We start from the raw sequence: 288,358 nt of genomic DNA, 5'->3' as shown, positions 1-288,358 counted from the left end.
GCACTTGGCATTTCCATAATTCCTTCTGGAGTGATTTAAACAAAGCAACATTATTTTCATCATATAACTTGTAATAGTGTAAAATGGGGTTAATCAAAAAGAACTTTAGAGTTCCTTAGAGATGCTGCTTTCCATTTATCTGGGAAATTGAATTGTAGTGGTTGCAAATTAAAAGATCGAAGAACCAACACGTGTTCTGGATTAATTCATGCTTTATCCATAATAGCTGCCATATTTCAGTGCTACCTGAAACTTTTTGGAACATAATTTTCCTGTTTTCAATGCAGAGATGTTCCTAATTTTCATGGCCAGTGGCTCTACGGATAATAGCAAATTGAAAAGAGAAAAACACAAAGTCATTATTGTATAAAGAGAAAATGACCTACAATTTAGTAGAAGAATTTGTGCATTTATCATAACACATAGTTTGCTGTGAGCTTTTATGAGTACACCTATATCTTTTTTTACCAGTAAGTTATCATAAGCAGAGCATATGTTTTGGTAACCTGTTGAAAAGAATTTGCTCCATCTACTATTGTTTCCCTATGGTGTCTCCAGGAAGTTTTTTTTCCAGGAAGGGTAGAAAAACATTGACACTCCTCTAACTAATTAATTAGTAGTTTTAGTCTTACTACTGGCTATTTGGAAATTTTAAGGCCACTAATCAGAATCAGACACCATAAAATACTGTATTTAAAGGAAATAAATACATACATAGACAAAAGAAATCCTTTGTGGAGCACAGAAGGCTATTTGCCTTGTATTTTCTTAAGCTTCTGCCACAAATGTAGACTCCGCCCCTATACTTCAAAAAGCTTATTGATATGCCTGCACCTGGAGTCATTGCATTGGCCTGGATACAGGCACACTGAGCTGATTTTGGTGCGTAGCTGCTCAACTATGCAGTTACTGACCAAACCCAACTCAGTGTACAAGCACCCAGCCAATGCAATGGCTCCATGTGCAGGCATATCAATAAGCTTTTTAAAGCGTAGGGACAGATTCCATACCTACCAACATTTTGAAAATGGAAAGAGGGACAAAAAGGAAATGGACATGGTAAAAATGTTGACCACGCCCGTTTTTGCAACCACACCCCCTAAATACCACTCCCATTTGACTAAATTTGGCAGATTATATAAAGTTTGAATGCATTTCTGGGAGTTTTAGGGTCTTGTTTTATGTGTTATTACAGTTTTGTTAAAAAAAGCTTAAATTACACTGTAAGATGCTCAGTTCTCAGGTCTCAGTTCCCCCAAGAGACCTGTTTAGCTTATTAGTTACACATGTATCTCAGTGCAAGAATGGATTTTTAACTTTCTGGGCTCTCTGCCAAAAGCTATTTATTTAATTAAATGTGAGAAACAATGTATTTAAGTGCAGCTAAAGCTTGTTTAACTTTCTGGGCTCTCTGCCAAAAGCTACTTATTTAATTAAATGTGAGAAACACTGTATCTAAGTTTAGCTAAAGCTTGTTTAACTTTCTGGGCTCTCTGCCAAAAGCTACTTTCTAATTAAATTTGTATCTTTTTTATCTTCAGTGCAGGAGATCAAAGGGAAATGAGGGACTTTTCAGTAAGAATGCAGGAATGCTGGCGAAAGAGGGACTGTCCCGGTGTGGCAGGGGCCTTATACTGAAGCCAATAACCGTATATACTCTCAAGTATAAGCCAAGTTTTTCAGCACCAAAAATGTGCTGAAAAAGTCACCCTCGGCTTATACTCGAGTATATGGATTTGAAGATGTCACGCACCCACCCCCCCCTTCCCCACCGCGCACATGTGCTCTCGCCAGCTTCATGCAAAGGAAGCGCATACAGCATGCAAATATGGTGGGAACGCACATAGCGCGGCTGCCTCTGAGGATCTCAAAGCTTGCCAGTTGCTTGGATTTCCATCTTATCATTACTAAAAAAAAAACAGTAGCTGCTGCATTTCCCACCCTAGGCTTATACTCGAGTCAATAAGTTTTTTCAGTTTTTAGGTAAAATTAGCTACCTCGGCTTATATTCGGATCGGCTTATACTCGAGTATATATGGTATTTTAAAAGCATTGTGTTGATAAAGTACTGGTATGTGGAAACCTCTTGAAACAAAAAACACTACTACTTTATTTGTAAATGGATCTTCTCCTAAAATTTTCAGATTCAAAGGGATAGGGCTTGTGCTGTACATACTTGTTTGCCTATTGTCAATGTCACACTGAATTACTATGGGCCTTTTGGAAACCCAACCTCTTTGGTCCCCCTTCTGACAGTGCTTAATGTTTTAATCACAAAAAAAGCTTACTGCGACTTACATACCAGTCCCAGCCATTGTAAAACTGCTGCTTTGGTATCACTGTGATAAATGATTACAAGGAAAATCATGGAGGAAAGGTCTATCTCCCCCAGAATCCTCTTTGAAGCAGTACAGAGGTTTTGCTCAGGTTTGTGTGTAGGTAGGGGAAGGGTGACAATCCTTAAAGGACAGCGTACTTACCTTTACTCAGTATTTTGTCCTCCGGCCAGAAAAAATGTGCAGACTCTTTCTGTGCAAAAACTTTTTAGTAACAAGTGGTGGTCACCGATGCATTCAGGCAGGCAGTTTTGACACCTGAGTTTTTACATACAAATCATTCTCCTTCCAAGGACTTCCCAGGCCAGTTGCACAGCTTAGGTAAATTATCTTTTCAATTCCCGTACCATGGACCTAGTCCTACATTTTAGGTAAATTATCTCTTCAATTCCCCTACCATAGACTTAGTCCCACAGCTTAGGTAAATTATCTCTTCAATTCCGCTACCATGGACCTAGTCCCGCCTATCCATTCTAGTGGTCCGATATCCACTCTAGCACTCCTTTATTTTCTTTAGTGGTCCAGTACTCTGCAGTGATACCCCTCCACTCTTCCTGGATGGGACTTTCATCTATGGATTCTGGCTAGAAGACTTTTACACTCCTCCTAACTATTCCTACACTGGCACTTGGTTCCCTGACTAGCGGAATACCCATTTGAACCTGGTTCCCATTTCTCCTGGTTGGGGTGGAGGCTGCCCATTCTATCTATCCCGACTGCCTTGAGCACGCAATACTTGCTATTACACCCCTCTAACCTATGCTAGCTATTCCTCTACGACTGCCCAGGTCCTGACTCACCTCCTGTCGATAGATGTTAAATCAACCACACCCTCCTATCAATACATATTAAGCATACATCTTTCCACCCTCTTACATGTGGTCTAAATGGCCTCACCAGTTATTAAAAGGTGTGGTGTAATGGCTATGCCACAGGAGGCCTTAAGCCCTCCGCTCTAAAAAGCTTTAAGTTATACCTGCCCCCGAAAGCACTGAATTCACCCATGTGCAGACAGATGTGGCAGATATTAGCCAAAAAAGCAAGACTTCACATTTCTAGCCAATATCCATCATGTCTGCTTGCACCTGGACTGATTCAATGCTTCCGGAACAGTAACACCAAAAAATAACAGTGTTTAAAAATAATTAAAATATAATATACTGTCACCCTGCACGTTTTAAAATTGGTGTGTTTGCTTCAGAAACACTGCTATAGTCTATAAAAATAGGGTAGTCCAGGGGGCAGCAATTCAAGCTGGAAAAAAAGGAGAAAATGCACAGGTTACATAGCAAATAACAGATAAAACACCATTTTATTCTGCAGAGTTTATGGGTTTCCTGCTCTCTAACCTGTGTCTTTTCTCCTTTTGAATGCCTGCCCCCATGGCTACAAAGCAGGGTTTATATATAAACTTTAGTAGTCTAACTGAAGCAAACACACAACTTTACCAGTGCAGGGCAGCAGTACATTATAGTTTGACTACTTTGATACATTTTATTTTTTTGGTGTTACTGTTCCTATAAAGTGATACTGACACTAAAAGCTGCTCTTTAAAATATGAATCTACATTAAAAGTTAGTTATAAGTCATGTTGATCATGTTTTGCTGATAGGGCTGCTTTTAGTAAGTAATTGTTACTTGAAGTCCCTAAACCTGGTTTAGCCTGACTGTCCCTTCTCAGCCTGTCAGTTACAGCTTCTAATGCTATAGACTCCTGCTGCACAAATATGGCAGCCCCGTCATAGAGGAATAAAGGCATGTAACAGTGTGTGGTTTGGGACAAGGACTGTTTGGCTGGACAAATATTCAAAACGTCTGTGTGAGATATATACGAAAGCAAAGTTCTGTTTGAAACCCTGTCTCCTATCTGTGTGCAAGCATGCTTTAAACACACTTATGTATCAAAATTTTGCCTCCTTAAGTTAACTTTTAGTATGTTATAAAATGTCCAGTTCTTAGCAACTTTTCAATTGTTTTTTTTTTGTGCTTTCTACTGCACCTTTTAATCTTGTGGAGTTCAGTTACCCCAGCACTGAAAAAATAATTGTTTTTTAATGTTATAATTTAATATTGTTACTTTTTACTAATCTTTCTATTCTCTTATTCATCTATCTGTCCCAGGACCAAAGCTACCCCTTTTAGCAGAATCATGATAATAGGATAATGGTGTATGTAAATATCACTAGTAAAATCACTGTCTCCAATATAAAATGAAAAACATAAAGGAGCCTGGCCGCAATGAAGAGCATGTACAGGCATTCTGCTAAATATAGGCTGTGGCCTATGAAGAATAGTATACAAAGTTATTTTCCCAAATAGTCTCCAGGCTGACTCCAATAGCTTTTCTGCTTGACTTTTAGCAATGAAAGTGTCTCAGATAACATTCAACTTCCCCATCTGTTAATGCAGATATTGCAGTACATTGATTATTGACTAGTTTTTATAGCTGCTTTGGAATAATGTGATATAGCATGGGCATTGAGATGAAACACAATGTATAAGATGCAGTATATTATAGAAAGATGGCTCAGTTGACTTTCACATGCACTGATAGGGGATACAGAGAATTCTTTTTATCCACCTAAGAAGAAGCTATTAACCTGTGTGTGCAATATATTGAATTTAAATCTGCTGAACTGACAACCATTCACACATCTGTTTAGTCCACACCACAGAGCAGAAGAATAAATGCCAAATCCACAACCCCTGGGGTTCCTTATCTGTCCTTCTCTGTGCTGCATGTGCGCAGCGGTATAAAAGACCCATAGCTTTTCTTTGATTGTCAAATGCTATGTCAGGCCCATCATTCAGAGTCGACACAGTCTGTGGCTCAGAGAATGGAGACATCTGAAATGTATTTTGCTTGTGAGTAAAGGAACATCAGGAATACCAGTCCTGCATAAAAATAGATCAAGCTGGTGGATCACAGTCAAACGATAAATATTTTTATCTGCCATATTTCTTTGCAGAAAACTTCCAAATTACAGTTATTTAAAAACATAAAACAAACAAAAAGACCATTCAGTAGTGAGGGGTGAAATTATTGGCCAGGCATGGCTTCACAGCGAATTTCTGATGCACGATACATTTTTTTTTTTTTACATCAAAATTTTGTTTGACACGCATCATTTTCCCCATTTCACAAATTTTTCGCCCATTTTTGTGGCCTGTTTAGCTTATTGGTTACAATTGTATCTAGGTGTAGCTTGTTAACTTTTCTGCCAAAAGCTACTTTTTTAATTTAGTTTGAGAAAAATTATTTCTTTTTTAGTGTTCAGTGCAGGTTCAGTGCAGGAGATAAGAGGGAAACGAGGAACTTTCCAGTAAGAATCCGGGACTGCGGGCTGAGCTGTCAAAATCAGGACTATCCCACAAAAATCGGAATAGTTGGGAGGTATGATAGAAGGCTTCAGCAGGAACTCACAAATCCCACAAACTGGTGTAGTAAAAGAATTGTAAAGTTTATTTTAGATAAATGTAGAATACATCATAGCCTTAGGCTTTTAGTGCACTGGGCAATAATTCATTGAATTCTGTACCTTTTTGCCTGTTATGTATATGTACTCCAGTTAGGCCTAAAAATTCATAGGGAATAACTGGTCTTTGGACTAAAGAATTATTTTAAAAAGCATGCCCACCCTATTGATTTCTTCATATTGTACAATTGCCACACATACCCATCCAGCCTGGTACCTAAGCCTGTGACCCCTGTATTGTTGTGCAATATGGTGGGCAGGCGAGTAACTCTGCTGCAGTTGCTCTAGGGTTCTTTCATTCTCACAATCCAATTCACTGTGCAAAAGTCCACATGCAATAGAATATAGGAGTGTATAAAAGAAAAGGAGGCAACCTATACGCTTGTTATATTGTATATCACTGCATTTATACTAGCTAAAAGTTTGAAATAATCTTAAAGGGATTCACATTTTTGATGTAATAAATTCTATATAAAAATGTTTTAGCACTGTTAATTCGTGTATTTAATTAAAGGGATTGTACAACAAATGGACATTTGTGTGGGTGTTCCTATGCTCAGTGAGAATGGGAATTTAAGTCTGGTGTATGATCACTTTAGTATCAGCACCTGAGGAATGGAGGCAGGAGCCCCTGGAAATGCTGTGCATGCTACATACTGTTTGTACAGTATCATTTATAATGAAATATATTAAATGAAGGGATGTAATTCCCCATTAAAGGAGAACTATACCTCCAGGCCTATAAAAGTCCCCTTAACTAGCACTGCCTTAACCCCCCTCACCTCTCTAACTTTTAAAACTGTCCCTATCACTAACCCCAAGCTAAAACAGTCGTGCAGCTGCATACCTGGCCGACATCTTCCCTGCAACTCAACAGTCTCCATGTCGGCGGTGAAACCCAAAGACTGTTCACGCAGGAATTTTAGACAATCTTTTAAAATCAATACACAGTTTGAAAAGTACATGATTATAATGTGGCAATCCCTGGCAATCATGTGCCAATATATAGTGTATTTGATGAGAATGAGAGCATCAAGTTGCCTAGCAGTGACTGGAATATGTAGTGCAGCGACAGCTAGAGAAGCACAGATTGCAGTTGTAGTGTAACTAGTAATGTTAGATGTAATAAAATGGTTTCAGAAAGGCAGTGTGGGTAGACAGCCTATACTGTATATACAAAAAGGCCCTTCAGCACCCTGACACAATACATTTGCATTGAATAATGTATTCCACAGAATAAGTGGAAACCCCATATGTAATAAAAGGCATTGAGTTTGCCCAGGTGCAGTATCTCATAGCAACCAAGAGGATGTTTGCTTGTTTGCTTTTAATCAGGCGACCAGTATTTGCTACCTGCAAATGGGTTGCTATAGGTTACTGCACCTGTGAAAACGAAGGGCCTTTTATTACATAACCCCCAAAGTCTATCCTGTACATCGTTTGTCTCAGATTGTAGGGACCCAGTGGGGCCCTGACTTTTATGCTCATTTAGTATACATTTACAACATGCTATCTTATGTATCATTTAGAAAAACAAAGTAAAACTCATGTATTTATTGTGAGGCCAAACACAATCACTTTGGGCATGAATGCTATGTAGGATTGCTTCAGTGGAGTCTGAAACCTTTCAAAGCTTTGACCGAGAATAATCTGCAAAGGTGTTCTTAACCTTCGCCTCCCCTCTCTATTAATCCTTTAGCAGTTACTAACATTTTGTCAGCCAATTGCCGTTCAGCAATTTCATACTATGATCATCAGCTTAAACTAGAAAAAGCACACAGTAGGATTCTTTTAGCCCATAAGCTTTCACTGAACTTAATGCTTAAATGTTGACAATACCCTCTGCAGTGTTATGCACTGATAATAACACTTTATATAGAGATTTGTTTGTTAAATATCAATAAAAGAGCTCTACTGCCACCTGCAGATCAGAAAATAGTATGCAAGGGATTTCTTTTCATTCTTTGAACAAATGAGAATTGATGAGAAATCAAAAGAAACTGATACAACCAACAACAACTAGAAAGAAATATGTTGCCAATTTCATAATTATATATTTAAAGGCTTCTTTTATCAATTTTTTTTATAAATACTTTAATGAGACAATGTTTGAGATTGCCTTACTCTTTCATTACTTACAACACTACTTTTCCTGTTCATTACATATGCTCATGTATTGCATGTGACAAACCTGCCTTTACCATCACAATTTAGAAAGGAAGGCCAGGGGGCAAAATTTCAAGCAGAGAATAACATAATCAGACATGGAGATGGACACTCCTTAGACAGAGAATGCTAAGGTACAACAGCAATTGTATTGTGCCAGTTCCAGTGAATTCAACCAACAGAATAATGTCATCTATGGGGTGGCAATAAGTAATAAGTGTCTGCATGTAAAAGTTCAAATGTAGTAGAAAAAACTAAATGTAAATGGTGAAAGGCTGACTATAGTGCTTTGATAATCTAAGCAACTACAGACCTGTCTCCAACCTCCCCTTTCTGGGAAAAGTTATCGAGAAGGCTGCATATCTCCAACTTGAAGCCAGGCTCTCAATGAACAACATCTTTGACCCCCTACAATCTGGCTTCAAGAAGCACCACAGCTGTGAAACAGCCCTTGTCCAGATTTGCAATGACCTGCTCATGGCCAGAGACAGGGGTGATACCATCCTGATATTGCTTGATCTCTCAGCGGCTTTTGACACAGTCGACCATGAAATCTTGCTTAACAGACTGCAAGAGTATTGTGGCATCGATGGCTTAGTCCTCCAATGGTTCTCCTCCTTCCTAGCTGGCAGAACACAACGGGTAGCCTTGGGGCCTTTCCAGTCCAACCCTGTACCACTAAAATATGGCGTGCCCCAGGGCTCAATACTATCCCCTTTGCTGTTTACCATATACATGCTGCCACTTGGGAAAATCATTCAAAAACACGATCTGACATACCACTGCTATGCTGATGACACCCAGCTTTATATGTCATTTAAAGCCAGCGCCTAACAGCAAAGCAGCTCCAGACACAGTCAATGCCACTGAGGTTAGGGACCTCAGATCTTGCTAGCTCCAACACTGTGCGCAGCTTGGGGTTACTAATTGATGGGGAATTAAACTTCAGGAGCCAAATTTCAGCTGTGGTGAAACATTCCTTCTTTCACCTAAGGAATATTGCAAAAATTAAACACCTCATTCCTTCTGAGGTTCTTCCAACCCTAGTTCACGCCTTCATCTCATCACGACTGGACTATTGCAATGCCCTCTATGCAGGCCTTCCAAATAAAGACCTACACCGCCTGCAGCTAGTACAGAATGCTGCCGCAAGATTGCTAACAAGCCAACCCCGCCATTGCCACATAACACCAATCCTTCGCTCACTGCACTGGCTACCCATAAAATGGAGAATCCTTTTCAAAATTGGGATGCTAACATTCAAATCCCTACATGGCCTGGGCCCCGGATACCTGGAGGACTTGCTGCAACTACGTCACACCTCCCACAATCTTAGATCAAATGGATCCAATAATCTGACCATCCCTAGAGTTCAACTGAAAACCTTTGGATCCAGAGCTTTCTGTCATGCTGCCCCTACCCTGTGGAACGCCTTGCCAAACGGGATCAAGACAGCTCCAACCTTGGACAAGTTTAAATCAAAACTGAAAAGCCACCTGTTTAGCCTGACATTTATGTCCACATAACTTATCTGAGACAAGCTTATGCGCTTTGGGTCCCACGGGAGAAAAGCGCTTTACAAATGTTTGTTGTTGTTGTTGATATGTCCAGATTGTCCACATACAGAACAATTCTATGGAAATTTGCCCACCATGATAAAAGCAAATATCCATGATAGCTTTCTGTCCATAGGTACATTTCCTTTTTTATTTTTTGACTGGCAATGGCAATATACAATTCTGTCTCAATTTTGTCTGTCATCTGTAGGCAGGCAAGTGATTCTTGCTTTTCAACTCGTGTCATATGGTCTCACCCCTGCAGACATCAAATAGGAATATGGGGGTTGCAGATCCATCTGTTTGGTGAATGCCTCCCAAGCCTGTTAAGTAGCTAGTTAGTAAGTAAAGGTGGTTATGCATGTTAAGATCCCCTTGCTTGGCCAGGTCACCAAGCGAGCGGATCATCTCCTGATTTCTACACCTACGGGTGGGCGATATCAGGCTAATTCGGTCATTTGGCCCTTGGGCCACATGATCGCATTAGGACAGCGGGTATAGGCGCCGTCAGAAAAATCAAACCTGCCTGATCGAGATCTGGCCAATTTCAGGCCAGATGTCAGACGGGTACGCCCATCATTCATGCCCATACATGGGCAGATAAGCTGCCGAATTGGTCTAAAGGACCGATATTGGCAGCTAGAATCGGCCCGTGGTGCCATCTGCAAGTTCTGCTGAACCCACTTTTTTCTGTGCTCAGATGGGTGCCTGTTAATATTCCTGCCTTTTTACTGTTTGCTATTATGCAATCATTCTGACAATGTCTGTCTCATGACTGTTACACAGCGACCTTCCCCCTGGTGTAGTAAGATAGTGCCCTGTATCTATTAGTACATCTGAAACAAAAGACATATCACAGAGCCATGGGCTACAAGAATTTGCTTCAGAAAGGGGTATGCATATTATAGGCATGCAATGTCTTATCCAGAAACCCATTATCCAAATTACATGGTGGCCATCTCTCACAGACTCTATTTTAATCAAATTAATAAAATTTTTAAAAATGATATCCTTTTCTCTGTAATAATAAAATAAAAAAACAGTACTTGTACTTAATCCTTACAAAGATATAATTTATCCTTATCAAAAACAAAACAATCCTATTGGCTTTATTTAATGATTTTTTAAATGTCAGCTAATCTGTCCTATTTACACAAAGTACATTAGTCAATTGGCATTTTATTCTCAAGCTTTTTCTCATGCCCAATGCTACAATGGGCGTTTTTCCTCAGTTCAAATACAATGAAGTAAAAATTCGTTTTTAATCAAGTTTTTTCTCATTCCAAATGCATTGAAATGAATAGGTGTTTCTTCGCAGCCTTTTTCTCGAAACATTTTGCAAAAAAATTTGCAGATGGCAAAATGCAAAGTTTTGTTGAGAAGCCAGGCCTGGTGAAAAATTTGCTCATTACTAATGGTTATCCAAATAATGGACAGAAAACATGTCCCATACCTGTATTAGGAAATTACTAAATGATGTGTTGATCAAACCACTATTTCTTCCAAACACCTCCCTCCTATTACAATAGTGTGCTTGCAAAGTTTAGCGCAGATTGTACCCCTTAGTCCGAAATCACACACCCTTCAACACCCTTTGATAAAGCTCAGGTAGACAGACTGAAACCCGCATCAGACACTTTTTAGCTGTGGGTAGTTAGGCAGGCTGATGTTGTGAACTTCATTTAGGTATACACGTGAGGCGGATGTTGAAAGGTGTGTGATTAGGGAATAAGGGCTACACCCTGCGCCGAACACACTATTATAATAGGAGGGAGGTGTGTGGAAGAAATAGTGGTCCGATCAACACATCATACCTCCTCTTTTTGACATACTAATAGGTGTCATAGGTGATTGTGGGTGCATTAAGGATTTCAGCCCATTGTTAGTTACCGTGTCGCAAATCCCTGATAGCCTCCTAGTACAATATGTTTATGAGTGATTGGTGTCCTATCTTGCCTCTTCCCTCTGTCTTTAACAATATTTTTCTACGTTATTTTAGATGTAGTATTAAAAGTTACATTTTATTTAATTTATTGGTTGTTACAAATTTGACCTACCACCAGTGGTAAAACTATGGATCACTTGGTGGTAAGTTTCCACAAATCAATCTCTTTATATTTCTTCTTTTGATCCTACACACTCCCCAGGGCACCCCGAGGCCGCCCCCTATGGCTGCCCACCCACTTCGACCAAACATGCGCACGCGGGGGGGTTTGGGGGGTTGCGCGCATGCGTCACAACGTTATACAGAGCATTGGGGCGTCCTCTCCCCATTGCTTGGTAGGGATGTAGCGAACCTAAAAAAAAAAGTTCGCGAACATGTTCGCGAACTTACGCCAAAACCCGCGAATATTCGCAAACTTTGCGAACCCCATAGACTTCAATGGGAAGGCGAACTTTAAAACCTAGAAAAGCCATTTCTGGCCAGAAAACTGATTTTAAAGTTGTTTAAAGGGTGCCACGACCTGGACAGTGGCATGCAGGAGGGGGATCAAGGGCAAAAATTTGTCTGAAAAATACTTTGTTGGCACAGCGTTGCGCAAAAAACGCAAGCTATTCTAGCGAAAATACGCGGCTTTTTTGCTATGTCGCGCTAAACACGATGAAAACGGGATTTGCGGAAAAACGCCATGTGTGACTTGTGCGGCGTATTGTACAATACTTTTGCGACGATAAAAAACGCGGCGGAAAACGGCGTGCGAACCCAAACTGCAAATATACGCTGTTCGCGAACACCCGATGTCCGCGCAAATTTGTTCGCCGGCGAACAGTTCGCTACATCTCTATTGCTTGGTATGCGGGCAAAATTTTCCTGTGCAGCATGCCGCCCTAGGCCAGGGCCTTTGTGGCCTCCGGGCGTGACACTCCCTCCATAATACTTTTTCTCTATGCAAGTGGAAGATGCTCTTATCTATATTTAATTGGTATTTTTTGAAAACAACTGTAATGCAAAGTTTAATTTGCATTCCAGTGAATCACCATGATTCATTGTTTAGAGCCATTTCAATGTAAAAGAGGAAATTTGCACCGATATTCTATGTAAAATAAGCAGTGGGAGCTCCTGTTCTCTCCAGTCAGTGTCAGGCCTCATCAGATTTGCAGTATCAACCTACTGTATGATATTAAAAAGGGGAAATCTTTTTACGGATGAGGTATGTATTCCTTATGGTAATGTTTCCATGAAAATAGACAATCTGAGAGACACAAAGAAGGCTTGTTCATAAATCCTGGATCTTGCTACATTTCTTACAATAAAAAAGGCTGAGCTGAATAACTTCCACATAAATTAGGATAATACATTTTCACTTTTTTATTTATTCTACAAAAAAACACTGTTTTTTGGAATAAAAACAAATCAGCAAAGCATTTAGTAAGAAAAACAGCCAGGCACTAGGTTGTATTTTTGTGCCCCCTAGTGAATACAAAGAAATAACAGCAGGCCGGATCTCTTAGGCAGAATTTATAGTTTGTTACAACTGCAAACATAAAAATCACCCATTTAAATAATCCAGAAAAACAAGTGACCACAAAAGAATAAAACGGCTGGAAACTACTGAAACATAAGTCAGAATATGTCAAACTGACATGAATTTATATGAAGTTGTTGGGCAGAAAAAATAAGCAAGGAAAATCCCTGCTATACACGCCTTTATACAACATGTTTGTTACTGTATTATTAAGAGATCACAAGCATCCCATTTAATGAAAGTCTATGGAGTCATGGAAAAATTCTTTGAAAAATGATGTTTGTTTTCACAAAGGAATAAAGGTGTTTTTGTGGGAGTCTAAATAATGTGCACAAATATAACCAGGCAGTTCTCTGAGGGATGACTTTGAGCCAGAACCATGCAAGTGAAATACAGGACTCTCTTGTGACTGGAGAGTTGTTTCAAGCATCACTGAGAGCTCAAAAACACAACAACCATTAATTATTATATATATCTAAGATGATTCTGTGGATATATTTGCAGTATACAAGTGAAAGCACCTCGACCACCCCCCATTCTGTGGGCCTTTGCCTCCCAAGATCTTAAGGAACAAGCTGTGTTGCTGTTTATGGTGGGAAGTCTTGTGCTTGTGTCATATCCTTCACAGAACCCAACCCAACCTGAAAACTGACACAAAACTAATAAACAAAACTAGTATTAAAGTATTTCTCTAAAATAAGAGAAGGTTAATTGACAGTTTACAAACCTGTAAAAAATGGTGGTAACTCTTTGGAGTTATTTGTTTCCAGCAATAAATGCCAGTAGGGAGCCAGCCCTTAAGGAAATACCCTGTGTTTTAGCTAGAGCTCAAGTGTGGCAAAGGATTTGTTTTATTTTGTTTTTTTTACAGAGACAGAAATTTTATATAATAACATGGACATTTTCATGCTAAATAACCATCCATTCCATCTGGTTCTGCTCACACTGCATATTTTCAAAAATGTTTGCCCTGTCTGGCTTGACACACCTATTGACAGGATGCCACAAACCTGGGTTCCACTCTGATCACCAGAGTGCCAGCCTGCTTTTTCTACTTGTGATTTCCACAAACCTGGGTTGCTTGGCAATGCCATATTCTGGATTCCTTGTTAGCATATGTAACCCATTCACTGAACAAATAATAGAAAATTAATAGAAAATAGAAAGGAGAAGAGGGAACGAGTGGGACAGAATGTTATACATGTAAGGAGGAGGCAAGAGGTGAGGGAGAAACCTTGGCTGCAGTATGCCCTGGAAAAAAAAACATCCATTGTGAGTATTTATAATAGGCAAGCCAGATCGTGCCTTTTACTGGACATACATATAAATGCATTGTAAAGTAGCAATTTGTGTTGGAGTTAAATAATACAGGGGAAGCCATACTTTTTCTGCAGCTTAGAGAACCTGTTAAAACAAGCTCTCATTCCAGCATGGAAGGTGCTTTTTAATTAAAGAAACTATTTAGTAAGCATACAATTTCTGGGCCTCATTTATGAACAAAGGAGACATCTTTTTAGGGGAAAACTATTAGCAGGGAAGCTGTTCATTGGTATTAAAAAGTAATGGATATTTTTTTTTAACTAGATTTTGTTTCTCTTTGTTTTAGTGCTGCTGGCCTTTGGACCACCATGGATGGGATCTGTGTAAAGCTCAGCCATGTTTTTTGCCTCTGGTGTATTGTAGGTTACTAAGGGCAAAGTCACACATGATGCATTTGCATTGCTGTATTGGTGCATTTGCATTGCATTATTAAGAAGGTCGAACATGGTGTAAAAACGTCACATAAGCAATACTATAGAAAATAATCCGATATTTGTAAGATGCACAATTTACTTGCTGATATCTGACAAAAAAAATGCCAGAATTTGGGTTTTCACACGTAGGAGCTGATACATCAGGACAAATAAAAATCTATTAATACCAATACACTGCTCAGTTATACACTGCTACAAAAAATGACTCATGACTATGCTCAGACTGACCTAATATTGTGGTTATTTGGAAAATTGTAAATTAGCACAAACGTTTGTAGAAAACTGGAACAAATCATGGGTAAAGTTACAAATAAATAATAAAGACTTAGGGGTATATTTATCATGCTGTGTAAAAAGTGGAGTGAAGCATTACCATTGATGTTGCCCAGGGCAACCAATCACCCCGAATCTATCACGATGGATTTGGCCGAATACCGAACCGAATCCGAATTCTAATTAGCATATGCTTATTGGGATCCGGAAGGAGTAAAAGTCGGTGCGCGAACATTTAATCCTTCTTGATCCTAATTAGCATATGCTCATTTATGCTAATTAGGATTGGGATTCGGTTCGGCCAGGATCGTGGATTTGGCCGAATCCGAACCCTGATGAAAAAAGGCCGAATCCTGGATTCTGTGCATCCCTACTTTTTACACAGCATGGTAAATATACCCATACAGTGGAGGAAATAATTATTTGACCCCTCACTGATTTTGTAAGTTTGTCCAATGACAAAGAAATGAAAAGTCTCAGAACAGTATCATTTCAAAGTTAGGTTTATTTTAACAGTGGCAGATAGCACATCAAAAGGAAAATCGAAAAAATAACTTTAAATAAAAGATAGCAACTGATTTGCATTTCATTGAGTGAAATAAGTTTTTGAACCCCTACCAACCATTAAGAGTTCTGGCTCCCACAGAGTGGTTAGACACTTCTACTCAATTAGTCAACCTCATTAAGGACACCTGTCTTAACTAGTCACCTGTATAAAAGACACCTGTCCACAGAATCAATCAATCAAGCAGACTCCAAACTCTCCAACATGGGAAAGACCAAAGAGCTGTCCAAGGATGTCAGAGACAAAATTGTAGACCTGCACAAGGCTGAAATGGGCTACAAAACCATTAGCAAGAAGCTGGGAGAGAAGGTGACAACTGTTGGTGCGATTGTTCGAAAATGGAAGGAGCACAAAATGACCATCAATCGACCTCGCTCTGGGGCTCCACGCAAGATCTCACCTCGTGGGGTGTCAATGATTCTGAGAAAGGTGAAAAAGCATCCTAGAACTACACGGGAGGAGTTAGTTAATGACCTCAAATTAGCAGGGACCACAGTCACCAAGAAAACCATTGGAAACACATTACACCGCAATGGATTAAAATCCTGCAGGGCTCGCAAGGTCCCCCTGCTCAAGAAGGCACATGTGCAGGCCCGTCTGAAGTTTGCCAATGAAAACCTGAATGATTCTGTGAGTGACTGGGAGAAGGTGCTGTGGTCTGATGAGACCAAAATAGAGCTCTTTGGCATTAACTCAACTCGCTGTGTTTGGAGGAAGAAAAATGCTGCCTATGACCCCCACCGTCAAGCATGGGGGTGGAAACATTTTGCTTTGGGGGTGTTTTTCTGCTAAGGGCACAGGACAACTTATTCGCATTAACGGGAAAATGGACGGAGCCATGTATCGTGAAATCCTGAACGACAACCTCCTTCCCTCTGCCAGGAAACTGAAAATGGGTCGTGGATGGGTGTTCCAGCACGACAATGACCCAAAACATACAGCAAAGGCAACAAAGGAGTGGCTCAAGAAGAAGCACATTAAGGTCATGGAGTGGCCTAGTCAGTCTCCGGACCTTAATCCAATAGAAAACCTATGGAGGGAGCTCAAGCTCAGAGTTGCACAGAGACAGCCTCGAAACCTTAGGGATTTAGAGATGATCTGCAAAGAGGAGTGGACCAACATTCCTCCTAAAATGTGCGCAAACTTGGTCATCAATTACAAGAAACGTTTGACCTCTGTGCTTGCAAACAAGGGTTTTTCCACTAAGTATTAAGTCTTTTTTTGTTAGAGGGTTCAAAAACTTATTTCACTCAATGAAATGCAAATCAGTTGCTATCTTTTATTTAAAGTTATTTTTTCAATTTTCCTTTTGATGTGCTATCTGCCACTGTTAAAATAAACCTACCATTGAAATGATACTGTTCTGAGACTTTTCATTTCTTTGTCATTGGACAAACTTACAAAATCAGTGAGGGGTCAAATAATTATTTCCTCCACTGTATGTGTACAGCAGATTTATTGAACTGTTCCCATTTCATTTTTTCCAAGGAGAACTGAACTATCTCTTGAGAAAACATGCTCTAGTATAATTTAATTTTTCAAATTGTAGGGAGTAAGGTATGTAATTCTGGGCACTATTTAGAGTAAGTTTACTCATTCTTTAAATTCATAGAGGGTCTTGCAACTCCTCTTAAGATATGGCACAAAAATGCTCTGGATAATGGAACATTTAAAGTGAAATATTATCTCATTCTTTCAGCAGCAGAGAGAGAGAGACTCCTCTCCCTCAGGTAGGATAGGAAAACACCTACAAAAACACCTCCCATCCTACTTGCCACCTGGAGGAGTGTCCATATGTTTGGAAGGCTTTATTGTATACATTTCATTTTAGCAGGGGATGCTGTGTTTGGTCAAAAAGTTCTGCAAGCAACTATTACATACAATTCCTAATGATCTTTTTCCCCACCCCTGTTGCTATATAATTCTCTCAGTGAGTTGCTAGAAGACAGTGGGAAAAGTAGGAAAGTGGGAATTTTTTTACCTTGAAATTCCATTTCTTTCTTGTCTTCTTAGGGCTCTGGCACACGGGGAGATTAGTCGCCCGCAACAAATCTCCCTTGTCACGGGAGGCAACTTCGGCGATTTGCCGAAATCACCTGCGCAGCGTGTGCCATCCCACCGGCGACTTACATGTTCGCTGGTGGGATGGTAGTTTGGAGAGCTTAGTCGCCCGTGACAAGGGAGATTTGTTGCAGGTGACTAATCTCCCCGTGTGCCAGAGCCCTTAAGCAGCACACAATCACCGCCCTGCTGAAAGATTGTGAGAATAGCTATGTATCTTTTGTTTAGGTAGCTTTATAATTGCACTGGGGCATGTAGGTTGGGAGGTTTTTTTGGTAGGTGCCTGCGCTGTCCTACCAATCAGGAAAGGGGTCTTGTGTTATCATGCAATCTAGTTATAAAAAATGAGTACAAAACTATAAACAGACTGATTATCAGAAGGCCTTACAAGTTTAATAAGCACATTATTCAGAAGTTTAGATGTTAAAAATGCTGGTCCATTTTTAAAACTGATATGTTGAAATGCAGACTAATGCAGAATTGTAATAGTAAAGTTTCAATTCAGAAATAACTTGCACAGATTCTAGATTACTCATGAACAAAAATTGATGTATATTATTTTTCATATAACCATATTTCCAAGAGGAATATATTTCATTCTACTTTCTTCCAGTCACAGGGCTCTAGATGTATGTACAGCAAAAGCTTAGGCATCACTGGTGGCTCTTATAAAAATCATTAATTATAGCTTCCTTACAGGCTGGGGAGATTAGAGGTAAAGGGGCACTGCAAGGTTACGCTTTTGATTATTTTCTTATCTCTTATACATGGCTTATGGTAACTAATCATCAGGCTGCTGTGATGTGATACTGTATAAGAGAGCAAAAGACCCCTAGTTCTCAGGGTCATATTTATCAAAGTATGAAAAATGAGAACAAAAACTAATCTACTAAATAAAATTATACGCCCAATTTACACATGCACAAGTATTGTCACTTGTTGGTCTATTTTCAAGTAATTTTTTATTTTTAATTGTTTGCCCTATGTACTCTATGTGTACCAAGAAATATTCCAAAGAAAGGTGTAGAATCATGTTTACCAGTAAAAAGGTTATAGGTTAAATATAAAAAAAAACATAAAATATTGGCGATACCTTTATTGGCCTCTGGGGTGAAATATGGGATATCCAATAATGGCCTTTACAAAACACTTTCAGTGTCTGAGCTCTCTACTGCTGAGACTATGCAGATCCTGTCCTCCAAGGGTAAGACAAAGAAAATAAAAGTTCGAGCAGCAAACAATGTGAATTCATAAGGTCAGCATGGGGCAAACTGACAAAGATCAGGAAGAAGTTGAAGCATGGTGGGTGATGTTCTGGAGATGTAACAGAACTGCATAAGTGTTCCATAAAAGCCTGGGCAGAACAGTGGCTCATTGGGTAGTACTTTTTGCCTTGCAGCAGTGGAGCCTAATATGGGTTCCAACTTTTTTTTCCTCTAGATATTCCTGTTTCCTCCCTCACTACAAAATCATACTGGCTCCTGATAAAACTGACCCTGCTGTGTGTGAATGTAAAAGAGGCCTTAGACCAGTGATCCCCAACCAGTGGCTCGTGAGCAACATGTTGCTCCCCAACCCCTTGGATGTTGCTCCCAGTGACCTCAAAGCAGGGGCTTATTTTTGAATTCCTGGCTTGGAGGCAAGTTTTGGTTGCATAAAAACCCAGAGCCTTCTGTAGGCTGACAGTCCACATAGGGAAAATTAAATAGTCAATTACAGTACTTATTGGCACCATTAGGAACCGTTTTAATGCTTGTGTTGCTCCCCAACACTTTTTACATTTTAATGTGGCTCACGGGTATAGAAGGTTGACCTTAGACTGTATACTTCACTGGGAAAGGAACTTATGAATGATGTGTATGTGCAATGGAATATGTGTTTTACACACAAAAAGTATGCATGCTGCCATGCAGGGCACAAATATGCACTCATGTACAAACTAGTGTTCCCAAACACCTGTTCAGATATTGACACAAAGTTTAAGAAATCCAGCTTTGCCCTGAAAATTTCCATCTTAATGGTATATTCTATAGGCTAAAGCATGGGCAGCTGCTGATCAGATCCCAAATACAGACTGGGTATTCTATGAAAATGGATATTTTAGGAGCAACTCAGATGTGCTAATGCATCTAAGAGGTAGTGGCAGTGTGCAGAGGGTTCATAAGAGTAAGTTGAAAAGAGCATATTTCATCTACACATAAGGTTTAAAGTTTGGATAGTACTCACATGCCTGAAAATACTTCACTCCCTTGCATTTGGGCCTTTTTGACACATACTTATAATAAAGTCTATGCATAAAAACATAATGCTGTAGAACAGTGCTGTCCAACTTCTGTTGTACCGAGGGCCGGAATTTTTCCGACCTACGTGGTGGAGGGACGATAATGGAAGCCAGTTTTGACCACTACCCTTTTTGAAAACGCACCCACTTGAAACCACACCCATGTTATCACATGACCATACCCATATTAATGGTTGTAGTACAGCAAAAACCTGCCATACTCTGCCTGCCCTACCCTGCCTGTGTGCCATACTCTGCCTGCCCTACCCTGCCTTTGTGTGTGCCATACTCTGCCTTCCCTACCCTGCCTGTGTGTGCCATACTCTGCCTGCCCTACCCTGCCTGCGTGCCATACTTGGCCTGTGTGTGCCATTCTTGGCTGGTTTGTGCCATACTTGGCCTGTGTGTGCCATACTCTGCCTGCCCTACCCTGCCTGTGTGCCATACTCTGCCTTCCCTACCCTGCCTGTGTGTGCCATACTCTGCCTTCCCTACCCTGCCTGTGTGTGCCATACTTTCACTGTGTGTGCCATTCTTGGCTGGTTTGTGCCAAACTTGGCCTGTGTGTGCCATACTCTGCTTGCCCTACTCTGCCTGTGTGTGCCATACTTTCACTGTGTGTGCCAGTCTTGGCTGGTTTGTGCCAAACTTGGCCTGTGTGTGCCATACTCTGCCTGCCCTACTCTGCCTGTGTGTGCCATACTCTGCCTTCCCTACCCTGCCTGTGTGTGCCATACTCTGCTTGCCCTATGCTGCCTGTGTGTATGACACACACAGGCAGCCTACAGTGACACAATGCTGGCACTGCTCCTACAGTCTGCACAATAATTATATATTAAAAAACTTTTTAATTGCAGTACCACCTCAGTATATGTTCTTTTTGTAGTATGCAGGGATTATTTGTGGATTTCTACTGCTCCTGAGGTGTGAACAGGGGAACAATGGGGGTGATTACAGCCTGAGCCTGAGGTGTGAACACTGCAGGGGGTGAACAATGCAGAGATTAAAAGGTGTGAACAGTACAGGGGATTACATATTTAAAGAATACAGAGGGATTACAGCCTGAATCTGAGGTGAGAACCATGCAGGGGGGGCAGTTAATCTCAGTACTGATACTATTTAAAGCTTACACAAGAGTAAGCCATCAAAGCAGCCAGCCAGGTGGGGGGCCACACAGAGGGTGGTCGCGGGCCGCCAGTTGGACAGCACTGCTGTAGAAGGATGTAACTAGCACGTGTATGTGTGCATGTGTATATAATAACCGTAGCCTTTATCATTAACATTTTAATGGTATAATAAAATAACTAAAAGGCCAAAAGTTCCATGATTTGCTCTCAGAATCAAAAGTCTCACAAGTACATGCAGTATATATTTGTAGATTAGTAGTACACTAAATAGCATTGCGGCACTGAAACATTGGATAATACAGCAGCAGGTTTTTGGTTCTTATACTCCTTTTATTTAAATGTTTTCTGCAATCAGATAAAAAATAAATGTATTTTAAAAGAAAAAGACTATATTGATAAGATAATATCCAGGTTTGCCATTTTTCTTTCAATCAAATACTTACTGTTACTGTACACCATCGCACCATTTTTTTAATCTATCCTCCACATCGTTCCTCAGCATTTCTCTGAATCCCTTAGCCTTTTATGCTTGCATATTTCATACAATTAACCTCACTCTCCATTTACCTGTTTTATTTTTAGTCTTTACCTTTGCACAGTTCTCTCAGCTGCTCACTTTCTCTTCCCTATCCCTCTTGTGCATTTCTCTATTTCTTCCTCCTTAAGGCTGATTTAGAGAGCGAGATTTAGAGAGATTTAGTCGCTGCAATTTTTAAAAAGTGAGTTCCAGCGTCAAGTCACTTGTCTTTTCCTAATAAGCGATTACTAGAGATTCAACAATGGAGTATTCTATTTTCCACAAATCCAGGTGTTATTATCCCTGCCCACAATTAGAAATTATATTCAGTGCAATGGGGAAATCTCAGCGACTTCCCGCTCAGTGGGTTTTACTTTCAGCAATTCCAGTTGTTTTAAATGACAATGCTTTCTTTGTAAAATTTCTCGAAAAAGGGTCTCATAGCGTTTTGGAGCAATAAGCGATTTGAAGTAGTATCGTCGCTTTAGGTACTGCCGATTTATATTCTTCTCTATGTAGAGACAAAACAAATGACCAGAAACCGCTTTTTAAAAATCACAGCGACTAAATCTCCCTGTGGGACATTAGCCTAAAGAAAAACTATACCCCCAGAAAGAATACTTAACCAACAGATAGTTTATATTATGTCTATTGACCTATTAAAGAATATATATATATATAAATATATATATACATATACTGTATGTAGTATATTTTCTTTTTAAATCCTTTCCCTTTATCCACCATTTTGTGCTGGGCTGTGTGCTCCCTCAGAGATCACATGAAATAAGGCAGCTCTAACTGTAACAGGAAGAAGTGTGGAAGCAAAAACAGAACTCTGTCCTTTCATTGGCTGATGAGGCCTAGCATGTATGTGCATACCCCCTAACTGTCCCGCTTTTCGCGGGAGAGTCCCGGTTTTTTACAGCGCGTCCCGCTGTCCCGGATTGTTCAATGAATGTCCCGCATTACGGAAATGCAGAACATTCATTAAACTATCCAGGCCAGCGGGATCGGCTAGCTGCTGCCGAGCCGCTCCGACTCCATCTCTTCTTGCGGCTCCTGCTTCTTATTCTGCTCCTCATACGGCGGTGACAGGTCCTTTTATAAGGTTGCGCCCGTGCGTACGTGTGACGTCACACGTATGCACGGGGCGCAGCCTTATAAAAGATCCTGTCGCCGCCGTACAAGGAGCCGAATAAGGAGCAGGAGCCACAAGAAGTCTATGGGGGGCACTATGTATGGGGGGAATTTTCTATTGGAGGTACTCTCTATGGGGGCAATTGGGGGGCTACTGTGTATGGGGGGTACTGTGTATAGGCGGCACTGTATGGGGGGGCACTGTATGGGGGGGCACTGTGTATGGGGGGGGCACTGTGTAAGGAGAGCTACTGTATGGGGGGCACTGTGTAAGGAGGGCTACTGTGTATGGGGGGCACTGTGTATGGGGACACTGTGTATGGGGGCACTGTGTATGGGGGGCACTGTGTAAGGAGGGCTACTGTGTATGGGGGCACTGTGAATGGGGGAACTGTGTATGGGGGACACTGTATGGAGGGCACTGTGTAAGGAGGGCTACTGTGTATGGGGGGCACTGTGTATGGGGGCACTGTGTATGGGGGGTACTGTGTATGGGGGGTACTGTGTATGGGGGCACTTTCTATGGGGGCATTGTGTATGGGGGCTACTGTCTGTGGGGCAATTGAGGGCATGGTCTATGGGGTCAATTGGGGGTACTGTCTATGGGGGCAAATGGGGCACTGTGTTTGGGGGGAACTGTCTATGGGGGTGCTGTCTATTGGGCCATCGGGGGCATTATTTTAGCTATTTTAAAAATGGGGTGTGGTAATTGGGGCGTGGCCACAAAGTGGGCGTATTCAAAAAATTTGCCACGCTTCGCGCGCCAAGTCTTTCTGTCCCTCTTTTCATTTTTAAAATGTTGGGAGGTATGTGCCTTGGCTTGTTTGTGTGCACTGTGAATCCTATGATCCCAGTTGTTTTAAATGACAATGCTTTCTTTGTAAAATTTCTCGAAAAAGGGTCTCATAGCGTTTTGGAGCAATAAGCGATTTGAAGTAGTATCGTCGCTTTAGGTACTGCCGATTTATATTCTTCTCTATGTAGAGACAAAACAAATGACCAGAAACCGCTTTTTAAAAATCACAGCGACTAAATCTCCCTGTGGGACATTAGCCTAAAGAAAAACTATACCCCCAGAAAGAATACTTAACCAACAGATAGTTTATATTATGTCTATTGACCTATTAAAGAATATATATATATATATATAAATATATATATACATATACTGTATGTAGTATATTTTCTTTTTAAATCCTTTCCCTTTATCCACCATTTTGTGCTGGGCTGTGTGCTCCCTCAGAGATCACATGAAATAAGGCAGCTCTAACTGTAACAGGAAGAAGTGTGGAAGCAAAAACAGAACTCTGTCCTTTCATTGGCTGATGAGGCCTAGCATGTATGTGCATACCCCCTAACTGTCCCGCTTTTCGCGGGACAGTCCCGGTTTTTTACAGCGCGTCCCGCTGTCCCGGATTGTTCAATGAATGTCCCGCATTACGGAAATGCAGAACATTCATTAAACTATCCAGGCCAGCGGGATCGGCTAGCTGCTGCCGAGCCGCTCCGACTCCATCTCTTCTTGCGGCTCCTGCTTCTTATTCTGCTCCTCATACGGCGGTGACAGGTCCTTTTATAAGGTTGCGCCCGTGCGTACGTGTGACGTCACACGTACGCACGGGGCGCAGCCTTATAAAAGATCCTGTCGCCGCCGTACAAGGAGCCGAATAAGGAGCAGGAGCCACAAGAAGTCTATGGGGGGCACTATGTATGGGGGGAATTTTCTATTGGAGGTACTCTCTATGGGGGCAATTGGGGGGCTACTGTGTATGGGGGGTACTGTGTATAGGCGGCACTGTATGGGGGGGCACTGTATGGGGGGGCACTGTGTATGGGGGGGGCACTGTGTAAGGAGAGCTACTGTATGGGGGGCACTGTGTAAGGAGGGCTACTGTGTATGGGGGGCACTGTGTATGGGGACACTGTGTATGGGGGCACTGTGTATGGGGGGCACTGTGTAAGGAGGGCTACTGTGTATGGGGGCACTGTGAATGGGGGAACTGTGTATGGGGGACACTGTATGGAGGGCACTGTGTAAGGAGGGCTACTGTGTATGGGGGGCACTGTGTATGGGGGCACTGTGTATGGGGGGTACTGTGTATGGGGGGTACTGTGTATGGGGGCACTTTCTATGGGGGCATTGTGTATGGGGGCTACTGTCTGTGGGGCAATTGAGGGCATGGTCTATGGGGTCAATTGGGGGTACTGTCTATGGGGGCAAATGGGGCACTGTGTTTGGGGGGAACTGTCTATGGGGGTGCTGTCTATTGGGCCATCGGGGGCATTATTTTAGCTATTTTAAAAATGGGGTGTGGTAATAGGGGCGTGGCCACAAAGTGGGCGTATTCAAAAAATTTGCCACGCTTCGCGCGCCAAGTCTTTCTGTCCCTCTTTTCATTTTTAAAATGTTGGGAGGTATGTGCCTTGGCTTGTTTGTGTGCACTGTGAATCCTATGATCCCAGGAGGCAGCCCTCCTTTACCCAATAGCACATACTACTAAAAACGTATATTATTATGAAGATGTTTTATTTAGATGAAGCAGGGTTTTACATATAAGCTTGTTTATACAATATATTTTTATAGAGACCTACATTGTTTGGGGATATAGTTTTCCTTTAACACTTCTCTGGTGGACTTATGTCATACTCTTGTCTGTTTATCTCTACCACTTCCCACTTGTAATTTCTGTTTTCTTCTTCCTTATCCACTATCCATGTCTGCAGCCTTCTGCTTCAGCTGCTTTGGATCCTAGCAACCTAATTATAAAGAATTTCACCAGAATACATACCAAAAATGTAAAAGAAATGTGTCCTTTGCTTGGGAGCATGTAAAATGCATTGTGACCTATAAAAGCCTGATAATAAGAGCAGGGCCACCATCAGAAACCTTGGGGCCCCGTACAAGTTATTTATATGGGGCCCCCCTGTCATGCTACTCTGCATTGTCATTGCTTGATACACAAGTTATGTAAATTTCTACAAAAGTAATGTACGTTATTTGATAAGTTATGTAAATTGCATATGTTTAGGAGCCCAAGGAAGTTGCTGTAGGGCCCAATAACTAGTTATTCCACCTCTAAAAAGTTAATGTAGTAAATACTAACAAAAGTCAATGGGAGTTTTTTTGCAGGTACTGTGGACTTTATTTTTTTGGCCACTGGAGTCTATGGCTTGTTTTTATTTTTGCACGAAACCTGGAGAAAAATTGTGTTCATCACCCTAAGATTTAGGCCCCTTTCCCTAGGTCCCCCTTTAGGCAGACATGCCAGCAAGTGACCTTTATTTAGATGTGGACACCTAAAGGTGGTCCTAATAATGTGCTTTGGGAAATATTCTTTCCAGGTGAAAGAGAACTTCCTTGTAGTTCAGGAATGCCCACTAGGTGGAGGTGTTCCCTAGTATAAAAGAAAATGGCTCACATGTTTATGAGGTCTTCTTCCTGGAACTTCACCTCATTATCTACAGGACTGAGTTTAGTTAAAGGAACAGTAACACCAAAAAATGAAAGTGTATAAAAGTAACTAAAATATAATGTGCTGCTGCCCTGCAAAAAGTTGTGTGTTTACTTCAGAAAGTCTACTATAATTTATATAAATAAGCTGCTATGTAGCCATGGAGGCAGCCATTCAAAGGAGAAAAGGCACAGGCACATAGCAGATAACAGATAAAACACTATTGTATTCTACAGAACTTATCTGTTATCTGCTATGTAACCTGTGCCTTTTCTCCTTTTTTCCAGCTTGAATGGCTGCCCCTGTGGCTACACAGCAGCTTATTATATAAATTATAGTAGTGTTACTGTAGCAAACACACCAGTTTTACCAGTGCAGGGCAACAGTGCATTATATTTTTATTACTTTAAAGCTCTTTCATTTTTTGGTGTTACTGTTCCTTTAAAGTAGCTAGAACTGTTATAGTCACTTTAGGAGTAAAAAGATAGTAAAGTTATAAGGTACAAGAAAAATAGAGAGGTTATTACCTCACGGCATTACTGGCCATAGTGTCAAGGGAAACCTAGTGAATAGCTCAGGGTTCAAGTAATACCCCAAAGAGGGGAGATCATTGATGTGAGAGTATCCCCTGGTCTGGATATCCATAAAGGAAAACCTATGTCTGATTATACTACTGATGCTGTACTGGAGCAAATAAAGAAGTTATTGTTGGTTTGCAAGCAACCTCCAGTGTCCTGGCTATTCACTTCTCAGGAACTACAGTTACCTGATAAGCACTCAAATAGCTTAAATAGCACACAGACTCAAGACAGGACTAGAATAAAAACCTCTCATATAAAATTGTATGTTTATTGCACAGAAATAATATTTTAAGGTGCTGAATAAATAGAAGCAAAAATGCATAATTTCACATTTTCACACTAAAATCGGTTGTCAATGCATATACACAGAGGAGCATATGGTAGCGTATAGGCTTTTCTTTGCCTGTGAAGAAAGCCCAAGAGGCACAGTCCCATGAGCCTTATGTGAGACAGAGCAAATTAACAATGCATATGCTGAGTCTTCAGTCTGGCCCTTTGTTTGCATTTTAAAACTAGGGGTACCAGTTCCTGTTATAGTTTCCAAGTCCAATGTAAAGGCCTAGATTAACGGAGATCAATTTGCCACACTTGCTCTTAAAAATGTGGTACAAACGTGCAAAACAATTACAAAGCATCCGATTCATTTTACAACACAATAAGACAATAAAAATTAAGGAGGAAAATTACCCCTTAGAACAAATTTAAAAACACATGCATTTTTTATTCCCAATTTCATTTGAAAAGGGGCTCATGTTTGAAGGTAAGGTTCAGATGTTGAAGGTTAGCCCCTAGATTATATACAGAATACAGTACTAAATTACCAAATGCAGGAGCCACAGCATTATCTATTGAAATGGGTGACATACTTTGCTTAATAGATTATTTATTAATAATACAAACGGTCAATTTGTTTTAATTACAGAATTACCACTCCTTTTTAAAAGAAATGTCTCCTTTAAGTTTTGCCTTATGATATCCATCCATTTTAATATTAATAAGTGATATACGGTATTAGGTTACAGCACTGGTAATGAAGGACTTAATATTAATTCAGTCTGGCCCTTTGTTTGCGTTTTAAAAAAAGGAGACCAGAAACATTTGGCCAGCAATAAAATAGCAGTTTTCTGTCTTGTTGGCATCTGTTATCTTCCAGCCTTTTGCAACAGGGGGCCTTGCTTGCTAACAAATGTATGAGGGGAAGCCAATAACGATGCCCCAAAGATAAAATGAGTCACACAGAGCCTGGAAGCCTCATCATACCATGCCTAGGAGGAGAAAGGGATCAGCGAGCTGCCTACATTTGTACTTCACTCTATTAGCCACTACATCATTTCTTTTCCAGCAGAAGCTCATTGCAGAGATTATGTCACGTTGTGACAACCCTGTCATGTTGAGATACTGCCATTAGTATTGCCATTAGTAAGATGAAATCTCGAGCAGAGAGCAAATGCTATTGCTTACCTGTAGATTTTATACCTGTAGTATTTAAAAAAAAAAAAATAATATTATTACTTTAACTATTATAATTATAATTAATACTAATAAATTGTGCTAAGATTGTTATGGCATCACTATGTGCTTCTGCCTTGATTAGCCTAAAGGCATTGCATACCCTGGAACCTGGTGTTTAGAGACACTCAGTGTGGCATTCTCTAGGTCCTATGCAATACATGTTGAGTAGACAATGCCTTTTGCTAATTTAGTAGATTAAAAAACATGAGCTCTTGGAACTACTTAGGTCTCTGCTGCCTGGAGTAGTAAGTTAAATTGTTTGCCTTTATCTAATCACCTAAATTAGCCAATAAAAGATCTCACTTACTCTTTATTTTCCACTACTAGCAATACGTATTGTACAGTGGTATGTCCTCGATAGCAGGTTTATTTGCCCTTTATTTAGATACCATTAGGGAGCACAGGATGATTTATTACTGTAGCCAGGCATTAAGAAAGCCCTGGGAGTTCAGGATGGGGGCGAGGTGTTATGTCCAGATTAGCACTGAACAGGGAACCAGCGTATAACTATTATACTTAAAGTATATTCTTATGCAAATCTGTCTTCCTGTGTTAAACTTGCTACCTTTTTTTCTAAAATAATACAGACCTTGGGGGAAATAGGAGCTGACATGGGGTGGGACAGTGACATAAAAGGGCGGGGAAATTAGCAGACTGGGAGGGGAAATGGGTGGAACATAGGCAGGGGGAATCTAGCAGCACAGAGGGTTAGAGCAAAGGAGGGGTTTATAGGGTATTACAAATTTACTGGTAATTACATTGCCGGCAAATTTGTAACTCCAGCCCTGCCTGCAGCTAGTGATTTACACTAGTTACCACCCTAGTTAGAGAACATTGTATCTCTGTTTGACACTAATATATGCAAGAGGTTGATGTAAATTCCATGATCCATTTGAAATACTTTTCTCATTTACAGCACAACCAAGATGGGAACATACTGTACCCACCAACAAACATTAAAATACCCATGGTTAAAAAGCCAGGCTTAGGAACATAATGGAGACAGTCAACATATACTGTAATACAATAAGCCACAGAGAATTGCATCAGTGCAACATAATCATGGGGGTTTAATAGGGATTGTTTTAATAAGGGAAGTTAATTATGTTTTAAAGCTTACTATGCCATGCCTCTGTGCACCTGGTCACTGTAAAGACTTTCAGCATTTACTCTGGGGTAATTGTGTCTCTAGCTTTATTAGAAATTAGTCATAGTGATTAGATGACTTGTTTACAACAATTAGTTGTGTTTAAGCAAAAAGGAAAATACAGTTATCCAGAATGCTTGGGACCTGGGATTTCCAGACAAGGGATCTTTCTGTAATTTGGATTTTCATAGCCTAGGCTTAGCAAAAAAATCATTTATACATTAAATAAACCCAATAGGGTTGTTTGGCCTCCCATAATGATTCATTATACCTTAGTTGGAATCAAGTACAATGTAGTGTTTTATTATTACATAGTAAAGAAAAAATCATTTTAAAAATTTGAATTATTAATTTAAAATGGAGTCTATGGGAGATGGTCTTTCCATAATTCGGAGCTTTCTGGATAACGGATCCCATACCTGTACAGATAAATCTTTGCACTACACTAGGGATCCCCAACCTTTTTTTCCTGTGAGGCACATTCTAATGTAAAAAGAGTTGGAGAGCAACACAAGCATGGAAAATATTCCTGGGGCTCTGATTCGCGATTAGGCAGCCCCTCTGTGGACTGGCAGCCTAAATGAGGCTATGCTTGGCAGTACACCTGGGTTTTATGCAACCAAAACTTGCCCAAAAGCCAGGAGTTCAAAAATAAATATCTGCTTTGAGGCCACTGGGAGCAACATCCAAGGGACTGGAGAGCAACATGTTGCTCACGAGCCCCTGGTTGGGGATCACTGCACTACACTGAAGCATGTCACCCTGGGCTTCAATCACTGAAGAGATTTACAGAAGTTTTGGGCTCCAGTCCTTAAGAAGGATATTAATGAGCTGGAGAGAGTGCAGAGACGTGCAACTAAACTGGTTAAGGGGATGGAAGATTTAAACTATGAGGTGAGATTGTCGAGGTTGGGGTTGTTTTCTCTGGAAAAGAGGCGCTTGCGAGGGGACATGATTACTCTGTACAAGTACATTAGAGGGGATTATAGGCAGTTGGGGGATGTTCTTTTTTCCCATAAAAACAATCAACGCACCAGAGGTCACCCCTTTAGATTAGAGGAAAGGAGTTTCCATTTGAAGCAGCGTAGGTGGTTTTTCACGGTGAGGGCAGTGAGGTTATGGAATGCCCTTCTTAGTGATGTGGTAATGGCAGATTCTGTTAATGCCTTTAAGAGGGGCCTGGATGAGTTCTTGATCAATCAGAATATCCAAGGCTATTGTGATACTAATATCTACAGTTAGTACTAGTGGTTGTATATATAGTTTATGTATGTGAGTGTATAGATTGGTAGGTGTGGGTTAGGTGTGCTGGGTTTACTTGGATGGGTTGAACTTGATGGACACAGGTCTTTTTTCAACCCTATGTAACTATGTAACTATGTAACCTGACATAGGTAATCTAATTGATAAGTGATATTTTGTTCAAGGGATGAAATACATTCTAGATCAGCCTGTATAATTTAAATATTCTACGTGCTCCCAAACCAGCCCTGACATTCACCACAAAAGGGGTAATTTATGCTCCACAATGGAGCAAAAAGACCTTAGCACATGGCAGGGTGCAAATCACCCCTTTTCACACCATGTACCATGTTGACCATCTACAGTCGCAGGCCTTTGCACTCCCCACTACACTGTATTCATGGAAGGAGCATGAATTTGGGTTTGGTGGCTTCAGTGTCCCAAAAGCTATGATTATTACTAAGGTGTGTAGGTATCAGAGCATTTCTAACAATTCCAACTCAACATGATTGTTAAAAATGCTGATTCCTAAAGAACAATTGCATTGTCACTCAAAAGTGCAATTTTGTGTAATCTCATCATGCAGGTCAAAGCATTCTTTTTTGATTTAATAAACAAAAATGTTATATAATTTTACCTACCTTTGTAATCATTACCTCTACACCAGGGGTGCCCAGACTTTGTCACCCTGTGATCTACTTTTGCCATCTGGCCTCCATCATGAGTTTTACCACGTCTATCATCTAGCACAATAAGCAAGAAAAAGTATCAATCAATGTTTAACAAATACACATAGCAATATATAAATGCAGTGCCAAATTCTCATTTAATGCACACATAACATTATTCGAGTGGCAACTTCAAGTGTGAAAGGACTGAAGTTGTTTTTACTTCCCTTCTTCATGGCCCACTTTGTAGTCTGCACACAGAAACATATATAAAGTAGGAGCAAATATATACAGCGGACTGGTGGGTACAATCTTCTATACTGGGATAAAACTACAAAGACGAATGAGTCGAGCAGCCGCACTTAAAAGCTCCAGAATGCAAGGGGGAAAAATGAAGTGGTGGGATGTAATCCCGCTGCATTCCGCCTCAAGGTCTAGCAGAAACTTTAAAGTGATCTACTGGTAGACTGCGATCTACCTTTTGGGCACCCCTCCTCTACACTGAAACAAACCCCACTATCAAAGCATTTGTGTGGCAACGAAACAGTACTGAATTGCCAAATGCTGCATCTCTATATTGCAGAAGCAGTTTTAAATAAAACATGACATTTCCACTGGGTTTTAAGGAATGTTTTCTTTAAGGGAAATGTGGCCAGTTACTTGTCCCTACCCTGACCTTACAGAAAATGAGGAGTGTAAAGGACGCTTGCTAATGTAATGCTCTGTTTCTGTCATTGGAACCTGTTACAGGCAGGGTGTTTCCTGCACATTCTAGGATTTTCTTTTCCCCCGAGCAATGTGTCTCATAGAATCGTAGATATGACTTTTGACTTTTCATATGATAGGATAAGCATTCATGAAAGCTCACTATTTACATAGAAGGTTACAATTAAAAACCTAGATGATTTTTTTAGCCCACTTGCATAATGTATGCTTCATAATGCCTACTGCAGTTAATTGATTAGTTTAATTGTTGTAAAACTATTGGGGAATTTTAAGTTTGGAATCAGCTTTCTATATATCTCATAAAATTGAATTAACTGTGCTTTTCTTTCTCCCTCACTGCTGATAGGACTGATGCTGCTAGTGACTATTCCCTTACATGCCAGTCATAGGTTACAATGACAGCAATTACTGTAATTAACTTTGACAGCATATGACTTCTGTCATTGTTCACTTTGACCTTCTATAGGCCAGGCATGCCCTCAAGGGGCAGAGGAGACAGCGCCTTCAAACTTTTTGAGGGAATCATTTGTCAGTTATCCGAAAGGTCTCATACCGAGAATGGTGAATTTTTTCATTTTCCACATTTACAATTCATTCTCTTCCTTTAACATAGTGCATTGGTCCCCACACTTTTGACTTATTATCATCATCTTTATATACTCTGGTTCCTTCTCATTGTTTTTTCTGTATTAAAACATATATGGGGCACTGTTAAACATTTCAGTCGCTGGAATCTACTGAGGGAAAACCACAACAGCCAAGACAACTGGAATTCCAGCCTGGCATCCATTTGCCATTTTAATTTATGGAGGTCTTGCTGCCTATAGCACACATAGCGAGTATCAGTACAGATGTCCCTGAGACCACAGCAAACACCGCCTTAGCATATGTTCATAACTGGTACCACATAGTTCAGTCTTTGTATTACTATTCTTAAGATATATTATAAGATGTATTTTAAAGTAAACCATTTACTTTACTGTCATACTTTCAATCCATTGGTAATGTTTTTGATGTTTTTTTAAAGGTAGGTAGTATTAATACAAATCACTTTGTTAGCCTAACTGACTGGTAATTGATGCAGGCAGAGAGGGATCACCCTTCGCTAATTGTCGCATCTTTTAATACTCTACCAAAGTTACTAATGCAAAACCCTAAAAGGAAGATGGCAACACTGGCAATACATACAGGTCTATTTACAACATAATTAGAGAGCGGGAATTGCCATGACTTTCCATTGAGTACCCACACAGAAAAATGTAGTTACTGAGGGCTGGGATAGCCTCTCCCTCTCTCACTATTCTAATAGTGACCTACTGCCCTGCAAACAAGATATCTGTTTCAGCAATAGTAATTCTTCCAGGATATAAAGATTATTGGGGTAGCAGCTTCACCTCTCCATTCTGGTTATACTGGAGAAAATGGCAGACCTCTTTCTAAAGCAGGTTTGATTTTCTGCCCGAACAGGATCCCATTGCATGAAATCAGCATTTGCTTTGATCACTTCAGAGCAGTTAGAATTATAAAAACAAATGCTTGGAGTGTTCGAGGCTTACACCTATGTTAGTAAATAATAAAGTGCCACAGAATGAGAATGGAAATTTATTTACATACAAATATAATAATCGTATGCTTATTGGTACGTGTTATTGCCAGCTGATCCTGACTGATACCCAAGTACCATCAGTTCAGGAATCAGCAGGTTTTAAAATTTCATCTGCTGATACACCATGTTGGCCAATGCATTTCACATAAGCAAATGAGAAAGTGGGGAGGAGCCACAGTTCCTCTGTACATCTAGCTCAGTGATGCCCAACCAGTGGCTCACAAGCAACATGTTGCTTACCTACCCCTTTGATGTTTCTCCCAGTGGTGCAGGTGCTTATTTTTAAATCCCTGGCTTTAGTTGCATAAAAACCAGTTGTACTGCCAAACAGAGGTTCATGTTGGCTGCCAGTCCATATAGGGGCTACCAAAAGTCAATCAAAGACCTTTTTGGCACCCCCAGGAACTTTTTTCATTCTTGTGTTGCTCCCAAATTCATTTTATATTTGAATGTGGCTCACCAATAATAAAGGTTGGGGATCCTTGATCTAGCTGTTTTAATCCTTTTCACAATTTATCTGAACAATAGAAAAGTGGATTTACCAAGTATGGACTCTTGTACACTCTCAAATCCTTTTGCCTGTGGGCCGATCAATAAGAAAGCATACCCGACTAACCGTTTTTTGTACAAAAACTCTGAAACCCTAGCAAACCTAAAAAAATTTGACAGTGGCTAGGTTCAGTGGCCACGTATCTGCAAGGGTTTTATTTAAAAAATGGGATGCTTTCTAAAAGAGCAATAATACTCTCTTAAAGTAATAATCACTCTTAAAGTAAAAGGAAAGGTATAATCACTGGCGGGAAGCCAAAATGTTAGGCACCTGTGATTGTAATCACTTACCTGATTGCGAGATACCTGCGAGCGAGTGATTTTCTCCCTTCTACTGTTGTTCTTCTGCACATGCACAGAGTGAAAAGCTGAATTTTAACAAAAAAAAAAAGCCACCTTTTTTACTGTGCATGCGAGGGCCCTGGGATTGCAAAGAAAGAAGACAGGAGGAAGAGGATTGCCCGCACGCAGGTACACTGAGCCAATGACAGGAGAACTGGCCTGGGGTATCAGGTAAGTGATTACAATCACTGGGGGGTGCCTAACATTTGGCAGCCCCCATTGATACCTTTCCTTCGCCTTTAATTTCACACTTATTTTATATGTGCAACTGTGTTCATACTACTACCCACATTGTAAATATTTTGTGTTCCTCATTTTATAAATAACTTGTGAATAGATGTATAACACTGATACCCACATCTGTGACCATTCTTTGCCAACAACCCCACAGCATTTCTGTAGGAAAACCTAAGAAAATATTTTGTAAGAAAAGAGATAATATTGCTCAGCTGTGACAGGCGGGGAGATTAGTTGGCGTGCAACAAATCTCCCTTGTCGCGGGCGACTAATGTCCCCAAAATGCCATTCCACTGGCTAGAATGTAAATCACCATCACCAGTGGGATGGCATACGCGGCATGGTGATTTGCCAAAATCGCCAAAGTTGCCTTGAGAGGAAACTTTGGCGATTTCGGACACATTTCTTATAGGCATAGAGCCTTAAAAGGGAAACTAATACTAAAATAAACTTCGCTTATGGCATAAGCTTCATCTCAGCAACCTTATGAAGCTTAACAGACCATCCTAATTTCAACAGCACAGCCCGGGGTGTAGGGCACATGCATTGTGCGAAGGGTAAAAAAAAAAAAAAATATATATATATATATATATATATAAGTCCAAGAAAATCAGGCACTCACGTTATCAGAAGTAAGGATGCCTGGGTGCAGAATTATAATAGAGATAATACAAAAAGGTACCCCGCACTCACAGGACTTATAAGTAAATAAACAATTTTTATTGGTCAAAAAACTAACGTTTCGGCTGGCACAGCAGCCTTTCTCAAAGTGATTCTGTGTCAAACAAATCCCCCAATTAAACCCAAAAGTGGCGCCAAATCCAGTATGACATCATCAAGTGGGAGTGTACATTACTAGTTTGTCAGGTAAATGAGAATTAGAGAGTGAAAATAAAAATAGAAAATAAAATTAAAACATAAGACAGACATAACGAAGATACTAGATGTTTAGGTGAAAAGAGTGTACAAATCCCGTGCAGGATAAAAAACGTGAATGAAAGAGCTGATACCTATAGGTACTGAACTATAACTCACACACACCATACCGCTAAAGTTGTAGCGTAATGTCGGAGTTAAGAATGGGCAGGGAAATAGACTATAGCACACACCAGAGAGACGGTAGTCACGCATAAGGGGGGAGGAGTTGCCAGATACAAGACGCGCTTAACTGTCAGTGTCACAGCTGCCGCGTATGCCAAAGCTTGCACGTATCGATAGCGCTTAGTCAGCGCATTGTGAACAGGCAGCCGCATGTATAGAGAGGGACGTTGCAGCGTCACAAAAGAATAGTCTATTATTAAGCGTGACATATCGCACGCTGAGGCAAGGTAGTATATATATATATATATATATATATATATATATATATACAGTGGAGGAAATAATTATTTGACCCCTCACTGATTTTGTAAGTTTGTCCAATGACAAAGAAATGAAAAGTCTCAGAACAGTATCATTTCAATGGTAGGTTTATTTTAACAGTGGCAGATAGCACATCAAAAGGAAAATCGAAAAAATAACTTTAAATAAAAGATAGCAACTGATTTGCATTTCATTGAGTGAAATAAGTTTTTGAACCCCTACCAACCATTAAGAGTTCTGGCTCCCACAGAGTGGTTAGACACTTCTACTCAATTAGTCAACCTCATTAAGGACACCTGTCTTAACTAGTCACCTGTATAAAAGACACCTGTCCACAGAATCAATCAATCAAGCAGACTCCAAACTCTCCAACATGGGAAAGACCAAAGAGCTGTCCAAGGATGTCCGAGACAAAATTGTAGACCTGCACAAGGCTGGAATGGGCTACAAAACCATTAGCAAGAAGCTGGGAGAGAAGGTGACAACTGTTGGTGCGATTGTTCGAAAATGGAAGGAGCACAAAATGACCATCAATCGACCTCGCTCTGGGGCTCCACGCAAGATCTCACCTCGTGGGGTGTCAATGATTCTGAGAAAGGTGAAAAAGCATCCTAGAACTACACGGGAGGAGTTAGTTAATGACCTCAAATTAGCAGGGACCACAGTCACCAAGAAAACCATTGGAAACACATTACACCGCAATGGATTAAAATCCTGCAGGGCTCGCAAGGTCCCCCTGCTCAAGAAGGCACATGTGCAGGCCCGTCTGAAGTTTGCCAATGAACACCTGAATGATTCTGTGAGTGACTGGGAGAAGGTGCTGTGGTCTGATGAGACCAAAATAGAGCTCTTTGGCATTAACTCAACTCGCTGTGTTTGGAGGAAGAAAAATTCTGCCTATGACCCCCAAAACACCGTCCCCACCGTCAAGCATGGGGGTGGAAACATTTTGCTTTGGGGGTGTTTTTCTGCTAAGGGCACAGGACAACTTATTCGCATTAACGGGAAAATGGACGGAGCCATGTATCGTGAAATCCTGAACGACAACCTCCTTCCCTCTGCCAGGAAACTGAAAATGGGTCGTGGATGGGTGTTCCAGCACGACAATGACCCAAAACATACAGCAAAGGCAACAAAGGAGTGGCTCAAGAAGAAGCACATTAAGGTCATGGAGTGGCCTAGTCAGTCTCCGGACCTTAATCCAATAGAAAACCTATGGAGGGAGCTCAAGCTCAGAGTTGCACAGAGACAGCCTCGAAACCTTAGGGATTTAGAGATGATCTGCAAAGAGGAGTGGACCAACATTCCTCCTAAAATGTGCGCAAACTTGGTCATCAATTACAAGAAACGTTTGACCTCTGTGCTTGCAAACAAGGGTTTTTCCACTAAGTATTAAGTCTTTTTTTGTTAGAGGGTTCAAAAACTTATTTCACTCAATGAAATGCAAATCAGTTGCTATCTTTTATTTAAAGTTATTTTTTCGATTTTCCTTTTGATGTGCTATCTGCCACTGTTAAAATAAACCTACCATTGAAATGATACTGTTCTGAGACTTTTCATTTCTTTGTCATTGGACAAACTTACAAAATCAGTGAGGGGTCAAATAATTATTTCCTCCACTGTATATATATATATACACGTGTTACCTTCCTGCATAAAGTGGCAAAGAACCCTGCATGCAGTTTGCTCTGTAAGAACAGGATAAGGAGGGCCACACAGAGGAATAAGTGTTTCAGCAGTGTTCCTCTATACCATTATTGAGAGAGCTCTTTTAATTTTGTTTCCCCAAATTATTTGGTTCAGGAAAATGTTTCCTAGGAAAAGTAGGCACAACAATGTATAAGAAAATTCCAAATTTTTTCCTTTATATTATTCCTATTTATAGGAGAAATAAAAACAAAATTATTTATTTTAATATAAAATCTCCAAAATATGACCAAAATCAAAATGTGGCCTTTAATAGGGAAAGTAAGGCTCAGTTGGCCCATCATATTGCGTTTTATCAATAGGTGTAGGAAACTTGTCATCTATATCCTCACAGCAATAGGCATTGTCTAGATATTTAAGGTAGTTTGTTTTTCCTGTCTATTTTTAGGATCTCATTTAAATATAGTATATTTTGCAGTGCATTGAAAAGGTTAATTAATTCCAAGGGGAAATTAGATCTGCAGTGTTCAGTGTAAACAACCATCTTACTACACAATGAAATGGGCCAAAACTGCAGATAACGACCTGCTACAGATTTTGGATAGGAGCTGAGCATCTGGCACTTTCCAAGGAAAAGAATGAAAGTACAAACTGCGTGGGGCTGAAAGAGACAGATGAAAGTCCAGAAGCCGCATCTGATGGAAAAGGTCTGGCAGGAGAGGAAAACAGATGGATTGGCAGTAGTGGGAACAGATGGCTTGGAATGTATCTCTAGTTTGAGAACAAAGGACAGACTATGAGTGTATGGCTGATATCAAATCTGCTATGCTCAATGGTGAAGTTCCAGGACATTGGGCTCCATGCATGTGACTTGAACTTGGACAACACTCAGTCATCTAAAATGAATAAAGATATCTTGTATTATATGCCACACCTGAGTATCATTTAATTTCAGAGTGCAGTACAGCATGGAGGTGCCTTCAGAACCAATACTGGCTCACCGATCTCCAGCTACATATTCCATTTTGTATTATCTGAAGTACTAGCCTATTTCTCAATAAAACCTCAGCCAGATTCTAATTCCCACAGCTGCCAATTGCTTTACTTCAGGGAGAGGAATGAGAATTCAGAATGAGAACAAAATAGAATCAAAAGCAGTAAATGGAATATAGACACACTCACATATACAGGAGGCTACTAGATATGAGTTTTATGTATTGCTGAAAGCAGTAAATGTGTTTTACTTCCAGGCATTCCTACTTCTATTTATATGTTTTATTACTACAGGTAAACGATATTCTTTGATTAAACTGTCATTTTTGTTCACTGAATTCAAAGTTATGAAAGGAGCTACAATAGTTTTATGAGGAACATTTTAAAAATTTCGAGCAAGAAGCAGTGATTTATTTGTATTTAATTTGGCAGCGAGGAATAAAGTAATCATTAGAATGTTCACAATTCATCTGATTCCTTTCCTTCACATGGGCTGATAGGAACAGCAAGAGAATAATAAGATTTCTTTGAGAAAAATGATTCCAAGTTGGTGCAGTGAATAGGTTTAGTATGGCATAGGATCTTCTAACTTTATTTTAGATATTTTGAATAATGTGACCTTTAACTGTGGGGATTCACAAAGTTTGCCCTAATTGCCTTTATAAATGAATAAATAAATTTATATATAAATTTATTTATATATAAATTTTATTTATTTATTTATATATAAATTTGGGTGCCAAACTGCTAGCTAACTCAGAAGAGGAAAAAAAAAACATCTAAAGCCGGCCCAATTTGCCTTAGAAGGAACAAATATTCCTGCAACATGACAATTGGACAAGTCCTTGGAACAACTAGTTACAGAAAGATAATTTCAGTTAATTGACCTATAGTTTAGGGGTGTGTAATTAAAAAAAAAAAAAAAAAAAAAATCACTCCACTAAACTCCAAAGGACAGGTCGCGTAGAAAAAAATGTATTTATTTATATACACAACATGTCATGACAAGGTGTTTAAATAAACAAAAGTGTCAAATTTGGTTAGAATGCAGGCCTTGGTTTTCATGTTCCTCGTACAGTTATGGGATATAATCAATAATCTGGATCACTACACCATAAGTCTAAATCATAAGCTAAATCATTTAAACATGAAATAAACCCAACAGGATTGTTTTTTTTGCTCCAATATGGATTCTTGCAGCTTGGTTACCATTAATTACAGGGTACTGGTTTATTAATACGAAAAAATGGAAATCATTTTTAAAAATTAGATTTATACTTTAAATGGACTCTAGGGGAGATGACCTTCCTGTAATTCAGAACTTTCTAGATAACAGGTTTCTGGATTCACAACCTGTACTAAGACTTAATCTCAGTAACTTCATATTTTCTCACTTACTAAAAAGACATGAAACCACCTTATACACTCCCACACATGCCTCTTCTTCAATGTAATAATCAACTAAGAGCTTCCATTCCCTTTATCAGCTTCTTTGGACTCTTTCTACTGCATTAATAAGCCAGGAGACCAAAAAGTTGCTGTCCATGAGTCCATACAAGTGCTATGTAAGGGGATATGTAGTCTCTGATAAAACTTTGTGCATTCCTTTCACCTTTGAACGCTTGTATTGTGTTATACAGCAGTTAATCGTGTGCTCACTTACAGCAGTATGAGTTGCATATTTTCTTATGTAGTTCTACTTGCATACTTAGCATTGTACATTAGAACAATACAATAATAGACCATAAATATGAACAATTTCATTTTTGGTGCTGTTTATAGACTGGTCTATTCTTAGCAACTTTTCTTTGGCCTTTATTTATGCCTTCTTAGAATTAAAAATGTTATCTGCTGCCTAGAGAGTAGGGAAAATGGGACCCTAAAACCAAACAGACATTGAAAATTCAAATTTGGAGAGCAACAGAACAAGGTGAAATAATTCAAAAGCTACTAAACATGAAGACCTATTGCACATTATGTTAAGGTGGCCATACACGTTAAGATCTATGGGTGGGGAAATCGGGAAAATGTAGGCTAATTTGATCGATTGGCCCTGCGGCCTAACGATCAAATTATAACTGGAGCAATAGGTGCAGACGGTTTGGGGACCGCATCAACGAGCTGATGCGGTCCCCGATCCGACTAAATCTTTTAACCTGCCTGATCGATATCTGGCCAATTTCAGGACAGATATTGGTTGGGCATGCCCCTCCTTCCTGCCCCTACACGGGCCGATAAGCTGCCGAATCTCTAAAATCGGCCCATGTATGGCCACCTTTAGAGTACCACTGTCTGCATCATAGTAATAGAGGAAGTCTTTACCCTGCAAACCTTACAATACAAGCGGGTAGCTTACAGAAACAAATAGGAGGGTTTCAGGCTACAGGAGGGTAGCCGCATTCATCTTTATAGTTGCAGCAAAATAATTAGTTATAATAAATTATCATCACATATAAAAATTTAAGATGCAGGAAAAACTACATTTCTTTTTACACCAATTCTATTTTAACTTATTTTAAGATCACTACAGTCCATTCTACTATTTGCAGTTTCTATAGCAACCAGCTTAGTCAAGGGTTTCCTTCCATGTGCGTCTCTTGATCCCTTCTGTGAAATACTCGAGGGTGAAGCACTACGGGCAGAATATAAAAAATGACCTCTAAAGGTTCAGCTGTTAGCAGCAATGCACTCTCATTTCGAGAGAGAGAGAGAGAAAGCATCTTTACATTAATGCTATCTTGCCCTACTTTCTCTCAGTGTTATTAGGGCACTGCACATAAGTGCCAAGTCCCCCAATTTCCAGGAAGACTATTTTGACTTTAAAAATGCCAACTGAACAAATGCATGAGATTCCAGTGATCAGGAACACAGGTGCCAGTATCTTTGCTTATGTAAAAAAATGTGTGTCAGGTTATAATGAGACAATGGGACATAAAATAATTTTATGTGCAGTGCCATTATTCTTTACATGGTCAAATGGTCCCTTAAGTCCTCTTAGTGCTCTACATGGTGTATCTTACTGGGGCCCATTAAGATCAATGTTTGAGTGGTAAAAATTCCTATGGGACAGCAGGGAAGATGGGAGAGCATTGTCATCATTTGAGAAATGATGTGCTAGAACCCATAGGCTTGATAGTACTGGTAGAATAAAGCACTGAGCAGCCTGACTGAAAGTCAGAGTAGTAGGTAAGCATGCTTTGTAGAACAAGTAGATGCCCTAAGAACAATCCAAAGACAGGTCATGCAAAAAGAAAAAAAAAATCTAATTTTAGGGAAATGTGCAGTATTGGATGTTTTTCTAAAAATAGATCTTTTCAAATTGGCTGTCTCGGGGCTCTTCTGGGAATGCCTACCCATTCTAAATTATATACGGCTATCTACAATCCTTTTTTTTTTAATCCAACAGTTCAAATTTTAACAACCTATTCCCTTTTCTCTGTAGTAATAAACCAGTACCTTGCACTTAATCCAAAGATATGATTAATCCTTATTGAAAGCAAACCAATCCTTAATATTTAAATAATCTTTTAGCAGAATTAAGGTATGGCGATCCAAATTTCTTAAAGATCCCTTATCCAGAAAACCCCAGGCCCTGAGCAATCTTGAAACTGGTTCCATGCTTGTACAATGGATTACTTTGACATCAGTCAAAGAAAATCTACATCTACAACTACTTGTTTATGTTTCCCATATTAAACTTAATATCAAGGGACATAATCAGTGACTATCATCACGTTCCTCTAAAAAGTCTAAAATACACAGGATATTTTGATAAGATTTTTTAGGTCGGATAAAACCTACACAATTTTGTAGGTTCCTATATCAATTAAAGTTTGCTGGTGTCTTTTGCTGATGCATCTACATCCAAGTCAATGTATTTTAATGAGAGAAAAAAGTCCTTCAGACCATTATATTTTATTTTGTTGGCTGCTGACGCAGCGTTCCTGTCAGACAGGTGTTTTGCGTCAGACAAAGCTTCTATGTAGTTTATACATTAGATTTTAATATAAGTCCTCAGTATCCAACTTGCAGGAAGCAAACTGTTAATCTGACACCATCCTGTAAATATTTTTCAGAATAACATTGTTATTTTGTTTATTAATATTCATAGTTTGGTAACAATGACAGGGGTATGGTGAAAAAATTATGAGACTATCCCTTTAAAAACAATGTGCAATGTAGAAATGGCAGAAGATATTCAAGGAGTATTTCCTTTCCAGTTAATTCTACTACATAATGAGCTCCTTTTATGTCTGAAAGTAGCATCCTTGATGGGTGGGGGCATTCAATACCTCTTCATGTGAAGCTCAGTAATTAGGAATTGGCAGTTTGTAAGGAGTAGGTTTGTTGAAAAGTGGTGTAATTACAGACAAAAATGGTCAGGTTGTTAGATAAAAGTACCCAAAGATGTACTTACAAATGCATCAAAGATCTGATAGCTTTAGCACATTGTCACTACATCTGTTGGAGAGAGAGAAAAGGTGAATAAAATTGTTCATTCTATTCCATTCATATGCACAGATGGCATGGGGAGTGTTTCCTGCCTATTAACTGGTTAGTAACATCATTATCTTTTATCCATATAACGCACTTATATTCCACAGTGTTTCGCCGAGAACATTCAATCATTCACATTATTTCCTTCCCTACAATGTAATTCCCCTATTAGTTATACAAACTCGGGGAAAAATAACCAAATAGCTTGCTTTTGGACTGTTGGAGGAAACCAAAGCACCCAGACAAACCTAAGTGGGCACCAATAGAAGGTACATACACAATGCACACACCAGGTGTAAACATAGGACCTCAGTGCCACCCAACAGTGAATGGCTTGCTGTGGGCACTTGTCAAGTACACGTGCCAGATGCACAAAATTAATACTAACAAATACAAAAAATTGATGTCAATTGTCACAGTATTCTAGTAACTGTACTGGCAAGCTGTCTGTTGGTAAGAACTGCCGACATGCCTGACATTAGTATGAAAACTCAGGGGATATATGCTGCTCTCAAGATGTGGAAACTTTTTTTTTTTTTTTAGCGTAACGGAAGCTGACATTTCTTAATAAGCAAATACAATTGGAAGCTATACATCAGATATTTAAATGGAATCCTGAACTCATCTTTTCCTGTCTGCATTGTTATGACAGATGAGGGGAGGCATGCTGGAAATGCTGCAGAAGCAGCCAAACGATGACTGTGAAGTGAGGTGATTAAGCAACTGGCTAGTTGGCATGGGGTTTAATGTTACTGGGCATTAACACCTGCTCAGTGCCCAAGGGTGGTGGAAGCAAAATGTTTTACTTAGGCAGCAAGGTAGCATTGTCTACTTCTGCTCATTTCAGCATTTTCACAACATTTCTTTCAACTAACACTGACCAGTAGCCTAGTGGTCTCCCACCAGAAAAAGTAATGCAAAACTGTTAATAATGTTATGCATTGATACATAAGGAAAACAGCCATTCAGATAAAGGGCACCTATCACCAAAAAACTGCTTCCCCCACCACAGGTGAGTGTTAATAGAGCCTGCACTCTGTTTGGGGGAAACAATAGTTCCCGGTGTGGGAAGGCATGTGCATAATGAGCGAGACTTACCGCTCCCTCATTATGGCCGTGTGATGTAGGAGCGGTGGATGCGACTTACCCACCTCTGTCACACGCATGCTCATTATGCATGTGTGTCACAACATGGCTGCCTGCACTGGGACCTCCACTTCTGGTGTGGGCAGCCTAGCACTCTATGAGCCTGCACCTCTGGTCATCTCAATTTTAGGGTGATAGGTGCCCTTTAAGTCAGAAATTCCTACAGCGCCTGCAATTCTGCAAATTGTCTTGGTCTGTAGTTGAAAGGGAATTACAATAGCAATGTAACCATCTATCGTAAAGGCTATAGTAAGGCTCTGGCAGTTATAGAAACTGCTAAATCACTGGCGTTTTCATACAATAGACAAAAAAACTGGCTAATGCTCCTGTCTGAAGTGCTATACTGCCTATGGTCATAACTTTATTGTAATTCATACATATAGCCATGGCTGTCACATCTATGGCTGCAAAATTGACAAATTGCTTACATTTTATGTATGGAACATGCATCAAAAGGTACATTCGCCCCAGAAACCCCTATATTTTTGAAAAAACATACACGGACTACTTAAAGTAAGGTGGTTTTCATTAATTTTCTAAAAACATTTCTAAAAACCTTGCATTTTACGGCAATTTATTTCCCAGTTTAAATACTTAACATAACATCCTATATATGATGCCAAGGGTCCAGTGAACAATTTGATAACTAACAGGTATAGAAACCTAAAACCTTGTGGCTTGCAAATATTGCAGTTTTTTCTAGGGAAAACAAAAGTAATAACTATAATAATGTAAAATGCTAAAATTTCACCAAAATCCAGTAAAACCAATTATAGCAATAAAAAAAAAAAAAACCATTGCACTGTGAGATCAAAATACCAATACCATTGGTTGCACTGTGCAATTAAATCACTAACAATGCATTTGGTAAAAAATGCTGTAAAATCACGCAAATAAAATAAGAACTAATTAAAAAGTATGATGCCACCCACAAAAAAAAAAAAAAAAAATCATAAACAGAACAAAACCAGATGCCAGATTCAATGTTCCCTCTAATACCGTGTTCGTTGGGTGTGAATAAATGTAAAATTGTGTTTTCCCACCACAATGCGCGCTGGCCTCACAATTTGTGCACACACACGAGCACACAGCCTAGAGGGAACATAGGCCAGATGGCAGTGGCGTAACTACAGAGGTTGAAAACCCTGGGGGGGGAGGGGGATACCAAGGTATTAGTGGGGCCTGCAAGAAATGGCATAGCAGAGATGTGGGGGGACCAGAATTTTGTACTTGAGTGTCACAAACAATTTTGTGTGGGTGGCTTAAAATTTTTTTAGCGGGGTGTCCCTGGAGTTAAGCCCCTGCAATATGGAGACCATTAAGCATTAGACATGAACATCTGGAGGATTTTATTATCTCAGTCTTATTTTAACTGTGTAGATTTTAACAACTGATATGATAAAATTGCAAAAGAAGATTAAGATTAGATTAATAAACACATTAGGCACGTGACAGGAGGGCTAAGTGCTTTTTCATTAAAATGATGAATGGATTTATTAAGTTTCTTCTAGAAGACCTTTCACTAAAGTGGTTTTAGGTTTTTTTTTTTTTTAGAATGTCAACCAGTTCCATCAGAAACATTTGTAAAAATACACACTCAATTTAGACCAATTAAAAATAAGCTATTGCCATGTGACCAGAAGTTCTATATACAAATAAGACAAAGTGAGCATAGCAAAAACATACATTTGATATGAATTTAAAAAAGGATACGGAAGACTGGTTGAGAATTCACAGTTCTCTCATGTATTGTAGGTCAATTTAATTCCCTAATATGATTCCACTGTTGCAAATAGGATAAAAATCAAAAATATTTAACCAGATATTCATTTATTTTTCCTCATGTCAGATGCAAGACAACAGTAAAAGTTGACAACCTGTTGCCCAAATTAATGCATAATGAATATATGAACACAGAGAAGCTTCCTTCTATTTACAAAGCAAGTTACTATAGTTTTGACCATGATAAACCGATTCCTTCACAAAATATATAAATATATTTCAAAGTCTTGAAGGACAATCCAATCCCGATAATCAATCAAGAAATGTAAAAGCTCAAAAATAATTAAAAAAAAACGCTGTAAAGAAGAATGATGAAGCCATTTCAAAGTACACTTAATGTACCATTTTTGCCATCAAGCTTAGAGCAGTTCATTGGCAGGGAAAGGAAATATATTACAGTAAACTGAAGGTAATGGTCCAATGTTCAACAAAGAAAGATCAACAAGAAACACAATCACCGAGTTCACTTATACATCTGTACAAAGAACTGCTGGGGGGGAGAAAAAAAACAAAACAAAAACAAAGACTGTCTTTAACATTCACAAAGTCCTAATTGAGAAAACACAAGAATTGCTCCCCAGGTCAGGAGTCCATCAGTCCTAAAAAAAAAAAAAAGTGACAAATTTCCCCAATTCTTTTCTTGAAAGATTGCTCTTTATCTGTACAAATATTTGTTGATCTAATACTGTCTAAAAGCTGCCAAATTCTTCATGAAGATGGCTGATGCAGGAGTGATGATATTCCGGAAACATTTAAATAAGTTCTTTTTAAATTTGTTTAGTCTCTACACAAAATCTTTAGAGTTCCGTGCTCTTATCACTTTATATGCACCGGTCTCTCGTCTGACTTCAGTCGTTTTCTACGAGGTTGAACAAAATCATCGTCATCTGAATCCTCTGTTACATCTCCATCATCATCCTCTGGTTCAAACTCTGGCAACGGCTGGAAGGTCCTGTCCGGGTAGATTTCAGGAAGTTTGTCCTCAAAATATATTGCAACAGCCTTCCCTGCTTGGGCAACTTCTGAGTCATTCTGTGGGAAAAAGAAAAGGAGAGTTAACTTAGGTTATGCACAGAGCTTTGCCAAGTTTGCATGTTTTTGGAAGCTTACCTGTAGATTAATTTCTTGTGTTTCTGCATAAACTTGAACAACTTTCATCATCTAAAAAGGACACCAGAGTCAAAAAAAAAAATAAATTCAATATTTTCTAGGCTTCATAAGTCGGGTTTAAGACCAAATAAGGTCATAACATGGGGAAAAGTTATGACCAGATTGCATCAAAATGTAAAAAAAAGTAACTGGTAAAACCCTTCTGAACAGAGAAGGAGTGCTATTCAGGTCTTAAATGTGGGTAGTTATATTCAAACATAGCAATACAAAAGTGTATTGTACTAATTTTCCAAATATTTTTTCCCATAAGGGTAGTTTCTTTAAGTTTTCTTTAGTATTTATGGATTCAGGTGATTTACACTTGATAAATGAGCAGTAACAAAGAATCTGCAGTTAGGCAGGATGTGCCATTTGGTGGCTGGAAAATTACAGGTTTACAGCTGCAGAGCATTGGTTCTTATTCATGTGACATATCTACTGCTTCACTTGTCATCTCACACATTAGGCAGACCTGACAGCTATCAAGAACTAGATTTAACATTTCACTTAATTGTCACAAAACGTATGTACTAGCTAAAACCAGGGATTGGTGCAAAAACGTTTTTTTCACACACTTTTCTTCACATATAAATACATGAAACATGACCTGGAAAGAAAAGTTAATTAATTAATTTCATTAACTTGTAAGGACCTTTTGAACTCCAATACGCAATTTTTCCTCCAAGCAGTGTGTGGGATTATGCTCCCTCACAGCATTATGCAGAGTAACAAAATATTGCAACATTTAGATCTAAGTTACTAATTACTTAAACCCACAAAAAATGACAGCATTTTGAAATCTGCCAAAATTGCAATATATCAAAGTATAAAGGCAATCTAACCTCAAGAGGCCATGTCAAGCAGCCTATGAGAATCATAGTTATCATGTTAGTTGGGACCAATTAGTTTGGGTATAGAAAAGGAGGATTCAGAATGGAATAATGATAAGTCATACAGAGTCCCCAAAGACAAGGCACACTAAACCAAAGAAATTTGCATATGCTTGCAACCCTTGTTATAAGCAATGATGTGCCCAGGCAAAATATAAGGCTTGACTAATATAAGACAGACAACCACTGCTCTAGCAGATACCTGCTGTCCGAATGATGAACTTATATTGTAGTGCCATCCACTGTGACCTACAGCACTTATATTTGCCTATTTGTGTCTGTTAGTTACCCTCCCATATAGATTGTAAGCTCTACGGGGCATTTAATATCTATTATCTTAACACCCTGTTTGAATTAACGTATTCTACTGTACAGCACTGCGTACATAAGTAGCGCTTTATAAATAAAGATATACATACATACATACATACATGAAGGACTAGCTTGATATGTCACATAAACCCCAACTGTTTCCTACCCTACCGAGTAAATAAACAGGCAATTAAAAAACCCACAGGCAAGGGAGGATATATCACCAAGAAAAATAGTTTCATTGCTGAAGAGATTAGTAAGACAAGCCTGTATTTGAAATTATGTAATATATCAGCAATGATAACACATTATTAATGCCATCAGTATTGGGCCGTCAATAAAGCTGGGAGAAGTAGCTGGAGGACTATTTGGATATCCAAATCATTTCTTTATACATTGCTTGGGGAAATGATAAATAATACAATTTGAAATATAGAGTAACTAGAAGGTACTAGTTAAGGGTAGGTCACCTTAAAATGGAGTTTTAGTGTGAGAGCAGTTTTCTACTTCAGTTTTTTAGTGTTTAGCTTAATTACCCTAGCACCAAACAGCATTCCAGACACCTGAATTGAAGATGAATAGGACAGAGGCCATAGGTCAGTGGCACACACAGTGGTTCACCCCCCCCCCCCCATGTAATCCACCCATGTGAGGTGGATTACAGCAATGAAAATGCTTCCTTCCACACCAGTAGCCTTGGCAGAAATGTAATAAATACAAAACATAAATAAATAAAAAACCTCCAGTTTTGGCAGAATAGGATGGCTAATATATTAAAAGTCATTCAAAAATTGTAGTTAAAAATTAAGGTAACCATAATAATCATTCTTATATTTTAAAGACCAGTGCTGCTCTCTATAACTGTTTTCTATCACAATAAGCTTTTTTTATGTGAATGATCCAAATGCTTCTCCTGAATAACCAGGCCCCAATATGGAGTCATGACCCTCAGCATGAGCAGTCCTGTACTGTCATGTCACATCCATTCTGTTATGCTCTAATGAAAATTTGAGAAAAGATCTAACAGAAATTGATGTTCTGCCATGAGATAACATTCCAGCAATGAAAGATATTCTACCTGAATGCCAAAGCTGTCTTATCATCATCATTATTATGACTGCCAAAGTTTTTGGAAAAGTGAGATAGAAATAAAAATCTAATAAGATTTTAGCACAATAAATAAGCAATAACCAACAACTACAGGTATGGGACCTGTTATCCAGAATGCTCGGGACCTGGGGTTTTCCGGATAAAGGATTTTTCCGTAATTTGGATCTCCATAACTTAAGTCTGCTAAAAATCATTTCAATATTGAATAAACCCAATAGGACTGTTTTGCGTCCAATAAGGAATAATTATATCTTAGTTGGGATCAAGTACAAGGAACTGTTTTATTATTACAGAGAAAAAGGAAATTATTTTTTAAAATTAGAATTTTTTTGCTTATAATGGGGTCTATGGAAGATGGCCTTTCTGTAATTTGGAGCTTCCTGGATAATGGGTTTCTGGATAAGGGATCCCATACCTGTACTGCTTTTCGTTGATAAATGCTACACACACAGTTTTATATATTGATATTCACATGGAAAAAAACTCTTTTTTAACAGTTCTAATAATGTTGATAAACACTTTTGTGTTTGGATTTATAGTTGCATGGAGTGACTGTTCATTTTAGCACAATAATTTAGACTGAGTAAAGAGTTGCATGAACTGCTTACCCCTTTATGTGCGACAGATCATAAAATCTGCAGCAATGATATTCAAGTATCACAGTATCAGCTCCACAGATTTGACTTTTCCATGTTACATGGTAATCTATATAGTATTGTAAACAGGCTGCATATAAATACAGTTAATCAGTCTCTGCAACCTTTGTTTGCTTTGTAAAATACATGGCACAAATAAATTAAAAGTGATCTGAAAAGCCACTGGACAGAAAAATTTGATGGGGAAGGAAGGGGTTCTGCATTAACTCAGATCAATTTTTTATTTATTTCTAAATTAAAATTATATATATTATTTATGCTGCAGACATTAACTTTAAATTAAGAAGATCAACATACTTCATTGAACCTTTCGCAGTTCTTAAATATTAGCCTGACATCTGCAACAAAATCTTCTGGCGTTTGATAGTGTTGTGAATGTTTCTTCTGTAGCTTCTTTTTCACAGTAGAAAGATCCATTGGCTTCTTAATTATTTTGTAGTAATTTGGTATCTGCAAAGGAAAAAAAAAAACCCAGAACATGGAAATGTCAGGTACTCATAAAATAAAAACATAGCACAGCAAAGTTAAACCAGTGTATAGTAGAAAGGGTGCACCATAAATAAGAAAATCAAAAGCATATATTTTACAACACATAAAATATTTAATATTTAAAGTAATATAAATTTAAAATTTTGGGGTTTCTAAACATTAGCATAAATGTAAGAGTGGCACGTTATTAAATGTCAAGGTTAATTTAAGGCCATATATAGATTTATCATGTATTAAACTGTAGCCTGTTTGTAGGAATCATAATTTAGCCACTTAAGGATTACAAAAACTAAAGTAAAATCCCTGTTACTGAAAAAAATATAAGGATATATTGTGACATATGGTGATAGGAATTCAGTTTTTAGGAATCAGCCCAAATGAGAAAGCTGATTATGCCACATAAAAAAAGAAATGGTACTTTAACTTATCTACATTGCAGTTGCCATTATATAACTTTGCAAGTATTGTTTTGATTGTTGAGTGCAAACATATTCAAAAAGTTATATTAAATAGTACTCAAGCTACAAGCTCCACTTGCTACAGTGCTCCATTTGTACAGGCCTCAGCAGGTGGGACGGGGAAGTAGAATTCCCTCTGTAGTACATTTTTTCTATACCAGAAAAGGGAATTGCTATTCTCTGTCCTATAGGGAGCATTAAGTATATCCTCCCACTGAGTTCTTTTGAGATTTGTGGTAAAGAAGTGCACATTGCTCCAGGTGCACATCAATGAATGCCGAAGGCTGCTGTCAAGGAGCAGCTGTGGAGCGGTAGGTTGCATAGCCGTGCTTTGAAGTTATTATCTTTGGCCCCATTACAGCTGGAACTTTTTCATAAAAAAATACCAGAACAAGCTGTGCGACAAAATCCTGCTTTTTAAAGGCTCTGTAGGTGTGGCACCACTTTTGCCTTTAAGGCCATTAATTTAAGACATTTTGAAAAAGATTTTTAATTAACAGTTAATCATTTTTGGGGAAAATAATATTTTTTCTACGTACCGATGCTGGCACAGGCTCCTGAAATTCAATGCTCAGTTCATGACAGTAGAGATAAAGTAGAAGCCGCTCACATTTCTTTGTAAGAGACCATAAAAAAAAAAATAAAAAAAAAAAAGAGGCTAAATCAGCACTAAAAGGACTAACACATAAACATAAAATAAGAACCCCCAAACCATTACTGCACAGTGTTTCTGCACCTATTTCTATAATATGTTCAAAAATGAAAAAAATAAATAAATTTGAAATCAGAAAAATTATACCATACAAAAACAGTGTTACAACTGCACATAAGGGCAACATTGCTAAATAATGAGTATTATAAATAGCCTGCTCAGAGGAAAAACTACTGCTTTTGAAATAATTTAGAAAAAAACATTTTAAAACAGCAAACCAATCCTGGTTTCATTTTACATATATGTTGTTAACATAAGAAAAAGCACTATTAAATTATATGTTAGCATTCTAAAGTGGATTTATTTATTAATTTCTTCCTTTGTCTTTGTGAACATTCTATTGTGCAAAAAAGCTACAGGGTTTGATTAAGGCAAGCCCACTCCACAGTTCCAGAAAGAAAGATGAAATCACATAGCATCAACATAAACTATATATCTAGAACCATTCGGTTTCTCATAAAATCGCATCTTCTCAGATTAAGCACTTAACTAGGTTCTTAAGGATTTATGGAAGCAATGTCAGCATAAGAACTATTTATTGGAAGCACAGGGTATTTGAGGTTGATCAGACAGTTATAAACTCAACATCACTATGCACAATGGCAAGAGCCAGTTTAATCAGTATAAAGTTCAATGCCTTTGAATTCTGGAGCACTGGAGTGACTGTGCTTCCTCATCTGGCAGTCTGATGGACAAGTCAGGGTTTGGCAGATTTTAGGAGAACACTATCTACCCAAATCTGAAATGCTGTCTGTAAAATTTAATAGAATTACAAAATTTAATTAAATACAATAATGGTAAAAAACTTGATAGGCTTGCACAGAGCCATGAACTGAGCTTAAAGGAAAACTAAATCCTAAAGGTGAATATGGCTAGAAATGCTATGTTTTATTTAATAAACTAACTGTTTCAGCATCTCTATAGTAGTAATGATATAGGTCTTTAGAGTTGTCACCGCAGTTTTCCATCTTGGATTCTGTTAGAACTGTCTGGGAAAGCGCACATGCTCAGTGGGCTCTGAGTAACTGCTGAGAAGCTGAGTTTAGGGGTCATTTCAAATTATCAATCAGAAAATTAGATTGGTCAGTCATATAAATTGATGCTATAAATCTGATTAAAATCTGCCACATAACCTGAATGAATTACTAATCAGCCTTAAATCGTGACATTTATATTATGTATATACGTATATTGTGTGTCAGTCCCTAAGCTCAATAAATGACAGCAGCACAGAGCATGTGCAGTGAATCGGCTTAAAAGATGGGGAGCTACTGGGGCATCTTTGAAGGCACAGATCTTCTGTGCACAGACGATTGGCATAAAGACACACAAAAGTTATTCTACAAAAAAAATGTTACACTGCATAACAATAGTCATAGGTGTCCTGTATTAAATGAGAGACAGCAACAATGATTGCAGTAAAAAACAACAGATGTAAAAATAACATTTGACAAATAAAATTAAGCTTGGTAAAGAATTTCTAGGCCACTCTTAAACTGGATTAAAAAACCAAAAGATAAATGGCAAATAAGCAGTTAAAATTGGTGTATTCATCATAGCTGCATAGAAACCAGTGTAGCCTGTTAACATGCAACTGAAGACATACCAAATACTTTACTGTAGATGCACAGTAATAAAACTTAATACTTTGTAAGGTTAAACCTTTGCACAAAGTAAACAGAGAGGTACCCTAAAAACCCATGGAACACATGGGTACGCCCAGGAGTTGCAATATGGCCCATAACATTTGCCTGAAGTTAAGGGCTAACTATGGTTGTTCACAATGACAACTATATTATTTAGAGCCATACTGCACAGCACCTCAGAATATGGTACATACCATTTGGTCTACAGGACTTAAGCCTTGCACAGTTTTCCCTTTCTTACTGTGCTGAGAATTATCACAGTCATACTCAACTTCAGGTTTATTCAGATCTCTGCAGAACGTACAAATCCATTCACCACTGAAGAGAAACAAAACATCTATTAGATTATCCTGCTGGTAAGAGCCACTTATTTACCTACTGTAGTTTGCTAGGTACATAAAGTAGCAGTAGGTACATAATTCCTTCTAAGTAGTAAGTAATGAGTGAGGTTGCTTTGTAACACAAAGACCAAATACAGACCAAGAAGAATAAACAACTGAATGGAAGGAGACGATATAGTTTACCTTTCGTTACAAACTCTCTCATTTGCGCAAATGGGTGGTTTTTTGTTTTTTAACTTTTTATGTACTGGTATACTGTACTATTCAAATATTCAAAAGGTTTTGAAGTCATTTGTTACACTGCACTGAAAGCAGTATTTTCTTTATATTACCCAAAGCTATTTTACAAATGTCTGTAATGAATATCTGAATATTAAGAAATCTAACAAAGCAATCTTGATGATGTTTTTGTTTTCCAAAGCGGGCAGTATACAACTAAAAAAACTCTGCTCAAAATAAGTACAATAAATAAGACTTGTGCTAAAAATTAAATTTTACCTACTTTTAATTGGGAAAAAAACCTTCCTAAACCTTTCCAAACATTTGCTATTATAAAGCACTAATGGCAAAACAAATTGTGATGAGTACAAAGAATTTTGTGTGAAAACACTTAATTTTGTATTTATTATGACCTGAGCAAATCTTAAAACCCACACACACAAGAAATTTTTTGCAGCACATAGCCGAGAAGGAATTAGAGGGAACGTTGTGTCACTTACTAATCCTGTCCTACAATAAACAGGGTAATTTGTTTAAAGGGAGAGGAAGAGGAATTAACAAGCCCTTTCATCACCAAGCTCCAATTTGCCATAATACAAAAGGGTTTATCAGCTTATCCTTTTCTTGACAGAACTGGGAATGAAACTGGCTTCATTTCCTTGAAAAACATTTTTTTTTTTTTTTTCAATACGCAAGAAGTAATGTTAGTTGTAGTGAAAACCCTATTCATTGAGTCCAAGCTCAAAATGGCTTATACTGTCCATTTTACTTTGGAATAGTGCAATTCTCAGATATAGCTTTTTCTTGTGCAGAAATTAGTAAAAATAATTCTGCAGTCAACACAAACACTACTCCATAATGTATCTAAAAAAAAAAACTAGTACATATGTCATACAATAAATCCTGGCAACTGTCAGTCAGTGTAAAGTCTAAAAACTCATATCTAAGGTTCTGAAGAATTGTATGGGTTTATTAAGAAGCTGCATCTAACCTCATGGAAGTGGTCTACTTGAGTCTACTATATAGTCTGCTTGATTTAGCATATCCTATCACCTACTGTTAATAATGCTTTTACCAGACTAGGCTGACAATTACATCTCAACAAGGTGAGCAAAAATACAAAGTGACAGACATTCATGATCAATGATTTACAAAAAGTTTGCAGAAATGGTTGCTTGGCAACAGATGAAAAGTACTCTAGTGCACATAGGAGCTTGGCTTAATCCAAAAGATGAGCTAATCTTCTAAATGAAAAAGTTTTGCCTCAGCTTCTCTATCGATATGGGGGAAGAGAGCTTTCTCATGTAAACAGCTTAAGACCAATGCTTAGCTGTAATATGCTGAGCTCTAATAGCAATACCTAGTGTATGTCAGCACCAGCAAAGGCATTACAGAAATAAATGCTTGCAATGCAATCTATTGGTATTATTATTACTTTAAACCTTAGGCTTCACAAGTAACATTAAACAGGGATCATGAGGCAGCTGGACTAGCAGGGAACTATGAGCATCTTGACTAGCAGAGAACAGGGAAAAATATAGAGCCTCCAATATCCCATTGCTGATAGCAAAGTAAAGACAATTAAGTCTTGCTTTGCATAATATTCTAGCCTATCCAACACAGAGCACTGAACCATGATCGCAAATGAAGGCTACAGATATTGTCTCCACCCACAGCAGCATTCTGAAACAAGTGTCATACATAGAATTACACCAACAGTTGAACTGTAGGTGTAAAATCCAGGAAAATGTTATAAAAAAATACAAAAAAAAACACGGTGTAAAATGTGGAAATCAAAATCAAAGAATGGCTATTAATGCATAGAAAATATTGTTCAAGGAGACTAACATTACTTATCTTAACTGCTTGAAATTTGGTAGAATAGAACCCCCTTTTACATTTTTTCCAGAGACCAAAAAAAAAAATGGTGCAAAATCTAAGACCAGGGAAATGCATTATCTATTGGTGGGACCACAATAAAATGGTGTAAAACTAGGGAAAACTTAAAATCAGGGAATGTAAACTTGTGGCTAATAAGGGGAAGGTTTTCTTTTTTTAATGCAGTCTGAACAGTAAAGTAAACAAATATGTTCATTCAATGTACCTGGGAAAACTAAGCAGCGTGGGTACATGACAAGTAAGGTGAAAAACTTTAGGGCACTTTTCACAACATAAGAGGTCTCCTCCATTTTGGCACACTGCACACCAATCCTCATTGGGGTCATCATCTTTGTTAGAACCATCACCACCATTTCCTCTAGGTGACCGGTGCATTGAACTCCGTACAGGGGATTTCCCATTTACAAGGCCAACATGAGATGACTGTTTGCAGCTTTGGCTTGTGCTGTTTGGTTCGGTTTTCACGTGATTTTCCAAAGCGGCCAGTGACTCCAGATCAGTTTCAAGGTGCACATTGGTGGTGAGTGGAGGTGTCAGACTGCTTTCTGGGCTGCTCAGCTAAAAGAAAAATACCTGTTTTATTGATTTGTATGTGAGCATGTATTGGAATATATGTCAGAGCAAATGCAATTTTCAACTAATGCCATTTCTGCATAATGATTCATGGCTTATTCCATCCTCTGAAATTAGATTCCACCCACTTTGTAGGTTTCATTTAAGATTATTAAAACTCTAGTACAGGTATGGGACCTGCTATCTCGAAAAACTAGGTCCTGAGAACTCTGGATAAAGATAATGTTTCTGTAATTTGCATCTCCGTACCTTAAGTCTACCAAAAAAAATCATTAATAAAACCCAATAGGACTGGTTTACTTTCAATAAGGATTCATTTTAACTTAGTTGGGATCAAGTACAAGGTACTGTTTCATTATTTTAGAGAAAACGAAAATCATTTGGTTAAAGCAATGGCAGATGGCGTTCCTGTAATTCAGAGCTTTCTGCATAGTGGGTTTCTGGAAGGCAGATCCCATACCTGTATAGGGCTTTGGCAGCAGACTGCAGGCAAATGATAAACAAGAGTTTTATGGTAGGCTGAACCTGCAAGCTAATTTATGCCTTCAAGAATTGAAGTACAGGTATAGGACCCGTTATCCAGAATGCTCAGGACCAAGGGTATTCCGGATAAGGGGACTTTCCATAATTTGGATCTCCATACCTTAAGTCTACTAAAGAATCAATAAAACATTAAACCCTATGGGACTGTTTTGCATCCAATAAGGATTATTTATATCTTAGTTGGGATCAATTCCAAGGTACTGTTTTATTACTACAAAGAAAATGGAAATCGGTTTTAAAATTCTGAATTATTTGATTGAAATGGTGTCTATGGGAGACGGGCCTTCCGTAATTCGGAGCTTTCTGGATAAGGGATCCCATACCTGTATTACACTACTTAGAGAAACAAATAAAAAATCAAAATAAAGAATCTTTGTAACCTGGCTTCTTCAATGAGTAAATACACCATAAGATATTTTTTTCATTTTAATATGCTGCCATTTATGAAAGCTGCATCGTTAACAGATAATTATTACTGGCATTTAAATAAATTTTTCTTTCATGGACTTATTCGTATTCAAAGCACTGTTGGCTTCTTTTATTAGGTTTCCCATACTTGATGTGGAGGGAATGGGAGGAAAGTAAGAAACTAAGGAAAAGTGGAAATAGCTATGACTCTAAATAATTTAATATTTTCAGAAGACAGATACAAAGCGGAAAACAGCAGAAAGCATAGCATCCTCATAAGACAGGAATATTACTGATAGAAATAAATGTACTTTCAGTTACCATGCATGCACTCCTCCTGCCATCTTCAGCCTTTTCCTGCTTTACTGGTCCTGAGAAACTACACACATCCTCCTCTGTTCCAGGTTCTTGTTTAACCTTGACAGATTCAGATTTAAAGGCAGAGTTTCTTTCAATTGTTCGTCCACTTGAACCACAGCTGTAAAACAAGTGCAATAAAAAATAAACATACCCTGTCAGCATTAAACTCCAAGCAAAGCTATGGCAAAGCACAAGACTGCGTTGCCATATTTCAGAACAAAGCCAGAAGCATACTGCCCAGTAGGTTTTTAAACCTGTTGTTATTGGTAAGTAACAGGATGTTCCCATGTGTTCAAAGAAATACAGCAACAGTTTGAAATGGTTATTTCAATATACTGAATAAATAATTTTATTAAATAACCAAACATTACTTTTTTTATTGTGCAAATGCTACATACTATGCATTTCACCCACGGGATTATTTTCAAGTGATTTTGCAACATGGTTTCTGATAATCTGTGGCAAAATTGTGCAGTTTTAACAGACAGTGCATATACCAATCAGTCTGAGGAATACACAATTGGTCCTCCTGCTTGGCAGATTATCTCAAACATAAATGTTTTATTCCACAAACTGATCTATAAATCAAAAATGTAGCTGGAGATGGCTAAATCTACAGTAATCTGGCATTGTGCATCAAACCACTTTACCTAACACAGACTCTCCCACCAGCAATCTATTAGCAAAAACTAGTGGTTTAGAAGGCCCAATATACCAATGCAGGAGTTAGATATGTCCTTCTTTTGAAAGAGTGCTTACATAGAAATGCATAAGCACAGTTTTTACACATATGATGTTAAAGTGTGCAGACAATATACTCTAGTTGTTGTATTAATCGTCTAACTCAGTGATCCCATAACACTGGGATTTAACTTGAATATCTGAATAACTTATGTATCTCAAAGCCTTTAACAAACCAAGAGGGATTTAGATGTGGCTTAAAAGAGATGTTCACCAACCAGTAGTATGTTACGTCAACATTCTAAGTAACTTTCCAAATTGTGTTCTTTATTTTGTATGTTTTGTTAAAATTATTAGTGTTCTGTTATGCATGTTTATATATTTCAACTAAAAATGCTTTTATAAATGTGTGAAATAGTGTTGTTGGGGGTCCCTGATTTACTGAGGGTTCAATGTTTGTTTTATTATATTTTTAACTGCCTATTTGATCTCCTATTTGACTTCCACATTATTGTATGATTGCTAGTTAAGTTGTAGCAACTAGATAGCAGTTGAAGTATCAAGCCTGAAAGTTGCAGAGCAAAAAATTGTAATATTTTAACCAACTAACCTCCAGATTGGTTATAAATATTGCTGCCTACATCAAACAAAAAGTTAATTTCAAGAGGGACTGCAACTTTAATTAGTTGTGAGTATATTTGCTAATGAAACATTTACATACACAACTCAGTAGTGAGGCTACATTTTTAAAGGTTTTAGGTTTTAAAGGGGGTTTTTGAAGTTCATACAATGTACATTAACAGGGTTCTAACTGTGTTAATAGTACCAGTAGTACTAAAATAAATGTATTTTAAATGGCATACTGTTAAATAACTAGTATATGGTTTTGTTTTTTTTTACTTTAGAGCAGAAGACCGCTCTTTTAATAAACTGATGATATTGGTTTGATATCTGCAAGTCTCTTTAATCTCATTCAATCTAAGGTCCACTATTTTCTAAACGTATTTACATATTACTTACAGAAGGTATTTTAAATATAATATATATATATATATATATTAAAAGTAATGAAGAATAGTAAAAACAGGGTATTTAATAAACACTGTGTACAAATGAATATGCAGTATTTTCATTTCTGGGTGTTACTGAACCTTTATCATTAAGCATTTATTGTTTTGCCTAAAGACACTCTACTCATACATTACTAGGACAAATATAAATCACTCACCTTCCTCTACTGCCTGTACTTGATGTACTGGGAGGCCTCACTGGTGTGTGTGAATTGGACAAGCCTGAGAACAGGAACAGTACAGATTCTTAGCATCACCGTGTACATGGCAAGTGGGAACACATTTCAAGTGCATCTGTTAACAGAAAGTCACATTTTTCTTCTAAAACCCCGTGCACCAATTACATCTTATGTTATCAATGGTGTAACAAGGCATTTAAAATAATCAAAAGTAATTGTCCACTACGTATATGATTTAACCTGAATCACAAAATAAGAAAACAGGACCAAATAATACCTGTAGATCCCGGAGACATTGCAGAAGGAGCAGGGGAGGGATTCATAGTGCTTGTTGGTTGTGGTAGCTGATGTCCCATTGAAATATATCTACTCAATAGATTGTCTAAGGTGCTAGAGCCTGCATCTTCCAGCTGAAAAGTGGAAAATAAAAAATAGGAAACACCTGTTAAGCTAATAAAGTGCTGACCATACATCTACAATGCATGTGTTATTAATATGAATTACGAGAGTTACATTTCCTACTCAAAATAATTTATACAATTACTTTTAATTATTAATACAATTAAAATAATGATCTCTGCCTCATATCCTAAACACAACCAGCGACTTTAATCAATATCTTACAAACCAATGGATAGCACTTCACTTTTTTTTTTTAAGTTTAAAGTGGACATTTTATTTCCCCTGGGTCACACTGTTGGATGCATGCACACTCCACAACTTGTTTGCAGATTTCTGTACTGTGTAAGCAAACATTTTTCAAGCTAAAATATATAAAATGGCAGCTGTGAACTCCCCTGAGGGTCGAATATATTACTAGCTTCAAATAAAATGCATAAAATTCAACATAGAAAATGTACATTGAAAACAATTTTTATTTTGCACTGCCTATTTACCCAATTTTATTTTTACATTGAACAGTTCTTTGAAAACTACATTCAGCTCTTATGGCGTTGCTCAAATACTAAAAAAACCTTTGTGCATGATAGAAATACAAAGTAATAAAAAATACATGATGACTTTTAGAATAAATTTCACAATGCTTAACTAATTATGGTTTTTACATTACTAGTGTTATACAGTTTTAATAATCCTTAGTTCTTCTGATCAATAATTTCTAATCCCTCTAGTCTTATGAAACATATATTATCAGCGGATATACAGTCTGTTCTTTTCTTTCATTTTCCAACATGTAGCACACTGTTCAAGTGGTGTTTGGTTGCTTATGGCAATTTCACATGTGCAATTTAGAACATATATTTAAAAATTAGCCCAATAAGTCCATTAATTAAACACATTGTTCAGTGAAATACACAACCATTTATTGGCTCAGAATTTAAACACAAAAAATCAAAAAACAAAACTATACCAAATGGAAAGGTACATCCCAATGCCTCATGGTACCCACTCTCCTAACGCGTTTCGCACCATTGGGTGCTTCATCAGAGGAAGTCCATTACAGTTGCCATATTTACCTGAATTGGTGGAATGTCTGGAAGAGAGGGAAGATTTTCTGGGTTTGTTACTGATGGTATAAGTTCTATAGATGTAACAGATGGGCTGGTTGGTCCACGATTTGCATTTGCCATTGTTGCGGTTGTAGGACTAGTTGGATTGATTGTGTTGTTGTGTACTGAAACAACTGGGAATGGTCCAGCATGCCCTGGGTTCGAATGCTGCTGGAATAAAAAAAAAATAAAGAAAAAGACCACGAGTAATTAGTATATTAAAAAAAAAATAAATAAGACAAAACAATATTCGCAACAAGACAACACTTAGAGGGCTGCGGTGCTCAAAAGGAACAGTATTACACATGCCTTTGACACGTGTCAAATAAGAACACAAACAACTGCACACAACCAAAGCCCAAACACTTAGGGGCCGATTCATTAAAACATGAGTTCGAATCCCGAATGGGAAAACTTCGGATTGGATACGATAATTTCTGAAGATCGCAGATATCATGAAAATGCATACGAAAAAATCGTATTAGTCACAATAATATTGTATTGGCAATACAAAAGTCACGAAATTTTCATACCGAACGATTGTTAACAGCAGCAGAACCTTTCCGAATTTTTCGTGCAAGCGTACAGAAAAGTCTTGCGGGCGCACGAAAAAGTGGCGCAAGAGCGAAAAAACTGGCGTAAATATGCTTGGAGCGTTAATAAATCTCCCCCTTAGTTATGGATGCCAATTGTATATAAAAGAGAATACGATCCCTATCACCTTGCTATTTCTGAAACATTAAAATTGAATTAAGAGATTCTCACTGCATTTTTAGCACTATTTTTTGGAATTATTGCCCAAACTCTTGTGGCTCTAAGCTGTAAAGAATGCTGCAAGCTAGAAAAGCAGCTGAAAAGGTATTGTGATCCAACCTGTAAGTTGGTCCAGATAGCAAGGTAAAAACCTATATTCCATCTTCCAAACCCCAAATAATCATAAATTATTACAAAGGAGTCAGAATCTTTCAGAATAAAAATCATGCAAATTTATGGCGCCAAATCAAACGACATTTTGCAAAAGAACAATCCATATTTCTTTGCTAGGCTGTCGAAAAAGTGGATTTCAATTTGAGAAAAATAATGAATGTGCTGGCTCTCTATTGAGAATAAATACATTTGTTTGGTAATACTCTAGGGGATGTAGGGGTTTTATAAAGGAATGTTATTTATAAAAATAATGAACAGTTTCATTTGGTTCTCCAAATGGCAACACAGACGGTTGTCTTGCTTTATATTTAAGCAAAAGATCCCAGTATTGTCTGTGATGCTAACTGATGCATAATTTTACATAAAGCATGACAATATATGTGCGCAAAACAAGAAACTGAACTGTTTTCAAGTCGATTTATACTGACTGACCTTCATGTTTTAAGGTCTTCTCTAAAACGAAAGCCTGCTTTTGCATGAGTATTCAAAACACACTAAACTGGCTATCAGTGCCAAACAAATCATTATCATATTTACTTGTCTTTGGAGATGAGGCTGCATCATTGAGTATTGGGGTCCATTATGACGAGGGATACCAGGCATCCTGGAAGCATTCTGGGCTGCATTTTGTGCCATTCTCATTTGATGTGCTTGAAATGGGCCACAGTTCATATTATTCCTTGGCATATTCTGCATGCTTATTAACCTTGGAGGCTGCAAAAGGACACAATTACCTTTACTTATAAAAAATAATTATGGTTGTGTAGAACCATTTACAAAAAATACTTGTTCCATTAATCAACTAAGGGTTACCAGTGCAGAACAGATATTCAGCCTACTTAAATACATGTATTACCACGTGTTAAGTAACTGATAGCAGTGTAACTAACTGATAGCAGCACTGAGAAGTGTAATAATTACTGACATTTACATCATTCTGGTCGAAATCACTGCCATATTTAGTGGTTGTACTTGCCTGTTGATGCATTACTTGAGGTGCAGGTGGTCTCTGATGCTGGACAGGTGGCTGGACCATCCTCATTTGAAGTTGCTGCTGTTTTTGAGCATACACCTGCTGCTGCATATGCTGGAGTCGGAGCTGAGCTAAATTAATTTGTGCGGGTGGTTTGTTTACATGGTTAACTCCTTGGGGAACTTGCCCAACTACGACATTAGGAGTAAAACCAGCAGTTGGCTTATTTTCGATTACAAGGTTACCTGGGAAGAAATAACAAGGCAACACTTACAGTAGGGTTTAGGAAGAATTATCTGAATTTCTTTAGATTAGCATTTACTTCAGAGCTTGCTAAAGCCCTATTAAAATGTAACCATAAACATAGTTTTTACATTTTGAAACCTCTAACAATATAAAAAAATATATAAAGAACTGCAGGAACTGCACTGTAGCTCCAGCCATGCATTCCTGATCAGTGATATGCTTAGACTGACTGCTCTTACCCACTGACCGGCTCCTTGGAAAGTAAAAACATTTTATAATTTATTTAGTGGGTTATGTCACAATTATAATGAATATTTAAATACCAAATAGACTGTGAAACTCACTAAATGGGAGTTGACCTTAAATGAACATAACTTTTTTTCTAATCTGTAAGTGTTAAATACAATCATAAATTATATGGTGTCAGCATAAAACGCCAAAACCATAGATTATACTGTCTAGGGGGCAATGTTCCCCAACCAGTTGCTCGCAAGCAACATGTTGCTCACCAACCTCTTGGATTTTTCTCCCATTTGCCTGGAGTTCCTGGCCTAGAGGCAAGTTTTGGGTTCATAAAAACCAGGTGTATTTCCAAACAGAGCCAGTTTAAACAGGGGCTACCAAATAGCAATCTTAGCACTTATTTGGCACCTCCATGAACTTTTATGATGCTTGTGTTGCTCTCCAAGTCTTTTTACATTTGACTGTGGGTCACGAGTAAGAAAGGTTGGGGACCCCTGGTCTAGGGTTTCTATTTGATCTATGGCATGCATTTATTAGCAATAAGTCACAGAAGCAAAGAGAAGCTAGTACAAAAACAGTTAAAAGGAGAAGGAAAGTTACAAGCACTATGACTCAGGATAACAGATAATGGGGATGGGACATCAAAAAAACAAAAATCAGTATACATATCCTCAAAAGTAGAAAAAAAGAAAACATCAGGGAAAATCAGAGCATAGGAATGAAACCATTATCTTTGTGTTTAAAGAAACAAGAACCCTCTAAAAGCACAAAGTTATATACCTACCCATTAGGGGACCCACAGTGCTGTTGAAAATTCTAAAAGCCTAAGGAGTAGACTACCAGACTCCCGAAGCTGCCTATCCAGCGTACAGAAAAAAAAGTAAACTAGACTAATACTGAAGAGCCAGTAGAGGGACCAGTGGGAATGTGGTATCTCCCTCCTTCTGCTGGGTTAAATAATAAAAAAGGCACCAGCTAGAAACAGAATATCTAGCTACCTGGTAGACAAGGATTGTGCCCATCTATATTGAATTTATCCACTACCTTATGAACTACCTAATTAACTGTTTTTTTTTTTTTTTAAGTGCCTTATGATATCTGGAATGTTACTGCTATGTTGTTGTTAATATTATGAAGAATTCTGGGGGTTGGAAGAAAAATATTTTTTATACAGAGCTCATTATCAATATTATAACTATATTTACAGGGGGAGGTAGCAGGAGTAAAATACAACAATGTGTCAGTTTGTTCCTAAAAAAAGACATATACTGCCCATTTAAAGTGACATTATGCATGCAATGGCATCATTCACCTACTGTTGGAAGCTACTGAGGAGTGCAACACCAGTAAAACCTTGGCGTAAAACCAGTAAAAACACGTATTTAATTGGTGCGCCACATCCATCCATATTTACACAAGCTCCATTTTTATTGTTTATTTCCATTGCACGATCTACTTGTGTCATATTGGGGCTTTACCGTTCATTTAAATACAAAAGGACTCTCTATGGACTGAACCTTGTCCCAGAGCAGTTAAACCAGAACGCCAAACTTTAAAAACCAGAAGTATTCTTTCATTAGTCTGCCTGCAGTTGTATATTGCTAGTACAGCAACAAATAAAAATGGATGTAACACTCTTTACTTTTTCTAAAGGAAGTTGATTTGGGGAAAAGCATATGTGCTTTTCTTTTAGTGTTCCGCATATGTAGTTTTACTTCTTCTATTTAGGTTTTTCATTCTTACTAGGGGAGAATGGAACCTAACCAAGCGTTTGTATTAGGGAACTTGAATGAACAAGTAAATAAGACGAAGTACAATGAAACTTTAACACAGACATCTGCATTACACTACAATTCTGTAAATTCAGTTATCCTACATACCTCATTAGAATAGGTTGTGCTAAAGTACCTGTTAAAGAGATACTGACACCAGAAATGAAACCTTTTTGACATCTATCATAACATTGTCTTTGCATGAGCTTTAAAATTTTGGCATAAAAGTATTTGCTGATGCTTTTCCATTCCTTATCTGATCCCCTATGTTCTTCTATGAGGGGGTGGCCATATTTGTGCAGCAGTAGGCTGTTACTATTAGAAGCTATAACTGACAGGCGGAGAAGAGACAGTCAGGTTGGCAAAAAAGTCAGGTTTATAAACTTCAAGAAACAATTACATACAAAAGCAACCCTAACAGTGAAAAAAGATCAACATGACCTTTAGGTAACTTTTTAAGTAGATTCATAACTTGAAAAGTCATTTTTTTGTGTCAGTATCACTTTAATACAAGCACATTTACCTTTGATATAGCATTAGACATTGGTGTAGCAACAACTTTCTGTTTAAGGGTCACAAACCTTTCAATTCATAAATTTAGAAGATATGGATATTTAAAATGTAATTTTAAAATTAAATTTAAGGGGACAGTATCCTTCCCTTCCTTCCCATTTAACACCAACCCCCAAAATCCATCACTTCAAAATGAAAGAACGTGAGGGAAGAGTTCAGATAATTTTTAGGTTTTGTTTTTAACATAAGCCCAACTGAATGAGCTGTCAAAAAAGGTTAGTATTTTTTTCTTTAAAAGGTTGAATAGAGATATTTTTGAAATTGCTGTAGGATAATGTAATGCTGTTGCCGTGCCAACAGCATGGCAGCTACCAATCAATCTGCAGTGAACAAATACTCGAGACACACAAATCTTTGATGCCTTTTTAAAAGGAAATACATGGGAGAATTATTCAACAAATGAAATGCAATTTTCTAGCAGACCTATGCGAAACAAATAAATTAAATCTTACCTAAATTTACAACATTCTTTGCCCAAAAAGTTGGGTCACAATGAAATCTTACTGCCCCATTGGCTGCTGGGACAGGGTCACAACGTGCCTTTAAGATATGACGTAACTGAAAAGTGATCTGAAAAGAAACATTTAAAATGTATTTTAAAAACACAAAACATAGCGTTAACGTAAATTATATGGCTGTACACATTTAAAAACCTATAATATTGCAACAATTATCGGGGGAAAAAATGTTTATCCAGAAAATACAGAAGTAGTATTTTAAGCAAACAAAACTTATTTTTCAGTGATTTAATAACTGGGGTTTTTAATGTTTAAATGTATTTTAGTAGCTGTAAGGTATAGTTTATTATTACAGAAAAATCTTATCTGGAAACACTAGGTGCCAAACGTTCCAGATATTGAATCCAATACCTGTATTTCAAGTGGGCTTGGTACAGGTATGGGATCCCTTATCCAGAAACCTGTTATCCAGAAAGTTCCGAATTACGGAAAGGCTATCTCCCATAGACTCCATTATAAGCAAATAATTCAAATTTTTAAAAATGATTCCCTTTTTCTCTATAATAATAATAATAATAATAATAATAATAATAAAACAGTACATTGCACTTGATCCCAACTAAGATATAATTACCCCTTATTAGGGCACAACAATTCTATTGGGTTTATTCAATATTTAAATATTTTTTAATAGACTTAAGTTATGGAGATCCAAATTACAGAAAGATCCCTTATCCGGAAAACCCCAGGTCCCAAGCATTCTGGATAACAGGTCCCATACCTGTATTAGGAAGTAATGGCCAGGGATGCACTGAACCAATTGCCTAAATTAAGCCATAAACAAATCCTAAACAAAAGCTTTAACTTAACAGATTTTTTGTTCCAGAAAGATACATTTTTTAAAAGGAATGCTGAATTACATTCATATGGAGGAAGCATAGTGTACATACCAAGCGTTTGCTGTACAGTAAGGCTGTGCTGCTGCCACTTGCAATAGCCCAGTTAGTGAAGGTCATGACATGCTTTATTTGCCGTGAGAGACCAGTGATATCATTTTGCTGCTGTACAAGTTTAATCTGCCGTTCTTTTGTAACACTCTGAAGAGTTAAAAAAAGAAAAAGAAAAAATTAGTTTTATTCTACATTGCCTGTACTGTAAGTGAATGCAAACTTGTGTGTGTGTGAGGCCATAATATGCAAGGTACAGTGGCTTGCAAAAGTATTTGGCCCCCTTGAACTTTTCCACATTTTGTCACATTACAGCCACAAACATGAATCAATTTTATTGGAATTCCACGTGAAAGACCAATACAAAGTGGTGTACACGTGAGAAGTGGAACGAAAATCATACATGATTCCAAACATTTTTTACAAATAAATAACTGCAAAGTGGGGTGTGCGTAATTATTCAGCCCCCTGAGTCAATACTTTGTAGAACCACCTTTTACTGCAATTACAGCTGCCAGGCTTTTAGGGTATGTCTCTACCAGCTTTGCACATCTACAGACTGAAATCCTTGCCCTTTCTTCTTTGCAAAAGAGCTCCAGCTCAGTCAGATTAGATGGACAGAGTTTGTGAACAGCAGTTTTCAGATCTTGCCACAGATTCTCGATTGGATTTAGATCTGGACTTTGACTGGGCCATTCTAACACATGGATGTGTTTTGTTTTAAACCATTCCATTGTTGCCCTGGCTTCATGTTTAGGGTCGTTGTCCTGCTGGAAGGTAAACCTCTGCCCCAGTCTCAAGTATTTTGCAGACTCCAAGAGGTTTTCTTCCAAGATTGCCCTGTACTTGGCTCCATCCATCTTCCCATCAACTCTGACCAGCTTCCCTGTCCCTGGTGAAGAGAAGCACCCCCAGAGCATGATGCTGCCACCACCATATTTGACAGTGGGGATGGTGTGTTCAGAGTGATGTGCAGTGTTAGTTTTCCGCCACACATAGCGTTTTGCATTTTGGCCAAAAAGTTCCATTTTGGTCTCATCTGACCAGAGCACCTTCTTCCACATGTTTGCTGTGTCCCACACATGGCTTGTGGCAAACTGCAAACGGGACTTCTTATGGTTTTCTGTTAACAATGGCTTTCTTCTTGCCACTCTTCCATAAAGGCCAACTTTGTGCAGTGCACGACTAATAGTTGTCCTATGGACAGATTCCCCCACCTGAGCTGTAGATCTCTGCAGCTCGTCCAGAGTCACCATGGGCCTCTTGGCTGCATTTCTGATCAGCGCTCTCCTTGTTCGGCCTGTGAGTTTAGGTGGACGGCCTGTCTTGGTAGGTTTACAGTTGTGCCATTCTCCTTCCATTTCTGAATGATCGGTGGAACAGTGCTCCGTGGGATGTTCAAGGCTTTGGAAATCTTTGTAGCCTAAGCCTGCTTTAAATTTCTCAATAACTTTATCCCTGACCTGTCTGGTGTGTTTTTTGGACTTCATGGTGTTGTTGCTCCCAATATTCTCTTAGACAACCTCTGAGGCCGTCACAGAGCAGCTGTATTTGTACTGACATTAGATTACACACAGGTGCACTCTATTTAGTCATTAGCACTCATCAGGCAATGTCTATGGGCAACTGACTGCACTCAGACCAAAGGGGGCTGAATAATTATGCACACCCCACTTTGCAGTTATTTATTTGTAAAAAAATGTTTGGAATCATGTATGATTTTTGTTCCACTTCTCACGTGTACACCACTTTGTATTGGTCTTTCACATGGAATTCCAATAAAATTGATTCATGTTTGTGGCTGTAATGTGACAAAATGTGGAAAAGTTCAAGGGGGCCGAATACTTTTGCAAGCCACTGTATATTATGCCCTTTGGAACTTATTGGGGAAATGTTAAATATCTGCTGACTGACTTCCCCAACATAAGCATATCAGCTGCAACAGTAGGGAAACATTTACTCCTTTCACATTTGTTCTAAAAATTGTTTTGGGAATACATGGAATGTGAGTCTCTCTCCAGGATTGGGACATACCTAAGCAATTTTGCTCAGATATGGGTTTGTTTGAATCTTTGGTCTTCATTGGCTGCATTGAATCTAAATTATGACACACAGATACATTGTGGATCTGCCCCCTCTAGAGATTTTGGAGCACTTTTTTTTTTTTCTTGAAAAGAAAGGTGATAGCAGCAGAGAAGATTTTCATGATAAAAAAAAAAGTCTGCTATAAGAATCTGTGTTAAGGTGCCCATACACTATAAGATTGGCTCGCTTGGCAATGTCGCCTACGGGTGGGCGATATCGGGTAGCAAGTACCTTAAAAAAAAAATTGCGGCCATGGGGCAGTTGGTTCGGGGACCACACCAACGAGGCGATGCGGTCCCCGATCCGACTGGATTTTCTAACCTGGCCCATCGACATCTAGTCAATTTCAGGCCAGATATTGGTCGGCCACAGCCCGCTCGGTTCTGCCCATACGCGGGCCGATTAGCTGCCAATATCGGCCGCTATAATCGGCCAGTGTATGGGGACCTTTACAGTTAATAATACAGAAATGACTGAAGAATACATTATGGGCTTTGATTTTATTTTTAAGAATGTTTATTAAAAGTGTAGCATACAGAAAGTCCTGAGCAAATTCAAGGGGGGGGGATCAAAATTTGTTAACACCACAGCAAGGTTTTCTTTTAACTTACAAATATGATTGTTTTTGGCAAAGATCGGTTGGCAGACTGGCCATGAATGCAGAAATCAGACAGGAAAATTCTTTGTTACTGCTTGTTTTGAAACATTCATAGTACATTCATGGACACAAGTCATGAAAATCATATGAAATGTTGAATTTTAAAGGGGGCCTGTCACCATAAAAAATAATTGCAAATTCTTTTCTACTTGTCATGCAAAATAAACTGTTTTCTTCAAACTTGGAATTCACATTCACAGCCAGCAACCTGACAGGCACCAATTTGTAGGCACTGCTATTGGGAAAAACACTGCATCATCCCAAAATCATTTTTTTTCCAGAATGAGGGACCTGATGCCCATAACACAGTTATAGATTGTGAGGAAGGAGGGGGAATGAAGAGTGCAGTGGCATCTAGGAAGTACAAAATGCGAAATTAACTGCCTGGCCTGCTTCCATGCCTGAGGCAGAGTGGTGGGGCATGCAATATATTATTGACAGTTTATTCCCTTGGAAAAGCCACATGAATCTAAACTTCTCTTCTGCTCAAATCTAGAGAGCTAATGCTGCACACAAACTCACAGCACATACTTTCCTGAAAACATATACTTAGTTTTATTCAACAGCTAGAAAGAAATGCTTTGAAAAAACAGAAATTGTGGGATCCTATTGATTCCTGTAGTTGATAGGAAAGTGCCAATATCGCTTTAGCCATTTTTGTCAACCATAAACTACACAACACACACAAAAGAATAATCTTCACAGCAATAGTTTCCTGTCTAAAAGCATTTTCTTACTTCACTAGTCATTGGCCACATACCAATCATGGAACACAAATGATTTATGTTCTCAGAATAATTTGAGCCATTACACAGGGAAAATAGCACATGCAAAGAAACCAAGAGCTGCTACCAAACAGTTCCTCTTAAATGAAAACTATATCCCCAAACAATGTAGGTCTTTATAAAAAAAATATATTGCATAAAACAGCTCATATGTAAAACCCTGCTTCATCTAAATAATCCAGTTTCATAAAAATATACTTTTTTTAGTAGTATGTGCCACTGGGTAATTTCTTGGGTAAAGAACTAAAAGCTGCCCCTTGGGATCATATGATTAACGGCACACACAAACAAGTTAGGTCGTGTCAGCCAATGCAGGGCTCTGTCTTTTACTCTCAACACTTCTTCCTGTTTCAGTTAGAGCTGCATTATTTCTGGTCATGTAATCTCACACAGATGATCACAAAAGGGTGGCTCAAGGGAAAAGATGTAAAAAGGGTGATATTTATTGATATTTAGATTCTAGTTTTGTAAGATTATTTCATAGAACACATCATTCTGAAGGTATAGTTTTCCTTTAAAGAGTCTCACAAAACTTTTCACACAAACTGCAGATGAAACATGGTTTAGTTAATACAGAATTAAGCTTACATTTGCTTAAAAGAATACAATATATGTACTGTAATTGTCCAGAGATCATAGCCAAAGAGTACAAAAAGAGAAACTGTTATGCAGAAACAATGGAAAATAAATGCAAAAACCTGATATCTATAAAGCCCCTCACAGGAAGGCCATCACCCAAAGAGGGGCATTTAGGCATTTAAGGAAGACTTTTCTGGACATGGACCAAGCCCACACTCATCACTGCCAGATGGCAGTGGAACAGCATTCATCACTTTAAAATCTGCATTGCTACTGCTCCAGTCCAATGGCAGCTGCCTTTACACAAAATCGAGCCAATGCCAGGTATTGGGCATGGGGATGTTAGGCATTTGTGTACAATTGCTTATCTATTCTCCTGACACATCATTTCACTACGGGCATTGCATGCAAAAGTTATTTTTGAAAGAGATGTACTTCTGGCTCTACCTAATTTTATGGATTTTTTTTTTTTTTTTTATTAAACATGATTTGTGGTTTAAGTTTTTTGCAGATTAGAGACAAAAAAAAGAAAGAAAAACAGTACATATTCCAAGCATACTAAGTCTCTGAGCAATGCAAGTTAAATATTTTCTTTATATTTGCACACTAGCAGACTAAACTGTGAATAATAAATTGAATGCAAAGCAAATATTCATATTACCTCCAACTGCTGCAGAAGAGATTTGCCCTTCTTATTAATTTCATTTATTAAAGTGAAAATTGCCACTTTAATTTCCTGTTCCACGCGTTTATTGGTTTCATTTACTTCTTTTATCCTATAAAGTACAAGAAAGAAACAAGAATGCACTAGACATAAAATTTGGAATTATAGAACAGCTTTAATGTAGCTTAAAGATTTTCCTAAAGAACTGTGCATGCTGCAGGTTATAATGTATGCAGGCACATGGTACAGACTGAGAAAATCTAAAGATTTATTTTCACAATGGAGGCCACCGAAATCCACTAGGGATCATTTTGTAGTGTGCAAAGTCGAATTTCATAAGCAATCTGTGTGTTTTTACCATTAATCTAGCACTACTACAGCCTCCAGGATGCAATGTAAATTAATTGCAGGTGATGATTGCAGGTAATGAGTGACGTTATACATGCACATTAGATTACATTGCGCTGAAAATTGGCATCACTTCCGGCATTCTCCATCAAAGGCAATCTGCACCTTAATTCTTCAGGCACAAGTTCCCTTGGCAACTGATGAAAGGTGCTGCGGAAACCCTGAAGCTATCATCACTTTTAAGGGTCAATAGGTGCACTTTTCAAACAAACGGGTGCTCAGCACAATTATGTGAAAGCTTTAAAGGGGTGGTTCACCTTTAGGTTAACTTTAAATATGTTATAGAATGGCCTATTAGCAACTTTTTAAGTGTACGTTATTTTTTATTTTGTATAGTTTTTGAATTATCTGCATCCTATTGTGACTCTTTCCAGCATTTTAATTGGGGGTCACTGACACCAGTAGCAAAAAACTATTACTCTGTGAGGCTAGTTGCTACATTAAATTGGACCCTATGAACCAGATACAGTGGAGGAAATAATTATTTGACCCCTCACTGATTTTGTAAGTTTGTCCAATGACAAAGAAATGAAAAGTCTCAGAACAGTATCATTTCAATGGTAGGTTTATTTTAACAGTGGCAGATAGCACATCAAAAGGAAAATCGAAAAAATAACTTTAAATAAAAGATAGCAACTGGTTTGCATTTCATTGAGTGAAATAAGTTTTTGAACCCTCTAACAAAAAAAGACTTAATACTTAGTGGAAAAACCCTTGTTTGCAAGCACAGAGGTCAAACGTTTCTTGTAATTGATGACCAAGTTTGCGCACATTTTAGGAGGAATGTTGGTCCACTCCTCTTTGCAGATCATCTCTAAATCCCTAAGGTTTCGAGGCTGTCTCTGTGCAACTCTGAGCTTGAGCTCCCTCCATAGGTTTTCTATTGGATTAAGGTCCGGAGACTGACTAGGCCACTCCATGACCTTAATGTGCTTCTTCTTGAGCCACTCCTTTGTTGCCTTTGCTGTATGTTTTGGGTCATTGTCGTGCTGGAACACCCATCCACGACCCATTTTCAGTTTCCTGGCAGAGGGAAGGAGGTTGTCGTTCAGGATTTCACGATACATGGCTCCGTCCATTTTCCCGTTAATGCGAATAAGTTGTCCTGTGCCCTTAGCAGAAAAACACCCCCAAAGCAAAATGTTTCCACCCCCATGCTTGACGGTGGGGACGGTGTTTTGGGGGTCATAGGCAGAATTTTTCTTCCTCCAAACACAGCGAGTTGAGTTAATGCCAAAGAGCTCTATTTTGGTCTCATCAGACCACAGCACCTTCTCCCAGTCACTCACAGAATCATTCAGGTGTTCATTGGCAAACTTCAGACGGGCCTGCACATGTGCCTTCTTGAGCAGGGGGACCTTGCGAGCCCTGCAGGATTTTAATCCATTGCGGTGTAATGTGTTTCCAATGGTTTTCTTGGTGACTGTGGTCCCTGCTAATTTGAGGTCATTAACTAACTCCTCCCGTGTAGTTCTAGGATGCTTTTTCACCTTTCTCAGAATCATTGACACCCCACGAGGTGAGATCTTGCGTGGAGCCCCAGAGCGAGGTCGATTGATGGTCATTTTGTGCTCCTTCCATTTTCGAACAATCGCACCAACAGTTGTCACCTTCTCTCCCAGCTTCTTGCTAATGGTTTTGTAGCCCATTCCAGCCTTGTGCAGGTCTACAATTTTGTCTCTGACATCCTTGGACAGCTCTTTGGTCTTTCCCATGTTGGAGAGTTTGGAGTCTGCTTGATTGATTGATTCTGTGAGGTTGACTAATTGAGTAGAAGTGTCTAACCACTCTGTGGGAGCCAGAACTTTCAATGGTTGGTAGGGGTTCAAAGACTTATTTCACTCAATGAAATGCAAACCAGTTGCTATCTTTTATTTAAAGTTATTTTTTCGATTTTCCTTTTGATGTGCTATCTGCCACTGTTAAAATAAACCTACCATTGAAATGATACTGTTCTGAGACTTTTCATTTCTTTGTCATTGGACAAACTTACAAAATCAGTGAGGGGTCAAATAATTATTTCCTCCACTGTAGCTGCCAAAATTCATAATGGGAAAGCTGCTGAAGAGAAAGTTAAATAATTTAAAAAATGCAAACAAAAGTCCAGGACTGGATGGTATTCATCACCGGGGCATTCATAACGAAGCTTAGTGCTGTGGTTTGGCACACTTAATTTTTCAGGATTCATTGAGGTCTGGCATGGTGCAGAGAGACTGGCGAATTGCTAATGTGGTGCCGTTATTTAAAGAGAGATCCTGTTCTCAGCCTAAAAACTATAGATAAGGCATTTGATAAAGTAACTCACAGAAATTCAATGATAAAATTGAGGAATATTGGCCTAGAACATAATATTTGTACTTGGATAGAAAACTGGCTGAAGGATAGATTACAAAGATTGGTTGCAAATGGAACATTTTCTAATTGGGCCAGTTTTCGTTGTGGAGTACTGCAGGGGTTAGTCCTTGTTCCTTTAAAAGGAGAAGGAAAGGCTAATAAAGAGTTAATCTCAAGCTGGAGGCATACCTTCAGTTGTCTCAATAGTGGCCTTAAGTCTCCCTATATTTCGCCTGTTCAGATGATCAGAAGCCAAACAGGAAGAAAAAACGCTGAGCTGTGTAAAGAAAGTTCCCATAATGCCTCACTCCTGCACAGACACCCAGACCAGGGGGCTGATTTACTAAGACACGATTTCGAATCCGAATTGGAAAAATTCCGATTGGAAACGAACATTTTGCGACTTTTTCGTATTTTTTGCGATTTTTTCGGCGTCTTTACGATTTTTGCGTAAAAACGCGAGTTTTTCGTAGCCATTACGAAAGTTGCGCAAAGTCGCAATTTTTTCGTAGCATTAACACTTGCGCGCAAAGTCGCGCCTTTTTCGTAGCGTTAAAACTTAAAAGGCGCGACGTTTCGCGCAAGTTTTAACGCTACGAAAAAATCGCGACTTTGTGCAACTTTCGTAATGGCTACGAAAAACTCGCGTTTTTACGCAAAAATCGTAAAGACGCAGAAAAACTCGCGTTTTTACGCAAAAATCGTAAAGACGCCGAAAAAAATCGCAAAAAATACGAAAAAGTCGTAAAGATGCCGAAAAAAAATCGCAAAATTACCGATCATTACGAAAAAAATGCAATCGGACACATTCGGCCCGTTCGTGGGTTAGTAAATGTGCCCCCAAGTGTACATGCTCAGTTAGTAAGACTATGAGTCAGCTTCCTGCCGATTGGCTCAGATTCACATTCCTGGGGGGGGGGGGGGGGGCGAGTTCTTAGCATTCTTGAGGGAGGGGGGAGCAGCAACAGAGAGGAGAGAGCTGAAAGCTGCATGCCTCTGGCAGAGGAAAACAGACACAACTAATCTTTTTACAGAGAACTCAGTGCAGCAGTGCTTATGGCTGTATTTACATAGACCTTTCTGATAAAGCTTAGTTTTTACCTTTCTTTCTCCTTTAAAAACTATCAGCGCACCAGAGGCAACTGCCCATCTGGGTTGTAAATAACATGCCCCTCCCCTGAACAAACAGGCAACACTCCCTTCTGGTTTCTTAGTTGTGATTACAACACTATTTGGGGGTATGTGAGGTAAGAAACAAGCCTTTAGCCAAGTTAAACAATGAAATTTACATTTACTGCACATTAAAGAAGTCAAGATTTTTTATAGGTAAAATTCATAGAATTAAGCTAGAAATCTTAACTCTAGTATTTTGGGGTTGTGTACTATCCCGTGGCCACCAAAGCTCTTTAGCAGTAAAGATCTGTCTCCAAAGATTGCCCCCCCCCCCACCAGTAGATCTCCATCTCCATATTATGTGCTGAGGTCAATTATCTCAACATAGGCCATGACTCACAATATACAGCAGTTACAATAGAAATTCACAATACAAGGTGGCGGATTAATAATACAATCATATACATGCCAGCATAGAAACCACTATTTTCTACATCAGATTTATGAGGCCTGTAGCGTCACAAAAATACGGAAAAAATACCAGCATAAAAACCCCATCAATTAGAATTGATTATGAGCCCTTTAGCATCAGCCATCACAAGTACATGGATTAAAATTCATAATTTCGTTGCTCTCAATAGCAAAACTAAACTTTTAATAAATTAAAGATTACCTGTTTTGAACCTGAGTAGCAGCAAAATGTACATAGTTCTTCTTTTCTAGAAGCTTGGCAAGTAAGTTTTCAATAGCACCTTTCTGGTTTTGAAAAGCCTCTTCCAGAAACTGATACCTTTTAAAAGATAAAGGTGTTTTTACATGATTTAACAAATGCAGGAATTCCATCAAACTGTGACACCTCTTTTAAATACAGTATATAGCTAATTGCAGATATCCTAATTCTTTAAATGGGCATTATGTAGGTTAATCATAGATTTTATAAGTATTCGTATGAGTAATTGTCTTGGTCTTATGTATGACTTTTCATACTGAAGAAACAAGGTTACACCTATAACAGTACTGTAGAAGTTAGGTAAAGGCTTTCGTACGAATCCTCGGCAACGGCACCTAAATAACTAAGCACTATAAATAAAGAGGTCAATGACACAAACCCAGGGTCTGATTTCAAAAGAAGGCCTGCAATTACTAAATTGATGAGAAAGGTCCTTGTATAAATAGTTATTTCTCTGTGTCTTGTAGAAGAGATTCTTCTACAAGTTGTCATTGGTAGCCTTGCCCATTAACTGACAACATATTACAATGAGGCTGTTATTGGATTTAGCATACCCTTTTCATATAATTATAATCTCTGGATATTGGAATCTGCCCAAACAACAAAGTCCTTGGACTATACCTGCGTCTCTGTAATCTTCCAGGGAAGCAGAAACTTATCTCTGTGATTAAAGACCCCTGTATTTTCCTTTTGCCTCAGCTACCCCAATCAAATTTTTTAGGTAAAGATCTGCTTGAAAGAAACCACATCAACCACAGAGAGGAAACCTATGACACTAAGACACTGGCATTACAGAATCACCCAGGAGCTCAACGACCAATGCAAAAAAAGAGGGATAAAAAGAGTCCCTTGTTAGTGGGAATCTGCATTTAGCCAACAGTCCACCTGACATTGTCTTGACTTCCATCCACAATTCTATGGAAAACATGAATAGCTTTCCCAGTAGTTGTGGGGAAGCAGTGACAGGCAGGTGGGATCGTTTCACTTGCAAACCTTTTTGCCCTAAGCAATCTGGAAGTCCAAATAACCCTTTTTACCAGTAAGCCTTAGTTTGAAAAATTCTTTTGCTGTTTTACAGACTATTTAAAAGAACCAAACTGCCATACAGCTTAGAAGGAAGACCAGAAATCGATGGGTAAATCCTGTCTTCCCTCATCAAAACTATATACAGTAAAAAAAAGCTTGATTTCTTTAAATTGGAGACATTTTACTATAGTGCCCGAAAGTTAATTACAATTGTTTTGTGTTCTAATTGGCACTGTAATTTTTAAACCCTTCCTAAATGCACTAATTGTGCTGCCAAGTTGAAATATTACTGCAGTTGCAAGTAATGTACAACATACATCATCATGAAAGAACAATGTACCTTATTAGTGTTTAAAAATACATTGACAATAATAATTTATGACTAGGTAAACAATGTATCAAACAATGCAAAAGGCTTTTCTTACCAGTACTTGTGGAACATACATACACTGACATTAACTAATAACTATTAAGCAGGGCAGCATTGTGGTGGTTAAGTTTTCATTTCAGTAAGTGTCCTGTCTGATATGGTTTGTATGTCCTCCCAGTGATGGGTCAGTTTTCGCCAGGTACACTAGTTTTGACCCACACTCAAAAAAACTACAGGAAGGTTAACTAGTTTCTAATAAGTATTTGTGCGATAGGGGACCTAGATTGTAAGGTCCTTTGGGACAGGGACTGATGAGAATGATGTGTAATTTCTGATAGATCTGTGAAATACTACTACTTTAAAGACGGCCACAAACAAACACCATCCCTAGTGTCTTACATTAGGTATAAGCATACACTGCAATGCCATTTATGCCTAGCTCAACCTTTTAGGCATATGTCTCTAGAATGAATTTCTAAACAATAAATGTTGCTAGAACGTAACCAATTCGTACTCACAAACACTAGCTAGTACTGTGGGTGATGGGGACAGGACTGCAGATAGATGTGCTGGTTCACATTAGTAATGCCCTCAGAGCAATCACTGGTACCAGATGAAACTCTGTCTTGGACAAAAAATTTTGTAAAATAGTAATCTTTGGCTTACATATTCAAACTAACTGACCTCCTATGATGAATTTCTCAGCCAAACTGTCCCATAGATGTATATCCTGAAATGGCCCAGTCAGTCCTGATCTTGAACCAAATAAGACTCTATGGCACATTGTTAGACACGCCAAAAGTCCAATATTCACCAAAAAAATATATTAATCTTTATCTCATAGTTACCTGTGTTCCTTGTGCTCTAGTAACTGACAGTCTCTGCATGTCAGTCTATCACACGTTTCGCAAAATAGTTTGAGTTGCTCTTGTTTGTGAACCGGACAAAAAACTGGACGTTGACCTGAAGCTCCCACTGATTCTAGATAAAGATAAAATATGCATGGAATGAGAATTGCTTTAAATTTTGGACAAGCATTCATTTTAGAAATAAAATACCTTTCAAATAACGATAGACAAATAGAGTTTTTTTTATTGCCCATACAACTGCACATAATATACATGCTATTTATCACAGTAAAATTATAATATCCCCAAAGCAGTAATGGTCACATATAGAGAGGTCTATCTTTCACAATTCCTCTCAAGGAGGGGGGGAAAAAAAAAAAAAAAGGAATTTTCTACATTGTACACAGAATATTCCTTCAGTTACCCTTGTAAAAGTGTGGAGACACAATAACGTTAACAACCAACATATGTTTTCAACAAGTTTTTGCTATTGTTTTAGTTATTTTTTAACAGTGGAAGAAAGGAGTAAAGGAGTACCAATGGGATTAACGTACTCCCTGACGCATCAATTAATGAAATATTCCCTACTCTTCTGTTCTATCAAACATAACAGATGAACTGGCGTTCTTTACAGAAATGCTTAAAAACAACTGTCATTCCAGGGCGCAGTGCTACATTATTAAAGAAAACTAGACTTTTAAACATAAATCCAAGGATGTTTATGGCTCATGTATTATTTACATATAGACATAATGATTTAACTTATGAGGAAGTATCTCAGATTTTTATTCTGAGAATTATGCATTAGTGATGAGCAAATTTTTTTGCCAGGCATGGATTTACATCAAATTTCCGTTTTGTTTTGCAAAAATTTGCCGTGAAAGTATACGACGCACTTCAAAAAAATCAGAGCAACAAACAGTTTGTAGATTTTTTTGTCCTTTTATGAATTTTCCAGCGAAACGGGACAGATTCGCTCATCCCTATTACGCATCCATTTTGATATATTTATAACAGCTTTTCTACAATAAGTACCTTGTGCTAAATGGAATAAAGTCATGTTGATGGTAAAACAGTTTTGCACTTCTTTAACCTTTTTACTGCCAACGACGTATGGGATACGTCGTGGCAGAAAAAGGGCTTAAATGCCAACGACGTGTCCCATATGAAGGCTTTCTAGCGATTACAGCCCCCCTGAGCAATGAGCCAGCCAGGGGGGCTGTCATGTGGGTCCTGCGAAGCAATCGTCGCAGGACCATCCTGGAAGCAGCAGACATGATCGCGTCTGCTGCTTCCTACTTCCCCCCATTGCCACCGCCCACTGGAGCCTGGAGGACAGAGGCGATCGGGTGCTTCAGGACAGGTAAGGTGTTGGGTTTTTTTTGTTTTTTTTTGCACTTACACACACACTTACATACATTTATACACACTTAAAGCACACAATTTAGCAGGTTTTTTTTTGTTGTTTTTTTTTTCATTTTTCACACTTTTATACACTTATTTACACTCATATACACACTTACACATTGTCACACAACTTTTACACATGTACACACATGTATACACAAACACTGTGTTTTTAGTTTCTTTTACCTAAATTTATTTTGGCAGCGTGACTATTGGATCAGATATTCTGACCACTAATTACACTGTCATGTGACTTATTTTGTTGTTTCACTGATTTGCACAATTTTTGTGGTTTTATCACATTTTATCCCTGTATAAGTGTTCCTAATCTGTTTTTAGCATAGCTTTGCCAGGTGCAACATTGGTGTACAAAAATAACTTTACCTATTTTGAATTCATCAGAATGTGTACTTTCCAAAAATATATGTTTTTCTGGGGGTGTCTGTATAGTAAGGGGGGGGGGGGGGTTTACTGCACATAATACGCTGTCAGGGGGCTCTGTGCAAAAGCTGAGTTGGCAGGCGAGAAATCCATATGCGCTATTTTCATTTTGGGGTCAGTGCTTACTGCAGACTTTGGTATATCTATGCATATTGGGCATCAAACTGTTCAGTAGACCTTAGGTGTTCCTATTTGGGGTGACTTGCCATTGTACGCAAGAAATTGTGTGAGATAAATGCAGCAAATTTCAACATTTTTAGGCAATTTTCTGAAATGTCATAAAAACCAATAAATTTAGGAAAGCTCTGCAGATTGGTACTCTGGTGTAGAAAGGACTCTTTACCCTTATTGGATTTGTCAGAATGTGTACTTTCCAAAAATATATGGTTTTCTGGGGGTCTCTGTATAGTTAGGGGGGTTACTGCACATAATATACTATCAGGGGGCTCTGTGTGCAAAAGCTGAGCTGGCAGGCGAGAAATCCTTATGCGCTATTTTCATTTTGGGGTCAGTACATACCGCAGACTTTGGTATATCTATGCATATTGGGCATCAAACTGTTCAGTAGACCTAAGGTGTTCCTATTTGGGGTGATTTGCCTTTATCAAGAAATTGTGAGAGATAAATGTGGCAAATTGCAACATTTTTATGCGATTTTCTAAATGTCATAAATCTGCAAACCTAGGAAAGCTTTACAGCTTGGTACTTAGGAGCAAAAAGAAATGTTTACCCATTATAGATTCGGGGGGGATGTGTACTTTCCAAAAATGACTATCTGGGGTGAGTGTACTTTTTTTGTAGCATTATCCCACATAAATGTGTTGATTTTGCAGAAGCTGAAATGATAGATCATATGGGGCTATGTTCCCACTGGGGCCCCTACATGCCACATACTTAGGTAAACCTATACATATTGGGCATCAAACTGTTCAGTGGACCCCTGGCGTTCATATTTAGGGTGTTTTATCTTGGTACCTAACACTATGTGGGAGATAAGATGCTGCAAAGTGGAAGCTTTGAGGGGATTTTTGGAAATGTCATCAAAATTGCTAACTTTAGAAAAGCTGTGCGGCTTGGTACTTTGGAGTAGAAAGACATGGGTACCCATTTTAAATTTTGGGGAATGTGTACTTTCCAAATATATATGACTTTCTGGGGTGAGTGTACTTTTTACTAGCTTTATCCCACATAAATGATGTAAATGTGTTGATTTTGCTGGAGCTGAAATAACAGAAATGATAAATCATATGAGGGTATGTTCACATTGGGGCCCCTACATGCCACATACTTAAGTAAACCTATACATATTGGGCATCAAACTGTTCAGTGGACCCCTGGCGTTCATATTTAGGGTGTTTTATTTGGTTACTTTATGACCTGTAGGAGATAAGATACTATAGACTGGAAGCTTTGAAGTGATTTTTAAAAAAAAAAAATCACAAATTTTGATAAAAACCAATAATTTTAGGAAAGCATTGCGACTTGATAGTTTGGAGTAGACAGACAGTTGTGCCTATTCTGTATTCCCCAGAATCTGTTCTTTCCAAAAATGTACAATTTTCTGGGATAAACCTTCTGTTAGTGGAATTTTTGGCCTTGAAATCTAAAGTATGCAGCTTTCTGGAGCAGTGCTTTGGAAATTTGGTAGTGTACTGCTGGGAGTTTTTGACCTATACAAGTGAGAAATCTCCATAAAACTATATATATTTGGTATTGGCACGTTCAGGAGACATGGGACTTTCCAAATCAGTTGTATATTCGTGCATAAACTAATTTTTGTTTCTAGTATGTGTGATTATATTATGGAAAATTTGATTTTTTTTTTGCATTTTTAGACATTTAGAAGCCTATATCTTGTTACAGAATTGGAATTACACAAAAATTCTACCATATTTTGAAAGCTTAGGTTGTTCTGAAAAAAAACAATATATTGGTTTTCCTGGGTAAACTAAAAGTCCCCCCGAGGAAAGGCCCCTAAAGTGAAACAGTGAAAAATGTTCAAAAACTGTCTGGCAATACAAGTTCCGCTTTGACCAAAACGGCTGTCTGTAAAAGGGTTAATGGTTTAATAGTTTAAGGTATGCTGTTCCATAACGAAAATGCTCCTTTATCCCTGGCGACCAAGCCTCAAGTTTCTCTTTATATTTGTCTAAAGATATGAATGCAAAGTGTTAAGTTTTGTTTTTGCTAGCTTTTATAAACCGCCACACAGATAGAACACATCAGCATGGCCAAATTCTACCAGCTTTGTGGACTGAAGAAAAGCCACAGAACTACCTTACTCTATTACATGTTAAAGTCAATTAGGAGGCTGAAAAAGACCTGTCCTGAGAATTTACTGGCCAGGCTGAGGTTGCCAAATATACCAACAATATTGATATATTTGACTGGAAGCATAATTAGGTGAAGGAACATGTTAGGAATGAGTTACAGATCTATGTCAAATATCTCTTAAAGGAGAAGGAAAGGTAAAAACTAAGTAAGATTTATCAGAAAGGTCAATGTAAATACAGCCATAAGCTCTCACAGAAAAGCTGCACTGAGTCCTCTATCAAAAGAAACACAGGATTTCTTGTCTCCTTATTTGTAAACATGTTCTTGGGTATCTGACTTCCTCTCAGAAAAATTATTCATACCTGGGGCCAGAGTCGGGCCAGAGTCTGCCCAGTTCTCTCCTCTCTCCTGTTCCCCCCTCCCATAAGAACTCATAAAACTCACTCCCCCCACCCTTAGGAATGTGTGATCTGAGCTACAAAGGCTAGAGTTGCAAGCAGGAAGCTACTTAAAAAGGCAGCTGCAATCTTAAATAAACAGAGGGAGCTTTCAGGGGGTTTTTACTCAGGTATAGTAAAACTTTCTGCAGAAAAAATACAGTGTTTTAGGTGGCACCTATGTGGCGAATCTATTGGCAGTAAAATGCCAAAATGACTTTCCTTCTGCTTTAACAGTCCCTATATACCAAGCCATTTGCCGTTTGGCAACATCACCGTTTCAGGCTGCATTCAGTATTACTGTAAAACAACTTATGGCTTCTCATTGGCTGGGGCCTTATATTAAAATGACTGTTTAACTGCTTTTCTATTTTGCATCTCTAACAAAAAAAAGTAAAAGGGTCAGTAATGACCAACAACCAGATTAATTTTTAGCATGGATTTTTTATTACTATTAATCTGAAAATCTACAAAAAAGAAAACACCGGGAGAGTTCCAATTCCAACATTATAATTCAAGTGGTCACCAACAGTTAATTTCAGAATTACCAACTGATTAGCAAAAAAGATTCAGTACAATGTAGCTACAGACTTGGAGGTCATAAAATTCCCTTTACATACAATAGTAAGGATTACATGCTTTAACAGTGTTGCCCCAAAACAATTCTTCCATTTAGGGGGGGGGGGGGGGATGAAAACTAGCCAGGTGGGGGGTGCAAAAAACAGTATTAAAGATTAAAAAATTTTTGAGACTTCATGTTGAATTTGAGAAGAAATTGTTTTTTGCAACCTCTAGCATTTTTAAATAGACCACTTTTGCCTAAACGGTTTTCTTTTAGACTGATTGCCTACTTTGTTTGAAAGATGCAATAAGATATAAAGACAAAATATATATTGAAGATCATCATCTAGAACAGGGCATTTTCTTTAATCCAATATAAATAGAAGCAGAAGTTAACTGTCATCAAAAAAGTCAGGAGGTGAGGTTTGCCCTTTATTTGAAGGTCATTTTTAAGATCAAGTACAGCAAACTGTGGGTGTAGAATAATTTCTAAATGAATAATGTCTCTTATAAATGTCCAAATTATTTTCCCAAGTAATCTAATAATCGGACATGTTATTGTAATGGATAATATATATTATGTTTATGTTTTTGCATGATTGATATCTTAAGAGAATCAGAAGACTAAGAAAATAAAGTGCTATAACCAAGATGGATGAGCCTAAATTGTTGGTCTCTCCAAGACCATTTTTATAGTTCTGCATGACTATAAGGAGATATAGAAATGATTTTTGTATCTAAAAACAATGACCAGTTTTCCTCAGATTTATCTAAAAGGCAATAATCTTTGTAAGATTAGAGTGAATAGGAAACTACAGGAATTATATTTAATTGACACAGAAATTATGTTTATGTAGGGATTCCTATATTTTTTAAAAACTGAAAAATAAATGTTTTCTTCCATTTATATGATATCTGACCTCATTCTTTTGGGAAAACTCCCCAAGTAAAATGGGAAAAGGAGGTGAAAGGTTAAATTTGCGGAAATCAGGTACTTAGAGGCCACCACAAAAGTTTTGACCTTCACAATTTTTCAAAAAATTTTTTTTTTTTTTTATTCTGCCAGATTAAATGTACAGTTTGGTCTATTTGTGTTTATATCTGCATGCTTTAACCTTAATGGAAAATATGGAACACAATACGATATCATTGGTAACATTAACATCTTGAAAAAAAAATGCCATCCTTCCCATTTATTTAAGTGGGCTGTTCATCCATTTTTTACATAAGGAAATTGTGGACAGGATCACTGGAGAATAAATTAGGGAGCATTCTAGATAAATCAGGTGTGACTGACATTCTAAGATCATTAAGCAGCTGTTTTGGAATTCTTTAAAGGAACAGTTCAGTGTAAAAATTAAACTGTGTAAAATGGATAGACCGCTAAAAAAATAAAAAATATTTACAATATACCGTATATACTCGAGTATAAGCCGATCCGAATATAAGCCGAGGTACCTAATTTTACCTAAGAAAACTGGAAAAACTTATTGACTCGAGTATAAGCCTAGGATGGGAAATGCAGCAGCTACTGCTAAGTTTTAATAATCAAAATAAATACCTATAAAATTACATTAATTGAGGCATCAGTGGGGTATATGTTTTTCAATATTTATTTCAAAGAAAAACAGTAAACTAGCTCTGTAAGCGGAGAAGAGGGTCAACAAAAACAATATGATTACTACCCCACGCTCATTGCACATTGGCAAACTGGCAGCAGACCCGGTCCCTGAGGAGATGTAAGGGGAAATAAGTATTGCTAGTGGGAGCCTAGGCCAGGGCACTGGGGGGTCTGGTTGAAGGTGGCCTAATTTGCACACAAAGGAGAGAGGGTGCTAATCTAGAGGGACCCATGGCACCTGCCTCGAGTATAAGCTGAGGGTGCTTTTTCAGCACATTTTCGGTGCTGAAAAACTAGGCTTATACTCGAGTATATACAGTAGTTAGGCAAAAATGTAATATCTATAAAGGCTGGCGTGGGAAGATATCTATCAGCATAGCCAGAACTCTACTTCCTCCTTTCAGCTTTAGGGGGAGCCATGTGGGACATAACTGTTCAGTTTGTGAGCACACAGGTCATATTTTAATGCAAACTAACTGAACAGTTATGTCCTATATGGCCCCACCCTCAACTCACTGATTGGTTACTGACTGCTTAAAGAGCTGTAAAGGAAAGGACTGAAAGTAGATCTAATGTAAAGCGTTGAATCAGGCACAATGCCTGGCGCCTACACACCAATATTACAACTAAAAAAATAAATCTGTTGGTTTAGGAATAACATTTTAAATGGTAGCGTGAATAATTTGCTATGTAAATAGCACAATTTAGAAATAGAAAGTTCACCATAAAAATCATAACAGAATCCCTTTAAGGAAGCACAAAGTACAATTCCTTTTTACTTATCTACCAAGGCTATAACCAGGCAGCACATTTAGTTAATGTATGTGCAGTTTTAAGGGTATGATCCTGCAATCCTAAATTCTGCAGGCATCTAACTGCATATATGGAAATTTATGAAAACATTTTGTGAAAAGCTGTGCAGAAATCTCTCCAGTCCCATTTCTGATTTAGATACAGGTAAAGGATCCCTTATCCGGAAACCCGTTATCCAGAAAGTTCCAAATTATGGAAAGGCCAGCTCCCATAGACTCCATTACAAGCAAATAATTTTAAAAAAAATTTCCCTGTAATAATAAACCAATACTTTGTAATTGATCCCAGCTAAGATATAATTAATCCTTATTGGAGGCAAACCAAGCCTATTAAGTTTGCTAAAAATAATTTCAATATTGAATAAACCTAAGTTAGGGAGATCCAAATTAAGGAAAGATCCCTTATCCGGAAAACCCCAGGTCCCGATCATTCTGGATAATAGGTCCCATACCTATACTAATAAACTTGCATGAAATCACAACAACATGGTATAACCCCCCATGGCATGAGTTTAATAAGCATATCAACTTAAAAAGCGACCATATGTGCATGCCCTATGCAATAGCAAGGATCCCAGCTGTTAGCCTTATATTAAACAAAGCTGGAAAAACAGAACCCAGAACTGAAGGTTGTTAACAGGTATCTCAGGGGAGAACCATATAAATTCCCTCTTCACAAGCTGTTGGTCTTTCCTTCTTATTTAAAAGGGGCACTATACCCTCTTGTTCAACATGAGCTCAATGAATAGGACTTGTGATGATCATTATTTTTTTTAATCATGAAAAATCTATTGTTTTGTAGTTTCCTGAGCAAAACAGGGCAAACAAGGAAACTGAAGCTATTTCAAGTTTGGTTCTTGCAAGGTGGATAATTAGATTATCAGTGCATGGATAATCCCTCCACATAATGGGCATGGAAATCTAATTACCTACCTCACAAGAACCAAACTTGGACTAGTTTTCCTGTTTCAGCACAAACCCTAATTATTACAACACATGTTGAACAAGGGGACATACAGCCTCTTTAATGTGACATATTTCATATAAACTGTAAAATAAATAACAGCTTTCACACAAGTTACTTCTTACCTGAGGATACATCTTCTTTCTTCGTTATTATGTGGTCTTTTGTGAATTTAACCCTTTGATGGGCTTCTATGCATGTCTTGCAGAGCCATTCTCCACATTCCACACAAAACCCAACCGCACTTGCATTATCTTCACAACTTGTACAAACCTAGAAGTAAATAGAAGACAAATACATTAAGGTTAGAAATTTCAAAAACTAAATTTATCCGCTCTTAAATTAAATCTTTACTGTGTAATTTATGACTTACAGAGGATGTCAACACAAAAACTTAATGTAGCCTAATTTTAGAAAATGTAATTCTAAAGAAACTTTCCTATATACATTCACTATGCAATTGCAATTGTTTTAATGTTACATGTAAAGTAATGCCTACAAACTAAACACAAACCTGCATGTTGGATGGAAATGGCCAGTGCATGAGTAGAATATGAGCAAAGAAAAAAAACGGGGAGGCATGCTGCAAATTATTTTCAATACATAGGGTTCAGATTTGGTTTGGTCAATCTGTGATTGGGTGCACACCTAGCAAGAGGCAGCCCTGTGCTCATTATGTGCATGACGTCGCATTAGTAGACTCAGAAAGTTTGTTAGAGAGAACCGCTGTGGAATGATGTCCTTCAGATGAAAAAGCCATAGCTTACAGCAGCTAGGAGACCCAGAATAAATGCCAATAATTGGTTTGGGGGGAAAGCCTGCTTGCTTTCTAAAAAATAGTCCTGTAAGCCCTGTCTGAAGGTAAGTTAGGGTAACAATTTAGCTGGATATTTACTGGGAGAAAACGGCAGGACAACAGAAACACAAAGAGGGACTCTAAACACTGAACAGTTAAACCTTTAAGTCAAACATTTATTTATAAAGTGCCAACATATTCCGCAGCGCTGTATAATAAGGTTTGATCACAAAAGGAGAACACTGTAATGTTAAATGAAGGAAGGAAAGTCACAATCGCTGGGGGGTGCCAAAATGCACCCGGAGTGTACAAGAGCCAGCATTTCTCTTCCTCCTTTGGTCTTTGTGCACATGGAGTAGAGTGAAAATCTGAACTGTAACAAAAAAGAAGGCTTTATCACTTAACTACGCAAGCGCAGGCCCTGGGATTACTGCGAAAGGAGAAGGAAGGAAGAGATTGCTTGCATGCATTAAACCCAGGCACCAGCAGTTTTCCCCTAACACCAGTACTGGCTGGAGGTTTCAGGTAAATGATTACAGTCAGAGGGGGGTGCCTAACATTTGGCACTCCCTAGTCATTTAGCCTTTCCTTCTCATTTAAAATATTATGTTCAGTCCAGTTTCCAAAAATATTGGGACAGAGTGTATAAATATAAAACAGATTACAATCATTTGCAAATCTTTAAATAATGTTATTTTATCCATAAAAACATGCTTATTTTGAATTGCATGCATGGAACACATTCCAAAAGAAAAAAAAAAAAAAAACCTGGTAGAACATCAACTTACCAATTGGCAACAGGTCTGTAACATGACCAGAACCAGAGAGACTGGGTCTCTCAGAAGTAAAGTTGGGGAGGCCAGATACTGCAACAATTTAAGACTTTTCCTCAACATAAAGAATTTGGGGGGTTTTCATCATCTACAGCACCTAATATCATTAAAAGATTTTGAGACTCCAGAGAAACCTCTGTACACAAGGGACAAGGTCAAAAGCCAATATGGTATGGCTGTGATCTTTGGGCCTTCATAAGGCCCTGCATGAAAAACAGACATGATTCTTTAGTAAAAAATCACTGCATCAAAACAGCATTTTCTGTGAACACATTTTGTTACTGCATTCACAAGCGCAAGTTAAAACTCTACCATGTAAAGAAACCATATACAAACATGATCCAGAAATACTGCTGACTTTCTCTGGGACTAAGCTCATTTTAAATAGACTGAGATGAAGTAAAAAACTGCCCTGTGGTCTCACAAATCAAAATTTGAAACACACTGGAAATCATGGATGCCGTGTCCTCTGGGCTAAAGAAAAGTAGGACCATCCAGCTTGTTATCAGCGCACAGTTCAAAAGCCACCATTAATGATGGTATGGGGGTGCATCAGTGCATATAGTATGGGTAAGGAAAGGCACCTTTAATCCAGAACAATATATACAGGTTTTGGAGCAATGTATGCTGCCACCCAGCCATCTTTTTTTCCCCAGAGAAGACCCTGTGTGTTTCAATGCCATATCGCATTTTGCATGTATTACAACAGCATGGATTCATTTTAAGAGCCTGGATGCTAAACTGCCAAAACAAATAGCACTGTGCATGGTCTTCCGTGAAAAAAAAGTAATTCATTTCTTGCAGCTACCTTCCTTTTAAACCTCTCAATAATATTATGACGATGCACATTAAAATGAATGCAGGTACCATGCTCCAATGTAGCAAATACTAATAAAGTGCTCACTGCCATTTCCTCCACTGGCCCCACAGTATGTAAACTCTAAATATGCATTTCGCATGATAAACATGTATAAAAAATGCAGAAAGAGCCCCCCTTTAAAACAAAAATTGCTGAATCTTATAACCGCCTACTTACTCTGATTTAAAGACAGAAGCTTCCAGTGTGTCTATCTCTGCAGTTATTCCTTTATATTTGCAGCCCAGCCCTGACACACATTGAAAACATTTGGCGCATTAGGAAAGGAAAAATACAACAAAGGAGACCCGAACTGTTGAGCAGCTAAAATCCTATATCAGGCAAGAATGGGGCAACATTTCCCTTTCAGAAGTACAGCAATTGGTCTCCTCAGTGCCCAAACAGTTTCAGAGTGTTGTCAAAAGTAGAAGTGATACAGCACAGTGGGAAACATGCCAACCTTTTTTGAAAGTGTGTTGCTGGCAAATTGAAAAATAAAATATATTTTTTTTAAAAATCAAATTTTTCAGTTTTATCATTTAATGTTATCTTCGTCCTATTTATAATTAAATACAGGTATAGGATCCCTTATCTGGAAACCCATTATCCAGAAAGTTCAGAATTATGGAAAGGCCATCTCCCGTAGATTCCATTATAAGCAAATAATTCTAATTTTTAAAAACGATTTCCTTCTTCTCTGTAATAATAACAGTACCTTGTACTTGATCCCAACTAAGATACAATTAATCCTTATTGGAAGCAAAACTATCCTATTGGGTTTAAATGATTTTTTTAGTAGACTTAAGGTATGGAGATCCAAATTACAGAAAGATCCCTTATCCAAAAAGCCCCAGGTCCTGAGCATTCTGGATAACAGGTCCTATACCTGTACAAAGTTTACATGATTTACATGATTTACAAATCATCACATTCTGTTTTCACATTTTAAACAATGTCCCAACTTTTCTGGAAATGGGATTGTAAATTATTTAAGGAAAGGTAAAAAGTAAGTAAGCACAGTTCTCTCCTGCTCCCCCCCCCCCCCCCCCCCCCATAAGAATTCACAAAAATCTCTCCCCCCACCGTTAGCAAGCTGTAATCTGAGCTATAACGGCTAGACTGCAAACATGAAGCTATGAACACCAAGCTAAAATGGCAGCTGCAATCAGAAAAAGCTTCAAGGGCTCTTTACTCAAGTATGATAAAGCCTTCTGCAGAATAAATATAGTATTCTTGGTGGCACTAATGTGGCAAATCTAGTGGCAGTAAAATGCCAAAATGACTTTCCTTCTCCTTTAATGTAACATGTAATTTATTAAGCCATGTTTAGTATGTAACATTATGACACAGCTGACAATCATTTCTCCTTGATGCAATAGTAGTACTGGGTGTTATTTGAATATGCAAGGCTTCATTTGGAAGTTCTAACCATTTGTAAGGCACCGGATCAACACAGCAGCTCTGCTTTGATAAGATATTTTTGGCTTAATTCCCTCTTTGCAAATCTGGAGGAAACAAGTGCTAACTCCCAGGACAGGACAGGGCAGAGATGGAGAGACAGATATGCAGTAATAAACAAGCTGTATGCATGTTTAATAAAACCCTGGTCCACTCACACAGCAGCCCTCAATGGAAATGGATAGCAGCAGTACAAAAAGTACTTAAAAAAAACTAAAAACAAAAGCTAATGGCCAAAGTCCCATCTAAAGTCATGCTTTTTTACCATCTTCTTTGTAACATCTTTTTAAGAATATTAATGCGTGTGAAGTTTTTTTAAATGGTCACAATTATCTGAAAGTTTATATTTGAAATGAATGCTTTCAGTAAACCTTGTGGCTCAAAAGTCTGGGAAATATAAAATCAGAATATTATCTTAAAAATAGACGCAAAACTGTTGCTTTACAAGATAATTCTGTTCCTAAAAGCTGAAAGTGAAAGGACAAAGAAAAAGAGGATGTGACTGCCTGATCATTCAGTAGATTTCCTTGAAGGACACATCCGGTCACATTCCATTTTAATTTTTTTTTTCACAGGGGTAGCAGTCTTTGTTTTTAGAAGTAATATGTATTTACTAATGAAACATAGAACCACAATGTTCTGAGCAATGTTTAAATATTCTCCTTTATTTAAATTAACATTCTAATTTTTGTATGTTTGTAGTTAATTTGGCCAGATCAGTTGCACTTCCATTGTATTTGTATACTTTATTTAGCCTTGGAGTGCTCCCACAACCCCTTTTTGTGCATTCTAATTAAAAGTAGGTGCTTGCCCACAACAAAGGTAGATTTTGCATTTGCCATATTGTTTGATTCAGCCTACATATTTATAAACTTCAAATGAACTGCATCGCCTACATAGTGTCACTAGATGGTGCTATTCACCTGAAATGTTTGGTGAATGCTTCCGACAAGTTGAGCTTTATTGCATATCCCAATTACAAGCAGAAATTTAAAGAAGCAATGTTTTTTAATATTTTGCTTAAAGGGGTGGCTCACCATTATGTTAACTTTTAGTATGTTATAGAATGGCCAATTCTAAGTAACTTTTCAATTGGTCTTTGTTATAGTTTTGGAATTATTTGTCTTCTTGCAACTTAGCAGTTTTTAAATGGGGGTCACTGAGCCAAGCAGTAAAAAAAAAAAAATTATATATAAAAAATATATATATTGCTCTGTGAGGCTACAGTTTTATTGTTACTTTTTGCAACTTATTTTTCTATTTAGGCACTCTCCTATTCATATACCAGTCGATCATCCAAACCACTCCCAGGTTGCTAAGGTAACTTGGAACAGAAAATCAAATAAATAAACTGCAAATTATAAAAAATGAAGACTAATTGCAAATTATCTTAGAATATCACTGTCTACACTCAAAGATGAACAACCCCTTTAAGTTGAAGTGCAGTTTCGCCTTTCCATAAGAATAGCAAAGGCATGTCTGTTTACTATGCACGTTTGAACCCAAGAGCTCTGTGTAGTTGTGCATAGTAAACAGACATATGTGCACTATTCTCTTGGTGGATGGGAGCAGAAGACAGTCAGTGGCTGTTTAGAATTAGTTGGGATGCATACAGAGTGGATTTGCCTGATGAGAGAAATTTATGGATAATAATATATATAAATATATATAAATAAAATATATATATATATATATATATATATATATATATATATATATATATATATATAAATAAAATATATATATATATATATATATATATATATATATATATATATATATATAGTTTTATGGAGATTTCTGGTACACTACCAAATTTCCAAAGCACTGCTCCAGAAAGCAGCATACTTCAGTTTTTATGGATTTTTTAATCCCAGAAAATTATACATTTTTTAAAAGAACAGATTCTGGGGAATCCAGAATAGGTAAAACAGTCTGTCTACTCAAAACTACCAAGTTGCAATAGCTTTCCTAAAATTAGTTTTTTTTATCAAAAATTTTGAAATTTATTGAAAAATTGCTTCAAGGTCTAAAACATCTTATCTCCTACAGGTCATAAGGTAACCAGATAAAACACCCTAAATATGAACGCCAGGGGTCCACTAAACAGTTTGATGCCCAATATGCATAGGTTTATCTATATATCATTCCATGTATGGAATGCAAGGGCCCTGTAATGAAAATACCCCTATATGCTCACATGTTGCATCAACTCATTTACATGATTTTATGTGGGGAAAAAAGCTACAAAAAAAAAAGTAAGCTCACTCCAGTAAGACATATTTTTGGCAAATACACATGCCCCTGAATTCAAAATGTTAACCATGTCTTTCTACTACAAAGTACCAAGCTGCAAAGCTTTTCTAAATTTGGCCATTTTGATGACATTTCCAAAAATTACCTCAGTACTTCCACTATGCAGCATCTTATTTTCTACAGTCATTAGGCAACACCCTAAATATAAAAACCCCAGAGGTCTACTGACCCTAAATATAAAAACCCCAGAGGTCTACACAGATGCTCACTGTACATAGGTTTATCAAAGAACATGGCACCCCAAAATATACCTTTTGCACACAAATTTCATGGCTTACCTTTTATCCAATTCATAAACACACCACAGTTTTATGTGGGGTGGCCCCTAAAAACCATATATTTTTGGAAAGTACATTCAGACAAATCCAAAATAGCTGAATATTTCTTTCTACCTCAAGCTTCCAAATAGCAAAGCTTTCCTCAATTTAGCGGTTTTGACAGCATTTCTGGCAATTGCCTAAATATGTTGCAATTCGCCCATTTCTCTTGCACATGTTCAACATACTAAAGCAAATCACACCAAATATGAACACCTAAGATCTAGTGAACAGTTTGATGCCCAATATGCATAGATATACCAAAGTCTGTGGTATGTACTGACCCCAAAATGATAATAGCGTATATGGATTTCTCGAATGCCAACTCAGCTTTTGCATTCAGAGGCCCCTGACAGTGTATCATGTGCCGAAAGACCCCCCTGACTATACAGAGACACCCAGAATAGCATATATTTTTGAAAAGTAGACATTCTATTGAATTCAAAATCAGTAAATATATCTTTCTACACCAAAGTACCACATGGCAAAACTATGCTAAATACAGATCAGGAACAGATAGAGGGATAAAAATGCAATAAAACCACAAAAACTGTGAAAATCAATGAAATAAGATAAGTCATACTACAGCGTAATTAGTGGTCAGAATATCTGATCCAATAGTCACAATGTCAAAATAAACATTTTTTTAGGGAAAAACAAAGCGGTAAAAATAGTAAATTTAAAAAAAAAAAGTGTTGGTGAGTGTTTGTGTATACATATGTGTACACATCTAAAAATTGTGTGGCAGTTTGTGTGTATATGAGTGTTTAGAAGTGTATAGAAGTGTGCAATGCCCCCCACATTAAGCTGATATGTTTGTAAAGATACACATGCTTACAATTAAGCATTATCAAATACATCTTACTACTCCATTCTGTTTTATCCTTGCCAAAATTAGCAAGTTTTACAAAATCTTAAAACCAAAAAAAAAAAATGGAAAACTTCCTCTCTCGTTCTATAGTATAAACAACAACTTCCTCTTCCTCATTCTTTGGTATAAACTAAAACTTCCTCTTCCTCATTCTTTGGTAAAAACTAAAACTTCCTCTTCCTCATTCTTTGGTATAAACTAAAACTTCCTCTTCCTCATTCTTTGGTATAAAGGTGAAACATCACATGCTTAAATGGCAGGACCCCTTAAAGGGGTTGTCCTTCACTTTTAGTATGATGCACAGATTATTATTCTAATTTGCAATTGGCTTGATTTTTGTGTGGTTTTTTTTTTAATTAAGCTCTTTATATAGCAGCTCTCAAGTTTAGAATTTCAGAAGCTATATGGTTAATACAGTACAAATTAACCCTAGCAAACAGGTATTGACTTGCATGAGAGACTGGAATATAAATAGGGGAGGGCCCAAACAAAAAGACAGTAGTAAAAAGTAACTATTATAATAAAACTGTAGCTTCACAGAGCAAGATTTTTGACCATCATTTGAAAGCTGGACAGAGGTAGAAAAAGACAAAAAATTAAATAAAACCTATAAAAATAAATGAAGATCAAATGAAAAGTTGCTTAGAATTAACCATTCTGTAACACACTAAAAGTTAATTCAAAGGTTAACAACCCATTTAACATAGCTATAGCATAGCGATATAAAATGATATATTTCATGCAGACAATCCAAAATGAAAATAGTGCATTTATATTTTCATGGCTGATGATTCAGATACTGCAAACAAAGCACAGCCTGATATTTACATGAAGGAGACGCTTCCAGTAAGTTCACCCAAGAAAACCACCATATAAGTATGACAAATTTGATTTGCATTGATTTTTGCACTAAATGTCGAAGAAAGCGCCTTGTTTTTCAAGATTTACTAATAAAAATCTGAATCCGTCAGTGAGCCACAGTCAAATGTAAAACACAAGTAGTGCTGGGCGGTATACCGCCATATACCGAATACCGTTTTTTTTAAAAAAAAAACTGATATTCATTTTTTTAATACCCCCATACCGGTGTATCGTGTTGCGTCACGTACGCACGGGGCGCAACCCGAAGCGGCAACAGAAGCGGCACGGGCTGCATCGCTGGCCTGGAGCTGGCCAGCTTGCTGTATGGTGGGCTGTATGGGGGGGGGGTGCTTATAAATAATAATCCTAATTATAAGCAGCCAATGGTGCCCCCCAGGCTATGGCCACCTTTCTGTCGCTTTGAACATTTGGACTGGTTTGCAAACTATTTAGGGGCCCTGGCCACCAATGTTAACTGGAAAAAAAAATACCGTCAAATTCCGTGACACCGATATAATTTTTAAAAATACCGTGATATAAATTTTTGGTCATACCGCCCAGCACTAAACACAAGCATCATAAAAGTTCATGTAGGTGCCAAATAAGGGCTAAGATTGGCTATTAGGGAGCCTCTATGCACACTATCAGCTTACAGGGGGCTTTATTTGGCAGTAAATCTTGTTTTTATTCAATCAAAACTTTCTTCCAAACCAGAGATTCAAAAACAACTACCTGCTTTAGGGCCCACTGGGAGCAACATTTTTATTCTAATTCGAATAAACTTGCATATCGAATGTTTGCTTATTTTAGTAAAAAAAAAAAAAAAACTTGAAAATCTTGAACTGAAAATATGGCTTTGTCTAGAACAACTCCCACTGACTTCTCCATGAACTTGCATGCCAAATTTTTACATTCGAGTTTCTGTATTTTTTTTTTCCCTTTAATACAAGACAATCAAGTTTCTTAACAATAATTCCAATTCGAATATAGCATTAATAAACTTGAATCATTAAAAAAAAAAAAATCAAACTCCAGCATTGATTTATCACCCCCCGAATGTGGTATGTCCAAGACGAAGAAGAAGAAAACAACTCTGTCGTGATTAACAAGTTTTATTATTTAAAGCAGTCCCCCTTTAAAAGCAGTTTAAGAAAAAAAAGACAATAATAAATGAATGCCGTACCTGTTCAGACTTTTCATCTGTGCTGCTTGGTACTTCTGAAGTGTCTTTTACAAAATAGTTATCCACTAGATCAATCTGCCTGCATTCTTGTCTGCATACTGGGCACCTTATTACACCAACTGTATATTGGAAAAAGAAACAAAGTGAAACATTTTTAGTGCTATTATCTTGCAATAAAATATTTTATAAAATGCATGCACGCCAACATACTCAACAGTAATGTACAATAAATTGGTGTATGCAATGAACATACAGAATACATGAAGAGGAAAAAAAAAAAAAACAGATACCAGATGTTTGCTCAAAAGAGCACAAAAGGGGGCTCAAAAGGGGACCTGTCACCCAGACATAAAAAGCTGCATGAGTAATAAAAGTAATAATAATAAATGTCCTTTTCAAATTAAACATGAAACATTAAATTCCTTTTTTTAATTAACACATACACACCCATTATAAAGGCTTTTAAAAATCCCAGCTGTCAATCATATATTGCCTGCCCCACCCCTATGCCTTAGGCATAGAGGCGGGGCAGACAATAACTTTCCATTCAGCACTTGTTAGAATTCAACCCTCACTTCCCCCCTCCCTCTTCACCATCTAATTGTGTAGCCAGTGCATAGGTATCTGGACCCCCATTTTATCACATGATACAAAGCTTGCCTTAAAGGAAAAGTAAAGGTGGCCATACACAGGCCGACTATAGCTGCCGATATCGGTCCCTTGGACCGATTCGGCAGCTAATCAGCCCGTGTATGGGGAGAGCAGAGCGGCCTGGCCGACCGAGATCTGGCCTGAAATTGGCCAGATCTCGATCGGCCAGGTTAGAAAATCTGGTCGGATCGGGGACCGCATCGGCTCGTTGATGCGGTCCCCGATCCGACTGTCCCATTGCAGCCCACATAATCCGATCGTTTGGCCCCAGGGCCAAACGATTGGATTATTTTTTTTTTAACCTAAATGCTCCCCGATATCGCCCATCCGTAGGTGGGGATATCGGGGGAAGATCCGCTCGCTTGGCGACATCGCCAAGCGAGCGGATCTGCTCGTGTATGGCCACCTTAACACTAAAAATTTTTGAGTAAACAAATCTATTCTACCCTGTGTTCCAATAGTTGCCCTATCCTGCACACCATTTATTATTTTGAATGCTATTTTAGAAAATACCTGCTAAAACTTGGCTTTCGGTCATTTGAAATAAGGCGATACGGCAAAGCAGGGCAGAATCCACTATGCGACGATCAATTAATCGATCCTAGCCTTCCTTCTGTATAGGAAGGAGTCAGGCTAGGAATCGATCAGTGCCTCTGAAACCACTGCAACTAGCATCAGAATTTAATAACCCGGTAGCATCAGCTTTTTTAATCTCAATTTCTGCCTGATAATTCGCAACAACCCCTAAGCTTAGTTCCCCAACAGCTGCCCAGAGTGCGAGAGTGTGAGAGTTTTGCAGACACTTTCCAAGATGGGAGCCCCTGTGATAAGTTTGAAGTACTGGATAATTATCGTTATAAAGATGCTGAAACTTTAGGCTGGTGCAGTTAGTTAAGTTAGTTGACATTTTTAGGGTTTAGTTCTCCTTAAAGTTTAGCTTTATTTGGAAAGACACATATTTGCACAAATCTGTCCAACATCTGCCCAGTGCACTGGATACACTTTATGTCAGTGACTAAACAATTAACAGTGGTAAAATGAAAAAACAGCAGCACTCCGGAAATGTTGTAGAAAAAAGTGACTTTACTCAAGTGCACATAGCAACGTTTCGGGCTTAAACCAGCCCTTTATCAAAGTCACTTTTTTCTACAACATTTCCGGAGTGCTGCTGTTTTTTCATTTTATCCTGGATATTGTTTTACCCTGGCTGAGGGTTCAGCTTGCACCTGGGGCTACAACTAGCCGGTTTGTCCATTGTGTAGCACACCTTAATCAATCTGTAAACAATTAACAGTGGTGAGACATCAGATGGAAATAAAATTTGGTATATTTCTTTGTATTTATATATAGGCACCTGAAATAAATATTAGTCTTTTACTGCCATCATAAAAAAGTAAGTATTCTTTAAAAGGGTAAAAAACAACAAAAAAACAACACTTTGCTAGGGTTGCATTATGCAGTCCCTGAGCTTTCCACAACAGCTGGGACTGGGGTGATAACAAGCAGTTCCCCTATAATTATGCAAGACTAACATTTCCACTCACTGTAAGCAAAGCCACCTGCACACACCCAGCAGAAAAACATATTATATAATTTTGTGCTGACTAAGAGGACACATTTTGCAATGGCAAAATATAAAGACTGCTACAGGTATGGGATCCCGTTTACAGAAACCAGATATCAAGAAAGCTCAAAATTCCTTAAAGGACATCTCCCATGGAGTCCATTTTAAGCAAATATTTTTATTTATTTTTCACTGTAGTACCCTGCTCTTGATGGTAACTAGGCTGCAGAAATTCATATTGATGGCAAATCAGTTCTATTGGGTTTATATAATATTTCAATTATTTTTTATCAGACAAACAATATACCGCCTTTTTCAACATTGGTTTAATGAATAGGGCTTGTGCAGAACATACATTTTGCCTATTCTTTTAACTAGGAAATATCTATGGCTTTTGTTACTTTCTAAACCCAAGCATCAAAATAAAACCACCAGCCCACTGAGAAGCCTCTGATAAATAAAACCTGTTCCCCAACAACGGCATGCTCTACTTTTAGATAAAGAGCAGCTCATTATACAGGGGCTCAGTGACCAAACAGTAACACCAAAAAATGAAAACTTTTTAAAGTAAATGAAATATAATGTACTGTTGCCCTGCACTGGTAAAACTGGTGTGTTTGCTACAGTAACTCTACTATAGTTTATTTAAATACCCTGCTGTGTAGCCATGGGGGCAGCCATTCAAGCTGGATAAAAGGAGAAAAGGCACAGGTTAAATAGCAGATAACAGATAAAACACTATTGTATTATACAAAGTTTATCTGTTATCTGCTAAGTAACCTGTGCCTTTTCTCCTTTAAATGGCTGCCCCCATGGCTACACAGCAGGGTTTTTATATAAACTATAGTAGGGTTTCTGTAGCAAACACACCCGTTGTACCAGTGCAGGGCAATAGTGCATTATATTGGAATTTCTTTTATACACTTGAATTTTTTGATGTTACTGTTCCTTTAACCCTTGGAATCAAGGGCAACTGGATATCAGCAAAAGCCTTGGACAACAGGAATCTTGCTGATCAGATAGGATGGAAACATTTTTATCGAGCCCCTTCAAATTGGCAAAACATTCAGTAGAGAAAAACCAACAATCATAATTGTAAGGTGTATTGTAAGGCCACCTTCAAGGATAATATGCTGGGTGTCTTTAAGGGAAAGTATAACCCTGAACATTGCAGACCCCTATAACAATTGATAACATAAAACAGCCCATAGGGTAGACGCTACCTCATAAAAAACAATTTTCTCAAAAATATTTTTATTGGAATATACTATTTATTATTATTTACTTTAAGAATATTTTTAGTAGAATGTAATAACAAATTGCTATTTTAAATACTAAGGGCTGATCCCCTGGAATCATATTTACTTGACACACAAACAAACAAAGAGTACAGCCAATTATTGGACAAAGTTCAAAGTGCCCATACACCTTACAATTACGATCTTTACTTTCCAACTTCCTTATATGATGTCACGAATAGCACTGGCAGTGTGTCAGGTTCAAAATAAGCCACGCCCATTCCCTTCAGAAAACTGAAAGCATTGTTGGTGGTTTAATAAGATTTGGACATTGAAGGTGAACAACCCCTTTAAATAATTATTCTGAAGATATAGTCTTCCTTTAATTGCTCTTCCCTTTAAACATGTACTAAAGTGCATACATTCGAAACAAAATATTGCATATTGTGTATGTAACGAAATTTACATACAGGTGGAAGCACAGCAACAAACGTTTTGAAGCGTAGGGTCAGATTCTCGCCATTGGCCTTTAATTACAGGCTTTTTTAGGCTTTTTGACATCATTATACAGAGGGCCCTGCGGATAATGTTTATGAAATCTCTTGCCAGTCACTGGCAGAATCAGGAAGTGGTTCATTATCTAAGAGGAAATTAAAAAATGGTTTCATTTTCTTGGTTAGTGCAGAATTAAAAAAAAAAAAAAAAAAAAAAATTGTAGCACACACCCTAAACACTGAGCTCACTTTGAGAAAATATGTGCAATTTTACTTTTGTTTTGTCGTCTAATGTGGGTCAGTGATGCTAGGAGACACACTGAAGGGTTAAGAAGCTTGGTTGGTGGCTCTGCGTCCACGGAATTAAGCATTATACTAGTTTGGAATACACCATGGTAGAAAACATTTTGGCAAATAAAACATACCCAGTATTATTAGTGACATTATATATACACTGGCTTCCTCCCGAGTTTTATTGCTTTTCTGGGTTGTGCAAATTGAATTTATTTCAATCTAGAGAACAATAAATCAAACAGTAAGTCACACTAGAGGTGAAAGCTATATATCTTCAGCACTAGGCATGGCTAGAGCAAAGAAAGAAACCAAATCCATCATAAAAATTTCACTCAGCTAAGGCCAGTGTCATACAGATTGTTTTCTCCACCTGCGTTCCTACACATAACAGCCTATACACATTTTTATCAATTATATTTTAGAAGCCAGAAACTATTCCTTGTAAGTCATAGTAAACATAGTAATGATGCTGAAATGGGCATTGCAAGAACTGTATTTTTTGCTGATGATACTAAATGTCCATGCAGGATGCTGCCTCTTTGCAGAGCGATTTGACGAATTAGAAAACTGCTCAGCAAAATGGAAAATGAGGTTCAATGTTGATAATTGCAAAGTTATGCTATGGTAGAAATAACACTCAAGTTACACACTAAGATTTATCAAAATGTGAGTTTAGAGCTTAATATGTAAAAACACCCCCGCATTCTAATCATTCCTATGGGATTTTTAAAACCATATTTATGAAATGGTGAGCTCTAATTTTCGCCCATTGATAACTATGCTTTTAAAAATACTATAGAAAACAAAAGAACGTTGATGAGTTTTTATGTATTAAGTTCTAAACTCAGTTTAGTGTTAAGGACACCCTTAATTGAGAAGGATTTGGAGAATTTTGTGAAAACAAAACTGGATAACTCTAGGCAGTCAGCGGCTACTAAATCAAATAAAGCACTTGCATAAAGAAGGGCATTACTTTAAAACATAATTTTGCCTCTTTATAGGTTCCAGGTAAGGCCTCACCTTGAGTATTCAGTGCCGTTTTGGGCTCCAGTCCATAAGAAAGATATTAATGAGCAAGTGGAAGTGCTGAGACATGCAACCACACTGGTAATAGGACTGAAATAATTAAACTATAAAAGGAAAGACTGCCAAGGTTGGGGTTGTATTCTCTGGAGAAAAGGCACTTTTGAGTGGACACGATTAATCTTTACATTAGAAAAGATCTTTAGATGCAACCTCTTTAGATTTGAGGACTTTTGCTTGAAGAAACTAAGATGGTTTTTCTCAGTAAGGGCAGTAAAGGTGTGACATGCCCTGCTGGCTGAATCTGTGATGGCAAATTCTATTAGGGTGAAGACACACAAAGCTATTTGTTGTTACAGCTGCTAAACGCCAGAAATACCCTGCCATAGACAATACTGAGAATTGCCTCTGCTAAAACAAACAGATACAATTATCAGTAAAAGATCATTGTCTATTTTAGTAGCCATGACAAGTATCTGCTACTAGTAGCTGTGTGTCTTCACCACTTAAGATTGACTTGGATGATTTCTTGAACAAGCTTTATATCAAAAGTTTTGTGATTCTAAGATCTGCAATTTAGTATAGGTATTAGTATATATAGTTTGTTTACCAGTTCATATACATGAGTGTATAAATAGGTCTGTATGTGAATTGGGGCTCGTTTGGAGGGGGTAGACTACATGCACTGATTTTTTTTCAGCCTCAATTAATCATTGTCACACACAGCAGACACAGTGGAAAGTGTAATAGTGTGAGCACTTAAAAGTACCAGGAAAACTGAACTTTTCACAGGTAAACAAACAAACAAAAAAAAAAAAAACATCTCCAGTTTAGGTCTTGCCTAAGTGGGTGGTATTTAAGGTGGATTGGGCAATCTTGGCATGGTTGGCCAGATGCGATCATGGTCTAAATTGTCCCACTTCTTAAGTAAGGCTGCAGCAGGGTTGCACTGTGAAAGTGTGCAGAATAGTCAAATGCCTCTCTGAAATCTGGATTTGTAACATCAGTTGCTCCATATTATTTAATAGAGATATAAGAACTGTTATCAAGAATGCTCAGGACCAAGGGTATTCCGCATAAGGGGTCTTTCTGTAATTTGGATCTTCATATCTTTAAAAACATTCAATAAAACATTTATTAAACCCAATACAATTATTTTGCATCCAATAAGGATTAATTATATCTTAGTTCAGATCATTTAAGTATTTTAGTTTCAAGAGGACATGTGACATTACCAAGCACTGTTAATAAGGATACAATCTGCAGGTTATTCATTGCTTTTGCATTACAATAACTATGAACATTAGCATAATTATATTAACACAAAGTATGGTCAAAGTTTTTACTGGTAATTACAAACATTCTTACATTCACTAAAATGTTGAATTCATCTTTTCAAATTAAAATTTAGATTTTTGGTATTACACCTAATAATGTCATATGCTTCAGGAACTAGCATAAGAGTTCATTAAAGGAGACATATCCTATAAAAATTAAGAATGTACCAGTGAATTATACTCCTCCAGATATAGAAGGAATGTGCTTAAAAAAAGTTGTGTTTCAGACTGATTTAGAGAGTAATTCCACCAAAACCCCACTAGTCCCGCCCATCAGTTCCACTTCCAGCTGGCTGAATTCTCTGAATGTGCAGGGGAGCCAGCAGCCCTCCATACACTGCACTATAAGATAGGAACCAATCAGCAGCTAGGCTGACCTGATAGGGAACTGAAGCCTGTCTGTGCTTGTGTGAGTGCAGGGCTGTGATTGGCTCTCCCCCTCCTACTGTGCTTCTGGCAGGGACCATTAGGACACGCCCACTCTCCATTTCAAATTCGGACAGAGAATCGATAGGATCTATAGGAAGCTCCAATAAAGGGGCAATTGTTACAGATAGGATTAATTTTTAGCACAAAGTGAAACCAGCACTGTATATTATTCATAATTGCCTACAAAATTAGGGTTTTCCCATTTATCCTATATACCCCCTTTAACACAGGCGTTCACTAATGTTAATATATCAAGCTGGCCACACATACTAAAATCAGCCTTATAATGAACTGGGAATATACCGTAATCACAGATAAAACATCCATCAATAAAATTGCAACTTTACTTGGAAAGCCTTACTTGGAAATCTTTTAAGGACTAAATAGAATATTTTCCCTCATTTATATCAGTACTACAAAAATTGTAGTTACTACATTTTTTTTTTTAATGCCAGCAATGCAAACCATTTGTACAATGCTCCTGCTATTTAGGCATACATAATGGTCCTTTGCAGAATCATCCAGAGGTCTGCTTTTTTTTTTCCTTATTAAATTTGCACTACCATTTTTTTGGGTTGGACTACTTTGTCTACAATGCGTTATGGTATTAAAGCCTTTAAAGGTGGCCACACACGTGGCAATTTGCAATCTTTCGTGCGATTTTTTGGTGCGAACAACGGTCGCACAAAAGATCGTTAAATCCGGCACTAACCTTCAGGGCTGAAACAGCAGATAAGGAGGTAGAAACAATAGGATTTCTACCTCCTTCTGACGATTTAGCCCTGACGGCAGATTTTGCTCAGGCGCCTTATCAAAATTTTTTAACCTGGCTGATCGGCGAGTCAACCGATATCAGTAGCCTCCTGCGATATTGGTCGACTCGCCGACTTGCAATACACGCAACGAGGTTTCGTATGATATTATCGGTGCGTGTATGGCCAGCTTAAGAGCTGCTCAGTCAACATGTATTTAGCCCTGAAACTACAATGCTGAGTCACACTGGTACTTTTGTGATGACAGCATAGATTCTCTCATTGGTGGCACTTAAAGGGTTAAACTTTCTTTTCGCTGGGTATGACCTCCCAGAACACATTAACCTTTTGTGAAACAACAAAACATTTTTTTTTTTTAATAATAAACACCATACAAGGATATGTATGGTCCCTTAAGAACAGACAAATCTTCAAGGAGTCCAATGTAAAATCCCAGAACAATAAGAGACGCAATACTCCCAAAAGCAAGATTTCCAGTTTATCAAAACAAACCAATATATTTTCTTAAATATATTGTTACCTTGTCACTGGTAAGTTTTGAATGTAATACATGTCATTATTTACATATGACAGTTTCTTTCTTAAGAAAGTATAATGACTTTACATGTCCGGTTTTTATCAATAAGGCTGGACTCTTACTTAAAGGAACAGTAACACCAAAAAATGAAAGTGTATAAAAGTAATTACAATATAATGTACTGTTGCCCTGCACTGGTACAGCTGGTGTGTTTGCCTCAGAAAGACTACTACAGTTTATATAAATAAGCTGCTGTGTAGCCATGGGGGCAGCCATTCAAGCTGGAAAAAAGGAGAAAAGGCACAGGTTACATAGCAGATAACTAGTAGATAAGCCCCATATAATGGGGGTTTATCTGTTATCTGCTAAGTAACCTGTGCCTTTTCTCCTTTGAACAGTACATTATATTGTAATTACATTTATACACTTTCATTTTTTGGTGTTACTGTTCCTTTAAGAGTGTAGAACAGGACAGCAACTCTGCATGACTGGATACAGTCCTGGATACAGTCATGAGGGCAAATAAAAACACATCATCTAGAGAGACCACCACAATATAAACAGAGGGGGAAAGCCCCACACATGAAGTCGGATAACATCTAACACATATGGGATGACAGGTAGGCTTTCATTTCAATGCACCATCTTTTTCCCCCCACTTATGAGAGGAACGTAACAGACACTGCGCAGCCAAGCCTGACCAAATATAGTCCCAGGGCTCATGCACAGGTTTATATTTCTAGTTCCTGCTTTACACAAGCTGTTAGCAAGAGAAGCTAGGTGCTTTATATAAGATATATGAAGCTCACAAACTTTATGCAATGATCTTTTGATTATAGCATTAGTTGTGTATTTGGTCAGGTTCTTTACTTGCCATTTAGCCTACATTCAATCTGAACCTAGCAGTCAGGTAGTTGTTTAAATGATAGTATATCAACTTTTAGTATATCAAGTTTATTAGGAGGAGCTCTGTAAAATTTACATAACAGCAGTTAAAATTCTGGCTGTAGTCAGAGTACATAGGGACAGCATGGTCAGTATGGAGTCAGCCATTTCCCAAATAAAAGGAACCATATGAATATGCAAAGGAGTATGAATTCTAAAATGATGGGTTGTGACCATGCCCATTTTACTTAGCAAAAAAAACCCCAGCTTTTTCTGTAATTAAGAATAAAGTTAAAAGGTTTGCTAGATAGCTACCTACAAGATAGCAAGGTTAGTTCTCTCATCTGTTCTGCAGCAGGCATGGTTATGTCTCAAAGCACCACTTTTCCTTACCAACCATCTTTCCCTGTACTGCTACCTTATCATTTGCATGTTCATGCAGTTGACAATGATTAACGAGGTTTAAGCACAGCACGTGTCCAGTGCATACAGTGCATCGTTTATGAGTTGCAAAAACAAACAAACTTAGAAGAGGACAGCAGTACAGGTAAACCAGACACAAGAGTATGTAAATAAACAAAGTAGGACATTGCCATACACAATACTGAGAATTGCCTCTTCTAAAACACACGTAGAGACAATCAGTAAATGATCAACATTGTCTATATTTGTAGCTGTGACAAGTAGCTGCTACTGGTAGCTTCATGCGTCTTATTTACCCTAAGGCTTATGTCCCACGGAGCGTGTTAAGTCACCTGTTGGTGCCTTTTGTATAAGGCATCTTATACTAAAGGGACCAAAGAAAAAGTTTATTCTCGTGCCCCATATGCAGACCTAGCACCATATACAGTATATTTTCTGAGAAACATTTACTACAAATTAGAGACTGTTTTAATATTATTAAAAACATAACTGTTACTCTTATCAGAACATTGTGATAAGCATTAATAAAAACCTTATAAGAAATACCTTTATCCCTACCTCAATTATCTTTTCCTACCTCAAAACCTCAATCTAGACAATTTTCTGAAATCACTGGTTTTCAGTTTCACTCAGACAATATGCATACTCCACCAAAATTGCTAAAAAGCTGGAACCACGTTTCATGATGGTTAAGTTAAGGGCAATAAAGGTATAGGATCTTTTATCAGGATACCAGTTATCTAAATTATAGGAAGGCCATATCCCATAGATTCCCTTTAATCAAATAATTAAAAAGTATTCCCTTTTTCTGTAGTAATAAAACAGTACCTCGTTCTTGAGGTTCTCCTCAACCAAGAAATCCTATTGGATTTGATTAATGTTCAAATGATTTATTAGTAGACAATGTATGACTATCCAAATTACGAAAAGATCCCTCATTCAGAAAACCCCAGGTCCAAACCATATCTGTACAGGAAATACCATACAGGACATTACATCAGTGGTTAATTTACAATAAAGCCTTCTTGACCCTATTCACAGTGACAAATCCAGTTATCCAACGTATCCATTACTCACATTACAGGAAAAATGGAAAAAGTAAGCACTGTGTATAGACTACCCTATATTTTTATAACTACACACTCTCTCTTTATAATTTTTTACAGCAACCCTCTCTCCTAGGAGGGAGGACACTTTCAAAAACAATATATCTTAAATATAAATCTGGGCATCTTCTCCAAAAAAAAAAAAAAGTTCTAGAACCCAGTGATTTGCTATTGTCCTTTATATTTGAGCTATATAGGTCTTCACCAGCAATGTGGTCTCTTCCACACAGAGGAGATTACAAGGGAAGGTAAGAATGTATAGTACAAATACCCCTAAGTCCCCAACTTTCTAAGGGTGCACATATTAACATTAGTTGTTAAACACTGTATCACACAACTCTAAGGGGCAGATTTATCAAAAGTGAGTTTAGAGCTTAATACATAAAAAAAAAAATCACCCATGCTCTATTTATTCCTAGGGGATTTTTAGAAGGGTATTTTTCAATCTGTGAAAGTTAGAACTCACCATTTGATAAATACGCTTCTAAAAATCCCATAGGAATGAACAGACAAAAACGTAATACCTTATTCGCCCCAAAACATCTCTAATAAAAGACCTAGCCTTTTCGACCCTTTGTTTTTTTTTGTTTTTTAAATGCTTTATGTAGAATTTTGGTTACAAATTGCTCCATAGCAGCCAGGTGAAAAGGCAACGGGTGCTTGAATTGTGTGAACTGAACCGGATGTTGGCGTCACATCGGAGGACCTTCAGCACTTGAGCTTTTTATTGTTGCCTGTAGTTTACATTTATGTTTCTATAGGCAGTTTTGGGGGTAATGCTATGATTTTCAAATTGTCTCAGAATACCAATGTTTACATCATACTAAAAGTTAATTTCAAGGTAAACAACCCCTTTAAGCTTTTTCTATTTCTTCAGTTTGGGGGGATCATTTAAACTGCAGACACTGGTAAAAAGCTTGCTTTTTCAAACTGAAGAAATAGAAAAAGCTTAAAGGGTCTGTTTACATTGAAATTAACTTTTAGTATGATGTAAACATTGGTATTCTGAGACAATTTGAAAATAGTTTTCATTTGGTATTATTTGTAGTATTTAATTTATTTAGCTTTTAGTTTAGCAGCTCTCCAGTTTAGAACTTCAGAAGCTGTTTGCTAGAATCTGGTTTACCTTAGCAACCAGGCCTTGGTGTGAATAAGAGACTGGAATATGAATAGATATGGGACTAATTAAAAAGTAACAATAAAAATAAAGTTGTAGCCTCAAAGAAGCTTTTTGGCTAGCGGGGTCAGTGACCCCCCACATGAAAGCTGAAAATGCAGACAAGAAGGCAAATAATTAAAAACTATAAAAATAAGTAATGAAGACGAATTGCAAAGTTGTTAGGAATAGTACATTCTATAACATACTAAAAGGTAATCTTAAAGGTTAACCACCCCTTTAAGGACAGAAGGTCCTCTGATTTGATGCCAACTCCAGTTTCAGTGCACACAGGAGTTCAAGCACCCATTGCCTTTTAGCCCTGCTGCTATGGAGCAATTTGTAACTAAAATTCTACATGAAGATTCTACAAAAGAGGGAAAAAGCTAGGCCAATTATTAAAAATGTAATACCTTATTCACCCCAAAACATTTCTGTTTATTTACTGTTCCTTTAAGCTCTAAACTCACAGTTTCATAAATCTGCCTCTAAGCATTGCTCACATTTACAGGTATAGAATCCCTTATCCAGAAACCCATTATCCCTTATCCGGAAAGCCCCAGGTCCCGAACATTCTGGATAACAGGCCCTATATCTGTACCAGGTTTGCTCACTAGTCTCTCAACACAAGAAATGTGAATTGCTGTAAGTTTTAAGCATAGGTTAATGTTTAATCTATCAAACTGTTAGCCTTGATTTGTAAAATGTGTACTCAATTCATCACAATATTTGGATGAACCTAATCTTACTCTTAAAGATGGAATACATGTCTCCCAGACCCTCAGTAATCTGTATATATCAACACACAGATACAGTTTGGAATTCAAGGCATTGGCATTCCAGGAACAATAAGTTAAAAACATAAGTCTTTATTAAGGTAACATCTCTACCACCTTAAAAATGTCATGTTCCACAAGCACATAACCTATGATTAAGTGCCCGTGAAGCATGAAATGCATAAGGTGATAGGGACGTTGCTTCAAAAAAGTCTTTGCTTTTCTTGAGTGCTTAACTCCATCTATCTGTTGATACAACACTAAGGGCTCTGGCACACGGGGAGATTAGTCGCCCGCGGCAAAAATCCCTGTTCGCGGGCGACTAATCTCCCAGAGTTGCCTTCCCCTGCCATCCCACCAGCGAACATGTAAGTCGCCGGCGGGATGACAGACGCGGCGGCGCAATTTCGCGCAAATCGCCGAAAAAGACTCGCGAGGCTTTTTCGGCGATTTCCCGAAATCGCCCCGCCATCCCAGTTATCTACACAGATGTAGCCAAAAGACACATTTATGGCCTCTGTTAAGGGTTAATGCAGCTCTTGCCAATAACAGCTTAGCAAAAAATGGATACTAAACCTTAACAAGGTTTTAGACTGAGTTTCCCATATTGCAGAAGTATATACACAACAAAGGGAGTATTTAATGATACTCCTGGGTATTTATTGTTAGTAAGATAAGCCAATTTGTTGGGAAGTTTTAATGAACAGCAAATTAATGAGGAAACCAACGTTTATACTTAGTTTTGCATGTTATAGATCAAATGCTGTTGTTTTATTTTGTAACTTTCATTTGTTAATATACAGGTATGGTAACTGTCATTGACAATACTCAGGATCTGAGGTTTTCCAGAAAAGGGATCTTTCTGTAATTTAAATCTCCATACAATAAGTCTACTAGAAAATTATTTGAACATTTACTAAACCCAATTGATTGGGTTTAGCGATTGTTTTGCCTCCAATAGGAATTAAAATTATATCTTAAATGGAATCAAGTACAAAATGGAAAATCAAGTACAAAAAGGAAATCATTTTTTTTAAATTAGAATTCCTTAAAATGTGGTCTGTGGAAGATGGCCTCCCGTAATTCAGAGTTTTATGGATAATGGGTTTCTGGATAATGGATCCGAAACCTGTATTTTAAAACTCCTGGTTTTAAAATTAATTCTAAGCACTGCGTAACCTACCGATGCTATATAAATAAGTGATATCCTATTCTAAGCCACTGTTCATTTCATTGCCTATAGCTTTTTATTCTTAATTATCCTGTTTCTGGGTGGCCAGGTGTCTGGCCTCCGTAAGAAAACAGAATATATATGCAATAAAAACAGGTTTTTGCTTGGTAGGAAAAAAATGAAACTGAGAAATCCTGTCAGAACTTATTCCAACTTTATTGCAAAATTGCAATCTATACAAAGAACATAAATAGAAGGAAAATAAATCATACAAAAACCTGGCGGCATTAGTGTAAACACCCCCTAAATTAATACTTGAGTGAAGAACATTTTGACTTAATTACTGCACTCAGTCCTTTTGGGTAAGAGCCTATCAGTTTGGCAATTTTTGCCAGCTGTCTTTCAAACATTTTCCAGATGTGTCAAATTGCAAGGGTATCTCCTGTGCACAGCTTTCTTCAGGTCACCACAGATTTTCAGTCAGATTGAGGTCTGGGCCATTTCTGAAAATTGATTCTCCTTTGGTGAAGCCATTTCTTTGTTGAGTTAGATGTATGCTTTGGGTCGTTAGGAAGATGAAGAGGAACTTCACCTTTCAGCATGCCAACAGATGCTTGAAGGTTTTTGGCAAAATAGACTGATACCTGGAGCTATTCATGATTTCATACATCACTTACAGTTGATAATAAGCAGCCCCAAAGCATGATGCTGTCTCCACCATACCTAACTGTGGGAATGTTGTACTTGAGATGATGCGCTGTGTTATTTTTGCACCAAATCTTTTGGAATTATGGCCAAATAATATAACCTTGGACTCATCAAACCATAATACATTTTCCTACATGGCTGTGGTAGACTGGGTATACTTTTTGCAAAGTTTAGCCAGGCATGGATGTTTCTTTCTGAGTAAAGGCTTTTGTCTTTCTACCTACCCCACAACCTAAAAATATGAAGAATACTACTGATTGTTGTCACATGTAGGGAACCAGTACTTTCAAAGACATCCTGCAGCTACTTTAAATTTTACTGTATGCCTTTTGGTGGCCTCCCTGACCAGTTTTCTCCTTGTCTTCTTATCAATTTTGGAGGGACATCCCAACTTTGGTACCGTCACTGTTGATATTTTCTCCACTTCTTGACGATTATCTTCACCATGCTTTATGAAATATTTAATGACAGTGATGCTTTTTTTGTACCCCTGTCCTGATTAAATACATTTAAGTGATGAGATCCCTCTTAAATGTTTTATAAAAGTTCTTTGTCCACCATGGCTTTTGGAATATGAGACCAAGAGGAATAATCCTACAGGAATAGCCAAACTATCTGAGCTCAAATACAACCACTTGAGTTGATGTTAGGTGTATACTAACTACTATTTGAGAGGAGATTTAATTATTAAAGGGTGCACAGTAATGCAACCAGGTTTTTGTATGATTTTTGCTTTTCCTTCTTTCACTAAAATGTTTGATTTGTTTTAGACTTCTCTGCACAGATGGCAATTTTGAAATAAAGGTGGAATAAGTTCTGACAGGATTTATCTTTTTTTCATTAAACAAAAACCTTCCATTTTGCAGGGATGTGTACACTTTCTATATTCAGTGTAACTGTGAAACTTTAGCTATAATTTATTATTTTGTGTTGCTTATATTTGAATTCAGGCTCTCTAGTTTTAATCTCCATTCTGACTTCCAAACTGATGTTTGGTTGCAAGGGTAATACATTTCTAAGAACCAGATAGTTTAATTTTTTAAGGATGGTAGCTGCAAAACAAATAAAATATTTCCAATGAATTCCCAAACTACAAACAAGATAGTTTGAAAAACATATGAAACTAGAACTGTTTCTTCTAAGCAATTTAAGGGTATACATTAAAATTGTTCAATGGGTAATTATTTGTAAATGTATTTGCAACTTAAGAAAAATTGTTTATCCCTTTTCTGCATTCACTCTGGAAATGCCTTTTGACACAGTGTACCTTTCAATAGCAATTAAGTTTACAAATAACATTAAGCTATTTAAAAAAAATGTTTAATGATTGGAAAATTAGGTAGAACTGCATTTTCTTTTATTATGCAAAAAACTGTTTTGAGGTGTAAATCCCCTTTGAGGGTTCTCCTTTTACTGTTCAGGGATGGCTTCTGTTATATGCTGGAACACTGCTGGGAGGATTTAATTTAAGTCAGCCATGAGAGTATTAACGAGGCTGGACACTGATGTCTGGCAATCAGGAGTGGTTCGCCCCTTCAAATTCATCTCACAGGTGCTTAGTTTAGTTAAGGCTCAGTCCAAGCCATTAAAAATCTGCATGCATTGATAGGGTGCAGAAAATGCCTTGGGCTTTTCTTAAAACAAAAAAAGCCAACAAATTAGTTGTTTGATGTTACAAAATTGTGGCATGACCACTTATTAACAGCAAAACAGAACCAAGCAAGAGGTGAAAAAATAAAATAACATACGCTGATATTAGTGCTTCAGATGAAGCAAATGACCTCATGAAAGGCAGGATGGCCTAAAATGGTGTCATTTGTTACCCAGAACAATGCTCTAATAAAATAAAGCACTAAAAGGAGGAGTGAAGGAGTTTCTCCTTTATTTTTTTTACACTTATCCGGTCCTGTTAAATTACTATTTCTTACATTTGTGTCAAAGTATAAAGGACAGAACTGAGAAAATGTCATTAAATTAGTATTAACGTTTGGTTTTACTAGAACAAGGTGCCCTATGTTTCAGCCCTAGACCTTACTTGATCTCCACAAAACTGAATCATGAGCAGGTAAGTTCTTTTGGCATCCACCAAACCCTGACTCATCTACTGGACAGCTAGATGGCTTTGCATAAACCATTACTCTAGAGCAGTGCTGTCCAAATTATGTGCCAATAATGGAAAACAGTGTTGACCACTTCCTGTTTTATACCACACCCATAATCATATTAAGACATAGCTTTAAATACTACATGGAGTATAGCACAGCAACCCCCAACACATAATTAAACACCTTAGGGACCAACAGCAATTTACAAATGCTAACCCCACCAGGCAAACCTCCCAAAGGTAGCATATGGCACATACAAGCAACATGGCGCAATCAGAACATGGCACACAAAACATGCAACTTTTATGTGCTATTTGCTTCAGGATTCCAAGGTCCCATTCTGCATGGCCCATCACTTTTTGACACTTGAGTTGACCAGGGGAGCTCAAGCACAAGAGAAATTTGGCTATAGGCCTTGTTGGAGTAGTGGTATACCATGATGGTGCAATATAACTAAGTTCTCCAGTACAACCTGTTCTGCTGTGGTTATTTATATACCTTGCAAGCAATAAGTGTGGCTTAAATAGCCAATCCCTTTAATTAGAAGGGGTATATGGACACTTTTAGCCATATAGTGTAATCGGTAACCACTGTTTTAAATAAAAATGATGGCATAATGTACTTTTAAATTAAGTTTGACAGCTCTCTGTTGGGAGTATTTTTAGCAGACTGTAACAGACAATAATGCAACTTTGAAATTACCCTACCATTTTTTGATTGTTGAATTATTTCCATAAAAATAGTTATTTATGTCTAAAATTATAATGCCAATAAATTTATTTGTGTACCACTTTAACAACATACTACTCTAAAGATATGTTCTGTACACCCAAATAAAATAAATAAAACCAACATTATAAATGTTCCCTTCCATTCAACTTTAAATTTGGAAAGAAGCTGCAGCATAACTGGAGTTATGTAAACCGTAAACCCTGCGAGAAATGCATAATTTTTTTAGTTTATTTTTCGTCTTTTTTTTTATTTTTTAACTGCCAAAGAAAAGCACTGCGTACTTCAGCAAAACAACCATGTTTTGCAAATCACAAAGCAATTACTACCAATCAGGTGGCAGTGGGAACACTCAGAAACCAGTCAGAGAGAAACTAGTTGCAACAAAACATACTTCTTACCAGAAATTCAAAACTAAAAATGTGACATGTAGTTCAAGTATTCACCATTACAGATTTAATGTAAGTAAATGACTATTTCTTTTCCTGAGACCACATACTAAGGTATTTTAAGGGGTGCTTATATAGTGGTTGTATCATATTTAGTAAATATGTTTGTCTTGGCATAGTTTGTGTATAGAAAAAAAAATTGTCCATGATATTCATGTACTTTAATTTACTAGTTACCCAAAAAAATTTAAATGACCCTGCACACAGCACACTTTCTATTTAAGCTTGCCCTTTGCTGTGGTGAATTTCTAACATAACATTAGCAAATACAATTAGAGAACTAATTGTGTGCTATACCTATTGCAATTCCCCATGATCACAATGAAGAGTGACCTGCAAAAAAATATTTAGCACTTTGTCACATCTACCCATTCCTGATAGCATACAGCAACAAACCTCCATGTAATTTCTTAGTGTGAAACTAGCCCAAGTTCTTACCCACACATTTTATATGTAATACCATTTATTAAGCTTAAAAAGAAAATCAAATGGGAGTACAGGTATGGGATCCCTTATCCGGAAACCCATTATCCAGAAAGCTCTGAATTACGGAAAGCCTGTCTCCCATAGACTCCATTATAATCAAATAATTCAGAATTTTAAAACTGATTATCTTTTTCTCTGTATTAATAAAACTGTACCTTGTAACTGATCCCAACTAAGATATAAATAATCCGTATTGGATGCAAAACAATCCTATTGGGTTTAGTTAATGTTTTATTGTTTTTTTTAGTAGACTTAAGGTATGGAGATCCAAATTACGGAAAGACCCCTTATCCGGAATGCCCTTGGTCCCGAGCATTCTGGATAATGGGTCCTATACCTGTACTTGTAGAACAGTGCACTCGCACCTAAAAACTTGTACAATTAGAATATTCTGCACAATTTCAGTGCAACTGTGAGAGTTTCCACCTGGACAACTATAAAACTCACCCAGTCACACAATAATGTCTATGGCACAAAAATGCACTTGTCAGCGCCTCCAACGTAATAGAAATGCTGATGTTACTGATGAAGTAGCTGATGCTGTGTGAACCTCAGCTGCGTGTGCATCACACATGGTCCTTCCAGTTTGAGGATACTTTTACCCAGCAGGCTGTACACCTCACACTGTCTCATTATGAATGGATAATAAAAATAGTATCTGCACACATCAATAGTTGTTCTGGCTACTTAAGCCATTTATTGAGCAATTAACATATCAACATTTTGGGGGTCCTTCTGATGAAAAGAGGTGAAGACCCCCCACAAAATATTAATATGATAATGGCTGCATAAATGGGTTAAACACCTGCATCGACTGTTGGTGTGTGCCGCTCAAATTCCTATTATCCACCTTCCGATCCAAGAGAAGTAGCATTGGTAACAATAGTACAGGGGCATTCTGACCACCGCTATTCTCTACCAAAAGGAATTGGAAGTCAAAACACCCATGTGTCATGCAGAATAATTTGCACTTTCAATACATGCTTGTGGGTGGGAAATAAGTATTCTGCATTGCTAATAGGCCTTGTTCCTAACTTTCTATGTGAATATTTAAAGCTATTAAATATAAAATTCCATTATGCATGAGACCTAGTGCAATAGCTATTTGCCATGCATAAACAAAAGGCATCTTCCAATTCTATTAACATATAACTAGTGTAGATTTGCCCCCACAAATATCTAAGCCACACAAGGCCATTACCCAGCATCTATTGTGAAAGAGTAATGAAATTTAAATGAACATGTAGGTTACAAAAATAGGCAATGTAAGCCCATTAGCAGTATGTAACTGGATGTGTGCAAATTAGATAAATTGAAATCTGACTTTCAAACTGTGATACAATCTTATGTTTAAACCATGCTAATACAAAAGTTAGAGAGAGCCCCTAGCAATAATTGTGTTACTTACAAATAGAATTCAGCATAAGGCTTTAATGGAAAATACAGTGAACTTAAAAAGCAATCATATGGACTCAATTCAGTACCCATACTGGTACTGAGCCTTTACTGCATCACAAAAAAATAAATAATATATATTTTGAATACTTTTTGAATAAACAGAAGGAAATAATTTACGGATATATATATATATATATATATAGATATATATATATATATATATATATACATATATACACACACATATATATGGGTGTGTGAAAATAAAGATAGATGGTTTCATTCATAAAGCTAACTAGTCAGAGACACTGACTAGACTAGCCACATGGAAGTCAGCCACATGCTCATTCTGTTCACCCAGGATTTCCAGAAGCTGAATGAAGTGCAGCTATGGTCAAAATCAGCCACACGGACTCTACTGCAACAACTACAAGGGTTCTGTACCTAAATTCCCCAAAACATCCAACTATAAGAACATGATTACATTTAAACCACCGAGTTGCTCTTTCAAAGACTAATTACATGGTATATGAATATCTGAAAGCGGTTATAACACCAGAGCACCACCATAAGTAGAACTATGGTATAGCTACAAAGTGACAATATATTTCTCAACAATTGTATATTCAGGTATCATGTCCCATATGTCAGAACCCAGCCTCTAGTATGAGAACTGCATTTGGGCAGCATGGCCAACATACATCCAACTACACCAAACCTTTCCAGCTGCTGCTGAGCTACAACTCCCAAATCCTTTGGTAGAACTGGGTTATCAAGAATTCATAAATAAATATATTTTAACTTGGTCATAATTATGTGCTTGTGTAGCCCTCCAGGTGCAGCTGAATTACATCTCCCGAGTGCTAAGAGCTAAGACAGAACAACAACTGGCAGCCTGGCCATGTGTAACCAACTTCCTTTCAGCTGGACCCTTTTAACTTCTCCGGGTGATGCTGAAGTTCCGAGGAATGTGAGAGGTGCAGTCCAACAACAGCTGGGAAAGGATAGCGCTCCGCCTCACCTTGCTGGATGTCTCCATTAGTACCACCAGGTAGGGGAACACTGAGCTGCCTCTCGGGCTCCGGCAGACAGCGGCGACAGAACGAGTGCAAACATGGCAGGAGCTTTGGCTCAGAGTCCCGGCTTTGCAGGCTCAGCTTACACACAGCGCACGTATCCAGTAAGTTCACCACTAGAGGAGAAGATGATGATGTTGGTGCTGGAGCAGCAGAAGATGAGGCCACTGACGAAGAGGACGGGGCAGGGTTTTCCTCAGACGGGGCATCTGTAGGGACCGCAGTAGCTGGGGCCTTCTCAACACTCTCCGGCTCCTCTACTGTTTGACTCTCTGTGTCACCAGAACTGCCGGTCTGCCCGGCGCCATTGCTGTTGTTGTTATTATTGCTGCTCGCGTCCCCCTCGGTCTCTCCCCCACCGCCACCTCCTCCTTTGTTATCCGCCATGTTTTCTCCTCTTTGAACCCCTGAACTGACCGCTTCGCTACGCCACCAGCGCACGTACAGCACGCCGCCCCTCTTTCCCTTGCTTCGCTCTAACGGCCACGGCGACCTGACGTCAGTGCAACGTGAAGACAAGCGCCCATCACGCAGGCGCACAAATAGAATACGGAAATGTGCGTGAAGCAGCGCAGAACGGGAATAGGAAAGGTGCGCATGCGCCGACGTCATAGCGTATCGGAACTCTACCTGCAGTTTGGATCCATTCCAGTTTGCGCTGTTGTTCCATATGTAGCGCAGCAGCTTTAGTGGCTTTGTAGGGAAAAGGCCCTTGGAGGAGTTATTCAACGCGGTGTGCCAGTATTTGTGTGGCCTCATGATTGCTTTGTATGGCTGATTTTATTTTTGTATAGAACACTCTCACTTTAGCTTAGCCTATAAACTCACTACATGTACGTGATAAGTCTTGTGTAGTTTGTAAAACGATTTTGTTTCCCCCATGTAAAGTGTGGCTTCTGTTAGCCTGCACGTCCCTTTAGGGTAACGAATTTATAGTTGATAAATGCTCTTTAAATGGCACAGTAACCATTTCTGCAAAGTTTCTACCAATTATTCAGACAGAACAGCCGATAAAACCCAGTGTTCCTTAAATCCAATAGCACGTAATAACTTCTAATGCTGTCTGTTTATACTGTAACAAAATGGAGCATTGTTATCGGTTTGTACAGGCACAATGGTATATTATCCATATTATAGCTGCATGCCCATCCATATAAACCCGATTATACTTTTAGGCAGGAGCATCATCACAATCCCTATTAGAATTGATAAAGCATTGACACACAAACCAGTTATCCTACAGTAATAATGTAGGTACACCAGTCACATTAATCCTGTTGTCACATTGGCACAAAATCCCTATTATACTTGCATGCAACATTGGCATGTAATCCCCATTAGATCTACAACTACATAATCTCCATTATACCTACAGGCACATTGGCACATGGACCCCAGTAATGCTACAGGCACGTTGTCATATAGTCCCCATTATACTTGCAGGCAACATTGGCACATAATCTCCATTATACCTACAGTCACATTGGCACATAGACCCCAGTAATGCTACAGGCACATTGTCATATAGTCCCCATTATACTTGCAGGAAACATTGGCACATAATCTCAATTATACCTACAGTCACATTGGCACATAGACCCCAGTAATGCTACAGGCACATTGTCATATAGTCCCCATTATACTTGCAGGCAACATTGGCACATAATCTCCATTATACCTACAGTCACATTGGCACATAGACCCCAGTAATGCTACAGGCACATTGTCATATAGTCCCCATTATACTTGCAGGCAACACTGGCAAATAATCTCCATTATACCTACAGGAACATTGGCACATAGACCCCAGTAATGCTACAGGCACGTAATAAACACTAGTTTAAAATTATGTCCTATATTTACATTTTCCATTCAGGGGTGAGGGTGATAGTGAGGGCCTAGAGTAAACACTTTTTACCCTGCCCTACAACATGCCATTTATGTTCTTTTCCATTAAGATCTAGGGGTCCCATTTTTATTGTGATTGATGGGTAAGTGTATCCAATTTAAATGTAGGAGAATGGAGACACCTAGTGGTCACAAGGGGAGCACAGGTCATGTTTACAAAGGGGAATAGTCACTGATATAAACATATGTTCATACAGTATTGAATGCTTCATTCTTTTTAAAAATATTTTTTCTTACAGTTTTTGAGATATAAATGGATTATTAATGCACTTCCTCAACATTATTTGTTTTCCCGCTGCAAACAAATCATAAGTTATTTGTCAATAAATGAGTCTGTGTATTGGCAACAGCAACTTATAACTAGCTGAACGTGTAAAATAAATACAGTTAAGTGCTGCAAAATATATCTTTGCTATATAAATAATGTACTGTAACCTCTGCATGTCTGTGGAGTAATTTTTATTTTTAAGGTTCACTTTTCCCCCAATTTTTTTTTTTTTCGTGGTTTGGTGGGTTGAATGTATAACTTTATTTTGCATTTCTCTCCTTTCAGATTTAAACTTACCTAAGTACCCCTAGAATGACATTGCTGATGTTTAAATTAAATCCATAAACCTTAATGTATGCATAAAGTACTCTCCTAAGTACTTACACTTTAAATGCAGTTAAAGAAGAAGGAAATATGTTTATATGTAGACTGGTTTCAGTATTTTATCCGAAACTGCTATATTTATTCTTGTAGAATATTTACTCAAATCTTTATAACTCAACTGCTTTAACATGCACGGCCTTCCTGCTTTGCCTCAATGTCAGTTCCTCTGGATGTGTATTATTCTGCATGCACTTGCCCAACACGGGATTTAAATTAAATCTAAAATCAGACACCTGCATGAGGTGTTGTAGTCCCATCCCTGCTGTAGTCTTTAAGGACATGGAAAGCATAATAGTAAATACTGTTACCTTGGCTGATGAAGGGAAGGTGTTTACTCCTATTTAGTCCTCCAGGCCCTTAAACATTTTCCCACAGACTTTCATAGGCCTTTCATAGACTAGTCCTTATCTTTATCACGTCAGAAATTGTGCCTATTCTAGTCAGGCTTGGGCATAAGCCTGCACATACCTGGTTACAACCAGCTGAAATGTACATTTTCGATGACACGCCAGTCACATGTTAGACTAGCAGGTTATAAATAAACAAGTCTGATGTGTGAGTCAGAATGCAGGAGGTATCAGCCACATAATGTTTTAAGCAGTTACTTTCAGTGCCCGGTGTCTCACCTTTCTTGCACTCTAAGGCACAATTAGTTTAGTGTATAAGGGGAGGGGGGCAATCTATACATGGATAATGAAATCAAAGGCTTGTGTTGTAATTGAAGGGATCCCTGAACCCAGTGAATCCTTTAGCAGTCTGCCTTACACCACCAAGCTTCTTTTTCTTCAAAATTCTGCATGTGCAAATATCAATGTAACTTGCAAAATGTGCTCAGTAGAGCAGGTTTTGTATTGTATTATTTTGGAAATACTTTGTCATAAACAGCTAACTTAAGGCTTCTCTCACAAAGTGCCACTTAAATAATTACCCACTTGCTTCTTGGATGTTTTGGGTTGTCTCAAAATAGTTATCAATCCTGCATAGGATTCCTTTCCCAACCACACTGCAGGATTAGCAGGCACCTATATTGACCATGTCATATCTAGTGTTAAGGTCCATGGCAGTGATTGCCAACAAGGAGCATGTTCAGGATCAAATCAGCTTCCGGGGCACATGCTCCTCTTCGGCCATGACTGTTAAAGAGCCTGAAAACAGATGTAATGCAACCAACAATGACACCTATCAAACTTGGTGCACAACTGTACAAGTAGAGAAAGGGTACCAACAACCTCTGGTTTTGTTTTTTTTTTAAATGCTCCAGTTGTTCAGTTGAGGGGGTTCATTTGTTTGCTTAAAAGAGAAGAACATTTTTATTAAGCCATGATTGCCAAAAAGCCTAAAAATGCAGGTGATGCGACCAGCAATGGCAGCTGTCAACCTTGGTGCACAACTCTGTATGTTGGGAAACTGCAGTTTCGGGATCTCCAATGTAAGTGTTGAGAGATATAAAAGTTGGTAGGGGAGTTAAGTTTTCCTGTGTTTCAAAGAGACCAAACCATATTATTTTGGATGCAGGCTATGCCAGTGCCTATGAAATGCTATGTGAATGTTCAATTTCTACCCTTGTTAGACTTGCTATAATTGCTAAACTCAAGTGCAAACCGTGCAATGTCACTTAAAGGAAAACATGTTTTTTTTTTCAAAATGCATCAGTTTAAAAAGATTTTTTTATACTTAATTTTGAAATTTGGGGCTAGCCATATTCTCTGATAAACTTCAGTGACACTTTACTGCTGAGCTGCAAGTTGGAGTGATATCGATCACTCCCAGCAGCCGATCAGCAAAACAATGGGAAGGGAGCAAGATAGCAGCTCCCAGTAGGTATCAGAATAGCACTCAATAGTAAGAAATCCAAGTCTGGCTTGGGACTCCTCCAGTTACATGGGAGTAGGAGAAACAATAGGTTTACTTGAAAGCAGTTCTAATGTGTAGCACTGGCTCCTTGTGAATGCTCAGAATCAGGCAGAATGTGCTGAGACCAATATTACAACTAAAAAAAGTACATTTGTTGGCTCAAGAATAAAATTTTAATTGGTAGAGTGAATTATTGCTATGTAAGCAGTGTAATTTAGAGATAAAAAGTATATCATAAAATCATAACAGGATCTCTAACTTGATAGACAACTCCCTTTCCTCTTAAAAGACCAGTAATAAAAAGGGGTTTGTTGGCAATTAAATATACATACTGGTACCCTAGTAACATTTTGTCCTTGTTTCAGAAGCAGTACTACAGTTTATATATAAGATGTTGTGTAGCCATAGGGGCATCAGATGAAGTTTCATTTGGAATATAAGATACATGTTTATATAGCACTTGACAGTTAAGCTGTTTAGAATCCCATGTCTCTCAATTTTAGAATTCACACCTTTGGTCAAAAACTCAACCATCACTTACCATAACCAGTCTGCACAAACATTTTCCACCAAGCCCCACGCCTTTTTGGGTCTGTGAATTAAATCTGTCCCAGAAACCTAGGACCATTGTAAAGTATAATATACTTTAGTTTAGTTTTTAGGATGATAAACAGGTGTCAAATTCTATTCATGACTCCCCTACAGATCAGTGGAATAAGGGCTCTGGCACACGGGGAGATTAGTCGCCCGCGACAAATCTTCCTGTTCGTGGGCGACTAATCTCCCTGAAATTCCATCCCACCGGCGAAAATGTAAATCGCCGGTGGGATGGCATTTCAGGGAGATTAATCGCCTTGAGAGGAAACTTCTGCAATATCAGGGAAATCGCAGCGCCGCGTATGCCATACCACCGGCGATTTACATTTTCGCCGGTGGGATGTCATATCAGGGAGATTAGTCGCCCGCAACACGGGAGATTTGTCGCGGTGACTAATTTCCCCGTGTGCCAGAGCCCTAAAAGAAAGCAGTACGTACAAAGAAAAACAGTACATTACAAAAATAACTGTGTTTCTCTAAATTAGAAGCTCAGCAAAGCATATCAGCCACTGTTATTGTAGGCTTTGTATTCCATCATTAAAAGCCCAACACGGTAAGCTAAAAATATAACTGCTCATTAGAAACAACTATGCCCATGAGATTGCAAAGTTACTGTTAGTCTCCCAGATGACTAGTTCAGCTTCACCTATTTACCATGTAGCACAAAGATGGATTGCTATTATATTTTTAAATATTTTAAATATTCTTTGTAATGCATTAAATAACTAGAAACAATGTTATTATTATAAGGGCTCTACTTAATCATTCAATGTACCACAAATGTTTAGTGACCTCTCACTAAACCTTTGGTGCTGTGTATTTTGATGTTTTTAAGTACGATTGGCAAAAATTTGTATTAATGATAATTTCTGATGTGGCTGAGATTACAACTCTTTGCTTGAAAAAACTTCTACTTGTGCCGACACCGGGAAGCATTGAATACACTCAGGTGGAGGCACATGTAGGCGGTATCCGCCGAAAATGCAGTGTTACGTTTTTTGGCAGATATCAACTACATGTGCCTGCACCCAAACGTATTCAGTGCTTCCCAGTGCAAGGCTCATTTTGCAGTATTCTGTGTTTTTATTTCTTCCTGTATAAAATCCGTAAAGGAGAAGGAAAGGTACAATCACTGGGGGGGGTGCCAAAACGTTTGGGGGATTTTACCTTTAAATAAATAAGAAATGTTATGCAAATTCAGAAAGTTTGCCCAATTGCAGTGACCCAGAGTAACCAAAAATAATTTTGCTTTATAACAGGTGACCAGTATATGCTACCTGCTCATTTGTTGCTTCGGGTGATGTAGCTAAGTTTGCTTGTTACATTAATTACATAACCTTAATTCCATAACTGTAGTGCAATGGGAAAGAGAGCACAGGAGAGTGTTGGATGTCCCAAGTGAAAAAGAAAGGGTGAGAAGGGAGAGCAAAGAGGAAGAAGCAAATACAATAAAAGCAATAGGGACAAATGTAGATGTCTGGATAAGGGGAAACTGAAGGTGCCAGGAACGTAGAAGTGGCCAAGATTTGGGGCCACAGGTGTTAACAGTAGTTACATGGATAACAACCTTTTTTTAGATGATCTTCATAGCCAGCCACTGCCCTTAGGTTGTCCAAGGTTCTTACCTACAGTGGTGTGAAAAACTATTTGCCCCCTTCCTGATTTCTTATTCTTTTGCATGTTTGTCACACAAAATGTTTCTGATCATCAAACACATTTAACTATTAGTCAAAGATAACACAAGTAAACACAAAATGCAGTTTTTAAATGAGGGTTTTTATTATTTAGGGAGAAAAAAAATCCAAACCTACATGGCCCTGTGTGAAAAAGTAATTGCCCCCTGAACCTAATAACTGGTTGGGCCACCCTTAGCAGCAATAACTGCAATCAAGCGTTTGCGATAACTTGCAACGAGTCTTTTACAGCGCTCTGGAGGAATTTTGGCCCACTCATCTTTGCAGAATTGTTGTAATTCAGCTTTATTTGAGGGTTTTCTAGCATGAACCGCCTTTTTAAGGTCATGCCACAACATCTCAATAGGATTCAGGTCAGGACTTTGACTAGGCCACTCCAAAGTCTTCATTTTGTTTTTCTTCAGCCATTCAGAGGTGGATTTGCTGGTGTGTTTTGGGTCATTGTCCTGCTGCAGCACCCAAGATCGCTTCAGCTTGAGTTGACGAACAGATGGCCGGACATTCTCCTTCAGGATTTTTTGGTAGACAGTAGAATTCATGGTTCCATCTATCACAGCAAGCCTTCCAGGTCCTGAAGCAGCAAAACAACCCCAGACCATCACACTACCACCACCATATTTTACTGTTGGTATGATGTTCTTTTTCTGAAATGCTGTGTTACTTTTACGCCAGATGTAACAGGACACGCACCTTCCAAAAAGTTAAACTTTTGTCTCGTCGGTCCATAAGATATTTTCCCAAAAGTCTTGGCAATCATTGAGATGTTTTTTAGCAAAATTGAGACGAGCCTTAATGTTCTTTTTGCTTAAAAGTGGTTTGCGCCTTGGAAATCTGCCATGCAGACCGTTTTTGCCCAGTCTCTTTCTTATGGTGGAGTCGTGAACACTGACTTTAATTGAGGCAAGTGAGGCCTGCAGTTCTTTAGATGTTGTCCTGGGGTCTTTTGTGGCCTCTCGGATGAGTTGTCTCTGCGCTCTTGGGGTAATTTTGGTCGGCCGGCCACTCCTGGGAAGGTTCACCACTGTTCCATGTTTTTGCCATTTGTGGATAATGGCTCTCACTGTGGTTCGCTGGAGTCCCAAAGCTTTAGAAATGGCTTTATAACCTTTACCAGACTGATAGATCTCAGTTACTTTTGTTCTCATTTGTTCCTGAATTTCTTTGGATCTTGGCATGATGTCTAGCTTTTGAGGTGCTTTTGGTCTACTTCTCTGTGTCAGGTAGCTCCTATTTAAGTGATTTCTTGATTGAAACAGGTGTGGCAGTAATCAGGCCTGGGGGTGACTACAGAAATTGATATTGGAATTGAAAATTGAAATTGATAAACCACAGTTAAGTTATTTTTTAACAAGGGGGGCAATCACTTTTTCACACAGGGCCATGTAGATTTGGAGTTTTTTTTCTCCCTTAATAACGTAAACCTTCATTTAAAAACTGCATTTTGTGTTCAATTATGTTATCTTTGACTAATAGTTAACGGTTTTTGATGAGCAGAAACATTTTGTGTGACAAACATGCAAAAGAATAAGAAATCAGGAAGGGGGCAAATAGTTTTTCACACCACTGTATTTTGAATGCAACCATGGAAGGTGCATGGTCCATAAAGGAAAGTGTAGAATCAGCACATAGTAAAAACAAAAAAAAATTTGGCTACTTGTTCTATTTTTTTATTGGTTTCATTTTAAGGAGATTTCCCTCCTGAGAACTATAGTGTTTACTTTGTAGTAGGGTAGACTGATCCTTTGGAAGGCTTGTTAGGAGTGTAATATTTGATTGCATCCTCTGTTAGGAAACTGTGCTTGCATCGCCTCCACCTGGAGGTGTTGGTGTTTTTCCTCATGACTTTTAAGAAATGTGAGTAATGCTTGTCCCTAATTGCCCCTATAATTTTACAAGACACATTCTTTTGTATTATATATATATACCCAGCAATTCACCCACACATTTATATACGCATGTGTATATACACTTTTATATATAAATAACTATAGCTCTCAAGATCACTATAGCCTTGGGTATTATGCTTTTCCAAGCAGTCATCCAAGTCACTTGTTCAGTTCCCTTGTTCAGGCATTTGTTCAGTTCCCGAAGTTTTGTTCTATGTGAAAAAAAGGTCCCCCGCTATATGTGCTCTGATGTATTCATAAAGAGTAATCATGTACCTTTGCAACACCTTTTCTGTAGATAAAACAACACCAATTTCCATAGTCTTCATAGTTTAATTGTTCTGTTACTTCCACAAGTTTAGTTGCCATCTGTGCACTCTTTCCAGCTAATTTAATATTTTTCTAAAAGATTATGGCACAAAACCACATTGAATATTCAAGGTGATGCCTTACCATGGATCTAGAAAAAGGAAAAATTATGTTTTAGTCCCTTTTTTATGCAACTGGGTACATTGCTTTAAGACACTGACTAACTCTGTTTAGTGTTGCATATTCTGTCATCCACAAAACCCCCCAGTCCTTCTCAGTTTAAGGAGGTCCCAGTCTTGCTACTATTTGTACAGGTATAGGATCCCTTATCCGGAAACCCTATTTCCAAGTTCCAAATTATGGAAAGTAAATCTCCCATAGACTCCATTATAAGCAAATAATTCACTTTTTCTCTGTAATAATAAAACAGTACCTTGTACTTGATCCCAACTAAGATATAATTAATCCTTATTGGAGGCAAAACAATCCTACTGGGTTTAAATGCTGTTTAAATGATTTTTTTAGTAGACTTAAGGTATGGAGATCCAAATTATGGAAAGATCCCTTATCCAGAAAGCCCCAGGTCCCAAGCATTCTGGTTAACAGGTCCTATACATGTAACAGGTTTGCTCACTAGTATTTCAACACAAGAAAAGTGAATTGCTGTAGGTTTTAAGTTAATGTTAAATCTATCAAACTGTTCAACTTGATTTGTAAAATGTGTACTCAATTCATCCCAATATTTGGATGAACCTAATCTTACTCTTTTAAAGATGGAATACATGTCTCCCTACTTGAAAATATGAATATATTGACACCAGACCATACGGTAGTTGCTAGATGTATCTCTTCCTCCAGGCAAAAAAATTAAGTCTGCATGAGATGACACTTGATCCCAACTAAGATATAATTAATCCTTATTGGAGGCAAAATAATCCTATTGGGTTTATTCATTATTTAAATGATGTATAGCAGATTTAAATTATGGAGATCCAAATTACGGAAAGATCCCTTATTCAGAAAACCCCAGGTCCCGAGGATTCTGGATAATAGGTCCCATACCTGTAGTAACATGCCATAGTGTACCATAATATATAATTAGAATTTATTTATACGTGGTTGTTATATGTGACCTACATTGCAGTGTGATGAAAATATATAAAGTAGGCTTTTCAGATGTGTAGGCCTACATAGAAATTCTGATATTTCCACCAATATAACACAGCAGCCTACAGGCTTTAATTTATAAAACATAGGTTCTGGGTTGGCTGTCTACAGTAAACAATAGACAATAGACCCTGTGCTGGCTGTCTATTTGCAGTAAATAGAAAACAGACCCTAGGCTGGCTGATTATTTACAGTATACAAAAGGTCCTGGACTGGGCGTATTCATACACAACACAGACACTGTACAGGGTATATAGGGAAAAATGGGAGGGATCATCAGTTTGTTCTGACAGGTCCCCATGTACAAGCTTAGTTAACTTGATTAGGTTGTGATTCTTGATTGGTTCAGAGTGGTTGTAGAAAAGAGCTTACACAGGGTTCAGTTTAATCCTATCCAGGACTTAAAAGACGAATCTTACCACTAAAATCAGATTCTTAATAAATCTGCCCCTGCATGAATATATGTGCTACATAATCTGAAATACCCGGCTTTATTTAAAAAATATAGGAGTGCAGCAAAATCTCGTGCTTCTGGAAAACAACTGGGTGGGAATTAGGGTACATTCATATAGGAGGTCTAATTCTTACATAACGTTTTTTCCTTCTGGTATTTTAGTAGCTATCCAATTCAATTGTTAAACTTCTTGAGTAAAACTAATCTGTGATTATAGATAATCTACTAACTGCTCTCTAAGCATGTGTTCTTAAACTTGGTGGAGAGGATTTAGAATTATTGGAGACAATTTAAATCATGTAAAACTAATCTGTGATTACGCTAAATCCAAATACCCTTTATAAATAAATCTAAAAACCAGCTATTGGACACAGGGCTTTAATGTCCAAGATTGTAAGGCAATAAGACTTTTATTACAGTATTCACGTTTTTCTCATTGTTCGCTGTATTATATTTTGGAGAATTCTTTCTGACTTGATGTGAGAAAGATCAGCTTTGCAAAGCAGTCACTTACACTGGGTATACAGCCTACACGCCCCTGAAAAATGGCAGGTTTTTGTTTAATAAAATAAAGTAACCAAGATAAATCCTGGCAGAATTTATTCCACCTTTATTGCAAAATTGCCATCTATTCAACAAATCAGAAACATTTTAGCAAAAGAAAGAAAAGAAAAAAACACACAAAACCCTGGTTGCATTACTGTGCACACCCTTTAATAATTAAGGATGTGGCTGCATTCAGAATCAACCAATCACATTCAGTCTTATCTCAAATAGTAGTTAGAATACACCTGTCATCAATTAAAGTCTAGACTTTTTATATTCAGTGTATTATGTTAGACTATTATAACCTACTGGAGAAAACAGCTGAAGAAGTCTGTTGAGTGCCATTGAGTCCTATGGAAGGCTTCAAAGCCAGAACTGTTTTTGTGATGTTTATCGAATTTTCAGCCTGAAAAATTTGTGACATTGGCAAATGATTAGAACACAGTAAGAGAAGATCTCTAGACCTGTTTTATTTCAACTTCAGACATTTAGTTTGGTTTGCTCTTTGTTGTTAAGGTGTGCGGCAGTGCCATGTGTAGATTGAAAGAGTTCTCTTGAAGCCTTTTAAAAGAAGGTTTAAGATGCCTGTAAATCTGGGAAGGGGTTTAAAAAAACTGCCAAACAATTGGACATTGGTCCACTGGAAGATTGTCTACAAGTGCAGAACATTTCAAACAAACTTTCCAAGGCCAGGCTATCCCAGCAAGTTTAACTCAAGAGCAGAATACAGGGTGTTGAGAAAAATCACTTAAAGCCATTGAATTTCTTAACAGGACCTACAGATAGCTCTTGCCACTACTGATGTCAAACGTGCTGAGTCTACCATTAGAAAGTGTCTGTGCAAACTAGATCTACACAGTGCTGTGTTTAGATCTAGTGCCACCCTAGGTGCCGGACCGAAGTGCACAAGTGGAAGTGAAGTCATTCACATGGTTGTGTGTGATGTCATTTCCGTCACCTGCGATCACCCTCAGCACTTCACCTCCCCAGATTCACCACCAGAAAAAGGCTGCTGCCCTAGTCTCAGGCCCTCTGTTTATATATAGATACGGTCTGGATCTACATGGGAGGTGTGCCACAAAGGAAGCTTTGCTGACCAGAAAGAACATAAGGGCAAGACTAAAGTTTGCATATAAACACCTTGGCAATGACCATGACTTTTGCTGTTTAACTTGTTTATTAATGACCTGGAGGTGGGCATAGACAGTATTGTTTCTATTTTTGCTGATGACACTAAATTGTGCAAAACTATAAGTTCCATGCAGGATGCTGCCGCTTTGCAGAGCGATTTGACAAAATTAGATAACTGGGCAGCAAACTGGAAAATGAGGTTCAATGTTGATAAGTGCAAAGTTATGCACTTTGGTAGAAATAATATAAACGCAAACTATCTACTGAATGGTAGTGTGTTGGGGGTATCCTTAATGGAGAAGGATCTAGGGGTTTTTGTTGATAACAAGTTGTCTAATTCCAGGCAGTGTCATTCTGTGGCTACTAAAGCAAATAAAGTGCTGTCTTGTATAAAAAAGGGCATTGACTCAAGGGATGAGAACATAATTTTGCCCCTTCATAGGTCCCTGGTAAGGCCTCACCTTGAGTATGCAGTGCAGTTTTGGGCTCCAGTCCTTAAGAAGGATATTAATGAGCTGGAGAGAGTGCAGAGACGTGCAACTAAACTGGTTAAGGGGATGGAAGATTTAAACTATGAGGTGAGACTGTCGAGGTTGGGGTTGTTTTCTCTGGAAAAGAGGCGCTTGCGAGGGGACATGATTACTCTGTACAAGTACATTAGGGGGGATTATAGGCAGTTGGGGGATGTTCTTTTTTCCCATAAAAACAATCAACGCACCAGAGGTCACCCCTTTAGATTAGAGGAAAGGAGTTTCCATTTGAAGCAGCGTAGGTGGTTTTTCACGGTGAGGGCAGTGAGGTTATGGAATGCCCTTCCTAGTGATGTGGTAATGGCAGATTCTGTTAATGCCTTTAAGAGGGGCCTGGATGAGTTCTTGATCAATCAGAATATCCAAGGCTATTGTGATACTAATATCTACAGTTAGTACTAGTGGTTGTATTTATAGTTTATGTATGTGAGTGTATAGATTGGTAGGTGTGGGTTAGGTGTGCTGGGTTTACTTGGATGGGTTGAACTTGATGGACACAGGTCTTTTTTCAACCCTATGTAACTATGTAACTATGTAACTATGTAACAATGTGCTCTAGCTAGATGAGGGGAAGAGTTGCTTGGCTGCAGTACCAGAAGACGTTTGATGAAGATTGAAGACATTGTACCAAGGGATGCTTCAGGATAAAACATCCTAAATATGAATACCAGGCACCCACTGAACAACCATTTGGGTGGTTCAGCTGCAAGTACTTTTCTATCTTTATTTCCACCTTTGCATTTTGCAGTTTTATTATCACTGTGGATGGATGAACAGTTCCTTTCATGCCAACAATTAACTTAATGGCAGAACCAAATAACCCTGTTAGTTCTGTGTTGTTTGCGATGTACATGGCTATAATATAAATGCACTTGTATTTCTGGTGTTGCATATAATAAACCATACCTATACATTATTCTATATGCTCTTATATACTCTATTCTTATATTAACCAGGACTCACTTAGAATGTGTATGGCAGGGTTCAAAGTGCCAAAAACCAACCGGTGCTCCATCTGCCTTGCTCCATGCAGGTGTGACCGGGAGCACTATACTGTAGCCCTGTCCCACCCCACTGCTGCAGACTGTGTTTAAATCCATTTCCAAAAGTGCTCTGTTAAGGAGCCCTAAGGAACCCCTTACTTTTCCAGCACTTGAAGGGAATTTTGCAAATGGTTGTTTATTAAAGTTACCATATGAGATAAATCTACAAATAATAATATGGCCTTATGAAATGATACTAATCATTTCTAGGTCAGCATGGCCAGTTCTTTTAACAAGCCATGTGTTTGGAGTATGAAGTCTTAAAGGAGAAGGAAAGTCATTTTGGCATTTTACTGTCAATAGATTTACCACATTAGTGCCACCTAGAACAATATATTTATTCTGCAGAAACCATTATCATACCTGAGTAAACAACTCTAGAAGCTTTCTCTGTTTGCCTAAGACAGCAGCTGCCATTTTAAGCAGCTTCCTGCTGCAGCTCTAGCCTTTATAGCTCAGATCACACATTCTTAAGGGAGGGGGGAGGGAGTTCTTAGCATTCTTGTGGGAGCAGGATAGGGGAGAGAGGAGAGAACTGCGCAGACTCTGGCCCAAGGAATTAAGGATTTTTCTGAGACAGAAAGTCAGACACCCCAACAACATCTTTACAAATAAGAAGACAAGAAATCCTGTGTTTCTTTTGATAGAGGAGAGGAGAGTGCAGCGTTTCAGTGAGTGCTTATGGCTGTATTAACATAGACCTTTCTGATAAAGCTTACTTAGTTTTTACCTTTCCTTCTCCTTTAAAAAGCCATTTTGGTTTCAGGGGCTTGTATAATGAATGTTCAGAACACTGTAAGTGAAAAACAATATTTAGGCTCTTAATCTACTAAGCATGCGCAGAAGCAAAGTGTCAAGCAATAAGAAATGAAATTAAAAAGATGCTGGGGCAGTGCTCAGATACCACAGGCCGGTGCGGTTCTTTCCTAACAGGAGCACCAGAATGGGGGAAAAACTTACCGGGATGTACCTAACATTTTGGCACCTGCTAGTGAAATAGACTTGATGTCCTTTAATGTCATAAAATGACATCTGTGCAATAGTGGAAGCTTTGAGGCTGTGATATTAAGATTTTTTATTTAAAGGTCTCCGACCTATCTTTTAGAACATAGGTGAGATGATTGACAGGCCTGTATATGAGGTCTTCAAAGCCATTTATTATAAGAACAGAACAAAAGTATAGAAACCCATTGAAAACAATGCGTATAGAGGAATGGGACCTGTTATCCAGAATGCTCAGGACCTGGGGTTTTCCAGATAAGGGATCCTCTATTAATTTGGACTTCCATACCTTAAGTCTGCTAAAAATAATTTAAACATTAAATAACCCCAGTAGGTGTGTTTTGCCTCCAATAAGGATTAATTATATCTTAGTTGGGATGAAGTACTAGGTGTTGTTTTATTATTATAAGAAAAAGAAAATGTTGAAAACATTTCAAAATGTGAATTATTTTCTTAAAATGGAGTCTATGAGAGATGGCCTCTCCATAATTTTAGACCTAGGGGCACATTTACAAAAGCACGAACGCTCGAAAGTTCATGCAAATGCTGCGATCGTATTTTCGGCGATTTTTTCGGGCGTCCGCACGACTTTTTCGTACGGCGCACAACTTGTTCGTACGGCGCACGACTTTTTCGGACGTTTGCACGAAAAAATTGGAAAGGTTTTACCGCTGTTTACAATTGTTCGGTACGAAAATTTTGTGACTTTCGGATCGCCAATACGATATTATCGTGACTAATACGATTTTTTCGTAGGCATTTTCGTGATATTTGCGATCTTACTAAATTTTCGTTTCCAATACGATTTTTTCCCATTCGTGATTCGGATTTGTGGATTAGTAAATGTGCCCCTTAGACTTTAATTTAACTTTCTGGATTATGGGTTTTTAGATAATGGGTCCCATACCTGTATATTTAAAAAAAAAAACCTAATGGGTGAATCACCCCTTTAATAAACAGCACTGCCACTCAAGATAAAGTCAAATCAGAGATCTATAAGAAGCTATTAGATTTTTGTCTCTTAGGTCAGTGCCTTTATTAATATTAGAGTACTTTATTAATATTAGTAGATGCTAATTGACAGTCTAAAGATGCAAATGCAGAGCTACAGTATTTTAGTACCTTTGATTGACTACAATCAGGTCCTGGGCCTTTGTTCACATGTTTTAGGGGGAGATTTATTAACCGTCGAGTATGATTTTTTTTTTCCACAATTCAAGTTGTTTTGCACTTAAAAAACTCTTATGTCTGGTATTTAATTAAGCTCAGAAAAAACGAAAACTCGAATGTGAAAATTTGCCATCTAAAAGTTTCTATAGAAGTCAATTGGAGTTGTCCTAGGCAAAGTCAAGCCATATTTGCAAACTCACATTTTTTGATTAATTTATTAATAAAGAAGAGAGCATTCAATATACACGTTTATTCAATTTAGACAAACAAACTCAAAAATTGATAAATAAGCCCATTAGTCTCTTTTTAACTTCCTACTGAATCAACCTGTCACCTTTACACATACTTAGGTTCATTCAATTTGGAGCTATTAAAAAGAAACAGTTGAAGAAGACCGTGATTGCGGGGTGGGCTGGACTGCGCAGTCTGCTTCCTCTGTAGCGTTAAAGAACTCCGTCCTCCCCAGCTGCTTTCCTTATTGTGAGTGGGGAGGGAAGACACTGGCAGACGTAAGACATGAGGGTGAGTGAGGGGGCCTCTTAGGAATCTCTGTGCGCCAGGCCCCTCCAAAGATTTTTTTTATTCAATGAGGCTTGCTTGTAAGAATGATGTAGGTGGTTGCCTTTTCTATAAAATTTCATGACTATTTTTTTTTTTTTTTGCTGTGATGGATTACAGTTTAATAAGTTGCTATTATATAAAAATCAATGCAATGAATAAAGCCGTATATTGTGAATAGATCAATAGAAATGAAAAATCACAAGGACATGCTTTATTTTCTATGGCAAACATCATGTTAAATGTAAACAGCTGAAGAGACTGAAGCATTTTCTGGTCTGTGCATTGAATCAGAATAATAATGGTAGCACTGCTAGCACAGTCACCTTATTAGTAGTCCATCCTGCTCTCCTTGCTAGGATTTCTTTTGCACGCTTCACTTTTCTAAGATCATTTATATTTTAGACTTGATCTTATTTCTTCCATATCCTTTGAAGTTTCATGCCACAAATCCTTTAATCTTGCACCGAGCTGCAGATGCATGAAATAAGTTTAATGCCCCTCTATTTCATTAGATTAAGAAGCCACTGTGTGGCTGTTCTGGGTGCCTAATAACTAACTGAATTTAATACACACTTACCTATGCCTCCCTCTAAGTGGATTCGCTGGTATCTGTTTTGCACGCAAACCAAGGGTTATTACAGGGTTGAGTTCCAAGCTGATGAGAAATAAGATCTTAGTGATAACATGCCCACACTACTTCTTTACCTGGAATAAAAGTTAAACTTTAACCAAATCAAAATCAATGGAATTCTCAACTCATAACACAAAAATAAGTAACTTTAGTTGCTCAGAGAAAAGAAGCTGATTAGTTCATTGCAGGGACTTATAAGAAGTGAAAACAGCATTCAGCCCATTCATACTTTCATATGTTTAATTCTACCCTATTCATACCTTCATATCTCATCTAATGCTACCCCATTCAAATCGTCATATCTCTAATTCTTCTTCTTCCAAACCTTCATATCTTAAATTCTACCATATTCATACCTTAATATTTCTAATTCCACCCCATTCTTACCTTCATACCTACATATCTGGTCTTCCAGGTGCCTCTTATTATTTTTTTATTATTGCTTCTAGACTGAATTGGGCCAGACATTTATCTGTCTTATAGTATATTAAAATGAAGCCAGTATGCACCAACTCACACATTGCTCAGTCTGTCAGTGATCACAAGGGGCAGATTTAGGCCTGAAAATGCACACTTGCACAGTGTGGATTCCATGCCTTTCGGCTCTTTCTAAACATAGTACAAATCACAGCAGATGTAGAATGGTGCTTTCTGATCATGGCAACAGAGTAGCTCATTAGAGCTTACAGTTTACTTGCAAACTCATTTTTAGTGTAAGGTACACTGTGCATTACACTGATTGGGGAACTATCATGAATTGGAATCTGCTTAACTTGGCTCAGTTTTGACAGGCAGCTTGTGTTCTGAGCAGAGAGGAGTGGGAGTGGTCAAACCATTCTTGACTGACATCTAAAGTTCAAGCCCCACCTGCCCATCTTTCCTATCCGATAGAAACCTGAAAAAAACTTTGAAGAAGGTCTAAAAATTCAACCCAATTCCCTCTTACATTACTTTTTTTCTTGGTTATTTATCAGAAAATCATGAAAGAAGCCACATATCTAAAAAAAATCTTTCTCTTTTGCTGCGTGTATTTTATAGCAATTTACCCAAGTTGATTTATTTATACATTTCAACTTATCTTTGATATATGTATCCAGTCAAGGACAGGAATTGATTGCCCATACATTGCCTTTACTCATATTCTCTATATCATATACACTGTCAGTGCAACTTTCAGATGTGGAACCTTTCTGACAATGGTTGTTTGTAGAATGCATTTTGTTCTAGAACATTAATGTGCATATTCCTGCTTAAAGGATGGACAGGACTACAAAATCAGCCTGTTTGAATGTGGGTGCAGGAAAATGGAAGTCTGCAATGAAGACATCCCAAGCATATGGTCTTATAGATTCCAGGACAGTGTCCTTGGAGGAACGAAAGTTTATGGGATTGTATGAAGGAGTCTGCAGGTTTCCTTTTATGCAGAAATACATACATGGCTTTAGAATTATTCCAGAAGAATGATGGCTGTAGGTCGATGTTCTCCCATAACATATAATGAGATAGGACATATTCTTCAACTGACTGCTAGTTTTGCTCATAGATAAGAGAGTCCAGGTCAGTTCACATTATGGAGTCACTTATAATCTGTATTCATTTGTTCTACCTGCCATTAGATCTACTGAGCAAGAACCATAAACTTCCTGTTGGTTTGTTATATTTGCTCTTACTGATAATGTAACTTCTTCAGACAGATGGGTTACATACCAATATCCTGGTTACCTAGGATATCAAAATATGATGGAGTGTGGACCCTACAACCACAGGAACAACTGGGAAGCCAGCCAGCCCTAGTTTCAGTCCATTTGCAGGGTGAAGGACATGCAGTGGGGCAAGAGAGGGATCTCTGAAGTTGTGAATTAAAATGACACAGAGGACTTTTTAACCATTTCAGTTTATTGTTAAAGGAATCAGCAGTTACATTTCCTGTGCTATCTTTTCAAATTTGAAACTATTCAAGAAATAGTTTGACCATGTAAAATGTTAGTTGGGCAAATGGTAGTGTAGAATATTACAAAACAGAGTCCAAAAACACCTACCAGGGCCGAAATGAAACTAACTTGATAAGCAGTACTTGGAAGCATTTAGGAAAAGGCCATGTGGCTAATATTTGGGAACCTTACAGTATGCAGATCTTTACTAATGAGCCTGACCTAAAAATATCAAATAACTTGAAGTGAATCCATGCCTCCATGCCATTCATCAGGTTGGTATCACTATGGTGCTAGAAGTCTGGATTTCCTCGTATAAGAGAGCTGATTGCATTCTAGAGAAACAATAGGCTTTAAAGGATTCCATTATGTTTCCTATACCATAATTTGTTCAGAGGGTCAGGACTGTCACTTTTATATTTCTCAGGGAGAAACAAGTCTTGTCTTTCTTCATAAAACCCACATCAATAGGTGAATATACTGTCTAAAGATATTTCACTTTCTATCATGCACTGAACTCTACTCTCAGATATGCCGATACATTGAGGGTAATGTAAATCTCTTTGCAGTAATAAATTATAATATAACCTAAACAGGTTGTGCTTGTCTTGACTGGTTGTTAAACAATCCTCAGTACATTAATGTTGGAATGAAGTTCTGTCCAACTGGGAGCTGTGACCTCTAGAGTTTTCAAACACTCCCAGCAAAGTTTCCATTGGTATCTTGACGTGGCATTATTTTTCTATAATCCAGACACCCAACAAGTGTTCATGTTGTTATTTGACTCACTAGATGGAAACAGATGGACAGCTCTGTTCTAATACATAGGAATGTTTAGGCAGAAAATGTAATATTATTATTTCTTATGTTAATGCCACATGTGGTGAATGCAAGGTTGCAAGGCAGTTATTCAAAATAGAGTTAAAGATGCTCATCTTTAAGGAGCTCGTACATCTGACAGATACTGCTGGCTGATTGGCCCATTTCTGAGTCAGCAGCCCTTTGGCCAATGTATAGGCCCTTCACAATTGATATCAGATCAGCAATTCAGATATTTATAGGAACAGGAGTAAAATCCAGTTAAATTCACTAGATGAGCAGATCTTACAACGCACAGCAAAATTTATTGTCTTGCCCAGTCACTATCCTTGACTAGCGAAGTACTGACCCCTTCCTCCCTCCTTGGTCAAGCCCCAGCTACTCAGCCGATCTACTCTGCAGTGTAACTACCTGAGAGGCAGAAGGTGCAACTGCACTTCTAGTAGGTCTGTCAGAGGAGAAGCACTGCAGTAAGGCCCACATGACACCAACTACAGTACTGGGCCTACTCTAGGTGGATACACTAGCCCACTTACGGGACCCCTCTGAGGTAGCTGGCATGAAGCCCTATGCATTATTACCACTTTTTTCTTTTTCAGCAAAGTTGAAGAGGTGGCATGCTACACAATCTCTTATATAGACTTCCCTCCTAATTGTCAGTGAGTACCCACCTCTTACCAGAAGTCTCTAAAGGGAATTTCCTGTCCTATGCTACCATCTAGTGACTGCACAATTTTATAAACAATTAATAATAATGATACTAATTATTGTTATTACATCTATAGGCGCAAGAACATGTGAGACACAGTGTATACAAATATGTAGCTCTGTGGGGAAAGTTTGAGAAATAGTAATACTAGTGTTGACATGCAGAGTTAAGGGATCAGTGGGATGTGATGTGAGAAGGTTGTTGTGTTATTGTGGGTACTGATAACTTGATGTGCTTTATTAGCCTTTAGCAGGCTAGATAGGGTTACTGTGTACTTAATAGTGTACTTAGATAATGCTTACACATGACAGCGAAAGGGATGAATCAAATAAAATCTGGTTCATTCTTTATTAAGCATAACAACAACAAAAGAGCACAGTGGTTCAGGGATAAAATTAAATCCAATAGTTACATAGTTACATAGTTACATAGGGTCGAAAAAAGACCAGTGTCCATCAAGTTCAACCCATCCAAGTAAACCCAGCACACCCAACCCACACCTACCAATCTATACACTCACATACATAAACTATAAATACAACCACTAGTACTAACTGTAGATATTAGTATCACGATAGCCTTGGATATTCTGATTGATCAAGAACTCATCCAGGCCCCTCTTAAAGGCATTAACAGAATCTGCCATTACCACATCACTAGGAAGGGCATTCCATAACCTCACTGCCCTCACCGTGAAAAACCACCTACGCTGCTTCAAATGGAAGCTCCTTTCCTCTAATCTAAAGGGGTGACCTCTGGTGCGTTGATTGTTTTTATGGGAAAAAAGAACACCCCCCAACTGCCTATAATCCCCTCTAATGTACTTGTACAGAGTAATCATGTCCCCTCGCAAGCGCCTCTTTTCCAGAGAAAACAACCCCAACCTCGACAGTCTCACCTCATAGCTTAAATCTTCCATCCCCTTAACCAGTTTAGTTGCACGTCTCTGTACTCTCTCCAGCTCATTAATATCCTTCTTAAGGACTGGAGCCCAAAACTGCACTGCATACTCAAGGTGAGGCCTTACCAGGGACCTATAAAGGGGCAAAATTATGTTCTCATCCCTTGAGTCAATGCCCTTTTTTATACAAGACAGCACTTTATTTGCTTTAGTAGCCACAGAATGACACTGCCTGGCATTAGACAACTTGTTATCAACAAAAACCCCTAGATCCTTCTCCATTAAGGAAACCCCCAACACACTACCATTCAGTAGATAGTTTGCGTTTATATTATTTCTACCAAAGTGCATAACTTTGCACTTATCAACATTGAACCTCATTTTCCAGTTTGCTGCCCAGTTATCTAATTTTGTCAAATTGCTCTGCAAAGCGGCAGCATCCTACATGGAACTTATAGTTTTGCACAATTTAGTGTCATCAGCAAAAATAGAAACAGTACTGTCTATGCCCACCTCCAGGTCATTAATAAACAAGTTAAAAAGCAAAGGCCCAAGGACCCAAGTAATTAAAAAAGGACTAAATAATACTCACTAAATAATACTCATTCTGAAAGAACGACGCTCTATTTAGTCCGGTTATTCTTTAACACATATGGAAAGCCTTAAAACATAGTGAGTGTATGTTATAGGGATACTGATAGTCATGCCTACGTCTTCCCAGGACCCAATATCCTGCAGATGTAGATCTTGAGATCATTTGCTTAGGATAGTTAGAAGGACAGGTTACATGCCACCATTACTCTATACAAGTTCACAGCAACCGGATTTGCTTCTCATCCTGGAGGCCTTGCCAATGCCCCTTTGCTTATGTTTTCACCTTTGAAATGAGCCACATGGCTAGCGCAGAGACTGCAGCTGCCCTCTGTGCACTAGAAAACCCAAAACTCTAATTTATCTGTTGACATTAACAAGAGCATCTTTTTGGCAGGGCACTGTCTCCCAGGCAAGTTTATTAACCTGCCTCATGGCAGGATCGCCAGTATCTCTGCTCTGGCCCAACATTGCCATAAAGCAGCCCTGCCTGATGCCTGATGCTAGATCTTCTCTTAAAAGAGCAGGTTCACCATTGACTGCATGGGTGACGGTGAAGGGGTGGGTGGGCGGGTAGTGACGGTGAAGGGGTGGGTGGGCGGGTAGTGACGGTGAAGGGGTGGGTGGGCGGGTAGTGACGGTGAAGGGGTGGGTGGGCGGGTAGTGACGGTGAAGGGGTGGGTGGGCGGTTGTGACGGTGAAGGGGTGGGTGGGTGTGACGGTGAAGGGGTGGGTGGGTGTGACGGTGAAGGGGTGGGTGTGACGGTGAAGGGGTGGGTGGGTGGGTGTGACGGTGAAGGGGTGGGTGGGTGGGTGTGACGGTGAAGGGGTGGGTGGCTGGGTGTGACGGTGAAGGGGTGGGTGGGTGGGTGTGACGGTGAAGGGGTGGGTGGGTTGGTTGTGACGGTGAAGGGGTGGGTGTGACGGTGAAGGGGTGGGTGGGTGGGTGTGACGGTGAAGGGGTGGGGGGGTGGGTGTGACGGTGAAGGGGTGGGGGGGTGGGTGTGACGGTGAAGGGGTGGGGGGGTGGGTGTGACGGTGAAGGGGTGGGGGGGTGGGTGTGACGGTGAAGGGGTGGGGGGGTGTGACGGTGAAGGGGTGGGTGGGTGTGACGGTGAAGGGGTGGGTGTGACGGTGATGGGGTGGGTGGGTGTGACGGTGAAGGGGTGGGTGTGACGGTTAAGGGGTGGGTGGGTGTGACGGTTAAGGGGTGGGTGGGTGGGTGTGACGGTGAAGGGGTACGTGGGTGTGACGTTGAAGGGGTGGGTGTGACGGTGAAGGGGTGGGTGGGTGGGTGTGACGGTGAAGGGGTGGGTGGGTGGGTGTGACGGTGAAGGGGTGGGTGGGTTGGTTGTGACGGTGAAGGGGTGGGTGTGACGGTGAAGGGGTGGGTGGGTGTGACGGTGAAGGGGTGGGTGGGTGTGACGGTGAAGGGGTGGGGGGGTGGGTGTGACGGTGAAGGGGTGGGGGGTGGGTGTGACGGTGAAGGGGTGGGGGGGTGGGTGTGACGGTGAAGGGGTGGGGGGGTGGGTGTGACGGTGAAGGGGTGGGGGGGTGGGTGTGACGGTGAAGGGGTGGGGGGGTGGGTGTGACGGTGAAGGGGTGGGGGGGTGGGTGTGACGGTGAAGGGGTGGGGGTGGGTGTGACGGTGAAGGGGTGGGTGTGACGGTGAAGGGGTGGGTGTGACGGTGAAGGGGTGGGTGGGTGTGACGGTGAAGGGGTGGGTGTGACGGTGATGGGGTGGGTGTGACGGTGAAGGGGTGGGTGGGTGGGTGTGACGGTGAAGGGGTGGGTGGGTGGGTGTGACGGTGAAGGGGTGGGTGGGTGTGACGGTGAAGGGGTGGGTGTGACGGTGAAGGGGTGGGTGGGTGGGTGTGACGGTGAAGGGGTGGGTGGGTGGGTGTGACGGTGAAGGGGTGGGTGGGTGGGTGTGATGGTGAAGGGGTGGGTGGGTGTGACGGTGAAGGGGTGGGTGTGACGGTGAAGGGGTGGGTGGGGGTGAAGGGGTGGGTGGGTGGGTGGGGGTGACGGTGAAGGGATGGGTGGGTGTGACGGTGAAGGGGTGGGTGTAACGGTGAAGGGGTGGGTGTGACGGTGAAGGGGTGGGTGTGACGGTGAAGGGGTGGGTGGGTGGGTGTGACGGTGAAGGGGTGGGTGGGTGTGACGGTGAAGGGGTGGGTGGGTGGGTGTGACGGTGAAGGGGTGGGTGGGTGGGTGTGACGGTGAAGGGGTGGGTGGGGTTGGTGTACCGGCTAAGGGGTGGGGGGGTGGGTTTGAAGGTTAAGGGGGGGTGTGACGGTGAAGGGATGGGTGGGTGTGACAGTGATGGGGTCGGTGGGTGTGATGGTTAAGGGTTGGGTGGGTGGGTGTGATGGTTAAGGGTTGGGTGGGTGGGTGTGATGGTTAAGGGGTGGGTGGGTGTGATGGTTAAGGGGTGGGTGGGTGTGACGGTTAAGGGGTGGGTGGGTGTGACGGTTAAGGGGTGGGGGGAGGGCGTGAAGGTGAAGGCGTGGTTGTGATGGTGAGGGGGTGGGTTGGTGTGATGGTGTGGGTGCGTGTCAGTAGATGGGTGCATGTGTCTATGTGGGCTTGGGTGCGTGTGTCAGTGTGGGTTGGTATGTCGGTAAGTGGGCAGGTAAATCTTCTGTGCTCTTGCTGCACTTTACATTTTGGTCACTTACCTTAATGGGTTAATCCTCTTGCTGCACTTTACATTTTGGTCACTTACCTTAGTGTTAATAATAATGGTACCTACTGGACACAGAGTCGCTTCGCTGCACAGGGAATTATAAATCCTCTCCGGCTCTTCCAGTTGTTCCTGTAACATGAAAGCATTAGAGCTCAGTTCATACCATACAGTAAGAGAGTGTTGGTACAGTTGAAATGAGGACAGGACATGGGGCCCATCTATAGTGCATTGGTGCTATTCTCTCAGGAAGAAACCATTCTCACATTAACAATATTTTGCCAGACAATAAAGCTTGGTTTCATGTTGCCAGGGCTAATGACTATAGCAACCAATTAATATTTTATATTTATGAACCACAGACAAAAGTGATGTTGCTAGTAGCAACAAATCAGCATTTAGCTTTGATCATTCCTCTAAGGGGCATCACCATAATCAACACTGGGCATGATTGCCCCTAGGCAGAAGGTAGAACTATACAAGCAATACTGCCCAGTGTTGGTAATTGCCCCTCTGCCATAGGAAGCAATTAATGCGGGGCAAGGATATAAAAGACAGAGGCCAAAGTCCTGGTATTTATTCCATTACAGTCAGTGACATGATAAGGTTGGTATATAAGGGCAGGGCAGGTACCTGGGGACAGAGGGGCACAATTCTGTGGAGCCTGTCAATTCTGGGAACAAAAAGAAAGTATTTTATGATGCAGCAAATGTTATCTTTTTATGGGGATTTCCAGTGGGAAAAAGTGCCCTGCATACAGTCACTCCCAACCAGACTTACAGCCCTGCCAACCAGCCCTAAGATTAAAGGCATCTCCAAAGCCCATTTTAGGGGAAAATTCTCCAGATTCACTAAAAGAAACAACATCCCCTAGTCTGGGGGGGGCGGCATCCATCTACTTATCCCCATTTTGTTAGCTAAAATTAGGGTTATTTGGCCAAATATCTCTCAGAAGGGCTGTGCGCTTACCTCTCATCACAGTGGCAACCAACGGACTGAACCAACTGTCACACCCCTAAGTATGAAGTCAGCTCTCATCACATGACAAGTGCTGCTATTGAAGGGGAACCAGCCCTAAGATTAAAGACATCTCCAAAGCCCATTTTAGGGGAAAATTCTTTAAACTCACTAAAATCAGTAAAAGAGACAACATCCCCTAGTCTGAGGGGCAACATCCAACTATTTATCCCTCTTTTTTTAATCTAAAATTAGATTAGTTATTAGGCCAAAAATCTCTCAGAAGGGGTGTGCTCTTACCTCTCATCACAGTGGCAACCAACGCACTGAACCAACGGTCACACCCCTAAGTATGAAGTCAGCTCTCATCACAGAGCCAACCCATTATTATCACTCTAATTGTGTTGGGTTGAAAACCCCAAAATACTGTTCTTCCACTTTGGTTTATTCTTCCGCTTCTTCTTCTTATTCTTCTTAGCGCCCCCCATTTTCTAAACGCTACTCCTCCTACAGGTTTAGGGGTACAACACCCAAACTCTCCACAATTCTTCGCCCTATAGCAGAGCAGGTTGCTTGTGCTTTTCTAAGCGATCCGGCCCCCCGTCTTTTTGTGGCGCCGCTCTGAACACCCCAATTTTTCCATTGACTTTGACAGGGAAGATTTTCAAACTGCTGCCACAATTACAGCTTTGAAGCTACACCCCCCAAACTTGAATAACATAATCATGGGGTCACCCCGAATGAAACAGCAACATTTGTTGGATGACCCCCAAAGTGGGAGCGGCCGACAACAGCCAATCAAATTTTACCAATTGACTTTAATGGGGAAATTGAAACTGCTGCCAATCTTACAGCTTTGAGACTACACTCCCCAAACTTGAATCACACAGTCATGGGGTCAGCCTGAATGAAAATATGATGATTGTTGGATGCCCAAAAGTGGGCGGAGCTGTGAACAGCCAATCAGATTTTACCTATTGATTTGGTGGAAATTCAACCTGTTGCCATTCTCACAGTATTAACACCAGGGTCCCCAAACTTTTTACACTTGGTCACTAGGGGACTGCAGTTTTAGATTTGAAAAGTGGGCGGAGCCACTTTTTTTTCAATCAGATTTTACCTATTACTTGCCATTCTCACAGTAATAACATAATCAGATTTTACCTATTGACTTTCAATGGGGAAATTCAACCTGCTGCTATTCTCACAGTAATAACACCAGGGGTAAGAAAAAGTGGGCAGAGCCACCAACAGCCAATCAGATTTCACCTATTGATTTTTATTGGTTTGTTGCCAGGGTTACCAAACTTTGCATAGTCAGTCACTGGGTGACTACGCATTTAAGGTTTTTTGTATTTTTGGAAGTGGGTGGAGCCACCAACAGCCAATCAGATTTTACCTATTGACTTTAAATGGGGAAATTCAACCTGCTGCCATTCTCACAGTATTAACACCAGGGTCCCCAAGCTTTTCACAGTTGGTCTCCAGAGCACTGCAGTTTTCGTTTTGAAAAAGTGGGCGGGGCCACCAACAGCCAATCAGATTTCACCTATTGAATTTTATTGGTTAGGTGCCATGGTTCGCAAACGTTGCATAGTCAGTCACTGGGTGACTTTGTACTCAAGGTTAGAAAAAGTGGGTGGGGCCGCCAAAAGCCAATCCCATTTCTTTCATTGTTTTCAGTGGGGAAATTTTAACTGCTGCCATTCTCACATGTTTAATGTCAGGGTCCCCAAACTTTGCACAGTTTGTCACTGGGTGACTACGCATTCAAGTTTTTTTTGTGTGTTTTTTTTAAAGAAAAGCATGCGGAGTCACCAACAGCCTGAGTCACCAATCAGACTTTACTTATTGACTTTCAATGGGGAAATTCAACCTGCTGCCATTCTCACAGTATTAACACCAGGGTCCCCAAACTTTTCACAGTTGGTCTCTAGGGGACTGCAGTTTTAGTTTTGAAAAGTGGGCGGAGCCACCAACAGCCAATCAAATTTTACATATTGAATTTTATTGGTTTGATGCCAGGGTTCCCAAACTTTGCACAGTCAGTCACTGGGTAATTTCGTATTCCAGTTTTTTGGTTTTTTTTACAGTGGGCAGAGCAACCAACAGCCAATCAGATTTTACCTATTGACTTTTAAAGGGGAAATTTAACCTGCTGCCATTCTCACAGTACTAACACCAGGGTCCCCAAACTTTTCACAGTTGGTCACTAGGGGGCTGCAGTGTTAGTTGGGCGGAGCCACCAACAGCCAATAAGATTTCACCTATTAAATTGTATTGGTATGATGCCAGGGTTCCCAAACTTTGCACAGCGAGTCAGTGGGTGACTACGCACTCAAGGTTAGAAAAAGTAGGTGGGGCCTCCATAAGCCAATCACATTTCTTTTGATGTTTTCAGTGGGGAAAATTTTAACTGCTGCCATTCTCACATTTAATGTCAGGGTCCCCAAACTTTGCACAATTTGTCACTAGGTGACTATGTTCCAAGTTTGGGAAAGTGGGCGGGGCCAACAACAGCCAATCGGATTTCATCTATAGACTTCATACTGTATGTTTAAATTTAAACTGCTGCCATTCTTTAAATATTAGTACTAAGGTCCCTAAACTTTGCAGAGCTAGTCACCAGGTAACTGTAGTTCCGAGGGAGCCACCAACAGCCAATCAGATTTTAACTATTGATTTTCAATGGGGAAATTCAGCCTGCTGCCATTCTCACAGTATTAATACCAGGGTCACTAGGGGACTGCATTTTTAGGTTTTTAAAAGTGGGTGGGGCCACCAACAGCCAATCAGACTTCACCTATTGATTTTTTTTGGTTTAAAATTAAAAAGCTGCCTTTCTCACACTATTTATGTCAGGGTTCCCAAACTTTGCACAGTCAGTCACTGTATGACTACATATTCAGGGTTAGAACAAGTGGGTGGAGCCACCAACAGCCAATCCATTTCCACCCATTAAATTTCATTGGTTTGTATTTAAATTGATGCCATTTTTTAAGTATTAATTCCAGGGTTGTTAAACTTTTCAGAGTTAGTCACTGGGTATTTGCCATTCAAAGTTAGAAAAAAGTGGGTAGAGCCACCAACAGCCAATCACATTTCACCTATTTACTTTCAATGGTGAAGTGTAAAATGCTGTCAGTCTCACAATTTTTATGCCAGAGTCCCCAAACTTTGCACAGTTGGTCACTGGGGGACTGCACTTCGAAAATAGGAAAAGTGGGTTGGGCCACTAACAACCAATCAACTTTTATCCATTGAATTTTATTGGTTTAAATTTAAAATGCTGCCATTCTCACACTATTTATGCCAGGGTGGCCACTGTTTGTCACTGGGTGACTTCGACTCAAGGTTAGAAAAAGTGGGCACACCCACCAACCACCAATCACAATTTACCTATTGACTTTTATTGGTTTAAATTTAAACTGCTGCCATTATTTAACTCTTAATCCTAGAGTCCCTAAACTTTGCAGAGTTAGTCACTGGGTAACTGCAGTTCCAGGTTAGAAAAAGTGGGTGGAGCCACCAATCAGATGTCACTCATTGACTTTCAGTGGGGGAAATTTAAATTGCTGCCATTCAGACACTATTAAAACCAGGGGCCCCAAACTTTGCACAGTGGTTTTTACTATATAATTGTGGTCCAAGGTTAGAAAAAGTGGGCGGAGCCAACAAAAGATCAGATTTCATTCAGTGACTTCACGTTGTTCAACCCAACACAAAGTTTGTTCTCAAACTTCCCTTTCTAGTTTGATTTATTCTACTGATTTATACTATTCTACATTGTTAGAGGTAGTAAGTACTTAGTACTACTTCTGCCAAAATTGATTACACAGCTTTGAAAATACCTGTGAATGTGATTTAATATGGCATCACATGGTGATCAGAGCTGTCAAGTCTCCCGAAAATCCCACCCACCCGAATGCTCACTGCAGATGCACTCACATCATGTGCATTGTGCGCACACGGACAGTGCGCCAAACAAAACTCCCACAGGATATTGTGCATTCTGCACACTGCACTACAATCTCCTGAGGTTGACACTTCTGGGTGATGTGTGTTTGTTTTAGGGTTCTTAGGGTGATGGTCATGGGGAGATAAGTCGCCTGCGGATAAAATCGGCTACCATGGGCAACTAATCTCCTCGAAATGCTTTTCCACCTGTAATAAAGTAAATCACCAGTGGGAAGGCATTTGTATAATTTATTTTATGAAACATTGTGCGGTTTCCTTCTGCAGGAAAACCTACTTTGGAAAACGAAGCAACACATTTATTTTATTGCCAGTGGAAAGGCAATTTGAGAAGATTAGTTGCCCATGGTAGCCGATATTAACTGCAGGCCACTGATCTCCATTTGTACCATCACCCATTTACTTGTGCAGTTCAGTTACTGGTGCATCTCTTGCACTAAAACACCATAGAGGAATGCATGAGAAACGCATGTGTGTGAGAAACCCTAATGTATTTTTTTAAACACACCTTTGTCCTGCAATATTGCTGTTACTGACACAGTATAAAGAATGACATAAAACTTGTTTAATAATAAAAAAAGAGCCCATAACTGTAACAGTCCATTTAATTGTAATTTTAGTGCCCCCTCTCTATGTTCGTCCTATTGGGCTTTCTATCTCTTACCGTCATTAGCATGAAACCTTGAATCCCATCACTGAGTCTTCCATTTTCTTAGGCTCCGTAACAAAGTAATTCCACTACAACCATATTAAAGGAACAGTAACACCAAAAAAATCAAAGTGTATAAATGAAACTACAGTATAATGTACTGTTGCCCTGCATTTCTACAACTGGTGTGTTTGCTTTAGAAACATTACTATAGTTTAGTAAATGAAGCTGCTGTGTAGCCATGGGGGCAGCCATTTAAAAGAGAAAAGGCACAGGTTACATAGCAGATAACAGATAAGTTCTGTACAATACAATGGTGTTTTATCTATTATCTGCTATGTAACCTGTGCCTTTTCTCCTTTTTCCAGCTTGAATGGCTGCCCCCATGGCTACACAGCAGCTTTTTATATAAAATATAGAAGTGTTTCTGAAGCAAATGTGCAAATTTTACCAGTGCAGGGCAACAGTGCATTGTATTATGATTACTTAAAAACATTTGTATTTTTTGGTGTTACTGTTCCTTTAAATGATCAGTCCCATATCTGACCTCTTCGATCTGCTGCAAAATGAATTGTCTACTATCTATAGTCTACAGTAAATTAGATCAAAAATTTGTGGGGCTCATTTATAAACACTGGGCAAATTTGCCCAAGTGCAGTAACCCATAGCAACCAATCAGTAATTAGCTTTTTTTAGCCAGCTGTAGGTTAAACAATGAAGGGATTTGATTGGTTCCATAGGTTACCGTCCAGTGTTTATAAATTAGCCCCACAGTTTGCCTTATTAGAATTTAAACTTCCCCCCCCCCAAATATGCCACAATAGGTCCTGTAATTTTAATAACACAAAGCCCCCCCCCCCCCGCCTGCTGTCTGTTACTACTGAAATAAAAGGAAACAAAGTTATTTTAGTATTTATTTTATTTCTGACAGTGAAAACAATAGAATGGTTTCCACACAGTAAAGCAGCATTATTTACGTATAAAACAAATCTATATATTCATACAAACTCAATATGAGTTAATTTGTATACATCGCTTTAAGACACTTACGCCCCTGTAAATGTACACACGTGCAAGCCCAATACAAAGGAGATGAGCTGTTCAATTCTGCAGTCATGGGTTGGCTGGATGTGTCTGTCCTACATCAATATCAAAATATATCAAATATTTTTTCAATACAATGCAATCCATTTCCAACTCCATCAAGTTATTACTTGTTTATTGATTCAAACAGATGAGGGGAATTGCTTTTACACAGTGACAGAGATCTTATCTTCCTATAGCTGCACAATAAATGTTATAGGCCTATTATGCACTTTCAGAGATAGCAGCAAGCAAATCGTTTTTACATTTCATCATGTTTTATGGAAACCTGTCTCTGCATGTCAACTGTTTCAAGAGCTGTTTCATCAGTCCAGGAGACACTCAGGTCTGTTACAGCGATGATACAGAACCAAAAATACAGATTCTGGCATCACTAAGGGATTTTGGCATCACTGAGGCTTCAGTCTAAGAGAAAAATACATGGCATCTAACCTGTTGAATTCAGCAACAGCAGGCAAGCCAAGGGCTGTATCTTTGATATAAATATATGCAGTATGTGATTTGAACATGTGGACCTGGGGCAGTTGCCCTCTCTGCCCTACCCTAAAACCTAAACTTAAAATCCTATTTCAGTGAACCCCAGCCAGTAGGCCACTGAGAGCAACAGGGATGGTAACAATATGCAACAATTAAGGTGAACAAAGTAGGTGCCAATTTTTACATTTTTCAATCAAAGCCTCCTGCAGGCTAGCAGTCCACATGGGGCTACCAAACAGTCAATCACTGTCCTTATTTGGCACCCCCAAAGAACATTTTACATCTGAGTGTGGCTTTCCAACCCGGTCTTGTTTCCAGTGTGGCTTTGCTACGAGGCATAAATAGAACAATAATGCAGTCTCATGCCCCACATATCTGATGAAATTTGTGTTGGAATGGGATCTCTTATCCACAATGATTGGGACAAATCTGTACTTTGAACTTTGTCCAAAGTGGCAGGTGGATAGATCCAAGCCAGCTGGTTTGGACCTAGTCACCTGCCACTATGGACAATATAGATAAATTGTGTGAATCCCTTTTTTGGGATCTGGGGTTTTCCAGATAAGGGGTCTTTCTGTATTATTAAGAAATATGACTAATTAAATGTAGGTATTGTTTTATTTCAAGCCTTTGGAGAGTTTTGGGATAACAGATCACACACACCATACTATACTCATATCATTTTATCATAGCGATTACGGTATATACTGATGATTTCAAAGTAAACTGGAATTACAAATAATCCCAATTTCTTTGTCATAGCTCATATATCACATTGAATATACAGTGAGTCCCTTGTTAGCCTTATTCCAACTTCTGTAATCCAGGTATCTGTTGTAGTCTTACAGCCACAGTGTACGATTCAAGCAAGTAAGTGACAATTATCAAAGCAGTAACTGACTTTGTAGTTGTGTATTCAGGTATAAGATACGCCATATACAAGTCGAGTATCCTCACGTGTGTAAATGTCCAGTTCTTCCCTTTGGCTCCCAAAGGGAGTTGCAGCAACCCCACGGTTTATAATTTGCAGCCTGTCATGTCAATCGGTAATTAGAGAAATCCATTATACTTAGATATAAATTATTTATGCCAAGATTAGGTGCTTTATTGTAAACACTTCAGCTGCAGTTTATTTATAATTTATATTGCCATTGTGCCAAATGTGGTGCCCATTAGCCACTGTCCAACATGGATTTATGATGAATTTGATAGAGAACATCCATTTAGAAACTTGAATCTATTCTTATCCATCATGTCTGCCTCAGCATTTTATTCACTGTGCTAGAAACTACGATGGCTTTTTGTCTGTCAGACACTGCAGCCTTCCTTTTTATTACCAAACAAAGCAGGTGATGCTTTCTACTAGATTCATTGGTGATAGACAAACCAGCTACATGGAAAGATTTGTAGTGCTGGAGTATTGCTTGTATCCATTGTAACTTCATTCACCTTCTGAACAGAATCTCCCCTCATATGCAGAACTGCTTTCTGATAAAGTAAAAGTTCCTTCTTTCCAGTAAGGGGAAAAGTCAAGATTGAGCTGTCTCCTTCACTAAATTTCCAAATCATCCTTCAGACCTTCAGGAAGCTCTAACACTGAGAGGGGAGAGCACAGCCAGCAATGAAATCTCATTACAAATAAGTTGCATTATCTTCAATCGAAGAGCCATGCTTTCACTCAATAGATCACTTCTTCTGGAGAAACTTCATCTTACTTCCTGTTGAGGAACAACAAAAATGCTAAACATTTGTATAAAGGGCAGTTGACATGTTTGCTCTATGCAATTTTATATTCTGACTTACCAAGTCCTCTTAAAAATTTGTTCACCCCACTGGGTTCTGTCTCAGGGAGAGTTTTCAAATATTCACAAGCACGCACTTCAAACAAACCTGTTTTTAAAGGATAAAAGCATACATAAAGTCATAAAGCACTATCATTTGGCAAGGTCATTTTTAATTGCTCTTAGGGCTGTGGCACACTAATCTCCCCGATATGACATCCCACCGGCGAGAATGTAAATCGCCGGTGGGATGGCATACACGCCAGCGCGATCGGAGAAGTTGTCTCTCGAGGCAACTTCGGTGATTTCGGCAAATCGACGGCACCATGTATGCCATCCCACCAGCGATTTACATTCTTGCGGGCGACTAATCTCCGTGTGCTACAGCCCTTAAGTTCCTGTTAAACTACAGGCTTAGTATATGATCCTGGTAATTGCTGTTTAACAACAAATAAAGGGGTTGATCACCTTTAAATTAACTTTTAGTATGATGTAGAGCAGTGATCCACAACCAGTGGCTTGGGGGCAACATGTTGCTCACACACCCCTTTGGATGTTGGTCCTAGTGGCCTCAAAGCGGGTGCTTATTTTTGAATTCCTGGTTAGGAGGCAAGTTTTGGAGGCATATAAACCAGAACCTCCTGTACACTGCCAGTCCACATAGTGGCCAATCACAGCTCCTATTTTTATGTATATGGAGCTCACAAGTAAAACAGGTTGGGGACCCCTGATGTAGAGAATGCAATTCTGAGGCAATGTGAAATTGGTGTTTTTTTATTTCCAGTTTTTGAATTATTTATCTTCGTGTGCAAGGAGCTTTCCAGTTTAGAAATTCAGCAACTATCTGGTTGCTAGGGTCAAGTGTAACTTGGCAGTGGTTTGGAGGAGAGCCAGAAATTTGAATAGAGAAGAAACTAAATAGAATGAAATGTAATACAAAGTAATACAAACAATAACAGTATAATTGTAGCCTCAGAGAACAATCGTTTTTTGGCTACTGGGGTCAGGGACTGCCATTTGAAAGTTGGAAAGAGTCAAAAGAGAAAGGCAAATAATTCAAAAACTATAAGAAAAAAAAAACACAAAAATGAAGACCAATTGAAAAGTTGCTAAGAATAGGCCATTCTATAACATATAGTTAACCAGAAGGTGAACCACCACTTTAAGAGACATGTACAAAAGCAAGTGCTTTCATCTGTTTTTAAGATTATGTGCACTTTTTGCATTTTAAGGGCTCTGGCACAAGGGGAGATTAGTCGCCCGCGACAAATCTCCCTTGTCACGGGCGACTAATCTCCCCGAGTTGCCATGACCCGCCATCCCACCGGCGAACATGTAAGTCGCCGGCGGGATGGCACACGTGGCGGCGCGATTTCAGGAAATCACGCCGCCGTGTGTGCCATCCCGCCGGCGACTTACATGTTCACCGGTGGGATGGCGGGTCATGGCAACTCGGGGAGATTAGTCGCCGCGAACATGGAGTTTTGTCGCGGGCGACTAATTTCCCCGTGTGCCAGAGCCCTAAAAATGCACAAAATGGGGGTCTTATTCCATAAATGTCACACTCAGGTTAATTGCTATTCATTAAAAGCTAATAAGCTGTAGGTAGCCAAGCTTTACTGGAGGCAACTAATCTCCCCGTAGACCATGGCTCTAAGCTTCTGATTAGCTTCCAAGCTCTATCCAGAGGGGCAACCCCACAGTTCAGGAACCACTTTCGCAAGGCATTACAGAAAGATTAAGAATTTCAAATAATAGATCACATGCCTATATTTTCACTGCTAAGGCAGGCCCACACCTAGTGCCCATCTAGTATTACATCTCTGGAGCCATAAATGTTTATCTGACTAAATCCCCTCAATAACAATCATGCCAAAACAACAATCACTTTTTGTTTTACCTTTCACCCCACTCTTCCTGAGCTCGCGATCTTGAGTAAATCCTGCAAACATTTGGGTTTCCATGAAGACATCAAGGAACTGGCGTGTGCTTCTAGAAGTGTGACACTTGCGGAATGGCTCTCTCTGGAAAACACGCTCGCCCTTCTCATTCACATACATGTGTAGGGAGTAATGTCCCACAATTTCCACAAAGAACCAGACAAAGGCTTCCGATACCAGGGAATTCAGTGTCACTTCTATGGGAAAAACAAATGCTTACAAATCTGCATATTGTACACCCTATTCTTAATGTTTTAAGAACACAAAGAAAAATGCAAACAAGAAAATATGACGATTTTTTTATGCAGAGAACACTCTGAACATGAGAACATGTATGGCTACCTTAATTCTCCATAGACTTCAAAATAACAGTGCAATATGTTTATGCCTGCCAAGATGCTGCTTCAGACTCCATAAGGAATATGTTAGACAATGAAAGCAATATGGAAGGTGTCAAATTTATCAAAGGAAAGATTATAAATGAAGGCAGGGGAGATCTGTTCGTAACATATGGGGGAACATTTTCAGCAGTTTGGCAGGAGGTATGGGAAAGAAGTTATTCCTCTGCTACAGTAAATGAAGATTCCTGGCTAACCTTCTGTGAGCTGCTCCTGAAACATGATGTGATCTCTCTGCTCCAATATCTGGGCTAAGGCAGCCTGAAGCTTATGAGGCAATATATCATCTTCATCAGATAACTGTAGAAAAAAAGCATGAGAAACCAATGAAATGGGCAGTAAAAGTGCTAACATTCTATGTGTACAGAAAATCATCAAATACAAAGCAATTAGTAAAATCTGGGGTAACCCCAATTTTATGATGTTCTGGCTACCATATCTAGAAGATTTAAGAGGAAGCAAATGTGGCAAAATGCATAGGGACAAAATTTCATGTCATTATGTCATTAGAAACTGTGACTCTTATTGATATCTCAAAAAAAGAGATCATTAGCTAGATGCAAAAGTGCACAATAAGTGGCAGATTTATCAAAATGTAAGATTAGAGCACACCACAAAAAAATGCACCCACTTTCTATTTATTCCTAAGTGATTTTTAGAAGCATATTTATCAATAAGTGAAAGATAGAGTTCACCATCTGATAGCTACGCTTCTAAAAATCCCATAGGAATGAATAGAGAGTGGGTGAATTTTTCTGTGGTGTGCTCTAATCTCACATTTTGACATATCTGCCCTTTGATGTCAGCCCATCATATGGCTACAAGTATGAGCCAGCCATAGAGAAAGTTGGCTTCAGCCACATTAAAACCAATTTTTTTTATTGTTTGCTCAGTTTGGGCTATCAGTGGATAAACTGATTTAGGACTAAAAGGACATGCCCAGGAAACAAAGAGTGTGGTTTTGTATCTTGTGGAACATCTCAGGGTGGAGTAAACTGGAATAAAGCCAGAATTAAAATGTGAACCTCCCAATATCTGGCTAGAAGCCCTGGGGACCAGACCGGGCTGTTAATTGGGAGCTGATTTTGCCATTTGAGCCAATGCAAACAAAGCTGACCTACATGAGAATAATTGCTAGGCTTAGAAAAGAATACACCTAGGGAGGTATCACCCAAACTGTACCTTATAACCCTTTTACTGATACTGGGAAAATTAGTGCAGTAGGGCTTTCTCTTGCCATACCTCTGCTGTGTAGGCTACCACATGGAGTTTTGTAATGGCAGCAAATCACCCAATGTCTTTTAACTTATACAGCTTATTGAAAACAGCAGAAGAAGTAAGAACAATTCAACAACCAGTGCAGTGGTATGGCGCAGTTATTTATGACACTGAAGACAAAGATTGTAAAAACGAAATTATGATTGGAAACAGACTTACCGCTTGCAGAAACTTGTTTCCACAGAGATCAACTATCAGTACCTAGATGAGAAAGATATCATTAGGAGCTGCACAAGTTCTATAAATCACTTTGCATTGTTTTCTGTGCAAAGACTGTACACTTATATTACTGCAGTTAGCACCAAGCCACTCTGAATATATGTATAGCATGCTTTCCACAACATACCGGTCACAGCAGTATATTTGCAGAAACTGCTTTATAATGGCAGTGCAGACAATTTCCATGATAAAGAATTGTGCTCCTTGAATTATGCTACTGTGTGAACAATGCTCAGTAAGCTTAAGGCAAGCAGTCTCATGCTTCACTTTGCTGTTGTACTGTAGTGTAATCCAGGCAAGCCTCGGGATCACAGGGATGCAAGAAATTATTTTATCACAGTTCTGCTGTCTGAAATGGAAATTTTGACCCAGTTAGCAAGACTTAAAAAAAAGTCTTGCCCATTGAGTAAGAGCCAAAAGTGGTTGCTACGCTAAATAGTGTAATGAGAACAGCTAAGCACTTACCTCTTCAATGGGAAGGTCGCTGAGCAGTGGTAAGGAGCAAGACAGAATACCAATCAGAAAAGGAGTGGGCGAGCAGACAATATCAATCATTGAAGCCGGAAGAACAGGGATATAAGTGTGCTGCCATGTGAATGGATAAAGTATAGCGAGCACGGCATGGGCACATTTAGACAAGGTGCTAGAATAAAAGATCAAGAAAAAGCACTAAAGACTTTGCCCATATCATAAGCAATATACTTTAAAAAAAGATTACTTTGGCCAGTTTTGGATTCTGAAATAATGCATAATCTATATAGCTTATAAACTAAGTAAAACAGGGTTCTGTCATACTTTAGTAGTCATATATCTGCAACACCAAGCAAAAATTCTGCAGCAACTCACACCATCACTTGCTCACCTGGGCCACTGTTTCAGTGGAGTGTTTAGGTTATATTTTATTTTGCCTTGACATAGGAAGCTATAAGGCAGCACTTAATTGCATTAATAAACTGATAAATACAGTGTTTCTACATTAAACTAACATTAAATCCTGCTTTTAAACAGGATTTAGTTTCCCTTTAAAGCAACCTCATCTAGGCTTGACCTTTGCGAGCCTTAGTGGGCAAGCCCCAAGTTACTGCATGAATTCCATGTAGAAGGGGATGAGTAATGACACCACCCACTATTGTTTCTTAGTATTACAGACAATCAAAACACCCAAGAGAGGACAAATGGGTGTGGATATTCCAAGAAAAGTAATATCAAAGGAATTAGGCATTGCACTTCTTGAAAACTGTCACAATATTAACGAATAAGCATTTGTAAAGTAACATTATTTAAATTAAAAGAATAGTAATATAATTAATATAATTACATGTTTTTCATTTAAATGGAAGAGATATACATTTGTTAAATAAGTTACAAGGGATATTGTAACTGTACAAAGTCTGTACCTGGTCTAGTAACACAACAACTTTTTTTAAAAGCATATCATTGGTTGTTCTGGGTTGCAAGATTTCATAGAAATCTTTGCAACATTTGTTTGAGTGTCTGAGATCATTTGCAATACCTTTGGCACTCTATATGTACAAATATGTCTATATGATATGATATACAGTTCCCCCATGCTATGATTGTTAGAAAATCTTGAATAACGCTGAGGCTCTATAAAAGGTATGATGTTTTCCTTACCTGAGATTATCAGCTACAAAGATAACCCGTCTTTCAAGTAGCAGTGAAGCAAACACTTTGATGAGCAGAGTAACACTCAGGCACCTGAATAGGCAATCAAAATCTACATGTTCAAGCCTGGAGTCCATGGGTCTGCACAGCTCTATGACCTGGAAATAGAGGGAGAAATGTGGGTTGCTGTTATTATCCAGTTTTTACTTTTCTCTTGCATCTCCCCCAAATCCACTTTTTAGTCTTGAATCAAAAATAATGAAAATAGAAAAAATGCTTCTTTATCATAATTACTATCAGAGAAATGCAATAAGTATGATTGAGTATTTTAAAAGTTTAGTTTTAATGTCTGTATGCAAATCCCAGAGGCTCTGGATAAGGAAAGATCATTTTCTGCAAGTCTAATTACCCCATCTCCTGATCCAGGCAGGGAACTTTTCACAGTTATTGTGCGCCCAGGCGCGGGGAAGGGTGCTTCCATGACGCTACGCATGAACATTGACACAAGATCTTTTTTCTCTGACATTTTCCGTCTTTTTTCCACTTCATCAAGTATCTACAAAGAAACCAAATCAAAACTGGGACTGTATGCAGATATTGACAATACAAGGAGTACTGCAACCTAATGTACAGAAGACACCCTTTACTCTCAGCACTGTTAACACATGACAGTACTAGTGGTACAGTGGCTGGTACTTACCTTAGAAAAGAGGTTGAAGCAGCCTAACCGACTGACCATGCAGTATACTTCAGGCAGCCGTTTCCCCCTCCCCTGAGGCTGTAATTGAAAAAACATTAAAGGGAATGAAACTACTGTACTAAAATACAAACACCTAATTATATAATTATATATTGTTGGGTGGAAAATGTGTGTTAAAGCATGTAATCACAAGCAACATGCAAGAAGTCACATTTATTATTCAATGAATGATACAGTGTTGCTTTATTAGACCTAGCTTACATGAATGGTTGCATCTGATAACTTATCTGATAATTTATTGATGCAAGGCCATACTGGCGTAACTGCCATACAGCAGACCCACCCAATGAGGGTAGAGTAAGATTTGTCTACACCACTACTTAGCAGGAACCTAAAATAATGCTGGATTTATTGTGAAAAACATTGAAATTTACAATTTTAAACATATTCAAGGTATAGTAAATATGTCTTAACTGAAGGCTCTCCTTCTTCAGTTGAGGATATAATATGTGGGGTAGCTAAGTAAGGATTACCAGTTGCACCTAAATGAAGTTATGAGGAGATAACTACTTGCAGCGTGAATGAACAATAACAAGCTGAGACTCACTCATATCTGACCACGTGCAACTATATATTATAGGTTTTTCCCTTCTCAAAGCTAATAAATCACTTCATTTTACAAAGCTAATAAAACACTCTGTGATGAGCAACACCTTCGATCTGTAAACAAATGCCAGGGTACAAAGGAAAATTAATGTTATATAATTACATAAACTCACCAGAAGCTTTTTGCAGTAGCCAAACCACCTGCTCCCATCTTCTCCAGTGAGAACAAAGGAAAATGTTTCACTAAAAGAAATATTATTCTGTTGTGAATAAAACGGTATTTCACAAGCTCAATCAATGAGTGGGATAAAAATATCCAGAGGGCTAAGGAATTGTATAATTATACTTGTGCTGAAGTTATACTATTGTGGCTCTCATTGTGAGTATAGCACTTTTATCCTTTCATGAACATCTAAAACTTCTCACAGGGACTGCTTCCTGATTTAGATTTTGCAAAAGTGTTTGATACAGTACCTCACAGAAAGTGAATGAGTAAAATTATGAGTAAAGTAAATTGAGGAATATTGGCCTAGAACATAATATTTGTACTTGGATAGAAAACTGGCTGAAGGATAGATTACAAAGAGTGGTGGTAAATGAAACATTTTCTAATTGGACCAGTGTTGTTAGTGGAGTACCGCAGGGGTCAGTCCTTGGTCCTGTCCTTTTTAACTTGTTTAATAATGAACTGGAGGTGGGCATAGAAAGTACTGTTCCTATTTTTGCTGATGATACTAAATTGTGCAAAACTTTAAGTTCCATGGCAGGATGCTGCCAATTTGCAAATGATTTGACAAAACTGGAAAACTGGGCAGCAAAATGGAAATGAGGTTCAATGTTGACTTATGCACTTTGGTAGAAATAATATAAATGCATGTTATACACTACAATATGTAACTATATTAAGCCCTATTGACACTGCATAATAGCAAATGGAGCAGAAATCCAGTACAGGTATAGGACCTGTTATCCAGAATGCTCGGGACCCGGGGCTTTATGGATAAGAGATCTTTCCGTAATTTGGATCTCCATGCCTTATGTCTACTAAAAAAACATTTAAACCCAATAGGATTGTTTTGCCTCCAATAAAGATTAATTATATAATGCAAAAAGAAAAAATTGGTTGTGCTATCCAAAATAAAGTCTATAGCAAAGTCAACTTGGAGTGCGTATTCCTAAAGGCCGTGGCTTCCGGCTGTAGACTTGTTAAGTACAAAATACAAAAAAGGAAGTCACTCACGATTGAATTTTGCAAAAGATTAATTATATCTTAGATCAAATATAACGTACTGTTTTATTATTACAGAGAAAAAGGAAATCATTTTTAAAAATTAGAATTATTTTCTTATAATTTCTGATAATGGAGTCTATGGGAGATGGCCTTTCCGTAGTTCAGATCAGGGATCCCATACCTGTACTGCAAGATCTGTACTTACCTTTTTAGTTCTGATGTTGTGGTCCAGTCTTTTGAATCAGGAAAGCAGAACTGGGGGATAAGTTTAAGCCTATCTTCCATGTCTCTAGACTGTTTTACTGGTGTCTCATTCTGTTGAAAAGATCAGCATAACTTAATTGGTATTTTCTAAAATCATAAAAAATGAAAGGAAAAAGTATCTATATTTATATATTATGTATATATAATAGCTGCAGCTGGTAGCTTGCTATTTTCTACATAAGTGGCCGTTTTGGTAGCTGGTATGTTAGCAGAGTCCACAAGAGACAGAGACAGTACATCTTATTGCCTCTTTAGAGGAAGAAACATACAAAGTTGTGACACTTTGTTAGATGGACATAGTAAATACAGCCTTATGCTAATTGCTGCTTCTGCTTCACACTGAGTTTAGGCCTTAAAAGGAGGATCCCAACTAAATGGAACTGATTTGAAAAAGAACAGACCTTAGGTGGGTACTGTTGGATTACAGCAGGAACATAACCATCTCCTGATGAACTTTTATGTAGAGACACAACCACGAAGAGCTCGAAAAGTTGCTGCTCCTGAAGCTCGATGAGATCTCTCTCCAGTGTCTGATAATGCGGGTTCCGTTTCAGTGAGTTTGGCACCTGAACCAACCGCTTACAGTGCTCTGAGAAGAGATAACCTAGAATTATTTCTCAAACTCATTAACTTACAGAAACTGAAACATGTAATATTCTCATTTCTCTGTTCTTAGGGCAAAACATTTAATACTTCCTTGTAATATTCTTTTAAGGAATTTTGTTTTTTACTTAGCATATATATATGCAGTTTATTTTTGTGGTCCCAGAAACCACACATCAACTGCTACTGTTGTCTTGTCTGTACTTCTATGCCAGCATGTTCTCAATCACATTACTTGCACAGAGTTGGTGTGGGAAAAGCCACCAGGAGGGATACATCAAATTGTGAGAAGATTATATGTCTGGTTATATCACTTGGCTCTTACTAAGATAGACCTATGTTTCCTGTCTAGTGAAGACTCATTTGTTAACTCCTTGTAGCCTGTGGCAAGCTACTTGTTCTCTTAGATCTTTATTCATTAGGCCAGTGATCCCCAACCAGTGGCTCAAGGGCAACATGTTGCTCACTAACCCCTTGGATATCTAGTATAAATAAATTTGAAGCAACTGGACTTGTTTAGTAATCATTGAAGACGTTTCACTACTCATCCGAGCAGCTTCTTCAGTTCAACTGACTGGTATGGGAAGTCCTCAGCATATATATGCTGAGGACTTCCCATACCAGTCAGTTGAACTGAAGAAGCTGCTCGGATGAGTAGTGAAACGTCTTCAATGATTACTAAACAAGTCCAGTTGCTTCAAATTTATTTATACTAGATATACCATGACCTGGATGAATGAAAATCTTCATAGACATAACCCCTTGGATGTTGCTCTTAGTGCCCCCAAAGCAGGTAGTTATTTTTTAATTCCTGACTTGCTGGCAAGTTTTGGTTGAATAAAATAATTTAAGAAAATAGTAAAAAAGATTTACTACCAAATAAAGCCTCCTGTAAGCTGATAGTGTGCATAGGGGCTATGTAATAGCCAATCTTAGCCCTTATTTGGTACCTCCATGAACTTTTATGATGCTTGTGTTGCTCCCCAAATCAATGAACATTTTACTCTGGCTCATGAGTAAGAAAGGTTGTGGACCCCTGCCTTAATGCAATGAAACTGTTAGCTTTATCAGCAAGCATTCATTGTACAATAATGATTACAGAAATAGTTAGAGGCACCCTGTTATTCATAGTTTTATTCTCAAATTTCTTAGTGCTTCTTAACCAAAACAAAAATTTACTCTCTTTAAGGGTTGCCACACATGTTTATGGGTGTCTACAATATAAGCTGTACTGCCTAAAATTCAGGTGAACACTTGCACTAGTTCCACATCAATTACAATTTAGCCAGTACATCCAGTACAACCAGGCAAGCAGGATTCATTAAAATCATTATATATATTGCAAAGAAAGGTAGTATTTATCCAGTTGCAGCAGCTGGGAGATTCTTCAGAGATTTATATTAAAAGAGGGCAGCTGTTTTTACTAGGGTATTGTAACAAATGGCTTAATGGGGCGGATCACATTCAGGTTACCTTTTAGTATCTTATATAATGGCCATTTCTTAGTAACTTTTCCATTGGTCTTTATTTTTTATAGTTCTTGAATTATTTGCCTTCCTCTTCTGACTCTTAAGAGCTTTTAAATGTGGGTCACAGACCCCAGCAGCTCAAATTTCAAACTGGAGAGCTGCTGAACAAAAAGCTAAATAATTAAAAAATAATAAAAATGAAGACTAATTGCAAACTGTCTCAGAATAGCACACTCTACATCATACTTAAAGTTAATTTAACTCATAACAAAGAAAGATGCTTGTTTTAAAACAGCTTACTTTGGCAACATCAGTTGTTATGAGTACCTAGACCAGTAGCAAACATTGTCAGTTAGTAAAAGTGTTTATTGGGCCCAAGGCATACAGATACCGGCAATGTTTTGGACCCCTGAGGGCAAATGAACCATACTGATAAGAAAGAGGTATATTGATATACACATCACTTCCTAGATATTTTAACGTATTGTTCCAAGGCACATTATTCGCTTACTTTTTTGTCGATCTTCTGTGTCACTTTCAGTTTCACTGGCTTCACCTGTGCAAAAAGCAAGGGAATGTAAAATCAAGAATAGATTATATTAATAAATTCACTTGTTTTAGCTGCAGTAAGTGATTCTTAATACCAGATATACTTTTTTATATAAACGTATATATATATATATATATATAAAGTGTACCTTTTGATGGAGAGGAATCCTGTCCTGTGAATGTTTGGACTTTAACTCTCTTCTTTCCTCGTTTTGCATCAAAAATGTCTTGTATTTTCATAACAAGCTGCAAAAAAAACAAGAAATATAATAGCTATTACATTAAAAGCATGCAAAATGTAAGTTACTCAAGTGTAATAAATTGCAGAAAACAGCAGAGGTCATACTTGAGTCATGGCTACTGTCACACGGAGTAATAAACAAACACAACCAGGGCTATTCTATTATAGGAAGGCACAGAGCTAGGTGCAATAATAGATGCAGAATTGCACTCTTTAAAATACAATTGTGGCTTCTTGTGCTCTGCAAAAAGGCCGCCCTACTTGCCTACCATGGCACATTAGGAACATGGCACATTGTACTTGTTTGCAAGGGAACCCTGTACTTAAAGGACATGTAAAGTTAATCAATGAACAACCTCTTTGAAATCTTTAAATACCAGTCCAGTTGTTCAAAGGTTGATAGTAAGGCTGCAGCATCCCCTTAATCACCTAGGATTCCTTTTGCCAGTTGTTCCAATAGGTGCTTTATGAAATTGCAAGTGAGGACCATGCATGTGGACATCCCCATTCCACCATTGTGTGTGCAACTTGTAGCAAAATGTATGCATTTACCACCCGGCATAAATTTTTGAGCCACTAACGTGGAAAGATGCACACTTTGGTATTACTTCACTTCTCTCAAAAGAATGTTCAAACATTTTAACCCTAAGTGATGCATTGACTTTTTGTGTATTGACATACCCGGGGGAATGCCTTCCTCTTTTTAGTTGACTCTGCTACACCCCGGAAAACTTTCCACTCCATCAGTGTTACTGGAAGGGTAGAATCCTTTGCTGCTTTTTTGTGAAGATAAAGTTTTGTGCTTTTTAGTTCTAATGTTTGCCTCTTCAGAAAATTTGGCTTTGAAGGAATCTTTAAGGAAAAAAAAGTCACAATGTTACATTAGTATAACATTACAGACCACTCATAAACTGAAATTTCAAGTCTATATAAAATTTATGATTTAATCATGAGACTATATTTAAAGAAAGGCGTAGTCTTGATGCACAAACTGATCAAACAAGATATCAGCATTTAAACTGATATAAAGAATCAAAGTCATCAATACTATTAACATACGATCTGAAGTTCGCTAATTTATCAACGACCAAAACAAAGCTTATAGAAACTAGGGAAATAGAGCTTAAAAGGACTTAAAAGTTCCACTGCATCTGCTCTTCTTCAGTTATTAAAATAAATTCAAAGAAAATGATTGAGCCGTTTAAACAGTCAAATGAGATTGGTCAGAACTTTGAGAATGCACCATTTTTTTACCTTTGGTGCTTTGATGGTGCATCGTGGAGGTGGTAGCTTCCATGTTGACGGGACGCGCCATACAGGTAAAGGTGATATTTTAATGTCTTCATAGGGATTCTCCTTTGTTGGATCTGAACAAAATTCAAGCAGCAAATTTTGGTGAATGTTACTTTTAGTGAAGTTTTCCTGCATTTTAAGTCACATTTTGCAGTTCACACCAATTCTAGTTAAACCTCAATTAAAAGTTCCCCCATTTTATGTTTTCCCACATTTAACTGGGTTATTTTGCTCCCTGTAAAATTAATGAAAAATAAGCCAATGGCTAAGAAAAAGCCAGAAAATCAGAAGGCTAAATATGGGTATATCCAAATAATTTTCAGTTTAAATATCAATTGAGAATTTAATTTTATCTGAAGTTTGCATGTTATAAATTTAAAACCAATTTGCCATATCAAATTTTAAAATTACAGGATGAAGAAGACTAAAAAAGCACCTACACATAATATCCTCATAGATATTGTCTTCTGACACAGTGTGATATAAGGCAGATCTTGAAGGCTCCCTGGGTTCTTCTGAGATCTCAGGGTGGTTTGCTTGATGAATGAACCGCCTAAAAGTCTGAACATCTTCGAATTCAAATGATTTCCTAGATATAGAAAAGATCACAGCAGGTGATATTTCATGGTTCATGATGAAAACGAATTACTTCTTGTTGCCATCAACATGGGTTAACACCAAAAAGGCATTGTTATATTATTAAAAAAAACCAAAGCAAATATGTTTGTATGTACATTATGTACATTCTTTTTTAAGCTGGTTAATTGAATATTGTAATATAAATAAGCTATTGTGTCTAACAGTCCATGTGTGTAGGAAAATACGCTTGCAATGAAGTCCTACTTTGATAAAGAAATGGCAAAATACTAAGCACATACTGACCTTTTAGATCTAGGTCTGAGCTTCCTGTTTCCAGTCTTTTTGGGTTCTGGAGGTGGAACTGAAGGGTCAGAAGATTCTGTGTCACTCTCATCCACAGACTTTCTCCTTCGGTGGTTATAGTCTTTACGCTCCTCAGGGTGATGCTCTGTAGAATAACGAAATGTCCTTCGGGGCTTGGGAACAGGGTTAATAGAAGGAATGTCTTTCAACCCTTCAGTATCATAATAAATGTTTTCCAAGCTTTTAATGGCAAAATTTTGACTTGTTAAACATTTCAAATCAAGTTCTCCATCTGCTGAATTGCTTCGTCCCCTTTTTCTTTTAAATTCCAGGACCATTTCCTTCAAGTTGTCTTCTGAAATTACACTACCTTTTTTGAACATCCCTGGGGATGTATAAAAATTTCCTGGAGGTAGTTCAATATCTGGGTCTAAATACTCATTTTCATTTTCTCTTCCACTAAAATAAGAAGAATTACTTTCTAGCTCCTCCTCATATACATTGGAATCATCTTTATTTATTCTGTAATTTTCCTTGTTAAATCTGCTGCCCCTTCCTCCTTCCCTGAAATCCAGGTCAAACTGTCTAGTTCTGAGTAGATCTGTTTTCCTATTGTCCAGTCGTCCTGCAGTTGAATGTGTGAATGCATTGCGGTCTCTAGGAGGCCTTTCTGGTTTTACATTCAGTAGGTCTCCACAGGAGCCACTGTTGCTGGTTCTCCCTTCCCACTTGGAGATCTTTTCCTTGATGTTCTTGCAGTGACTCCTGGAAAGAGTTTGCTGTGAAGATCGGGAAAAGCCACATTCTGGGCTTCCCATGGTATGCATCACTGGCATTTTCCTATTTACAAGCCCTTCATTGTGGTGGTGAGAAGTACTTTCCCAGATCCTGCAAAGTTTTCTGAATTAAATTGGAAAGGCTTGTACGACAGTCTGGGTTTTGTTTTTATAGTATTATGTATTTAATATGTACCTGAATGTGAGCTGCCTGAAAGAAAAGTAAAATAAAGTCTGTAAAACAACCAAGCTTATGTTTTTGAGACAGTTATCTTGTAATGAAGCATAAAACGGTCTTCCCAAAGTTGCACTTTCTTCTGTTCACTTAGGAATCAATTCTTCCAAAACTTACAGAATAAACATTCTCTCTGAATTGTTGGCCAGCAGCCTGGATAACGGAGTCTCTCAATCACAGCTGTCGTGCTGAAAACAAATGCATCTTGTTACAATGTGTTCTACAGATAAGGGTTCCATCAGTAGTAACAATGCTAGCAGTGTTCTAAAGCAAGCACCAATACATCACTACATTACAAGTAACGGATTGTGAAGGACATGGTTTAAAAAATAAATTATTAATCATTTACAAAGAAACTAGCATATAAATACAGACCAGTAAAACACATTTCATTACAGTAGAAAATTCTGTTTCTGCCTTTTGCATAATAACTGCATACAATAAGTTAATAAGTTTAGTAATTGGCTTCTCAAAAAAAGTACTACAGTAAAGATCTATAATAGTAAACAAATCAGATATTATATAGACACATTTTAGAATCAAATTCTGTTATTAAGATATTTTTGGAGAATTTAATGGAAAAGACTGAAGCATGACAGCACATTAAAATCCCTGTGGCTCACTGGATCTTGATGGATTTGCTCTTTGGACAAAATGAGAAAGAAGTTGATTGGGCAGGTTTAAAACTCCTGTGAAGGAGCACATCAGCATTATGGTCCCTGTCCCATTTGGTATCCTGTCACTGTGATCCAATTGTTCAGCTTGAGGGCAGAATGCTTGGATCAGCCCAGTATTGCCCACCTCAAGGTGGGCATATTGGGTGAAGATACCCTCATTTGGCTATCGCAACAAACAAGCAGATCTTTCAATGTATGGCCAGCTTAAAAGAGTGGACAGATTTTCCATTGTTTTCACAAGGCGTACCATATCCTACTTATACCCCCTATAAGTCACCTGCTGTTATTGCATACTGTGCAGAACTGTTATGCCATATTCTTCTTATTATGGAGAGGTGACTTTGACACAACCATATATAAACTGCAGAGACAGCACAAGCAAAGACTTCAATCAGCATAGAAAGCTGATAACTGAAGGAAAGCAATGTGGAAAAAAAAACAATGGTTCTGTAAGTGGTGCAAGTTACAGCATTTGGTGTGGTGAGGCATACCCATCTAGAGAAAGCCCCTTCAAACAAATATGAATCCAGTAATTTTAGCAAAATATTTAAAAATGCTCTATCAAGAACAACAAAAAAAAGTATGCACCTCTTGCACACACAGTCTTCAGACACAATTTCGTTTTCAGTTTAGGTGACATAACTGATCCTGAAGAAACAAAAGATGAAATATTGCAATATTCACTTATAGTAAGATAGTTTCAACAGCTCATCATGAATTAAGTTGTGCAGCAATGTTACAGATGTGCATCTGTTACTGTCAGTAAACTCACTTCATTTTCAATAACATAGACTGGAGAGCTATAAATAGGATGATACAGAACACAGAATGGTGGAACATGATAAATAAATCACAGAAGTAAATATAAACCAGGAAAGCAGTGATCCAGGCAAAGGAGGCAAGACAGCTAAATACAGTGCTGCAGAAGTATCCTGAATTATGTACTGATAGGAATACTGTGTTGCCAGTTATTAAACATGGGCAGCTAGGTTAGAATTGAAACAGGGGGAGGAGCACCAATAAAAACTTTGTAAATTGAGAAAGACATAGATTTAAGATAGCAAAAAAAAATTGTGGGTAAAGAATGACAATGTGAGTTTTATTTTTAATGCCTTTATGTCCTCTATAAGGTAATTTACAAAGAAATTTCTCACATAGAAGGTGTTATTGTAGTCAAAAATATTGGTTGCTGCTGGATTTTATGACCAAAAAAACATTATTAAATTTAGTTTACTAACAGTAGTAGGTGGCTTAGTAATACATGACTCAGTCTATAAGTCACATGAGATTACTCCTTCAATTTAAATTTGGGTGTTATATATTTGTTAATGCCATATATAAAACAAAAACAAACAAAACATGGGTACATTAAAAAAAATGTTACAGCAGCTGATTGGATAAAAGGGAGGTGGACCTTTCTGGATAAATAATATGATCACTTATTGAAATGACGCTGTTAACTGTGGCTCACGTGAGATTCTAAGGCAAGTCTGAGCAGTATCTGTTCTTGCTACAAAATAACTTCCCAATCACGTGTATCAGGCTGAATGATGGTTTTGGTTTTAATTGCACGCTTCCCTAATGAGTCACTATGAAACTGTGCTCTTCCATGCCAAATTAAGAATAGAAAATATAAATCAGAATAAACAAGTATCTGCAGAGAAAGCAGACTTTTTCTCTTCCTTTAAATTTCTACCGTAAACATTAACAACTTCCCATCCAATTGTCAGTGTGGTTATGAAAACCACAAGTGCTCTGGTTGACTACAGAGCAAGAATGCACCTCTGGATACATGAGATACACCTCTGTATCCTTGTCACTGATTACTCCAATAAACCTGCATGAAGGCAGCTTTTTGCACCTACTGAATTGTGAGTGACTTCCTTTTTTGTATTTTGCACCTCTGGATACAGGACTGGTGCAACCAGTAAATATATAGACTTGTGCTTGCCTCTTCTTGGCTCACAGTTGAATGAATATGCATACAGTGTGTCACAGACAAAAATGATTTAAAGTATGTGTGTGTATTCTTTGCACATTTGCTTTTATACAAACAAGATTCAGTTTTTCTTGGCATAGTTATGATACCTCTCTGTATAGGCTATAAGAGTACCAGAGAATTGTTTTAGCTGTGTACATTGCAGTTTGGATGGCCACACAAACAAAGATATCAGAATGCACCCCCCTAATCTTCAACCCTAGATTTCTAAATATATCTATAAATGTTACATTTAGCATTTATGAATCAAGTGCAAGTTGCAGCTTTCAACGAATAGGGCTGTTTTACACACCAACTGCTCCCATCTTTATTAAGTTTTAAAGTTGCTTTATAGTCTGAGGATAAAATTACCAGTGTATGTAGTTTGGAACTATTTGCTATTTGATGGTTGACAGGTAGTTCCATTTGTCCTGGTTGGCCCTCATAAAATCCTTTACAAAATGAGGTAGTAGTAGTGCAGTTAGTGTAAACCCTATTCATTATAAGGTACTTGCTTCAAAATATACTATTTTCACTTTTGTGTAGTTGAATTCAGCGCAGTTGTGCATACAGACACAGGGAAGCCTTGGTGCTACTGCCACCTCTGGACGAGGCGGTACCACCAGGGGTCCCTAACCACATTGCGCCAATAGACACAGCGCACTTGTGTCTAAAGAATGGGGTGCACATATCACTTTTACAGGAAACACAGTATATTATGCCAACAGATTTCAGCAAATTGCGTTCATTTTGACCTCCGCAATGTTCACTTGAGCAGACAGAGCTGAAGCTGCTTTTGGCCTAATTTGAGCACCAGTACTAGAGCAATAAACTACAAATTATGCTTTGAAATGTATCTAGTGAAATATCCTGCAATAGAAACCTGCTATTTGTTTATATATATTTCATTTATTTTTATAGCAGTATTATTTTTGTCCAAGTTTGCTGCAAAATGGCAACAAATGACTGTATGTGCTGTAGGCATTGAACTTCAGGAAGATTCTGCATGCAAACTCAGCCACTTCTGACCAACTTACTAAACACACTGGATCTTATCATGTATGGCTACTTTTAAAGTCAAATAGATCAAGCATAGGTTTTATGGGGAGTCCATACTCATTAGGGTTAGAAGTTAGATTAGGGTAGAAGTTTCTGTTCTGTGTATTCAATGGTGCAATCCTATATAAGGGGATCATATAATAATCTCTCTAATGCTTTATTTACTAATAGGTCTTTCCAACTGACACAAGGGCACCCACTCCGATTAGAAATATTTCGGAAAGGATTTTTTACAGTGAGAGCTGTGAAGTAGTGGAAGTATGACTGGAAGTATGACTGGAAGTATCAGTCATACTGGCTGATACATTAGATAGGTTCAAGAAGGGGTTGGATAGCTCTTAGCACAAGTTAATCCAGGGACTGGTCCGATTGCCATCTTGGAGTCAGAAAGGAATTTTTTCCCCTCTGCGGCAAATTAAAGAGGCTTCAGTTAGGTGTTTTTGCCTTCCTCTGGATCTACTACCAGTTAGGCAGGTTATATATTGGGAATTAAAATTGAACTTGATGGATGTAAAGCTGGCCATACACGCACCGATAATATCGTACAAAACATTGTTTTGCACGATATTCGGTGCATGTATGGCAAGTCGGCAAGTCGACTGATATCGCAGGAGGCTGCTGATATCGGTCGACTCACCGATTGGGCGGGTTAAAAGATTTTGATCAGGCACCATAAAAGGCGCCTGAGCAAAATCTGCCTTCAGGGCTGAATTGGCAGAAGGAGGTAGAAATCCTATTGTTTCTACCTCCTTATCTGCCTGTTTCAGCCCTGAACGCTAGTGGCCGATTGAACGATCTTTCGTGCGACCAAAGTCTTTTTTCAACCTAATTTACTATGTTACTATGTATGTAATACATTCAGAATCTCATATTCCTGTCATTCCCCAACGTGTTATTGACCTTTCCAGATTAAGGACCAGGAAGGTCCGAAACGCATCAGGTGATGTCATTCCCATACTTCCTTGTATTTTTAATAACCAGAAATAAAGGATGGATATCTAACTATGAGGTTGTTGATGTGCAGCTTATTTTTTGAACTATAATGTGCCTTTGATTTTTAAAAGCCTGTACTCCCTCTTTTTTTACTGCTACCACACCCAAAGTAGGGACGCAGAAACACAGAGTCAGTGGCATGGCTGGAGTGGTCCTGTTCTTGCAAAACTAGGTACACTATGTAAAGCCAACATGGAGGCTGGAATAACTTGTGTTTATTTAGAATATCATTGAATACAGCTTTGCTGTAAAAAAAAAAAAAAAAAAATCCCCAAAAAGCCTCTCTGATAATACACTTATAGAAGGCCCTGCAATGCCATGGAGATACAGCAATAAAAATGGCATCTAATCACAACCCCAAGTGAATCAGGAACAGTGACTAATAGCTGATTTGCCTAGGGACAATTTAAAAAGGGTATGATTTTCGACTTGTGCTCAAATGGTAGTTTGAACACTGTATTATTATTTGTTTTTTTATAACATAATCTCCCCTTTAATTAATAAAATATTTATTCAGAGATGTATAGCATGCATTGTGGTGTCTTAATGAGGGTGTTAATAAGCAATGGGTGTTACTTTGTAGTTTGTCCTTTTAGGTGACTGGTTTTTTTTAGGGTTATGTGTTACAGATTCTGTGTTACAGATTCTGGAAGGCTGATTGTTGTCGATAAAGACATAAACTGAAGCAAACTGTTTCAGATACAGTGCTCCTTCCTTACCACCCCCTTTACTGCACATCCTCTGTTTACTAAATAACAGAAATGAATTCAAACTGTAAAATTCTGTAATCTCAATGAAGCATCTTGCTGGGCTTTGTGGTAATTTCATGCAAAGCACATGTAAAGCTAAAACAAAAAAGTAAGCACCATAATAAAAGACTAATTGCTATTTTTCTGAGCGACCCTTTATGTGGCAATTGTAGTCTTGTGAACATGGGAACATGTGCTGTTATGCTGAGGTTCCTTTGTATGTCTCAGTATCTGGGGGGATTGTGTGAGCCTTTTCTTGTTGTTATATCCTTATCCTTATATCCACATCTCCTTTCAAAGCATTTTTAGCTGAAAGCAATAAATCCTTTTTTTGCCAGCAGAGCAAGAATAAACATGATCTAAAGTAGGAGTTAATTCCAGAATATAATGTACAGGTGTGGCAGGCGCTGTATAGAGATTATATTAGTCACACAAGGAAAAGTATCTGGTCGACTAAAGTGTGATTTGCTACATCCGAAACTGGTAGAAACCAAGGCTTTCAAATAACTAGGGTGCAGCTTAAATGCATCACAAACATACAAATATCTCCGCAGGCTACCATGATATCAACTCATTTGGATTGTGGGTTGGAAAGAATTATATTACACTTTTATATTTAATTCAGTATGAATCTTATAGAGCTTCAGCTCAGTTGAAAACATAAACTACAATAGAAGGGGCTGCAATTAATAATAATTTATGCAATCATGAAATAAATGTTGTATTAATCTCTGTAAAGTACTGCAGTAAATGTTTGTGCCATATAATGGATAAGAAGAACTGTGCTGGTACGCGCAGTCACACTACATCCTATTTTAGGATCCGGGCGAACCCCAAATCCTTTGTGAAAGATTCAGTCGAAGAGTGAACCAAACCCAAACCATATGCAAATTAGGATAAGGAAGGGTTAAGGCGCTTTGGGTGCGGTTAAATATGTTCAACTTCCATCTTTATGTGACAAAAAGTCACGTGATTTTAAAGATTTGGTTTGGCTTTCACATATGAGTGATGGGGGATGTCCCTGCCGTGAGCACCAACCATATGGGTTTTTGCTGTGCTACCACCATTAATGTGGGTATGGTCTCAAAAGCTCTTGTGATAATATGGGTGTGATTTGAAGTGAGTGCAGTTTAAAAAAGGGGAGTGGTCAAAACTGGCTTCCATTATCGCCCCTCTACCACATAGGACAGAAAAATTCCAACCCTTGGTACCACAGAAGTTGGACAGCACTGCTTTCAGTAATTAAAATTAGAGTATTATTAAGACCTATATGAACAGTATAATAAATCCCTGAGATGGCGACTAGAACAAAGCAAAGGTTTGGTAGGATGAAATAGGAAAGCAATAAACAGAAGATACAGGGATGCAGCAAGTCCATGATACAAATAATATGATCTTATGGCTTCCACTGACAGAATGATGGCGGGTGTCTTACCATCCATCCTTTCTCCTCTTTAAGTGCTTTTTCAGAAATTACAGATGTTCGCATATCAAAGAGCATAATATAACATTTACTAAATTACTAACGCTCGCACACAAGCTGCTCTTACAGTTTCAATAGCATAAGACAAAGTTTAAGACAATTGGGGAATGTAATAAAACACAAAAACTATTTAAAAAATTGCATAAATAATCTGTATTTGTCAATGTAATAGCCTACATTAATTAGACTGCTAATTTTTACTTTTGCATATCACATTGTTAAGGCCTGCTCAGGGGTAGCATATTTTATGGGGTGCAAATTAAATTCATTTTTACATTCCTATTGTTCTCACAAAGGAAAAAAAGTTAGTGTTGTACACATTTTTCCATAAACAACTTTTATTGCATTTATTGCATATTTTTACCACATTTTTTTACCGGAAAACTGGCCTAAGAAAAAAGGACAACACGGTCAGGAAAGAGTACACAGGGCTGGTGCATTTCTGAGGCATCCCTACTAAAAACCTGGCATCCCACTCTGTGATTATAACTTTCCTTCTCCCTTAAAGAAAGGCTACATAACCATTGCTTTCTACTTGCCTCGTTTTTGATTTGGAAAAAATTATGGTCAGTTTACATATTTCTTTTTTATGTTAGGACTGAAATATTAATTCTTAATATGTTCTTGCCCCAGAGCTCAATTTAAAAAAAGTTAGTCGGGGGAGCACAAAAAACACAATTCTAATGCAAACAGACCTTTTATTGCTATGCCATAAACAGCATGTTTCAGGCCCCTTCCGTGCCCCAGAGCTAGGTGAGTCCAAACCAATGTAGACAAATGTAATATGAGTCATGCAGCTTAGTTAGAATCAAGAACAAGGTACTGTTTTATTATTGAAAGTATGGGATCCATTATCAGGAAATCCATTATCCAGAAAGCTCTGAATTCTGTACCAGGGTCGGACTGGGGGGTGAAGGGCCCACCGGGGCTCCCGCCCCAGGGGCCCGTGCCGCCCCCCCTTCCCCCGCAGGGGCCCCCCTAACCCCCCTCGCAGGGCCCCCCACCGACGTCCTTCCCGGAACACGTAAATTGAACGCGTCAGGGGAAGAGTGGTTGGGCAGGGGGAGCGTCGGCATGGGTCGGGTCTGGGCCGCCAAGGCCCACTAGAGCTGGGGCCCGGTGGGATTTTTTCCGGTGTCCCAGCGACCCAGTCCGACCCTGTACTGTACTGAGAAAAAGAAATTAATTCTAGCCGAGTAGGGCTTAAACTTGTAATTAGATTCATTATTTTCTGAAGTCATCATAAGAGTATTTCACACAAAAATCAAGGCAGATCCCATTCATGCATGTTACAGGTATGGGACCTGTTATCCAGGATGCTCGGGACCTGGAGTTTTCCAGATAAGGGATCTTTACGTAATTTGGATCTCTATAACTTAAGTCTGCTAAAAATTATTTAAATAATGAATAAACCCAATAGGATTGTTTTGCCTCCAATAAAGATTAATTATATCTTAGTTGGGATCAAGTACAAGGTACTGTTTTATTATTAGAGAAAAAGGAAATCATTAACAAAAATTAGAATTATTTGGTTATAATGCAGTCTATGGGAGATGGCCTTTCCATAATTCGGAACTTTCTGGATAACGGATTTCCGAATAAGGGATCCCATACCTGTATTAACAATTTTGAGTGAGGCACAAATTTAAAACATAATACCTGACAGTGCACTACAAACATGGAATAAAAGGAACACTACACAGCAACAGTCAGTTGGTTTATATACTGCATTCAAACAATTCAGGGGCTTCTGCTCCATTCCCCAATGCAGTGCAAAAAACAGCTTTGACATTCAGCCAAGACCCAACTACACAAATACGTGCTGCTTCATTTCATTAAGAATACAAAAAAAAGTCAGCAATGTTAATTGATCTTCCAATATTGAATATCACATCACCGTAAAAAAATAAATATAAGTGATTAAACTATAAGGTTATGCTACCCACTTGTAATTTGTCTCTCTTACAGAATCATTGCTGTCCAAATGAAAATGATGATGCCAAAAAACAAATCTACCTGTCCCTGACCCCCTACCTATACCTATAAGTCCCTGAACAGGCAAAGGTAATATCTTGCCCACGGACCTCCAGTTGGACAGTTCAGTATCTACATTAATATTTTTCATCATTAAAAGTACTAAAGGCATGAATCCCAATGTAAAATTTGTCAATGGACCCAAGCATGGTGGCTTAGTGGGTAGCAATTCTGCCATGCAGTACTGGGGTCCTGCAGTGCAGGGCCTAGCTGGCCAGGCACCCTAGGCAACTCAGCCGGCGACCTCACCCACCACACTGCTTTTCTTCCATCGTACGTTCGTCCCCGTGCACACTGGGAGTGCGATATGCTAGGACAAGTGAGACACCCACACCATTACCAGTAAGAAGCGGACAGTGTGAGGGGATGAAGGCTTCCTAGCTGGACTTGCCACATGTAAAAACATAACATGCAGAGCCCATGCTTACAAATGCCTTCAATTGAACTTACTGTTATTATTCACCAATGTTTAACTTCAACTCTCCATCTCCTTTTCTGTGCAATTTAATAAAATGAAATAAATACAGTATGTATGCAGGACAAACAGTTATAAATCTTTGTGGTTTTGACCACACCAAGTGTTTGCCTAGTACTTTATTTTCTACTCTGCATCGCAAGGGTTGACTCGTTCCCTTCATTAGTGCCCAAACAAAACAGAGCCAATCCCTCATGCTTGCTTTGTAATGACGGATATCTCTAATATCCTACTAGTATTACTGTGTGCTCTGTCTCCGCATGCACTTCCCTTTCAGATAAAAACATGTTCAAACTACAGCCGAAAAGTGAGCAAAAAATATTTCAAAACAATCTTTTCTCCCAGATTTCAAAATAATGTGAACAAAATTTAGTAGGGGAAAAATTATCTATTTAGTTATCTACTTAGTTACTTAGGCGTGTAGTAGGCATTCTGTTTAGACAATAGCAATAGCAGTCCTTATTTATGACAATCAGTGGTGCCTAAAAACAACTTAAAGAAAACAAAAACAATCATAACATTTTTTAAGAAATAGCTATTGACCATTTATACATTATTGGTTGAGAGTTCAAAAGTGCACAAGTGGACATTATGCAACACACTTTCAATGGATATTTTTTCTTTTCATTAAAACTCCATATGACGTTGCTGTTACCCATTAGGATTTTGCTACTTACCCTGAAGGTAACTTTTAAGTGAGTTCTCTGTGATGACAACTTCTGAATTCTAGCCCTGAGGCTGTGATCTTTTTGTCCATGGCTCTCACAAATAGCCACGGTATCAATGGGACACTGGAGCTCTGGCCCTTAGGGCCAAACATTTACATCATTAGGTATTTACTTTAGACACTATTTCCTGGCAGCCATTAATAGGTGTCATTATCTGGCCTCATCTCCATGAGAGATTACCATCTGCTGGGACCAAAGGCATGCAAATTCCTGGAAACCCATTCAACAGTTTAGGTGCAATTGTTGCCCTGTTACATATGTTACATATGTTAGCACATATATTTTTAAAGCACCAACATATTCTGTGATGCAGAATACTGTAAATACTGTTAAAGCAAAGTCAGAAATGCTGATGAGTGTTTCTTTTACATTACTTGTTTACCATTATTCAATATTATCAACCCATCCACAAATAGGCTTGATGTTACCTTTATCTAGATTATTTAAAACCTCTCCAAAGTGGAATGGTTCATACACTTTAACTGTTTTTTTCAGTATTTGCATTAGAAATCCAGTTCCCAGTTCCTAAATATATGATAATGTAATGTGCTAAATTGTTTCTTTGACCGGTCCCTGAACAATGCAGAAAAAGCTACTTTAAATTAACTGATCATGCATTTGTAAATTAACTACAGGAAGTGAATTTCCAAAACAAAAACATGCAAAAGCTGCCTCCTCGGGGGAGGGAAGGGAGTCCTTAATGCAAAGCATTATCCTATTAACCAGATTAATTTTTATCCAAAACCAGATTATTTTCACTGCATTTTGAATGAATCAGTGTAACCCTTTAATCAGTCAACAACATTTGCAAATATAAATTATAAACTATTCAATACAACCAAATTAAAGTCTGCACCCAGATTGTGTTGGGCAACAAAATGGCCTGTTAGTATTGTGTTTTCTGAAGCAACAGCTCAATAATTGCTTTAACAATTATCTGCTAGAGCAATATGGCTTTGAATTAGCACTTGCTATCAAAGCCAGTACATAATTAAAGGCCTTGTTTATCTTGATTTATTTACAGTACCCTAACAGAAAAACAGGTTATAGCACATAAGACTACTTCCACACAGGGCTGATTTTCAGCCTGCAGATAAAGCAGGCCAAGAATCAGAACCTACACTAGCATCACAAGTTTCAATAAAAAGGTGAGCTGCAACTCCAGGATGTTCTATAAAATAAGAGCTTTACTGAAGTTGAATTGTAAAACCATCAGCATATGAGGCCAGATGCCTGACATGTTTACAGCGCATGCACCCTTAATCACAGGGTAAACATCACAAAGTAGCTGAACATTCACTACTACACTAGCATCCGCCTTCTCCTGTGTGTGCACCCACAGCCACTGCTATAACCTGGGTGCAGGAATGTACCCGTATATATTCGAGTATAAGCCGATCCGAATATAAGCCGAGGTACCTAATTTTACCTAAGAAAGCTGGAAAAACGTATTGTCTCGAGTATAAGCCTAGGGTGGGAAATGTAGCCGCTACTGCTAAGTTTCATCAAAATAAATACCAATAAAATTACATTAAATGAGGCATCAGTGGGGCATATGGTTTTAAATATTTATTTCAAATAAAAACTGTAAACTAGCTCTGTAAGTGGAGGGTCAACATAAACAAATGTTTTATCAACAATGATACCTTAAGAGTGCTCAATCAGCAACCAAGCTAAAATACAAAGAGTTAAAATACTTCAAGACTATATATAGTTTATATAGAATATAAAGTGCAATGTCTAGTGCTTAATGGGACAAGTGAGGATGGTAGATAAAGATAAATTTGGGAGTAGGCTAAGGCCCTGGAGCGTCTGGTTGTGGGTGGCCTAATTTGCACACAAAGGACAGAGGGTGCTAGTCTGGATGGACCCATGGCACCCGACTCGAGTATAAGCCGAGGGTGACTTTTTCAGCACATTTTGGGTGCTGAAAAACTAGGCTTATACTCGAGTATATACAGTATTCCCCCTCTGTGTGCTTGCAACCCTGCAGATGCAGTGGGGATTGGGGATGATTATCAGCTGGCGGATAAATTTAGGATGAGGGCAGACAAAGCGTTAAGCAGATCCGCTTTCGTATGCTGCTCTGTGCATTGACAGTTATGGCAACAGCCAGATTGTGCGCACACAGAGCGGAGTGAAGCGGCAGTTGGACTGGAAAACACGAAAGTGAATGTGTTACTTTTAATGCAGCTAATAAGTGTGAGGCAATCAAATTGAATCTGGCCATATACACTATGAGCAGATGTTTGAACGTATGTATGTATATTTTTAAAAGCACCACTTGTATACGCAGGAGAACAATACATTAATAGAACAAACGGGTCAATACAATAATAAAATAAAATATACATACCAAATATAGTTACATTCAAGGTGAAGTGCTAAGTGGTAAAATGAGACAAGAGAAGGAAGTCCCTGTCCTCATTTCGGCCAGCAATCAAGTTTTAGTTAAGCAGTGGAGCATGGAGCACAGCAGGGGCCGGGGCAGGGTGGAATAGAGCTGACATCACTAAACTAAAAGCCATCAATTATACATGATTTACAGACCCTTATATGCCTGGTGGGTATAACAGAATATACACAAAGCTCAGATCTACATTGCATCAGCACAGACCCTTCATACCTGGCTACCATAAAACATTATATCTATTTTTTTCTTCAAAGGGATTTCCTGTAATCCTCAGCCCTTAGCAGAGACCATCCTGATGTCCTAATGTTTCTCAACATTAGCCACACAAAGGATTTCCAGGTCAGAATGACTCATAATTGCTATTGGCCTAAGGCAGGTAAAAGTACAATCTATCAGGGACAGCACATCCCAGAAACAAACAAACCAACAATTTCAAAGTGCTGCCACACTACCAGCAGTTTTGACAGAAAACATCAGATAGAATAGGATATGTGCTCAGTTTATGTTAGAGAACAAAAGACAAGAGATGGATGGCTACATAATGCCAGTGTGTCATCATACCCAGTTCCTTTTTCCCACTGCTAAGTCTCTTTGATAACATGTGCTTTAATCTAGCTGGTTTTGTCTGTGACACAAAAGGCAGCCATATTTTCTTAATATTAATAAAATTTTCTGTATGTCTGTTGCTGGGAGCAAGAATGCAATAAGGGCTCGTACTTGCAAGCATTTGCTTCTGCACTTTCCTGCTTTGCATTCCTCTGCATTCCACTGCAGAAAAGTACAGAAACAAATGCATCCTATTCTTCCTAATGCGCCTGTGTGAGTACAGCGGAATGCAGAGTAACGCAACGCAGGGATGCACAGAAGCAAAAAGTGTAGTGATGAATTAGGATTATTAAAATCTAATCCAGCTGTGGATCTTTAAGTGCATTGTGCAATTTGGAAAACCAGATAACCAGATCTCAAGGCAATGCAGCAATGTATGACCAGACCAGCTTAATAATGAGATAAATAAAAGACAAACAAATGTGTGAGTTTCACTACACACAAGCCGCATTCCTGGAAATAAACTGAGCTCAGTCAGAGATCCTACAGATATTAAGGTGGCCATACATGGACATTTTCAATTCGGGTCCTTAAGACCGACTCAGCAGCTTATCTGCCCGTGTATGGGGCAGGTCTCCCCCCGACCGATATCTGGCCAACAATTGGCCAGATGTCCATTGGACAGGCTTGATTTTTTGTCGGATGCGTCCTGTCCTCTTTTTTGCAATGTGATTGCTTGGCCCTAGGGTCAAACAATCGCATTAGCACAATATCGCCCAAGGTGGGCATATCTGGGGAAAGATTTGCAAATCTAACATTGTAAGGACACCTTTACTCAGAACACGAGGGCAAGATGAAAAATATGACAGTGGGCTACAAGACCCTGAAAGTTTGGCCACACATAAAGTACCTCATCAAAGTCCATGCACTCTTTTGTGTACATTAAAACTGTTTAGTGGGTGTGGTGAGTTGGTCCAAAAAAGTTACAGAATTATGTGAGAACATAATTTTGCCCCTTTATAGGTCCCTGGTAGGGCCTCACCTTGAGTATGGGGTGCAGTTTTGGGCTCCAGTCCTTAAGAAGGATATTAGTGAGCTGGAGAGAGTGCAGAGACGTGCAACTAAACTGGTTAAGGGGATGGAAGATTTAAACTATGAGGTGAGACTGTCGAGGTTGGGGTTGTTTTCTCTGGAAAAGAGGCGCTTGCGAGGCGACATGATTACTCTGTACAAGAACATTAGAGGGGATTATAGGCAGATGGGGGATGTTCTTTTTTCCCATAAAAACAATCAACGCACCAGAGGCCACCCCTTTAGATTAGAGGAACGGAGCTTCCATTTGAAGCAGCGTAGGTGGTTTTTCACGGTGAGGGCAGTGAGGTTGTGGAATGCCCTTCCTAGTGATGTGGTAATGGCAGATTCTGTTAATGCCTTTAAGAGGGGCCTGGATGAGTTCTTGAACAATCAGAATATCCAAGGCTATTGTGATACTAATATCTACAGTTAGTACTAGTGGTTGTATTTATAGTTTATGTATGTGAGTGTATAGATTGGTAGGTGTGGGTTGTGTGTGCTGGGTTTACTTGGATGGGTTGAACTTGATGGACACTGGTATTTTTTCAACCCTATGTAACTAACTATGTAACTATGTGTCAGCAAGCCCAAGCCCTGAAAAGATAAAATTTGGGAGGCCATGGTTTTGGCCCCACATATGCTTACTGGGTTAACATTAGTGTGACTCGGTTAACAGCCAACATCTGCTTTTAGGTTTATGGCACATGAGATGCTTTGTCATCTGGTAGTCAACTCAGCACTTTTCTCAGCTGGTAATGTTCTTTACTGGCAAACGTCCTGGCTGCTACACACAAAGTGTGACTGTGCATAACAGCAGATTATGTGCATAACAAGCAGTCTATGTGCAAAACAGCTACATACACATCAGGTCTGGACACTTGCATTTCACGTACACAGAATCCCAAACAAGCCCCCAGCAGCCCACTACACAGTGACTGTCTATGGCATTTTATAGCAGCCCCTTTGGCATTTGCTATAATCCCATCAGTATTAATGGAATTTTGGCTGCTGCTGACCTTTACAGCTGTAAAATGAGAGATGCGCTGTTTCTGAACCGCAGTGCACATATTATGATATTAGTTTTGTACGATTTTTGGACTGCGTATGGGCTCCAATCGTCCTGATTCGCACCATGGTGATTGGTCATTTAGTTGATCGGACAGGTTATAACATTTTGGTTGGATATCTGACGGTATTCTTGGGGGTCCTACAATGCATTTCCAGGAAGTCACTTTCATACAGTTGGTGTCTGCCAACTATTTTATGTTCAGAACATTTATCCTACAATTTCAGTCTGAATATTAGTTTTAGATCCATGCATTTAAACGTACAATCGATATCCGAACATTCGTCAAAAGAATGCATGGATCCGAACTTGTATGGTCAGCTTATGTAACTCGCCAACTTAGATTTGTAAAATCTTTACAGCAGGGAGCTCCTTTTTATTTATTGCAATGTCTGTACTATTACTGTATTGCAGAAATATACTGTACAGCATATACAGTAGTGCTATATAAAGATATACATACATACATACAAGCCTGTGAATGAACCTGGCATTTTCCTTGTGTGCAACCAATATTGTTGTAAATGTGTAAGCACATGACCACTCTCAATGGAACCAAAAAGCTGTTTATCTGCCTGCAGGAATGAGACAAAATGAGCTCTCAAATAACACATGGTCTCACAATGCCTTTATGTTTTAAATGTAAATAAGGGGGAAATGTATACAAACTAATAAAACTATGTGAAGTAAATTAACACTGAAGTGATTGAGGTAGGGAGGAATGACAGCTGCTGAGGGACTGTGCGGTTTCTGTTGAGATTCCATGAAGGCTGAGATTCAGGCCTTTGGCCAGTTAGTCAGTGTCCTAAACTTTGCCAATGGCAGCTCTGGACAAGCTTGTATGTCAGCTGGTAAAAAAACATTATGTTAAGGATAAGAACCCATTCACCATAGCTCTCTGCTATTGCGGTCAACTAACCGCTCCAAAATGACTTTCCACCGGCAACAACAGGAGTCACCAGTGGAAAGCCTTTTGCATCGCTTTGTTTCACAAATTTGCACAAAGTTGCCTGCAGGAGGTAACTTCACAAATCTTCGGTTTACCAAAACCATGTGAATGGATTTCCACCAGCAACTTCTATTGTTGCCGATAGAAAGCCATTTCTGACCAGTTTGTCGCCCACGGAGCAGAGATCTATTATGGGCGACTGAACCCCTCTGTGGGTTCTTACCCTAAAGCTGTAATGTAACTGCTGATAATCCTAGAGGGTTGCTGTCCTTCAAATTACTGTTGAACAACCCTGGACATCAGAGAATCCCAAAGATGCTTTGAAATCAAGCAAAATGTGCTCGAATATGAAAGTGCATCTGATTTACTTTATAGTCGCTTAATTACTTTACAGGTACTGATAAAGTACCACTAGATAGCTTGTGCGTCCCTTGTACCCCAGGTTATGAAAATTCTATACTTTGTCACTAATAATTAAAGGAAAAGTATTAACAGTAAACTATACTTTTCCCAGCAATGATTATCTCCAGTAGGTGATGTCAAACAAAGTACAGGTATAGGACCTGTGATCCAGAATGCCCGGGACCAAGGGTATTCCGGATAAGGGGTCTTTCCGTAATTTGGATCTCCATACCTTAAGTCTACAAAAAAATCAATAAAACATTATTTAAACCCAATAGGACTGTTTTGCATCCAATAAGGATTAATTATATCTTAGTTGGGATCAATTACAAGGTACTGTTTTATTAATACAGAGAAAAAGGTAATCAGTTTTAAAATTCTGAATTATTTGATTAAAAAGGAGTCTATAGGACACAGGCTTTCCGTAATTCGGAGCTTTCTGGATAAAGGGTTTCCGGATAAGGGATCCTGTACCTGTACTAGTCTTATTTAAATGTAGCCAAGTTGCACTGATCTAATTAGTTGAATCACCATACTAAACAGAAAGCATCCCCTTCCAATTATGACTTTAGGGCAGTGCCAGTAAGTGTATATCCATCCAGGGGCCCCATATATTTTCAAATTTCTACGACCGTCTCTGGGCTTCATATGTAATTTTGATTAGAGGAAGCATCTTAATGTAATCTCTACTATATATCTAGTTATTGTTACCCAGTATCGAAGTATAATTGGGAACATCCACATCATGTGCCAGAATGACCCATTTCTTTACCCCTGCACCTTTTACATGTGGGAGTAGGTATCTTGGCCATATGGTGTTTGGGGTGAGATAGGTTCTCAAAAAATTTAAAATTTTTGTTGGATCAATAGATCCCTAGAGCAGTTTAAAAGTTGATTAAGATTGTTGGTTACCTCTTCCCATTGGTCTTCATTCAAACTTGGAACAGTGGACATTAGGGTAGTATATAGGATTTAAACAATTTTTGAGGCATCCTCTCTACCAAGCTGTATCTCTGTAACATCAAATTGTGTCAGAATATGTGTCGCAACTGTAAATATTTATACATAGGTAAATTAGGTGTGTTAATTTTGTCTCGGAGCAGTATAATATCTATAAAATGTGAGTTCTCCACTACATCTCTGAGGTTTTTAATTCCTTTAGGTGCCCAGTACCATATAGCTTCCGAGTGAAAGAAATGCTGCAGGTGGGAATATTTTCATAAAGTAGAGACAGAATAGGGGGTTTGACCTTAGCTAGTTTCAATACTGCTAGCCATGTCATATACAAGGCTTTTATACAGGGGGGAAATGGAGGGTAGTCCATTGATTTCCATAGTAGGCAATTTTTCAGTGCTTCCAAAGAGCCTGGCAAGGAGTATGACATTGGGATTGTCTAAATCTTGTGCTAACCACCAATTTGCGTAACTGAGTTGAGCAGCTAAATAGTAATACAGATTAAGAAGTCCCTATGCCCCCAATAAACAGGTTTTTAAAAGAACCATTTTCTGATCAGATGTTGGTTTTACAGGCTACATGCATGGCTCAGTGATTTCTCTATGTTCTGTTTCTGTTTTCTTATGGAAAACACTTTGCAGGAACACTATTTTCAAAACAAACCTTTCATAAGAATCAAGAGTTCATTCATATTAAATAGACACACTATTATACCTTATATTAAAGTGTTTTACAACAATGCTAGTTTGAATATCAAAGGGTTGCCCTGCACTTATAGGATCATATAGCAACATTTATGTATCAAAGGACATGGAAAGCCAAATACACTGGGGAGTGCCAATTTAATAGGCACCAACCCCCCCTCACCCCCATGAATAAAATCACATACATTTTCTGCCTTGGCCACGGTGTGTGCACTATAGTAAACTCGAAACTGTACTGTATAAAATGGCAACACAACATTCTCACAGAAACAACACCTGACAGGTTCAGAAGTGGGTTGCCTAGGTATGCTTGAAAAATCCTAGGTCCTAAGCATTCTGTATAACAAATCCTATACATGTATTAAGAAAGAGCTTTAGTAATATTATAAGGATGAGATATTGGCCAGAGATTTCTTGTGACCTTTATGGATCAAAAACTGTTTGGAAAGCTGCTATAAAACATTGTAAAAAATCCAAAAATGCAAGCCTATGAGCTGTACTGCAGCATGCACAAAGTGGTGCCTTTAACTATAAAGTGCCACACATTGGCCAATAAAGCTAAAAACAGACAAAACAACATACATCTCTAGTACAGAACCTTTTGAAAGAAAAATCTGCCATTGTGATTATAAACAATGCAGCAAACAACACAGGAGACTTTGTTTAGACTGCTAAACCCTTGTTGTACATGTGTACCCAACTGTGCAACTTTTTCTGGAATGTATCAAAATCTGATTTTCCATAGTGAAATGTCAAATCTAATGAGAAGTTGCATGGTTTCTTGTTTTCATGCATCTACATTTGCATCTCATCAAATAAATATCCGGCATGTAACATTCCCTTCCTGCAGTCAGGCATTGTTGGAATATAATATTAATTATTTTCATAATTGTGAAACAATTATGCTACTACTATGTCCAACTGTCAGTGCAAAGACCTCCAACAAAATAGTTCTACCCTTACAACACACACTTCACCTTCAATTTATCTTGTTAGAGACAACATCACAAAGACACTTATGTCCTGCAGTCTGATCCTATGAGAGCAATGCATTAGTCTGAGCAAGCAGGGCATGAATTAATACATGACTAGTAAGATTAACTATGTTAAGCAATTTACTAAAGACATTACTTTTACCTCAGAGAAATGTAAATAAAAAGCCAGAGCACCCTATGGAAATGCTGAATCTTTCCAAATAAATGTGCCAGCCAAGGGACAGTATGCTTTTTATTAGATATTATAGAAATATGTAAAATACACAAATATAACAATGAAACACAGCCAGCTGTAAAATGTACAAAGTTGGAAGTGCTGAAAACCGGCCCTGGTAGCCACTGAACCTTTAGGTCCATGGGGTCTGTTATTAATAATTAGTGGTATTTCTACATTACGTCTTAAGCATCATATGGCGGTCACACACAGAAGCAGGCAGTTTGCACAACGCCACAAGACTGTTTTTGCAACACTTTGCATGCAGTCACAAGCAGGATGTGCAACACACACTCGTGTCTCTGCGTTAATTTCATTAACATTACCCTATTGCAAAATTAAAGGTATAAACTAAGTGTTTTCAAGTTCATTTCAATGTAGTGACAGACTTCAACATATATGGCAATAACACAATGCAATGCAAGTAATAACTGGGGTTTCCTTTCATTAGCCCCCAAAGTGTGAATCTGGGATTTCCATGCACCCCTTAGGCCAGTGATCCCCGACCAGTGACTTTGGGGCAACATGTTGCTCCCCAACCCCTTGGATGTTGCTCTCAGTGTCCCCAAACCAATTATTTTTGAATTCCAGATTTGGTGGCAAGTTTTGGTTGAATAAAAAGATTGAATACCAAATAAAGCCCCTGTAAGCTGATAGTGTGCATAGAGGCTGCCTAATAGGCAATCTTAGCCCTTATCTGGCACCTCCATGAACTTTTATGATGCTTGTGTTGTTCTCCAAATCTTTTTCCATGTGACTGTGGCTCCCAAGTAAGAAAGGTTGGGGACCCCTGCCTTAAGCAATGTTTTCCTACTACAGTACCATTAATACTGCGGTGGTCCCTCAGAATTGCAGCACTGAAACGCGAGTACACCAAAAGTTATAAAAGAGTTGTAAGGATCCAAACAAGCATTTACTTACCAGCAGTAAAGTTAATAAAGCGACTGTCACAGAATAAATCCACAAAAACGAAGTATATAGTCCACTTTAAGTAAACCAAGTATGCGGCTGCCCCGTGTGCCTGCTCCCTGCCCGCTGCTCTGAATGAATTCACATCACACACTTCCCATCGCAGCGATAATGGTTCCAGCCCAGTGTAACAGTTCACGGAGGGCAGTCCCTCTGCCGGTCTCAGTTGGAGGGTGTTTGAGAGGGATGTGTAGGGGCACGTTAGAGAATGTTTTGGGTGGAGACAGCTGAGTGACAAAGGCTGCGAGCTGTTAGTGAGAGAGCAGCCGGATAGTGAGGAAGCAATGTGTATGGGCTGCTCGGGTGAGAGTCCTTCCTCCTGTGCCGCCAGACTCGCAGCCAAACACGTGGGATGGGGAAGGTAACAGCAAAAGCAACATGGGCTCTGCCCTGCAGCCTTATTATGGCTTCCACATAAGTGCCACACATTCCTACCTCTATAGACTGACAACCTCGTATAAATGTTTATTTTCCTGCAGCTTCCTGTGGAGACTTTGACCAGCCAATGCCTTTGAAAGTTGGTCATGAGTGGTTAAAGGAGACTTTTTTTATTATTGACATACATATTGGAGCCAGGGCCCCATACTACAAAGTTAGCTGAGTCCTCTCCCCAGGGGGCCCTGGTTATGAATCCATTGGTCACCTGGGCCCCTAGGAGCAGGGCCCAGCCAACCAGAACCTTATGTATAATCCAGTGCCATCCTAAGCACTAGACCTGCAATTGCCCAATATATATATATATGTATATGTACTGTACAAGTGCATTGTATGTAGCCACATTGTACTTATTGATTATAGATATAGATTGTAAGCTCTACGGGGCAGGGACCTCCTTCATCTTGTGTTTCTGACTCTTATTGCAACTGTACCTTGTATTTATTTGTATTGTTATACTTTGTATTTATCCATTATCTTTAACCCCCTGTTTGTATTAATGTATTCTACTGTACAGTGCTGCGTACATAAGTAGCGCTTTATAAATAAAGATAAACATACATACATACATACATACTTGTTGGCAACAGGGCCATATTTATATATAGGCTCTTGAGGACTCATGTCTATGGGAGTAGGGTTAAAGAGTGGCCTTCGGGTACCTATATGTATAGCATAAATATATATATATAGAGAGAGAGAGAAAATAATAATCCGTGGCCAGCACATTATTATTATTTTCTGTATATACATAATTTTGGCTATGCACCCCGCAGAATATTGAGCCTTGGAGTGAGGACACCATTTGGATTGATATATATATATAGGCACCCAAATGCCGCCCCTTAAACCTGCTCCCATAGACATGACCCCTTAAGAACCTATATTTAAATATGGCCCTATTGCCAACAAGTACAATGGGGCTACATACAAGGCATTTGTACTGTGCATATATATAGATGCAATGGAGCTCAGTATATGGCTGTACTTAACCCATGTCCTGAACAGGTATGAAATGGTGCATTGCATTCACTGGCATGTGCCTTCTCAAAAATAAGCAGTGAAAGGGTGAGCAAGGGGATACTCACATCCCTCCTATGTGAGGCCCTTCTGTATGCTGCACTGGGAGGGTCAAGCTGCATTGTTTACAGAGCCAGGACAATTCTTTAAAATGTATTATTTATTTATTTATTTATTATACCCTATAAATAAGTATGGAAGCATAATATTTAGCAACATATTACTATATCAGTATAAAGTCTTAAACCAATACATTCCTATCATTTTTAGAAGATTTGTGTTTCTTTGCAAAGGAAGGGCAAAGCTGCCACAGATCCAGACCTTGACACATGACTCATAGTCAACGCCCTCTCCAAAAAGGCACAACTAAGCCTCATCTACTAGTGCTCATCAAACCCACATTGATCTTCAGGACTGTGCAACAAAGCTTCCATTGAAAACAGACATACATGTACTGTACCAAAAGGGCCACCTTCAGAAATTCATTTTGGTTATACGCATAAAGGGCGAGCTGACTTTAAAATACATTTTGAGTATGATGTAGACCAGTGCTGTCCAACTTCTGTGGTGCCAAGGGCCGGAATTTCTCTAGCATATATTGTGGAGGGCCGCTAATGGAAGCCAGTTTTGACCACTCCCCTTTTTTAAACCACACCCAAGTTATCACAAGACCATGCCCACATTAATGGTGGTAGCGCAGCAAAAACCCAAATGGTTGGTGCTCACTGCGGGGATATCAACCATAATTCATATGTGAAAGAATTATATTATATCATATTAAGATACAGCCATAAATTCATATGCCTCCTCCTCCCCTGTGGATAGCACAGCAATCCCCAGCCTATAATTACACACCTGAGGGACCATATAATGACTATTTCCAACTACTAACAAACTCCCAGAACAAACCTCTGCCAGGTTCACCTCCTACAGGCAGCATAGGGCAGGCAGAGCATGGCACACACAGGCAGCTAAGGGCACACACAGGCAGAGTATACTCTGCCCTATGCTGCCTGTGTGTGCCATACTCTGCCTGCCCTATGCTGCCTGTATGTGCCATACTCTACCTGCCCTTAGCTGCCTGTGTGTGCCATACTCTGCCTGCCCTATGCTGCCTGTGTGTGCCATGATTTGTCTGCCCTATGCTGCCTGGGTGTGCCATACACAGTACATACAGTGACACAATGCTGGCAGTCTGAGATGTGAAGAAGTGAACAATGTGGGTGATTACAGCCTGAGCCTGAGATGTGAACAATGCAGGGGGTGAACAATGCAAGGATTAAAAGGTGTGAACAGTACATTGGATTACATTTTTAAACAATGAAGGGGAACTACAGCCTGAATCTGAGGTGTGCAACATGCAGGGGGCCAGTTAATCTTAAAGGAACAGTAACACCAAAAAATTAAAGTGTATAAAAGTAACTAAAATATAATGTGCTGCTGCCCTGCACTGGTAAAAGTTGCGTGTTTACTTCAGAAAGTCTAATATAATTTATATAAATAAGCTTCTATGTAGCCATGGAGGCAGCCATTCAAAGGAGAAAAGGCACAGGCACATAGCAGATAACAGATAAAACACTATTGTACTTTACAGAACTTATATGTTATCTGCTATGTAACCTGTGCCTTTTCTCCTTTTTTCCAGCTTGAATGGCTGCCCCCGTGGCTACACAGCAGCTTATTATATAAATTATAGTAGTGTTACTGTAGCAAACACACCAGTTTTACCAGTGCAGGGCAACAGTGCATTATATTTTTATTACTTTAAAGCTCTTTCATTTTTTGGAGTTACTGTTCCTTTAATACTGATACCATTTAAATTTTACACAAAGGTAAGCAGTCACAGCAGCCAGACAGGTGGGGCACCACACTGCGGCCCGCGGGCTGCCAGTTGGAAAGCACTGATGTAGACCATTGGCAGTTTGTCTTCAATTTTATATATACTGTGTTTTTTTTTATTATTTTTGTTTTACTGCTCTACATACCCAGCAAGTAGTGGTATGAGAGAATGTAAGATGAATAGGGGTCTGAATAAAAAGGTAAACCATAAAAAGTAAAATTAACAGTTAAATTATAGCCCCAGCCTTGCCAGCAACCCTTTTTGGTTGCAATGATCATGGATATAATTTTAAATGGCAGTCTGGAAAGAAGCAGTAGTCAGGCAAATAATTAATAAATGATTAAAAAAAGAAGACCAACTGGAAAGTTGCTGAGAATAGGCTAATCTAAAATATACTTATATATACTGTACTAATATATAGTCTTGCAGCAAAATTGTTAGACTGAGAAAGAGAATCTAAAGTTATATCCCACTGATAGGTCCTGAATATATAAATAATTCAAATGAATCAGTGAAACAAACAACCATTTATTGGCTCAATTTACAAAACATTTCAAAAAACGTTACAAACATACTATACCGGTTGACAAACAGGTGTCTCCCAGTGCCTCATTGTACCCTTTCTCCGCCCTCCTGATGCGTTTCGCACCAGTGCGTGCTTCATCAGAGGAGAGTCCAAATATTTAACAAAACTAAAAGGAGAATTACTTGAGCAGCTTAAATAACATGAATTATATTTTCTAGTACTTTCTAATAATGCAACTAGTTTTAGTTTATACTGCAGTAAACAAGTTTGTATAGTTGTTAACTATTATTAATACATTTTATTCAATTCCCGGTTTTTATTCATTTCTACATTTTAAAAGAATTGCTAGTTTTGCTGTAGGCCAGAATTCCAGCAGCTAGGACTCACCAGGCCTGATTGGATAACCACCAAATGGCATTATAAGGTTGTCAAACATGTTGTGGTCATAGTACCATACCTCCCAACATTTGAAAAATGTAAAGAGGGACCAAAAGAAATGACACACTTAGAGCAGCGAAAATGTTTTTCACCATGCCTATTTTTGCGACCACACCCCCTAAATACCACTCCCATTTTACAAAATTTGGCAGGTAATTTAAAGTTTGAACACATTTCTGGGGGTTTTGGGGTCTTGTTTGATGTGTCATTACAGAGAAATTACAGTGAAATTGCCCTTTAAGCTGCAAGTATCAGTTCCCCCAAGAGACCTGTTTAGCTTATTAGTTACAATTGTATCTAAGTGCAGGTGTAGCTTGTTAACTTTTTTTTGGCTCTCTGCCAAAAGATACTTATTTAATTATGTTTGAGAAACTTTTTATCTTTTGTAGCATTCAGTGCAGGAGGATTAGGGATTTTTCAGTAAGAATCCAGGACTGGGGGCTGAGCTGTTAAAATCGGGTCTGTCCCACTAAAATCAGACAGTTGGGAGGTAGTACCAACGAAAAAAATGCAAAATTGAGTATCTTTGAGTGGAGGTCAAACAGACAGGTGTGTTTTGACATCTGCTTTATTCCACCAGATGTGTGCCATAGGCCTTATGACTGAAATTCTAGCTATAGGTATCACAGCGCACTTATTAAACAGAGGCCTAAGATAAAACTCAGATTTTGAGCCCTCAGTTCTTAAAAATGAAGGGCTCTTACACACAGATCTCTAAGGCTGCATTCCCTTGCAGTGGTACCACAGAGGAACACAGGAATGAACACATCCTATACTTCTATTTTACTCCTTTAGGCTAATGCCACATTAAGCGTATGGTGCATATTTTCGGCAAGCCGAAAACCGCGTACCAAGAAAATATGCTCGATACACTTAAAACTACCCTTTTACTACTACTTTTAGCGTTTTTAGGCTTGCCGAAAATATACACCATACACTTGTATGCAGTGCAGTCTCCTTTTACAATGGATGTGCATAAAGGTGTCTGCAAAAGTGCTCAGCAAGTCATATGTTCTAGGGAAATGTGTTAGTAGGCTAAACCTACATAATGCAGTATGTAATTAAGGTTTGTGAAATGCCCATGTAAAAAATGCATGTTAATGGCTTGGGAAATAAACTATTTACAGCTTAGGAAATAAATCTTGGCACACAACTCCATTGTATTGCTGCACATACCGATAACTTAACTTTGGTAACTGGTAGAATGATAAGATCTAACCAGCTTTGTATGTAGTTTTTAATTTTTGATTTTTTTTTTTATTTTTATTCTTTTTATTTTGCCTATTGTCAAACCTGAGATTTAAAATGCTCTCTTGTTGCTAAGGACTGTAATTACAGCAACCAGAAAGCTTATTGATTGTGAGGATAGACTTAATTGTTATTAATGTTATTCTAAATTATTATTATTTTTTTTAATCTTTTTATTTTCACACCCACTTTTCATTCACAGCATTGCCTGAGAACTAAGATCAGTGGGTCACTAGTAATAGGATAGAAACAGCTTAAAAGCTGGAGAAATGCAGTTTGCATAATTATTAGACCTCAAAAATAATGAGTAGCGGCTGGTGCACACCTTCTGATAACATGCAAAAAGTAAGAATGAAAGTAGTAAAAATTTATGTTATCTGCCTCACAAGGACCAAACATGGAGTGGCTTCAGTTTCCCTGTTAAGTGCAAGAAATAACAAATACCATTAAATTCAAAGTGCTGGATTTAAAGGGGGAAAACGCTGCATTCTGGGTAAAAAATTGCATCCAAATTTATACAAGCCCTAGGCTTAACTTCTCAACAGAAACCCATAGGACAAAGGGCATGTGCAGTATCAGTGACACTCAAAAAATGGCCTAACAAGATGCAAGATGGTGAGCTCCTGTGGACAAATCTGGAGGCATGGATCATTAGGGCAAGGTCACACGGGGCAAATTGTCAGCCTGTGAATAAGTGCAGGCTTACAATCCATCTGTATGCTTAAACATTCATCTATTTATGCCTGCACCTGAAAGCATGGAATCCACCCACATGCAGGCACACACAGACGGTTGGATTCAGTGCTTTCAGGAGCAGGTACAACTAGAAGAATTTTTAAGCGTATGGGCGGATTGTCAGCCTGTAGATCTTGACCTTGCCTTTCAGTTATAGGGCTGTTGAACCTCTCTGTTGCTATGTAAACTGAGCAGATAAAATACAGTATTTCTAGACATGTTTTAGTTCTCCTTTAAGGCAGAATTTATTTATTTTTTTTATTTTTGAATAGATGAACTTAGTTCATCTTTTTATGTTTATGTAGAGGTTGTGTCTGAACACAGCACTGAATGTATGTAATTTTTACTGCTCTAATAATATGCTGTATGGCAGAAAAAAGATCATTTTGATCACAGTTGTGAGAGATCCTAAGTAAACTGCAATGTTTACATTACTTTAGGACTTTGAGCACTAAACAGAATTAGGATCAGGATTAGGGTGTTTGAGATAAGAACATTTAGCAAATCAAAGTCAACAACTTCAAAGCATTCTGTGGTGTAGCTATAAATGCCTCGCGAGGCAACTTCGGCGATTTGCCGAAATCGCCTGCTCAGCGTGTGCCATCCCACCGGCAACTTACATTTTCACAGGTGGGATGGTAGTTCGGGGAGATTAGTCGCCCGTGACAAGGGAGATTTGTCGCGGGCGTCTAATCTCCCAGTGTGCCAGAGCCCTAAGGGTTGAAGGGGTTTGCGACCACAACCAAGACCTGGGGCATTATAGTCCCCATGGATTTAAAAAATATGTATTTCTTTGCCCGGTAAAAAAATGTAAAATAAAAGGGCCAAGTCACAACCCACAATGTAAGTGCAGCATGATATAGATGGATAGGATGGGATCTAGAACCTGCTGTACTTTGAAGATAGGTGGAGGCAGTAAGGAGGCACCTCACACGAAATTTGTCAGCAGAGTCATTGGGGCTTTGGCTATTATCCTGTAAAAATTTATTTATTTATTCTTTGTTTAGAAGAAGAAAACAGCTCAGGCCCTGTTGAGTGTCACAGTGCATGTTTACTGGCAACCCCTGGCATGAGGACACTGACACTTGAAGGGATAAGAGAGATACATTTTGGATTGATAGTATCTTTTCAAAAAGCTGCTTGTTTTACAAATGCACCATAGTGAATGGAGTGCAGGAGAGCTCTTGCTAAGCCGTAGATAGAATCCATTTGTATGCACAGTCCATAACATCCAAACAGCAACCCAACCGAATACCGTTTCGTAGCGCAGTTATCGTTGTATCCAGTGGGCATCCTCATAAAATCTGTTATGTTTCCAAACATATAATTTGCTAACAGAGCACTTTTCCATCATGTTCCAGCGTTTCATATAAAAGCCCCACTTTTAAAATAATATGAAAGATTTTTATACATAACTTCCCAAATCCTACGGAAACAGGCATATCAGGTAAGTATGGACTGCAGTTATGGGACCCATTATCCAGGACCAGGGGTTTTCCGCATAAGAGGTCTTTCCGTAAATTGGGTCTCCTTCCTTAAGTCTGCTAATAAAATTTTTACAGTAATTAAACCTAATAGGATTGATTTGCCTCCAATAAGGGGTAATTATATCTTATTTGAGATGAAGTACAAGGTACTGTTTTATTATTACAGAGAAAAAGGAAACCATTTTTAAAATTTGAATTATTTGATTAAAATGGAGTCTATGGGAGATGGCCTTTCTGTAATTTGGAACTTTCTGGAAAATGGGTTTCTGGATATGGGTTCTGATACCTGTACTTCATTTCTCAACATTTTAATTTTTATTTTAACGAAAACACTCTGATACACTTTATTGATTATGTAATCCTGTAGTTAATAAGATATGGTAATTGCATTAAACAGAGCTATGCTCACCACCTCCTATTCCTGTAGGGGAAATTGAAAGAAAAGGAAAGCTTGCACCTTCCACACCAGTTATACAAATCAGGTAGGAGTCATCTATGTTTGCCTCCTAATGTTAGATTAATTAGAGTTAGGACAAAGGGAAAATGTGCAAATGAAGTATAGACAAATATAAATAAAAGACGGAAGAGGAAACACCACACAGGTGGTCCTGATCAAGACTTCAAATTACTGCACCATTAACCCAATTATTATCAGGTAGATCAAGTAGTCCATTAAACTGAAATGATAAAACTTAACCTTTATTGCTAATCCTTAAAAAAGGAAAAAAAAAAATAGAAAGATGTGTGTCATTACTGAAATCCCCATTAAAATTCGCAAAGGTGATTATCAGATATAAAATCTGCTATGAGATATGGTAGGGCTGCTGTTATCTAGCCTTTAAAAGGTGATACAATGAATATCAAGGCTCTCAGCACTTAAGTGTTCCTGTGGAGACAGCCAGAGAAAAAAGCCCCTTTGAGGGGCATATGTTGCCAATTCAAACTCGTAGAGTGAAAGGTGTAAAAATGATACAATAAGTACCAAAGGCTCTCAGCACTTAAGCGTTCCTGTAAAGTGCTGAGATTTTCATACTAATATGAATAATTTAATATAAAAATTATGGGAAAAAAACATGTATATATATATATATATATATATATATATATATATATATGCATAACAATTATATCCATTTTTGTGTTAAGAAAATGTTAAAGTCCATGTATTTACATGACATGTAGAATGAAAGCTTGAACAGCAGATGGATATCTGTTTCTGAAAACAGGAAATATAGAGCAAGGCTCATTACCTCATTTAGCTTCATGCAACATAAGCAAAATAACTCGCATCAAAAATATCCCTTAAAAAGTTAATTAGTCCCTGCACTAAATAAGTGACCATTTATTAAATTATAACTTGAGATGTACAGATTGCAACTCAAGCACAGACTGCTTTCATTTGTATCGACTATGTATTGCTGTGTGACTGGTGTACTATTGGCAGCTCGTCTCGCTAACATACATCCTGCCATTAGCAAGACCATCCCTTAGGTACCTGCACCAATGACCACTATACATTTTAGAAATATAATCTCTCCTTTTGTATATAAATATATTATCATTAGGCACCAAGATACTAATTTACAAAATATTTTAGAACACTGTATTTAAGTTACGTGATATGGACAAATGTCTCTGAATTCTATAATGCTCTTTCTGCTGTTTGCCCACTCATTTCTGTAGACCGTCTAGCTAATTTGAACAAAACAGGCAGCTGTTCATATATTGTTAGAGCTGCATAAAACAGGAAAATGCACATGGCAAACCATACATAAATATTTCAGTGGTCATTGTTTCCTGGCAGTCCCATGCGTCATTATTCTCTCACCAGCTATGCAGGAGTGCTCCACCACAGATGACTATGCTTTGTGAACTTAATAAGCTGCTGCTGATGTATTTATATGCCTTCAATTCCTGTAATACATGTAATGCTGTACATGTTGCATTTTATATATATAAATATAAGCAAATAATTCTAATTTTTAAAAATGATTTCCTTTTTCTCTGTAATAATGAAACAGTACCTTGTACTTGATCCTAATTAAGATATAATTAATCCTTATTTGAGGCAAAACAATTGGGTTTATTCCATATTTAAATGATTTTTAGCAGACTTAAGTTATGGTGATCCAAATTATGGACAGATCCCTTATCCGGAAAACCCCAGGTCCCGAGCATTCTGGATAACAGGTCCTATACCTGTATCAGACACAGTTAATAAATGGGCTGTACTGATTACTTCTTGGTGTTCCAGTTTTAACAGGAACATGTCACTTTGCCTACATAATCCTAGGTCTGCTATTATTTTGTAACATATGTGCCCCCCTGCCCACCCCTTATTAACATTTGTCGTTCTTCGGCAGGGCTTGAAGTTGAGCAGCTTCCTGATTTACATCATGCTGTGGGGTCAAGGCAATGTTCTTATAGGATGGGGCACTGTTTGCAGTTGTTCTCCAGCCTACCAGAATGTTGTGCTCACAAAGCTGTATCAACTTCAAGCCATGATGGAGCCCAACACAGGTTAGTAAAGGGTAAGCTGGGGGAGGCAGAGGGGCACATACATTACAAAAGAAGAGTGTTGCACATGATCAAGTTGCCTTACCTTTTTTTAGCAAAGTGACCAAAGACAGAACACACCCTGGTCAATTGGATGGCCCCAGAAGCAGTAAATTGTGAACCTTCTGGGTATGTCTGGTTTCTTTATATCTGTACAAATTTTGTGGACTTAAGATGGCCATACACGTTCAAATTTTAGTCTTCTTCTAAAACTGACATTTAGACTGAAATTGTAGGATAAAGCCCTAAAAATAACAAATCAGAGGATGTTCTGAACATGAAATAGTTGGCAGATACGAATCATATGAAAGTGACTTTCTGGAAATGCATTGAAGGTCCTTCAAGGATATCGTTAGATACACAATAAATTCACAGATTTTATCGTTATCTGACTGAAAATTTTTGAACCTGCCCAATTGATTAAATGACCAATCACCATGTTACAGAAATTATCGGGATAATAATTTGGAGCCCACACACATACACTACGTATCATATGATTTTACCAGTGCATGTAAGGTCAGCTTTACCTGAGGAAGTTGCTGAGGAAAAAGAACCCTATTTGAATCCTCTGCAATTTGCTTCAGCGGCGAGGAAAATTCCATCCTGCCTTCAACAGGGCATTTGGACCAGTTCATGGATCAACTTGCAACTAAGTGTTAAGAGTAAATTTCAATAACTTTTGTATTTTCCAATTTCTAAGAAGGCATTAAACAAAACTGTCTAATGTATCTGTCAGTACAACCACTTTGGGGAGAGATTTCTGTATATTCAGAGCTCAAAACACTTTTAACAACTTAAGGGCATGGTAATTGATTTCCCTTTAGAGCAGCTGAGACCATAACTGCACTGCATATTCTAGATGGAACCTTATGAAGAGCTTTTAATACAGGGCAATTCCTCCCTGGATTCCTGCTGCTGACAGATATTGCTTGCTACAGCTAAGTATATTTTTTGCAATTTCTCTCAGGTCCTTCTGTGAGTTTCTTGCATACTTTAAACTTCAAATTTAAACATTACATTTATCAACACTGAATTGCATCTTCCCATTGCAAGGATGACTCCCACATCCTTGATTGAATTAATTGGCCTACATAGTTTTGTGTCATGTGCAAACACTGATACAATGCCCACCCCCAAGTCATTAATGAATCAACTTAATAAAAGTATACCCTTGCAGAATTCTGAGAGACCCCACTATACCTTTTGTACATGATCCTTTAGCTAGTTTTCTAGCCATGTATAAATAGCACTACTAAGAACAAACTACCTTTGTTTAAAAAACAAATAATTATGCAATACTGTATCAAAAGCTTCAGAAATATCCAAGTAGACCACATCTACTGCAGTCGCTTTGTCCGTTTTGGGCCCACCAAATTTTTTCCCGGTGTGCTGCTGGCCCAGTCTGACACTGAATGCATTTTCCATAATTTCCACCACAATACCCCACATGAGCAGCAAGTCCCTATAACTACTTTACAAATATCCCATTATATCTGGAAAACTTTTACTTATTTTGTGTACCATTCTTTAAATTCAGCAGTGATATAAACTATGGAAAACATAATTTATTTGACCTTTAGAAGTGATTACACTAAGCTGTACTTAGCTATTGAAAAGTTCCTTTTGACTCATAAGAAGTTCATGTGCACATGTACATTACACTGGGTACTGCACTTGTAAACACACCAAAGTATACCCTTGAAAATATTTCTTTGTGTTTATATGTCAACATTAATTTCCGCAATGTCACGTTGTGGAGACGAGGCTGGATACACCGTTAACAGCGGGAATTGCATAATTTATAAACTATCCACTGTAACATGAGGAGCACAAAAAGTGTTGTGTTCCCTACAACTAACTGAGCTAACTTACTTTTAGGGGGGTGTCCTACTTACTAAATGACACATTTTTCTCATTTCTGAAAATCATTTTTAAAATCATCGGAGTAATACTGACAACCTGTGTTGATTCACAATAAAAACAACTTTCTTTGTGATAAATAGTACATTTCAGCATCTTTCTGGCACAGTTGTGGCCAAAGCTCATCAAAACTTTAGCACTATGCTAAAACCATAAATGATACACGTTAAATCAAAAACTAACAAGAAGGTGGATAAAACAGTGCAGAAAACTTCAATAATTAAACACTTTTGTGTGTGTGTATTATGCAGCTGTAATACTGCAAACACTATGTGATGCCCCTTGCGATATACACATGCAGGAATGTAGGCAAAATAATGTAAGGGTCGACAACAGTGAGAATACCTGCTGAACAAGTAAAGCATACATACTCCATACAATCAAATTATTGTGGTGTACACTTGTTTTACCTGTGATGAGTAAGTGTAACTATCATGGGAAAAGACTAAAATTTTAATGTCAGTAGGAGCAGCAGACTTGCCTAACGTCATGGGCCAGAAATGCCACAATCCCCTGCAATTGCTTCCATTTTAATGCACCAGCAGCAATCATACTGGAGTTATCAGGAAAAAACACTGCATTGTAGCTAAAAAGCTAAAAAAAAATTGCACTTTACTCACTGCACTGCATTCTTAAATGACCCTTAAAGTTGGCACGATTTTTATGATTGGCACACATGCACAGAGGTGCCCATATGTAATAGAAAACAAAAAGTTTTCCAGGTGCAGTAATCCATAGTGGCCAATAAGATACAATTAAGAGGCTGATTTGTTGCAATAGGTTACTGCACCTGGGCAAACTTAGTGTGTTTTACTATATAAGCCATTATGTGTTTCTGTTTTATGCTCCCTATTTACTGTAGGTTGTTGATTTAGCATGTTGAAAGCCTAAAGGAAGGTGAAAAAGAAAGCTGCAAAAAATTTTTGATATCCACACATAGTAAAAGTGACAAGGAGCACTTAAACAAAGCTAACTGTAGCAAATACAAAATTCCTGCCTAGGGCAAAGAAATATTTTTTTGACCAGATTCACCAGATTCACCAGAAAGCCCCTTATTCCTTACGCTAGCATATTGCCCAGCTGTACTGCTGAACCAATTTGTCCTTTGTGTGGAAGGCTGTATTGCCAGCTGGAATATTGCTTACCCAGAGCTGCCTTCTTCGATTCTTTGATATCCTACAAAACCTTGTGTATGACGGATCGACAAGAGGACTGATATCACAAAGGCAGCAGTTATCAGTCGTCTTGTCGATTGGCCAGCTTAAAAGAACCAAAATCTGAACAAAATCTGCGTTAAGGGCTGAATCGGCAGGAAGAGGTAGAATTCCTATTGTTTCTACCTCCACATCTGACGATTCAGCCCTGAACGTCAGTGGGGGAAACAAACAATCTTTCCTGCAACCAATAGATATCAGTTGAGGTTCTTAGTACTGACACAAATACCCAACCTTTAACCCATTATTTGTTTCTATACAAGCCCAGTGCCACCATCTGCTAACAGTCTTGGAGTGGCATGTTATGTTAGAAGTGAAACTGCCAAAAACAGCTGGGAGGCTGCAGGTTGAATGAAATTGGTGTTAAACCTGGAATCTTTGGTTTAGAAAGAGTATAACCTTGAAATAAGTATGCATTGTACATGGAAACTGTGCAATGTTTAGTAAAGATGTTATTTTTTTCTTTACTAAACATTGCACATTCTCACATACATATTGATTTTCACACATTTCTGTGCTTGGACTGGGAATGGTAATCAAATGTAAACTGTGCTGAAAAATGCTGCAGAGAATATGCACTTTGCACCTTAGCCCTAAGGAAACAACTCCACAACAACTGTGACTGGGATAAGGGAGCTTGGTATAAGCTATTAAACCAGTCTCACAGCAGAAGGACCAAATCTGCATCCCAAGTATGGCCACTTTAAGAATTCATTTCAGTAATCCTGTAATTTCTTAAGGCCTAATTTTTGTAACCCTGTGTTAATTTCAGCAACCCTGTATTTCCTCACGTTTTGAAAAGGTGTCTAACCCCTATCTAATGTATCTGCCTGTACAATAGCCTTGGCTACCTACCGAGAATGTATAATGCAGCTGGAACAACATTATTTATTCTTCTATCAGTAGATATGTTTCTGCAGATTTACTGCAAATCAGAAAGCACTGGTTCCGGCTCACAATTGCGTCCAACTGAACCTGCTACAGAGCTTTACTGCACTTGTGGTAATAAAATATGTAATTGTATATTTTTCTGTATATTTCTTATATTGGCAAAATTCATCGACAAAGAGATAGCAATAATTGAATATGGGTAGGTGTGTGGGACCTTCTTGTGACCGAGAGACTCATCACCCTTCCACTTTTCTGTGTGCAGTAGTCAGGCATGTACAAAAGGATTACTAAAGAGGGTTACCCTGGACCCATGCTTAAATTAGGATCTTTGATCCTACATTCCACTACTTTGTGCCCAGTAGATTAAGGGTAATTAAATTAAACAAATGAGTCTTTTTAGCTCAAGAGAAATCATAACCCTAAACCCCATCACACTGCCCAAAGTTGGTCCTCAATTGCATCACAATTGAAACTATGTCAGTTCTCCTTATGATTTACACATGTACTCAGCTGCAGACAAAGTTCCCTAACTGGAAATCATAAGTCTAAAGCCTACTAGATCTCATGATATTAACTTTACAATAAAGCAACTGTAAAAGGGCATTTGCATATATGTAGAGCATATGGTAAAAAAATCAGTATCTTCTTACTGAGACATTCTTAATAACCATTTGTGTGCCCTGTGAACAGCATTATCAAACCACCACTTCTGCTTTTTGTATTAATATATCAGCTTGTCAGCTGGTATCTAGTCTGGCATCAAAAATAGGTCTATTACTGTCTTCTGCAACACTTTCCTGGCCAAAGGGGAAGAAGCGTGGTTTCCATTGTGCTACTCTAGTCTGTCACAGAAAGTGCGGTTAAAGCAGAGTTGAATAAGGCCCAGATAGAACCTTTGATTTATTATTATTTGTCTATTGCAGTAGTAAACTTCATTGTATTAAGGGGGATCTTGGGGTCCTGTTCTAAACAACATGGAACCCAAAGTTGGGTCTTACTGGGTACAAAATACTTTAATGGTACCTGACAAGCGGCAGTCTATCCTATAAAATGTTGTGCACATAATAAACACAGCAGAGTTTCTGTATTTTCCTGTGCCTGCTTCCTACCTAATTATATTTCTCTACAAGTTTTACACTGTGAATGGTGGCGTGGGAGCAGGCTGCAGCAGAAATATCCCTGACTGTGGGATCTTTGTTTTTTCTAGAGACTATTCATATCTCATGGTTACAGCTAAATATTAATCATGTATTCTCTTTGTGACACACATCTTGGGACAAGAATTAGCAGAGGTATCAATAAAGGCACTGGGAGCACCTTGTATTTTTCCTTCATTTAAATGATCTGTTATGCAGAATTCTTTAAATATCGGGTTTTCCAGATATGGTAACTTTTGTTAATGTGGAGCACCGTTCCTTAATGCTTCTAAGAAACTCTTAAAAGAATAACATACATAAATACGTTTGTTGGGACATCTGCAAGGATTTATGCTGCTGTACTTAACATGAAGTATAAGGTATTGACTTATTATTACAGACTTATTATTAGAGAAAATGCAAATCAGTCACAAAGTACTTTTTTTTTTGTTTAAACATAACACCATGAGTGATAGCATTGCCTTTTTGGGGGGGTTTCTGAATAATTGGTTTCATATTTTTGTTGGGAATTGGTGTTATTTAGTAAATGCACAGAAGGGGGTTGTGGGAGCACTCCAAGGCTCAATAGAGTATACAAATACAATGGAAATGCGACTGATCTGGCCAAATTAACTACAAGCACTGTAGCCATTCTTGACCTTGGGGCTGGTTTGAGTCAGAGGGCTTAGTCTGCCCCCATGCCTTCAGCTTTTATAGAGGGAGATTGCCAAGACCACAGCATTGGTTCTACAGGCTTAATCCTCGTGGTGTGGTGGCTTACCAATCTTATGATCATAATTTTGTAACTAAAACCCCCTGTTTTTTGTAAATACCTGCACTAGCATAGATAATTTATTTATGAAATGGGACCAGGGAATGTGCATTGATCAATCCCCCTCTCTTTTTTGTATGCTTATTTAGTAAACGCTTCTGTAGTCATGGTGTAGGTCCTATAGTGGATTGATATGTATGTTCCTTTTTCAGTTTGTGAGTGAGTAGTTACTTAGTGGTCTCGATGGAGAATGAGAGAGTTTTCTTTTTCTACCTTCACAATCATATTCAATCATGACAGCAACTTTCCTCGTGTTAATTGTCTCTTTACTGGGTTGCGGTGGGGCTGAGGCAGACTAGCAGCCCTGGATTATCATCATAATTTATTTATATAGCACCAACAAGTTATGCATTTAAATTAATTTATAAAAAACAGGGGTCTTACAATAATTAAACCAACTGGATGTTGGTGGTATTGCTAAAATAGACAGATTTTTAACCTAGGTACATTGGCAGATGTCACTTTTCAGTTCACAAAACTGTTCTGAAGGAACAGCTTATTGAATAGAAGTTAGATAGAATTTCTCACCTACAGTTATATGTGGTATATGCTTCGTGTTGGTTTTTTATATATAATATAATCAGCTGTGGGGCAACAAATGAATAATGAATGACAACTCTATAAACAAAGTATTTAATCTATGTACCGGTAGAGTTTTATTTCAGTTTAAACCTCTTGCTAAGTTATTTTAAATCTGTTTGCATTTGAACATTTAAGTATAAATGTTGGTTATGTTTTGCCAGAATAAGATGAGCCCTGCCCTTCTGAGGTATTCTAAATTCCTACAGCTTAGCTATTCTTAGCTGTGTCCAGCGCTAGCTCATAAGACTGTTTCCCTTGATAAACGATGGTATAGAGCCCACGTAATATCCTGCATCCCCTTGCACGTTTTTATTTAAAAAGGCAAAGACTCTATGCTATTTATAATCAGCTAGCCGCAGAAAATTAGAAGCTCTTTTTTAAACCCTTGTAGTTAGAGGAAGACTCTGTCCTCTTTCACAACCATAACCACTCCAGCAACAAAGACAATTTTAACCTAGGGGGGTTGAACCTGACAAAATTAATAAAAATTGGATTTACTATGCTTTGCATTAACACTATCTTGTGATTTTACACCATCTGTTGCCACCCAGAATCTTTTACAAAGTCTAAAACTGCTACTTGGTTTAATCTTTAAAGTGTAATGAGACAATCTCAGGCAGATGAAAATTCTAGCAAAGAGGGATAAAAAGCAATGATGCAGAAGTGGGGTTCTGCAATCTAACATTTCTTTTTATGGCACAGTTTTACATTGTACTATACATTTGCCAAATAACTTACACAGCTTTCTAAATATTCTGGAATTTAGTTGCCCATAGGTGCATAGCAGTTATGTGGAGATGTGTTGCACATTTAAACACTTCTATTACACAGATTTAAAAATAGATTTCCTGGTGAAAAAGGACCATTATACCATAAAGGCAGGTGGTAAGTACAGAGCTTTGCTGCAACTTGCACCCACTGGCACACCATTACTTGCCCATCTGAATGACATACAAAGTGGGGGTAGGTAGGGGATGCCCAGTACCTCTTGATTAGAGTATTCCGGAAAGGGCAGCACTGTATTCGTGGGGGAAATATAATTCTTTGTGCTTTATTCTCTGTACTATCTAAGTATTCCAGGACAAGCCTAATCTGACAGGTGTAGTACATTTCCCTTTGAAATGAATGGGCAGCAGATGTTGGTATCACAGGACTCTGCAGTACTCCCTGAGAGGGCCATGTGATCTAAACATAGTGTGTACCAAGAGCCTAAAACTGGAAGGTAAGTAAGCAACGTATCCCCTGTATTTCTGATGCAAGATGGTAGAGCATTCCAGAGGCGGGGCGCAATCAATGAAAAAGGTTTTATGTGTTGTTTTGGTGAAATGTATGGTATGTAGATAGTCCTGAGCTGAGCGCAAAGACCAGGAGGGAGTGTATGGGGTGGTGAGAGCCAATACACAGAGAAGAGCAGAAGAATGAAGGGCTCTGAAAGACAGGAGAAGAATTTTGTATTTAATGTGCCACTTGACCGGAAGCCAGGGGAGTAATTTAGATGCAGGTGAAATTATGCGGGCAGCAGTGAGGATTAAATATATATATACATATACATGGAGTAGCTTCCATTTTACCTCTTAGCTCTGTTTAGCTTAAGAAGTAACAAAAACTGTGGATGTTTGTGAATAGTGAATTTGTATTGAACAAGTTGGATTGCAGCAATGTAACTTTACATAGCTTATTAACTTTATTGCAGGATTTAAGGGATTCCTGGAAATCCTTAAGACAAGCAAAAACCTTAAAACCTTAGTTGTTATATGGATGGGCACAGCAGGTTTTGCCAAATGGGGCACAACTTTTGAACTAGAATGTACTGTGGTTTAATTTTAGCAATGTTTAGTGTTACTCCTTTTATACAGTTAATTATACCTTTTGTTAATGCTATTTATTTCCCAGGTACCACAGGACTCACTCCAAGAGCAGGAGCCGGAAACAGATTCCATGGACACAAAACAAAACATGTTGGATGAACCAACCTAATATAACCCATAACACATAATGAGATGGGCCTGTAAGGTGGATGAGTGGACTGAAGTGAGAATAACAATTAGTCATTATAACAATCATAACATTCACTCTTCTTCCTTTCTGTCTGTTATGGCATAAATAAAGGTGTCCATCAACGTGAAATGGTATTTTGTTTGACTTCAAAATAAAAGTCTTCCGTTTCTATTTCTCAGTATATTTAATTTTTTCAATGTTATGTGACAACAATCGCACACAGAAATATAGCAGTAAAACACGCCTGTAGAACAGATCATTATAAATCTGCATGGTTCATCCCCACAATATGAACCCTTATATTGTATAATAGTAAACTTTTGTCTCTGTTTTGTTTCGCAAATGCTGCATAAGTTGAAGGTTTACTTAAAGAGCATATCAAAGCATCAGAAAACTAAAATTACGTTGACATATTTGCCTTTTAGGGGCCAATTTATCCAAGGTATAGACGTTATCCCTTTTTTGACTAAAAAAGAGCAGCAGATTGTGACTTTTCCGTGCTTTATTCATTTTATCACACCAAAGCGTTATTTTATCATCTTGGAAGCTCAGAGGCTCAGTGGTTCACACCAGCATTTCTTTAATAAAATCAGCACTTACTTAAAAATTCTTGTGTTGTTTTAGTAAATCTGTTCAGTAGAAGCTTGTGTTATTCTTGTAGTATCTTGAATACCAAGATTTCTCAGTATTCAGGATTTCCTATTTGTCAGACCAAATGAGGAAATATCTCTAATTTTGAAAATTTTGCACCTTACCAAATACTGTACTTTAGAGAAATCATCAATTTTAATACAAATGTTTCTTTTTGCTGGGCTTTTGGGGGCAGGTCTCCCTTTGTTGGGGTAATTTGTGTACCTCCAGTGAGGTATGTAAATGATTCTGCATCTTTCTGAGTTTTGCCTTTGGCTATGCCTAGGGTTGCCACCTCTCTGGTATTGACCTGGACAGCCCGGTTTTTGAAAGGACTGTCCTGGTTAATTAAAATTGCTTGCCTAGTTTTCCAGGACACACCTTGACTGACACAGCGATCGACATGTCATAGCCCCACCCCCTGATGGCACTGTCCCCACCGCACGAGTCTCCCATCCTCCCCCATGATGTCACCACTCCACCCCTGTGACATCACCACCCACCCCCTACTTGAAGTTCCACAACCGAAAGGCAACCCTAGCTGTGCCCCTTTAGTTTTCGAACAAACTCTGATCTGCAAAGCAGATCTGAATGCTTGCACCAGAATAAAATGGATTCAATAAATTCATGCACTAAGATGTGGTCAAACCTGCACATCTAACAAAATGCTTGTAAATAAGGAACCTTACATTATTTCAAATAGATTCATGTGGATGTGTTACTTTAGAGCAGAACAACTTCTTGTACCTTGCTGCACTGGGCACCCGTTGATTATATGCACTCGAACATTGTTAACTACTGCATACATTTAAAAAAGGAGTCTCAGGGGGTTATCTCCGATTTCAATTTGACTTCATGAACTTTGCCAAAGCATAGTTTGCAACATATCATTAATAAATAGTTGCTAGTATAGGATGCTTTTTCTATTTTTCATAACACATTAGTGTGCCCCAAATTCCCAATTTTTTATACCTTGATGAACCTGGGGTTTTAACCAGTGTACGCATTGGTTTTTGCTGTAGGAGCAGCAGTCAGGTTGTTGAATCCTTTCAATCACACAAGAAGGACTGGGCATCTTTATTTTACTACATCACATGGACGTGTGTGTGTGTGTGTTTTTTTTAGTAATACTGTAAATGCATGATATTAATGATAGTTCATGATTATTAATGCAGTTGTATAAGTAATGTTACATATACTATACAGTTCTTGTTTTACCACAATGCAGTGTGTTTTGGCATTAAAGCTTTTGGATTTGAAGTAGGGAAGCACAGTGTTATATTTACACTTGATAAACATCTTTGACCCAAAACATGTGTACCCACTACTAGATAAAAGGTAATTTGCAGTATTACTACTGCAGTGTTCTCACTACAGCTTTGCCTAATGTACTGAAGGACGGCTTCTAATAGTGTAGGGAAACTGATTTTCAGCTTGATTATATCACATTTCAGATTTTATTTATTTTATTCCCATGGATAAAGAATCATAATTAAGAAAGTAGAGATTCAGGTTGCAAATTTTTTTACACTTTAATTGTAGGTTAGTAGGGTGGCGTGGCAAAAGGTGTGGGATCTTTGTGTTTGGGTGTTCTTAAAAAGGCATACTTATCTCTCCTTAAACCCCCACGCCATGGCAATGACACATTTAATTGTACCATTCCAACATTACTTCTGCAAGAGCCAGAGAAACATGTAGGTAAAGGCTTAGAGGTATAGAGCATTGAGCACAGAAGTAAATTAAAATTAATAACTAACATTTTGAAATCTTGGCAATGTTTACCTGCTACCTTCCAGATTTGGAGTCCTTGGCTTAATTCCAAAAAATATACTGTATGTTCTTCTAGAGCGTGTGTCAGTTCCTCTGGGTAATCTGGTTTCCTCCCACTCTCCAAAAAAATATAAATAAACAAAAGATGGTAAGCTTTCTATAGCAGGGCCTCCCCTAGTTGTCTCCCAACAATATGCAATTGTGACTGTGCATCAATGCTGCTGAAATGTTTGTCTCTATATATAAACTGTTATGATTTCTATCATAAATGATATTCAGCATACTTAAAGAGATCCCAACACCAGAAAGTAAACCTTTTTTAAAATATATTATAACACTGTCTTACCATGAGCTTTATCATTTAGCCAAAAAAGTACTTCCTGATGCTTTTGCATTACCTAGACAATCCCCCAAGCTCCTCTAGTGGGCTAGGGGGCTGCCAAATTTGTGCTGCAGTAGTCCATTAGTGTTAGAAATTCCTGACAAAACAGTCAGGTTTAGGAACTTCAAGTAACAATTACAAAAGCAGCCCTATCAGCCAAACATGACCTATAGGTAACTTAATGTACATTCATGTTTTGAAGAGTAGGTTTTTAGTGTGAGTGTCACTTTAAGAAATGGTAATCCAAATTATGGAAATATCCCTTATCCAGAAAATTCCAGGTCCCAAGCATTTCGGCTAAAAGATCCTATACCTGTATTAAAAAAAAGGATAATAATAAAATAACATGTTTAGTAAATTAGGCACAAGAAGCGTCATTTCAGAATACATAGAGAAGAGAGTCACATTGCTCCATGTGATATATAATAATCAGTTAAGGCTTGCCAAAAGAGATTTACCTTGACATAGCTGGTAAGCTTAGTTACATAGTTTAAAGTAAAGCACTGTGTACACAAGTACAGTAGCTCTATATAAAAAAGTGAAAAGTATTTTCATCCTTTCTTGAGGATAGGAGATGGTCTAGTGTCTGATTGTTCGGCTCTTCATATGGGGCATTATGTCAGAGACCATGGCTTCATTCCCTGTGGCAACCCCACTCCATGCCCATGGATAACCATACCCAATGTGCTCATAATGGCTGCCCTGCTTGCTATAAAGCATTTTGAGTCCCACGAGTGAAAAGTGATATACAAATTATTTCTTTTCCCTTTTTGTCATTGGTGCAGTCCCATTTTGCACTGAAATAGTTTTTTTTTTACCATTTTTAATGGAGTTTATATTAAACCACAAAACATTAGTATGCATACAGTACAGCACTAGTTTGCATAATCTTATAAATATATATCAGAAGTTTAAAAGGTAAGAATATTTCTTATACACTAAAACAGGGGTCCTCAAACTTTTTAAACAGGGGACCAGTTCATGCTCCCTCAAACTGCTGGAGGGCTGGACTATAGTCCCCCCCTCCCCTGCTCCAGCTCCATGCTGCATCCTCAAACTATGGCCCACTCTTGCTACCTGCTGGTCAAACTACGGCCCACTCCTGCATCCTCCCAGCTCCCCCCTCCAGCTCCCCGTTGCCAGGGGTGAGGACGCAGCGGGGTCCGGATCCAGCCCACGGGCCATAGTTTGAGAATCCCTGCACTAAAATGTTAACAATAAACATGTAACTTATTATGTTTTTTTTCTGTGTTTACACTTAAAGGACATGTAAAGCCTACATTTGCCTACAATGTATATCAGTTGGGCATGTCTCCCCCACCCAAATGGCATCATTTGTACTGTATATATCCCCTCCGCTTGCCAGCACCATCACATTTTCCTAAAGCAAATAGCAGCTTTCACCTGGTGGCCATTTTACCTTTGATACATAATTGGATACATTTAAATCTGCAAACAGCATACACACACACAGACCCTTATTCTGCATACATTTCATCAAGAATACAGGCTCACACAGGCACAACTGTCTCTGATAAAAGTTCTGCTTTGTTTGAGCCGAGCTCAGGAGAGGAGGTTAGGAGAAGGAAATTGAAGCAGACAGCTAGAGCTGAGTTTCTATGGGAACCAGCAATGTCATCTCTTCACTGGCTGCTAGACTGGGGGGCATGTTTAGTAATCTGAGCTTAGAACAACTGAGCATGCCCACAAGCCAACAGCCAAAGCAAATTCCTGAGGGAGGGGGCTGAGTGGGTTACAGGAGGAGAAGGAAATCTAAGTGATTAAGTAGATGCTAAAGCCTTACTATTAACCTCTGGACAACCAGTGTGGCAGGTATTGAAAGATTTCAAAGAGGCTGTTCACTGATTTTATTTTTGTGTGTGGGGTTTACATGTCCTTTAATTGATATGCAAATACAAACCTCTGTGGCTGATACTTGTTTAATTTTAACTATAGAACAAGAAAACACGTGCTCATGACTGATTATGCTTTATACACAGCGCCGGATTTGTGACGCGGGCGCCCCGAGGCCGCCCCCTCCGGCCTCCCCCTGTGCGCATGCGTGAATCACCAACCCCGCCCCCCAACACAGCAAGGCCTCTCCACAAATCCGGGCCTGTTTATACAGGTATAAGATTTTAGCAAGTGAAATTAAAGTTCATTTAAATATAAACAAAATAATATAATTTGCCTACTGAAAAGTAATTCTAAGCTTCTAAAATACATAATTTTAACATTTTCAGTTGTATTTCTAATATTCCTAGTGGTGTCTCAGCACGTCTCTGCCCAGCAACAAAATGGTGTCTCCAAATTGTCATTGGCGCACATGTGCTTGGGTAGTCATTGCAATGTGACACCAAAGGCCTAGCTTCCTTGATTGTCGCTTTCTTGTGAGACACTGAGCTATTCTTGATCCTGTATCCTTGTGTTTGACTTGGCGTATTTATATATACCTACACCTATACTACACCTGTTATGCTGGAGCAATCCTTGTTCCACACTCATATACTTCAAGTCCAGACCTGGTCGATGGAAATATTTTTTATTGGAGATGGAGAATAATCTCTTCCACAAAGTTAGAGTCTTACCTGTAAATAAACCTACCAATACAGAAATATTAGAAGTCTGATTAATGGTGACAGCACGACTGGAGGTAATTAATGTGTTATCATTCTAGTGAGACAGGCAGAAAAGTGTAACTAGGAAGATACACTCCACCCTATGACAGACAGTCTAACTATCTGGCTATAGCAGCAGTATCTGCAGGTACCAATAACCATCAAAATCAGCTTTTAATAATCTGAGAATCATTACTTGCACAGATAGGGCTAAAAGTTTGGATATATAGGGCAAAATGTTATTAACCAACATTTTGATTGTGCAGTTATATCACATTTCAACTAGCCTGTTTCTACCTTTAAAAAATCCTCCGCCTTTAATGTGATTTCTTAACTATTAGCATCATATCTGATACAGCAAAAAAAAATGTGGGATAAATTAATTGGAATGGGAGCTTCAGTTCACCCTCCTGATGTCCAAAAGCAAAGAAGTTCTTTCCAGTTTCTCGGGCAGACCAGTGAAATCGTATAAGGCCATGAAATAATACCCAAGCTCAGTGTTAAAATTACATTTTAGGTCCTATAGGTACAACCTTGTAAATTTGAGGGACTTATGAAGGAGGAATCTTTACTTTAGTTTACTTATTTCAATCTTCATCAGTCAGATGAATTAATGTTCTGTATTTAAGAGCACCTCATGCTATGATGTACTTGTAGCTAGCTACCTGGATTTATGTTTCTAATTCATAGCATAGTTACGGACAAAGCAACACTTATGGTAGTATCTGGCACACATAATACCACCCTTTTCCCCTGAAATTATTTTTGTGTTTTGGGTGCCAGATGCTTCAATGCGGTAATAAGCCTTTTGCTTACTTAGTCTCAATGGCCAAATTATGCATCATGTGGTTTAGCATGAAGTGGTAGCACATTCTGCAGTCCATGTGCAGATGTTTAATGTAAATCTTTATTAAATATTCCTGTGCACCCTCCCATATGGACAACATATGCATGCTTTACATTCAAATATTTCTACAGGCACTTTCCTAAGTGGCCCAGTGGGAATTGTCTCTGTCACACAAGACACCATTTTATTTTGTTGAACTCTCACAGAATAGATGATTGTATAAATGCCAAAGTGAAATGATTTTCAAGAATGTCAGTCATCCTGTAGCACATAAAACAGACATACAGGGTGTGGATGTGGGAAACATCATCATTAGAATCATGTTGAAACAGGTCTTCCATTCTCAGTGTGAACAGAAGAAAATGGTGACCTCAAAGAAATATAGAGAAATGATATATATGTGTAATAAATGGGGTGTGGCCATGAGAAAAGATGCACACACCTAACCTAAAATCCTGTGATAAATCCTCCCATCATTCTCAGGAATTATATGCAAGTGCAGACAAGTTGCTTATACAGTGTATATTTTTTACCAACAGAAGTGAAACCAGACACTATTTATAACACAGCTGCACATAGAATTTTTCCACACAACACAAAAAAAAAGAAGTCAGAGCAAACCATTTTTTAAGTGTCAGAAACTCAATTCAAATGAGGATTTGGTGGATTGCCATGGAAATAACATTTGCATTTGATTTGCAAAATACAGCTGCGTGGTATGTAGTGTCAGACTTCTCAAAGTGAACACATTTTGATAGCCATATTTCAATATTGTACTGTAGAATATAGGAGAAAGGAAGCTCACTTGAAGTCTGCCAAAAACATTTTGCACATGCTAGTGGAAGGTATCAGCCCTGAAGATACCCAGTGTGTAGTGACCATATTCAATTAGATTGTATCACATGATCATTTTTCCATTTTCTCAAGCACTGGCCCCACAAATACAGGGAGCTGGCTGCTCAGCTATTTAGGACTACCTTAAGAACTAGACATTGTCAATGATAGACAGATAGCTAAGAAGTGCTGGGAGAAAGAAAGAGAGGGATATAATGGGGGAAACAGTAAAGTTGGCTATACATTGGTCACATTTGTTATCTAAAAAGTTATCCTATGAATGGAAGAAAGGTTGATTATTTAATCATCCATGTAATATAGTTTAGCTGGCGACTCTGAGAACAAAAATCTCCCACTGAAGATGCAGAAAGCTGCAGGTTTTCTGGCTTCTGGACTACCCCATCAATCTGCCAAGATGATGCATTAGCACATTTTATTTTTAGGGGGGGGCAGACCAATTGCAATCTGATAGTACAGGTATTGGATCCCTTATCCGGAAACCCATTATCCAGAAAGCTCCAAATTACGGAAAGCCTGTCTCCCATAGACTCCATTTTAATCAAATAAATTGGAATTTTAAAACTGATTCTCTTTTTCTCTGCAGTAATAAAACAGTACCTTGTAATTGATTCCAAGTAAGATATAATTAATCCTTATTGGAGGCAAAACAATCCTATGGGGTTTGATTCATGTTTTATTGATTTTTTAGTAGACAAGGTATGAAGATCCAAATTACGGAAAGATCCCTTATCCGGAATACCCTTGGTCCCGAGCATTCTGGATAATGGGTCCTATACCTGTACTAAGGACAGTTTGTTATAACTGCCACATGAGGGCACAAATGGACACAGACATATAAATACAGTCAAACTGCCTAATTAAATGTGCCTGCATGATGTAGATACACTAATATAAATAAAAAATCAGCATTTTAGGTATATTCCTCATTGATATATATGCTTTCCCAGCAGCATTTCCCAAGCTGACAGCCAGACAGCTTCAAAAAGAGTTTAGCTATGAAGCTTACATCTATGCGACTGGGATATAATTTCAGATCTAGTTGTTATTGTTACAGCAGCCAAGATGTAAGCTTGAGGGACATAGCTCTCTTATTATGTGTGATGAAACACCAAGAGAACTGGAAAAGGAGTCGCCCAGTGGACAGTGGGAGGGATACAAGGGAGTCTGCGTGCGTTCCCTGTGTGACCTCCTTCTGAACTTGGCCACACCCTTTTCTCCTTGTTTTTCATGTACCAAACCTAGATATTAACACTCTGGTACTGGGCATGATAAAATGTAATACAGTTATAGGGTCTATTATCTGAAATGCTTGGGACCTTGGGTTTTCTGGATAAGGGGTCTTTCCATAATTTGGATCACCATACCTTAAGTCTGCTAAAACACATTTAAAAATGAAACAAATAGGATTGTTTTGCTATATTGCAATATAAATTCATGCAGCTTGGTTAGGATCAAATACAAAGTACTGGTTTATTATTACAGAAAAGATAGAAAAAGGCATAGAATAATGACCCAAGCAGCAGTCATACTTACCTTGCATTCCCCAGATAACGATCTAATAAAGACACCAAAAAAGACACCAATAAAGACTCTGGATTTAAAAAGGCTGCAGCTTTAAGTAACAATATTAGCAAAACATAACTGTAAATATTTGAAAATGGAGCATTACTCATACCAGAATGCTTGCGTATTGAACTCCACCGAGTGAAGGGACCACCACCATGTTGGCCATCCAAATGCTGCTGCACTTGGATTGGCAAGTAGAAGCAAATTGAACCTCACTCAAACCCTTGTGTAACCCTTACCCAACTCTACAAATGGGGGACACTGACCCATTCCCCACTCCGGCAAGCATTCCCCCACAACTCAGCTGTGTCGGTATTGAAACACAAGCGGTGTAACAAGAACACGCCGGACCCCCCGCAAAAAAATCTTCAGAGGGACCCAGTGGGCATAGCTGCCCCCCCGTGAGGTCTGCTTTCTCTATAGTTAAACTACTGACCTGGACATTGCCAAGTCTTGCCATCAAAAACAAGGGTGAGATGTTGTTTCAAATGTTGCTGACACAGACTGAAGAGTTTCTGCCTTAAAGCTTCCTTTCTTCTTCATTCAATAACCCCACCCTCTTGCTTTCATCTCAAAATACTTAATACTCATGGTGCTCAGGTGGGAAAACTGACCTGCTTACCTTCTGTAATTCTAATTATTAAAAGTATAATTATTACAAGTAAAGCTGGTAGCATTCTGCCTAGGGGGCAACTATAAAGAGAAAAGTGTAGAAAAAGAGATGAATAATAGGTAGGCAAAGGTAGGATGAGCAGAAGAAAACTGTATCATCAAAAAGAAAGCAAGGAAAGAAGGGAAGGGGTTAGAACAGGGGGAGGGAACCTATGGCTCGGGAGCCAGATGTGGCTCTTCTGATGGCTGCATCTGGCTCGCTGCCAAATCTTTAATAAAAAAAATAACAGGGGGTGTGGCCTGCGCATGGCGGATACAAGAGGTGTTCTAAGCCTTAGAACACGTCTTCTATCCACCAAGTGCAGGCCATGCCCTCCTCCGCATCGCATCTGCATCCGGCATCCTTGGGACCCACCCTACATTGCCCCTGCGCACGGCGGATACAAGATGTGTTCTAAGCCTTAGAACATGTCCTCTATCCGCCGAGCGCAGGCCACACCCTCCTCCGCATTGCATCTGCATCCGGCATCCTTGGGACCCACCCTACCTTGCCCCGCAGCATCCGCGGGCAAACATATTGTATGGCTCTCACGGAATTACATTTTAAAATATGTGGTGTTTATGGCTCTCTCAGCCAAAAAGGTTCCCAACCCCTGGGTTAGAAGTATGAATAAAAAAGCATAGAGAAAATTAAAAAAAAAACTTGGAAGACCCCTAGGTTTTAGAGAAATTATGTTCTTTTTAGCATATTTGTAAGTGTATCTCAACCTGATCTGGCAACTAAATTGGTATTTTAATCACCAAACCCCCAATAATGAATTAAATTCTTTATTTTAACACGGTTCCCACATATTTAGCAAGAGGACCTGGGGGTGGGAAAGTTCCCTTCTGAATAAAGTTCTCAGGCAACTGGGATCTCCATTGTTTTTTTTTTAGAACAGAAGACACATTATGCATGAAGTAGAAGTTGGTGTTGTTGCTTTTCCTCTTTAGCCAAATGAACACAGTGCAACTACATTTAGTGATGAAGATCACTCAGGCTTGACTATTCAAACAGAACAGTTATGTCAACATATTCACTCAAGCACTAAATTAATTATCATATGATTCCTGCTCTTGACAATGTGATTGACTGGAATTTTTCTTCTGATTTTCTTAGATGTTGTCTACCATATTACTCTTTTGTTGTTGCAAATATCAAAAAAATTACATTAGTATGACATATTCTACAAATATACAAAAGCTATCAAAAACATATCAAATATGTCATTTTGAGCAGTACTGGTGTGTCATTTATAAACAGTAGTGATATTGGCACGTTACCCAATGCAATGAAACATATGCATTTAAAAATACAAAGTTATCAGGAATAAACACTAAATTAAAAATACATCAGCCTGCAATTTTACCCCCCTTAATGGTGACAGAACTTCTTTGTGACAAAACTTTTTTGTGACATCCATTGCATTATTCCTAAGTATAGGAATACACTTGTATGGTGCTTTCCTTGACACACAATTTTTCAGTTTGCCCTACAAAGTGCACTAGATTATACAGTTTATAATGATAATAATAAAATTAGATTCCATTTGTGCAACAGCAAATAAACACAAATTATAATCTCTTGCAGGCAACATCTCAGAGCCCCCAGTATCATTTTTCGAAGAGGAGCTTGCATTGCTAAAAATGCACCCATGACCCACCTAGTGGTAGAAATGAGAGTTTGCACTCAGTAGTAAAACACCCAAGACATGACTCCTACCATTACACTGAGTAGGAAAAACAATAGCTTATCTGAAATCAGTTACACTGTACAGTGCTGGCTCCTTCTAAAAGCTCAAGATCAGGCACAATGCACCACTGTAATGGCTGCCTGCACACCTAAAAAATACATTTATTGGTTCAAGAAACATTTTTTTAAATGGTAGAATGAATTATTTGCAATTGGCACAGTGTAATTTAGTAATAAAAACTACACCATAAAAATCATAAAAGAATCCCTTTAATGTAGTGTCTGCTGCCACTTATGCTGTTTGGAGCAATAGTAAGGGGAAGTCACTTACTACCTTCCAAAGATTAAATTGGTTACAATACAGACCATTAGTCAAGTCTTTTCCTCCCTTCATTACAAAAAATTGTGACCTCTACATATCCTTCATAGCTGCGTAAATCCACAGTTTGTTTGCTGTCTGTTGTTTGACCCTACATCCTACTGTACCGCAATAGGTTCTATATATAGATGTTAGCAGCAGTAACAAGGAAAGGAAGAACAAAGAAATGTCTTTTGCAATAAAAGAAAAGACTGGAAGCATTAGAAATTAATTTATTGCTGGATGGTAAAGGGGTACAATTTTGTTATACTTTTATATTTCTGTATATACTATTCTCTGCAATGCACATTTTTGTATTGTGTATATCACCCTCCAACCTAATTTTTCTTAAACAAATTATACACCTCCAGTAGGCTAAAATGTAAAATTAATTGCATGTGCTATAAATGAACAATATTATATTTTTACGTATTTGCCATTTAGTTTAACCTAAGTGTGTTCTTTGTATTCTGCCTTGGTTCTATGTTGTGTGTATATGGCAAGGTGAGAATGCTACTACTATTTACATAATGAAATGACTAGTTGGTCAGACATTTTGGCTGGAGAATTACACTGCATATGTACTGTATATTATCAGTCTCTCTAAAGATAATCTCATTCTTCAGCTTTCATGGCTTGGACAATAAGGTTTAGCTCATAGCACCAGGTCTCGTATCTATATGCCATCCTTATCTGGGCCACATTTGTCTTGCGGATATCATTGCCTAGGGGTCCATCCTTGCGGTAGTCTTCACCCAGGTATCGTACTTTTTCCTAGGGATTAAAAATTATTAGAAGCAATTGAAAATACAAAGATATTGGTACTTGCAATAAGTTTGAATTATTTATGAGCTCGTCAAACCTCCTGCTTCCTTGCACGTAATATGATGATATTAGGGTTCTTTATCATTGGCAGAGGGAAGCAGTTTTGAAGCAGTTGCATGGAGACATGCATGGGAACATTTCTAATATAACTATTACTTTGTCCCATTGCTTTTTAATATAAGATTTTATTTAAATTCACCATCATGTTTCCTTTATAATTTCCCTTGGTGATTTCTGTTTGCCTTTTCTGACAGTGCTGCAAACCAGCCTTAAAGGAGACATATTGGATAAATGGGAAAAACGCTTATTTTGTAGGCAATTATGAATAATATATGGTGCTGGTTTCACTTTGTGCTAAAAATTAATCCTCTCTGTAAAAATGGCCCCTTTATTGGAGCTCCCTATAGATCCTATCACTTCTCCGTCCAATGTGTGAAATGGAGTGGGCGTGTCCTAACAGTCCCTGCCAGAAGCACAGTAGGAGGGGGAGAGCCATTCACAGCCCTGCACTCACACAAGCACAGACAGGCTTCAGTTCCCTATCAGGTCAGCCTAGCTGCTGATTGGTTCCTATCCTACAGTGCAGGGTACGGAGGGCCGCCGGCTCCCCAGCTCATCCAGAGAATTCAGCCAGCAGGAAGTGGAACAGATGGGCGTTACTAGTGAGGTTTTTGTGGAATGTCTCAATAAATCAGTCAGAAACACATCTTTTTAAAGCACAATCCTTCTATATCTAGAGGAGTATAATTCACTGGTACATTCATAATTTTTATAGGATATGTCTCCTTTAAATTATCTTTATACATATGCAGCACTTTCTTTGGATTTATGCTGTGTAAGTGCTGGTAACACAGAGGTTTCACCCACAATGCAAAGCATGCAGCAACCACAATCTCCATAGCACTTTCCTACCAGCCTACTAAAAATGGAGGGCTAGGCTCTGAGAGGCTAATCCAGGAGGGATTAGTCTGGATGAATAGGTACAAAGGGGACAGAAAATTAGGATCAGTGGCAAGAAAATCTAAAGGGATACAAACAACAGAAAAATATGTGTGTATGTTTGCCTATAACCATGTGTATTATTGAGTGAAGTAGTATTGTCTTTGACAATAAAACATTAAATATGTCCTTTCACCCTTTTATTCTTGTGTGGGGGACCCAATTTCTCATTACTGTGTGTTTACTTTTTATTTCCTTTCTGGGAAAACAATAGCAGTCCTGCTTTTTCCCCAGCAACATTTGTGCTTATAATAAACACATAGATACAGGAAAACTATACCCTGGAACATGTAGGTCTCTATAAAAATATACTGCATAAAACAGCTCATATGTAAAACCCTGCTTCATCTAAATAATTCAGTTTCATAAAAATATACTTTTTTAGTAGCATGTGCCATTGAGTAATCCTAAATAGAAAATTGCCATTTTAAGAATTAAGGGCCACCTCTTGGGATTCACATACAATTCACAATTTACACAAACAATGCAAGGCACACATACTTGTTAGGTCACATGAGTCAATTAATGGAGCTCTCTCTTTAACTCCCACAATTCTTCCTGTTACAGTTAGAGCCATGGGCGTCCACAGAAGGGGGCAAGAGGGGGCACTTGCCCCCCCTGGAAAAGTAGCAAAAAAAACCTTACTTTCTGCACTGTCTCCTCAAGCCCGTTTTTGCTGTGCTCCGATTGGATCTTTCTTCTTGTGGATTCTCCAATCAGAGCACAGCTTCCTTGACAGACAGTAAAATTGACCAATCAGAGCACAGATGCACACAGGGATCGGGAGATTTTGCAAACTGGAAACAAATGAAGACTGAAAAGATGAATCTGCAGCTGTAACTTTACCTGAGAACCAACTCTCAACTTTTGCTGCAGATTTCATCCCACAGGCACTATACACAGGTACTATACACAGGCACTATACACAGGTACTATACACAGGCACTATACACAGGCACTATACACAGGCACTATACCCAGGCACTATACCCAGGCACTATACCCAGGTACTATACCCAGGCACTATACCCAGGCACTATACCCAGGCACTATACCCAGGCACTATACGCAGGCACTATACGCAGGCACTATACGCAGGCACTATACCCAGGCACTATACCCAGGCACTATACGCAGGCACTATACCCAGGCACTATACCCAGGCACTATACCCAGGCACTATACGCAGGCACTATACCCAGGCACTATACCCAGGCACTATACCCAGGCACTATACGCAGGTACTATACCCAGGCACTATACCCAGGCACTATACGCAGGTACTATACGCAGGCACTATACGCAGGTACTATACCCAGGCACTATACCCAGGCACTATACCCAGGCACTATACGCAGGCACTATACCCAGGCACTATACCCAGGCACTATACGCAGGTACTATACAAAGGCACTATACCAGGGCACTATACGTAGGTACTATACGCAGGCACTATACGCAGGTACTATACGCAGGCACTATACCCAGGCACTATACCCAGGCACTATACCCAGGCACTATACGCAGGCACTATACCCAGGCACTATACCCAGGCACTATACGCAGGCACTATACGCAGGCACTATACCCAGGCACTATACCCAGGCACTATACCCAGGCACTATACGCAGGCACTATACCCAGGCACTATACCCAGGCACTATACGCAGGCACTATACGCAGGCACTATACGCAGGCACTATACGCAGGTACTATACGCAGGTACTATACGCAGGCACTATACCCAGGCACTATACCCAGGCACTATACGCAGGTACTATACGCAGGTACTATACGCAGGTACTATACACAGGCACTATACACAGGTACTATACCCAGGTACTATACACAGGCCTCTGTTCTGCCTCTATACAGATTTCAAATGGGGGCCAAAAATATTGCTCTGTGAGGCTACAATTTTATTATTATTATAATTTTGTATTACTTATTTTTCCAAGTAGGCCCCTTAACTATTCATATTCCCATCTCTTGTTTAAACCACTACCTGGTTGCTAGGGTAAATAAGACCCTAGCAACCAGATAGCTGCTGAAATACCAAATGGAGAGCTGCTGAACAAAAAGCTAAATAACTGAAAAACCATTAAAAATAAAAGTGAATTTGAATGCGAACTAGCCCTGATCACAAACACAAATGTTTGCAGATCCCCTCACAGAAATGCGCGTATAAATACTTTAACATACTAAACATTTTAGGGTAAAAACAAAAAAGCCCCCCCCGCACTTTTGTACAGTATCCCTGGGAGTCAGTGGGAACGGCAAGAGGTAGTTGGGAGGTTAACTTTTTACGCCAGCAGCGAATCCACTAAGTGTCACATTAGCTGTAGGTCAGTCTGTGTATGGGCCATCTTTAGCCTCCCCTAGTATCATCCTGCAAAAAAAATATATATATTTATATATATATATATATTTATATATATATATATATATATATATATATATATATATATATATATATATATATATTTGTCTGTTGCAGGATGATACTAGCTTACTTGCCCCCCCTTGGAAAATTTTCTGCGGACGCCCATGGTTAGAGCTGCATTATTTCTGGTCAGGTGTTCACTGAGGGAGCACACAGACCATCACTAAATGGTGGCTCAAGGGAAAGGGCAATATTTACTTGTATATATATATATATATATATATATATATATATTGCAGTGTGGTCAGATTCTTTAATAGGTCACTTAATATGGTATAAACAATCTGTTAGTTAAGTATTCATTCTGGGTGTATAGTTTTCCTTTAATGTACTCTTTGTAAAGAAATGTGAAAAATGCAGGTGCAATATAAAGAATACTACTAATAAAAAGAGCTGATAAAGTTTGTGAATACTGTACCTCATGGGATAAACCGCACTGTAAGACACTGTTTCTTGCTATCTCACACATATCACAAGTGCTGAGTTTAAAGACCTGTGCAGCAATAGCATATTCTTCCATTAAAGGTTCCTGTGAAGAAGAGATGAGAAATATATTATTACATAGAAATACTTCAAGTACTACTATAGTTGTATTTATCATACTCTTTTTAATAATCAGTTCAAGGAAATGTTAACATAAATAGGGGTCATGACTGTGGTTAGAGCTCCTTTCATAATTATCCTTGAAATGGTCAAAATATTCTTGTTCTGCTTATAGTAGGTTATAGCTTTACTGTTCCAGTTTTTATTGAATGCATTTTGGCTCTTTTTTATGGTTATGATGCAGAGATTATAAGCATGAGCATCCACAAACTCCTTATATTTCTCCATAATTTATAACAAATCAAACAGACTAAAGTCTTGTAAAGAATAACATACTGGCATATACAGTATTATGACAGAATTAATAGGCACAAAAACTGGAAAAAAAAATCGAATTTGAGTGTTTTTCAGTTTTTTTAATGTAAAAAGCAAAAACATTCAAACTTCCTTATTGCTAGCTTACTCCTGTAAAAAAAACTGGAAACTCAAATAAACTCTATCACATGGAAAAACATTTTCTATTTGAGTTTTTACATATTTTTTTTCTGTTGATAATTTTGAAAATAAATGTGATTGTTGGGTTTTTTGCTACAAAAAATACTGTGTTCTTGAATTCAGCCACACATGCAAATATTTTAAAATTAAGTACATAAGTATATTGGAAGATAGTTATGTTTTATAACACAGCAATATATGTTTTCTAACCTCACCAGAGCCAGATTGCAAAATGGTTGTACAAAATGGCTACTGTAGGCCATTGGATTACAACTGTAATTTGTCCATAGATGGGGAGAAAGACATCACCTGTGACATACATTACCAGAGGTTGGATCTCAGAACCCCACTCACAATGCAGATACCATACCATATGAGTATAAGTTTACCTTGATTGTAAATAACTGGATGCACATTCATTTACTGTGTACCTTAGTATAATGAAACTGCATGGGATCATCGGTTGATAGTGATACCACCAGGCCTTTAGAATGGAAATCTAACAATGGGTTCTTCGCATATTCCAAGAACAAGCTGTTGTTACTCAGAGGCGACATGGCAATGGGTATTTTAGTTAAATAGTATAGATACTGCAGCACTGGACTCTGAAAAAAATACATATAAATAGTTAAACAGTTTCAATATGTAAAATATAAGTATAATTAAATTTTATTGAGCTGGAACTGATAACTTTAGTTTAGTTAAATTAGACATGAATTTGTTTGTGTTTGCCTCTAAATTTGATTTATAAAATGATTGAAACACCAAACATTTAATCTAATAAATAATGTAGATATCTTAATGTAATGTAGTGCATTTTTTGGAGATTTACAGTTTTTGGGAGATAATGAAGTCTGTTGCCCCAAAAATCTGAGGAATGCAGCAGAATGTTTGTGTTCATAAAAATGGGCAGGAACAGGTAATTTTAAGTTACCCATTTAAATAGTCGAGTTATGTTGACTGATCCTATATAAAAAGCCACATGGGCACAATATAAGATAAATAATAAAATTAGTTGAACAAATGCTAAGCATCTATTTCCTTCCTGAATAGGTATGAGAGCGAAGTACAGTGTTATTAAGTTGTTTGTGTTTGCCCAATCTAATAAATAATGTGTGTATATATATATATATATATATATATATATATATATATATATATATATATATATTAGAAAGAGTGCTGCACACATAGGGACTTGATACAAAAGAAAAAGTGGTTTTATTGAAAAAATTGGGAATTGGGAATTTTTTCAATAAAACCACATTTTCTTTTGTATCAAGTCCCTATGTGTGCGGCACTCTTTCTATTATATTTTTGTTTTTTGACCTGCACCAAGGGCATTTGGACTTGTATAGGGTGTGCTCCTCCCTGTATACTATATATATATATATATGTACTGCTAATGGACACGCCCATAATTTGCTTCAACCTCCACTCTGGTTACTCATGGTGTCTGACAGTCATTTTGACCAGTATTAATAAAGGGGATGGTCAAAGTGGTTGAGTGCCACTCTAGGCTTCTTAAAGATTTTTTTATCTTCTCAGTTAATGCATAATATCTTAGTTCTTAAATGCTGAACAGGAGCAGGATAGATAAAGAAAGACTTACCTTTTTTAAATTCAGCCCATGCGAAATGTTGTCTGCAGTCATGAAAGCTGCTAACAGGTGGGTTATAGCACCTGCTTCTCCACAGTGTGGGCGGAAAAGAAATGTGTTCATTCCCCTCTCCCTATATTTAGAACAAGAAACCAAGACCATTATTTACATTCATTTGTTTTTGTAAGAATATATGGCACTCTGTACATATTTTGACTATTGTCACAGTGTAAAACTTGTACCTTGTTATATTGGCTATATATGTTGACTGGGCATGAGCAAAGTTTTTTCATTTTCACCTGGTACAGATTTCAAGTAAAATTCATGGTTTTGCTACTCCAGGAAAGAATTTCTCTATTTGCTCTGTTTCAGGGGAAAAAAGTGCACTCTGTTGCGTCGAAAAATGCAGATGCCCTTATTTAAGCAGACAGGAAGAAACTGTACAATCTAAGTTCCAACACCATACAGATGAATGGGGGTTGCTGTTGTCTGTCTTGCTGAGATAGGAAAAACTGAGCAAATACTCAGTGTAAGTAAAAAATCCAGTTATTATAGCTGGGAATGGTATGACAAGTCTGACTCAGTGTGACAAAAAAAATAATAACCTCTTATGTGTACAAGTACCAAACCATTAAAATTGATATATTAATAAATATGATTGTTGGACTTCCTGAAACTCAGACCCACTAGCAAATGATAAAACATATTCCCTTTTGATGCTTATACAAAGATAGCGCACCTTCTCAATTTGTTCAGGACCCTTATGTTTGCATACATGTAGTAGATATAGTATGAGTAGGAAGGGTTCTTCTCAATAGTCCATTCCTGAGGCATTGGACTCTTAGAGGAAAACATATGGCCACTGTGTTTGGATTCATCATCTACACTGTCAAATGCAGTAATCTGTAAATAATGAAAAATGCCAGAAATCAATCTTACAAACATAATGAACAATATATTGTTACTCCCCTTATTATATATATATATATATATATATATATATATATATATATATATATATATATATATATATATATATTATATATGATTAATTGCACTAAAATATAAGCCAATTTACCATGTCAAAGCATGACCAAAACCAAAACTACCCAGTCTATGAAAAGGCATATTGACTGTGGTATTGTAAACCGGAAAGTCTAGAATGTTAGCCTACAATAATGCCTTATAAGAAGAGGCAATGTTTCACCTGAAAAGATTTGCTAATGTTCTTATTTAATAATTGTCTGACCTGATTTTCCTTCCTTTTCAGTTAGGTGGCCATACATACATGAAGAGATATTTTGGTATGACTGACAAACAGTTGCAGACCAAATGTTTGCTATATAGAATGATAAATCAATGATTTGACTGGTGGTTTAAAAATATGATCCGCTTGACACATCCCCAAAAATAGCAAAAAAAATTATATCAAATGGCAATAGTAGTATGAACAGTAACAGGCTTAGATTTTGATCAAGAGTAATGCTAAAATGACATCTCTTATGGACCTAAAATAATGTCTTTGCATCATTAAATTATACAAGTAGAAGAGGTATAATACCTTATAAACTGCTAATAGCATATTTCAAATATATAGGGCATATATAACAGAAAGAAAAGCCAATTCTCCACATAATCCCTCAAAGCTTTACAAAGGTCTATTCAAAAGGTGTGAGTTTTCAACAAAGAGTCTGCCCATAAGTCTGCTTTTTCTAGATGACCTGAAGGCTTACCAGATATTGGGCTAGAGTTTTCACATTGTATACCATGAGATACATTTTTCTCATCTTGTTATATACTAAACACTTTCTGACATTCTGAATCCCCCCTTTGTTAGCATTCAATTATTGTACTAGTCATTCTATGATTTCTGCAGGTTTCTTGTAAGCCTGTATCTGGTTAAGTCATATAAATAAGATGTGTTTTCTAAGAGAACTAACAATTTTTTACTTACATGTCTCAAGAAGACACTTAGTTGTTTATTAGCATTTGGGTTGACAGTGGCCTCAAACACAGGCATAAATATGTTTTCCAACATTTTTCCAAAATTTGGTACAAAATTCTTAGCTCTGAAAATATCACTGGAAAGAATAAAACAGTAGATTATACAGTGCAAATGCATGTAGGGGAATAGTTATAACAGAAGGACAGTTGTCAGTCACATGAATGTCAGAAAAAAATTTCTTTGCAAAAGAAGGAAAAGGGTTTTTTTTGTTTGTTTTTTTTAAGGTGTAACTTACGTTTTCTATCAATAATCTAACACATGCAGCATTTTACAATATTTCTAGTTACTACCTCTTAAAGTGGTACTAGCACTGAGGTCTGACAGGAAGACTTTACACAACTGAGTTTGTAATCAGTTGTAGGAAGCTTTTAAATGGGTTAATAAGGGATAAGATACTTTTTTTAAACAATATATCTATCCAAATTTAATTCCCTTTTATAAAGGAGGTGAGAAGGAACCTATGAGGTGGCAGTGGATGTGATCTAGTTAGGTTTTGCTAAAGCATTTGATATGGTACCACACAAACAACACACACACCGGACTGATTAAATTGAGGAATGTTGGCCTGGAATATTTGTACAGGTATGGGATCCCTTATCCGGAAAGCCGTTATCCAGAAAGTTCCAAATTACGGAAAGACCATCTCCCATAGACTCCAATAAAAGCAAATAATTCTAATTTTTAAAAAAGGATTTCCTTTTTCTATCTAATATTAAAACAGTGCTTTGAACTTGATCCCAACTAAGATATAATTAATCCTTATTGGAGGCAAAACAATCCTATTGGGTTTATTCAATATTTAAATGATATTTAGCAGACTTAAGTTATGGAGGTCCAAATTACGGAAAGATCCCTTATTTGGAAAACCCCAGATCCCTAGCATTCTAGGAAGAGAACTGACTGAAGGATAGATTAGAAAGAGTGGTGATAAATTGAGCTTTTTCTAATTTGACCAGTGTGGTTAGTGTAATACAGCAAGGGTCTGTCATTGGCCCTTTGCTTTTAGTTGGTTATTTAATGGCCTTGAGGTTCAAATTGTAAGTACTATCTACATAATATTATAAGTTCCATGCAGTATGCTCCCACTTTGCATAGAATTTTGACTAAATTGCAGAACTAGGTAGCAAAATGCCAAATGAGGTTTAATTTTGATAAGTACAATATTACTCACTTTATTAGAAATAAAATAAATGCATAGTTATACACTATATTGTAGTGTGTTGGGGGCCTCCTCATTTGAGAAGGATTTGGGGATTTTTGTGGATATCAAATTTTAACTCTAGACAGATTCACTTAGTGGCTACTAAAGCAAATAAAGTGCTCTCTTGAATAAGAGCAACAACTCAAGGGATACAAATATAATTTTGCCTGTTTATAGATCCCAGGTAAAGCAGTATGCAAGAATGCAGTGCATATTTGGACACCAATCCTGAAGAAGGCTATAAATAAGCTAGAAAAAGTACAGAAACATGCAACTAAACTGGTTAAAGGACTGGAACATTTAAACTGTGAGGGTAGCCTGTCAAGGTTGAGACTGTTTTCTCTAGAGAAAAGGTACCTGTGAGGGGACATGATTTTTCATTACATTAAAGAACAATATAGCTAATATTATAGACAGATAGTGAGGGAAATTTTTAACACAGAAAAGAACAAAGAACCAGAAGCCACCCCAACCAGTGGAAATGGTTCTTCACTTTGAAGGCAGTGAAGTTGTGCAGTACCCTGCCAGTTCATGCATTGGCACAGTCTGTTCTGAACAAGTATAATATATAAGGCTATTGTGATCTTAAGATCTACAGTTAGTTTAGTAATGGAAAGTGTATACATAGTTTTACAGTATATACGTAAGTGTATTGATAGGAATGCATAGGTATGTGTATATATATATATATATATATATATATATATATATATTTATGGGCACTGGGGGTCATTTTAAGGAGTTTAAAGGATGTTTTCATTTCAAATTAACTAATTATGTAATTTTAACACTGAGGGACAGCCTTAGATAAAAGTATGTAGTTTAGGACACCTTGCTCAAAACCAAGGCCCCCATAATAGATGTGGAGGAGTATATCATTTATACCTTTACTCTTCTCACGCAAGTGCAAGGCGAGGGCACTGCTCTGCAACAAATTTATAAATTGCAGTATGCAAGCATCCGTTTTAAAGTTTACTGCACCCAGCATATATTGTTCTGAAATCTATATGGCTACATTAGCTAAATGATGAGTTCATTTTTTTGTTTGGCTTAAATATTTCTTCTTATTTCTTATTACTTCTTTGTTTTTTAAAACAGGAAGAAGCTGCTTCTACTATTTTCATGCTTGGGTACTGGAAAGGGTAACGCAGCATATGGCCTCTGATACACTCCATTCATGTTTCTAGTTTCATTGTGTATTTCAATACATACACCATAAGCACAAAACAATATATACAGACTCTAAGATTACATTATTTAATGTTATATGTAAAACAAAGATAAGAAATATTTAGTAAACAAGAGGAAATCTTTCAACACAGATATCTCAGTGATCACAGTTAAGCTATTTTAGTTCACTTTACATGAACACTAGTGCATTATATTATCATAATATATTCACCTGACTTGACTGGATATTCTATCTAGGTTGAATAATAAATATAAGATACTTCACCAAACTGGATGTGATTTGGCAACTCTTAACTGGGAGGAAGGGGCATTTTACACACCTACTCTAGGTATTTGTGTGACACCTCCTGCAGCCTCACCTGAAATAATAACCCTTCCCTATACACGCCCTGATTGCTTTTGTTCTTCTTTCAGGTGCTGTATTTATCAATTTTAAGATAGGAAGAGATACAATGAAAGTCCCCAGCCATACATATTGTTACACTCCCATCCTTAAAGAACCAGTAACACCAAAAAATAAAAAGGATTTGTATGGCATTTAAATATGATCTTATTTTTTACTGTTACAGGGGCTCAAATATAGTTCAGAACTAGGAGTGGGCAGCAGAAACAGGTGCTTAGGGTGCAACTAATGGGGACATTATATAATGCTTAACTGCAATTTTATCGCTCAAAATAAAAAAAATTTCAGTAACAGTACCACACATGTTGCACATGCTCCTGAACCCAAATACCCTTGTAAATAACACTAGTGTGCAGTTAGACGAGTTCTAAGAGCACACCATTAGAAAATCTCATTATTAGGGCTTGTACTCACGGGTGTTTTGCCCTGCACTTCCCTGCGAAGGAGCACACCTGCGTTTCAGGAAAGTGCCAGACAAAATGCAATTCATTCTTTGTAATGTGCCCGTACTGACACAGGCGCATGTAAGCACCAAATTCAGATGCAACGCAAATGTATCATCTGGCCTGTTTCAGCCACTTTATTATGCTTTATTTATATAGCACCAACATATTCCTCAATGCATTACAGAAATTAGAAATTATTTTATGAGTCGCATCCCCAGTGGAGTTTACAGACTAAGGTCCCTATCACATTTACAAACTAGGGCCAGTTTTATTGGGAGCCAATTTACCTGCCTGTACGTTTTTGGAGTGTGGGAGGAAACACGAATACCTGGAGGAAACCCACAAGGAGAAAATACAAGCTCCTTGCAGATAGTGCTCTGGCTGGAATTGGACCCAGGACTCCAGGGCTAAAAGGCAGCATCGCTAACCATTGTGCAACTGTGCAGCCCTTTCTGTCATACAGGGGACAATGGGGTATTGGGGACCTGGGGTGAGTAAGAGTACAGATTGCCAACCTTTGTGCCAAAGCTCTTTGGTGATTCAATTTAAACTGGCCTGTAGGTCAATGGTACAAATATCAATTCCAGGTGTTATGTTACCTGGGTGGTTATCAAAAACAAAATTACTGGATTAGCTATGTAGAGTAAATTGGGGATCCAATGCAATTTGTGGACTTTCAAAGAATTATAAAATAAAAATCTCTCTCTTAATATTTGTTCTCTGGAAATTTTATATTACAGGTTGCTGGATGGACAGATTTAAACTTCAAATTGTTATTGCGTTACTAGTACTAGAAAGGATATCTCCACCAAATTTGGTGTTTGTACAAAAAATATAAATTATAAATATAAAACAACTTTCCAGTATACATTCATTAAACATTTTATATGGTTATAAAGTTATTCATAAATGTACATTCTCTGCACTCCTGGCTCTGACTCCTAATATAATAATTGCAAAGCAGCTGACTAAAGCTGATTAAAAGACCTAGAGGAAACTGACTCAGATAGTGATTGCAATAGCAGTTACATTTACTTTACATTTTAGCAGGTACAACAACTTTATCCAAATAATTGAAAATGATTAATGAATGGAAAATAGAAAATCAGTTGCAAGTTGCAACTCTCATGCCATGAAGTTTTATTTGTCATGGAGGCTTTTCTGAGGCATTACCATTTTAATTCATAAACCAGAACCAGTTAAAGGACATATTTACTATTGCAACCACAAGTACAGTGTGCTAAAAGGTCCACAAAATTGTGTACTCATTCATGCCATTGATAAAAGGTACTTATATGCTCCTTGTGCACCAAAGCATCTGCCCATCCTCTTTTGATAAACAATGCGCAAGTGCCTGCTATGAGTTCCACTAGAGGGTTCAATTAATAGACAATACTGATTTTTTCAAACAAATCATGATAATGCTATTATTAATGCTGCATGCATTGAAATGCAATAATTGACCCCATGTCCACTCTGCAAATACTGCCACTTGTGGATGATTCAAGAAAATATGCATAGTAATAAGCATGTTTTGGTCAATCACATGCAATTGGTCAGCAATGGCACTGGAATTCTTGGAAAAAATGTTGCATTGTGGGGAAAACATATCCAACAATTGTACTTTGCACCATACACTGCATTCGTAAGTGAACCATTTTATTTCTCTATAGACTAACCCAAATTATTTACTGATTTGTTGCTATGCGTAAGTGCATTGGTTACAGTAAATAAGCCATAGTATGTCTAATTTTGTACATAAGAAATCACAAGGCACTATAATACTTACTAAATTCGTGGGACTTGTATCATCCACTTCATGTTTGGACAATAAACTTTATGTTTGTTAAACCATTGGGCCAGATTAGTCCATTCCTCAGGGGACCTTCCATAGATGGAGAGACGTGGCTCAGCATACTGGTACTTAGCATCTTCCAAATCCGAACCTACTTCCTTGAGTGAATAGAAAAAAGCACCGCTTTTGTAAATCAGCCCCATTAACTAATTTACCATGGCTTAAACATAAGAGCTTTGTCTGTATTGGGTACTCTGGTTTTTCCCACATCTTAAAATTATACAGGATATTTAATTGGCTTCTAATAAAACTGATAATATGTGTGTGAATGTGAGAATGTGATAGAAACCTTATACTGCAAGCTGCACTGGGGCAGAGACTGATAAGAACAATGTATAATCACTGTAAAGGGATGCGCAATATGTTGGAACTATATAAAATAAAGAATAATTATAATAATAATTGCATGCATTTATGTGTGTGAATTTACCATCCAAATTCAACATAGGAAGCTAATGAGATTATTACTTCAAATGTTTCCATACAGGTAGATACATATAGGTGCGAGGATTCCACAAAGATGAAAATAAAAGGGGCTCTTTTTCTTAATATCATCAGGTCTGGACTGGAAATGAAAATAGGCCCTGGCTTTTTTAAGTACACAGGAGTCCCACCAGCCGGTTTAATATTGACTGTCTATACTCTATGGCAGGGGTCCCCAACCGCCGGTCCGTGGACTGCTTGGCACTGGGCCGCCGCAGCCCCCCTGGAACCCAATGCGGCGCACACAGAGAGGCGAAAATCCAACGCGCTTCTCAATGAAAGGCAGGAACGAACGCGCCACAACCAAGAAACCATAAGCGAACGCGACGTGTGCATTAAGGCGTAAAGAAACGTAAGATCGCGCCTGCAATTCGCGCTGCGCAAAACCCCCCCTCCCCCCCGGTCCGTGGAAGATTTTTTATCTTGCAACCGGTCCTTGGAGAAATAAACATACCCTCCAACTGTCCCGCTTTTCGCGGGACAGTCCCGCTTTTTACGGCGCATCCCGCTGTCCCGGATAGTTCCATGAATGTCCCGCATTGCGGGACATTCATGGAACTATCCTGCACAGCGGGATGCGCTTGCTGTAGCCGAATGTTCTTGCTTCGTCATGCCTCTCCGTGTGCAGTGCTACAGGCCCTTTTATAAGGTTGCGCCTGTGGGTGTGATGTCATTACGCACGGGGCGCAACCTTATAAAAGGGCCTGTCGCGCTGCACAAGGAGAGGCATAACGAAGCCGCAGACGAAGGCTGCGCCTATGGGAGGTACTGTGAATGGGGGGCTACTGTGATAGGGGGACACTGTGTATTAGGGGCTACTGTGTATTGGGGGCTACTGTGTATTGGGGGCTACTGTGTATTGGGGGCTACTGTGTATGGGGGCACTGTGTATGGGAGACTACTGTTTATTGGGGGGTACTGTGTATTGGGGCTACTGTGTATTGGGGGATACTGTATATTGGGGGCTACTGTGTATTGGGGGCTACTGTGTATTGGGGGCTATTGTGTATTGGGGGCTACTGTGTATGGGGGAACTGTGTATGGGAGACTATTGTGTATTGGGGGCTACTGTGTATTGGGGGCTACTGTGTATTGGGGGGCTACTGTGTATGGGGGGCTACTGTGTATGGGGGGGCTACTGTGTTTGGGGGCCTACTGTGTATGGGGGGCTACTGTGTATAGGGGGCTACTGTGTATGGGGGGGGCTACTGTGTATGGGGGGGTACTGTGTATGGGGGGGTTACTGTGTATGGGGGGGCAAAACTGGTACTTAGTTATAACTCACTTATAACTGACTGCCTTCTCTCTATAATCTCTTATATTTTAATGTAGGAGTTGCTGTATTGTTTTCCTTAGGTAGTACAGTATGAGGGTATAGCACATTTTCGTCTGCGCCCGCCATTTGATCTATATAAAAGGGGTATTTTTTTAATGGGGTGTGGTAATTGGGGCGTGGCCACAAAAGGGGCGTGGTCAAAAAAAATTTGCCCTCTTTTCATTTTTCAAATGTTGGGAGGTATGAATAAAGGTTGGGGACCCCTACTCTATGGCATCTTACAGCAACCCCTCTGGCATTTGCTAGGACCTACTGTTTGCCAGTCTGGGCCTGTAAATGAAAATGCATTCATCTGTAGAGGTTAGTGTGTTGTGGTTTACAATGATCAGTCTCAGCCCTATGAGTAATTGCATGGTTGCAACTCCAGTTAACTAATACAGGGCAAGACATAGTATTTTCATGAATGTAGCTGTCTGGATCCACAAAGTTCAAATTGGTTATGGGCTATTTTGCTTTCTCTCAGTAATCATTTCCTGTACTTTAACATGGCATCTAGCATCAGAGGTTGAAACAGTCAGTATATGACACATGTATATCTATACCAAAAAAAGATGTATACCTCTCACCCCAGATGAAGAAAATTCTATATTTTCACCCAAACTGACCAACATCTTTTCATATGTTTTCTTCCAATTGAACAGATACAGAATTCTGTCAAAGGTATTTATTTAGTAATCACACTGTTGTCTGTAAATAATCATTAACTATACAAAGTGTCCTACTGCTGAAAGATTAAATTTGGACCATGTGCACTGCCTAAATAGTCTCCCATGCCTAGCCAGTAGGCTGAATAGCTTTAAGTGATACTGATACTAAAAAAACTACTCTTCAAAATGAATGTACATTAAAAGTTGCCTATAGGTCATGTTGATCATTGTGATAGGGCTGCTTTTGTAAGTAATTGTTACTTCAAGATCCTAAACCTGACTGTTTTGCTGATCTGACTGTCCCTTCTCAACCTGTCAGTTATAGCTTCTAATGCTAACAGAATACTGCTGCACAAATATGGCAGCCTCCTCATAGAGGAACATGTGGGATCAGATACAAAAAATGTAAAAGCACTGGGGTATTTATGGCAAAATTATAAACAGCATGCAAGGATAATTTTATGATAGATATAAAAAGGGTTTAATTTTTGGTGCCAGTAGTTATTAGTCATGTTACTGTCTAGCAAATGAAAATTACATGGTAGGTGCAAGAGGTGCACCTAAACTAACCTCACAAATTAAAACTCAAGGGTCAGCAAGAAAACTTGTCATTGACTCTTTGTATCCTAGTAGCAATGCCTTTATTCAATTACACTGCACAGTAACCCTTGACAGGAACCCAAGATGGACAGTTATCAGGGCGTCATTTACCCCAATATGAAAGTGAAAGAATATAATCCCATAAGGCTAACACAATAAAAGCTGTCTTGACAGATATCTCTTGTTGGGGTTAAAATTGCATTAGTTGCCATTTTGTGTGTATTTCACTGCCACATTAGCTTGCACACGTTCTTCAAAAACTAACTGGCTGGAGCAAAACTGCAAACAGAAGAAACCCATTTTGTATTACACATTTGCCACTAATGTAGAGTCTGACTAGATATAGATAGAGTATTTGCACTTAATGATGTCCAGCAACACATGGTGAAACCAGAAATCTATTTAAAGGCAACTCCAAATGAATTACTCTTTTTATGCAGGATATGGCAGAGTGGCTACCAGCAATTATATTTTGTTCTCTCTCCTTTGTTTTCACCTGCTTTGAAACCCACAGAATTCTAAAATTTGCCAAGCCATTTTAATGATAATGTGCCATAACACAGTGCTACATAAATCACACATAGGATAGAAAAGGTTGACACCAAATGAAATTGGAAGACCAACTGAGGAAAAGGAGATCCAGATTACTTTTAAAACCAAAGAGTCTCCTTTAACATCTCAGCGCTTGTGCGGTAACTTGCCCTTCCATCTACTCTAATGCACCAGTAGCAAAACCCATACATTTGAAACCTATGGTATTGCCATTAAGACACTTCTGCTAACATACACCGGAAAACCCCTTCAATCCCAGATATCAAAAGGCTAGCTTATCCAAAAATCCTGCTGAAGGAGGAAGAACTAAGGTGCAGAAAAAGATTGTGCTTTACACATAAGTCAGAGATTATTCCAGTTAGTGGCCACTGCCATTTTAAAATTAAACATGGACAGTTTTGATGTTGTTGCTACCCTGATTATTTGTAGCTTGTTGGGAGCGATTGTGAGCAAATACAGGTGATTCCCATTCAAATGAGTGGAGTGTTTTGTTCCTGCTCAGTGAGTAACAAAGCTCCAAGGTGACAAGGTGAAGTAAGTCATACTGCAAAATTTATGTAGAATGTCCACTAACAGAGCTATCAGCAAATGCTTAGGGACAGTTTCCCAGTATTCATTTAAAGGAGAAGGAAAGGTAAAAACTAAGTAAGCTTTATCAGAAAGGTCTATGTAAATACAGTCAGAAGCACTCACAGAAAAGCTGGAGTGAGTCCTCTATCAAAAGAAACACAGAATTTCTTGTCTTCTTTTGTGCAAACATGTTCTTCTGTATCAGACTTCCTCTCTCTGAAAAATCCTTCATTCCTAGAAGAGTCTGTACAGTTCTTTCCTCTCTCCCTTCTCCTGCTCCCCCCTCCCATAAGAATGTGTGATCTGAGCTACCAATAGCTCGGGCTGCAGCATGGAAGCTACTGAGACCCAGTTAAAATGGCAGCTGCTATCTATCTATACAAACAAAGGGGCTGTTTACTCAGGTATGGTAAAGCTTTCTGCAGAATAAATATAGAGTTGTCGCTTGCACTAATGTGGCTAATCTATTGGCAGTAAAATGCCAAAATGCCTAATCAGATATAATTGGTGTTTTGTGATGTCATTTATGCCAACTAACTCACTGAAATTTGCATATTATATTAATAAAGTACCCCCTGTTGAACTGTATGAAGGTTTCAGAGGTCAGCTTGGAGTCCCGTGGTCCTGGAACTCCTTAGTGACTTATAATATCCTTATATTTTACAATAGGGGGTACTTAATTCACTATATACTTTCAGTATATTTTCAGCATATATTCTGTATATACAATGATGCACCTTTAAATTCATATTTTAATACTGAAGCCAGAAAGTGGCAGTTACCTTGATGATGGTGGCAAAGTATTCCCCTTCAATGAAGTTTTCAGTTTTCATGTACAAATCTCGCAGTTCACTGGCACCAACAGGGTTATATTTGGCATTAAATTTGTCAAAGCGCTGGAAGGTTTGTCTTCCCTACAGGAAAGAGTGAAACAAAAGTCAAAGGTTGGAATTGCTCTGTCGGTTCCTGTTATTGTTGCTTCATGGTACAACTCTAACTATTCATAGCAATGTAAAAGTACCAGCGGAATATCTCTATGATCATATAAACATGTCAGCCCTCACTAATGATTAAAGGGATTCTGTCATGATTTTTATGGTGAAATTTTATTTCTAAATTACACTGTTTACATAGCAAATAATTCACTCTACCATTTAAAATTTTATTTTTGAACAAATGTATTTTTTTTTGTAATATTAGTGTGTAGGCAGCCATTTCAGTGCATTGTGCCTGAGTCTGAGCTTTCAGAAACAACCAGTGCTTTCAGATAACCTATTGTCTCTCCTACTCCCATGTAACTGGAGGAGTCCCAAGCCGGACTTGCATTTTTTTTACTGCTGAGTGCTATTCTGATATCTATCACTTTAAGCAATGCAGGCGTTAGGTAGCTGCTATCTTGCGACGTCCCATTGTTCTGCTGATTGGCTGCTGGGGGTGGGGGGGAAGGAAGGGGGGTGATATCACGCCAACTACCAGCATAGCAGAAAAGTGTGACTAAAGTTTATCAAGTCACATGACTGTGTCACCGTGGGAAATTAAAAATATGGCTAGCCCCATGTAAAATTTCACAATTAAAAAATATGTTTGCTCTTTTAAAAAAATGTATTTCAATGCAGGATTCTGCTGGAGATGCTCTATTAACAGTATTCCTTTAAATTAGCATGTTCTGTACTTACAGCATGGACATCTAGAGAATCCACTGTAAGATCATATGGGTGAAGGTTCAGTGATTGAAATAGTTCTTTCAAGGTCATCTTCTTGCCCTTAGAATTGTACACCACACGATCCGCATCTACACGATAGGATTTCTTTATGAAGCGTAGAAGATGCTTCTGGTTCATGCAGGCTGCAGCATGGATGTGTGTATCCACCTTATCACATAGCAAAAATAGAATTCGTTTTGACACTCGAAACACAAAACTGAGCTGTTTTTGGGATAATTTTTGCTCCTTTAGTCAAGGTTGTGAAAAGACACATGCCATGATGGATACCTAAAGTGACCCGGGTAATTGCAGGCATTATTCTTAGCCTGTAAACTCACCCAGTTCAATAGGTCATTCTCAGACCCCTGTCTCATCACCAGTCTACTCCATATGATATATGCCTAATGACAGAGCAGCATAGTGGCTGGTTTCAGGGGTTAATGTGATAAACAAGTAGGTCATGACTAATGCCTTGGTATACTATATGTATTCAGGTCTAGACTGGGACACAAGATAGGCCCTGGCATTTCAAGTACACAGAGACCCAAATAAATAGTGACTGCCTGTGGCATCTTATAGCAGTCCCTCTGGAATTTGCCAGAATCCACAGATTGCCAGTCTGTGCCTACATGTGAATAAACAATAAACTATAATAAAAGAAAGACGAACCAAGCATTCAGTACGGCAAGATTGAAAACTGCTATGTCTATTTTCAAAAAAAGCATATGTAACTTGAATATCTAACAATTATGTTAGAGCCCCCTCTAGTGGTAAGAAAACGGCAGCTAAGTAAGGAAGACTCACATTGCTTCCTATGTGTATTTCCACTTTAAATGTCCACATAACATATGCTAGCATCTATGTACTTTTCCCTGTCTTGGGATTTCCTAGTCCCCTGACTGAATACGTATCTGTGCAGCTATTTTAGGGGCAGATTTACTAAACCTTAAATTTATCTCATTTTGACTTTTTTGAAATCACGAATAAACCTGTTTCCACGAATGTCAGACATTTTTAAGAAAAATCCGAACTGAATAAGTACATGCGGGAAAAAAGTCACGTAAAAGTTGTGAAAACCACAGCTTTTTTAACTTGTTGCTCAATAGCTGGGACTTTTTTAACTTTCCACACAACAACCAGCATCAAAAACTCAAAACTTCAAAAACCGGTGGGGCACCTCGCAGGCCCCACTGACTCCCTGCCTGCCCTTCCTCCCCTGATCACGTCAAAAGTAAATATATGGTTCCGGAAAAAATACAGGCCTTCCTATGTATTTATCTTTTTTCACTATTTATAACATTAAGGTCCAGCATGATTTTTACTGGCAAAGCCGGTGGCAACCCTAAGTAAATATAAGGTGCGCACACGGACAGGGAAGAGGCTGGTGGTGGATAAGCGGGTGGGGGCCCCAGAGGGTTTGTGGGGGCCCCGAGGTAAAAGCCCCAGTGAGCCTCGCACACCCCAGTCCGAACCTGGCTGCATAGGCAGTACCCAATAGTCAAGTATCTAGCTGTATAGTGTTGTTATGATGTTTGGACTGAACTGACTATTTTCATGAGCACTGTTTGCATGGTTGGAACCTTATGTAATGCTACAGAGGATTACCAAAGTGAAGGACACTACTAAACTAATTCAAGATTAATGGAGTTTAAGATATACCCTCATGTATTTACAGATGTGATTGGCCAGACCTCCCTGGGGGCCAGCCAATAAGCATCACAGGTAAACACTAACTTTACCTTTCTGCAGTTATAGAAATCACGGTGTGGATTATTCTTTAACTCCTTTAGCTCCTCCATCTCATTCAGCATTTCATGCACATTATACTTGGAGGATAAGAACTTTAAGCGACGGTGGCTGTAGGTTTTACTGAAAGAAAATGGCAAAGAATAACTTAGCAACAATAATCATAGGCAACCCAACAGAGGATTAGCACTGATATCTGGGTTATTATATATATCATAATTATTCTAGGTAAGTTACTAAGGGAAGAGATGTTCCACACAATTAATACCTATATTCTAGATTTTATTTTTAGGCCAGTGTCACACCTGGGCTTTCTCCACCAAAGAGGAAAATGCCCATTGCCTTTAAGAGCAACTACCAAGTGCATCTTCAGGACGATGAAACCTACCTAGAGACTGCACCAATGGTAACAGGAGTGCTGTTTTTTACAATACAATGAGTCTGAAAGTTTGTGTGATTTTTCTATGCATGTCAGTGTATTGGTGGGATATATGAGAATAAGTATATTATTATAAGTATCTAATTATTTCAGTGTACCAGGTTTAACAATCACTGACCTTGTTAGGTGTCTAATGTGCATAATCAGTACTTTTTAACAATGTCAGTGGTCTTATTTTTATTTTAATACTTTGCCCAAATAAAGGCCTGTTGCTCGTAGTGGACAAAATGCAAAAAATTGGCCAACTGCTGACAGCAGGACACCCCTGGGCACAAGTGCTCCGTAGATGAGGTGCTTATACACCACTTAGTTTTTTTGCAATTGCACCCAGGAGTTTTATAAATTTCCCCCCTGGTTTGCACTTCTCTCTCTCGCATTCATATATAACCATCATTCCAGTGAATATAATAAGCAGGGTCGGACTGGGGGGTGCAGGGCCCACCGGGGCTCCCGCCCCAGGGGCCCTGCAGGTGCCCCAGCCAGCCGTGTCCCCTACCCCCCCAGGGCCCCCCTGCAGGGCCCCCACCTGACGTCCTCCCCGAGCGCGTATAAATTGGATGCGTCAGGGGAGGAACAGTCAGAAGGGGGAGCGCCGGCAAAGGTCGGACTGGGCCGGGGCCCACTGGGATTTTTCCCGGTTTCCCGGCGGCCCAGTCTAACCCTGATGATAAGTATCTAAAACAAAGGGATACACTGTTCAACAGCACCTTTTTTGATCTAAATACAATAACAATTTGCCCAGTGTTAATAAAAATTAGATCACAAATACTTACACAGGCCCTTGTGCTATGAGGGCTATTAGAAAATTCATGTCATCCACAAAGGTGTTGATATTTGGATAGTTTAGATCTTTAGGCTTGTCCTTAGCAAGTGCATCTTTATCTTGATAAATGTAAACCACACCATTTTTCGTCTTCATCTGATAACCCAGATCGGCAGGAAGGTTATCAGTTCTAAAAGGGTCTTCTCCATTTTTGATTGGGGGGGAGAAAACTTTATACGACAATAAAAAAGTAAAGTCACTTTGCTATATACATCATATACCTGTGAATAAAACTATTAATTGTATGTGTATAAGGCAGAACTAGCCACAGGCCAATAAGGCTAATGCCACACAGGGCAGATTCTCAGGCTGCAGATAAATTTAGGCCGAGAATCCACCCTTATGCTTGAATAAGTGCTTCTGGGTGTCTACACACGGAACCACTGTGTCGAGCTGAGGGCAGATACATGTAGAGCATTTTGACTTAAAATGTATAGTCACACATTTCAGAGCCAAAGTCTGCACTGTGGCCAACAATGTGGTTCCAGGTCCAGACACTTAAGAGACCTGATTCAAGCATAGGGCAGATTGTTATGCTGCATAAATCTGGAGCCCGAGAATCTAATATGTGTGTCATAAGCCAGAATAAACAGTTGGGTCCTGAAGCTTTAGTGGGAGGGCGTTCTTTCATCTGAGGATAAGGACTATGTGATGGATTTCTATCTACAAATAACTGCCTGGGTAATGTCAAAAATAGGAAATCAATAGGCATTTTTTTTTTTTTTTACCTTTTCAACTCTTTTATTCTCTCTGCTTCTTTACCCCACGCATCAAGCCTTTCTACTGTAAAGATTTAAACCGTCTTCATAACAGGGCATTCTGTCACAAAGGTTCCCTTATCAAGAATGCAATATTTAGCGTGCAATAGCCCTATCATGACACTGTACAAGGACTTATTTAAACATTTCAGTGATTTCTAACCAAAGTATGCCTTTGTGCCAGTGCCTGCTTCCTCCCACTTCAAATAAGGTATCAGGCTGATCATACTGTCATGCCAGCATCAAACCAATGCAATGCCAATCTAGGCAACAGATGGCATCTCAGCACAGTCTGAATTTGAGGCCAAATACTACATTTTCCAACCAAATCTAAAAAGCATATTCCTTGGTAATGCTGCTGTGTATGAGCATTTGCAAAATCCTATTAAATATAAATCCTTAAGCTGGCCATAAACGCACCGATAATATCGTATGAAACCTCGTTTCGTATGATATTCGGTGCGTGTATGGCAACTCAGCGAGGCGACCGATATCGCAGAAGGCTGCGGGTTAAAAGATTTTGATCAGGCGCCATTGAAGGCGCCTGAGCAAAATCTGCCTTCAGGGCTGAATCGACAGAAGGAGGTAGAAATTCTATTGTTTCTACCTTCTTATCTGCCGTTTCAGCCCTGAGGGCTATGGTACACGGGGAGATTAGTCGCCCGCGGCAAAACTCCCTGCTCGCGGGCGACTAATCTCCCCGAGTTGCCTTCCCCCTGCCATCCCACCGGCGAACATGTAAGTCGCCGGCGGGATGGCAGACGCGCCGGGAAGATTTCGGGAAATCGCCGAAAAAGCCTCGCGAGTCTTTTTCGGCGATTTGCGCGAAATCGCGCCGCCGCATCTGCCATCCCGCCGGCGACTTACATGTTCGCCGGTGGGATGGCAGGGGGAAGGCAACTCGGGGAGATTAGTCGCTCGCGAGCAGGGAGTTTTGCCGCGGGCGACTAATCTCCCCGTGTACCAGAGCCCTAAATGTCAGTGGAGGGTTGGAACCACCCTTTTTGTGGCCAGCTTTAGCCTCAACTGACTGATACTTACCTGGGTAAATTTCATCAGCCTCATTCCACACACCACCCTCAATATGTCGCAGGTGCTGGGCTATGGTCCTCGGAAATCGCTGAAATGATTCCTTCATGTATTTCTCTCGAATACTTAGAGCCCGATAAATACCCTTTCCAGCAATGTCAAAGTCATCAATGCTCACCTGTAATGTAATCATGGCTACTTTTTACACTGGTGTAAAATTCATTAACAATATAGGTAGTGAAAGACAAGTGCAATATAGATGTTGATGTTTACCAGTAGCTTGGGTGTGTGGATAAGGCCCATGACAGACAAGGAGATTAGTTGCCCTGCTATTAATCTCCTCTAGTGGCGGCGACCAATCTCTTTGAATGCTTTCCTACTGGTGAGAATGGAAATTGCCTGTAGCAACAGATGTGTCGCTTCTGCTTCCTGAAGTCGGCCAAAGTTTCCCCGCGAGGCAACTTGAGACAACTTCAAAAAACCAAAGTGACAAAGTGTTTTTCTACTGGCAATTTACTTTCTGCTGGTAGGAAAGCATTTGAGGAGATTAGTCTCAATCATTAGTATCAGTGTTTTTATCAAATGGTTAAAAAATGCCAGAGCATTAACATTTACAAATGTCTTTCCTGCTCTGGGAATATAAATGGAGGAGACCTTTACATTTTGGAGCCTATTTATCAAACTCTATCAAAAAATGATTGATTTTTATATCATATTTCCAGTACAGTTTACAGTGAGCGTTTGTCATGTAACAGATAAGAAATGCAATTGAAAAGAATGTGAAGCATGCATACTGAAGTGTAGAGTAAAAGGTCACAAAATTCTTGTAAGAGATTAAAAGTGAGCAATGTCACTTCTCAGGTCCCAAGGGTAGGGCAGAGTGTAAAGCAGTGGTTCTCTAACTATGGTCTGACCCCTAAGGAGGGTAACTAGTTTGCATGTATTTTAAAGGATAAGGAAAGTTAAAAACTAAGTAAGCTTTATCAGAAAGGTCTATGTAAATACAGCCATAAGCACTCACAGAAAAGCTGCACTGAGTCCTCTATCAAAAGAAACACAGGATTTCTTGTCTCCTTTTTGTTCTTAATTCCTGTGCCAGAGTCTGTGCAGCTCTCTCCTCTCTGTCCTCTCCTGCTCTCCTCTCCCACAAGAATGCTAAGAACTCCCTTTCCCCCCACTTAGGAATGTGTGATCTGAGCCATACAGCAGGAAGCTGTATTGGTCTTGGTGCAGGATTGAGGCATTATGGGAATTTTGTTTACAGAGCTCAGCCTTTTTTTTCCCTATGAGGCTAATGATCATCTGAACGAGAGAAATATGGGAGACTTAAGGGCACTATTGAGAGAACTGAAGCTATGCCTGTAGCTTGAGATCAACTCTTTATTAGCCTTTCCTTCTCCTTTAATATTGCTGTTGGTTTGTTATGAAGTATCAGGGGCAGAGCCAGACTTGCAGTCTGTGGGTTCTGGCTATAAGATGACAGAGACAGTCATTGTTTATGAGGATGGTGGCGGCTGTTTGGGCCATTCTGTATTTAAATTGTCAGGGCCTGTTTTGAATCCCAGCCTGGACCTGAGCAGGAGTTAACCAAATTTTAGTATACAAAGTAGGCATTAGAGCATATTTTAAGCTGGCTAAGCCACTGAATGGACCAACACCCAGTGTCAGACTGCGATGCCAGGTGCCCACCAGAGAACCTCAGACCATGAGCCCACTCTCCAAGCTATTTTTATTCCTCTTCTTATTCAACCTCTTTGTCTTTAGTCTATTTTCTTTACATACTATAATCTATTCTTCAATATCTTTGTTCCCAAGCAAAAATAGGCAATGGCCATGAAATAGCTTAGAGGCAGGAGGGCCCACTGACACCTAGAGTTTTCCTGGTATCCCAGGGGGGCAGTCTGGCACTACCTACACCTGTGCTCACACATTGCAAATTTGTAATACATCCCATGCTATGTGCCAGATGACTTTTCTTATTCCTAACACATTTAGCAATGGGGTTATATATCCAAGTTAACATTCTACAGCCACAGGAAAGACTGCTATGGTTTAGCAGATTTTTGCTTATATTACACATAAAGGGGGCTCATTTTTTAACACTTGGTAAATTTGTATCTGTGCAGTAACCCATGGCAATCAATCAGTAATTAATTAAGGCAAAACAACAAAACTAAACACTCGTTTGTTTATTTACTCCAAAAAAAAGTAGGAAATCAGGCAGAAATTGATGTGATCTTTCCCTTTAAAACACAGAGCATATGAAAAATGCATAACGCAAATGTTCATGTAACTGATAGCCATTGTGTTTGCTGATTGTGATGTTTAAAAATATTCGGGGCATTAGTCTGAAAACAGGTCTTATTCTAAAGACCCTCACCAAATACATTAGGACTGCGTTCCACTTACAGTAACATAACTCTCTTCAGCCCTGCTAATTCTTTTTAATGGTAACTATTTCAACTAGTTCTATGCAGTTCAGTTGAATGTATGTAATGACATATACTAGGTTAATAAATAAAATACATTTTCAAGCAGAATATCTGCCAAGACTGTTCCCAAAGAGACACTGATAAAGCATCAGAAAGTGCTACCCTCATTGTCAAGGAAAATACCCAGGACTGGAAGAGGGGAGCCAAGTACTCAGAATATATGTTACCAATACTACCCATAGGAAGCAGGTTCCTAGAAGACACAGATTGTGGCATAAGACTTTTTTTGAGACTATACAAGGGGTATGCCCAGCGTCACATGCATACAGTCTGTAGATTCCTCATGCCTTTTTTTTTGAAAAGTAAAAAGGTCATGAGTTCTATTTCAAGTGTGCCTACTGAAACAGCAGGATCATTTTCAGAATGATATATAGCTCAACAGCTGATTGCCATCTGTAAACTCCTATCCATGTCTAAGATTAATGCTAATTTTTATTATGCTTTGCTATTTTATAAGCCACCTTCTTACATTACAGAATTTTAATGGCTATGCAGAGACAAACACAATTAAAATGCAAAACAATTAGCTTAAACACCTAATAAAAACAATTTTTGAAAGGGGGCCAGCATCCTTCCATTCCTAAAGGCATTTTTGGTGTTCACTATGGTTCAGAGTTAAAGGGTATGTTCACCTTTACAAAACATTTTCTTCAGCAGTAGTCATGGGTCTAGCCACACCCCTAACTGAACTGAGCTTGGGATTACAAAAGTGTAATGTAACTACAATACATTACATCAGTGGTTCTTGGACTTTATTATGCTGCAAATACTTTAGGCCAGGTAATAAGTATTGTTGGTGGTAAAAGCACATTAATAAAGTTCCTATAGCATTAGGGAATACCAATGACTACACCTGGATATTAAATCATAGGGAAACTGTACTCCTGAACAGGTCTCTATAAAAATAGAAAAATGACATAGCACTAAGTAACTTAAATTCAAAAATTGTATATATTAGAATAAACCTCACCACAGTTCACAATGCAACCTTTAAGAATGCTCAAATGCCTTTTTCAAGCCATGAGCACAACAGTATCCATCAGATACACACAAGTGCAAACAGGTATTCCCTTTGTTACACACTACAGTATCATTACTGGGGAGGTAGCTGCTGTCCTGCAGAAACACTGGGGTATTTTGAGATCCTTCTACCCAGATATAGAGGAGTTTCACCAACCACCTTTAATTTCTTCTCATAGAGGGCAAACCCTGGGTAGTCAGTTAGTTCACAGTGATACCCAGGTACCAACCTTTTGGTGTCAAGTTGAGTCAAAACATACATTGCAACAAGATAACAGGGTATGTTTCCCTGCTAGTCTTGTAACCAATATTGTTGTGTACAGAAAGGGGGACTTTTTGTACATCCAGGAACGGGACGCACATATGTGGTTTTGCAGTGTGTCCCCCTCCTAGGCAAGGTGGTGACTACAAGTTACAAAAATGTGGAGTATGGTAGATTGCTCAACTGTATACACTAGCACCAAACGGGTTAAATAGAGATTACAATATTGATATTTTTTATGAATTACAGTTTTGGTTTCACTGTTTAAATTTCTGTTGTGTCTCCTTTAGCTATGTGGGTGGATCGAAAAAAGATGTGGATTGACGATGGACTTGATGTGTGTTTACAGTTTGAACAACAAGGGGTTAACTTAGTCTGAAAACTGTTGGTGATGATGTCATATCCTGTATGCTACTTCCTGCTTTAAATTAAATGTTTGCACTTGTGTGTACCACATGGATACAATATTGTGCTCAAGGCTTGGAAAGGGGATCTGAGCATTCTGAAACATTGTGAGCTGTAATATGGCTTATTTTAATATATACCCTTTGTTATTTCTAGGTTGTATTTTTTTGCCATTATGGTTGAGGCATATTTTTGATCACATGCACCGAGACAGAGGGGTGGCGCTGCAATATTTTTTCTATACATTTGCTGAAATATATGTATGTATATACTGATGTGGTAAGATTCATAAATAGGTAACATATTATGATAAACATTATCTGCTAGTTACTATTCATTATGAGTATGCTTTTCCTTTACAATTTTTACCTACAAAAATATCAGAAATAAATTTGAATAACCGTAAATGTTGGTTAACGAATTGCCATCTTACCCCTGATGCAAAATCTCCCGTGATCTGTACTTTCTGAAAATCGGGCACAGTCAAGTAAAGTGGAAGAGACTTTTCTGCATCAGACTTGGAAACTTCATTTGACTCCATTGCAGGCACTTTAAGAGCAATTGACCTGAAGCGCTCAAGTCGTTTCTTCCTAAGAGGGAGAGAAAACATTTCAATCTAAACTACAGTATATTGGAACAGTCTCTCCATTTTAACTACAATATCCAGAATTCTTTAAACTGGAGAGTCATGGGTTGTAATTCCTTGCAGTAGGGCAATATTTACCTGCCACCTTAAGAGATAATTGAAAATCCAATTTTCTATTATGTTAGTTGAGCAAAATAAGCTTAACTTACACTATGGGGCACATTTACTTACTCACGAACGGGCCAAATGCGTCCGATTGCGTTTTTTTCGTAATGATCGGTATTTGGCGATTTTTCGGAAAATTGTCGCGACTTTTTCGCAGCTTTCGTGCCGAGTACGAAAGATTCGGATTCATTCAAGCTTCAGTATGGTGACTTTTCTTCGGCCAGGTTGGAGCTGCAGGGTGCCATGGGAGGCTTCCAAAATCATGCTAAGTCTGAAAGTTTCGCCCGCCGCTTACGAGCACTCAATACGAAAAAGTCGCGACAAGATACGAGCGCATCGTAATGGCTACGAAAAACTCGTGTTTTTTTGCGCAAATCGTATTGGTAACGAAAAAGTCACGGCAATTTCCGAAAAGTCATAAAGGCGCAGAAAAAATCGGAAAAAAATACGAAAAAGTCACAAAATGTTCGTTTTCCAATCGGAATTTTTCCAATTCGGATTCGTGGGTTAGTAAATGTGCCCCTATGTATGATTTACAATATGTTTCCTACAGTCTTGGAAGTCACAATCATACCAAGCAGGCAGGTGCCATTTTGTTATTTAGATAAGCTTTGCATCAGCCAAAAATCTTGTTTATGTTCCAAATGGGGCACCTGATGCTAATGCACTGGCAATACAAATATGGACCATGATGGGGGAGGGCGAATGAGAATGACATCTAAGAAAGGATGAAATAGCAAGTAAAAGTAATTGACTGCCCCACCTCCAAGGCACAGGGTCAGGGCAGGCAATATATGATTGAGAGTTTGAATTTTTAAATACCTTTATAGCAGGTGTAAATGTTTTTTATTTGCAAAGGACCTTTATTATTCAGATTTGTATGTGTGGCTGACAGGTCCCCTTTTTGTGTTTGGTTTGCCAAAACTTCTGTGTGTGATTACAAATCATCAAAGTTATTTAAGCAACTAGTTCCCATTAAGCTCTGTAGGAATTACTGATCTCACAGCACATAACCTTGAAGCCTATAAGCACCACTACTGTACTATTGCTCCTTGTAACTCAGACATTTCCAAACTTTGGATCCCAACATTATTAAATTCTGGAATCTGCAGTTAAACCAATAGTGGAAAGGTGCTGTTTACTGAACCCAGGTGTTCCAAACGACTTTAAAGGCAAACGGAAAGCTACCTCTAGAAGGCAACATTTGAAGCATTCTAGCCAAACAAATAAAGAGTTGTGTTCAAGAACCCCGTTGTAAGCCTTAAACACCCATAATCATAGTCTCATCCTTGTGTTTTACCTTTTTTCCTGTGCCTCCTTTGTATCCATTTTGATTAAATGTTCTGTCATTTCATGGTGTGAAATGGGTACGTGTTCTGTAACATCAAATGGGGATATTTCTGTCTTACTTTCCACATCAAGAACCTCTGAGGCAAACACTTTCTCCGCAAGGGAGCGTATCTCTTCACTGCTTTCTGGAGGAAAACAATATACCAGTGTTAATACTATCTGCTAGAAAACACAAAGGGCAGCTAAAATTATCATTGAAGTTATGTATGTTTATATATAACTGCATATACATGTTATGGTGCCATGAACAGAAGCCCTATACCTGGTAAATTACATTCCCTTTATTATAACAAAACTTTCAAGTTTTACTGAACAGCCCTTTCTTAATATATACAGGTACTTCATGTCTTGGTTTGCAGGATACTTGTAATATGTAGCCAACCAAATTACACAGTTTGCCAAAGGTGGCCGTACACATAAATATCAGCCTAATATTTCAAATACAAAACTATGGTGTTCTTTGAAAATATGTATCCAAATAGGTAGAAAAGTGAACATACTGCAGAACTCTGAAGACAGCCCTGTTGTTACTTTTGCTTTCAAATTCCATATTGCAACCATTCCATATTCAAAGCTGCTGAATACAAGCTTTAGACAGACAGGAGGCTTGATACAAGGGCTTGATGCACAGCTAGCTTCTAAAACACAGCTCTCTGTATACTCGCTCCATGTCATGTCAACCCTAAAGATGTAGCTGAGCTTGAGGCAGTTTGTAAGAGTTAAAATGGCAGGCAATGTAAAATCTTTTTATAAGCAGCACTTTTGTGTTTTTTGTGTTAATTTATATAATTTATTTTATTGCTTAAATAATAAACTGGTTATAATCAGTTGGATTTGTAGTTTGCGTGTGCCCACAAGATAATTGTAGTTGATTCCTTAAGCTGGCCATACACGCACCGATAATATTATACGAAACCTCGTTTCGTACGATATTTGGTGCGTCTATGGCAAGTTGGCGTGTCAACCGATATCGCAGGAGCCTGCTGATATCAGTCGACTCGCCGATCGGCCAGGTTAAAAGATTTTGATTGGGCGCCATAGAAGGCGCCTAAGCAAAATCTGCCTTTAGGGCTGAATCGGCAGAAGGAGGTAGAAATCCTATTGTTTCTACCTCCTTATCTGAACGGTTAGTGGCTGATTGAAAGATCGCAAATCGCCACGTGTGTCGCCACCTTTAGTCTCAAAAAAAGAGCATGTATAACAGAGATAATTTACTCCAGTCCCATCAGTGACAGAAAGAAAACAGATCAACACAACATATAAAAAATCTTTACTTATTTATCTGGGATGCATTGTTTTTTCTTGGAATAATAACAAGTGCTTGTATCATTCTGTTCTGTGAAAACTTGTGATTAGAAATATCATACAACTTATTTTTGTACAAAACTGGGAAAAAGCCTGTAGCAACTGGACAAACAGTCACAATGTACAGTGACAGTGTATAAGCAAAACAAAATCCTACAGGGAAACCTTTGCAAAACACCAGGGTGGGAATACCTGTTGGTGGGAAAGGGTAACCTTTCTTACTAATGAAACTGAGGTTGGTGTTTGACAGCTCTGAATAATAATGGGAAGATCAGCATTTATTTCACTGCATTAAACATTATTTAATAATTTTTTTATTCAAAAATAAAATTCAGTGTAATAAAAGAGTCTTCTGTATAGAGAAGAAAGAGATATTACTGAACAGTTTAATATCTTGCTAGCCTTGATCATAAGAGCAAAGATGAAGCTTGCATACCTTGCAAGAGCCAAAATATACTGAGGCAAGGTTAGTTTTAATTGTATATTCCAACTGGGTCACCCAAAGTCTGGGATAAACCATGGTGCTATTTGATACCTTATTATCCTTGTCAGTCATTCTTTTCGCAAGTATGTTTACAGCTGATTTCCTGAATGAAAGCTAATGTTGGGTCTAGATGTACCAGCGTTGCAATCCTTCTCAGTGTTAGGTATTTAGGTGTTAGGAAGCATGCATTAGCCCTGTCACATGAAATATTATCTTTGGGCAATTTACATGTTAAAGGACATGCCAACCCAAAAAATATATTTTTTGCCTAATAAAAGAAAACATAATTTGCAGTATACATTTATTACAAATTTGTAATGGTTTTTAAGTTGTTTGTATATGTAATTGCTATTAAAAGCAGTGTTTGCCCTTTTCTGTTCTCTGCCCTGGTGTCTCTGACTTTTGAAATCATCATCCCTTCATCTGGTAAATGCTTCAAAGGGTGAATCACCTTTATGTTAACTTTTGGTATGTTGTAGAATGGCCAATTCTAAGCAAATTTTTGGTTGGTCTTCATTATTTATTTTGTACAGTTTTTGAATTATTTGCCTCTTCAGACTCTTCCCAGCTTTCAAATAGGGGTCACTGACCCCAGAAGCCAAAAAAACTATTGCTCTGTGAGGCTACCATTTCATTGTTACTTTTCATTACTTATCTTTCTATTCAGACCCTCTCCTATTCATATTCCAGTTTATCATTGCAACTCTACGTTAGCAAGTCCCTGGTTGCTAAGGTAATTTGGACCCTAGCATTCAGATAACAGCTAAAATTCCAAACTGGAGGGTTGTTGAACAAATAGTAAAATACTTAAAAAATAAATTATGAAAACCAATTGCAAATTTTCTCAGAATATCACACTCTGCATCATACTAAAAGTTAACTCAAAGGTAAACAACCCCTTTAACATCACAAAAGTACTGTTTTAAATTCCTAATATAGGTACACATAGAATACAATACACATATTCTATAGAGCCTGGTCTGCTTCTTGTCAGGTTAAGCACAATCATTAATTGCTAAAAACCTGAACACATTTCTAAAATATATTTACTATGAGGCCAGAGCTTTTAGGCTTGAGTAGGGAAAAGGCAGCATGGTTACTTACTAAGTATTTCCGACATACTGATGCAGGATCTTCTTAGTTCAGCAGACAAGTAAAGGGACAGAGCAGTTAACTGACACTGACTTGACTGGTGTCTCCAGCCTCTTTAATGGTAATGTGACACTGAAACTTTAAAAGGGTAGCAGTCTATTTCCAGCGTACACTAAAAGAAGTTGCCAGAGCAGCAGATGCAGCTTAGTCCCTCTCCCTGCCAATGAAATCTACACAACATTGTGGCGCGAAACCCAGACCACTCTGACCTTTCTTCTCCTGCAAGCTAAGGAAGATGCCAATATGAACTGAGGGAGATAGAGGGAACAGCTGCAGATAGTGATACTTCCATAATTACATATAGTCTTAATATAAAGGACACAACATATAGAAGCAAACAGGGTACAAAACAGCAGGGGCACTCAGATTTCCATAAGAGAAAAGTAGGTAGGTTGAAAGTAGTTGCATCTGAGTATATTTTCATTTGTTCAAAGATTATCCTCTTTCAAATACCATTGCATTGTTGCAAAAGTTATTTTACAAATGACTAAAGAAAAGTGTTAAAGCAGCCATTGCTCTCTCTAACTCACACTTCCCCACACAACAATCTAGAGTGCACAGAAAATGTATGAACATCTATACTTTAGAATTTGCTCAGAACCACCCACTGCTCTGCACAAAAGGTTCTTAAAGGAAAACATGTTTTTTCACAACGCATCACTTCATAGAGCCTCTCCAGCAGAATCTGCATTGCAATCCATTTTTTAAAAGCCCAAACCGATTTTTTAATATTTAATTTTGAAATTTCACATGAGGCTAGCCATATTCTTTATTATCTTGTGCTCCGATAAATCCAGTCACCCCCCCGGTGCCAATCAGCAGAACAATGGGAAGGGAGTCAAATAGCAATTCCCAGCAGATATCAGAATAGCACTCAATAGTAAAAAATCCAAGTCTGGCTTGGGACTCCTCCAATTACTTGGGTATAGGAGAAACAATAGGTTATCTGAAAGCATCATTATGTATCTAATATTTGTACTGCATTTCCTGGGGAGCCATTTTGCTGCACTCAACCGACATTGGTTTTTACTTTCATTTGGTTCATGTTTTCTGCATTTTATCGACACAATCTACACTCATATAAGAATATATCTTATATAGGTTTTTAAGCTAATCTGATCCTTTTATTATTTTTCCTGTAGCACTACATATTATGAGCTTCATTTATAAACACTGGGCAAATTTGCACCTGGGCAGAAACCCATGGCAACCAATAAGATGTTTGCTTCCATTGTTTCACCTGCAGCTGACTGAAAAAATCGAACAACTGATTGGTTGCCCAGCATATATAAATGAGCCGTGTTTAATTGTTTGCAGGTTCCCTGCCCAAAATTAACATTTACTCTGCTTCACTTTTGGAAAATAGGTAAATTCAAAATTAACTACGCTAGATCACATGCTCTTAATATATCACTCACCGCTCATATGATACAGGGCTTGTCGCAAAATTTGCTATACAAATCGAGTCTCACAAGTTAGCCTACCCTAGCTTCAAATTGACTAAAGACTTAAAATAAAGAGAGTTGAACTGCTCCATCCTACACTAGAAAATTGAGGCTGATCTCCAAAACTAGAACAGTGTCATCTATTCTCCCCACTGATGCATTATCAATACACACAAGAGATACAACCTTCCCTGGTCCGGCTTTCCCAGATCATCTCAAAGCAGCTAAATTACTAATTCTTACTAAAAATCACAATCTGTATTGACTTTGAAATAATGGCTGCTGAAAGTAGAGAAACTCTTTGTAGAGTGCTCTACCCACACAGACAAATAAATCAGGGACTTCGCTGCCCAATGGCTGGCATGGCTACGATTAAAGACAAAGATGAATATAAACAAGCTGCAGCAAGAGATGACAGTACTAAAGTGGCTCAAAAGAAATCCTTCTACATTTGCCTCCCACTTTCCTCACATTATTCCTTCCCTCCACACTTACTAAGGTTATACCAGTTTAACTAAGGACATTTTCCTTGTTACTTATGTTATGTAACTTTCTCTGAGTTGCCTCTAGCACATGGTGTGCATTATATGTCACTTTGCAAATGCCATAAAACAATTCTACTAATAAAAATTGTTTGCCGGTGTTGCTGTGACAACTTGTGAACTGTTTTAGCTCCATTTATATGGGGGACAGTATTTAGGGGTTTGTGCACTGTAGTATTTTTGTTATAATAGTACAGTCTGAGACTGGAATGTTGGATAGTTTTGCATGACCTGAAACTGGTACTATGACTTCTTAAAAACTTTACCTGCACCCGGGCAAGTCGTTTTTTTTAATTAAGGGAGTTCTCCTCCATGTGTTATTATATACAGTTTTGTGTGAGAATACTATCCTTTACACCTTTTCAGTGCTACAGAAAACACAACACAGAAATCTATGATCTCTCTAAGTGGCACAGAAAGCAGATACTGTATTCTTCAGCATTTCCAATTGGGGAGCCTTCAAAGCTGGTCCCTCATTCTCTTATTTTACCCCCAACCCTAGGTGAGACAAACGGGATTGAGTGGCCAAAGACAGCACTAGAGATAGAACCACATTTGCATTTGTCTTTACACTAAGGGGCACATTTACTAATCCACGAACACTCCGAGCGTTCGATAGGCGTATTTTCGGCGACTTTTTCGTACTTTGCAACAAAATTTGTGCCACAACATTGTATTGTCGTGCTGAGTATGAAAGTTTTGGATTCATTCAAGCTTCGGTTTTGTGACTTTCCTTGGGCCAGGTTGGAGCTGCACAGTGCCATTGAGTCCTATGGGAGGAAATCATGCACAGAAGGATCAAAGTCGGAAAGGTCTTGCTACTGTTTACAATCGTTTTGTATGAAAATTTTGGATCGCAAATACGATATTATCATGACTAATACGATTTTTTCCGTAAGCATATTCATGATATTTGCGATCTTAAAAAATTATCGTATCCAATCTGAATTTATGTGCCCCTATGTGTCTCCAGTGCCACCCCCTCTAGCTTCTCCTGTGTGCCTGCCAGGTAAGTGTCACACAGAAAACACATACTATTTGCACAAGTACATACATTTTTAGGGGGTTGCCCTAAAAAGAGAATTTTGCACACTCCCTGCCCAAGCACATTAACAACACACACAGTTTGTTTCATTTATATGTTCTATGGGGCCAGCTTCACAGTTTTACAGCTTTTAGCAGACATAAAACATGTTGGGGTCTCTACATGGCACAGCTGCACAGGTATATTATATTATACATATATATAATATATATATATATATTATATATTTACTTGATATTTTCTAGTTTGATCTTTGCAGGTTATATGTTGATTTTGCAGTAATGATAGAAATGATTGGGGTCTCTACATGCCAGACACATGGGGGCACATTTACTAACCCACGAACGGGCCGAATGCGTCCGATTGCGTTTTTTTCGTAATGATCGATAATTTTGCGATTTTTATCCGGCGTCTTTACGATTTTTGCGTAAAAACACGAGTTTTTCAGCGTCTTTACGATTTTTGCGTAAAAACGCGAGTTTTTCAAAGCCATTACGAAAGTTGCGCAAAGTCGCTATTTTTTCGTAGCGTTAAAACTTGCGCGAAACGTCACGCCTTTTAAGTTTTAACGCTACGAAAAAGGCGCAACTTTGCGCGCAAGTGTTAACGCTACGAAAAAATCACGACTTTGCGCAACTTTCGTAAAGACGCCGAAAAACTCGCGTTTTTACGCAAAAATCGTAAAGACGCCGAAAAACTCGCGTTTTTACGCAAAAATCGTAAAGACGCCGAAAAACTCGCGTTTTTACGCCGAAAAAATTGCAAAAAATACGAAAAAGTCGCAAAATGATCGTTTCCAATCGGAATTTTTCCAATTCGGATTCGAAATCGTGTCTTAGTAAATCAGCCCCTTGGTAAGACTTAGCATATTGGGCAGCAAACTATTTAAGAGACCCTTGGTATTTTCATTTACAAATGACACGAGGGAGTTAAAATGCTGTAAAATGTAACCTTTGAGGAAATTTTCAGGAATGTATTAAAAAAACTAATTTTAGCAAAGCTTTTGCAGCTTGATTTTTTGAAGTAGAAAGGCATATTCTAGTTTACTTTGCTTGCCTATTTTTGATCTGAAAACATCTTCAAATGAAACCATATTACCACAGCTATGTGATCTATAATCTGGAATGCTTGAGTTTTCTGGAAAAGGAGTCATTGCATACCATGGAATACATTAAATATTTTCTAAAATAACTAAAGTTCAACCAAAAGTTTAGGCAGGGGGGTCATCTCTAGAATACATTGGCTAATATTGGTGCAGGGGCCCTAAAGAGCTCTGCACTTACCATCAATGTATCAAGGAATCAGACCTAGTGTGCCAGTTTCATAAAAATGCCTTATTGCCAAAGTTAGGGGGTGCTCTAAAATGATGGGGGGAGCAGTAACTCCCAGTTCACCACTGCCTACCATTCAATTTATCTTGTTTTACACCCTATTTTTCCTGTGTTCACTTTTTAAGACTCCATCCATTTTTTTCAGCTCTTGTATTCATTTTTTCTATTTACATTTCACATCTCCTCTCTAATCCTTTCTCTTCTGTTCACCCACCAAAACGTCTCTTTTCCTGATGCATTCCTTTTCCTTTATTTGTTGCCCTTCTCCCCCACCCATTACGTCACATTTTTCTCCTGTTCTATTTTCTCCTTCTTTTGCTGTATTTTACACTGTAGTTTGTGCCCTTAGCTGCCCTGCATCTTTTACTCTCGAGTTCTCTCCCACTTTTCCTTTATGCTTTCGCCTTCTCCTCTTTTATTTTTCTGTTCTTCATCAACTAGGATGTTAGTCCCATTTGCTTCTGTTTAAAAAACTCAGGCCAGTTTGTTACAACCAAATGGCCTACCAAAAGGTTTCAGCTGATATATTTCTGAGCTAGATAATATTCACATATTGTTTAAGGCATATTTATCAAGGGGTAAAAATAAGACTTACACCATAGTTCAGTAATAAAAATGTTAGGCAGTTTAATAATGTGATGTGTGCTACTTATCGTTTGTATTAATAAACTGTTTATTTAGGGTCCAGGGCTATATTTTGCACATCAGGTTGCTTACAAGTATTTGCTTTAATTGTTGAGATTCTCACCACAGTTCACCAAATTTAATAGAGGTTTAATAGGTCTCTTTTCATTCGTTGTCATGAGCTGGTATGTTTTTTTATTATTTATAGCATCTGAATATAGCTTTTATTAACCTATTCTTAAAATGCCACTAACATTGTATAATAATTGTGGAATAAAATTACTTAATAATGATATCCCTTTTTGGCCTATGAACTAAGAACTTAGTGTCTCAGTTAAGGAAACAGTGCCCCTTAAAGGAGAAGGAAAGTCATTTTGGCATTTTACTGCCAACAGATTTGCCACATTAGTGCTACCTAGAACAATATATTTATTCTGCAGAAACTATTACCATGCCTGAGTAAACAGCTTTAGAAGCTTTCTCCCTTTGCTTAAGATAGCAGCTGCCATTTTAATAGCTTCCTGCCTGCAGCTCTAGCCTTTATAGCTCAGATCACACATTCCTAAAGAAGGGGGGCGGGAGTTCTTAGCATTCTGGTGGGAGGGGGAGCAGGAGAGGGGAGAGAGAAGAGAACTGCGCAGACTCTGGCCACGGGAATTAAGGATATTTCTGAGAGAGGATGTCAGACACTGGAACATCATGTTTACAAAAAAAAGAGACAAGAAATCTTGTGTTTCTTTTGATAGAGGACAGCATTACTGTAAGTGCTTACGGCTGTATTTACATAGACCTTTCTGATAAAGCTTACTTAGTTTTTACCTTTCCTTCTCCTTTAAGCTTTCCTTTGGAAGCTTTTAGTACCACCCGTCACCATACCTCCCAACATTTGAAAAATGCAAAGAGGGACAATAACAAATGGCGTGCTTAGTGCAGCGGAAACATTTTGATCATGCCCATTTTTGTGACCACACCCCCTAAATACTACTCCCATTTTACAAAATTTGGCAGGTTATGTAAAGTTTGAACATAGTTTAAGCTGCGAGTCTCAGTTCACCAAGAGACCTGTTTATCTTATTAGTTACAATTGTATCTCAGGGCAGATGTTGAGTATATTACTTAGAGAACAATGCTGTAAAAGCAGCCAAGTGTAGGAATCCTATGTCACTGCTCTTGCACATTGATTCATACCTGGCTGTCCATCTCCATTTTGCAGCCCCAATGTCATACCCATTCCCTCTGCTGCACTGCTCCTATGGGTTACCTTGTGGTAGCAGATTTTATTGTGAACATATTGTGCCCTAAGTTTATCTGTAATATATCTGTAATAGTGCTATGGCTAGCACTGAAGCAAAAAAAGTTGCACCTATTTAAGGGGTGGTTCACATTTAAGTTTTAGTATGTTATGGAATGGCCAATTCTAAGAAACCTTTCAGTTGGTCTTTATTATTTATTTGTTATAGTTTTTTTTAATTATTTGCCTTCTTCCTTAAAGGTTGCATTGGTGGGTGCAACTGTCCCCTTGAACACCCTATGTCTCCAAAACATTCATAAGGTAAAAGGAAGGTATATATGGACGCATGTACTTACCGCCTGGCTACGGCAGCTGATTATTTAGTATTTCACTGAGCAAAGTGCTCTGATGGATGCTTTAGCAGCTGGAACTAGGGCACAAACAATGCAATACATACACTTTAACTCAGGGGTCCCCAACCGCCGGGCCGCAGACCAGTACCGGGCCGTGGGCGGCTTTCAAGTGGGCTGCCTCTGTTCCTGCCCGCTGTAAAAATGCAGGCGACGCAAATCGGCGCACATATAAAGGCACGAAATAAAGCGTTGTGCGTTGAAAGTTACGCGTCGAGCATATAAAGACTCGCATAGAGACACAGATAGAAGGCGAATGAACACCATGTACGTGCAACAACCCCCCCCCCCCCCGGTCCATGGAAAAACTTTTCGGCTTGCAATCGGTCCGTGGTGAATAAAAAGGTTGGGGACCCCTGCTTTAGCTGGAGCAACCACAGCTGATTCACACTTAGCAATACACAAAAGACAGAGCACACTGACTTTTAGGCAACTGCCCTACATATTTTTTCTCCATGCAAACAGACAGTATTGGATTGGGACCCCAGGGGCCCACCAGAAAACCTTAGAGCCTAGGCCCACTCTCCAAACTATATTTCTTCCTTTCCTCACTCATATTTACATAGTAACATAGTAAGTTAGGTTGAATAAAGACGTACGTCCATCACATTCAACCTTAATGCCTATATATAACCCGCCTAACTGCCAGTTGATCCAGAGGAAGGCAAAAACCACATGTGAAGCCTCTCTAATTTGCCGCAGAGGGAAATTCCTTCCTGATTCCAAGATGGCAATCGGACCAGTCCCTGGATCAACTTGTACTAAGAGCTATCCCCCATAACCCTGTATTCCCTCACTTGTACTGAGAGCTATCTCCCATAACCCTGTATTCCCTCACTTGTACTGAGAGCTATCTCCCATAACCCCATATTCCCACTCAATCTCTTTATTCTCCTAGTCTGTTTTATTTACATGCTAGCATCTATCCTTCCATCTATTTCTCCCCTTTGTTCCCATTCAGAAATAGCAAATGACCATGAAGCAGGCCAAATGGTCAGGAGCAAAAGGGCCCACTGACCCCTACTGAAACGAAATTAATAACCTACAAAAGTATATACCTAACAAGTGTATTAATAAATAATGATAAATACAAAAATAATTGACTACAAGGTTAGTCAATCTAAAGCGCCTGCAGTATTGGGAGGAGAGGAAAGAAGCAGGATAAACGTACCCAGCGTTATTAAGACCCGGGTGTATAAACCCAGAGTCTATCACTCGTTCTTTTTCAGTCAGAAGCTCCCAATGAAGTCAAATCGGCTTATAACATACAATGAGTAAAAGAAGTCAAACAAAGCTCACCGCTATCCAGAAGTAGTCCGGGTGCTCACAGCCCCGAACCCGTAGCTGAGAGAGGCAGAATCAAGCTCAAACGTAAAGGCTCCAAGTACACCGAACCCACATGGCTTGCTTAAAACTCAATCTTTATTGCTCCATTTAAAAACGATACGCGTTTCGTGCAATTATGCACTTAATCATAGGCATAGCAAACACTAGTCACATGACATTTAAATAGTGACTTAACAATGATAGACAAGACAAACTCCCACCCATTGTTTAACCCTTATGTATACAAACAAGTAAGGAATAATAAAAGAGACTATATCTATTTACAGCAAGCCACTTCAAATTTGTAAAGACAATTCATACAGTGATTATAATAATAATAATAATAATAGACACAATGTATTGGAAATCAATTTGATAATAACAAGCAAAACAGCAATATATATATACACAAAAAAATAAATCAGACATAACAACTGATATCAAAAATAGAGTTGAGACCATTTGGATGCCGAGTACCCAAAATAAAAATTCATTTCACCTCAAGGCGTAAAAGTCTGTCATGCATATCTGAACCCCTTTCATCGGGGAAAATTCTATCTATAACCTGAATTTGCAGAAAGGAAGGATTGGCCTCGCAACATTGTATAAAATGTCTTGCTACAGGGCTGCTACTATTTTTAGAGACAATGTGTCGAATGTGTTCACGCATCCTACTTTTTAAGGAGCGAATAGTACAGACAGGTTAACAGATATACTACATACTGGTTATTACAGTTCGCATACATCCGCATATCGAAAGACCTGCCCGTCACTGAACTTTGGAAGGAAGTGGATCGTTTGACATAAGCACAGGTAACGCATCTACGTGCCCCACAGATGTAAGTACCCTTAGTGTCTAACCACGTGAATTTAGTTGGCTTTGACTTCCATAGGGTAGGAGATAGAACATTGCCCAAAATAGGGGCCCTTCGTGCCACATATTTACAACCTCCCTGCAAAATGTGTGCTAATTGTGGATCATTATACAGGACAGGTATAAGCTTATCTATCACGCCCCTAATACTATAGAACTGATTACTATAGGTAGTTATAAAGGTGGGTATACTGTCACTCTTATTCCCTCTACTTTTCTCGCTAGTATTGTCTCTGAGTAAAGACGACCTGTCCAGTCGAAACGCCTTAGTGAATGCTATCAAAAGCGACTTCATAGTATAACCACGATTTAAAAACCTATTTCTTAAACAACAGGCCTGTTCAAGAAAAGCCTCATCTGTACTACAGTTCCTACGAAGTCTGTAGAACTGCCCTAAGGGAATTCCTTTAAAGATGTGACCGGGGTGACACGAATCCGCCCTTTAGTGAATTACCGGCACAAGCTTTTCTAAATACAGTGGTTTCTACTTTAAGGCCAAATGAAATTTATTAAACTCACTCGTGAATCTCAAATTTAGATCATTAATATTCAACTCCTTCACAAAAGCAAGGCAGGGCCGCCATCAGGGGGGCACAGGGGGGACAGTCATCCCGGGCCCAGACGTTTCTAACTAGCCCGGCCGTGCTAGAGTTTTCTTAGCTCGGGCCCCCTTTAATCGAGTCCGGGCCCTGTCACTACTGGCGTCCGCCGCTATGTCCTGCTGCTCTCCGCTCCATCTGCGCTTATATAAGGTTGCGCCCCGTGCGTAGTGACGTCACACGCACGGGGCGCAACCTTTATAAAAGCGCAGATGCTGCAGACAGCAGCGGGACATAGCGGTGGACGTCAAGGAAGCCGGAGGAAGCAGCAGGGGGACCGGTGAGGAACTGAAGGATGCTTGGGGGAGCTGAAGGATCTTTGGGGGGGGGCCTGGAGGAAGCAGGAGGACACTGGGGGGGGAACTGGAGGATGATGGGGGAGCTGAAGGATCTTTGGGGGGGGGCTGTAGGAAGCAGGAGGACACGGGGGGGGACTGGAGGATGATGGGGGAGCTGAAGGATCTTTGGGGGGGGGGCTGGAGAAAGCAGGAGGACACTGGGGGGGTGGACTGGAGGATGATGGGGGAGCTGAAGGATCTTTGGGGGGGGCTGGAGGAAGCAGGAGGACACTGTAGGGGGAAACTGGAGGATGCTTGGGGGGGCCCTGGAGAAAGCAGCAGTATGCTTGGGGGGCCTGGAGGAAGCAGAAGGACACGGGGGGGAACTGGAGGATGCTTGGGGGGCCTGGAGGAAGCAGGAGAACACTGGGGGGTGGAACTGGAGGATGCTTGGGGGGGGCCCTGGAAAAAGCAGCCGTATGCTTGGGGGGCCCTGGAGGATGCTGGGGGGGAGCCGAAGGACACGGGAGGAAGCAGTAAGCAGCGGGGAGAGGGCCATAGTATGAGTAATTTGGGGGAGGACCAACAATGTTTTAGGGGGCCCTGGCTACCAGTGTTTTAGGGGGCCCTGGCTACCAATGTCTGTGTGTACTTTGTATTGATGGGAGGGGTCACTGGGGGAGGGGCCATTGGGGGCGTGGGAGGGCCTAGAAAATTTAGTTGTGAGGGGCCCCGTGATTTCTGATGGCGGCCCTGAAGCAAGGTACTCAATTTCAGAACCCTGCCAAATAAACAAAAGATCGTCTACATAGCGTTTATAAAACACTATCTTATCCGTAAAATTGGAAGCACCTCCATAGATGTGGGACTCCTCCCACCAACCCATATAAAGGTTGGCGTAGGTGGGCGCAAGCTTAGCACCCATCGACGTCCCACACCTCTGGAGGTAAAAGACTCCATCAAAATTTAAAAAGTTGTGAGAAAGTAAATATGATATGGAATCCAGAATGAAGTTCTTTGTCACCACATCATATACACTATATTTGTCCAAGTGATATGAAACTGCCAAAAGTCCCTTATGATGGGGAATGCAAGAATAAAGGGATGTCACATCAATAGTGCCCCAAGAAAAACTATCCCGCCACCTCAAACCACCCATAAGCTGAAGAACATGTTTAGTATCCCGAACATAACAAATCAAACGTTGAACAAGAGGCTGCAAAAGTAAATCAATATATTCAGAAAGCCTCTCATTAAGGGATGCTATCCCTGATACTATAGGTCTACCTACTGGGGGGCGCCCCTCCTTATGAACCTACGGTAAATGATGAAACAATGGTATCTTAGTGGAAGAAGGCATGAGATAATCCCTTATCTTCGTGGTCAAAGACCACTATCACAAGCATCATTGACTAAATTAGCGAGAACTTTAGTATAAGCTACTGTAGGGTTACTATTCAAAACTTGATATGTTGACGAATCTGTAAGTTGTCTCAACGCTTCATTTCTATACATCTCACTATCAAGTACCACAACCATCCCACCTTCATCAGCATTCTTAACGAACAAGGGTTGATCGTCTCATAATTGTTTTAAGGTGAGTTGCTCCTTGTGGGTAAGGTTGGAATGTGACGGACGGGACCTAGTCTTAAACTTAAGATCTAAAAGATCCCTCTCCACTAAGTCTTGAAAAGTATCAATGACACTACCCCTACAATGGACAGGATAGAAGTCAGACCGAATACATAATTTACTATTGAGTAAGCCTGATTCAACTCCAACCCGAACTTGAGGTGAACCCGATTCACTCTGCAGAGTATGTAAAGTATATAAGCACCGCTCATCCTCAAATAGAAACATAGAATCGGAATCACCGGATCCAGTTCGGGCAGGAGAGGAACATCCCACACAGTCAATATCTCTCACCTCATTCCCTCCATTTTCTAAATGTACACCCTTATTATCCTCAGTATCAGTCAAAAAATATTTCCTTACAGTAATCTTACGTATGAACCTATTTACATCAATAAGAGTCTCGAGCACATCAAAATCCCTGGAAGGCGAGAACGATAAACCCTTCGCCAACAATGCAAGCTGTTCACTAGTCAACAGCTTACTAGAAAGATTTAACACGTAGGTCTCTTGCTCCCTCTGCGATCCCGAAGTCGGTAGTTTGTTATTATCAAATTGATTTCCAATACATTGTGTCTATTATTATTATTGTAATCACTGTATGAATTGTCTTTACAAATTTGAAGTGGCTTGCTGTAAATAGATATACTCTCTTTTATTATTCCTTACTTGTTTGTATACATAAGGGTTAAACAATGGGTGGGATTCTGTCTTGTCTATCATTGTTAAGTCACTATTTAAATGTCATGTGACTAGTGTTTGCTATGCCTATGATTAAGTGCATAATTGCACGAAACGCGTCAGGTGTATCGTTTTTAAATGGAGCAATAAAGATTGAGTTTAAAGCAAGCCATGTGGGTTCGGTGTACTTGGAGCCTTTACGTTTGAGCCCACTGACCCCTAGGCCCACCGGGAGTTTTCCTGGTATCCTGGTGGGCCAGTCCGACACTGCGAACAGTACAGAAATACTAGATTGCTGACTTTTACTGGAATCAGCTGAAGCTCGCCTTGTGGCAAAACATGTTTGCAAACTGTTGCAAGGCCACCTGTCCCTGCGTTACATTTTAGGCAGCTTAAGGGCAGGCAAATCATGTCTATTTCTTATACATACTAAATGCTTTCCTCAGCATTTAGCAAATACTATATCTATCTTAGTTTTTGAGTTACATTGGTACTGGGTCATTGTCCTCTTCATTGCTGACATCTTACTTTTAGTAACAAAATAAATTTGAAACAGTAAAATAGTGTATATTGGGTATTGTATAGTGTATATTGGATGTTGGGGTTGGTTGTGCAGAAATATTTTTCTTTATAAGTGCACACAGAATTCTGGCTGGAGATATAAGGGATATATGCACAAACATTAGCATTAACTATGGATTAAGACTTTTTCCTCATGCATTGATTGTACTGTGGATTCCACCGCAACAGTTACTAACTAATCAGAAAGAAATGTATATGGGTGTTGGCACAGAAAAAAAATCATTCCTAAAGGGGAACTAATATCACTGTAATCTGTTCCACCAAAAAGTATGAATAAATACCATTTTCTATATGCTGAAATCCAAATGCAAAACAGTTCCTCTCTTTCGGCATCATTTGAAATCCTGGCAGGGAAGGAGGGACTAAAACATTGATGTTACAAATTGTAACAACTTCTCCACAGCTTACAACATAACCCAAAATGCATGTTATGTCTCTTTCCTTATTGACATCATGTGTGCAGGGAATTGTGGGATTTGGAGGATGCAGGCTGAGGACAGGTGACTATTACATTTTAGTCTCAAAGTAGTCAGCCAGATCAGCAGTAGAACAGGGGGCCAGGTTAGGTAACTGTTCCAAACCATATTATTACATTAAAAATCATCAAACATATGTTTAAATTGATGTATTCTGCAAAGTTGCTTGAAATATGTTTATTTCACAAAAAGCTCAAGTTGTGTTTGGTGGAGTCACATCCCGACAGAGCCTAAGGGAGCAAATGCCAGCAGAAGAAACAGGTATCAGCATCTCTGTACATTTTTTCTTCCAAAATTTATTTGCAAGATCACTTACAGGCTGATGCCATTCCTATTAGTGCTCCTGACCATGGGATAGTTAGGAGCAGACTGGGTTGGAAAAACAGCCCATGCCCATGCTTCACATTAGCCTTTGCACATTATATGGAAGCAGCATCAAGCAACCCAGGTATTTATGAAAATAGTGCTTCAGCCTATTGGGAGGCACTTTTCTTCCAGACTCAGGTCTGCATTACATCCAAAGATATAGGGCTCAAGGTGCTTCAGTTGGGGCTCATCGGTTTAGTCCAGAGTTTCTGGTGAACATATGGCAATTGGTTTCAAATGAAGAGGACATTTCTGTTTACGAAAGCACAATTAGTGACCAACCCAACCGTTTAAATGTAAAATAGTAATAGAAATGAGAGAAATTACAAGCAATTACTTCCTTTCTAGGATTCCTACTGTTTTGCATGCTTGGATTGGAACTGTTCTGTTGAGGAATTCTTGTTATAAGATATTATTGTAAGAAAAGGGAAACTTCACCTTCCATAGAAAATGCAGAAAAACATCAGCGTCACTAAAGTGTATGATGAAAACTATGAAGGTCTCCCCGCTTCCCTTTAACCATTTTTAATCACTGTGTCATCAGCAAATTAAGGATTGATTCAGAATTAAATTTCCTAACCAGATCCTTTATAACATTAACCTTTCATTACTAATGCAGAAAACTTTGGGTAAACGAAGTGCTGCATCTGCCTTCCCACTGGCAATTCACTTTATTGCCAGTAGGAAGGCCTTTAAGGGTGATTTGTTGCCACTGCCCTTAGGCCAGTGGTTTCTACATTGTGGGGCTGTTACCCTGAAAGCATTTGCTGTTGGGGGAAGAGAAGGCCAATAACCCAATAATGGTAAGAGATATGAAGAAAAAGTCTTTTTGCTCTCAGAGATACTCCAAGGTTAGTACGAAAGTCATTTAGAGCCGGTGCTCACCTCACTTTTTTGGGATCAAGCACCAAAAAAAAAAAAAAAAATTGTTTTTGAGCGACACCATGAAACAGTTATTAAAACAGAAAAAGAAAAACACTGGTACTCTTTTGAAGATTTATTTTTATAAAAATGACATGTCTACTTAATATTTTTGAACTGAGCCCTGAGGAAAGTGTTCTATTCAGAGGTTAAAGGGATTCTGATTTTTATAGTTTTCTTTGTATTTCTAAATTACACTGTTTACGTTGCAAATAATTCACTCTACCATTTAAAATTGCATTGCTGTGTAAGCAGCCATCTTAGTGCATTGTGTCTGAGCTTTCAGAAGGAGACAGTACTGCACAACAGAACAGACACCAATCGCACAATACAGGTTTTGTCCTGCCTGGTTGCTTGTCTCATGTCTACCCCTAGGTAGTGAGCACTTTTGCAATGCAATGGTTTCTTGTTTTGATGTCTACAATGTCTCATTGTATTTAATATATTTGGGGCTAAAGTTCTTACTGCTTCTCACTGTATTAAATGTATTTGTTGTACCACTACCCAATGTCTCTCACTGTATTTAATGTATTTTGGGTGCCACTACTCCTGCCCCTCACGTATAATGTATTAGGATGTGGAGTTATTGTTTATAGAAGTCAATGTACCATTATTTACTTAAGTTCATGCTGCATGTAAATAGCTATATCTCCTTAACTGTACAAGATAATGTCATATGGGACAGTGTATTGTAGCTGCAGAGAAACACCTGACGTCACCTTAAATTACTGGGAGGCAGTTTAAACTGTCTTGCCTGTTTAACACTTACTAAAGTTCAGGCAGCTGAAACTTTCAGCAGAGTTGTCAGGGAGCTGCTCTGGTGTTACCTGCCCACTGTTCTGCTGATTGGCTGCTTGGTGTGAAAGGGAGGGGGTTGATACCACTTCAACTTGCAGCGCAGCAGTAAAGAGTTACTAAAGTTTATCACAGCACAAGTCACGTGGCTGTGGCCACCTGGGAAAGCATTACAATAACACTTTAATAGTGTGGTTTAATAAATAAATATTATAGCACAGAAATGAAAACTATTTATCCTGTTTAACGGAGAAAGAAAGGTAAAAACTAAGTAAGCTTTATCAGAAAGGTGTATGTAAATACAGCCATAAGCACTCACAGAAACGCTGCACTGACTTCTCTGTCAAAATAATTGTTATGTCTGTAATTCATGTGCCATGTGCCAGACACTCTCCTTCTTCCCCCCCCCCCCCCCCCCCTTAGGAATGTGGATCTGAGCCAATCAACAGGAAGCTGACTCATAGGGGCTGATTTACTAACCCACGAATCCGACCCGAATTGGAAAAGTTCCGACTTGAAAACGAACATTTTGCGACTTTTTCGGCGTCTTTACGAATTTTTCGTTACCAATACGATTTTTGCGTAAAAACGCGAGTTTTTCGTAGCCATTACGAAAGTTGCATAAAATCGCCCGATTTTTTCGTAGCGTTAAAACTTACGCGAAAAGTTGCGCCTTTTTCGTAGCGTTAAAACTTAAAAGGTGCGAAGTTTCGTGTAAGTTTTAACGCTACGAAAAAAGCGCAACTTTTTGCGCAAGTTTTAACGCTACGAAAAATCGCCAGATTTTACGCAACTTTCGTAATGGCTACGAAAAACTCGCGTTTTTACGCAAAAATCGTATTGGTAAAGAAAAATTCGTAAAGACGCCGAAAAAAATCGCAAAAAATACGAAAAAATCGCAAAATACCGATCATTACGAAAAAAACGCAATCGGACTCATTTCGACCCGTTCGTGGGTTAGTAAATGTGCCCCATAGTCTTACTAACTGAGCATGTTCACTTGGTCTCGTTCTAGGAGTGAGGCATTATGGGAACTTTCTTTAAACAGCTCAGCGTTTTTTTTTCCTGTCTGGCTTCTGATCATCTGAACAGGTGAAATATGGGGAGACTTAAGGCCACTATTGAGAGAACTGAAGGTATGCCTGCAGCTTGAGATTAACTCTTTACTAGCCTTTCCTTCTCCTTTAAACTTACCACAATAAAAACTCATTATGGTTTTGAAACATCTAAGGGCATTTTGAAAACACCATATAAGTGAAAAAGAGACCATAGCTGTATGATGCTTTTAAGCAACATATTGCTTACTGGACCAAAACAAACAAAAAAAACACCTTGAATTTTGGCTTTTTCCCTCATTTGCTTAAGTACATTGTAGTTCTACAAATCCAATGGAAAAGCCAGATACTTATAAAATAAAAACACATACAGTCTTTAGTCTACCAAAGTTTCCATAAACAGCAGTGGCCTTTTCTTGGCAGTAGCATATTAATTCCACGTAAAACTCTTAGTAAAAAGATAGATATGTAAGTAAAAGTGACACGGTTTTAACTGGTATAAAGACCCCTTAATAACAAACATCAAGCAAATCGGTATGTTCTCATTCACAGACATTTTATTTCATAGAATTCTTTAGTCTTGGGGTGCCTAAACGGCAGATCTGGAGTTTCAGACCTGTAGATCACAGCCATGCAGGACTGCCCAATAACAATTCCATAATCCCCCTTGTAAAGGATTCCAATTATTCAGATAAAGCAATGCTTTGAGAACTGGGTGTTCTTTACTTAAACCCAACACCCTTTTCCCTTCAGTTTAACACAATGAGGTTACATTTTTCCATGGCAGTGTAATGCTTGAGGTGGCTGAGTTTGATGCAATAATGTCACTAAACATAGTCCCCATATCACTTTTTGTGGGTGCTCCCTTCTGTAGTCCATAAAACCAAGAGTTGATCCATTGTGCTGTCACTGTAACAGACTGCTCTCCAGAAGGAGATACATTTCAATTTATCTTCCTAATGTCCTCAAACACCATCATCACAAATAGCATAAAATGAAAGGTGATGGTGCAATGCCTTAAGTGCAATACAAAAGAAGAGTAAATGCAATAAATGGTCTCATTTAAGACATGAAAATGAATATTTAATAAATGCTTTTAAATAAACCCTAGCATCATTTCCAACATGAGAGGATGTAACCTGATCATTTATCAGTTTGGAGACATTTAAGCTTATTTGCCAGCACAGGTGCCAAACTGCACGAGGGACCTACCAATAACTACCAATCAGCAGTTAGCTTAATTTCAGTCTACTTAAAGGACAGGTACCACCCCCCCTCACAAAAACAATCTTTTAACACCTTCCAATCTGGTTGTTAAAAGGTTAATAGTAAGGCTACCACATCCCCTTAATTGTCTAGGATTCTTTCTCCTCCTCTAACCTACTCAGCCCCCTCCCTTGGGAATTTACAATTGGTTACTGGGCGTGCTCACTTGCAAGCTAAGGTAGTGAATTTTCTCAGCTCAGATTACTAAACATGCCCCCTCCAGTCTAGCCACCAATGAAGAGATGGCATTGCTGGTTCCCATAGAAACTCTGCTCTAGGTCTGATGATGTGTCACAGGGAAAATGGCCACGGTATGAAAGCTGATATTAGTTTTAGGAAAACGTGATTGTGCTAGTGAATGGAGGGGATATATGCAGTACAAATGATACCATTTTGGTGGAGGAGATGTGCATAACTTATATACATGGTAGGAAAATGAGGGTTTACATGTCCTTTAATGTACTGTAGAAAATGAAAGCCAAGATCTGATTGTTTGCTAAATGTGATCATAGCGTGAAATTTCACACATTAAAAAATAGTCTCTCAATTGTTTTTCTTACTTTCTGCTTTGTGAGAGAGTTTTCACAAATGGCAACATTTAGCTTTAAGAGGCAGTATACACCTATAAACATCTTTGCTGACCATGAGCACTGTTAAAACACTAGGCTGAATGCATTTTCAAGTGAAACATTTTGAATTGTTTGCATTTATAAAGCGCTGATGACAAATTGTTTTGTTCTTCACCGAACCTTAAACATGGTAATCAGTGATAAGAATCTCTGCATAAACAAACCCCTCTCTTCCCAAGGCAGCAGCCTTTGTTAGGCTCTGAGATAAAGAGTAGCTTATTATACACATATGATTTTATCTATGGGCTGGTTATTTGTTTTACTAACGTATATTGCTAAAACAGTGACTTGGCAGAGCAAGAAAATGGAACTAGTACATTTAAAAAAAAAAAACAAAACAAAACCATAGATGTTCCTTAAAGGGGACGGTACTGTGTGAAAAACAATATTGTGCCAATGAATTGTACTCATCTAAACATAGAAGGAATGTGCTTTTAAAAAGTAGTGTTTCTGGCTGATTTACTGAAAATTTCTTTCTTCAAAAACCCCACTAATCCCACCGATCTGTTCCACTTTCTACTGCCTCCTTTCCCAGGCTGTGCAGAGGGGCCGGCAGCACTCAGCACACTGCACTGTAGAACAGGAACCAATCAGCAGCTAGGCTGACCTGATAGGGAACTGAAGCTCGTCTTTGCTTGTGTGACTGCAGGGCTGTGATTGGCTACTCCCCTCCTACTGTGCTTCTGGCAGGGACCGTTGTAGATTGTAAGCTCTTTTGGGCAGGGCCCTTTTCACCTCTTGTATCGGTTATTGATTGCCTTATATGTTACTCTGTATGTCCAATGTATGAAACCCACCTATTGTACAGCGCTGCGGAATATGTTGGCGCTTTATAAATAAATGTTAATAATAATAATAATAGGACACCCCACATTCGAAATATGGACAGGGACCTAAGGGAACCAATAGGGAGCTCCAATAAAGGGCCAATTTTTACACCAAAGTAAAACCAGCACCATATATTATTCATAATTGCCTACAAGATTCAATTTTTTTTTCCTGTATACTATATGTCTCCTTTAATTAAATCAATAGGCAAAAGGTATAATTTTTAAAAAGAGGTTACACTTACCCTTTAAGAGCAAGCTGATATTTTTAACAAACACAATCCTGGACTATTCGTACAGAAGTATTGAAAAGAAAAATGTAAAAATTTACTAGAATAAAAATGAGTAATTAAAGCTTAAAAAAAAGTAAGTTTAAAAAAACATGTACTGAATACATAGAAATACTTCCCATTTAATACTAAAAAATGGAAGTTGGTGACCTTCGTCCCTGGACCTAAATGCAATTTTCAACAATTGAGTGGGACATGAAATGGTTTTTAAAAGCAGAAATTATTTTAAGGTGCAATCACATATTCAGAAACACCACCCCTTTGCCCTGGGCCATGCCACCCACTGTGCTACCTGCTACTAAGGATTCGGAGCATGTTTTTAAGCATTTCACAAGGTGGGGGGGAGGTGGTGGTGGGGGAGTCAAATTCAGGCACAAACTGCTGACAGTGGGGGTGATAGGGTGGGTGACTCCTGAAAAATGTTAGTTGAAGTCTGGATTATTTCTAGTTGTAAATATGCAATACAGAATATTTTCGGTGTGTATTTTTCACATTAAATTGGCTTGTTTACTTACATATTACAGCCAAGATGATACACTTTTAAGGCAAAAAGGTCATTTTTAAAAAAATCTTTGGTCCTTGATATCTGTCCTTAATTTCTATTTTAATTACTACATTCATTTGTTGCATTCAGAAGGGTAACCCAAACTTCCAGAGTTACAAAGAAAGAACTGAAACCACTGCTCCCCTTCTCTGTACTGAAGAAGCACATACTTGATTGCTATTCAATTGAATATATATTTGCATAAAACACTGTCATATTTATAATTACTGGAATCTTGGTTTCCTTGATTAATTATTGTTCCACTGGGGGGGAAAAAAGGCAACAGCACATTTGGTTTTCATTTTTAGGGTTGTCTGTTAAGACAAAGATAGCCCTTCAAATTGGCCTGAGAGAGGTTGTTGAAAACAGTTTGAATTTTTTGCATCCTGACCTAAGTAAATAAGAAATGGCATAAGAGATGCTTAAAAATTCATTAAAACCATGAGATGAGAGCACATTCCCAAAACAGTAAGACACTGGGCAGTCAGGTAATGCTCCTTCTCACTGCTTGATATTAGATGTGTTACCACAAACAATTCCACTTGGCCGTGTCTTGTCCAAAAAACATAACCAGCGCCTAGTTTGCCCTTTAGTTTGGCGAGTACTTCCACAGGTTTAAGTACATGTTCAGTGATCCGACCATGGGTTAAGGAGGTAAGTGGTATTGAAAGGTGTTGATTTGATAGCAGTTGTATCTTGTGCGAATGGCTTTTGGAAAGAGTGGGACTCTTCCATGGGAAAACAAGAGTCTGGGGAAACAAAAGTAAAGTCTGAAAATATTGTCTGTATCTGGCCTGTCACCCCTAAATTATCAGCTCTATCTTCTGGATTCAATTAATTTACTATTAACAGAGTAGATTGATGGACCAATAAAGCTGGCCATACAAGGGCAATGGTCTGAGTTGGCAGTTTATCACACCTGTGTATGGGGCCCCCAAACAGGCCTGTCTGCCCGACAGATATCTGGTTGAATATCAGCCAGATGATGTGCGTTAATGTGGTCTTTCCCCAACGGCCTCTATCCTATAAATGTGATACAACTGTTAAGCCCCAGGGCTAAACAATCGCACATTCCAATATTGCCTTGTGGGTATATTGGGGAAAGATCCACTCATTTGGCGACCCCACCAAATGATCAGATCTTTCTTTGTATGGCCAAGTTTTACAGTCAGATTTAGGTTTAATGAATAATGTGTTTTTTTACCCCAAAGGAGATTAGCATAATGTACTGAAAACAATGACTAAATATAATGCACTCCATGTAGATAATTTTAGGTAAATGGCATTTTCAAGTTTATAAATTATGTAAGCCTCCCTGATGTTATCACATGCTCGTTGCACTGAGAAAATGGACATTTATTACTCACTGGTCAGTGAGTGATCTCTCTGAAAACAAGGCACAATTCAAAGGTTTGCTAAATGTTTTATTATATCTACTCAGTTAAGATATTGGGATGGGGTGAGTACATTTAAAATTCATAAACCTAACTGAAGTACTATTTAACACATCAACTGCTTCTATGAAGGTGATGAATGATCGCATATTGGCACCATTAACAATCATCAGCATCTACTAAAGAGCACATTCAAAAGCACCCACCTGGTTACATAAGCTTGCAGGGGATTCGAATACATCCTTGATTGTTATCTTCACTGCTGTCCAATTTCTTCATTCTATACTGATGAATTTCTCTAACCAAGGTGTAAAATGCATCTTCTACTCCCTGGAGTGTGGAAAAATACCAACTCTCTGTAATAATTGTATGTAAACAAGACCAAACACAAGTAAAATAGTAAAATCACATTACAAAGAGACCATTAAGCTTTTAAAAAATTAAAAAAGAAAGTAAACAAAGAAGTCGTAAAAAGTGATATGTTGTGTGTGTATATATTAGAGAAGGGATGTTGGCACTCATGTTACTAGGAGATAGTGTGCCTGGGTGCAGTTCTCCAGTGTGTCAATGTATATTCGGTGAGCAGAATCCGCATACAGAGGACTTGGAAAAAAGTTTAGTGATTTTATTAAATGGCAGAGAACTAACATTTTGGCTGGAACCCCAGCCTTTGTCAAAGTTACACAGCAATACAACAAAACCCATATTTACCATATCTGGCGGGAACTCAAGACAGTGACATGACTACATGCGTGACATATACACCAGACTGTGACGTGGTAACACTCACTAATTATGTATGGTTACTCACTTGTAATTTTCGGCTAATAACCATTTGTTATTATGACAATTGTATTGTCTTACAAATTAATGTTTTCTATTTGTTTAACACTATACCTGCTGTCTCTTTGCATACCTCTCTTAAGAAGTTTCCTTTATTCGTTTTACCTGCATATATGGTATTCTTTATCACTACTCCTTTTTTATTATGTTATATCATTTATTACTTTTTCTTTTTTACATTTTTCCCTTTTCCTTTTTGACATATATAAAAAAATTGTTTCTTACATTACGTTTGTGAGTGTTACAATGTCACAGTCTGGTGTATATATAACACACGTAGTCACGTTACTGTCTTGAGTTCCAACCAAACATGGAATATATCGGTTTTGTTGTATTGCTGTGTAACTTTGAGAAAGGCTGGGGTTCCAGCTGAAACGTTAGTTCTCTGCCATTTAATAAAATCAATGAACTTTTTCCAAGTTCTGTATTTATATATTATATATATATATATATATTATACACACACACACACATATACATACAACAACAAGCATAGAACAAGCACCACATTAGCTCAGATTCTAGAGTAAACAGGCATCTTTATGCAAAGATTACTACTGAGTATTAACATTAGTGCTGCAATCTGTATAACTGGTATTAAGGATATTTATGTCCAGCTACTAGCAGCAGTTACTCATTTTCTTGTGTAATATATCCTCCATTTCTTCTGAATGTTTGTAACATATGATATTTCCATGCCTGTCTTGTCTTTGCCGAGGTCTCGATGAAAGGGATTCCATAGCTTCTGGCAAGCTCTTGGGCTTGCTTGGTATCCACAGTTCTGCTTGGCAAATCACATTTATTCCCAACAAGAACCATGGGGACATCATCTGAGTCTTTCACTCGTTTTATCTGTTCCCTGTATTAAGAAATGACCATTATATAAATATAATTCTTTCTTATTGTGTGGCTAATGCAAAATTCCTATGCACCAGCTTATGGTGCTATCAAAAACCCTAAAAGCATTCACACACAGAGGCATAATTATCAAAAAGTGAAAACACAGCTTGCCACAACTCTAACGCTCTTTCTGTTCAATTCTATGGAAATTTAGAGGCTCTACTGAAGGCATCCCTTTAAAGGCATTTTACTGCCAACAGATTTGCCGCATTAGTGCCACCTAGAACAATATATTTATTCTGCAGAAAGCATTACCATACCTGAGTAAAGAGCCCTAGAAGCTTTCTCCGTTTGCTTAGGACAGCAGCTGCCATTTTAAATAGCTTCCTGCTCCAGCTCTAGCCGTTAGAGCCGAGATCACCCTATGGGAAGGAGTTCTTAGCATTCTTATGAAGGGGAGAGAGCTGCACAGACTCTAGCCATGGGAATTAAGGATGTTTCTGAGAGAGGAATTCCTCTAACATGTTCACAAAAATGGAGACAAGATTCTTTTGATAGACGATTCAGTGCAACATTTCTGTGAGTGTTTATGGCTGTATTTACATAGACCTTTCTGATAAAGCTTACTTAGTTTTTACCTTTCCTTCTCTTTTAAAGCATTTTTATGGCTTTCTGCCCAAAGGCTTTCTATATGACATCCATTAACCCAGCCAACCACAATTTTGCATAGAAAATTATTTTTCAAAAACATGAAACTAGATGACTGTGTTATTCTATGGTTTTTAATTTTTAAGAAAAATTATACAGTCATGGCCAAAATTGTTGGCACCCCAGAAATTTTTCCAGAAATCAAGTATTTCTCACAGAAAGGTATTGCAGTAACACATGTTTTGCTATACACATGTTTATTCCCTTTGTGTGTATTGGAAGAGAACAAAAAAGGGAGGAAAAAAAGTAAATTGGACATGATGTCACACAAAACTCCAAAAATGGGCTGAACAAAATTATTGGTACCCTTTCAAAATTGTGGATAAATAAGATTGTTTCAAACATGTGATGCTCCTTTAAACTCACCTGGGGCAAGTAACAGGTGTGGGCAATATAAAAATCACACCTGAAAACAGATAAAAAGGAGAGAAGTTCACTTAGTCTTTGCATTGTTTGTCTGTGTGCCACACTAAGCATGGACAACAGAAAGAGAACTGTCTGAGGACTTGAGAACCAAAATTGTGGGAAAATATCAACAATCTCAAGGTTACAAGTCCATCTCCAGAGATCTAGATTTGCCTTTGTCCATAGTGCGCAACATTATCAAGAAGTTTGCAACCCATGGCACTGTAGCTTATCTTCCTGGGCGTGGGTGGAAGAGAAAAACTGATGAAAGGTTGCAACGCAGAATAGTCCGAATGGTGAATAAGCAGCCCCAAACAAGTTCCAAAGAAATTCAAGCTGTCCTGCAGGCTCAGGGAGCATCAGTGTCAGTGCGAACTATTCGTCGACATTTAAATGAAATGAAACGCTATGGCAGGAGACACAGGAGGTCCCCACTGCTGACACAGAGACATAAAAAAGCAAGACTACAGTTTGCCAAAATGTACTTGAGTAAGCCACAATCCTTCTGGAAAAACGTCTTGTGGGCAGATGAGACCAAGATAGAGCTTTTTGGTAAAGCACATCATTCTACTGTTTACCGAAAATGGAATGAGGCCTACAAAGAAAAGAACACAGTACCTACAGTGAAATATGGTGGAGGTTTAATGATGTTTTGGGGTTGTTTTGCTGCCTCTGGCACTGGGTGCCTTGAATGTGTGCAAGGCATCATGAAATCTGAGGATTACCAAAGGATTTTGGGTCGCACTGTAGAGCCCAGTGTCAGAAAGCTGGGTTTGTGTCCGAGATCTTGGGTCTTCCAGCAGAACAATGACCCCAAACATATGTCAAAAAGCACCCAGAAATGGATGGCAACAAAGCGCTGGAGAGTTCTGAAGTGGCCAGCAATGAGTCCATATCTAAATCCCACTGAACATCCGTGGAGAGATCTTGAAATTGCTGTTGGGAAAAGGGGCCCTTCCAGTAAGAGAGACCTGGAGCAGTTTGCAAAGGAAGAGTGGTCCAAAATTCCCGGTGAGAGGTGTAAGAAGCTTACTGATGGTTATAGGAAGCGACTGATTTCAGTTATTTTTTTCAAAGGGTGTGCAACCAAATATTAAGTTAAGGGTGCCATTAATTTTGTCCAGCCCATTTTTGGAGTTCTGTGTGACATTATGTCCAATTTGCTTTTTTTCCTCCCTTTTTTGTTCTGTTCCAATACACACAAAGGGAATAAACATATGTATAGTAAAACATGTGTTACTGCAATACTTTTCTGTGAGAAATACTTTATTTTCTGGAAAAATTTCTGGGGTGCCAACAATTTTGGCCATGACTGTATATACCTACCTTGAAACAGCCAAAGGCTATAAACAGACAAAGCTATTATCTCTTCATATCAGGATAATAATCTGCTGCATGTGCCATAACCACAGATTGTAACTGGTTATTCCTGAAGTTATGGAACATGCATGATATATCTCAAGCCCCCGCATTTTACTCTAGAAGCATTCTAGAAGCATGCAGCAACTTCACAGAGAGAGTCTGGCCTGAAAATTCTGGTGGCTGTGCCATTAAAAATAATCCTTTTACAAGTGGACAGGATTATTGTCTTGTCCTCCTCAAAAAATTGAATCTCTACCGATACAGATTCTATAATTAAAATAAATATGCATTTAAAAAGCTAGTGTCTTCCAGAGAGCTTCTGCTGCCTTCTATCTGCCTGTCCGTTCACATGACAAGGGGCACAGGGCAGATTTCGGCATGAAAATATATACTAAAGATAGGGCAGTAGGCATTAAAATGGCATGTGTGACACTAGCCTAAAGGTCCCCATACACTATAAGATCCGCTCTCCCGATATCCCCCACCTATGGGTGGGCGATATCGGGAGAATCCAGGGTCAAACGATCGAATTACAACAACGGGCAATGGCAAAGTCGGTTCGGGGACCGCATCAACCAGCCGATGCGGTCCCCGATCCGACCAGATTTTCTAACCTGCCCGATCGAGATCTGGCCGATTTCAGGCCAGATCTCGGTCGGGCAGGCCTGTCGGGAGTGCCTGTACACGGGCGGATTAGGAGTTACTATCGGCCCGTGTATGGGGGCAAAAAACCTAAAGCAAAGAATTTACAGAAGTCTGGAAACTCATTTCCACTGTGTTGGTAATTGATTTATTACAATATGTAAATGTGTTGTAAACAGGGGAATGTTGACACTGGAGTTCTCTAATATGTATAAAAATACTCCCGTAGTGAGTTCAGCCCCAGTAAGACAAAGCCCATACTTTCTTTTCTATCCAACATTCAATCCAATCTAAAGAACAAATTCCACCATTACCTTCAGCAAACAAAGCATGCAGACTGTAAAGCGTAAGTGTAAGGCCAGATTTTTACATTTGTGATTTACCTGTAGGCATTAATATCAGCAAAGGATTTGCTGTTATTAATAGCAAATACACACAGAAATCCTTCGCCGGTTCTCATATATTGGTCACGCATGGCACTGTATTCCTCTTGACCAGCTGTGTCTAAGATATCCAACAGGCAAGTCTCTCCATCAATCACTACCTGCTTTCTATAGGAGTCCTACATACAAAGAACAAAAAGGCTTTAAAAAACAAACATCATACAAGTTACCCACTGGAACAACACACAAGTTACTGGAACTTCTCTACGTGGCTTCTTCTACAGCACAGTTTTTCCTTTACTCAATATTATGTCTGTATTTGCTAACATAGCTTTAAAGTATTGACATTTTATACATATGCCTGGTAAAAAAAAACCAAAGCCAATAATATGGTTTTATTTTTCCAGTTCCTATAAAAACTTAAAATTTAGTGGATATGTGAAGAAAGAGAAACCAGAAGAAGAGCAAATGTTTTGTATGGCTTTGTGTCTGGTTCTAATAGCTGCTATCAGTTAGCAATCATACTAAAGTGAACCTTATAATGCATTTGGTCAGACATAGAGCTGTAACATAGTTTTACACCAATAGGCTGCCGCTTTACAGGAAATGTTATGAACTGTAGGTCAGCAAGAGACTGTCAAGTATATACTACATGCACTCTTCAGTTCACCTTCCTTCCAAAGCCAATTGTTGTACGTTTAATTTAAAGGGCTGAACTCATCAGAAAATGGAAGATTGGCCCTCCACAACTTCCTGTGGAAACAGCAGGGAGGGAGGGGTTCAGTTGTTATTCATTTCGAGAAAATCCTATCCTGTCCAGGGATGAAGCTAAAAAACTAAAAAGCATTATTTTCTCTGTTTTTTTCTCCAAACCAACCAGCTCTGTTAGAGAGAAAACAGCTATAGCTGAATTGCATCATGCAGCACCTCGCTACAAATTTAAGGGATACCAGCAGTAGCAATATAAAATCAGCAACAAGCATATACAGGTATAGGATTTATTATCCAGAATGCTCGGGACCTGGGGTTTTCCAGTTAAGGGATCTTTCTATAATTTGGATCACGATATCTGGTATAAATCATTTAAACATTAAATAAGCCCAATAGGATTGTACTGCCACCAATATGGATTCATGCAGCTTAGTTACCATTAAGTACAAGGCACTGTTTTATTATTACAGACAAAAGGGAAACCATTTTTGAAAATTAGAATTATTTGCTTATAATGGACTCATAAAAAGTATTTGCTCTCTTTCCAGTTATCCCTATTTTTGAAAATTTTTGACATGCTGATCCCTGCTTCCTGGCCAAATGGGAAGTGCCACGGGTCAGCCAGCAACACATATTAATGCTCTAAGGATGATGGCACACAGGGTGCAATGGTACCCACAGAAAATGATTAGGCTTTGTCATCCACAGGATATAAAGTGCGCCATGTACCATCTCCCTAACATGTACCAATTGATGGTGTTAATTGAAAGCACCAACATACTTGCTGCACTTTTTATTCAGGTGGAATGGAAATCCATTCAGGTAGGTTAGCAGCAATTTATTTTATGGAAAATGGAAGTGGTGTTGCCTTATGTGAAATGTGCAGTCGATGTGTGTAATTGTCCTAATAATAATAATTGTCCCTTCACAGTCAGTAATCTGTTGCACTACCTTTAGATGCGCTTACTACAACTAAATGCTTCCTGTAGCTTGTACCCAGGATTTCACAGTCGGGAAACTTGGCTAAACGACTGCCATGTATCAGGATCACAGAAAAAAATCCCCTAAAAAAAGCCCCAGTGTCACACTGTTACATCCAGGCCTTCAGTATGCCTCTGGCATGCCCTAGGATTGGATGTTTTATATTGTCTTGACTATTCTCAAAAGTAATTTTTATGCCCAAAATTTTCCTAAAATTTCCACAGAAATCAACCTCTGACCAAGCTGGGCCTTGTGTTAGTACATCTGGTAATCCTAGTTTTGGTAATGAGTGGGTCAGGGGCATAATATGGAACCTTACAAGTGCTACATGTTTGACACATGCTGCCATGAAAACTCAGGATTGTATTTTGAAAAAAGGGACTTGTTAACAAAAATCACTTGTTTCTTTTATATTATAAAAAGTCAAATATTTATTTTGCCTATAGGATTTCATGAAAAAATGTCAACAAAAAGCTGAACAACCTTTAAGTTTGTGAGCTTTCACCTGGTTTTAACATTACATTGAATATACTTGGTTAAATTTGTTTGGGCCATCCAAAAACACAATATAACACATAAATGTTTACACTATGGCAAAGAGTGATCGTAACTATGTTCACCTGACAGTAAATATTCCATACCCCTGAATCAGATGGGTACTCTGGTCAGTGGACAATCTGAAAAAATGGCACAGGGAGTGGAGACATATCTTCATAGAGTAGCAAAAAAAAAATCAAAAAGAAAAACACTTATTCAGTCAGTTCTGACGCAAGAGTAGAGCAATCTAACCCAGATGTCATTCCCTGACAGGTAAATGAATGTAAACATACATACATACATATGAGTGTGTGTGCATATATATATATATATATAAAATGAACTTATTTCTACAATGTTTCTAATTAAAATACTACTATTTTACCTCAATAGTAGGATCATATTCGTCTACAAAATGGTTCTGTATAAGCTGGATTGTTAAGGCACTTTTTCCAACACCTCCTGCTCCCACCACCACCAGTTTATATTCCGTCATTTCTTCACAGTCACACCCTAAATTGAAAAAGAAAATGGTTCATTGTAAGTAGTTTCATGTGCTTTTATTATTAATATTTTTGAGACAAAATGAATCCTGAGACACCTGACAATATGCAGGTTTTTATTTGTGCTTGAAAACAATGTTTACTAAACTTAGTAAAACTGAGCAGTTTTATTACATATTAAAAATATCAGTCACATTTGCGCTTTCCTATTGAAGTGTCATGAAACAGTTAAGGATACCTAAGTTTGCCCACAAAGCAGGAATTTTGTGAAGCTTTATATCACAGATTCTAGATCTATAATAAATTAGTTACAATTTGCATTATAACATATTATAAACTGTAACCTTGTAATTTTTCTATGCTTCACTGAGAAGTGAGGCTAAAAATAATAGCTCTCAAGAAATCAATATGAACATCCCAAGCACCAGGCTTATTGCATTCACCCCAATGCCCAAAGACAAAATCATCAGCATTCCCAAGGCTGCCATAGAAGACATTTGCTTATGTAAGTAGCTATTTAGGTGGCATTACTGGTTACATGCATTAGATGGATAATGATCATTTTAACGGACAGATTCAGCACCCAGTGTAACATATTTGTATATATAGTATATTAGTGCCAGAAAGTGAGCTATCAGAAGGAAATTTCCTTCTCCAGCCATATGCCATGGGTTACAGGTCACAAGGTAACAGAGTGGTGTCAGTGAGACAGATTTGTAGTCTTAGGGGCTGATTTACTAAGACACGAATTCCAACCGAATTGGAAAAATTCCGATTGGAAAACAAACATTTTGCAACTTTTTCGTATTTTTTGTGATTTTTTTCGGTGACTTTACGACTTTTCGGAAATTATCGCGACTTTTTCGTTACCCGTAGGTGGGGATATCGGGGGAAAAGTCGCGCCTGTTTCGCGCAAGTTTTAACGCTACGAAAAATCGCAACTTTTCGCGCAAGTTTTAACGCTACGAAAAAATCGCCAGATTTTGCGCAACTTTCCGAATGGCTACGAAAAACTCGCGTTTTTTCGCGCAAATCGTATTGGTAACAAAAAAGTCGCGACAATTTTCCGAAAAAAATCGCGAAATACCGATCATTACGAAAAAAACGCAATCGGACGCATTCGGCCCGTTCGTGGGTTAGTAAATGTGCCCCTAAGTCTAAAGGTCCCCATACACTATAAGATCCGCTCGCTTGGCGATGTCACCAAGCGAGCAGATCTTCCCCCGATATCCCCACCTACGGGTGGGCGATATCGGGGAGTTTGAAGTTTAAAAAAAAAAAAAATCCGATCGTTTGGCCCTGGGGCCAAACGACCGGATTATATAGGCGGCAATGGGGCAGTCGGTTCGGGAACCGCATCAACGAGCCGATGCGGCCCCCGACCCGACTGAATCTTTTAACCTGGCCGATCGATATCTGGCCAATTTCAGGTCAGATATCGGTCGGCCAGCCCGCTCGTTTCTGCCCCTACACGGGCAGATAAGCTGCCGAGTCGGTCCAAGGGACTGATATCGGCAGCTTCTATCGGTCCGTGTATGGGGGCCTTTAGGCTGATGTCCCATGGAGAGTTTTAGTCGCCAGCAGCAGAGATCTATTTCGGCATACTAAATCTCTCCATGGGACATCAGCCTTAAGCGACAGTGGAGGGGACAAACGCAACCAAGTGCAGTAGATCAGCACAGCAGCAGGAACTGAAACTATACCAAGCTGCACTTAAATGGACCATTAAAGCCTCACACCAGGAGTTTAGTAACAGCAAGGAGCTGCTTTCTTACCACCATAACTGCAAATTGTGGACTTTGGAACTACACAACACATCCTTTTGCAACTCACCAAGATGTTATCCTAGAAGCTAGCAATAATCTTTCAAAGATAGACACTTCCAATGACTAAAGACTTTCCCTATGAAAAGCCAAAGCTGCACAGAAGCCAGGGAACAATATTCAATTGATCATTCTTTTGTGCAGTTGCCATAACTAAGGGGACACACCCTTCAGACATTTCCTCCTTGAGACTCACATTCCATTTACACAAAACTGCAGGAATCACATCTGTACACAAGCACTTTTAATGTAATACAAACGCTAAGGAAATAACGAATGAGGTCTCAGAGTTATATTCATGTATTACATTTATATAGAACATCACACAGACAGTCCATGCAACACTTTTGTGATAAGAGTATTTTTTTAACCTTTATAAAAATGCAGACCCTTTCACGGTCTTGCTGAAAAATATTTAATAGAGGAATTAAACCCCCTTCCACTGACTTAGACAGTGTTCCCAGTGCATACTCCTACATGCCACTCTATAACCCCACTGCCCCATGGTACCTTCTCCCAAACATAGAGCTGAACAGGGGTAGGAGATCAATGAGCAAGAAAATCCTCACTGGAACAGAAGCAAGGATAAGCTTCTAATGCACTTGCTCCTCATGGCCAATTAGTGATGTGTAAGTTTGGCCTTAGGTCAGGGTGGGTTAGGGCTGAAATTTGAGTGTCCATTGTGGGCTCGGGTTGCGTGCGGGTCAGACTGAGGAAGAATGCTCCTTCCTTCTTCAGCTCCAGAATGTTACCTGTCTTGGAACCTATCACCAATTTCCACCATGGAACAAGGGAACACAGTTCTGGAGTCCAGGTACGGGAGGCAAGTTCACTTGGGGGTGGTTGTGGTGATGCAGTTGCAGAAGGGGCTGGGTTCTGGGAGTAACAGTTAAAAATGTAAAGGGGTGATTTAGTTGACATTTAAGGCAAGGACACACGGGACATACTGTAAGTTTTGCGTTAGTTGGCGGATATCAGTTGCGTGTGCCTGCACCCGGGTGGATTTTAGTGCTTCCAGGTGCAGGAACAAGTAAGAGAAGCGCACAGGAATATTATCAGCCTGCGAATCCACCCTGTGTGCTTGCCCTTGGGGTGATGGCAGACAAAGATTAGTTGCCTGTGGTAAAGCAGATATACTAATATTCTGAAAATTCATTCCTGCAAGGCATCTTTAGGCCACTATATGAAGCGCAAGCGAGGTTGTTTTCCAGCCAGTGTTTTACATTAGGCTAATGTCCCATTACAGATTAGTTGCCCACCTACGAGTGGGCGATATCGGGTGAATTTGGCCCTGTGGCCAAACAATTGAATTATAACGACAGTAATGGGCGCAGTCGGTTCGGGGGCCACATCAATGAGCCGATGCCGTCCCTGATCCGACTGAATTTTTAACCTGCCCGATCGATATCTGGACGATTTCAGGCCAGATATCGGTCGGGCAGGCCCGTCGTTGCTGCCCCTACACGGGTCGATAAGCTGCCAAATCGGTCTAAGGGACCGATATCGGCAGCTACAATCGGCCCGTGTATGGCCACCTTAAGGGCTCTGGTACACGGGGAGATTAGTCGCCCGCGGCAAAACTCCCTGTTCGCGGGCGACTAATCTCCCCAAGTTGCCTTCCCTCTGCCATCCCACCGGCAAACATGTAAGTCGCCGGCGGGATGGCAGACGCGGCGGCGCGATTTCGTGCAAATCAGCAAAAAAGCCTCGCAAGTCTTTTTCGCCGATTTGCGCGAAATCGCGCCGCCGCGTCTGCCATCCCGCCGGCGACTTACATGTTCGCCGGTGGGATGGCAGAGGGAAGGCAACTCGGGGAGATTAGTCGCCCGCGAACAGGGAGTTTTGCCGCGGTCGACTAATCTCCCCATGTACCAGAGCCCTAAGATGGCACAGTGCATGTCAATTAGTTCAGACAATAAATATTTGTCAAGCCCTCAAACACACAAAAGTCCAGTGTCAGCCACAGTCAGATAAAAGTCACAATATCTGAAAACAATGTTAAAGCTGAAAGCTCCTCCCAACCAGTTTATCAGTAGCAGCACAATTTACTAGCCTCAGAGCCATTTCTTGTCTAATCGCCACCACAATTTGTTGCTGCAACTGTGTTTTCCATCACCACAACTGGAGTTTTAAAAAATCGCAGTGACTTATCGCCTCGTCTGTCTTCGCCCTAAGAAACAACAAATTCACCTGTATCTGTGTCTTGCCTGTGCCTAACTGACATAACATACAGGCTTCTCTGAAACCATTTTGGTGGCCATTGCTTGAAGTCTTTACAACTTTTGCTGGTTAATCAAAAGCAATGCACATGCCACACAAGGGTCTGCACTAATATCTCCACTAATATCTTGCACACACCTGACCGTCAGAATGTATTATAGGAGATAATGCACAAAATACTGATAAATGTAAGGATATTAAAAGTATCCTTATTCGTTAAGTAAAGATGATCTAGAATCCATAATGTCAATTCCATGGACTCTATGTGCCCTGGTTACGTGCCACCCTATGGGTCACTAACAAAGCTGCATCCCCCATTTAAAAGGGCAAGGAAGCCCCTAAAACTAAAATGTGGGCAAACAAATGTCTGCCATTACCTCTTGCCAGACATTACAGTTATTCTGTTAAAAACTTTTTTCCTTTTTTTTTTTTTTTTGTATCGATCCAGAGTTTACATATTCAAAGAAAATTGTGGCTGTCATATTGTTTTTGCCAATCTAATCCTGTATAGCTCTGTATACATGGTGCACATGAACAGGAATTCAGGTGGATAAGCCCAAAACTCACTCTTCTTAATGTACCTTAACAGTTGACTAAGACTCAAGATGAGGGTTTCCTAGGCCTTTAAAGGGTTAGAGTACAGTGTCCTATATAAAATCGCTCAGTCTGGAACCTTTTACTGTTATACAGTCACACCTCAATGGCAACAAAGTCATGAATATCCTGTAAATTATACCCTTTGCAGCTATGCTTAGTGATGTCATCATTAAAAGCTGGTCCTTAGTGATGTCATTTAGGTGTAATGACTCACTGAAACTAGTGTATTATAAGAAATAATGTACCCACTGTTTGGCTACTGCCACAAGGGCCATTTCTCAGCCTGCAGATAAAGAAAACTCATATATATATATATATATACACACAAATACACACTGGAACAAGGACAGCACTCCTAGGATTGAAAGAATTGTGAGCAAAATAATAGAAAAAATAGAAAGGTTTATTACTTGACATTTCGGTCTCACACAGAATCCTTCACCCTATGCACTGCATGCCCATTCCACAATAAAATTTAATTTGGCATGTTAATAGTTAATTTATTAATTATTGCTAAGGGCCAGAATTGGACAGACAAAAAAAAAAAAGACAGTTTCTGCTTGAGAAATACAGGTTGAAATACCTGATCTGAAAATGGGGAACACAGGCTGATGGATAAAGCTGTTCATAATTTCTAATCTTTTTGAAAGAACATGTACAGTGTGTTGCACTCTGGACCAATTTTGTCCAACGTTTTACATGGAGTGTGCTATTGTATCTATCACAGTACATGTCTGGATTATAATAAAATGATACAGTCCAGCTTTAGATCATGTAAAATACAGGCTGTACTTTATGAGCAAGTAGGCAGGACATACATACAAGTTTTAAGCTTTGCCGAAACTTTAGGGGATTGCCCCCTAAAAACAGTTTTTTTTTTTCACACAATAAAAGAAAAAGTCCTTTTAGGAAACTTTCCAATATTCATTAAACAAGCATTTTAAATGGTTTCACTGTTATTTTAAATTGGAATTGAAAGCAGCATCTGTCTATGTACATTTATTTCTGGTTCTGACTTCTGAACCAATGTAGCAGAAGCAACCGATTAACAGGCCAGGAATATAAGCAACCTACTACATTTTCATGAAAGTCATACTGAAAGAATAGAAAAGGGATAAACAAGCACTGCATTTCACTGCATTTAAAGCTAGCTGTAAAACCCTTGGGAATGTGTTATTTTTGTTTAGAAAACGAGTCTTTATACAGTAAGAAGCTTAGTTTAACACCAAATTGCTTATTGGTTGTTAAGATATTTTGGACTGTAATGGGCTCAGTTTAACTGGATACCATTTTAGTCCTGTAGAACAAGCGCCATGGCAGCTCCCACTCATTAAAGTAACTAGGATAGGGTACACGGCACCTTCACAAGGTCTGGTGAAATAAACTGAGAAAGTCATTTTTGGAATGAAGATGGCACGTTTATAAAAAAAAAATGACTATGGGAAAATGTCAGAGCAGCGTGAATGTAACGTGATACCCATGACAGCAGCAGTGTTGCTCTGTCACTATACTCCCAAATCGCTAAACAAGTCCATTGCTTTATAAGTGCCCTCCGGCCGCCCGTAACGTATAATAATTGATTCATAGCATCAACTTCACTCACCCGCCTCACAAAGTTACTGAAACCCCCTACCAGGTCCATGCACCAGCCAGTCTCACCGAGTCCCAGAGATATCCCCTCCCTGCTAGGGCGCACCCTCCTCTCCCTCTACAAACTTCCGCATCCAGAAGAGAAAATATCGCGAGAGTTTACTGTTCTCGATCTGCGTTCCTCCTCTCAATTCCAATAGCTTCCAGCGTGCAGTTTGCACGGTGATATTTAGTGCAAAGGAAACAATAATATTGCCACAAAAAATGAGTCCAGCGTTAGTCCTCGAGTTGTAAAAACTAATACACTTAAACAGTACTGACTGTACTAAAGTCGCATGTTAAATGCAAAATTGTGGTAACTGGAGAGCACTTTGTGACCAGAGAGAGGCATAGGTATGGCAAGAGCTTCAGGTTATCCTTGTTGGCACCATCTCTTGCACTTATGGTATTATGTCTACCTGGTCCCCTGCAGCTTCCTGTCTTATCTTTGAAAGGAGTGGAATCTGCCTGTCATCATGAGAGGCATTTGCCTGTAAAAAAGCTTGTGAATATATTGATCTACCCTGTGTGCACAACAGGGCCGCTGCTGGCCAAATGGGTGCCCTAAGCAGAAATTTACTTTTGTGCCCCCTCCCCCAAATATTAAGTAAGTAAAAATAAAATACTAAAAAAAAAACACCTACTATAGGGGCCCCACACACTGCCCCCAATAGCCCCCATAGATTGATTGAACTATCCGGGACAGCGGGATGCGCTATAAAAACCGGCGGGACAGTGTTGGGGGGGTAGGTTATAATATATAAAAAAAAAAATTTTTTTGGAGCAGCTGGGATGGTGCCCCCCTGTGAGTTGGTGCCCTATGCAGACTGAGTACTCTGCTTATAGGGAGTGGCGGCCCTGATGCACAATCCCAGTCAGATTCTATTCCTGTCAGGGACTGAACCCACTAGTTGTAAAAGGCCATACTTGTGTTTTCTTCACAAGTGTGAAATGCTATTTGTGACGAATTATAATAGAAATATGGTGGTTATAACAGTCTCCCTCCCCAGAAACTTCTGGGGGGGCTGTTATATCAGTAAAGCCAGCCCTGATTAATAGTGACCCAGGAATCTTGGCTTCACCTGCACCGTCTAGCTGCCTTCTGTCATGCTTTCTGCTCCATTACATCAGATGTTGGAGGACTTCATGCAATGATACTATATATTGTAATGGAACAGAACCAAGTGTTAATGTGCTGCTAGGCAGGTCTGGACTGGGATATAAATTCTAGCATTTACCAGAATCCCAAGATGCCAGCCCGGGCCTGCTCTCATTGATGACTTATTTCTAGAAGATGAATTTATTGGCAATAGCCAGCTCACTTTATGCTGTACCTAGAGTGATAAGTAACATCAAAGCATTTGCTCCTTCTTGGGGCACTGAGAGGTGCAGTGTGAACTTGTGAGCTAGGGTTGCCACCTTTTCATTTTCTTAAATCTGGACAGGGGTCACATGATGTCAGGGGGGCTTATTGTGACATCTATGACACAGTGATCGGCAAGTGGACAGTCACCGTGTCATCCAAGGAGAGTCCTATCTGGATTTGCTAATAATGAATTCCTTTAGATTAAATGGCTAACCCCATGGCTACACAGCAATTTAGGGATGGGGCAGCCAAGGATATTTGTCACCAGTGGGAAATTTGCGCTATCCACCGGCAAACAATCTTCCTAAAATACCTGTCCCTTCACTAACATTTGGATCTCCACAGGCAAAATCATTACCTGCATCTATCTGGCTCAATCCCAATAAAATGCGATTTTTTTTCCCCTTAAAGTGAGCCAGATCACAGCATGCAATGTTTTTTTTTTTAAATACGCCTATCTAAATGTTAGTGAAGAGACGTATATTTTAGGAAGATTTGTCGCCCGCAGTACTACAGATTACCCTTCAGGCAGCACTTAAATATAGAGATATATATAGCAGTAGCTTACGGAGGGTTATTCAAGAAAAAGCCACTTCCTTAGATGCACCAATGGTCAAATTATAGTGATTTGCAAACATTTTACAACTTGCCGACAAAGTTGCCCTGCAGATCTGATCCACCAGAACCCTGGCTCTTTCGGCCCAGGAGGCTGACATTTCCCTAGTTAAATGGGCTTTAATTCTTTCAGGAAGAGGCTTGCCTTCTTTACTATAAGCCCTTGTAATAGCTTGGCTTATCCACCTTTAAATGGATGCCTTTGAAGCTGTTTTCTCTTTGTTCGGACTGAAGAAGCATATAAAGAGATTGTCTGAGATACTAAAACTCTTTCCAGAGCAGTATTCATCTTCTTACAAAAAGTTTGGGATTTTTGTATTGTGTCTTAAAGCCATAAGATCTATTTCTGAATAGGCCCATTTTTTGAAACAACTGAAAAAAAGACTTCATGATTCAAACTCCACTGCCCAGGCTTTAAAGGAGAATGCAAGTCAAAATTTAAAAAGCATACTG

The 288,358-nt window shown here is 38.7% G+C and overlaps 4 protein-coding genes across 13 annotated transcripts; all 4 read right to left on the bottom strand.

The window, feature by feature from the left end:
* Positions 1-46,237: 46,237 nt before the first annotated feature.
* Positions 46,238-118,491, bottom strand: trim33 (tripartite motif containing 33). Of its 6 annotated transcripts, none has more exons than XM_018091318.2 (20): positions 117,892-118,490; positions 97,159-97,277; positions 87,793-87,940; positions 79,151-79,283; positions 76,850-76,966; positions 72,319-72,433; positions 67,554-67,700; positions 66,598-66,715; positions 63,315-63,556; positions 62,876-63,052; positions 61,379-61,582; positions 60,181-60,313; positions 59,883-59,946; positions 57,935-58,091; positions 56,295-56,647; positions 53,825-53,948; positions 51,812-51,886; positions 50,623-50,775; positions 47,319-47,382; positions 46,238-47,240 (listed from the first exon to the last, which is right to left on the bottom strand). In XM_018091318.2, exons 1-19 carry the CDS (start codon positions 118,331-118,333, stop codon positions 47,326-47,328), a joined length of 3,078 nt encoding a protein of 1,025 aa, XP_017946807.2. In that variant the 5' UTR covers positions 118,334-118,490; the 3' UTR covers positions 46,238-47,240; positions 47,319-47,325. The 6 variants fall into 6 exon arrangements, 5 of the variants coding, with proteins under 5 accessions (XP_017946807.2, XP_012819607.2, XP_012819620.2 ...); XM_012964153.3 differs by having other exon boundaries at positions 47,319-47,369; positions 117,892-118,488; NR_164678.1 differs by having other exon boundaries at positions 46,240-47,240; positions 47,319-47,369; positions 59,883-60,018; positions 117,892-118,444.
* Positions 118,492-149,200: 30,709 nt separating this feature from the next.
* dennd2c (DENN/MADD domain containing 2C) lies at positions 149,201-186,862 on the bottom strand. 4 transcript variants are annotated; one of them, XM_018091356.2, is made up of 21 exons: positions 186,386-186,853; positions 167,237-167,296; positions 166,089-166,159; positions 164,961-165,947; positions 164,519-164,667; positions 164,040-164,152; positions 163,467-163,637; positions 162,694-162,790; positions 162,507-162,551; positions 160,325-160,512; positions 159,865-159,974; positions 158,602-158,671; positions 157,823-157,900; positions 157,532-157,678; positions 157,132-157,280; positions 155,962-156,139; positions 155,437-155,478; positions 154,197-154,299; positions 153,562-153,798; positions 151,684-151,770; positions 149,218-151,598 (listed from the first exon to the last, which is right to left on the bottom strand). In XM_018091356.2, the coding sequence occupies exons 4-21, from the start codon at positions 165,794-165,796 to the stop codon at positions 151,567-151,569; spliced, it is 2,832 nt and encodes a 943-aa protein (XP_017946845.1). In that variant the 5' UTR covers positions 165,797-165,947; positions 166,089-166,159; positions 167,237-167,296; positions 186,386-186,853; the 3' UTR covers positions 149,218-151,566.
* Positions 186,863-216,881: 30,019 nt separating this feature from the next.
* Positions 216,882-250,642, bottom strand: ampd1 (adenosine monophosphate deaminase 1). The gene is made up of 15 exons (XM_002935775.5): positions 250,530-250,642; positions 247,587-247,761; positions 245,969-246,125; positions 241,369-241,534; positions 239,520-239,739; positions 238,301-238,430; positions 236,535-236,729; positions 235,641-235,772; positions 230,605-230,768; positions 225,524-225,650; positions 224,309-224,472; positions 223,582-223,702; positions 222,401-222,574; positions 221,350-221,460; positions 216,882-217,438 (listed from the first exon to the last, which is right to left on the bottom strand). The coding sequence occupies exons 1-15, from the start codon at positions 250,543-250,545 to the stop codon at positions 217,280-217,282; spliced, it is 2,211 nt and encodes a 736-aa protein (XP_002935821.2). The 5' UTR covers positions 250,546-250,642; the 3' UTR covers positions 216,882-217,279.
* A 16,685-nt stretch (positions 250,643-267,327) lies between these two features.
* On the bottom strand, positions 267,328-286,064 carry nras (neuroblastoma RAS viral (v-ras) oncogene homolog). 2 transcript variants are annotated; one of them, XM_012962817.3, is made up of 6 exons: positions 285,899-286,064; positions 279,538-279,665; positions 276,924-277,102; positions 273,283-273,442; positions 271,947-272,070; positions 267,328-271,095 (listed from the first exon to the last, which is right to left on the bottom strand). In XM_012962817.3, the coding sequence occupies exons 2-5, from the start codon at positions 279,646-279,648 to the stop codon at positions 271,951-271,953; spliced, it is 570 nt and encodes a 189-aa protein (XP_012818271.1). In that variant the 5' UTR covers positions 279,649-279,665; positions 285,899-286,064; the 3' UTR covers positions 267,328-271,095; positions 271,947-271,950.
* Positions 286,065-288,358: the final 2,294 nt, after the last annotated feature.

Source organism: Xenopus tropicalis, chromosome 2, assembly GCF_000004195.4.
Source record: "Xenopus tropicalis strain Nigerian chromosome 2, UCB_Xtro_10.0, whole genome shotgun sequence".
Classification (NCBI taxonomy): Eukaryota; Metazoa; Chordata; class Amphibia; order Anura; family Pipidae; genus Xenopus; species Xenopus tropicalis.
This window is presented reverse-complemented; position numbering and strand designations above follow the sequence as displayed.

Excerpts from the sequence above, each read along its gene's own strand:
- trim33 (XM_012964153.3), bottom strand. The coding sequence starts at position 118,333 with ATGGCGGATAACAAAGGAGGAGGTGGCGGTGGGGGAGAGACCGAGGGG. Across the intron at positions 97,278-117,891 it reads TAATGGAGACATCCAGCAAG|TTGGTGTAATAAGGTGCCCA; the intron begins GTGAGGCGGAGC and ends TCCAATATACAG. Across the intron at positions 60,314-61,378 it reads CAGACATTCCACCAATTCAG|CTGGAAGATGCAGGCTCTAG; the intron begins GTAAATATGGCA and ends TCCACTTTTCAG.
- dennd2c (XM_012965732.3), bottom strand. The coding sequence starts at position 165,796 with ATGCCAGTGATGCATACCATGGGAAGCCCAGAATGTGGCTTTTCCCGA. Across the intron at positions 164,668-164,960 it reads CTCAGACCTAGATCTAAAAG|GAAATCATTTGAATTCGAAG; the intron begins GTCAGTATGTGC and ends TTCTATATCTAG. Across the intron at positions 163,638-164,039 it reads GCACCATCAAAGCACCAAAG|ATTCCTTCAAAGCCAAATTT; the intron begins GTAAAAAAATGG and ends TTTTCCTTAAAG.
- ampd1 (XM_002935775.5), bottom strand. Across the intron at positions 246,126-247,586 it reads AAGGAGGCACAGGAAAAAAG|GAAGAAACGACTTGAGCGCT; the intron begins GTAAAACACAAG and ends TCTCCCTCTTAG. Across the intron at positions 230,769-235,640 it reads ACTTTGCCACCATCATCAAG|GAAGTAGGTTCGGATTTGGA; the intron begins GTAACTGCCACT and ends TATTCACTCAAG.
- nras (XM_012962817.3), bottom strand. The coding sequence starts at position 279,648 with ATGACGGAATATAAACTGGTGGTGGTGGGAGCAGGAGGTGTTGGAAAA. Across the intron at positions 273,443-276,923 it reads GCTGATATTAATGCCTACAG|GGAACAGATAAAACGAGTGA; the intron begins GTAAATCACAAA and ends TTCTTAATACAG. Across the intron at positions 272,071-273,282 it reads CCTCGGCAAAGACAAGACAG|GGAGTAGAAGATGCATTTTA; the intron begins GCATGGAAATAT and ends TCCACACTCCAG.